The following is a 243,793-nucleotide window of genomic DNA, read 5'->3' as shown; positions in this document are numbered from 1 at the left end:
TAGGATCCACCCTTTTTTTAGATAGAAATCCTAACCCTATTATAAAAGCTAACCGCAAGCAACCCAAGCTAAAGTAGGCTAACCGTAGTGCTATTAATTTAGGCTAACCAGATTGCTAGTTAGGCTAACCGAACGCTATTTAGGCTAACCGGAGTGGCATTCAGGCTAACCGGAGCGCTTAATAGTTAGTCCCATTCTTAATTATCCTTGCTCAGATCCTAGCTCGGATCGTAGCTCGAATCCTGGCTGGAATCCTGGCTCGGATCCTGGCTCGAAGGTTAGGTACCCTCAAACACGCGACGAGATAATGAACACTCTTCTTATGTTTCGTTAAACTTGACAAGAACTAAAATTGTCTTATCTTAAGCTTGCCATTTTACGGCGTTATTTGCTAAGCCTCATCTTCATCTTTGAGAGACCTTAGCCTCCGAAGCAATCTTAAACTAAGATCTACGGTAACATTTAGGCCTTAAATAACTGAAAGGACATCCAATTGTGGTTCTGCCCATTTCTTTGTGTAAGCCCAAAGCTGGTCTTCGGAAAGACAGCTACTGAAGCTAAGGGATGGAAATCGAGCCCAATTTGAAGGATTTTCAAAACTAATCTTCCATCGGTTAGTCGATACAAATTTAAAACTGCAGAATTACCAACTTTGTTGTATATGGTCTCGAATCAAGATCTACCCTTACTCGTTAATTGCTAGAAAGCTGAGTTATAAACCGGCATACATCTTTCCAAGGGATGTCCGTTTATGTACACACTTTGGAGTTCTGTTTACATTTTTAAAGTACACGAATAGAAAAAAAAAATGAAATTCGGTTTCTTTCCGATTGTCACTTTACAGCCAAAAAACAATCAAAGTACTAGCTGCTTAGTGAACATATCATGGAATTTTTTTGACATTCAGTGGAGTTAGTAAAACCAAATGCAAGGCTGATCGGACAGCTAAAACAATAAGAGTACCCTAGCTGACGAGGCAGTGGATCTTAGGGGTCCCCCACTATACACGTACAGCGACTATGGAGATGTGATTGACACTATGCAAGAGCCTCAGTGAGCCACTATGTGGACATTTTTACCTAAGCCTCTATTGGCTCTGGCATATTGATTGTCACATATCATGTTGCAAGAGTAACAGCACTGTGTCCAGTTACAACACAGTTTTGAATGTACATCTGTTGTAACATTCGGCATGGCGACTCTGCTCTTGTTCTTCCTCGCAAACGATTGATTTCTTGGTTGGTTTTGTCGATATCTTGCTTGGAGGCATGGAAACGAACTTGGACTCCAAGGGCTCTGTTAAGGTTCTCTAGAGCTTCATCTGTGGAACCCAGGGCTCCAAGAGCGCAGCCCACACCGTAGTAAGCTCTGGCGGTGTCCAAATGATCGTCACCTGAGACACACAGCAAAGAAGGAAATGATAAGATTATTGCAAGATCAACATGTCTGAAGGAAAATGGGACAACAAGTCAAAACTACAACAAGGCTCCAAAGGTGTACAGTCGAAACAAACAAACAAACAAAAAACAAAACAAAAGCAAACACGGGTCCTCAGTTTGCAGGAAAGGAGTAAAGAATGGAGGGGGAGGGGGAGGGGGTACCAAGAATAACAGCTTTACACTTTTCACAGAGGGGGATGGGGGGGGGGGGTATTTGTAGCAGTACCAGCTGTGACAGACACAAGAATGGGTGACTAGAATGTGGATAACCGTTTTGACCACTTCCCTAAATAAGTAGTTAGTCAGTTAAAAATTATTACCAGAGGATGAGTTGGGGGGTGAAGATAATAATATTCAAATTTGAATCAATTTTGTACGAGCTATACAATAAAGGTAAAGTCTGCATATAAGCCTATAGTGGCCCATCGGGTCAGAGCTTATCGTGGTTACTGTAGCATAAAGCAACTAGGAGTATTTCTACTTCAACCTAGATGGGATGTTATCCCATCCCAAGGCCCCTAGCAGTACTGTAAATTTGCCAGTACCCATTTACACACCTGGGTGGAGAGAGGCATGGTGAGAGTAAGGTGTCTTGCCCAAGAACACAATGCAGTGCCCCGGCCAGGCCTAGAATTCGGACCTCTCGATCCGGAGTCCAAGGAACGAACCGTTAGACCATCACACCTCCCACATTCAATACATTATGGTAAACTAGTTACCTAACAGGAATTTCCTCATAGAAAGGGACTCTTTCTTGAACGCCACAGCACGTCTGGGATCACCAAGTTTCTGGTAAGCATCTCCAATGTAATGCAGCAAGGATGCTGTGAAAGGGTGTTTCCCAAGTAGCTCCCGATATCTGACCAGGCAGAGGTTCTTCCAGATGTTGACAGCAGCTCTATTCTTTCCACTGATAAACATTGCCACTGTGACAAAAGAAAGGAACAAAACCAACAGTTAGTCTTGTATAGCAATGAAAACTTGTTACACATTTCCTGCTAGTAAATTCCACCATCTCTTTTACCCATATACAAGATTTAGGAGGCATAAACTGTCTGGTAAATCATATCACATCAACTGAAGGGGCAGATCCCAAGTAGAACAGGGTTCTATCTGGAGGAGCTGAAGGATGTCACACCTCACCCCGAGAGCTCAGGCTCCCCACCGCCACACACGGAGAATAACCAAAGGTGAAAATTTCTTTGGTATAAAAATTCGATTGAACATGTATAGATCTACATTTTCTACATCACCAAATCTAAGCTTGCTTGCATATAATTTAATTGGCTTTGTAACCGTTCTTCTCAGGAGTATGCATTATTCTGATTGATTTCGTCTGATTAGCCTGCATTTAATTTTTTACTTTAACTGGGCAAAATAGGCTCATCCTTGGTGTAAAAGCCTGTAAAACTCACCAGTGACGTTAAACAAAAACTGATAATAGAGCAAATAATAGAGCAGGAAAACAATTGCTCCAAAACAAAGAAAAATTTCACATTGTCAAGTTTTTACACAAAGGTAAACCCACAGGGATCAGTAGGTCTACACAACAAAGAAATTGCATTACTTACTCCCCAGGTCACAAAAGCCACCAGCCAAAAGCATGCGCTCCATTTTTCCTGATCCATCAGTCCGCACCCTCCTCTTTCGCACACCAATGCCTTGTGCAATGAGCGAGATACCTTTCTTTCTGTCTCCAGAAATAAAACTACAAAGACCTAGCTTGCACTTGCAGTGACCCAAGCATTCTGTGTCAGAAATCTTGAGACTGGTCTGAAGATCATGTGCCTCTTGAAGGCTCCTTTTAGCATCTGTGCGGTAGGCATCCTTGTAACCATAGTAACACAGCTGTTTGAATCCAATGGAAACAAGACACTCACTGTATAGGGTCCTGTCAGTCAATTTATTTGCCACCTTACAACATTCAGAATACAAAGTCATGAACTCATCCATGTGCAAGACTTTTGCCAAGAAGTTCACAGCTTCATTGGAAATGCTAAGCCCGTGACGCTTCAAAAGATCATCTTGATCTTCTATTGATGCTAACAGGGCATGAGAAATGTTTGTCTTGCTTATGTGATACTTGTCAATCACAATCTTGCAGTCTGTGCTAATGAAGTCATCATTTAGCCGTTGCAAAAGGGAGAGGTAATGCTTCGAAAAAGTCTGATTGCTGCATTGTACGCTGTGCAGGTTTCATCCCTGGATGACTTGCAAAATGCCTGCACCAGAGGATGCAAGCTGTAGTACAAATGATTGTTATCCTCGTCTTGTTGCACAAGTGAATGTTGTACAAGGTCATCAAGTAAACATTGAAAATTCAGATCATCCTCTTCTGGAAACAAGATGTCTTTTGCTTCTTCTATTGTAAAAGAAGTGGGAAAGGAAGCCAGGTATGCAAGAGCATCCTTCATGTCAGGTCGTAAGTTGTTGTAAAACACTTTTAGGAAGGAGTAAAGTTCTTGAATTTTTGCATGTTTTGTTTTGAGGAAACTGTGCGGACAGTTTTGAAGCTTTCTGTGCAAATCAACTGGATTAACGGCTTTGCTTTGTAAAAATGATGCTGTTATTTTCAGCAACAGAGGAACGCCACAGCAGGCTGTGGCAAATTCCTTTGCAAGTTGGTTTGAGATATCAGGTACATGATTTTTGAGATAAGCTGATGAACCATCTGCTGTTAAAGGCTTTAGAGGAACATGTTTGGTGCCAAAAGGAAAGAGGTCCAGTTTCAACACTGAATTCCTGCTTGTGACAAGGGTCACAACATTTTGTGCATGTTGTCCAATTTTCTCAAGAAATTCCTCAAATTTGGCCTCATCGCCAATTTGAAGGTCTTCCGCATTGTCCAAAATGAGAACAGTTTGACGCTGAAGGGAATTTAAATAACTTGTCAGATGCGAGATAGGATTCTCTTCTGCATGAATTCCTGTAACTTCCTTCAACATTTGTTCTGCTGCAAGGGTAAGTCTTGACACATTTCTTAGAGAAAAGTATAGCACATCTTTTCCTTGCTCTAACATCATGTGGCCTATATTAGTTGCCACAGCTGTCTTGCCAAATCCAGGTGGAGCCACTATGGTAACAAGGCAAATCATGTCATCACCATCAGTTGCCATTGAACTTGTGATTTCCTCACAATCATCCATCCTTCCAACAAATTTAGGAACCTTTCTAGGGAGGCCAACAGATCTTGGTTTCCATTCGTTACCTTCTCCAGCTTGTTCACCTGCGAAATAATATAAGAATAGTTCGAATGAATAACAGATATAATACAGTCAACTCTTTCTTAATGGACACTTGGAAAAAGACGGTATCACTAAGATGGAAATTGCCCCAAGATATACTCCTGGAAAATTAGAAAGGACTGATACAATCATGATGTATAAACCAAGAGACAAATATTTTTTTTTGATGAGTTTTATTTTATATTTCAGTAGACAGACATGATCACAGCTATACATTTTGTAATACAGTCAGGGCCTGTGTAGTTGGTCTGTGTATGAGACAGCACTTGACTTTGCATGTCGAAGTGTCTTAAATCATTACGTACTACAAGATAACACAAGTTTTGGCTCAGCCTTGGTGTAAGAACCTGTGAAACTCACCGGTGATGTAAAACAAAGAACGAACAAAGCAACAAAGAGCGTCAAAAACAATACAGAGCAGCAAAACAAAAGCTCCAAAACAAAGAAAAATATCACAGGTTATTACACCGAGGTAAACCCCAAGTTTTGTTAAACAGTCATCCAACAAAGAAGTTGTCAGCTACTTTTATTTAGGTTGATCTTTTGGCAAATTTCCTGAAAATATTTTAAGGCCCCCCATGGGAAATGTCATCACTTCTGTATGCATTGCATGCCATTTATTATTGTTAGCCATCTGGCATGGCCTTGTATGCATTGCCCTAAAAGATAATTTTGTTTCTGAAACTGTTGCCTTCTGACCACTTAACTGTACTGCTCGTCCTACTATATATTTTGGGAGAGTCAACTCAGCTTTGCCTTGTCGAATATTTGCTTGTGGAAAACTTGGGCTCCCAGTCAAATTGCTTAACTCTATTAATAATTAATTTATCTTTGATAATAATAATACTAATCTTTGTACATGAAGACACTGTAGTTTGCTCAATTTTGCCTGCATGTAATAGAGATCTTTTATACAAAAACGCTCCAGGAAAAGGTTGTAGTCTTGAGCAACTTTAGTTCTATAGCTAATTGATCAGAAACATTCGAATGTCATTCGGAAAATCGTTCGGAAGTCGTCGGAAAATAGATTTTCGGCCGATCCAAAAATTTACAATTTATGGATTATCATTCCATGGTTTTCTCAAAGAATGCTTACCAAAATGCCCCTTACAGTTTTATATAACTTTGGTGCACTCTCTTGAAGTTTCGTTGTGTATAAAATAATTTAAATTTGTCGTGAAATGTTCGCTCGTATTCCACTGAAACCCGTGCAATAACAGGGTTTGAGTAAAGCTGAATTTACTGCTCTAAAGCTACTTCCACGTCCTTTAAAATCTATTTTTATATGTTTTTGCCAATGCGATAAACGTTTTGATAGAAATCATAGAAATCTTTACGCATAACGACCGATTGATCAGGAAAATGTTCGCGAGATACGAGTGTAGCTACGTGTACATGTACAAGGGGGTCAACAAACACTGTATTTGATCTATCAAATCAAAAACTTCTCTATACCTGAGAGCTCAGCTTGAATAGCATTCACCAAGAAAGCACAGCCACAACCGTAGAGAGCTTGCAAAAACACTTCAAACGCCTCGGGACCACTCCGAGAAAGCAAATCCAACAGATACAGTGCTTTGTCTTGAGTCGTAGTTTCTGCGAGAACTAGCTCGCGGTCATTTTCGTCCAAAATGCCTCGAGTAAAGAGTGCCTCGGTTATTTTCCTTGGATTAATTTTTCTTGAGATCTTTAAGCGCAGTTTCTGTAAAACTTTCCTGTGCGATTCCTCCATGATTTTCCTCACGAAAGCAACTAATTTTACTGACAAAAACCTCGACTTTTATAACTCCGAGAGCAACGATAAACGCTCCGCTTCCGAGGAACACCATTTGCGCGTTTTTCCCGGAAATCGCGGAAGTTGATACTACTGCGTCTGCGTAATGCAATTATATATCGGAAACTGATCCCAGATAAAACAAAACAAAGCTATCGAAGGGAAAGTCCCTGATGTGGAACTTTGTACTTTTTTAGCCCTTTATGTAAACCATAAACAGAAGAGACGAATTGTGATCCCGGGGAAAAGTGGCCTATTCCTTTTTGATAATAGTGATCCTTTTTGGGCTGCTGTTAAATTATTTGCTTTCTTCAGCTTTTAGACCTTTTTACTTCCGAATTCATAAAAATTCCGTGCAGTTTGATGCCTTGTTTTTGTGGATTTGAGCCATGATCTTTTGGCTGGATTGTATATTTATTATCAATGCGTGACATTGACCAAAAAAAGAAAAAAAAATAATTAAGGTACCGCGGTCAGCCACTCAGACCGAGAAAAAAGAAACTAGTTTTGATTTATAACTTACTTTCATTAAACGTTTTAGTCTATAATATTGCTTTCATTTTTGCCAGCAGTCTTCAAATAGCGGCCTTTTTAGAAAGATTTAAAAGGATTTGTTCCTCAGAAAGAAGTTCCACGGAACACATTCAGGATTTCCGGATTTCACTCGTTTCCTGTCACGCGGGGCTCGTCCCAGAACGCTCGCGGTAAAAATAAGTTCATTACTACTGTTTGCATCCGCCTTATATTAGCCTTTACGGAAACGGGCAAAATATTATTTTGCTTTTACGTTCTGTTTTTGTGGTAGACTGCGAAGTGAGTCCGTACTAGGAGTATTCGCTTCTCTCACGCGTGGATCGCGCGTGTTTCGCGTGTACCGTTCTATTTTCAGTTTATGTCAGTTTACTCGTCCACGAGTTCTGTAGCTCCGTTCACGAGTTCTTGTTTTTAACTTTTTTTCTCCTTCGCTGCCTCTTGGTTTTCCGTTTTCAATGACAATGTGAGACCGGAACAAGCTCCAATACAAGTGCTAAAACCAGCTCTCCACTTCCTGTCGGATTCTATCCGTTTGCGCTCCGAGGACACAATAACCTGCGATCAGGCAATAAACCGCCTGTCGTTCGCGCGACCCGCAAAATAAACCGCCTGTTCTGCAGGTTAACTCAAGAGTTTAGAGTTTTCCGGCTTTACACAGTAGTTCTGCCAGCGCAAGTAACTGGAACATACAAAAAGACCGACGCAAATGTGCACGTTGCAAGCGATCAATTCGGCTTAAGGTCGCAAATGATTTCCTTGCGGACATAAGAATTCCGTTCAGCCACACCTGGTTTTATAGAGACAGATGGCCATGGCGTGACAGCTGGTTTTAAAGCTGTCACAAGAATGTTGTTAATTGACTTTTATTGTCTTCGAGTGCTGCACACCTCACAGCTATTGTTCCCAGAGGAATAAGCAGCCATCTTAATTACTCTGTTACATAAATAAACATTTTTCAGTCACCACTGTATTTACAAATTTTTATAACTCCATTAACAAATTTCTTTGACGCAAAATTATGCTTTCAGTTCTTGGGCCGGAGAACTCGTGAGGTTTTTCTGTCCTTTTTACAGCGCAACAAAACAGTGCGCACTTGAAAGCGACATGAAATTGACAGCAAATTATGTAAATATCAACAATAAATCATAAGAGACCTAATTAGTTAATGAGTACTAAGTATTCTCACGACAGCCAATCAGCGCGCAGGTGCCGGTCTCCCCATGGCGACTGTTTTAGTTTACGTCTGAAGCCAGCAAGCTTGTGGTTACAAGCAATATACATGAAGCCGCAATCTACCGTGAATGTAGACAGATAAGAAATTACCTTAATTACGATTACTGTTTGAGTGAACACTTTGCCTCAAGCTACGGTTTGATTGCGGTTTGTTTTGCAAAATGCCGCAATGGGTTCAACTTCCACCGAATTTGCTTCCCGAGAAACACACAATGGGAAAGTCAATCTATACTACAGATTACTCAAGCAAGAGACCTGGCTTTCAACTTCATCTTCAAAAGACTCGCGGATTTCAAGGAAGCCGACATCATCCACCGGTACCAAAGGTTTGTAGGAGAACCTTATTACATTCTTTTATTTCATCTAAAATTAAGCACAAAGCCGACCGACTCTAAAATTCCAAAATTTCCGCAATGCCCGGCTTCGTATGGCCTTTTTTAGTCTGGTCTTGCGGGCCGTCTTCTCAGTCGCCGTTACATTTAATTTACCGCCCGCCAGGTTATTTACTTATAAAGATATTGATCTGTAATTATATCACTGAGTAAAATGTTGCTTTCTCGTTTTCAGAAGCCTGACAGGAAGACCATGCGAGCGCACCAAACCGGCAATTATCTCAACTTTAAAGAAGATTTTGAGAGAGCATTGTCTACAGTGAACACGGATAAACCACGGGATTTTCGACTTAACGTTGACATAACAACACCCGATGACTCAAAATCTACAGGTACTTTAATTTACTTTTGGCATTCGAAAAGAACGTTCAGTGTATACGGTAATTATTTCATAACGCACAAGTCGACAAATTCACGTCACGAAACTGCAAGGCATTGCGTAAATCCTTAAAAGCCCGTGCAGTGAAAGGTCACAAAAGCAAGATTTCATCTAACACACGCAAAGCTGGAATTTTTAGCTTGAGAGGTTCACCTAAGTTTAATTTTCTTTAAAAATCGTAAAAAAGGCTAAAATTATTTTCCCCCACTCATTTTTACGTATATTCCTGTAGGAACGATTTTAAGCAACTGTGAAGTTTTCGGTCAATGAAGGTAGCAACAATAGTTTGTGTGTAGACAATGCCGCAGCTTAATAGTAGAATTTTAGTGGAATAAAAGTATTAATCCCACAGATGTTAGTCGCACTAAGTTGCGAAGCCACTGTAATCTTCTTGTTTACTTGCATTTTCTTAAACCTTTTGTTCAAAAGAAGGTTTCAAGAGCATACAAGAAACTTTGACCTCTGCAAGTTTGGTTAGTTTAGTTTTTTTTTTGAGTTTCTTTCCGGGAGACCCAGGAATTCACAACTAAGGAATTTGAAACCAATAAATATTTAAAGTATATCTCTTTGTGTAAATGAGACAAACGGGTTCTTTTGCAAATAAAGTTCTTGATATTGTCACCCAAAGTACATTTATAACTTGCGGTTTGTCATTTGTGGTGGCAGCTTGAAAATTAAAAGCGAGCGGGAAGCTGGGAGTCTGGAGACGAGAAGTAGCCCTTACCAATCAAATCTAATGCGAATTGTACGTTGTTTGGGTGCTTTCGAGTTGATTTTTAAAACGGACAGGACACCAAATCTTACAGAAATGCTGTAAGCTGGTTTAGTAAAAATCTGATCAGATATACATGGTTATACCATAACCTAGGAACGAGGGAGAGGAAGTTTCGAGACTGTTGTTGAGTGTAATCACTGAGAAGGCTTGTGTAGCAGTTGTAGACCAGTTCAAACTAAACCAATGACAACACGGCGCTGACCAGTAAGGGATCAGAGCCTGTATACCACATAGAGACAACTGAAGGCATGTCATAAGTGGGTCATAGGTCGAGATGATCACAAGCGAAGATTATACAGTAGCGTTTTTGGATCAGGTTCAAAAATCCCTGGTTCTCCGAGAAAATACAAATAAAAGTTAAAAGCAAAGAGATCAAGAAAAAAAAAAAAGATTTTGTAATCCGGGTCTAATCCGCTTACTTAATTTGTTTGAGTATTTTTTTTCTTATTTATTTATTTTTTTTTACAGCCACCCATTCGGAAAAGGCATTGTTGCAAAAATTCATCGAGCCAACACTGGAACTAGTAGGAGATGCCTGGCGTGGAGAGGTCACATCCACCAAAAGAAATCGAGGTATGATCGCTTTATAAACCGGCAAGAACTTTATTATGCGTGTGTACTATATTGGGATTTTTTGGTAATCGCTCGTTGCGCGTTCGCGTTCATTCTTGTTATGAGGCAAGAAAGTAAGAAACAAAGGCAAACCAACGGACGAAAAAAAAAAATCGAAAGGTGTTATTCTCAAACGTCAAGGAACGCGTTCCAGAATGAATAACCGAAATGTCGCAATTTCTTCCGTTTTTTTATTGTTAAAGTAGATTCCTGTCCCTCTGATAACAAACAGAAAGAACCAATCGGAGTCCGATGCTTAACGTGTTACTGGTGAAAATCGTGGGGCAAATGTTTAAATGGACAAAAAATAAGCATCTCCGTTCTGATTGGATAGGCTACTTTTCTTGCGTTTTTTTGCCCACTATCCGAATAGTAGAGTTCCGCAAACCGGCACGAAATAAAAACAAACACACAAGAACCGCTCCACCGGACTTAACGATTAAATAACAGCAGTTTCTTTCATATTTTTTGTTAGATCGCCTTTACGGTCTGGCTGGACAGAAGGTCGAACTGCATAGCAGGCAAGGAAAACAAGAGGTGAGAAATATGGCTGATGTAAGTCTATCCTTAGTAGTAAGTCATTTTAACATCATTTTTAACTAAAGTGCAGGAAGTGTTTGTTTACGAGAGACTTTCGATTATGATTGTCAACCGTTTTCTCTGTTAGGATTGTTTGGTTCTTTATTTACTTAATCGCTATTGGGAGATCGACGACTAAACTTATAACTCAACTAAGCCGGGTAAATCCAAACTTTAAAGTCAGTTTCAACTCCAAACGATTAATCACTTTACACTGTTTCTTTCAGACAAGAAAGAAGTCTCCTGTTATGCCTGGTGTAAATAACTGGCTGCGGTCTTCAAATGAATATGGTATTTTTTTATTATTACAAAAAATGTGGACTTACGATTCTTTCTTTACAGAATTTTTTTTTTAACACCCAAACCCCTGAAACGTTTTTTAACCAGGCTAATTCCAATTCGTTTGTTTCTTTTTTAGAAAAGGCAGTGGTATACAACTTCATGGATACGTTGAATAAGGCAACATCAAATCCTGTTCCAACACGGCCCAAGGCACCGAGACCTGAGGAGAAGAAAACCTTGAAACCTCAGTTTTCAAAAGAATTGTTTTACCAGCAACGCGCTCAGAGTGCTCGCTCGCAAAGGATGACGGACCGGCCTTCACTCCCTCCGCGTCCAAAGTCTGTTGGGTCAATGAGGTAGGTAAAATATCTATTGAGTTCATTCATCACACAATTGAATTGCCTGAAATTAAAACTTGTCCAATCAAAACTACAACAGCTTTCTATAGGTTGGTTCTTATATGATCGCCCCGATCGTTTCTATCGCATCGATGGTTTGCCAATACTGAAACGATCGAAGCTGATTGGAAGCAATCGGGGGTTGTAAAATGATCCTCCCGATCGCCTGGAATGAGCGAAGACCTACGAAAAACAATCATTTTAGCCCTAGATCCAACACAATGTCATCCTTCAATGAAAGAGCAAAACTCGTTGCCTTGTATCTTCTCCGTTATTGAAGTTTTACAGCGAAGAAGGGAAAGAGAAGCTAGAAGGATAGAACACGGGCGATCCAAGCGATCGTGATCGCCTAAATCGCCCTAGACGTTAGCGATCGTCTGTGTAATGTTCTCATATAATCGCCCTGATGGCAAGAAAAGTTTTTGAAGTGACAGAAGCGATAGAAACGATCGGGGCGATTATATGAGAACCAGCCATATGTCTTTGTTTATATCATTACAATGTAGGGATCCTGTCATGCGCAAACCTCTGATTGATTTTCCGTTTTTTACCGTTAGGGACGAAGATAAGGTTGCCGAGCTAACCGAAAATCAAGTCACGGAACATGCGCACTCCCATCACTTAAATCACACGGAAGGAAAGTGTGAATTTTGTGATTATATGAGAGTAAAAAGGTTACTGGAACACCTTAACAAGTAAGTTATGCGCATTGACGACTTTAATTTCTCTTTAGCGACAGGGTTTCCGAGCATTTTTCGAACTTATCCGAAGATAAACAAAATTTGCCGAAGATTTCCGAAAGAGTTCAGAAGATGCTTCAACTTGCGGATCATTCAGCATTAAAAACTTGCCAGCAAACATGACGTCATCGGTATTTTCACGATTGTTCTTAGCGAAAGAAATCCTTGTAATTTAACAAATTTTGGCCTTACCGTTAAATGTTATTTAGATATTTCTGTTGCTGTCAAATTGCAAAAAAATGCTTAAAAATCATTCCTTCAAAGGGATATCAGCATATATCTGGAGATTTTTCTTCCACAAAAGCAACGTTTTGGATCTTGAAGCAACTTTCGAGCAACTTTTTAAAAAAATTACTAGTCTCGGTCTCCAGGCAATGTTCCTCAACGCGCGCGGAAAGAAACCTCTCTATAACTTAGTGTACAAGAACCGACAAGAAATCGCCTGTTTATACTCCTTAATTGATGGGTTCTTACTAACGTTTTTTTTTTTCATGTTTCAGATACGGATCCCATGGTTTGGGTGATGCGACTCTAAGTCACCTGTTACGTCCTCGTATTGACCCTACATACAACGCGGCATATGAAGATTACGATTACATACATGACAACTCTTTCTTCACCAACACTAACTCACGGGATCGAGGCTACTTCATTATAGCTCCTGATTGGGTATCGGAGAGGAAGGGAGTCATGTCAACTCATTACCAGTGACCAGCGGACGTCTGCTCGCCTGATGATAATCCAGTACTTTTGATTCTAAAAACTGTGGTTGACGTAAATTCAACTAAAAATGAAGGTCTGGATGGTATTACCTCTTCACTAATGAAACTTGTCCAAACCCCTCTCCCCCCTTTCTTCCTTCGCAACGTTTCTTGTTTTGTTTCGTTTGCGTGACTGTTTACGTAACGCCTGCGACGGAGAGTAAATGACAGTCGGGGAAACCAGAAAAAGTTAATGATAAAATCCGGTGTCCGAGACCGGGATGAGCCCGCAGTTCTCGTCTCCTAAGTTGCTAAGCAACTGATCGGGCCATGATGGCTCGACAACTTTCGGAATACTCTCGGGTGCTCGTTTTATTCTTTGATTGGATAATACAAATCGGAAACTAGGAGTGCTTCGACGTAGAATGCCGAAAATTTTCCGAATAACGACACTTTGAAATTTTGACTGCATTTTACTGGGATCGGAAACGCCCCAAAAGGGCCTCGCGCCCAGTGTATTTGAACTGACAACCTCGTTCCCTGTCGTCTTTTATAAAGAAAATAAAAAATGAAATAAAAAAAGATTATGAGGCGTAGGGAAACACGGGAAAGATTTTCTTATAAGAGACGACTGAGTACAGATTATATTAAAATTCCCATCCAGACCTTCAAAATTCAGTTTAAATTTCACTTTTATGGCTTAAATGTTTCTATCTGCTCTAATTCCGCGTAATTTTTTATACTGTCTTGAGCTGCAGATGTTTTATATAGTGAAAATGAAAAAACAGTTTTTAGAGTTAATATATTTCCATCTCTGCAAAAAGTATGTTCTGGAAATGACTGCGATTTTTCAGCACAGATCATCGACTTGTTGGGTTCTGGGTTCTGTTTGATAGGGTTATTTATTTGAAAGATAGATGTAATTATTGACTGTGGAGGGCCTGTGGGAAGCCTCGCACATGATATTTAATAAAGTTTGAGCAACCCCCTATCTGTGCAGATCTATAACTTATCCATAAACCGCCACGTCTTCATTGACTGTACTCAGTATAATATTTTATCTATGGGTATTTAACCTTTTTGAAGCCTGTTGCGATTTTTACAAGTTTTATAGACTGTCCACAGCCATCTTTTTTTTTTTTTTCGATCGATGAGCGAGTCTACAAGTTTTACGGTTGCAGGGACTAAATACAGCGCAATTAGACGCAAATCAGCGCCTCGATACATGTTTGAAGGTAGCCAGCGAACCCAGACGATAACAACAGTCTGCGACGAGTAAAAGCCACGACATAGAAAAGAACTAATGACCAGCTAATCTAATACAGTACTTACCCGCTTATAAGAACCCATTTTTCAAATTTAGCCTAAACGGGCTCTTATGTAAATGGTGCTTAGAGGAATTTTCAGTTCTTAAATAGGTTCTTATTTAGGGCCTGATTACATGAGCCGGGCTGGCCCGGTTAGCCGGGCTGGCTCGGTTTGCCGAGATGACTTTCAGCCCGGTATTACATGAGCCCGGTTAGCCGGGCTGGCCCGGTTTGCCGAGATGACTTTCAGCCTGGTTTCAGCATGAATGATCAGAGCACGAATGATCTTGATCACCTTTTTCCGGCAATTTGGTGGTTAAATTTTTGCACTTATGCAGCTGGATGGGTTACTTTACCTGTACATCTTATTTAGAAGGAGTAGCATTGATTTTTTCGTCGGGTATTGTGCTCGGAAGAGAAATTTAATGCTGGCCCGCTTAGCCGGGCTGGCTCGGTGAACGCGATTACATGGAAAACAGCCCAGCTAGCCGAGATCCCGGCATCGCGATACCGGGATCTCGGCTAACCGGGCTGGCCCGGTTGTCATGTAATCGCGAAGTTGATTTTTGTTGCGTTTAACAGCCGTGCCGAGATCTCGGCAAACCGAGCCAGCCCGGCTCATGTAATCAGGCCCTTAATGAGAAATATATTATACACCTGTGAAGGAGAAGGTGTATATTATACACCTGTGAAGGTGGCATGTATATTAATTTGTATACGTAATTGGACTACATGCTGTCCAATTTGGAAATAATTTGATGAAAAAAATTCCGAGGGCAGCCAAAATTGGACGAGGCCGTAGGCCGAGTCCAATTTGGCTGTCAGAGGAATTTTTTTAATTTAATTATTTCCAAATTAGACAAGCATGTAGTCCGGTTACATATTAATTATATAGCTTTTAGTCAGTCAATCCAGCGTAAATAATAAACTTTTTTATATGTCCAGAGCGGGAAAAACATTCAACAATAGTAGGCATAACACAGCACATGCAACTCACTCAAAGCATTGTCTTCACGAATAAAAATTAAACAAAACAGTGCAATTTTATTCACCTGAGTTTGCGAAGCTTGCTACAAAGTGAGTGAAAACACTGCATCAATCAACGAAAGTCGTAAACAAAGTGTCCGAAGAGCTTTACAACTTCTTGAATCTGACATACTCCTTTCCACTTTTTCGTTCATACTTCATGGCCGTGTTTTCTTTTCGAATTTCAGCATAAACGACAAAGAATTGCATGCAGCTCGTGGCGATGAATATCCGACAGATTTCTTGCTTCCCTTCGCTGCACTTATGTTCACCCAAGTTTTGTACTATTAGAGGCGTTTTGCTCTTAGTTTTTGCTTCTTCTCCTCCTCTGACATCGTAGAAAATTTCTCTTTGTTGTTACTATTGCTGGAAAGCTCAAAAGGAATGGAAAAACGTAGCAAACTTGCCTTAAAAATTCCGCCATTGTCGACTAACAATGCGACAAGTTTACCGGGCTGACGCTATGCTTAAAGTGTATATGACACGAAATGTTTTATTTCGTTTTTTGTTCGTTTAATATGTATAAATAACGGTTTAAGCGTTTAAAATCTTTCAAAATATTTTGAGATGCCTTTTTTCTCGTTCAAAATGCGCGCTATTTTAGCGAAAATTTTGTCATAGCGGCGCGCGGCCAAAAAGTACGTCACGTGACCTTTGTGACGTCTACTTGTTTGATGAATTTTCAAGATGGCTGAGAGTGGAGGGAAACCGATTCGAAGAGGTGGACGATATTGTGTTGCTGGGGCGCCAAACAAACAAAGTTGTAAGAATACAAGTTACACACCGGGTATTAAAATGCACCAGTTCCCAACTGATGCAAAAGTGCGGGCACAATGGGTTAAATTTGTGCAACGCCATCGCGTCGACTTTGGCGAGCCTGTCAACAAACACTCGGCCTTGTGCTCGGCTCACTTTGAGCCGAGCTGTTACTCGACGAGTTTTGGTCTATCATTAGAAGGAATGGAGGAGTGGAAGAGAAACAAAGTTCTAATAAAAGGATCGATCCCGACAAAGCACACCGTTCTGCAGGCAATTCCAGAAGAGCCATCAGATCGTAAAAGGAGACAAGTAAGTAGCTTGTTGTTGTAGCTAAGCTGTTCTTCGCAGTATTGATGCTTTCAGACTGTTTGGTTTCTTGGTGCACAGTTGTACGGATGTAGTTTGTGTTGGCTTTTTCCTTGCCTTTAACATTTGTTTCTGAAACTCACAAATGATTTAGGCTTTTAACAACGACTGTAGATATGCATGCACAAAAGCAACTTGAGCGAACCAGAAACCACAAACAAAAATTTATGTAAATGATAAGCTGTGAATTACTATAATAGAAAGGTAATAGGTTTTCGTATTTTTAGGAATTATAGCTTTAGAAACTTTACTTTTCTCGTGAAAGGAAAGCTTGAGATCGAAAATACAAGCTATAAATGGTGTAATTTATATATAACTAAGGTATTAGCTTTCTGAAAACAGCCCAAACCGAATAAGCTGTAAATTATTTCAGCCAAATGATGTTTTGTTCTTTCTTTGTAGCTGAGGCGTGATGTTCTGTCTGAGTTTGAGCCAAGCTGTGCAAAGAGGAAGAAAAGGTTTCATGCAGAAACATCAACTGCATTGACAGCCATAGATACTGCACCAACAGTGACCACACCAGCAGTAGCCACAGCAACAGTGTCAGCAGCAGTGACAGGTGCAACAGATGCACCAGCGGAGGAGAGTGGAGATACATGTATGGATCTAGAGATCCCATTTGTGCCTACTGACACACCTGAACCAATGCCTACCCCAAGTACTCCTAGCAGTTCTGCTACCCTAGTCGCTGCTGAAACCCCTTTAACATCGTTTTCGACACCATCACTTCAGCCAGACAGTGGGTCTTGTACCAGCTCTGGATTTTGTGGCCACAAGGAAAAGTGTGAAAGGCTGACAAGGACAAACAAAAGATTAAAAAGAAAAATCACCGAATTGAAACAAGACATCAAAAAACTTAAAAGCGTAAGTGGTGCAAAATACATGTAACTATAAGCTATTCATAATATTTACATGACACATGAAGGTGGTCTTTGAAGTTACATGTACATGGCCAGTCATAGGCCAAAATTTGAGAGCTACTTGTCACAATGGCAAGCGTGAATGATTTTTTTGTGTTGTTGTTTTAGTGCTGTGATACACATTGAACTTCATGTTTACCGGTATGTTACTTATCCAAATTTTCAGAAATGAGATGTAATTTTGGCCGGTTGACATTGGTTTTGAACCAGTTAGCCAAACCTAAAAAGATAAATATTTATTGTAGTGACATCTTTTTCAACATCTTTAAATCTTTTTCTTGTTTTCTGTTATAGAAAATTCCTGACACTGAGTCAGAAAATGAAACTACCTGGGAACCTCAAGAAGATGATCAAGACCACTACACCTGGTTTAGCACTGGTCCAGAGACTACTGACAGTGAACCAGTAAAGAATGAAAATGACTGGGATCCACAAGGTGATACTACAGAAAGTGAAGCTACTGAAGAGATCGACAACGATGAAGTGTCAGAGGAATCTTCCCAGCGAGATATCAGGTGGTGTTAGACTTTCTATACCTATATCTATACCATTTTGTTCTTTGTTTAAAATTCAAATAAATTTGTAAATTTATAACAGAATTTTTTCTATCTGAGTCATGGTGAAATTGTATGGGATTGGCAATTTATAGTTGCCAAAGATATTTCTTCACTTAAAATATTATGTTTGTGATAAGATTAGTTGTGTAAATTTTCAAACCAGTTTCATTCTTACAGTTTTGTTTAAGATCATTATTTATGATAAGGAATATGAGACAAAAGAAAATAAAGACAAAATCAACTGGTTTCAAAACTTGTAAACCAATTTATATTATTAAAACACAAAAGCTATGATTTCCTTCTCAGAAATGTTGATATCATAATGTGTTTTTTGAAGATTTTAATTTAATGCCAACCAATTTTTTGCTTTTTCTCAACAGCATTGATCCTGATACACCAGAATATGATGAACCTAAATTCATTGTATTTTATCGAATGCTTCTCAGCCTGTTTACACTGTTTTGCTTTAACTGCAAATGGAACAGTCCATCTGCATCAATGCGACAAGATGGGACCATGGTGACCGTCACCCAGAGTTGTCTGCACTGCAACAAAGAATTTGTGTGGAGGTCCCAGCCACTCATCCTCGGAAAGTACCCTGCTGGGAATATCTTGTTGAGCTTTGGAGTGTTAATGGCTGGAGCATCTATTAACAAAATCTTACTTGTGTTTCGCCATATGGGCCTCTGTGTTTATTCCGCCCGTACCTTTTTCAGGCACCAAAAGTCATTCCTCTTCCCCATTGTGCTTCACTACTGGGAAACTTACCGTGCGGCCCTTATCCAGAAGCTGAAGGGATTGAAAGAGGTAGCATGGAGTGGTGATGGTCGCTTTGACTCAATGGGACATTCTGCTAAATATGGCGTTTACACAATGTTCTGCACAACTTTAATGAAAATTGTTCATTTTGAGTTAGTCCAAGTAAGTGTGCACACCACTGTGTATTGTTTTCAAAATTCCTGGTTAAAAAAAGGGACAACTAAATTCCTGTTTCCAAAAAAGGACAACTAACAAAAGCAAAATTTATTGACCAAGTTTTCCTTTTTTACTCCTCCTAACCTAAAATTCACTTTACCAAACACAAATATAACAGTTGATTAACAAAAGCAAACTGTATCATCAGTAAAGGACACACTCAACATACATTTCCATAATACTGTACCTCATCTATACCAATATCAACAATGCCGTCCTGTTCTATTACTTAGGCCAATGAAGCAGGGAACAGTCCTGGAACTGAAGTAGAAGGGGCAAAGAGATGTTTTCAATATCTTCAGCAGCTTGGTTTGTCAATTTCCATCTTTGTTTCTGACCGCCACAGGAGCATCGCCAAGTGGGTTCGAGAAAACTGTCCCAATACAGTTCACTACTATGATATTTGGCACATAGCGCGTTCAGTGTCAAAAAAGTTGCTTGGTGCCAGTAAAAACAAAGGCTGTGAGGTAATCAAAGACTGGATAAAGGGAGTACGTCGCCACATCTACTGGTGTGCAACATCAACAAAAGCAGGTTTCCAGGCCCTAATAATAGCAAAGTGGAAGTCGTTCATCCGCCATGTTTCAAACAAACATAGCAACCATCCAGATGAACTGTACAAAGAGTGCAACCATGGAGTTCTGGAACCCAGAAGATGGATTAAAGTTGGTAAGAATCCTTTTTGAGGAAGGGGTGGTGGTGGATGGTTAAATACAAAAATTTTAATTATATGTGCCATAACTGAATCAAAATTTCTTCCGGGGGAAGGGGGGGGGGGGGTATGTCAGGGGTGCTTCTTATCCAAAAATCCAAAATATGATATTTTTTTGCAGGACAAACCTAGAATACCTAAAGTTCTGAAACTACAGTTTTTATACTGTCTGAAAGTTGTTTTTATATTTTTTTCTAGGAACTTTGGCATATGACAAGCTAAGTAGCCTGCTGTATAAAACTGCACTTGTCAATGACATCAAGAAGTTATCCCCAGATGCGCAAACAAGTTGCCTAGAAGGCTTCCATGCCACCTTAAATTACTGGCATCCAAAGTTAATTTGTTACTCTTGGATGAGATCTCTCTGTAGGTATGTTTGCACAAAAAAAAGACATGGATGATTATTAGAAAACATACATGTATTGACAGAAATAGTACACAAGAGTCAGTTACTCATAACTACTGTGTACAATATTCACTGGTTTAAATACCGAGACAATCATTTATGCACATCTAAAAGATATTAAATAAACATTTTAACAAAGGTTGCTGCTGAATATAACATGAAATCAAAATGAGGCTATATTGTCACACACTCCATCCTCTCTTTCTTCTCCAGGCACATATTGGCCATCTTGCACTTTAATGAAAACATTCACAGGGAGACACAGGTGTCGAAGGATGGAAAGGAGTACATAAGAGTCACCTATCCAAAGTTCAAACTTGGTGAAGAGGTAGTTCGAGAAGTGGCTTCTCCGCCCACTTACGGTAAGAAATAAACTGCCATGTTAGACTGACTATTTAGTTCAAGTACAAATTTTAAAGGAGCATTTTTGGGATGTCTACATTGTACGTTATAATAGTAACAGAAGGTCATGCATCTCTGTATCATAATTTGTTTATAAATCAAATTGGTAGTAATACTGAATATGACTTATTCTTAGGTTATGTTGACAAGCTGAAACACCTGTTGTTTACTCTACCAAAATGCGAAATGGAGAAGGTATTACAGAAGTACTCTGCAAAGACACCAGAGCCTCTGAATAGGCAGTTCCCGGACAGATTAAGTAAGGAAGAAGCTGTGCTGAGCTTTAAAGCTAGGAAGCAAAAGAAGAAAACTTCACTATTTCCATCAAGTAAGTTTCTAGTTGCAATCCTTATTACCATATGCTGGCTTGAAACAAAAATATTGAGTAAAGTTGAATCGAACTCAAACCTCCAACCAACTAGAACCTTTTCCGATTCGGATCCAGGTTGTTTTCTTACTAATTTTACCCGTGATTGCTCAACTCCAGAAATCTAAAACCTTTTTCGATTTCCCTTGAAGATTCAAGTTATCGAGATTCAACTGTACTGCTTCTCTTGCGGTGTTAAGGACCTCCTAAATGGGACCAACAACAGGACACAACCCAAAAAGAAAACACAAGGCAAAGATTAACTTCATAACAAACTGAAAGTGATTTATTTCAAAAAATCTATAGATGTACACATCTCTGTATATGCTCTCTAAAGTATGCAAATATTGTATTATATCAGCAAATTTTGATCATTATACAGGTGCAGAACAAAGTGTCTTGCAGCAGAATACTGCCAGTTCATCAAGCCGTGGTAGGAAGACAAGTCGCAGAGGACGCCCCAGAAAAAAATGATCTAGAGTTTGTGAATATAGTGTCAATTTTAAATCCCACTCTTTAGAGGGTATGATCTAGTTTTTGTAAAAATGTAGTTTCAATTTTGAAAACCCACTCTTTAGAGGGTATGTTCTAGTTTTTTGTGAATAAAGTTTCTATTTTGAAACTCACTCTTTTGAAGGTATGATCTAGTTTTTGTGAATGAAGTTTTAATTTTGAAACCCACTCTTTAGAGGTGTATGATCACCGTAGTGATTCGATTTAGCGCCCAGGGCGCTTATTTATTTTTGGCACCTCAAAGGAGGGCGCTTATTCATTTTTTGAGAAACCACCAAATGTTCAGAAAATTTGAAAGAAACAAATTGTTCAAAGTTTAGTTACGTTTAAAAGAATTGTTCATTTTAGCAGTGAATATATACATGTATGGTACGATGAATGTTCGTGAGTTTATCTAGTCGACGACATCAGAGGGGGAAGTTATCCAAAATAGACTGAGGGCGCTTATTAGAATGGGGGCGCTTATTGACAAAATCACATTTGAAGGGGCGCTTATTGGAAGGAGGGTGCTAAATCGAATCATTACGGTAGTCTTTGTGAATAAAGTTTCAAATTTGAAACCCACTCTTTAGAGGGTATGATCTTGTTTTTTGTGAATAAGGTTTCAATTTTGAAAACCCACTCCTTAGAGGCTATGATCTAGATTTGGTGAATATTGTCAATTTTTGATCCCACTCTTTAGAGGGTCATAGCAAGTTGTTTTGTTCAAAAAGGCACATCCTATAACACTCAGAGGGATGACAGATTAATAATTTCCTCTGCATTGGGTGGTATAAATACAATGTAATTATTTCCTGTAGCAATCAAATTTATAAATTATTTTTGAATCAAGATAGTCGTTGTTTGCTATTCGCCAAAACAAGTTGTACACATTTTAGTGTAAGGACGTTGTAAATTTTTAATAAACACCAGAAGTCTGCTGGAAGCAGAAAGTGAGTTTACCCAATAGCAAAAAGTTTTTTTTTATTATGTGATTAGTCTGCATTAGAATAAAAAGCCTTGCATATTTAAATTCACAATGGCAACAGTTTTTATTTACTTTCTTACAGTGTAAAAATTTGTAAGTAAATGCGGATCTATGCTATGTACATGTAAACAGCTTTACAGGAATAAGGTTTCAATTTATAGGAATTCTTACTCAATGTTCTGGTCTTTGATTCTTAAAATAAATTGTGTTGAACGTTGAAAAAAATGATTTGTTCTTTGGGGATTACTTCTCCCTTTCCAGAGCAGTGGCATACCCTCTTGACTGATTGGATGGGTATTTCTTTCTTATGCTGTGGTATACACAAGCTGGCAAGGGCCTGGTATTCTCCCATCCCATATAGCCACAAAGCCATCTCACAGTCCACCTGTAGGCAACAGCTCTAACAAACCTAGAAAGAAAACAAATAATATGCATGTGTAATTGAAGTACAAACAGTTTGAAATGGTTCGCGCGACTAGAATGCAGAAAAAACTCTTCGATCGTATGAGAACGCTTGCTACGCAGGACACGGCTGATAAAGGAATTATTCCCGAAATGTTTTGCCTCACTCTGACCTTGGCACTTTCAAAACACGTACAGTTGAATCCCGATATCTCGAAACTTCAAGGAAAATAAAAAGAAGGTTCGAGACATCGGCAGTTTGAGTTTCGCGGGTAAAATTAGAAAGAAAACAACCTGAAGGGGAATCGAGTAAGCGAGAGGTTCGAGTTTGAGATTCTACTGTGCAATCAACTTGTTTAGTTGCCGTAACGTTTTGAAGCATAGAGGTCGAAAAAATATAGCGTATCTTCATGAGTTAAGTTGTCAAGTAAGTGTAGCATCCCAGGTGTTCTGAACGAAGACGAAATCGAGTAGAAACTGTAGTTTACTCTTGTAATAATATACTGTAGAACAACTTACTCGTTTTGTGATGCCCCGCCACGACGCCGATATGATTTGCCGCAAGTGTCGCGTAGTAGTGGAGCGACTTGGAGAAGTACAGCCCTGTTAGTAATGGCATCGAAGTCTTCGTGCTTCGTAATGCATTTTATCCTTTCTATTGATCCGTCAAAAAGCATCTTGCTCGATGAACTGACCACTTCTCTGCAACATCGGTACTCCAGCGAACCAACCAAGGTTTCATCAGAACAAAGCTCACAGCAACACCTGAACAAGGAAAAAAGGAAAGTCAAGAAAGTCTTATCTTTCGGAATAAATAGTATTTTAGAAAATAATATGACTTACCATGAATCAACGCTCACAGCTTTCTCGTATCTAGCTTCAAGGACGGCAGGAGAAAGTCCATCGGGATCTGCTTCATCTTCGTCCATACTCGTGTCTTCATCATCTGTATTGGCGAGTGGTTCGTCTCTATACGGACTTATTCGGCCTTCCACGATTCCCCACTCTTCTCCTGACTCTTCCAGTTCTTCACTTTCTTCGGCACTTTCTACAGGGTCGTAGGAACTACTTGTATCTGTGTCACTGGACATTTTTATGCTCACAACCAAGCGAAGTTTCACCTCTGTTCTTGCTTAACAGCTGACTGACTTACAAACAAGTATACGTCACCATAGCGTCACCAGGCGGTAAACTCGTTCCCAGTCCCCGACAAAATTTTAAGCTAAATTCTGCGACATTTCGGAGGCAAAAAATGACGGAAAAAATTTTTTTTGGCAAATTTTAACTATGAATCCTTTATCTAAGCATATCAACGAAAGAAAAAAGCCAATAAAAAATTTCGTGTCATATACACTTTAATGCTAATTGGCTGATATCCGTAATATGTCGCTTTTCCTTCGATTTGATTGGCTGAGACAAAACTGTCCAATTTTTCTTAAATTGGACAGTTTGTGCATTTTACCTGAAAGTCCTATTCGAAACTATCCAAATTTAATCCCAAATTGGACAGTTCTCAGAAATTAAGGAAAAATAGCTGCGCTGACAATATAGGATTTACTGACAGCTATATAATTAAATGCCAAAACAGGCCTGGCCTTTAGACAGTACAGTATGTGGCCATGACCCATTTTAGTAGATATTTTAATTCTCAGTATCAGGCTAAAAGTTGATTTAATGATATATATCTAATGAAATATATACATATATGAAGATTTTTTTAGGTTAATTTCTATAAGAACCTTTCTATAAGAACCTGTTTCAAATTTTAGGCTAAATAGGTTTTTATGTAAATGGGGTCTAAATTGATATTTTTAGGCTAACAGGTTCTTAAATTGCAGGTTCTAATAAGCGGGTAAGTACTGTAGTCTGAGTTCGCAGCTCACTGTTTATGACAAAGTGCTAAGTCGCAGAAATATTTTCCAAGTTGCGTTTGCCAAACTGTGATTGCTTTCGGTCGTACATGTCATTAGCCACTGGGGAAGGAGCAGGTTGCGCGCCCAACAACACACGATTCAATCCACGCCATCAATTCACTAGCACCAAAGACCTTTTATTTTGTTTTTCTCTTACGCCGATTACGACCATTATTATAGATTCCTGGTCGGGTAAAAACTAAAGAAAAAATGAATTCATTTCTTGGAGTTACATTAAAAAAAGGCGTCAATAGTATAGGGTGATCTTTGTTTACGTTCGTGATTTTGATCCCTTCAATAAAGCATAACGGTACAAACGGGGAGGGCTCATCCTAAGTGTGAGAACCTGTAAAACTCACCAGTGATGTAAAACAAAGAACGACCAAGACAACAGAGAACCTCGAATTATTCTAAAACAGGGAAACAATAGCTCCAAAACAAAGAAAAAGATCACAGGTTCTTACACCGAGCTTAACCCACGGAGAGACATGTCACAGAGACAAAAGCCACGTTAAAGCGCATAAATGTTGGATGTTTGGGTTGTATCGTTTCAAGAAGATTTTCAACCGTTTCCTTTCATGCTCAGCACAATGTTTTTTTTTTTCCTACCGTATGAATTTCTAAATGAAAACAAAGATCACCCTGCAGTGCCAGGCAAACGCGAAGCTATAAGCTAATCGCGTCTCATCTTAGACTGAGAGCAGTCGGTCCGAGTCGCGTAAGTGGAAATGTTGTAATTTCTTTCGCGCGCTAGGAAACGATGAAAAATGCTCGCAGTCTGGTCTCGTCCAATCACCAGCCGTCGTGCCAGGACTGCGCGCCATGCTTTACAGCGTCTCTATTTTCCCGCCTTGACTTTGTCACCGCAGACGCTTCGCCTCGCTTTCTTCTGCGGATGTCTCTCTGTTTCTTATCCAAACTCTTTTTAACTCTAGTTCTAATCTCTCTCGAGTCCATCGATGACGTAGTCACAGAACTTGATTGACTTCTGACGTCATCCTCCAGGTTCCTTTCGGTCACGTGACTCTTGGTGTCACGATACGGCCTGTGAAGTTTATTTTGATTGCTTAGCTCTTCTAGTTCACAGTCCTCGCTCGGAAGCTGCTCTGACTTATCTTCCAGAGTCTTGCTCTGTTCCTTTTGTTGCCTGTCAGGGTTTTCTTCGCAATCCTCCACGTCGCCGTCCATCTTTTGCTGTTCATTAGAGAGGTCATGTTCAGGACTGCGAGGTTCCTCCGCGTTATCTAAGACAAAATGTGAGTGGTTATTATTGTACGATTAGCAATGCCTCAGCATTTGATTTCACTGGGGAGCTTAAAGCAATGACGACGGCGACGCCGACGACAACGCCTCGTGATCAAGAATCTATTTCTTACTTGAGAATCTCACGATTCTCCAGGGATATTCAGTGTATCTATTGGTTTAGGAACTAGCTCCAGCTGAATAGGTAAAAAAAAGCTGCGAACCTTCATACGTTCGCGACCTTTTTACTCCCTACACTCCACTTCGTCAGCTACGCTCATCTTCAAAATACCTTCTTTCTATTCCGCATTTTAATTTGAAAACATATGGCGCAAGATCTTTCTCCGTGGCAGCTCCTACACTCTGGAATACTCTACCTTCTGACATTAAGAACAGCTCCTCAGTGTCCCTTTTTAAACATAAACCTAAAACTTTCCTTTTTAAAAAAGCATTTTTATAACTTTTTAGCAACATTTTTTATTAGTCTAAGATTTTAAGCATTTTTTGTAACCTTTTAACTATTTTTATATTTATTTTTTTTAATAGTGTTTTTAATATTTTTAACGTTACTTCTGTAAAGCGCTTTTAAACTTTTAGGATATTGACGCTATATAAATATTTTATTAATATTATTATTAACCCCAAATAGAAATACGAGTTCTCGTTCACGTTGTCGTCGTAGTTTGCTTAAGCTCCCTTCTAACCAGTGCTGGTCAATACCGCGTGCTGCCGTACAAAACACACTCACCTGCGTCGCTGTCTTCGTCTTCGTCTTCACTTTCATCATTTTCTGGTTCTTGAGCTTGCGATGGATCTCTTTCTTCATCATCTTTGCTACTTTCCGATGAAGCCTTCAAGTCAGCTGCAGCCTGCCAAGGGAAATAACACATGGCGAATTCTAATGAGTACTCGCCACTAAGACCACAGCATCCGATCCCGATACAAATCAACAGAGAACCAAGCTTGTGAGCAAGCTATCTGCGGTGGCTCATTACAAAAACATGTTACTGAAGGTTTAGAATCAGTAACGATGTGACACGAAGAGACGTCAATTTATTAATAAATGATCTCTGAATTATTGGTAGAAGAGAGATAAAGTCTATAGGAACTTTGTCTGACCCTACATGTACATACCGTACAATGCTGGTTATAAGCCCTGGGCTTATAAAACTTCGTATTAGAGTTTTGGTTGGCCTTAGCAACGGATGGGCTTTATCCGGGGGGGGGGGGGGGGCTCATACATGTAAGCGGGATAATAGCCTGCGTAGCTGGCGGTTTTGTTGGGGTTCAAAGCGCACACAAGCAAGCGGCGAAGCCGCGAATTTAAACACAACAAACCTTGCTTGTGTGCGCTTTAAACCCAACAAAACAGCCAGCTACGCAGGCTAGCGGAATAAAAAAAAAAACGTTTCGAAACGAGCCACGGCAGTTATGATCGAACTACATTTAATAAGCCATAATAAAGCAACATTTAGCCCTGTTCAGTACTGTCATCCAGCAGAGTGGGGGGCTTATATTTTTTGGGTGGTCTTATAACCGGATGCATTTTTCTTGTTTCTGGATAGATGGGCTTATAGCCAGGGGGCCTTATAACCGGAATTTTACGGTATTTTAGCATTTAGACTACTCGGGGCTTGAGAGTCAATATATCATTTACAGAAAGATTAAGTCAGAGAAGGTCAGTATTATACAGTGTACCCTCGCAACTCGCAAGTGGCCTTGTACTCTATAGTTTAGTCAGCCGGATGTTCCCTTACCTCTCCTGAACCACCTTCCTTTCCCCTCCCCCACCTAAATTTCTCTCCCTTATTACTAGTTTGGTATCCGGTCACCTCGCCACCAACCAACTCGCCACCAAACCTGGTGTATTCCTCGTTCTTTAATCCATGAGCCGCGGTGACTTCGCTTAGTGGCGAGTTGGTTGGTGGCGAGATTGCTTGGTGGTGAGGTGACCGGCATTCACTAGTTTGGTACCGTAAAATTTCGGTTATAAGCCCTGGGCTTATACAACTTCGTAAGGGTTTTTGGGTGGGCTTATAAGTGGAGGGGCTTATATCCGGGAGGGCTTATAAGCGGAATAAAAAATACGTTCCGAAACGGACCACGGGAGTGTTGATCGAAATACGTTTTTAAGTTAAAAACGCATAATAAAGCAACATTTAGCCCTGTTCAGTACTGTCATCCGGCAGAGGGGGGCTTATATCCGGGGGGGGCTTATAATTGGATGTATTTTTTGTTTCCAGGTAGATGGGCCTATAACCGGGGGGGCTTATAACCGGAATTTTACGGTATGTTTGGTACATACGTGTTCCATACCTCATCAAACGAGTCGGACATATCTCGCGTGAAACCGCTGGCCGCCACTTCAACATCCAAGTTGTGAAGTCGTCTATTGGGAAATAAAAAGTAAATAAAGGTCTTGTAATAAAATACAAGTACATTTACATGTTCATGTGGTTGTTACTAACTCAATAATGACACAACTAGATATTGAAAAGTAAACTGAAAAATTTGACACAATCACGCCTCAAGGAACACGCTTCTTCGCCGTTAACACTAGATACCTGTGGCATTTATGCACCACGGAGTCCATAGAACCATTTCTCACTATTGAATCATTGTCTTATTTACTAAAGCTGGCAGCTGCTAAGTGCAAGCAATTGATTTTTATTTTATTTTCATAAGGAAATGCTGACCACAGTTTCTTTTCTTCTGCTGGTGTTTTTTTTGTTTGTTAAAAAACAAATCTAAATGTTGTTTATATCGGTCATGCATTTAGCTTCATACTCTCTCTCACATACACCCCACTTAGCCTGCGAATACAGCCGCCTCTCATCGCTCCCAGCCGGTTTGGCGTTTTGGGAGCGAAGAGAGGTGGCTGTATTCGCAGGCTACAACCAACTAAGTCGTTTAAAAACACTCACTTGACGTCTGCAAATCGAGGATAGAGTTCACTCTCGTAAGAAAATCGCCGAAGAAAGAAGTCTCTAATACACTGTACATCCCGGTCAAAATACCTTGAATGTAAAACGGGAAATAAAAAATAACCTAAGAAAGAATTACAGTGTTACATCTTTACATGCAGAAGACATTTTGTTAATTATTAGGGATGTCCTACTTAATGGTATACATGTAATTTTTTTTCTCACGGGCGCTATAAAAAGTAAAATTTTAAAATGTGAAATAATCACTTTTTTTCTCATTTTCGCAATCTTGAATTTATCAAGATATAATATTACATGTGGCTAACTGAAATTTAGGCAAGGTTAAACTCGAGACAATATTTGCTGGCCAGCGGCTGCTCCCCTGAAGTTGGGGCGGCCTCAGGGTTTATTCAGGGGTTTTAGTAAATTTCCAGCTCTCCTGTGAAGGTCAAGCCATTTCGCTCGCGTTGCCATTTGAGCAAGTCCGCCTTTTTCGCCATTTGTTCCCACCCACCCTAATCCATAGGTAAGTACTGGTAAGTATCAAGTTTTTGCCTTCCACTGAGTTTCCTCTCTCAGTGTGACGGTGTCTGGTGGTTGCCGCTCCCAGGGTTGTCATGGTTACCATCGCGCTTGCTGGCAGCTCCCACATAGTCTCAGGCTCCATCCCCACACTCATCTATCAGTGATGAGTTTAACGGTACGGTAAGGGAGGGATGAGTGAGGTTTTTTTAAAACCTACACTCACTTCATTTACAAGTGTGCTTTGCAACAATGTCTCAACAGTAGGAATTAGTGGGTTTGGAGAGCAAAAAAAATATAGGATAATAATATAAATGTATATGAAAAACTGTCTAAGGCACAAATTAAAAAAGATTTACTCACCATTGTGCATTAGGATGGGAAATTGACACCATTTGTGGAAAATCAATAACTGTCACTTTATCACTATCATTGATAATCAAGTTAAATTCATTGAAATCACAGTGAATCAATCCATAGCTTCCAAGTTGTACAATTAACTCCATCAAGTCATTGTATAATGCTGACGGATCTGTCACATCATGAACTTGACACCTTGTGACAAATAGAGACAGTCTGTCAGCAAGGGCACTCTGTCATACCACCAATGTAAAGGTTAACTGTATGTTTGATACCCTTTTATGTACATGTGTCTGAAGCACCTCCCCCCCCCCTCCACACCACCCCAATAGAACCCCTCAAAGGCAGAGCCTGGAGCACTGGAGTCTTTCTGAAGAGATCCCCCAACAACCCATCACACCAAACAAAGTTACCAATTCAAGCTTTAGGATGGAATTAACATCATCATAATCAACATAGTTTTCTCCCTTATTAATAAATTTTACTGCACGTTGTCTATACTGTACTGGCCAATTTGTATGGCCTTTAACTACAGTACAATCCCAATTTCTTGAACCCTCAGTTTCTAGTAACTCCCATTTTCTCGAACAAATTTTAGTTTCCCTTGGATAGTACTTCTCTGTAATTTTACCCTCAATTTCTTGAATGCCCTAATTTCTCGAAGCAATTTTTGTTTCCCCTGAAGGTTCGATAAAATTAAGATTCTGCTGTAGTTTAACAGTTAAACCTAATTCTACAAAGTCCTATGATCACAGTGAAAGAAGTGAACTGTGATGTTAATTAAAACTTACAGTGGGTGTCCGTCCACAAGTTCCATAACTACAGCATGACGATTGAAGTCAATTGGCCTTGGGACAGGATAACCATTGTCATGAAGAGCCTGGAATGAACACAAAGCAAATGACTTCCTTTTCTAAACTTAAAATTTGATTCTACAGAAGCAGCCAGACAGATCTACATGATGAACTGACTAATGACCAAAATCCAGTTCACACATCTTTAAACTACAGTCGAACCTTTATTGAATGGCCACCCATTAAGTGGCCACCCCCTATTAAACAGTTATCAAAGTCCCAAAAGCATTGCCAGTAACATACTGTAAATATAAAACCCTTATTTAGCTGCCACCTCAAAGATATATATTGTATAAATATGTACAATCACTTGAATCTCAAAGGAAAACTCTCCAAAAAAGAGACGAAACAAACCTTCATGTAAGCATATTCTTTAACAGCTGCAAGGCGTGAGAGATATAACCATGAGACATTCTTACGATGTTTCATGTAATCTCGCTTCTCCTTGAGCTTACGAAAAGATGTCCGTCCAAGTCTGTTGTGAAAATACATGTAATTAACTGAATGAAGTTCTGAATGTTTAAAACCTTGACTACTAAAAATAAATTAAAGGAATCTACAATTTGTATGCCTTTGATCTTTACAGTTCTACTACAAGGGTATTACAAGAACAAATGAGTTAAATAGAAATATCATTTTCAAAAAACTGTTTTTCAATATTATGACAGAAAAGACCTGTGTAATTTGAGAGCATGCTGGTTGTCTTCTTCATCAGCAATAATATAAATATCTGCAGGTAAGAAAATAACAATAGAACAATTGGTACAATCACAAGACATGAAATGTAGACCCTTACTCAAAAATCTATATAATCTAAATCTTTCTAAGCAATGCTTGGGTGAATTTCAAATTAAGTATTAATACATGTTAATTAATAGTACATGCACAGCGTTTTCATTAAGAATTATAATAGCAGGAGAATAGTGTAAGGTAACCGGAGTAAGGTAACTGGAGAATGATTTTTAAAGGTTCCGCAACGAAAAAAAAAAATAGCTACAGGCCTTTGAAATTTAGCCGGAGAATTCTACGTGGTAACCGGAGAATTCTCCGATCTCCGATGCCTAATGAACACCCTGCATGCAGTTAAGCACTATCAAAGACATTAATCCAATGGCTGGCCATGTACTAAGAATGGATCCAGCTTGTATCCCTAAGGTTGCCCAGCACTGGACACTACCTGGCAAAAGGAAACCTGGTTGGCTAAAAACCACCTGATGCTGAACTGTCATGGCTGAGCTCAGTGAGGTAAAACTCACACAGGGATGTCGCTAAGCACCGGCTACCAGCTAATTTCACTGGCTGAAAGAGAACTTTAGTCCGGCTGAAATTTCACATGAAAACAAAGACTTGGGCAAACTTTTAGAGCCACCAAGGCCAGAAAAGCCTTTCTTAGCTACATCCCTGCTCACATGGGTCAATTAAGGCATGACATGTTGCACAAAACAGGGCTAAATGGAAGAGATTGTTGTTGCCTTATGTCCCACTGGGGATGAAAAGGATAAAGTACAGAAAAATGTTCATACACAAAACTGTAATAACATTATCCCCCACTCCCCCTTTGCCAACAGAATGGTCAGTATTGACTGTCGTAAGAACACTGCACAACTTCATTGCAGTCAGCTGTATTAGCCAAATGAACTCAAATTAAAGATCCTTGAACAGCAGTTTACATGTACCTGTAAAACAAAATCACACACACTTACCAGACTCCTTGCCGACACCAATCTGATTCCCAACTGACTGGACACTCCCTCTTGTAGTCAGTGCCTTCAGTGCCAGGTAATCATATCCACTGAATGTAAGTCTGTAACCTTCAACTATAAACATTAAAAATAGGAAATCAGTGGATAAAGCTGATAATTAAGCCATGGTAAAGAAGATTATTTAAACAAGTAATATAATTATATGGGGCCACCTGCTTTACACACCATAAGGAAATATCCTTCATCGTGCAGCATACTTAATATGGTTTGTTATACTCACTCCCAAAATTTGTTTGTGGAATTTGCTTTTAGCAGGCGACCAAATTCGATGCGACGAGCTTACAAAGCCCTGACTTAAAGATCAAATGTTTCCATCAAATATTGTTTTGGTTGTTTATTCCAGACCGACAAAAGCTTAGATTGTGTGACAATTACATGCAAGTCTGTAGATGCTGCAAAAGATGTCACGCAGGCTCTGCGGTTGACACATTCTAATTAGCTTATAACTGATACTCTTAGGTCCAGGCCAAACGTTGAACTTCACATGAAATGAACCAAACTGAGCAAATTAAGTTCATAATAAGTTTGACTGAATTAAGATCGACCAACATGACAACATGACTGTTCTATCCGTCTGCTGAAGACGGATAGAAAGCGTGAAGATTGACTGTGGGACAAAGGTCAATCTTTTCATGAAACGAACTTAATAAATAAATTTTAAATTAGTTTGTTAATGTATTTTTAGCCTCAAAATATTTGATCTTGCTGCTCTGAAATTAGTTCGACAGTCAGTTTCACTAATTCTGTTTGACGTTTGACCCAACGGCTGAGCTTTACCTGTTTGGGTCGACCAAAACTGCAAATCATTTATTTTGTCTAATGCAAAGTTCAACATTTGGCCTGGGCCTTAGCGGTCTAAAAACTTATGTTGAATTTTTTTTTGTTCTTAAAACACTTAGTGTTTTAAGTTTTTAAAATAATTTTCTTGGAAAATCAGATATACTGTAAAGACCCTGTAAACTATAAAAAATCTTTTACTTGGCTTGAAAATTTTTTTTTTTGAAAAAATCACCCCTTGAAGGTATACAGTAACCTTAAGCACATTAGCATTACTTGATGTTTTATCAAGCCTATAAAATTGCTCTGATATATTTATTATTTCCCAGTATTATCTCACCTCGACCAGACTTCTCATAGCAGACTAATTTGTGTTTTGAGAGCTCACGAAGGATCTTGTGAGAGCCGCCATGTTTCAGATCAGCTATAGAAGCTACAAGAACTGTAGGAACCAGCTCATGGTTTTTCATACCCATTTCAACCTACAAAAAAATATATAAACTAATTAACACCAATCACAATTTGTGCCAAAAATTGTGCAGTGCTATGGGCAAGACTGATGTGAGCTGTTCAGAAAGGGCCATCTAGTACAGCATACTTGTATAATACAGAGATTTTTAATATAAAAAAAAAAAAAAAAAAACAAAAATCCGGCTCTGCTACTCAGTGACCAAGCTTACAGAGCTTACTGTATCTTCATTGATACAAATGTAATAAGCACATTATTCTAATAGAATGCTGTTAGGGTGTTAATAATATTATACACTGCTGTTTATTTTGACGAGATACTAAATATATTAAAGTAAGCTAGATTAAAATCCAGCAACAGGAACTTGAGTTCTCATTACTCATGCTTATAAACAAGAGCATTCCAATCCAAATTCGCAGCTCGACTCGATAAATCAGATGTTTTTTGTCGGGGGATCTCACTTACAACACATAACAAATGTTTTAAAATGCATAAGTTTACATCTTCGTTCGACCATGTGCATATCTAGAACTAAACTTCACACTTACCGCGGTCAGCACTCTGAATTCCTCGGAAGATAGGTACCGTAGCATCGATACATTTAGTTTACCCATATTTACGTGTTGTGTTTTTAGATTTTTACATGTTCTGATACGAGCAAAACACTAAAACATGTGTTGAAAGTCACTTCACACATTGAGAAGAAGAAAACTTTCAGGTTCTTTGGCGCCCGTTGTATGCTGCGCTGACCTCTGTTGCGCAACAACTTGGACCCAGGGCCTCACTTCCTTTTCCATCACAAGAATGCCACACCACAGGCCTCCCTAGCTCACGATTAGAAAGCAAAGGGACTCAGATCTAGAGAAGGGGATTACAGTGGTGGTGCAAAAAGCCAAAAACGGCGCAAATAACCAAAAACCACAACGGACACACAAGCGGTAACTTTAGTTTATTTAACTACGTAAGATATGTAGTTATTTCAAAGTATTTAGCGTGTTCTAAATTAACGATTTTTTATTCCCCATACAAATTCTTAACGGTTCTCGCCTTCCCGGAGTAACCTAATAGCTCGCCAGCTGAAAGGTCACGTTCCGATTCACACAATTCCGTCCCGGGTAGCGTGAGGCTAAAATGAATGGAAAGGTAATTTAAAATTAAAAATTCTCTGCTTTCTCTGATCATGACCTTGGGATGCCTGTGGTCACACTGCAATTCACTACAATTCACTGACTGCATGCAAACGATTTCTTGACCATTTCCAGATTTTTATTAATACTTAATTGATGGCGCGAGAAAAATTAAGTCAGAGACTCTTTCGACATGGCGTGGTAGGAGCTGTAACTTAAAAAAACAGCTCAGGGTCAAATATGAAAGTCATTCTCGCTCGAGAGTTTCGATGCAGGATCGATTTTGATTGGTTTCCAAAAGAATCAAAATGACCGGAAGTAAAACACTAACAAGCTTGTTGAGCCGTTTCATTAATGTTAACTTTCGCGTTAACTTTCAAAGCGAAAGCTCTCGGAAAGACTTTGTATGGAGCAGTTTGGAACAGTTTTGATGGGAATTGCGCACGCGCGTGGCGTTTAACCGCTGTGTGGTGCGGTACGAGGCTTGAGCTAGCGGGGGGGGGGGGGTAAATAAAATAATAAAAAATTTTAATATTTCTTTAAATTTCTTAAAAATTTTCCATTAACAAACAGCGACAAAAGAACTATTTTTGCGTTTGACCGCTGTGAATGAGCTAGAGTTTACGCAAGAGCGACGCGCGAGGTTTCTGAAACTTTCGCACGCGCGCGCGAGTCAAAATGATCAGGTTGGAGAAGACCCTAATCGATCTTTTGCATTGTGGGTGTTCTATGCTTTGACCTCTTTGACCTCTTCAATATCTCAATATATTCCAGTACCACTTTACCGTCTAACACACAAGAAAAACTTAACACAACCAGATCGATTTTAATAAAATCTTATTTACATATTTACATATTTACACTTAATTATTCTCCTTGGAATTTTCTGAATCTTCAATAATACATTCTCATTTTTTTTACAAACAAGTTCACGAGGCTTCTATTTGTTTGGATTAAGTTACAACTCTCTGAAGTAAAGATTCGGAAGCGAGCAGACAGTCCATTCTTCGACCGGATTTGCTTTTAAAAACTGACCAAACTGACAGGCCTCCTGTTTTAGTTTTAACGCTGCCAGGTCCATTTCACAGACTGATTTCTGTCTTTGAAGGCTAATCTCATTGTTCTGTAGAAGTCTGTAAATTAAAGAAACAAAAACATAAAATGATAAGGCACTCTTGCAGCGCTCGGCCATATTTACAGCTGGAAGAGTGGCGCGTGAAACATCAGACAAACAGTTCTTACACAATGAATATTTTTTAATTTATAAAAAAAAAAAAAAAACTCCCAAGGGGTTTTTTCCCCCAAAAAAAAAAAAAGGTTTTTTCCTTTTTCGAGGAGAAAAAAAAAAAAAAAAAAAAAATAAAAAAAAAAAAACAAATATTTTTTATTTTTTTTAAAGCCCCCCCGCCCCCAATAAAAAAAAAAAAAAGGGGGGGTTTTTTAAAAAAAAAAAAAAAAAAAATGAAAAACTACTTTTAAGAAAAAACTGTGATACAATTATGTAAAGGACGACTAATTCCAGAACTTGCCTTTTGAAAATATATAAATAAATAGAAATAATAGGCTATGCGCCAATGCGAGTGGAAATCGTGGGCCGGTCAGTGAAGTCATGTCATTTATTTTATTCATTATTAAGGGACAGTGTCGCGAGTAATCTTCTAAGCTTTCGTGTAAAATATTTTATAATTACGAGAATGCAATCACTGTTAATTCCGTTTTTTTTTTTTTTTTTTTTTTTTTGTAACAAATTTCTCATTAATTTTTTTTTTTTCAAAAAAAAAAAAATTTTTTTTTAAACCCGCAAAAACACCAGACGCAGACGACGGAATATCTTTAAGCAAAATAGCCTTTAAACAACAAAAGAGAAGCATATTAAAATCATTCTCCAAGATGTAAATAAACCGCAGCCAATGGTTTAAAGAAATTTTATTTAAAAAAAACTGACAAACTTGAAAAAGTTGGCCTGACGTATTCAAGTTTAAGGCTACTTCTTTCCTAAAAGCCTGTACCCAAACACGTTTATAAAATTTTCAGGACTTGTAAAATACTTTAGCAAGGTTAGGTCACTATGAGTGGATTTACAATTCATACCAACACCTTCATGGGGTTTTCAAATTGCACTAAATCAGATTTTGGTGATACTGCCTCTTTAAATACGAACATTCTCAAGAAACAAATTAACAACCAACCAACCAACCAAGCAAACAAACAAACAAACAAACAAACAAACAAACAAACAACAACAATAACAAAAAGCGGTCGTGGAAACTCGACCGCGCCAGATAGGACGAAAACGCATTGCTCCCAAATTTCGTGCGGCCGTCTGCCGGCCACCATTTTTCTTGCTCGCATTTTTTTGTTTTTTTCAGTCTATTTTGTAAATATTTCGGTCGTTCAGGAGTTAAGCTATACAAGATACAAAATGTTAATGATATATAGAAACAGAAATATACGCTTACCTGAAGTTCCTGTCCAGAAAGTAACATCTCTCTTCTGTAACATTAACTGCAATTTCTTCAAGGAAAAGCTTTCGCTCTAAAGCTTGAACCTCTTCCTGCATTTCAGCAACTACACAATCTGCATGGGCTGTTTCAGTGTCGGACACCGCGTCATCGAAGGGAGAGCTTTCATATTGACCGAGTATCCTATGGAAAAGTGAAAAAAAAGTGACTACTATTATTATATCAATTTAAAGAAACTGTGTCACGGATTTTAGCCAAATTTAGGCATGGGAAATGGCCATCAAATTATTCGGTGAAATATAAAATAACTGCTTAAAACAGTGAAGAAACATTTCAATAACACAGCGCGTTTTAAATACAGAAGAAGGTACGGATGGCCAAAAGTGAAGAAGATACCTGAAACGGATTGAAATACAGGCTAAACAGTTTTCAGTTAATCTCGCTTTGTTTTTCCTTTTTTTTCTTTTTTTTCCTCCCCTCCCCCCCCCCCCCCACCCTACCTGTTCCTGCAACCCCTTTGTCAAAGCACCTTTGGTAACTAGAACGATCCCACCCTTTCTCTTTCGTGATTAAAGAAAAAAAAGGAGAAAAATACATCAGTATCCTTCGTGTGGAAAGTCCTTACAGCGAGCACTTACTCATTTTCAAGCTGCAGTTGTTCCTGGAGACGAGCAATACCCTCCGCTGCTTCTTTCAATTGATTTCTCAGTTTTCTATTTGAAAAAAAAGAGACATTATATCTAAAAAGACATCTTACTGCACAAAAAAAAATGTTTGCTTTGACAAAGGGGTCAAGAACAAAACAAAGCGAAAAAAAAAAGGTAATGATTATTTTGAACTCTGAATGCATTGTTTTTGCAGAAATCAAATGCACTGTAAAGGCTGGTTCTCTTAATTATGATCGATCCGATCGTTTCTATCACATCGATCCTTTGCGAATACTGAGACGATCGTAGGCGATCGAAACGATAAGAAGCGATCGGGGGTTCTCATATGATCGTCCCGATCGCCTGGTATGAGGGAAGGCCTACGAAAAAACAATCGCTTTAGATCTAGACCATCAACACAATGACCGCCTTCAATGAAAAAGCAAAACTCGTGGCCCCCATCGTCTCAGTTATTGCAGTTTTACGGTGAAGAAGGGTAAGAGAAGCTAGAAAGATAGAGCTCGGGCGATCCAAAAGTGATCGCATCGCCCCAATCGCCGGAGACGTTAGCGATCGTCTATGTAATGTTCTTATAAAATCGCCCTGATCGCAAGAAAAACAGACGCGATATATAGAAACGACCCGGGCCATTATATGAGAGTCAGCCTTTAGGGAATTGCTGTGAAACATATTGAATTCCTGGAATTTTATTTAGAGGACAAAAACTTTACTTGATCTTTTAAAAATTGGCTTACCTTTTGAAATCCTTTCTCGCTTTTCTCTTCGATTTATATGAGCTCCAAGCTAATCCCATTTTAACTTTCACGTTGCTCGTTTTTAAACAAGATTTAAGAGCTTCGAAAAACACGGCCTACCGGACGCTTTTCTCTTTGCGAATGAGGAATTTTGCATTGTGACATAACAAAGGAGGGGAAAATGCGCGCGCTGTAATAAACCAATCAGATTCAGTTTTATGACTAACTGTCATCTTAGCGCGAGCAAACAAGATTAAGCTTTATAAGAATTTTACTTTCCTGAATTGCTTTAAAAGTGGCACTCTTTTTCACCTAACAATGTTAAAAGAGAGTTAGAAAATCCTCTCTTTGTTTATAAAAAGCCTAACATATAGAAATTGTAGAAAAATAACGGAACGGTTAAAGATGTCATACAGCTACAGGCACGCGCATCACAGCGTGCGCAGCGTGCGCAATGCTTTACGTCAATCGTCAGGACAAATGGCCAGCCTAGAACATTCGGGTTAAATTTTAGAAAAATTTTTTAGGTGGTTTTTACACAAAAAAAAAAAAAAATTTTTTTACTCTTATTTATTTTATGCATGCACAAAGAAGGAAGTGCTTTTGATCTTCTGTAAAATTGCCAGATTCTTCGGAGAAGCTTCTTCAAAGTTTGCAGTGCTGTGGTAATTTTGACCGTTAATCGTAAGGTTGTTGGAATGTGCTTTGTATGCCCAGAAGCACTAACTTGAACGTTTTTCGGTGAATCTTCGGCATGTTTAATTCGGTAAGTTTCGAAGACTTTTAGGAATGTAGTGATGATACTGAAAGTCGAGCGATTTATCAGCACATGTCCGAAACACGAGATCTCGGGTGTTGTAAAAAGAGGGTCTGGTCGTTGCCCGTTGCGGTAATTTGCGTGCTGTTCAAATGCTCGGAGATATCAGCTGTATAAGGTACCCTCGAAATCCGAGGGTAAATAAAAGTAATGTATCATCGTATGGGTAAGACACGAGAATTGATTAAAGCTTTTATTGATCAAGAAGTATGTTTCACTGTTAGTGATAGGTCCTTCCTCGCTTGGTCGAAAAAGTTTTGACTCTAACACTTTTTTTTTCTTTCAAGGGCACGAAAGGCCCCTGACGAACAAACGACACTAATGGCAAATTGCAATTTGGCGCCGAAACGATTCTGTGGAAAGATGGTCTAACATTGGTTTCGAAACTTGGGTAATGCTTGCTTAAGGTCCGGTTCAGACGCCGATCTTTCATAAGCCGAACATAATTTGAATTTTGGACCAACTGAGATTAACAAAAGTGCGCCTGTTGATTCAGACGTCGAACTTATTTAGCCGTTCTGCAGCCGTTCCTGATACGTCTCATGGTAAACACTCTCCACGACGCATGCTAATTCTGAGTTCAACTGCTTGCAAAAGCATTATAAATAATTTATGCATTAGGATCGGCACGTGAAAAATTTGGCGTCTGAACCAAAGCCGTTCCAAAGTCGAAATTCCCGGCCAAGCCAGGCGGGAAAAACGGCTGAGCCGTTCGGCAAATTAAAATAGCCGTTCTTAATTGATTCAGACGCCGAACTTTTCATGAACTTAATTCAAGCTATAAAGTTCGGCTCCTAAAAAGTTCGGCGTCTAAACCGGGCCTAATTGGTTCTAAGGCGTTGCTTGCTACAAATCGCCTTCCATAATAATTTCTCCTCATGGATCAAAGCCGTGACTGTTAAATTTACTTTTAATCTTTTCCGCTTTCCCTTCCCCCCATCCTCGACGAGAAAGACTTTTCACAGTCTATTTGAAAAATGTTTCTTGTTTCATGAACTTTGTTGGAAGCAAGCCAACGGCTTTTAGCGAAATGGGGCGGCTACCAGGTTCACAAACAAAAGTTTTCTGTTCAAATTGAAGCCCTAAGGCGGCTATTAACAAGATAGGATAAGTCGATCATCTCCGTCTTGCTGTCTACGGGAAAGGTCGTCCATCCATAGCGCAATAACTGATTAATGACAGTACAATTTGATCATTTTCCGTAAAAAAAATTTGTTAACAAACATGTTCACAGTCCGTAAACTGGAGTACACTAAATTTTACTTAGAAGATATTTTTTCTGTTTTATTTTAAAAGATGCAGATGAAATTGTAAGCACTATACACTCGCATGAAAATGCCGAATCTATCCCTCGAATCTCTTCACCGGCCGGCGGAGCCTAGGCACAGGCACGCTTTCTATGAATCTTGGGACTAGGGGAGGAGGAGAGGAAGAGAAGTAAGAATCTGACTTCAATTATAAACCGCTGACCGGAAATACTGAAGACACTTTGAACATGGTTGCATCAAGAAGCGTGCGCGCCTTAATTTATTTAATTAAACTTAAATAAAAACTTCAAAATAACTTTTAACGATTAGAAGCATGGAACTGTATTCAACCAGGGTGTGATATGATGAACTCCATGCATGAACATCAATTTCACTTGAAAACACTCTACATGCAGCTTGTTATGATAACCCAACGAAGGTAGAGTAACAGCCAGCGTTTCGCCTTGCAAGATTCGTAAGAAGGTTTCTTTACCACTCTTGATACTTGTTTATACGCTTTAAGCGCCAATTCAAATTCTCACATCACTACAGAATTCCCAAGTTTGACGCAAAAAGCGATGAATACGCACAAAGATATCAAGAAGCCCCACCTCCCAGGATGTTTTCATAGGAAGAAGAGAAGGACATTATTGTTGTATAACTTTGGATAGCCTTGACGCCATTTTGCTTTATAATTAAAGTCGCAAGTTCTAAGCAGTCCACATGGTTAGGTTGAAGACAACAAAGGAAAGTATACGGCCTTCTCTGCCGACGTTTTATGAGAGTAATTTGAGATAAATTAACTTTAATGTTCGGCTTTGTCACAAGATAGGAATTTGAGCGGTTTCTTCAAAGCTCAACTGAAAGAGCTTTAGGGCAAAGTATATAATCAAATTTACAACTAAGTGTGTGACTCTATCATAATGAAAACACGGTCTCTTTTTTGTGGCATGTTTTAGCTCTCTCTTACGGCCAGAATTTAATGTTTACAGCATTGAATTGATGAATTTAGAGTAAGGGCACGACTTCTACCGGAAAAGTAAATGTTTTGGTGATACTATAAATATTCCCCGCCATTTTAGCAGCTGATTGTTGAAACTTCCCTCGTTGTTGTGACATTTTCGCAATTAGAGCGAAGTATAAAATCAATTTTACTTTAATTAACACGACCATAAACATTACCGACGAAAATTGTGTCTACTGTTTCAATATTGACTTCTCTTTGCTCTTTGACCCAACTGAGATGAACCGAAGTGCAAAATGAAGTACCACCCGGGAGTCAATATTACGTCGTTAAAGATCGATACACTTTTAGACATTCACGTGCTCTGAGCGAGGAAATTTTATTTCAGCTATTTTTTTCGATTTTCTTTCTTCGCTGTTGTATTAAATGCGTTTCAAACACGCGGAATAAATTTCGTTAAATTTGTCTTTATGTGGTCAAACCATCAGCGAGACGGGAACGCCATGAAGCGATATATCATAACACGACCACACTGCGAAGACAGCGACCGACCTTCACTTTCGTCCATTATTTACAAAAATGATAAATTAGATAAAGCAAAACATTATATTATAACCTTCATTGAGCACGTAAAAATCCCCAAATTGAAAAGTTTGCTCATAAAACATTTATGACGTGAAAAAATGGAAAAAAAACATTTGACTGCGGTCAAGCTAAGCACGCAAAACGAACCAGACAGCTCAAAGAATATATTGAGACGATATGGCAGTGAGAGCTCTATTGAGTGCCTTAGATAAAACACTCTGTCCAACTGCATTACTGTTGCTGTAACAGTTATGAAACTGCATTATTTATGCAAATTTGTCACTCCCCCACAAAGCAAATCTATTTGAAAGATTTCGTGTAATGTTTTTATTTCGGTATATTATTTAACTTTTATACGAAGCTAATTGCACAGCGCAATTATATTAAGACACAAATGTACGTAATTGACTTTCAGAAATAGCCTCTGGGAAATAGTGGAGCTACCCTCCTCCCAAAATACATTTTATATAGTGCATTTTTTACCGTATTGTTGTGGCTTAGTTTAACTGGAATAGAAAAATAAAAAAAAGAAAACACACTTTCTCGTTTTCTAATGGGTGAGAATGCCAGTGTTTTGGCAGTTCGCTGGCATGTTTTCATGTTTCTTGGTGAAATACATTGTTTTGAAATCCACTTACATAATGATTAAATTTGCAGATCAGCTCGAAACTAAGATAGATAGTTCAGGTCTCAGGGAAAAAATAATTCCAGAGGAAGAAAGAACTTAATCCTAACTCGCCCCCTTTGCCTGTTAAATTAAGGTTTTTTTGTGATTCTATTCTGTTCACTGACTATGCAGTTCTGACTCGACATTCGCCACTGGCAGAGTTTGTCATGATATGCAATGGCTTAATTTGTGACCATATCAAACATGTTTATTATGGGTATTCCACGTTAGCAAGTTCCCTTTTATATTTTCCCCTTTTTCCCTGGTCTCTAGCATGTATTCCGACGTAAATCTTCGCCAGAAAGGAAGTCAAAAAAGTAGAAATAAAAAGTCCCTTTAGCTGAAAGTTTACCCGAAGTACAAACGACCCATTGATTGAAAAGCTCTTTTGTATACAACAATTTATTAGGCCTTCCTTAGTTCAATAATTCTGTTAAGCATAAGAGGCTAATCCTATATCTCTATGATAGATTCTAAAGTAAAGTTTTTATCAATTTCTCCATTTACCCAAGCGTTAAAATTGACTTATCCTTAGCTAATTGAACAGAAATGTTGACGCCGACGAATCAAACGTAATTTTAACCATAACTTGCTTTCGTTCATGATTCCTAATTCCTGCTGAAATGTCGGTAATCTATTTCACATTAGAAATTATGATATATTCGCGACTTTTATACAATAAAATAATATATTACTTTAAATAGCTGTGTCTGTTTGTTCATGGTCGGGTGTAATTGCAGGCACCTTCTAAATGGCTAGCCAAAGGCTAAGTCTCTCAAGCCGACAATATTTGCCTAATTTCGTGAACATTTTAAAACAAAACTGGAATATTTACAAATCTATTTAGCGAAATATATCATTTTGCGAGTTTTTCTGGTTTCGAAAATTTAAATATGACCGTCTAAAATCATTTCTTTGCCATAGCAAAGGGAGCAAAGGTGCCTCGAAATACTGACCGAGAATTTATTCTTGCAGCCATTCCAAAAACATGTCCTTGAATGTCACTGCAGCCTTGTGGCTTTCAAGGCGTAACTTTCCTCAACTGTTCCTGTAACTTAGATAGAGTCTCTTGCCAGCTTTCTGATCTGTTGTTCTGTCCCTGTGTGACTTTCGTTCCGAGGTAGGCAGAGAACGCTGAAGACTCCAACGAGTTGGTAGCACACTGTGTTGGAACAGAGGCTGCCGCCAATTCTGATACACATGGCACAATCGTCGGTGAGCCATGGAAGAGAAGCGAGTGTGCCGGAGAGGTTCCAGGATAATCCCTGCTTCCATGTAAGCTCAGGGAAGGGTACGATCTCACGGATACCGGACTGTACAGGTAGGAAGAGTCGTACGAGCCCATAATGCTGTCGATAGCGAAGCTCTTCTTGGTAGGACGAATGTACGTTAGGCTAGGATACATTCGGTAATCATCGGCGCGGTAAGGATAGAAGGACGAGTGCGATGAATATGAGCTTAGTCCTCGAAAATACGCCGATTGAGGCGAGCTACCGGCAAATTTCAAAGGATTGCTTCTTCTGACACGCCGCCTCGCTCTCCTGCGTCTGAAATCACCGTTGGCAAAGTCTTCGAGGTTGGCCGGATGAATGGCCCAGTAGTTGCCTTTGCCATTTTCGCTGCGACCAGCCTTGATGAAGCACTCGTTCAGCGAAAGGTTATGTCTGATGCTGTTCCTCCAGCTCTTGTCCTTGTTTCGGTAGTACGGGAAGTTGTCTGAGATGTACTGGTAGATGTCGCCCAAAATCATCTTCTTGTTAGGGCAGCTCAAAATCGCCATCGCTATCAGCGCGATGTAAGAGTGCGTTGGTTTCACATCGGGGTCAGAGCAGTCCGCTTTGGTCTCGCTTCCGGGCGATTCTCCTCGCTCGAGCTGCGCTGATTCGTCTTCGTTATAATCCAACTCCACCATAAAGTTCTGCACGCACTCTTCAGAGTTCTCTCCTCCGCGATCGCTCTCAGAAATGTCTTGTTCATTCTCGCTTTCTTCAAAATCTTTGTCCGTAGAGAGCAACGCCATTTCACTGCGCTTGTCAACAAGCCCGGGTGAAGGGCGTCCGTAGCTTGCAAGATCAACAACTCGTTCGCTGATAAACTCGCTCATGTTGCTTGTATGTGTACACTTGTGAAATTACCTCTGCCGTGTACGCTTTATACGGCCCACTGCAGAGATAGCGAATTATAGTTTTAGTTACTCAAACAAATACAGGGCCAAACAATAGCTTCCGATTGGTTTCGGCTCGCTGACATATATTTATCACCACCCTTATGAGTGCCTATATTGACCTCTGTACATTTGTCCTGTCTTGGCTAAACAAAGCCAAGAACAGAGCAACTGAAGTTAGCTGAAGATGACACGAAATCCAAGTGAATTTCCCGTACAGAGCGCTTTACAAGCCGCGATATCACCAACCTCCAATAAAATTCCTTCGCTGCGCGATAAAATCAGTTTTCTGATAATTTCAGGTCTTGATTTCACTGCGTTTCTTTCATGTTATTCTTGACTGTTAAGTTCTTTTGTAGACAAAGTGATTAAGGTAATTGCAAGAACCGCCTCCATTTCCCGGCTCGACCACCCGGTCGGCGCTCTAATAGTGCCCGTGTTTTTCAAGCAATGATCTGATTGGCTAAGCGTTACATTGACACTAAGGCATAAAACTTGGCAAATAAGTTATGCTTTTATAAAATAAGACGTTGCTCAAGAACAGCTGTCCGATTTTCTTTCTTCACGAACAATCCACTGACATTTAAGTGATCGTTTTGACCTTGTAGTTGATTTAATATGACAACTACGTATTTATGTTAAGGAAGTTTTCAGTTTTATATTTTTACATGAAACAAACTATTGGTAGGGGCTAGGAACAGGTGTACGGAATTGTTTATTTTTCTGTTTTCTGTTGATAAACATTTAAAATAAACGACAGCAAAATTGAGATGATGTTTTACCTTATCTTTCCTAATGTGGTAAATGCGACTAACTTTTTACTCCAACTTCATAACAAAATGTTCATCGCAACTGAAAAATACGTATGAAACTTGTTCGTTTATTTTGAGCCGTTGGTACTTTTTAGCCCTGGATGATTTTTAGAACAAAATTTTAACATTTAAACACACTAAGAGCGTCATTTAATTTAGAAATTTAGATCTAAATGTTGTTAGTTGATAATTCTCAAAATGCTTACAAAACCAGGCGTCAAACGAGATGTTTAGTCTCACAATTCTAGCAAAGTTGGAATTAATGTTTATATTTCGTAACTAACAAAGGAATGTGGTTTAAATCCACCGCCTTATTTTTGCAAATTCGAAAACGTCTTCCTCTTTAATACAAGAACGATCTCCACTCTTAACTTTTTAAAAAGCGGTATCTTGTGTTGCCGAGTTTACGGGGTCTATTTCGTAGTTTGCGCTGTTTGGAATATGTGTATCTTTTTACTGTTAGATCAACTTCAAACAAATTAAACCTCTCCTTTTACGCAGGCACCAAATAGCTTTTATGATCTGATAAAACTTTTGGCACCCAACGAATAATAAATTGATTAGCTCGTACAGTAACTATCGCTAAAAATTGCTTTATTTTCTCTTAAAACTGAAATTAAGCCAAGCAGTAATACCCTTTTGTGTAAATGTACCTTCTGTGGACTCTGATCACAAAATAAAACTAAAGCGTTTGAAGCACGGCTTAAAAAATAACTCTCTAAATTAAAGAGATATCAATAAAGCATATATTTCGTAAATAGGGCAGAAAACCACATTACTGTCGATGTTTTATTTTCTGCCGACATGTCGAGATGCAAAATTGCTGATTTCAGAAGTTACTAATTTCGAACTGACAATTTGATGGGAAGATGTTAAATTTCGTTTCTATTAAATTCGAGTCAGAGTACATGAAAAAAAAAATCCTTATAAACTGTCCATTTTGCATAAATCCCAACTGTTAATTGTAATTTGCTGCTTGCTAAAAGTTGCAGAAATATTCCTCCTTTTCTTTATCGATCGGCGAACGAGGAGTTTTTATCAACGCAGATAATTTTTTCTCTTGGCTTCTCAGGTGGTGTCGCGCGAATGTGGTGAATACATAAAATGAATTCTCTCGAAGCTGCGCTCGGTGCACCACAATATAACTTCTGCATTTAAGTTTGTTTTGTACACAGCATGGCACCTAAAAACACAAAGATCAGTTTTGATAAATCTCCAGCTGGTTTGCACCGAGTTTATGGAAAGAACAGAACAGTTTGTTGTTAAAGAACAATGAATGTACGCCGTGTGTGGCAAACAACATATAGACTTGACTTGTTTGGCAATGTAGCCCTGAAAGATATTTTTGTGACTTAAATGATTTTCGGATACCTGTCCAATGCCATTATTTTTTTTGTCATGTAGAAAGTTAATTTTAAAATTGGCGTTTGACTTAGATGAGATGATTTATTTTCTACAGAAGCCCCCCGAAAAAGGAAACAGAATTGAGTATGCATTCAAGCGACAAACTGCCCTCGTTTTTTTGGCTTTTTTTCTTCTCTTTCGAGCTTGCTTTGTTGTTTGTGATCAGAGCTAGAAGAGAGTAGCGTAATAATATACTTGTTTCTGTTTGTAGAAAAAATCCACTTTGTTGTGAAAAAAGATCAGCTGGTTTTGAGCACATTTGCTTCCATGCTAAATATATTTTGTATTTAAGACTCTATTTTGTGGCTATGCACCATAAATCATCTTGGCTTTTCAAGACAATTTACCTTAATTATTTATGGCCATTAGAAAGTGTCGTTCAAATCATTTTTGTCGCATTCAGGTCAGGGTCAGTGCAACCAATGGAGGTTTGTTTTTGTGTGTGTCGCTGAAGTAAAGGCATATCAAATCCACCACGTAGACTGCTTAGAAGCCTATACGTTTGCACTGCATGAATAAATCCGCATGGTAAGAAAGTGATACTTGTACACACGACCTAAATCTATTGTATTATATTGAAAGATTGAGTGGATTACTGACAGCCAGTGATTAATTAGCTCAATTATGGTGATTAGCAACTTGTTTTATTGTCTATTCCATTATAGTGTCATTGTTTGAAAACCGACCCCTCCCCCAAAAGGCAGCTGCCAGCGAATTGAGCTTAATTGAATCTCTTTCAATCGAATATCGGTTTTTCTATACGAACGAGAAAACTTCCTTTGTGAGGTGATATTTCTTTTATTTTCCTTTGTTTAGGTGTATTTTGCTTACAGTAAACACGCAGAATTAAAAACGTGAGCAAACTTGGTATGACAAAGAATAAAGGTGATATAAAAGATGCTATATTTAACGTTTTAATAGATCACACCCTGAAATACTTTTATTCAACGACCGATTCGTGACAAGGTTGCTCTTGACCTCGCACATTTGATATTTCGGCTTACTTGTTTTCTTTTTGTGACAACTTTCGCAATTAAATGGACGCTCCCAGGAAGCAATATCCCTTTCACAAGGCAATACACACGGTCATTCAATATCATAAATAAACGTAAGACAACTCATTTGCAATTGAGTTGTATTGTAAAGCTAGTTAAATGGTTTTTCCGTTTCCTGGAAACCAATTCGAGCCAGTTCTGAGTTGAGAAAAGAAATGTGAAAATGTACTTTACAAATGACGGATATTGAATTAAATCAACCAGTCATAAATTAACGTTTATGATGCGAACGTGAAAAATATTTTTCTTAAGTGTAAGCATGTCCTTTACATTTGGCTGCTTGCTGGCTTGTCGCTTTAAACAGATAGGGTTTAAAAAAGTACGTTTTAACTATACTGAACAGCTTATTTTAATGTATTCCTGGCCTTCTTCAACGATTAATATCATGATCGAGTGTGGACCAGTGACTTTAGGAGATAGTTTTATTAATTTTCACATTTGTACCAGTTTAACTGTCCTTTAACTGGCTTTTAGATGCTTAAATTAAAAAGCAATCATCGAGGATTCCGTCCTTTGAACAAAACACTGACCGATTGACTGTATGCTTGTTCATTTCACTCAGATTTAACCATTACGAAATAGCACGAAAAAAAAAAAACTTAAAAAAGGTTCGACAATAGTTTATAAACAGTTTTCATCATCAAACCGAGCAAATGCTGATTTCGAGATTCTCTGATTGTCGAAATTTTTTTATTGAGTATTCCTTTCGTTTTGTAATAATTGTAGCTCAACATGGAATTGTAATAGCACTAGCTTGTCGATGGTAATCACGTTAATGACTACGACAATATTCATATCCTGTATGGACAATGTAATTGTTTTTTGTAATTGACAAAATATGATTTTCTTAAGCAATCTGCGAATTAATAGCGGAATAAAATTTTCTAAAGGCTATAAATTGCATAAAAAACGCCAAGAGGTGCGACTGAGTTGAATACAATATTTTTTTCCAACATCATTTATCGCCATAATGTCGGTTGCCCGTAACAGCCTTTCACATTTTCAGAAAAACACTTTGTGGACTTATAAACTGGTCGTGAAGAGGCTGTATGTTGTGATATTGACAAAACAAACAATTGACTAACGTACGTTTGCATATTGTTATTAAAGTTGACAAAATTAATAATAAAATAAAATAAAATATATATTTATTTTTGCTACTATAATTCCCAAAATACACCGAAGTTTTTGTTGCGAGGTAGTATTACATTGAAATATACGTAAATAATCTTCTGAATATTGTCATAGCAACTAAGTTGCAGTTGGCCTGGAGACGGAATTTTGTGGTTTCACCAGAGATTCGTTCCTCGACTGAACTGTTCAAAGCTGTTCGTTGAGTCGTCCTGTTAAACACAGTCAGTGACAAGCTCGAAAATAGCATAAAACTTAAGAATATCTTTCACTGCAAAAATCTGAGTCGTCACGCAGTGTTTTTCACACGAAAATAGCGTTGCGTGACTGCAAGGGCTGCAAAGTCAAAGTATTTGTAAATATTTTGAAGTAGTAGACTTAAAACAAGGAGTTGACTTTTTTTGGCTCTGTTCTTGGTAGAATATAACGACTTTAACAGTAAGTTCTCTTTGACGTCAATTCTTGTTGTTCCTCAAGTTAACCAACTGTTCAACAAAAGAAGTCTTCGCTTCAACGGCCAATGTCCTCTTCAACTGGTATAATACCAGTGGTATTGAACACAATAAAGCGATATTTGGCGTCACGACTCCTATTGTTATTATAATACCGTGCGTAATAACATTATTTTGATAACAGTTTGTGACGTAACAAGAAATATCGCTTAGGTTTGTTTAAAACCACTGAGTAATATTTTGGTGGTATAATGAGAAATTAAAGACATTATAGTATTATAAAGACAAAAACAGATTTTAATTTGGTTTATTTTGTTGCAGTGAAAAGTTCGTAAAAAACTTTTTTTAAGAGTTTAAAAAAGTTTATATGCTAAGCTTTTCCGACACGTGCTAGTACATAAATTGGTTTCCATAGCAACTAACCGCGACCCACCTGAAGAGAGGGTGCAAGTAGCTGTCAATGGTCTAGTTACCAAAGAACACAACACGGAGAACATGGTTAATCTCTCTAAAAATAGTTCGAAAACTGTAGTTTGAAGTAGTTAAGGGGCTGTTTTAGTGGATAGCAGTTCAGACGTGTTATGAGAAATCATATATTTTTTTGGGGCAAGGCCCTTAATTACCGCACGATACAAATATTTAACTGTATAAGTCATGCCTTTAGGAGTGAGTTGCATTCATGCAGCAGAAAAAAAATTTATTTTAACTTTCTTTTGCTTAGACCCTTTACATAAATGATCGAATACAAGATGTTCGAAGAAGTGCAGACAAGACATATAAACAAAAACTTAAACGAAATCATAGACAGCATTATATTTCCATGACTCTGTCCTGGGTAGAATATAACGATATTTACTGTTTTGACGTCAACCTCTTACTGTTACTTAATTAACAAACTGTTCAACAAAGGAAATTTCTCTCTAACAGTCAATTGTCTCTTCAGTTTGTATACACCTGTGGTATTGAACGCAATAAAGCGGTATTTCTGGTCACGGTACCTATTGTTATTAAAATACGGTACGTAATAACGTTATTTTGATAAGTGTATATGACGTTATGGAAAATATCGCTTCCACCGACTAACTTCAGGCACACTGACAGTAACGTCCACGTTTAAAACACGCAAAGGTGCGGGAATAATTAATTTAAGTCCATTCATTACAAAGTGAAAAAAAAAATGTTTTCTTTTATATCCAATTACAAGGAAAAGTTCGGGAACAACTATTTTTCGATTATTGCAAAACGTTGTTCAGATTATCTGCCACGTGCATGTACTTGCAATGGTTTCCATAGCAACTAACCTCAACCCATCTGGAGAGAGATTATAAATGTCGAGTTGTCAAGGGTTTAGTTGCCCAACACTCAATATAAAACGTTTACTCTGGTTAATCTCGAACAGTGCCAAAAATAGTTTGGAAATATTTACAAGTTGTTTTTGCGAAACTGTTCAACGTTAGGTCAAGGTGTACTTTTAAATTTTTTTGATGTTTAATATTTGTGGTCTTTTGCACGTGTGATTATTTACGTTGAGTTGATCATTTTCTAAAGATGGTTGCTTAGGAAAGTTCGATTGTCGATTTAATATGTCTTGGATGGTGTATTAAAACTCTCTACATTGACAATAAAAGGATATTTTTCAACTTGCTAGTAAAATTACTTAAAATAAGAGAATATATTTTCTGATATTGGAAAACAGTTTCAAATGCAAACAAGAATTGTCTGAACGGTTTGGATATTGTTGCAACAGTAAAGTTTAAAAATAATAAAACAAGATACATTTTCACAATAGTCCAAATACAATGAAGATTTTTCTGTGAGTAAATACTCAATTACGTAAATGACTCGTGCTCTCAATTGCCATAGCAACGAAGGTAGAGTTGGCCTGAAGACGGATTTGTGATTTCACGAAAGATTTGGTAGGCATAGTAATTATGGCCTTGGATTTGAAATTACAGATCCTCCAACCTCCAACCAACTACAAACTGGATTTTAGCTTGGTTGTTCATGGCAGTGATTTGTTAAAAGCCAACTGGTCACCTTTCCACTAGACGGGACACTTAACAGTTTACGTTCAATCTGCAATATTTGTTTGTTCATTTACAGTGTCATCAGTGCTATATGTATCGACCCTTAAATAAGCCAATTATTTATTTATTTTTTTATTTATCAATTTTATATATATTTTATTTATTTATTTATTTTCATTTTTTTTAATTCTTCTTCAATAGAGCTGTACAATGCTCATCTTTAATTTGAGCCGTCTAATTCGATAGCAGTCAGCGACTGGCATGAAATGATAGTACAAATATTAGAACCCTAGTCCCTGAATCATCAGTCATTCGCATGTGCATTCGTTATAAGGGTTTCGTCGAAGGGAGATTTGCACGACGGTCCAAAAAAACGGCTTCGCAAAAACACAAACTCGACAGAACTGCCGTATTTGAAATGTTTTACAGTTATCTTTGACCCAACGTTCAGTTTAGCAATATTTAGGAACAAAGTTTAGTATCTGATTAATTATTTTTGTAAATGTCTCTAAATAATGCTAGACGGAAATAACAGCTTTATTATATTTCCACGATGTTGCTCCGGTAGTAGAACAAAGCGATATTAACAGTTTACAAACTTTGACGTCAAATGTATTTGTTATTAATTTTGCCAACCGTTAAACAAAAGAACTCTTCGCCTCAACAGCCGAAAGATGTGCCAAACAGCAGTATTGAATACAATAAAGAAATATTTCGCGGTACTTCACTTATTGTTATTAAAATATCTTGACGTAACGGGAAACATCTCAATACCGCTGACTCACTATTATATTGGCGGTAGAAAGTGAAATCGAGCACGGACATGTAAGGGAAGAAAAGTTGACAACTTAGTTCGAACCCATTCATCACAACAACAAACATTTTATTTGTTTTTTTGTCCAACTGCAGTAAAAAGTTCAAACTAAAACAACTTTTTCATTTGTTGCAAAAAGATGTTCAGCTTATTCGACACGTGTATGTACATGGTGGTTTCCATAGCAACTAATTACAACCCATATTGAAAAAAAAAAGATGTAAGTGGTAGTCGAGGGCTCAGTTGCCCAACAACACAACAAGATTGATCCTGGATAACTTTTTAAAATAGTTTGGAAATATTCATAATGGTTAATTTTAGTAAATTGCATGATTTGTTTTCGCGATAATGTTGCAATGATAGGTCTACTAGGTATATTTAAATCAACTTTGACCTACACTGCGTTAATTAAGAAGACCAGAAAATAATCTACTTCGTTTTAACGGAGTTCTCTCACAACTGAGTAAAGCTTTATATCTTTACAAAGTACCGTCCAGCCTTCTGATGTATTTCCTTGATGTAGTTCCCTAACGGAGGGTGGTTGCTTATTGCGTCAGAAGGAAATTTGAGATCTTTTGCGTGCGGTCGCTTGCGTTGAGGTGGTTTCTAACGGAAAGTGGTTGCTCTCGGCAAGGTTCGATTGTCAATTCAATATGTCTTGAATGTTGTATCAAAACTCTTTATACTGATAAGAAGAGGGTATTTTTAGTTTGTCTTCTTAAAGTAACCTGGTTGCAGGAGAGAACATTAGATCATTGCATATAATTGTAGATGATCATGAATTTTGCCTGTCTGCACCAATATTGACTTTGTCGTAATCTGTCATCGTTTTAATTGCTATAGCAACGACGTGCGGTTGACCCGGAGACGGTTTATTTGTTGTTTCAGTAGAGATTTGGGTTGCGACGTGACCAAATGGTTTAGCTAGGGCGTTGCTTGTTAAAACCCAGTTCAACTCCTCGGTCGCGTGTTAAATATTAATTGGTTCGCTTAAAGGGACGGTGTCATGGCTCAGTCTATTTTATTTTATTAAATTTTGTCAAATACTCGCTATGAAACTAAATGTTTGCAAAGAAATTAATTCTATGATTCTAAATGACAAATTCATAGCTTCATTGCAGCCAAATGTGTCTCCCTGCCGTTATAATTTAAAGTTGCAAGCAGACAAGATTAACTAAAAAGTGTTCCGCCGGACCATATTCAAAAATTAACCCATATCGCAATCCGTTCCAATCTTCGTCACTTTTGGACATCCGTACCTTCTTTTACATTTGGTGTGTTATTTCAATGTTCCATCACTGTTTTAAGAGGTTATTCTATAAAAACGAATTTGATGGTCATTTCCTATGCCTAAGTTTGGCTAAAATCCATAACACGGTCCCTTTATGTGGTGGTGTGGGGTGATTGCGCGGGGAAAGTTTGGTTGTCGAGTGAATTTGTTTTCCTACTGTGGATCATTTAGGCGGTTGAGTCAACGTGTTCCGTTTTAACTCGTTATACCGACAATAATACGCTTAGCGGCAGATCTAGGAAAATTCAGAATGTGGGGTCCAAAAACATTTCGGCGAGACAGCAACAACGCCCAAAAAAATACATACAACCGGGCCCTCTAACCTTTCAGAAAAAGGTAGGTTACAATTTTTGAAAGGGGGTGGGGCTCGGAGCCACGCTAAATGCGCCCATAAATCTTTTAAAAAAAACTCGCTCTAGTTATCGTTTCGCTGGACCTTGTCTTTTTAAGTTATGATTGGAGTCATACCAATCCACTTTGTAGTTTAATAATATATTTTAATAACATTAATAATTGTCTTGAGCTCTTCAAATAATTGTAACAAAAATCGTCTTAAAAATGGCAATTTTCGTTCTATTGTTGTTCTTTGGCTAGTCGAAACTTTGGTATCGGTAAAACTTCATTTAACGTCATGAGGGGTTTCATCAGGATCAAAAATCGTTATATGTGAAACTGGTAACGAGTGCAGTATTTTGAATCAATGAAAAATGCTTTTGTCACTAGAGAAGATAGTTTACGACATTAACTCATCATCTCGATTCGGCAAATGACTTTTCCCATTAGGGCGTTGCCAAAATAAATTTAGTTGCACGTGGTGAAGAGTTTGACCAGAGTGAGAGGACTGAAAGTAAAATGGCTTGCCTAGAGTTTGCACAGCTACAGTCTACAAAAGTAGTTGACACATTAACTTCGCTTTGCAGTTTTTATGGCAAATTTACCATTAGTTTTCAAATTCAATCACACTCTGCTAAAATACCCCCATCCCCAATCCAGTGTTGTATGATTGTAGCAAAGGGCTCCCAAAACCAAACTACAGCATTCATAGGGGGAGGGGGTTGGAAGGGTGGGGAGAAAGGGTGAAATTAGACCAATTTACAATAAAGTAGGGCCAAAAATGAGATGTGTCAACACTTTTGTCACTTATTTTAGTCTTGTTTGATATACCCGTACCAGATATTATGATATTGTACTTTGTTTGTCTGTGTGTGCTTTCTTTATGTGTTTGTGGGGCCTTGGGATCCTCATGGTCCGCCTTTTCGTCATTGTGTTACCATTTGTGTGTTTGTTGATAATATTATTATTGTTAAAATGGTTCTAAAACGTGATTCACACAATATTTGAAGTGACGCGAATTTATTTTACTTCACGGTCAGTTTACAAGTGAAGAATAACCACAGGTCACCAAACTGTCACCCAATTTATTTTTCACACGCTTTAGCCCACACTTAACCCCTTTTAACCCCATTTTATCACCATTCTTCCTAAATGAACTTTTTGGCAGGCTTGTATGGTTTGCACCTCTTCGAACCCTTGATACATTTGACGATTTCTCTGGCTTTATCCCGTCCCGTGTAGTAGCCACCCTGGACGAATCCATACCAATCGGAGCTGGTGTTCTCACCAGCGAAGAAGAGATTTTTCAGTCGGCCGGCCATGTTGTCGTAATGACCCCAGCTTGTGCCGATCACTGGATCTGCCCACGAGCCTCGTACAAATGGATTCTGTGACCATTTGCTGACATGGATATCTATAACAAACAAACGTTAAAAGAATGAAATGATATACTGTAAATCATATATCATATTTGATAGTATTGAGGATGATTCTAAGCTAGAAACAAACGTTAAGAATAGGTTAAATGTACGTTGTGGTGACTACTGTTGTACTGCTGTTCTATGCAGAATAACCATTCAAAGTTTAGGTTACAACACCGATCGATAGTCCGCTGGGAAATGGTCATAGGGTAAATTTCATTAAATTCTACAGCAACAGACAAAAGTGTTGCGAAGTTCGCACTTTTGTTCTTTCCGTCTCCTTGCCTGTTCAGCATTCAGCTACTAACAAACTTACTCACACAACATTGTAACGTGAGGTTCCAACCTAGGTAGGGTGAGAGTTTTGGAGAACTCTTACACAGTTCTGGAATGCCTTTGCTAAGTTGAAGGCGAAGCTTAGATAAATATGTTTGAGTTGCTATCAATCAACAAATGGCATATTAACTTCGTTCCGGTATCTGTTTGTAACTGATCTCCCTGTAAATGCTGTCCCGAAATGAAGTGAGTTTAAACATTTGTTCGTCCATTCAACAGGGTAAGTCTATGTAATATGTGTTTGTCTATTAGTTCCAGCTAATAACAGCTTGCCGCGAGAATTACTCCTAAAGATCCTGATTAACTTTATTGCGATATATTTCCTTCTAAGCGGTGCCTCTATATAACTCAAAATACACTAATTTCGAAATCCCAAAAATATGCCGAAAATTCCCAAAGCAATTAAATTGGAGGCAAAATCGTTCTCCGTTTGAGAAAACTACACCCATAAAGTAGGTTATATTAAAATGTACCCCGAAAATCTCTTCAACAAACGATTTCTTTGATTTAAAAGGCACTTAACAGCGTTGGACACGGGCACACTTTATTGCGGTTTTCAGTGAAATGCGAACTCTGCAATTCAAAATACAGCTAACGATTGCGTTTTTCGCTGCCGTCAATCAAAATAATGGCGACAGCCAACGAACCATAAAAAACAGAAACAAACAAAATGGATCGAAATCTACCAATCACAACTGACATATTTGACCTTTTGACCCGATTGATGTGAACTTCTGTTTCCTGAGAGGTCGGCTAAGATGATTGACGGCAGCCATAAGCGTAAACTGTACCGTTCGTTGAGGATTGAATTGCAGAGTTCGCATTTCACTGAAAATCGCAATAAAGTTTTTACGTACCCGTGGCATTGGGTATGTTGGATCCATACATGTTTCTCAGAACTTCCATCATTTCTTCCAAGGTTTTGGAATCATCTTGTGCTTCCACTCTTAGCGCCTCGTCTCCTGTAACGACTGAAAACAGAGCAGCGGAGCCAGGGAAGAAGCCAGGTCGATCCAGGTCATAGAAAATTGGGAAGTGGCCCGTCTTCTGGGAAATGTGCATGATCCACTCGTGGTCATCCCAGAAATCACGAGGAAACTTCAGAAAAATCTTGGTGAAGTACACAGGTCTAAAGCGAAGGATCGCTTCTTTCTTCCACTCGGGTAAGGGAGGGTCGAACTCTACCGAACCACTGCCAAGCACTCCAGAACTAAAGGTGGACAGAGCGTATTCTGCAGTGAACTTCTCTCCTCCGGTTGTAATGACTTCAACACCATGGTCAGAGTAGATAATCTTCGACACAGGCTTGTTCAGCAAGATTTTGTCCTCGAAACTCTTGTAAAAGCCACTGAAGGCAGTCCAGTAGCCTCTCTGGTCGGTAATGAAGAAGTCTTCTCCTGGAAATCCCATATTATTCAAGGAGGTTTCGCGTTCCCCTCTACCGTACTCAAAATCGATGTCATACCAGGAGAAAGCCTTCTTCATTGGAGTGTTAGAACGCCAGCCGAGCATCCTAAGGCCAACCGAGGCAGGCATGTCTCTGGGGGGAGAGTCTCGTCCGTCCCTTTCCTCGCCCATTTCAAATAGCTTGTCCACAGTTTTCTTCCATAGTTTGAACGTTTTCAAGTCAGTTATATCTTTGCCAAAGTCATCCCTAAGGATTAAAGGAGGGTTGGAACGTTAACATAAACTTCTTTACTGTTGACATGAATAAAACCAAAACGCGTGCTGTGGTTGTCTGTAAACTAATACTGGCACGAAATAAGCTTTCAATCGACAATTCCTTGTTTTCTAGAGTTATGGAAATACTTGAAACAACTGCCACAGCTTTTATTGTTCTTCCAAGTATCCACCCATGGCACCAAAACTTTAAAAAGAGAAAATATTTTCAACCGGCGTCTTAAATCATGTGAATACATGTAGTATTTATGGTCCATGCAGCCAGAACTTATCTTGTTTTGCATGGTCTGAAGCGACATGGAGTGCTGCTCCCCCTGAAAGGAATACTTGTTTATCCAGCTGGTTGCCCCCAGGTATTTTTTCTGGTTGCCCCCACAGTTTACCGGTTCGTACGAGTTTGTACTTCTGAGTGGAGAATATCAGTGTGAGAGGAAAGAGTCTCGCCTAATAATCCGGTAATGCGCCCAGTCAGAGCTTGAACGATGACCACTCTATGAATCGAGAGTCTAACCCACTATTCATTAGGCCACTGTATTTCACTTAATTCGCTCATGGTCACTAAAGAACTAGATTAATTGGGTCCTCGCTAATCCCCGCAAATGGCCACCTTAAACCGTATTTCAAGCCCCTGAAATACCACTCTAGATCTTCCAAATATCGCAAGTCAAGCTCTCGAAATACCACTCTCTTTTACATATGACAAGTCTTTTCGATAAATACAGCTCCTTTTAACCAATCATCGGTCAGAAATTTCTAGGCCTGTTTTTCAAATGTATGAGTGGACTTTTCTTCGGGCCAAAGGAAAGTGGCCATATTGAACATCGACGGTGTCGTATATACGACACTACTGGGTTAGTATGGCAAGATTCTGACTACAACTATAAACTAGCGAACTAACCTCATACATAAATCGCTATAATTCGACATATGTCCCTTTAAGTCATACTTGTCCTTCAATGGATTAAGAGGATTGTCCTCCTCCTCCACGAAATGAATCCAGTTTGCTCCTTCTTCTACTTTCATGCCAGCAAATCGTACTTGCTTCATTCGTCCACCGATGTAATCCTGTGCTTCTAACACCAGAAAGTCGGTGATGCCTTTGTCATGAAGTGTCTTGGCCGCCGTGATGCCAGCAGCTCCGGCTCCCAAGATTAAAACTTTATGTTCCGGCGGGCTTGCAGAGCGGGCCATCAAAAATTGAGGTAGAATGACCACACCAATAAAGCAATAGAGAAATAGTTTCCAATTGCTCTTCATTTTATTTACACCTGACGCCAGCCGACAGCCTGTTGAGAATCAAATGAAATGGCGAACTCCTTACGGGAACAAATCTGTGAAACAAGTGAATGAAAATTAACAACGGGTAGATAAAGCGTGAACTGTTTGGTACGTGAATAACACGTATTGTCATCATTGATTTTAACGGGGTGCGACTCAAGGCAATTTACACTGAGATCTTCAATGAAATTTTGGGCTTCCATAGTAAACTTGTAATTTTAGTTTTTGTTAGATCTTCAATAAGATCTTTGGTTAATTAACGAGCGTGAAAGAAAAAGTGGTCATTGCTGGTGCGCGGGCTGCTCCGAGGTTAAGGAGGACAGGCTATAAGAATAAAACAACAGGGAAATTATAGTTTCTAATTTCCACTGTCGCGTAAAAAGTGTCACGAGAAGAATAAGACTCCTACCTTAGTATAAGGAAAAGAACTCAGAAAATACCACAGAACCAGGAAATACATGTGAATTTGCACATGAAATGACCATTCTATTCGAAACCTTGACCTTCCTTCCAAATATGGTTAACGATACAATACAATCTAAACATTGCTGTTTTATTTACAAACAGAGTTTACATTAGGAAAAGATCTGAAAAGAACATCTGCCCAGACTTTGCAAATAGATTAATAGGTCAATCTATTCATGACAAGTGTAAAATAAGTGTAAGTTATTTTATCTTAAGTTTTGTATGCAATTGGTCTGTAAGTAGCTCTATTGTTTACTTTTTTTGTGATGTATTTTGTCTGTGTGTGTGTTGAAATAAAAAAAAAAATTATATTCCTCAAGGTAAACGTTTAAAAGTTAATCTGGAGTTTTAATTATAAATTAGCCAATGAAAATACCGCATTTATTCGATTAAACGCCGCCGCGTTTATTTAATGTTTTTGTGATTCGAGTGCGGCGTTTATTCAAAGGCGGTATTTACTTAAAATTCAATTTATTTCTTGCAAACAATAGTATGGTAAATAAATAATAATAATAATAAAAAACAGAAACATGTTTTAGTGCTTATGTAAAAGGCCAAATTCAATATCTTAAAACATTGTTACAATCAAAGAAAATAGTTTTTTAGACTTGCTCAATCTTGATTGTAACTGAATTTGTTTTTTTGAGTCTATTATTCCACTTTGAGGGCGGCGTTTATTAATATTTCTGTTCTAAAATGCGGCGTTTATTCGAGGGAGGCGTTTAATATTCTATATTCTGTAAGTTAGTGTGAAGTACCATCAGGATTTATCCTACAATAAAGAAGATTTGCTGATTTCCAAAGAATTTTCCTGGTTTTCTGCTGGAACAAGTTCCCTATACCTCCGACTGGCATACGTAACGAGTGCCGGCAGCCTAGTCAGTGCCTCTACCGAGTTAATCTCCCCACTCCTCATCGAAACACATTGTTTACCGAATCATTTCGTCCGCTCATCCGTCAAGAGTTTCTAAGTACAGGCAAATAAGCACCGAAAGCCATAAAACGTATCGTTACAAAAGTATTAAAAAGCGCTTCTTTTTTAACGTGCGTTGAACGTAAGTAGACGCCCGGCATCCTGAATTTTGGCGCCAAAAAGCAAGGAAATGATTTGCATGCGGCCAAAGTAATGGCACCCGTTGGAGACATGCGTTTCCTTTTCCTTTTTTACCTACGGCAAAGACGTAATAGACTCGAAATGCTGCAAGAGAAAATGCTGAAAGAGATAATGGATAAGACCGTTAAACCGTTACCATGTGGGTGAATATATACCACATGCTAGTGAACGAAATGCGTGAATATGACCACGAGTCATTATATAAATAATCCTTGACCTGGCGCCAGGCAATTTCTTTCATTACTGCGTTCTTGTAATTTGGGTTTATAGTCAGTTCTAACTATATTAATATTGCTGGAAATTTTCGAACTCTTTCTATAAAAAGTGCTTCTACATCTGAATATTTCTCATGTTTACGTCGACGGCAATTTAAAACAAAATGGCGTCGACATGGCAAGTGGTGTTTATCGTGTTCTCTTTCTTAAGTTTTACGGAAAACTCATTCTTTTTCGTAGCTAACAAACCTGCTTGCTGGAATCGTGACGTCGATGAACGATACAACACTCACAAGGTTGACATACGGAAAATACGCCACTCGGGTCCCGGATGGAGTGGCGTATGAAATCTACGCGTGGTTTAGTTCGCAGAAAAACATTCTCTTCCGTATATTATAAATATTGTTAAAGTGTTTCCGTTACCAGAACCAAGATTTCATTGCACTATGTTATTCACTTGTTTCTTTTTGCAGAGTTACCCTCAAAATATGGCTGAAGAAAATCTATCTACAGCTAATTCGAGAAAGGTTGTCGGAAAAAGCACAAAAGTACACGCCACAAGACCGAAAGGTAGAATGGATAGAAGTAGAGAGCTACTGCATGTGCTGAATACTAATAAGATGGCGACATGACAAACGTGAATTTGCACGTTTTCTTTCTCTTTAGACAAGTGGAAACAAGGTACTTTTGGCCACGGTGAATTTTAGAAGAATTTTCAAAACTCAAAGACATGCGACAGAATAAAATAAAGATGAGAAAAATACCTACTCGGAGGAAATACAAAATCGTCCCGTACAAAAATACAAACTTGTACATTTCCTCTTGGCCAACATGCAAAAATTCAAGTGAATACCCAGACCATCTTTTTGTCTTGTCGCGTGCACTTATGCGCCTTTTTCCGACAACCTTTTCGAATTAGCTGTATTCGCACCTCGCACCTCGCAGCTCGCAACTCGTAACTCGAAAACTCGCAACTCGCAACTCGCAACTCGCAACACGCAACATCGTAACTCGCAAACTCGTAACTCGCAACTCGCAACTCGCAAACTCGCAACTCGCAAACTCGCAACTCGCAAACTCGCAACTCGCAACTTGCATACTAGTTTATCTCTAACGGAGGCTCACAACAGCTTCCAGCACTTTCCAGCTTTCATACTTTGATGGGTTAGTGCTACAAACATTTATCAAATGATATCAAGCAAATGCCCAATCATTGCTAAACAAATTGTGATTATTTTCTTGACGTCACTGGCAACAATCCCAACATTTTACCCTTTAAGCGGTTATAACTTAAAAAAGAGTCCCATAATCCCGATGCTAGGACATAACTTTTTGCAAAGTTTAACAAAATCTCCAGAGCCGTTTCAGAGCCACCTTAAAGTTTCGAATGTTCCGCTTAAAAATGACAATTTTCACTATATTGTTGTTCTTTGCGTGGCCGAAACTTTTCGGTAAAACTACATTTACTTTCATGAGGTTTTCATCAGGATCAAAAGTCCTTATGTGTACTGGTAGTGAGTGCAGTAATTTGCACAATAAAAAAATGCTCTTGTCACAAGAGAAGACAGTTTACGGCAATAACTCATCGTCTCGATTCGGCAAATGACTTTTCCCATAAGGGCGTTGCCAAAATGATTTTAGATGCACGTGTATGGTGAAGAGATTTGACCAAGAGTGAGAGGAGCGCGAGTAAAATGGCCGTTTTCACACTAGAAGACGGACAATTCGTCTGACGATTTGTTCGTCTTGTGTGAATTTAAGACGGCTTTTAGACTACTTGTCCGTGCAGACGACCAAAAAAATCGTCTCCCCAGACGGCAAAATCGACGGACAAATTCGGACGACTAGTACTTGTACGTCAAAAATTGTGTCCCTCCCGTTTTCACACTAATGGTGGATTTCCACTGCGCGTTTCGGCGTTGAGACAGCATCGGCTTGCGTCCGTCGCCCGTTCATCATTGTCTCTATTTTTCCCACGTCGCGTCGTGGATCCACCATAAGACAATTAGTCCGTCTCAGACGATTTGTCCGTCTCTAATGTGAAAACAATTGCTTGGTAATGGTAATGGTAATGGTAGAAGTAGCGTTACCATTAAAATGGCTTGCTTGTTGGCACTGGTTCTGAAACGAAATACACACAATTTTTGAGGTGAGCTTAATTTATTTCACTTCACGGTCAGTTTACAGGAAAAGAATAACCAAAGGTCACCAAACTGTCGCCCAATTTATTTTTTCACATGGTTTTTCCCACACTTAACCATTCGTCCTAAATGAACTTTCTGGCAGGCTTGTATGGCTTACACCTCTTCGAACCCCTGATACACTTGACGATTTCTCTGGCTTTGTTCCGTCCCGTGTAGTAGCCACCCTGGACGAATCCATACCAATCGGAGCTGGTGCTCTCACCAGCGAAGAAAAGATTTTTCAGTCGGCCGGCCATGTTTTCGTAATGACCCCAGCTTGTGCCAACCACTGGATCTGCCCACGAGCCTCGTACAAATGGATTCTGTGACCATTTGCTGACATGAATATCTAAAAATGTAACAAACAAACGTTAAATGAATGAAATGATAAACTGTAAATCCCGGTCATATTTTATATATGGCCGTAGTAAATTGGTAGTAATTTAAAACTTTTTTTTAATCTTGTAAATCGTGTTAATCTTTATTGCTTGTAACATAACATAAGTATTTTTATCTTTTGAATCAATAGAGACTACCTTATTATAGGAAATTAACGCTTCAGAATTACGCCTCGCGCGCGTTTTTGTCGTCCCCGTCCCCCCATTTTTCACCATTTCTCGTCGTCCGTTCTCTCTCCTCGTGCGCCGGCCCCCCCTCGCCGGCTTGTTCTGTGTCCCTTGTGTGTCCTTTTCCTTCTGTTCTCTCTCTCCGTTCTTTCCTTCGGGTTCTTCTCGTTTGTCGCGTTTCCTCCCGTTAATTTCCTATAATAGGTATTATTATTATTATTATTATTATTATTATTATTATTATTTATTACATATTTTAGTATTCATTCAAAATATCTCTCCGTTTCTCATGGCTTTCAATCCACGGCTAATTCCAACTAACCGGCTAGCACCAACCAAATTTTGGAAGAAGGTTCTATTATTTGGGCGATTGACGTAAAGATCATTAAAGTTTTAAAGCGAAAGTTGTTTTGTATTGTGTACTTTGCCTACTTTTAAAACCCTAGCTATTACATTCATTTTGTGCATCTAGAGCTCTGGAAATATTTTGAATGAATGATAACACAATTATTGAACTCGGCGTTCGTAATATATGAGGAATTATGCAGATCTCGGAGGGTGTTACCCGCCGACGCCGAAGGAGTTCTGATAATTCTTCATATCATACTCATACTATATAACTCTTCATATCATACTCAGCCTCATCCATTGAGAATGATCTTAGCTGGAAACAAACGTGTAGAATAGGTTTAATGTACGTTGTAGTTACTACTGTTATACTGCTGTTCTATGCAAAGTAACAATTCAAAGTTAAGGTTACACCGATTGTCCACTACTGAGAAATGGTCATACAGTAAATTTCATTGAATTCTACAACAATAGGCAAAAGAGTTAGGAAGTTTGCACTTTTGTTTTTGCCCTTCCTTCGCCTAGGCCTATTCAGTTTTGAACTATAACAATCATACTCGCAAAAGATTATAACACGAGGTTCCAACCTAGGTAGGGTGAGAGTGATGGCGGGCTCTTAATTACACAGTACTGGAATGGTGTTTGGTAAGCTGAAATCAAAACTCAGATAAATATGTTTGAGCAGCTATCAAAGAACAAATGGCATATTAACTTCGTTCGGCTGTTAGAAATATTTCCGCGTAATGCTGTTCCCGAAATGAAGTGATTTTAACATTTGCCGGTTTGTGCATTCAACAGTGTAAGCCTAAGTTAAAGCCGCCATGCTGTTGACTATATAATGTGTTTGTCAATAAGTTCGATTACTTCGGCTGATCGCGAAAATCGCCCCTAACCGAAAATACAATACCTTTTCAAATTCCCAAAATATGCTCAGAACTCAAAGCTTTTAAATTAAAGAGAAAATTGTTCTCTACTTCAGAACACACCAGTAACATAGTTAATACTAAAATACACCCCGAAAACCCAAAATATCTTAAAATATGCTGCGACAAACGAATTCTTCGTCTTTATGGCATTTAAAGGACCTCATTCAGCCACGACTTTGTTTTTGTTTTCATATTAGAGTTTTGGTATTATGTTTTACCCGGAACGTGTCTAAACGAAAGCGATCACTGCCAGTAACACAACTTACAGCAATGCAATAACATTTTGGTTTACCACACAGTTTTCATAACTGATTTCAATGGCATCGAAAATGGCGAAGGCTGACCTGTCTAGGTTCCTTTAACAGCGTTGTAATTTGAAGAGAACAAAAGTTGACCTGGACTCGGGCACATCTTTAAGCTTCACCTACCTGTGGCATTGGGTATGTTGGATCCATACATGTTTCTCAGAACTTCCATCACTTCTTCCATGGTTTTGGAATCATCTTGTGCTTCCACTCTTAGCGCCTCGTCTCCTGTAACGGCTGTAAACAGAGTGGCGGAGCCAGGAAAGAAGCCAGGTCGATCCAGGTCATAGAAAATTGGAAACTGGCCTTCCTTCTGGGAAACATGCATAATCCACTCGTGGTCATCCCAGAAATCACGAGGAAACTTCAGAAAAATCTTGGTGAAGTACACAGGTCTAAAGCGAAGGATCGCTTCTTTTTTCCACTCGGGTAAGGGAGGGATGAACTTTACCGCGCCACTGCCAAGCACTCCAGAACTAAAGGTGGACAGAGCGTATTCTGCAGTGAACTTTTCTCCTGCGGCTGTAATGACTTCAACACCTTCGTCAGAGTAGATTATCTCCAAGACAGGCTTGTTCAGCAAGATTTTGTCCTCAAACCTCTTGTAGAAGTCACTGAAGACAGTCCAGTAGCCTCTCTGGTCGGTAATGAAAAAGTCTTCTCCTGGAAATCCCATATTATTAAGGGAAATTTCGCGTGGGTTTTGACCGTACTCAAAATCGATGTCATACCAAGAGAAAGCCTTCTTCAATGGAGTGTTGGAACGCCAGCCGAGCATCCTAAGGCCAACCGAGGCAGGCATGTCTCTGGGGGGAGAGTCTCGTCCGTCCCTATCCTCGCCCATCTCAAATAGCTTGTCCACAGTTTTTCCCCATAGTTTGTACGTTTTCCAGTCAGTTACATCTTTGCCAAAGTCATCCCTAAGGTTGAAAGGAGGGATGGATCGTTAAAATTAACTCCTTTACTTATGACATAAATAAAAATAAGCATACTGTGGTTGGCTGAAAACTATCACTAGCACGAAATAAGCTTTCAATCGACAATTCCTTGTTTCCATAGAGTTATGGAAATACTTGAAACAACTGCCACAGCTTTTATCGTTCTTCCCAGCGTCTACCTATGGCACCATAACTTTTAAATAGAGAAAATATTTTCAACCGGCCTCTCAAATCATGTAAAATGTATTTATGCAGCCAGAACTTATCGCTAGTCGTGGTGACCATGAAAAACCAAATGCATGGTTCTCCTATTTCTATAGCTATGGGGCTCCGCTTTGCCGCTGGGGAGCTGTTTCAGTTTCGAAAAGTCGTCTCGTAGCCTGAATTGCGTAGCCTAAAGCGACATGCTTGATGTATTGCTGCTCCCCCTGAAAGGCAAAATTGTTCCTCCAGCTGGTTACCCCGAGGTATTTTGTCTGCGTGCCCTCTCACAGTTTACCAGTTCGTACCCGTCAGAGAGAAGAAAGCCGGCGCTTTTCTTTGAGGGCATAGCGGTGCCGGGAAACGGTGCAAGTCTGTGTCAATCAAGCCGTTGCTTAGAAAGACGTCACCCAAAGTTTTGTTTTTCTCAGAAAGATGCGTGTGAAATGCGAAAAGTGGCGTTTTTTACGTTTGCTGTTTCACGCCGCTGAGATGTTTTGGTGGCCTGGAATAACAGGCGAAAAATATGTCACGGTTGACATTAAACAACCAAAAAATGGTACTGTCTTTTAGAATCAATGGAGTTATTTCAGGAGTTATTAATCGGGCGTGGCCGATTTAAGGTTTACCCTTTGGTCGTCCTAGAGCGTAGTCTCCTGGCGCGGCCAAAAAGACGGGGATAGCTCGGGGTTGCTACAAAACCGCTACGGGTGACGCATACCGCAATGGTTTTCATTTTAGTTTTGACAGGAAATCGTTGCAGGCACACTTGGTCGACTTTTGGGTTAATGTGTAATCAGGTTGTGTTTTTTTGCTTCGGCGGAAGGACAGAGAAAAAAGCTTACGGGGCAAAGTACAGTATGGGGCCCAGTTCTCGGCCACTTTTGACGTAAATTTGTATTTCTTACCTCAGAAGAATCGCAGGAACTTAAAATTTCTCCCAGAGCTAGCTACATTATTCAGCTTTTTGGTGTAAAGCTATCGACCGGTCAAAAATTAATTTGCCCGAGCAATAATAAAAATAAAAGCTCCATTTGTGGGCCCAGTTCTCGGCCACCTTGGCCCAGTTCTCGGCCACTTTTGACGTAAACTTGTATTTCTTACCTCAGAAGAACCGCAGGAACTTGAAATTTCTCCCAGAGCTAGCTACATTATTCAGCTTTTTGTTGTAAAGCTATCGACCGGTCAAAAATTAATTTGCCCGAGCAATAATAAAAAAAAAGCTCCATTTGTGGGCCCAGTTCTCGGCCACCTTGGCCCAGTTCTCGGCCACTTTTGACGTAAACTTGTATTTTTTACCTCAGAAGAACTGCAGGAATTGAAATTTCTCCCAGAGCTAGCTACATTATTCAGCTTTTTGTTGTAAAGCTATCGACCGGTCAAAAATTAATTTGCCCGAGCAATAATAAAAATAAAGCTCCATTTGTGGGCCCAGTTCTCGGCCACCTTGGCCCAGTTCTCGGCCACTTTTGACGTAAACTTGTATTTCTTACCTCAGAAGAACTGCAGGAACTTGAAATTTCTCCCAGAGCTAGCTACATTATTCAGCTTTTTGGTGTAAAGCTATCGACCGGTCAAAAATTAATTTGCCCGAGCAATAATAAAAATAAAAGCTCCATTTGTGGGCCCAGTTCTCGGCAACCTTGGCCCAGTTCTCGGCCACTAAAAAGCTTGTCCGTAATTATCTGTAAAAAATGCTCAATTAATTTTCACAGTATAAAATCACTCTGTAAACCTATTTATACTATATCGATCCAAATTATTTTTATGATGCTTTGTTTTACTTTAGAAAAGAAGGATTTTAACGCGCCTAGTTGCCTATGTGCAGGTTCTGGCAAAACCGCATTGTGTGACCCGTGCATTTAGGTGGTTTATTTTGCAGTGAAAAGGTCTTGAAAGATTTAGGTGTTGTAGAAATAATAGAAAGAAAGAGTCAGCTAAAACTTAAGGAATTTATTTTTAAAAATTTATTCTTTCATTCTGGCAGCAGATGAATTATATTAAAAGCGCTAAGCTGTGATAGCGAGCAGGGTGGCCGAGAACTGGCAAATACGAAAGTCGCAAAAAAAATTCGAAGTAAATTAAGACAAAAAATGAACGGTTCAACGAAAAGTAATAAAAGAAAGCTGAATTATTCTACGTTTCAATGCCAAAAATAGCTCGTAGGTGGGGGCTTTTGGAAGTATATCCATATTTGGAGCCGTAAACAAAAACTTTTTTGGGAATGCATCACCTACCTCCGGTAAACTCGACGTGTGAGCTTTCTATATCGAATTGAACGATCAAACTCAAGATACTTAAAGCAATGAATCAGTCTATCGTTTGAAGGAAATACCTTTTTCTTTTGATTCAACTGAGTGTAAAAAACGCGTTAAACACAAGTGGCCGGAACTGGGCCCCATACTGTACTGATATTCACCATTGTGAAATTGCACTTACTTTGACAAGTTAAAGTTATTTTTGTAAATGAAAAAGGTAAGTCTTGATGTCACGAGTGTTTTTTTTTAGCAACTAGTGTTGCTGGTTGATTAATGGGGGTGTGATCTTGCGGTAATTTTTTGAGCCTACTCGCCGAAAACTTTTTTTTAACAGTGTGTCTCTCACTTTTTTAATTCTCTAACTAGCAATTGACAGTTTTAAGAAGAAAATACCGGCGGCTTTGCCTTCTTCCTTTTATCTTATTTTTTATTTCAGTGGTGGGTTAATTATCGTAGGCTTTCAAATTACATTGTGCACGAAATATTTGTTATTCTTTTGTCTTGAAACTTTGAGGAAATTGAAATTTTTGTTTGACAGTAGTGTATGAAAGGCATTTTATAGAACTGAATAAAAAATTAGAAACTTTGATAAAGGTTATTTCAAAGATTTATTTTGCCTGATTTTGAAGGGTTTCAGGAGTTTTAAAGAGTGCTGGTAAACGGCTGTATGTTGTTTGTGATTACGGATCTTATTTAGTTTCGAACGCTCTAATTTTTGAAAGGTTAAAACAGGTTAAAACCGGGCGGTTTCATGAGTTTTTGGGGTAGAAAGGTACGGTGGTGGTCAAAAAAAAAAATGTTTATCCGGAAAGGAATGACTGTAGTAGCAAGTAAGTCGGAGGTTTGCGTGAGTCACGGGGTATAGTATGCGTGAGCTGGATTTCCGGCGTCACAACGGCATGTTTTGTTTACTGAAAGATACACTCGACGTTTAGTTAGCTTAGTCGGCTTGGGAAACTATTTTAAAAATGAATGTTGTAATAGTTAATTAATAGTAATCTAGAATTAACCCACTCTCGATTGGAGTCTGTTCTGGATTCGCGCTACCTTTTCGCCGCGAAGGAATTTTGTAAAATTTCGCTAGTGGAAAGAGGTACTGTAAGAACAGTATCAATAACTCAAAAGGAGGAACTTTTTGTAGCTCTGAATTAAGACGTATGATAAAATTTTAGAATAAGAAACTTTCGATATATGGTTTTCATATTGTTTTTGTCAATTTCCTTTTGTGGCAGATTTTTTGAGAATCAGCTTTTCTTTCGTGTGATGACAGACACAGGACAGAACGAGAGGTGGATGAGAAAGATGCCGAAGATGAATATATAGGCACCGAAAAACGACAAGAACCGTCAAGGACTTATCTTTAGAGGGCGGGGAGTTTTGGCATACTGTATTTTGAGGACTGGACTGGACTAGTAAAACGCGGACTAGTAAAACGCGGAATTGTAAAACGCGGACTAGTATAACGCGGACTAGTAAAACGCGGACTTGTAAAACGCGGACTAGTAAAACGCGGACTCAGGTAAAACGCGGACTTGTAAAAGGCGGACTAGTAAAACGCGGACTAGTAAAACGCGGACTTGTAAAACGCGGACTTGTAAAACGAGGGCTTGTTAAGCACGGACTTGTAGAGTGCGGACTTGAAAAACAAGCGCTTGTAAATCGGATAAAACTCAACGGTTTAGCGAGCGAAACAATTTGTGTTTGAAGCTCTTGTGTGTTTCTTCGACGGCATATTTCTAGCTTTTTTGAGCACTCTATGGTCTGTTTTAGCGTGGAGATGTTTTTGCAGTATAGCACATGTTCGTTCTGCAAACCCCTACTAAAACAACGGGATTGATGCTATGAGTTGTGTGCATATGTTTCTTTCTTTCCACTACTTGACGTCTGTTGAGTGCAGTCGTTTTTATTGCTCGCACGAGGTAGAACGGGGCCCGTCCAGAAATCAACAGTCAATCGTAAATAAAGGTGACGGGCCTACACGACTCCTACGTTCGTGACATTATAATATTTGCCGTTAAATGTTTAAATTCGGTCTTTCGACCTTATTTGCTTCTGACTTCTTTCTGAGGGTACTGTTTTAATTTGGGGGCAGTATGTGGTAAATAAAGGTGACGGGCCTACACGACTCCTACGTTCGTGACATTAGAACATTTGCCGTTATATGTTCAAATTCGGTCTTTCGACCTTATTTGCTTCTGACTTCTTTCTGAGGTTACTGTTTTTTTGAGACATTATGTATTGAAGAGAGCCGTAAGATGATTGTGGCCAAGGAATTCGAAGTGTCTAGAGGCGTTTTACAAGTCCGCGTTTTACTAGTCCGCGTTTTACTAGTCCAGTCCAGTCTACAAGTTAAAGACACATCAAGACCACCCCACTGTGAATTGCCATAGCACAGACAAAATTATAGTCAATATCTTATGTGTTTTTAAGAGAATTACATAAGAACCAAGGCATGTCTTGTCTTGCCTTACATTGACATGCAATAATTTGGAAATACTAAGCTCGTAACAGTTTAAGACAGAATCCATCAGGAATTTGAGTAACATTAATTTTAGTTACGCAAAAATTGAGCACCAGAATAATTTAAATCCTTGTGTTCTTTCATACCTTGTTAAAGGCTTGACATGTGATAACACCAACATAACACCAACAACAGTTCTTTATCAGTGGGGATTGAAGAAAAAAATGGAAACATCATCACACAGTTGACCCCCATGCAAAAACACTCCAGGATGTCACGGGGCTGTTTGGTGTCCGTCTGCCAATTTCTAACTTCAAATTCCAATGTTAAATTCACATTAAATTTTCAATATTTCTTAGTTGTCTAAATTTTACTAATTCTTTTAAAAAAACTATCACCTGCCAAACATCCCCCAAAATCACTCAAAAAGTTACAAAATACCGCAATACATAGATACATGGGATGAGTGAAGTTTCCTTGGATTCCTTGAAACACCAACAAGATATTTCCGTTTAAGGTGGCTGATAATGGGTTTCAGTATTTCCCAGTCCTTATACTTTGGTTCAGGACTAAAAGCCTTCATCAATTGCTATTACAGTATTGCCGGTATGAAACAAATGTTCAATCATTCATCAACAAGTTGTGATCATTTTCTTGACAATAGTAGTTCCCCGGTAAACAGTTGTAGTACTGTCCCATCAAAGTGCAATGCCTGGAAAATACCGAAAAGCACACGACCTTCAGGTGAAACCGCACCTTACAGTATTACCAATACACTGCACTTTGCTAAGTCTTAAAACTTTACATTGTCTATTCGTCTACTTCATCGTTTATTTGTATTGTGTGAGATACATTTATAAATTGAAACCATCATGTCTTTAAGTAATAATGCAATCTCGACAACGTTCTAGATATTATATTATGCACACTAATACAGCTCATGCAAGCCCTGTGACTTACACAAACACAGTCGGACTGAGTGCTTAACTTAAGTAACTGCTTCGTGGTTTCTGCTGTACTGAACCCTGCCTTTCAAGGCAAAGCGCCCGATTTAACTTCTCAAGCTTCTCAATGTTCTTGTTTTAATTAGTATCATTCGCAAGCCTTACTTTTGCCAGACTGGTCTCTGTTATCATTGTTTGTTGTTTTAATGTCCAGCAAAATTCAAAGGAGAAAACAAAATGCAAATAGCTTTTGTGTTTTGTGCACGGTCATGACAAAAACATGCCAACTAAACAAAGAACTTTGTCAAGCTATTCACTATGCCCTTAGCAACCATTCGATAGCTACTGCGCACACCCGGTTGCCCGGCACGGCTATGCTGCATTTTTGAGTGTGTAACAAAGGAAGTTTCTTCGACGCCCCCGCTGGCACCAGTTTATAATTCTCAGTGGAGAATAGCAGTTTAAGAGTAAAGGGGGTGGCCTAAAAATCCGGCAGTGCGCCCGGTTATGAAAAGCCAAATGGTGCAAAATTCAACGTCGAAAATGTCATTCACATTCAACAAACACAATCACATTCAAAATAATAACTTCATCAAATTCAACAAGTGTGATCACATTCAACCCAAGAAATTTAATCAACTTAAACAAAGGTGAAAATACGATCACAATCAACCAAAGAAATTTGAGCAGATTCAACAGGTTCCGATAACAGTCAAAGCGGCAAATACAGTCAAATTCAGAAAATGTATAAAGACGATGATATTCAGCCTTTATATGATCACATTCAATAACAACAAAGTACGATTACATTCAAGAAGGGCTTAAGTCTGTCAACAAATCCCATGATCCTTTACGAAGGTTAACAGCGTAGTGATGGACTGAGAACGAAGTACCCAGTCCACGGTCTCCTCGGTCAGCAAGATGGCGGACGGGGATTCTTCGACAGAGTGGGAGTTATTTTTTAACTCTCTCTTGCGTATTCTCGATGACTGCGAGAGTTTGCCACCCACATCTTTGGAGAGGGAAATGCTAGGTATGCGTTTAGAGCAGGCTGTGTACGCTTTGCAGCAAGTTGTGTCGTTAGCTGTTGGTCAGAGCTTAAGCGATGACCTGTTTATGAATCAAGAATCCAACTTACTATTCATTTTGCTACTGCCCTTCACTTTATTCGCTCATGGTCACTTAAGAACTAGTTTCATTGGGTTCCCGCTAATTCCCCAAATACAATACAATACAATACAATACAATACAATGTTTAATGTGGTCATTACACTTAGCTATGGTTTCGATGTGTCCCGCAGATATGGTTAGCAAAATCTGCGGGAACGCACCAGCTAGTTTACAGGTAAGCCACAATGAAAATAAAAAATTAAAAATTAAAAAATAAAAAATAAATAAAAATAAAATAAAATAAAGTGAATAAAATTCTTCAAAGCTTTAAAGCTTTAAATATGTGCGACGCATTTCCTGATAAAATGACCACCTAAAGCTATGATCAAATGACCACCTAAAGCTATGATCAAATGACCACCTAAAGCTATATTTCAAACCCTCGTAATACCACTCTCTTCCAAATATGGCAAGTATTTAAGATAAATAAGCTCTTTTTAACCAATCAGCGGTCAGAAATTTCTTAGCCTGTATTATAAACGCAGATAGTAAATTAGACCAAAAAATGTACGAGTAAGCCAAAGGGCCAAGGGAAGGTGGCCATACTGAACATCCACGGGTGGTATATATGACACTGGGTTAATGTAACGCGAGATTCTTACTACAACTATAAACTAGTGAACTAACCTCATACATAAATCGCTGTAATTCGACATATGTCCCTTTAAGTCATACTTTTCCCTCAAGGGAACTAGAGGATTGTCCTCCTCCTCCACGAAATGAATCCAGTTTGCTCCTTCTTCTACTTTCATGCCAGCAAATGGTACTCGCTTCATTCGTCCTCCAATGTAGTCCTGTGCCTCCAACACGAGGAAGTCCTTGATGCCGTTAACATGAAGTGTCTTGGCTGCCGTGATGCCAGCAGCTCCAGCTCCCAAGATTAAAACCTTTTTTTTCGGCGGGCTTACAGAACGGGCCATCAAAAATTGGGGTAAAATTGCTACGACAATAAAGCAATAGAGGAATAGTTTCCAACTGCTCTTCATTTTAGAACACCTGAAGCGGACCGATCGACAGTCTGTTGAGAATGAAATGGCGAACTCTTTACGGGAACAGATCTGTGAAACAAGTGAATGAAAATTACGTAATTGCAGGAGGATAAAGCGTTAAATGTTTTGCACATGAATAACACGCATTGTTAAAGAACAAAAATTGGAATTTTAACGCGCGAAATTAACGTGAAACGTGATCAACAAATACAATATGTAAATTCAGTTTTAAACATATTATTCTAAATTTGTCGGTGTCTTTTGAGTTTTCCTTTAACTAGCCCGTTCGGCTCACCTCGGAAAAAGTAATTATCTTCTTCTGCTTCGAATTGACCAATTATGTTCTTTCCTTAACTTGACGATAACACTATAGTTTGTTTTGTATGGACTGTTTATTCAATACAGTGAGGGTTTTCAGAAATATTTCGACTGATAAAACTATTTTCTTATTTCAAAATATCCTTTTTTTTCGAGACGAAGCCATAAAGAACTTCATTAGGTATCTTTTAATTTCGTTTGATTTCAAAAGAGTGTGAATTTACATAAGAATTTTCTTTTATCTTAATATTGTATAGTTAACGTTGTACAAATTACAATACGTTTTGGAATTTATTTGTACATCAGTTACTGCTGGTAACACCAATTTGTTTTTTCCCGGAACTCGTAAACAATTTATTATTCATATATGGATAAGGCCCGTCCACACTCACCCGGGTAAATTTGAAAACTGAACGGCGTTTTTGAACACCGAGAACGGTAATTTGCATATTTGGGAAATTGACCTTCCCGTGGCAACACTTTTTTTTATACACTTCCAAGAAGTTTTTATTTTTCTATTTTGTATTTTTATTTTGTGGCGCACCTGAAAACTAGCTTTTTAGCTGAGTGTGCGGACCACGTTAAATAAAGACTGTATTGATTGCATTGTATTATGGTATGCTCTGCGCATGTCATTACATAAGATTTCATTTGGAATTTTGATGAGTGATTGACAGTTTGCGCCTGGTCCCTTTATAGGTGCGCGTGCAAGATCTATCGTTCAGAGTTGAAGTAGTCAAGCACCAGTGAACTTTGTGAAATAAATCAAGTTAAAAACAGAAGCTGTTGATTGTTGAAGGTTGGAGAGAGCTAACCCCCATAAAAACCAACTTTAACAGCATTGCCATCATTGATTTCATAGAGGTGCGATTCAAGGTAATTTACGCTGAGATCTTCAATGGGGTTTTGGGTGTCCATAGTAATTCCTATTGGTATGTGCGTGGCTGGCAAAGACATTTTCCAAGTTTTAATTTTTTTTTGTTAGATCTTCATGAGATTTTTGGTCAATTAACAGAACATGGAAGAAACAGTGGCTACTTCTGCTGCGCGGGGGCGGCTCCGAGGTTAAAAATAAAATAATAATAATAATAATAATAATAATAATAATAATAATAATAATAATAATAATAATAATAATAATAATCAACTTTATTTATAGAGGGTGAACACATAACAGTAAAAAACTGAAAGACCAGTGGCCCTCTAATATAAAATACAATCAAGAACTAAGAAAAATGCTAAAAATCTAACAATCTAAAATTACAAAATTTAGTTAAAAATACGCTATAATATAAAAACTAGGTAAAAATTGCTCTTAAATGACGAAATTGATATAAAAGAATTAACTAAAAGGTAAAATGATCTAAAAAATGGCGATCTTTAATTTTACGGGAACAGATCTGTGAAACAAGCGAAAATTACTTAACCACTGTTCTTTGGTAAATTACCTCGCGATCCAAGGTAATTTACACTGAAATCTTTAATGGGACATTTGGTTTCCATAGTGTTTGAGGTAGAAAGCCACAGTAATGAAATGACAGAGAAATAGTTTCTAAAGTTGCTCCGTCATATAATTGCTTATATCTAAAGCCAGCACATCCCGTTAATAATAAAAACGCGAATTGAAAAAAGTTTTCTTTTTTAATTTCCAACAGGCCTGTAAAACGATGTACAAAAATTGCTCAGCTTAACGTAGCGTTAAATATTTTACATATGAATGAAAACATTGTGCTCAATGATCTCATTAAAATGTGATCCGAAAAAAAAACAGTTTATAATAGATTATTATTTTCAAATGCCTATTTAGTTGCAAATGATGTTGTATATGGAAATGTAAAACACAGTGCGCTGAACACCTCTCAGACCTAATTTGTCAGGCCTAACTCAAACGTCCCCCGGGCGCAGAGACCGGTGCTTCTGCAGTGCCGAAAATAACAACGCAAGCACAAGCACAAGCACAAGCAAAAAAATTGTAATGCGCTTGTGCTTTTGCTTGAGTCGAAGCCGTTTTCACGGTGAAATAAGAGCTGTTACTATTGCACTTGTGCTTGCGTCGCTAGTGAAAACCAGGCTGTAATCCCGCCAAAATACATTAATATAATTTATGAATTTCGTTCGGCGCGGCAAAACACGACGTTTGAACCGCTGCCGTACCAGAGCCGTGTAGCACGGCATGGCGTATCGAACTAAATTGCTTTGCCGAACTTAAATAGTTTTATTATTACCCATGGCGAGTAGTTGCTTTGGCTTAAACACAGCCTGCGTGGCCGGCTTTCGAAGGGGAGGGAGAAGGGAAGTTCGAGCGCGAGAGAGAGCGGGAAGCGCGATCGTTGCGTCTAGTTTGAGCGTCGTACCAAAAGTGTCACCGAGGTTTCCTCCAAACTAGCTTGACCGATGCATAATTTTGTTGTCTATACGCAGCTGCATTTTCAAGTTAACTATAATACGATGGACTTACCTTTAAGGAAATCAGAGCCACCAGACAAGCTGAAGCGAACTGATTAACTCACTGGCTTGTAATTAAGACCGGCTATATGTCAGTAATGCACATATTCTTTTACAAAGCTCTTTTTTTTAATTATGGTTGCGAAAACGGGTCGAACTAATCTTGGAAGACAAAAAGTCGCATTGTGAAAAGCTCCTCCCTTCGACTTCTTTGTTAAAGCTACAACAATAGCTGTATTACCCTGGTACTGTAGGATTTCGTTCTTTAAGTATTTACCAAGTATTCGTCTGTGATGTGTATGTTAATATACGTCTAGACCAATGGAATTGTGATAAGTTCATGTACTGTTCATACCAAAAGCGTCACCGAGGTTTCCTCCAAACTAGCTTGACCGATGCATAATTTTGTTGTCTATACGCAGCTACATTTTCAAGTTAACTATAATACGATGGACTTACCTTTGAGGAAATCAGAGCCACGAGACAAGCTGAAGCGAACTGATTAACTCACTGGCTTGTAATGAAGAAAATGCACATATTCTTTTTACAAAGCTCTTTTTTTAATTATGGTTGCGAAAACGGGTCGAACTAATCTTGGAAGACAAAAAGTCGCATTGTGAAAAGCTCCTCCCTTCGACTTCTTTGTTAAAGCTAGAACAATAGCTGTATTACCCTGGTACTGTAGGATTTCGTTCTTTTACTAAAGCAAAAAGTATTTACCAAGTATTCGTCTGTGATGTGTATGTTAATATACGTCTAGACCAATGGAATTGTGATAAGTTCATGTACTGTTCGTTTAAAGAAAACGCTTCTTTGTAGATCAGTTTGTATGTAAAATAATCGAAATCGTCTACTCATATTCATTCTTACGATTTTCTAACTGTGCGGAACTATCCTATAAAAGGAGAGCAGAAAAATGCTTAACTGATCAGATACGGCGCGCAATCATAAAGCAAGCGCCCATTAACTGCTTTTTAAAAACAACTTATTGTGTCTAACTATTTTTTTCGTTTAAAAGTGATGCGAGAGAATGTGAACCGGACGTTTATCCAGATAGGTACAAGAGGCGAAAGGAGGTCGTAAACGAAGTGTATTGATTGCCTGTACAATAAACGTTCCAGTGTTTTAATTGTTGTCCATCTCTGGCCCATACGTATAGCATATTTTTCTGATGTCATTGCAAAAACATTATCTGCCAAAATTTGAATCTCTTTTTGTCTTTTTCGTCGAATGTTGAGTTCATTTTATGATATTTTAAATATTGATGAAAACAGTAAATTGGAAGGAGATGACGAATTTACTGTGACAAGTACTTTTATTTTAAAGAACGCGTTTGATTTTTGCAGATCAGTTGATATGTAAAATGTTCTTGATGTAAAATTCTCTTTCATAATTTTATTATTCAAATAATCTTAACGTTTCTCCTTTCTTGCACTGCAGGCAGCCTAAAGGATAATGTTGAAACGCTCATATCACCACAACATTGACACCAAGCGCAATAATTCAAAGCAAGCGCCCGTGAAGTTTCTTTGGATTGAACAATGCGTTGATATGTTCTCGTCAAACCAGCGGCGTGCGTCCCGTTTGAGCGTCGATCTTACCAAAAGTGTCACCGAGGTTTCCTCCAAACTAGCTTGGCCGATGCATAATTTTGTTGTCTATATGCAGCTGCATTTTCAAGTTTATATAACTATTATAGGATGGACTTACTTCTAAGAGAAGCAAACTGATTAACTCACTAGCTTGCACGTAAGAGCGGCTTTATGTAATTAGGCTCATATCCTTTTTACAGAGCTCTTTTTGAATTACGATTGCCAAACAACAATGGTCCAGTACTAATTTTAAAAGACAAATAATTTGCATTGCAAAAAGCTCCTTCCTTTGACCTCTTTGTTAAAGCTATAATATCATAGGTGACAAATTACTCCTTAATTTTGGCGCGAAATTTTAACGTTAATTTATAATTTCACATGTGAAATTATAAAATTGCCATGGCAACGTAGTTAGCAGCAAGATGGCGTCCGTAATAAAAGATGTTTAAAAGCTTAAACTTTGTACATTTTCGCTTGAATTTCATCTTAGCAAGTTAGCCTTGGCCATGTTATAGAACTTTTGATGATATTTTATAGTTCAAAACGTCAAAACGACTTCTAGCCAATTACATGAATGGCATCGAGCGGATTTTTGAGCGTTTACACGGGCACCGTTTTCAGTTCATTCAAGACGAACTACGGTCACAATATGCGAAATAGTTGACAGTTGACAGAGTTGATTCATCTTTGTCACCTTTTTGTCAACAGCAAAAAGGAATCTCTAAAAGGTTTTCTTCAAAGACTAAAAGACTTGCGAACTGGAGCAAAATGTATGCTTTCAACTTTTCAAAGCTCGGAGTTCGCGATGCAATATACCAGTCAAAAACCTACTATTGCAAGCGTAATTTGTCAATCAGTGAAAGGTTCCGGCAATTCTACTTTTTTATAAAAAGGTTAACTCTCATTGTTGAAAACAGCAGAAAAATCAAGTTTCTAAATTTAGTTCACACAGTACAAATGCGAAATTGTTGTGTTTTTTGTTAATGCTAGTCGAAAAGGTTGAAAGTTGAAAAAGGGTAGTACTACCCTTTTTTCCAAAAAATGCTGGTATTGTTAGCTTTTGATTGAAAATATTTGAACGTCAACATTGTCCGCTTTTTATGCATTTCCAACTGTTCCAAAAAAAGAGGCTGCAGATAGAAATGTCCATCTTTTCATTGCTAAGAAGCAATGTTATGGTTACTAGAAAAAGGTACCTTTTTTAATTTAAGAAGCAATCTTATCAAAAGCGCGAAAAAGGTACCATTTTCTCACTTAGAAATAATCTCATCGAAAGTGCGAAAAAGGTACCTTTTTCGCTGCATTTAGAAATGACGTTGAAACGACATTAAAAATCCTTCTGATTGACAGGTGTCAACCGTTGACGCCATTTGATGAGTATATTAGGACCCAATTAGCCTGCGAGCAGGCTCTCCATTTGGGGGCAACGTGTATATTGAACTCTTCGAGCGCCGAAGGCGCGAGCGGGATGGCGCCTTCGACGCTCGAGCAGTTCAATATTCACGTTGCCCCCAAATAGAGAGCCTGCTCGCAGGCTAGGACCCAATCAGAGCCTAGCTTTCTCGGTACGGAGGTGTTTTAAGGGGATTCTTATTCCCTGAGACTCCCCTGAAAACGCCTGGGCGTTGGGGTGTTCACGGCCTAACAAAATCCGTATCTGCTATTTAACAGAAATGGAAGTTCAATATTCTTATAATTATTGCATCGTGTATTTAATATTAGCGAATGTTTTGGTCCTCTCTTCCGCAGAGGCCTTTTTTTATTTTCTCGTACTGCTGAGAAATAACAGACGAGGAGTAAAAGATTTTAGCTAGCTCCTTTGAGTCGATGAAAAGCACGAAAAGAAGTCCGAAAATACTTACTACCATAAGTTGGGCCTACCTAAAATTTTATTTCCGTAAGGGAAACTGTTTTAAATCATAGATAAAAAAACTACAAAGAACACAAGTTTACTTCGTTCACGCAATCTTGAACTATTGAATCCACTTCGTATTCGTTTATGCGTCTTATCCCATATTTAGAACAAAACAATCTTGCGTTTCTTTATGAAAAGCCTCGTTACTTCTGAAAAGTTTTGCCTGAGAATTTCACTGACTTGTTTGTGCGTTTTATTGTCTCTATAAGAATCGTTATTAAGGCGACGTTGCTTTCCAAATATTTCGCCATATTTGTCTTTTGACTAGTTAGTGAATAAACTTGTGGAAGTCGATTCAAGCAGAAACTTACTCAAATGGCGTCAACGGTTGACACCTGTCAATCAGAAGGATTTTTAATATCTTTCCAATCCCAATAGCATGAAAAAAAGCCATTTCTAAATGCAGCGAAAAAGGTACCTTTTTCGCACTTTTGATGAGATTATTTGTAAGTGAGAAAATGGTACCTTTTTCGCGCTTTTGATAAGATTGACTCTTAACTTTAAAAAGGTACCTTTTTGTAGTTACCCTAACATTGCTTCTTTGCAATGAAATGATTGACATTTCTATCTGCAGCTTTTTTTTTTGGAACAGTGGGAAATGCATAAAAAGCGGACAATGTTGACATCCAAATATTTTCAATCAAAAGCTAACAATACCAGCATTTTTTGGAAAAAAGGGTACCCTTTTTCAACTTTCAACCTTTTCGACTAGCATTAACAAAAAACACAACAATTTCGCATTTGTACTGTGTGAACTAAATTTAGAAACTTGATTTTTCTGCTGTTTTCAACAATGAGAGTTAACCTTTTTATAAAAAAGTAGAATTGCCGGAACCTTTCACTGATTTTTGTCACCTTTGATATAAACATGTAATCAAATGGTATACTCGTGAAATTAGGAAATAATTTCACGCACGTTTTGTCAAAATGCTTATAATTTCCCGAGCCTTTTCACTCGTCACCATTTGATTACCTGTATTATCCAGGTACTGTAGGTTAATTTTCTTTCCTTTATAAAAGAAAAAAATATTCACCAAGTATTCGTACGTGATGTGTATATATAATAAAAAGTCTAGACCAATTGAATTGTGATAAGTTTATGTACTGTTTTTTTTTTTTAAAGAACGCGCTTTTTTGTAAATCAGTTTATATGTAAAATAATTGAAATCGTCCACTTGTATTTAAACCTTATGATTTTCTAACCTTGCGCCACTATCCTATATTCTTGAATTCCCCGCACCCAAAAAACTGACAAACAGAATGCGGTGCAGGATAAGCAGACAATTCTTAGCCCATTTATTGAACTAAACAACTAACTGTAATACAACAAACGGCAGTAAACAAACAGTAACAAAAGTTAACACTTGGACAATAAAAAACCAAACTGTATACATCTGACCCGGCAAGGAAAATGAGTAAACAAAAACAAATAAACAAACTGAACCAAGTCACACGAGCCGATCATCAGGAAAATAAAAGACTGAAATCCTAACGGAGACAAAATTTAACAAAAATAAACTGTCCGCTAAGGTTGAAAATCCACAATGAAACTTGTTTACTGTTCAGCGTATTTATACTAGCTACTTTACATTCCACACTTTTTTCGCTTAATCACGTACCGGCACTTACAACATACTTCTGACAAATGCACATGTGTTTGGGAATTCAAGAAACCATTCATCTTTTGTTTCATTACGCTTCGCTTCATTCAGACAAAGATAAATGAACAAGCAGATTGAGAAAATTCTTAACTGAAAACAAACTAGACAGCGGCGCGCAATCGCTAAAAGTAAGACCACATTAACTGCTTTGGATTTTAATAACAGATCCGATAATATGTTCTAGGACTCTCGTTCGCCGTTTGTTTCTACGGATGAATGTGCTGCTAATGTGCCTGCGAATATAGCTGTTACAAGAAAGGTTTTTATACAGAAGCATAACAAGCCTTTGGAATAATTTTTCCATTTTTTATTTTTTTTTAAATATTTTATTAGTGTTATTATCTACAAAAGTTAACAGTAAACTATACAAAGTACAAGATATTACGTGAGTTACAATTGATTTTACGTACAGTGCATATATTTATTACCACACTTGCTTACAAGGGAAAAACAAGTTACGACAAAAATTTGGTATTTAAAGGAAAAAAAAACATACAATATTGAAAAAAGGTAATTTTCCAAAAAAGAAAAAAAAATACAAAAAAGAAGAGAAAAAAGGAAAATTTACAAAAGATTTCCGTATCTTTCTTTAAACTTAGTAAGTTTGTTTTTGTTTGAGGCAATTTCTCTTTGTATTTACTTTTTCATTAAGACTGACAGAAATCTGTCGAAAAACAGTTTTTCATCTTGTAAGCATTTGCAGTATATGGAGTACTTCGCGATAAGAAGCGTGTTGGTCCTTCAAAATACGATTATACCTTCCTGATCGATATGCTCCTGTTTTTGTTTCGGAATAGGTATCTAAAGATTCTGGGAGCAGGAGTGCTCTTGCAAAAAAAGTTGTCTTTCAAGGACCATATCTCTCTGCAGTTGGTGAAGATTTACTGGTAATACGTGACTCGCAGGGCCTCGCGAAGCTCCGGTTTAACCGGTGATTTGTTACTGTTGCCTAGTAACGGGCATGGCCGCGACACCCTCGTTCCCAGGGTCTACTCCGCTTTGAAGATGGCGGCTCTTTCTGGTTCGTAAAGAGGTATAAAGAGTTGGGAAGCGCAGGCTATTTTCAAAATCATCGACAAATTATTGGATAGTCGCATTTTGGACATTTATTTGAGGGCATTAAAATAAAATGAAGAACGAACGGCAGGAGGATTCGAACCCTCCGCCCGCGCGCCCCTGATGGCGATGAAAGGTTTATAGCCTGATTAGGCGTTGAGGGAGTATTATGTGGAAATCAGTGTTATTTTAATCCGAAAAGAAAAACGATAAAAATGAAAGGCTCAGGATTCGAACCCACAAAAAAAATAATAATAATAATAAAAAAAAACCCTAGCCGGAGTCGATTCATTCGAACCCCCGCCCTCAGTCCCGAGTCTGATTTCGTTCGACGCCTCACACCATTAGGCCACCAGCGCCGGCCGTGTGACGTCATTTCCGCCACACACCAAGCTCACAAATATATACTGACCGTAAACTCACCGAGATTTTCCCCCTGCCCTTTGAGGGACAAAATTATCCCCCGCTACGCTCGGCCTTCGGCTTCGCTTCGCGAGGAATAAAATGACAGCGGCATTGAGAAGAACGCGGCGCTTTAGACCTTTCGAGACTATGAAAAGGCTATACAAGGCATTTATCCTACCTCAATTCGAGAACCGCGCACCACAGGCAGACCACCCTATGTGTTCGTGGTTTTAATTATTGTTGTTGACATGAGACGAACAAAAGCGGAAATTTTGAAATCTATAAGGGCTACTGAAATAAAGCTCTGGAAATTACATATCTAAACTACATTTCGCTCTAAATATCTCAATAAAGTTGCATTTCTTCGCCTGCGCGGGCCGTTTTAAGCGCTTTTTTAAATGATTTAGCGGCTTTGGGCCGGCTAAATCAGTTAAAAAGGCGCTTAAAACGGCCCGCGCAGGCGAAGAAATACAACAATTGAGTCGATAAACGTTTCATTAAACTTTATTGAGATATTTAGAGCGAAATGTAGTTTAGATATGTAATTCCCAGAGCTTTATTTCAGTAGCCTTTATAGATTTCAAAATTTCTTTTGTTCGTCTCATGTCAGGATGTTCTGCCTGTGCGCGCACCGCTGCTCCTTGGGAAGGGCCAGTCCAAACTAATGGAAGACTCAAATTTCTACGTCATAAGAACATTGTTTAACTTGCCGAAATCGTATTCTTATGATGATGCCTTAAAAGAAGTTGGTATAAAAGGAGAAGCCACGAGCCAAGCGGCCCACACTGCCGGAGCTTATCCCAGTTTCTGTAGCATTAAGCGGCTAGGAATATTTCTACTCCCCCCTGATAGGTATTATGGGATGGTAGTCCATTGCAGGGTTCCCCCCCTAGCGTTATGTCGCCGGTACCCATTTATACACCTGGGTGGAGAGAGGCACTATGAGAGTAAATTGTCTTGCCAAGGACACAACACAAGTGACCCCGGCCGGGGCTCGAACTCGAACCGCTCGATCCTGAGTCCGGCGCTCTAACCATTAGGCCACCGTGCCTCCCATAAAAAAAAGGTTGATATCTATTAAATATCGCAGAATCTTTTTATCTCTAGTCTTGTTATTTAGATGCCTCAAAAATGACGACCCTGAATATCTACAATCGTTTTTTTTTTTTTTTAAATACGGACATGTAATAAGTATAACTTGCGTGGCTAACAACAAAGCCTTTCAACATCATGGCTCCAACATTCTTTTTGTGATACGATACGACGCATTTGGAGTGAAAGTGTCTTTTACTCTTTTTTGCATGTACCAATAGCTGGTTTTGTATGTACCAATAAGATTGAAGTCTATGTTATTGATTTTATCACATTTTTACCAATTTTACGCTTGTTATTATTCATAGTTAGATATTTTTAATTTATTGTAATTTGTATTTCAATTTTATAGGTGAGGGCCACAGGGTCACCAGTCTACGACCGTAAAATTTATCCTCGTTAGTAAAGTTACTACTACTAATGGTTTACCCAGTGAAGTCCGCCAGGCTGAGGATCTCGCCACTTTTGTTGGGAGAATATTGCGTTGAAACATTCATTTGATATCTTTATGTCATTTTTTATCTGACAGGGTAATTCATAAACTTTGTTTATCAATTTGTTTGGTTAAAACCGTACCTTAAATTAAAATTTTCATCTTATCGGTCGCCTATGCAACGAATTACCCAATCGTGTAGCAACTCTTGAAAGCTTAATATTACTTGCCCCCTAGTGTAGCAGTTGTTATTATTTTTATTTTATTTTTTATGGTATTGTTACTGTTGTTTCCCTATTGTTCTCTCGAAGGGTAGGGGGCCATTCATGCGTGACCTTGAGAGATTGCCACCGAACCCATAAGGCAGCCAATAACCTAATCGAGATGTTATCATTAAGTATTACAAAGACCACATTTTAGCATATCTCCCACTATCACTTGATTTTTAAATAACCGTCCTCAAGAAAGGATCACTTACGCCAGTACGCTGTTTCATTGCCAGAAAAAATCAGGTAGGATCATTTCGAGTCCTTAAGTTAGTTTTTAGTTTTTCCTTTTAAACTTACCTTATTGTAGGAAATTAGTGATACATGTGATTAACGCGAATTTCAAAAATTCGGTTTAATTTAATTTATGTCAACACGTTTACAATAAGCATCTAACCAGAACTTTTCTTAAATTCGCGTTAATTTTTTTATGCGTTAATTTTTTTTTTGCGTTGTTTAAATGCTTCGTTATATTCCTATCATAAGGTAAATAAAATTACCCAATAGTGTAGCAACCCTTGAAAGCTTAATATTACTTGCCCCCTAGGGTAGCAGTTGTTATTATTTTGGGGGCTAGTGGTATTGTTCCTGTTGTTCCCTATTGTTCTTTCGAGCGAGCCATTCACGTGAGATCTTGCGAGATTAATTCCACCCAACCCATAAGACAGCCAATAAGCTAGCCAAGCCAAAACCTAAGCCAATAACCTTAGCATATCTCCCACTATCACTTGATTTTTAAATAACCGTCCTCAAGAAAGGCTTACTTACGCCAGTACGCTGTTTCATTGCCAGAAAAAATCAGGTAGGATCATTTCGAGTCCTTAAGTTAGTTTTTAGTTTTTTCCTTTAAACTTACCTTATTGTAGGAAATTAACGATACATGTGATTAACGCGAATTTCAAAACTTCGGGTTTATTTAATTTATGTCAACACGTTTGCAATAAGCATCTAACCATAACTTTTCTTAAATTCGCGTTAATTTTTTTATGCGTTGTTAAAATGCTTCGTTATATTCTTATCATAAGGTAAATAAAAAATTGTCAACAATTATAATTAATGTAAGTTTTGGGGGAATTTACGGAACAAACAAACGAATTGTTGTTATTGAAGGCACAACTTAAAAACTTTTACTTAACGTGGCATATCATGGCCGAACCAACTGTAAATTACTTGAATCGTTGAAAGTGCGAAAACTGATGCGCATTTTTATTTAAAAAGGTATTAATTGGGCGTCTTTATATTGTTTTTTTTAATAACATTCGAATGAATCGGTTTTCGTCCTTTCAGTCCTTTGCACTCTTGCTCTAAATCTTTGATGGTACAACGTAAACTATCTCTCAAATTGCCTTAACTTAGACACGAATGTGCTTTTAAGGCTCAGAGAAGCTTGTGGGGCCGTGTTTGCCGATCGAATTAAAAAATTGGAAGACGTTTTTTTTCACCGTTGCAATTAGTTGATATTGGGAACCACAAGAGTGAAATTTTGAACGCTCTCCTTCAGACATCACATACACAGATGCAGAAAGTCAAGTTACGTTTGTAGTTCGCTTCTATTAAAGCCAGCTGGGTTGCTATTTTCTTCAGGAGGTCGCTAATTTGGAAATCAGTAGTTACTCATACCCGTAAAATTTGATCGCTCGACACTTTAGAAAATTCTCGGTATAACAATCAAACATGAATCGCGTTACCACCATCTTATTAAAAACAATCATACCACAAATTAAAAACTAAAAAGAAGAGAAATATAACATTTATTCATTTCTATTTCATAACATATATGATATGAAAATTTATGATCAAGCGGCCACGTTAATTCTGAATTCTTGTAAAGGCAATCGCCGTTGTCAAGGTCGCAAACAAAATGAATTTTTAAATTTGGCAAGGTGAATACAAATAAATAATATCTAGAAATGTATTTTTTGTTCTAAATAAGGACGGAAAACTTAAAGAACTTAAAGGTGTCTTAGGCTGGGGAGACTGGACTGGAATTTCAGGTTAAAAGCGTTGTTTGTCAACTTAAACAATTCAATGTGGCTGGCTTGTAAATTAACATCTGTGTGCACTGAGCGATTGTCACTCGGCTAAATAATCAAGAATTTTTTTTGAGTTTTAGCTCAATTCAAGCCAAACCGAAAAGGCGAACGGGAATGTTTTATTAGAGTGTCCATTGACAATTTTAATGTGGTGCCGCACGCAATTACTTATCACACTTAAACCCCATTTACACGCGCAAAAAAATCGGCACGGCACGGCAAATTTTTGGCACCGTGACCAAACATTTTGGCACGGCACTACCCATTTACACGACCAAAACAACAAGGTTCTCTCCTCTAGGCACGGTACCAATTTTTATATTGGCACCCCTACTTTCCATCGGTTTCCTTGCCGAGTAATGGCAGAAAAATGTTTTGCTGTGATAGTTCATCGTGCTTTCAGTGCAAAACGCGAATTTTATCGGAAAGGAACGAGTTGTCGACCATTCAACATGAAGAGTGTTCGGGGCAAAACAAATCGACATCTGAAAGGAGTTGACGAAATCAGAAGAAGAAGATTGAAAAGTCTGAAAAATAAATGGCTCTTTGCAGTGATGGTGGAAGTGGCTGACTTACGGTGATTTTTTTAGAGCGGGAGCTTTCTCTTATCTTCTGCCTCGGTGGCATTCTTATCCCCCAGAACTTCTCTTTTTGTACTCTTTTCGCCGATCACGTGACTAAAAGAAACAAAGTCTCTTGGGGCGAGAATGACGCAGTGGCCGCCATTTTCGTAGAAACAACGCATGCGTCACACTTGTTTTCGGCACGGTGCCTCGATTTACCCGTGCCGAGACTACCTCCTGGAGGTAGTCTCGGCACCCCTAAAAATTGGGCACTGGTGCCACATTTTTTTTGGGACCGGTACGTTTACACGTCGATAATTGGGAGTGCCGTGCCCAAAATTGTCGCACGGTGCCAAAAATTTGCCGTGCCGTGCCGATTTTTTTGCGCGTGTAAATGGGGTTTTAGTTGAATATATTTTACAAAATAGCAGACGATATGTGGAAATCAGCTTCTTTCTTTACAACAAGCACAATTATTATATTTCGTTAATTTTACACCAATAGCAGCAAAATATAATACAATATATAATATTATAATCTTTATTGTTCTCAAGATAAAAAATACATACCTTAAGTTACATAAAAAATACATATCTAAGTTACGTAAAATACATTAAAAATATAAGAACAATAAAAACATTTAGAAGGATAAAAAAAAATAGATTTTATATGTTTTTGGTTTGCACGGTACCCTTTGTGCTCAAAAACAGTCTGTTGAGCTGATCTGTATGCCTCAATTTCGCTCAAAAATACGAATTATATTTTGTTAAATCACTTGTTAGAACGTTTATCGGTCTTCGAGAGTGAGGGAAGACCGATAATTATGAAAAATTATGAAAAGATTATGAAAAACTCAATCGCTTACAGGGGATCGATCCGTTATTTGGAACGCCCTGTCACAACGACTACACGGTAAAACCAGTAATTTTAAGTCGTTTCTTAACATAGTAAAGGCAAGAACATTCTTAAAAATATTAGCTTCGAGGCGTTATCCGCGCAGACTGTCAGACCGAACGATGATGTTTTTAAATTTTATTGAATTTTTAAATTGTTATTATAATAGTGAATTTTTTCTATCTTCTTAATATTTTTAGGATGTCTTTTTATATGTTTTTTTTTAATTTTTTATTTGTACACGGCCCCGCAAGCGTCAAGCTTTAAACTTTTTTACCGTGTTTATCATTGTTTATTATTGTTATTATTATTATTAAATGGTTTTGAATTTGTAATAACCACCACCTTAGCGTTGACAAGTTCTTGTCATCGCATATCAAATGCGCCGCCAAACGTGACGTGAGCGCGGCGTTTTACAACTGTGATAAGGGTCTAAAATAGGCATTTTGCAATCCCGCATCCCGCCACCCTATTTGGCCCTTATCCCGCCATCCCCGATCCCGCCTGCTAACGTCTCAATTCATCGAATAATTTTTCCCATGAAGCCCATAGGTATAAGTTTCTTCGGTCCGTTTACGCAAAAGGGAAGTTTACGTTAATTGATTAGCTTAGTAGTATTGAAATCCAAATTGTACTTTCCTAAGCTAAGGCTAGACCAACTGTGTGAAGGGCTCCAAGTTGTTTCGTAACATGAAAACCGTGTTACTGAGCTACGGCTGTGAACGCCACTTATGCCATGAATGCAATTTTGATACTTTTTCACCTTAGTACTTTGGGCGTAGGTTTTGTAGAACGAATCGACTGTTAAACCGTACAGAACAGCTAAATAGAGATGTTAACCCGACTAGAAAGTCGATAGCTTAAGTAGCCAACTGATTAAGTAGCCGTACTCGGTTGCTTTTTCTTCTAGGGTGGGATTCTGCTGTTCTTGTTACACTAATCGGGGAACGGTTGATTTTTCTCTACCTGGAGAAAATTCCGGTTGCATGTGCAGTGAAAACAGTTTGTTTGAGCTTCAAAAGAGTTTAACAACTTTAAAAGTCCTTGAAATGCAAGCTGGTATTAGACTCTTTTCAGAGGTCCTGCTAGGATAAATTCCACTGATTTTGCAAGAATTCCCTTGACAGCAAAAAGGATATCTTAATAGGTATTAGCCAGGGCGCTCAAATGGGATGACATTTTCGGTTAGATTTTATTTGAATATAGTTCTGTGTTGTGAGCCTAAAGATTCTTCTTTGTCACAAAAACAAATTTCTACTAGAGGATTCAGCAGATTTTTGGTCTGAACTGCTCTGAAATTAGTGGTAGCCAACTTAACCCATGGAAGATAGCCGTAATTTGCTGTGAGGGATCAAACCACGCCTAAAAATATCGATTTTCTGAAGACGCGCAAAAACCATTTGAAAAATTAAGCCTTAATTTTTCAAATCGCAATCCGCTTCCATCCGAGCCATCCGCAGCCAAAGACACTTGTCTACAGTTTTAATGCTCTAATATAGCAATTGTTAATGAAAATGGACCATTATTTTTAGGTGTCCTACGACACAAATATAAATTTTGGCTGTTCAGAAATTTGGTTAAATCTGTGATAAAGCCCCTTTAAGTCAGAGTACTCTGGTAATTGATGTTTCCATGGGAATGGCACGTGTAAAAATGTCAAAACTAAGAAACAGCTGCAATTTTATGGTGGTTTAGCATAGTAAAGATGGGATGTTTGATGTTCAAAACATAAAGTTATCTGACGTAAAGTATATGAAATGACTCATGTATGTGAACTGCGGAAGAAAAGATCCTGGCAGTGAATTGCAATTGAAGAAATTGCAAAGAAAGAAACCAGAAAATTTCTTGGCTTCAACGGGATTCGAACCCGTGATCTCCGCGATACCGGTGCAATGCTCTACCACTGAGCTATTAAGGCCACACATTGGGAGCTAGGTCAATTGTGAGTTCATATTTTCCCGTGAAAGGAATAGAATGACGAAAGTATATGAAATAATAAGTCATATATGTGAACTTTGGTGGGTTGAAAGTGAAGAATTTATTCTTGCAGTGCATTGCAATAAAAGAAATTGCAAAGAAAGAAACCAGAAAAAATTCTGGCTTCGAACCCGATTCGAACCCGTGACCTCCGCAATACCGTTGTGATGCTCTACCACTGTGAGCTATTGAAGCCACACATTGGGAGCGAGGTCAATTCCAAAGATCTCATTGAAGATCTAACAAAACTGAACTCAAACTTAGAAAATGTCTTTGCCAGCCCGCGCACGTACCAAAAGAAATTACTTTGGAAACCAAAAAAACACATTGGAGATCTCACTGTAAACCACTATTTATGTAATGATTTTTCATGTGCAAAACATTTCACGCTATATCCACCTGTAGTTAAGTAATTTTTTTAACTTGTTTCACAGGTCTGTTCCCGTAAGGAGTTCACCGTTTCATTCTCAACCGGCTGTCGGTCCACTTCAGGTGTTCCAAAATGAAGAGCAATTGGAAACTATTTCTTCATTGCCTTATTGTCGTAGCAATTCTACCTCAACTTTTGATGGCCCGCTCTTTAAGTCCACCGAAACAAAAGGTTTTAATCTTGGGAGCTGGAGCTGCTGGCATCACAGCGGCCAAGACACTTCATGACAAAGGCATCACCGACTTTCTGGTGTTAGAAGCACAGGACTACATTGGAGGACGAATGAAGCAAGTACCATTTGCTGGTATGAAAGTAGAAGAAGGCGCGAACTGGATTCATTTCGTGGAGGAGGACGACAATCCTCTAGTTCCCTTGAAGGAAAAGTATGGCTTAAAGGGACATATGTCGAATTACAGCGATTTATGTATGAGGTTAGTTCACTAGTTTATAGTTGTAGTAAGAATCTCGCCTTATTACCCCAGTAGTGTCGTATATACGATCCCGTCGACGTTCAATATGGCCACTTACGTTTGGCCCGAAGGAAAGCCCACTCATATAAAACTACGTTTATAATACAAGCTAAGAAATTTCCAAACCGCTGTTTCGTTAAAAGGAGCTTTAGTAATCTTAAAGACTTGCCATATGTGGAGGGGATGGTACTTTAACAGTTTACTTGCGATATTTGGAAGGGAGTGGTATTTCAGGGTCTTGAAATATGGCTTTTGGTGGCCATCTGCGAGGGATCCGGACTAGCAGGTGCCCAATGAAACAAGTTCTTTAGTGACCATGACCGAATTTAAAAGTGAATGGAAGAGGCCTAATCAATAGTAAGTTGGATTCTTTTCGATTCGTAGAGAGGTCATCGCTCAAGCTCTGACCGGGCTAATTGCCGGATTACTATTATATACGTATATAGAGGATATTACACGGTGGCGAGAAGATATGAATTTTATGTCCCTCTAAAAACCTTGAAATCGTCAAGGTTTCCATTATCGTGTTCTCGTTCTTAACTTTTTTGGAAAACTCATTCTTTTTCGATGCTTAGCTTAGTTAAACAAATTTAACCTTCGTGTTGATGCTTGCTAACAACAAACGACACGAAACCAAGTTCATTCAACAAAGTAGAAAAGGCGCGAATCGTGACGTCAATGAGCGATGTGCCACTCGCAAGAGTTTCATCCGGAAAATACGCCACTCGGGTCCCGGATGGAGTGGCGAATAATATTTACGAGTGGTTTAGTTCTCAGTAAAACACTCTCCTCCATATAATAAAAACGCAAACGAACCGGTTAACTGTGGGGGCAGCCAGAAAAAAATACCTGAGGGCAACCAGCTGGATGAACAAGTATTCCTTTCAGAGGGAGTAGCAATACAAGCACTCCATGTTGCTTCAGGCCACGCAAAACGAGATAAGTTCTGGCTGCATGGACCATGAATACATTTTAAAATGATTTGAGAGGCCGGTTGAAAATAATTTTTCTTTTTAAAAGTTAGTCGCTTAGAGGAACGATAAAAGCTGTGGCAGTTGTTTCAAGTATTTCCATAACTCTACGGAAACAAGACATTGTCGATTAAAACTTATTTTATGATAGTGATAGTTTTCAGACAACCACAGCACGCGTTTTGATTTTTGTTTTGATTTTAATCTTAGCATGTAATTAAATCCCACACCTTCTTCGTCACCCTTTTTATTCGTGTCAACAGTAAAGGAGTTTATGTTAACGTTCCATCTCCTTTAAACTTCAGGGATGACTTTGGCAAAGATATAACTGACTGGAAAACGTACAAGCTGTGGGAGGAAACTGTGGACAAGCTATTTGAAATGGGCGAGGAAAGGGACGGACGAGACTCTCCCCCCAGAGACATGCCTGCCTCGGTTGGCCTTAGGTTGCTCGGCTGGCGTTCCAACACTCCAATGAAAAAGGTTTTCTCCTGGTATGACATCGATTTTGAGTACGGTAGAGGTGAACGCGAAACCTCCCTGAATAATATGGGATTTCCAGGAGAAGACTTCTTCATTACCGACCAGAGAGGCTACTGGACTGTCTTCAGTGACTTCTACAAGAGTTTCGAGGACAAAATCTTGCTGAACAAGCCTGTCTCGAAGATAATCTACTCTGACGATGGTGTTGAAGTCATTACAACCGGAGGAGAGAAGTTCACTGCAGAATACGCTCTGTCCACGTTTAGTTCTGGAGTACTTGGCAGTGGCTCGGTAGAGTTCGACCCTCCCTTACCCGAGTGGAAGAAAGAAGCGATCTTTCGCTTCAGACCTGTGTACTTCACCAAGATTTTTCTGAAGTTTCCTCGTGATTTCTGGGATGACCACGAGTGGATTATGCACATTTCCCAGAAGACGAGCCACTTCCCAATTTTCTATGACCTGGATCGACCTGGCTTCTTCCCTGGCTCCACCACTCTGTTTACATCCGTTACAGGTGACGAGGCGCTTAGAGTGGAAGCACAAGATGATTCCCAAACCATGGAAGAAGTGATGGCAGTGCTGAGAAAAATGTATGGATCCAACATACCCAATGCCACGGGTAGGTAAAGCTTAAAGATGTGCCCGAGCCCCGGTCATCTTTTGTTCTCTTTAAATAACAACGCTGTTAAGTGCCATTAAAATCAAAGAAATCGTTTGTTGAAGCAAAATTAGATATTTTGGGTTTACGGGGTGCATTATTTTAACTAGTTTATGGGTATATTCTCAAATAAAGGAAACTTTTCCCCACAGTTTAATAGTTTTGGGAATTTTGGGCAAATTTGGGAATTTCAAAATTAGTGTATTTTGGGTTGGGAGTGGTTTTCGGGGTCAGCCGAATTAGCAATTAACGAACTAATGGACAAACACACATTTTACAGTCAACAGCATGGTGGCTTTAACCTATAGGCTTACACTGTTGGATGGACAAAAAAATGTTAAAATCACTCCATTTCGGGAACAGAATTACACGGAAATGTTACAGATACCAGTACGAAGATAACATGCCATTTGTTGAATGATAACAACTCAAACTTATTTATCTGAGTTTCGAATTCAATTAAATTAACAAACACCATTCCAGTACTGTGTTATTTGGAGCCCTCCATCACGCTCACCCTACCTAGGTTGGAACCTCATATTACTATCTTGTGTGAGTAACATTGTTTGTGGCTCAAAAAGAAAGAGCTAAAGTGCAAACTTCCCAACACTCTTGTCTGTTTTTGCAGAATCCAATGAAATTTACCATATGATTATGACCTTTTCTCGATGAATTAGTACTCTCAATCGGTAAAGCCTTAGCTTTGAATAAATAGTCTGATAGAATAACAATGCAGCAGCAGTCACGACAACTTACATTAAACCTATTCTTAACGTTTGTTTCTACCTTAGAATCATCCTCAATCATATCAAATATGGCTGGGATTAAGTGTTTCATTTCATTCATTTAACGTTTCTTTTTTATAGATATCCATGTCAGCAAATGGTCACAGAATCCATTTGTACGAGGCTCGTGGGCAGATCCAGTGATCGGCACAAGCTGGGGTCATTACGACAACATGGCCGGCCGACTGAAAAATCTCTTCTTCGCCGGTGAGTGCACCAGCTCCGATTGGTATGGATTCGTCCAGGGTGGCTACTACACGGGACGGGATAAAGCCAGAGAAATCGCCGAATGTATCAATGGAGAGAAGTGTGAGCCATACGAGCCTGCTAAAGAGTTCATATAGGAAGAATGGTGATAAAATGGGGATAAATAAAAGCGGTTAATTGTGGGTAAAGCGTGTTAAAAATAAATTGGGTGACGGTTTCGTTATCCTTTATCTTGTAAGCTGGCGATGAAGTAAAATAAATTGACATCACCACCATTAACACAAAAAAATTACGAAACATAAAAACGTTTTGCAGGCAAAAGTAAAAGAACAAAAAACATCTCTTGGGGCCTCTCCCTTGTTAGTTCCTTTGCTTGGTAAAAGCAAAGCTCCCCATTTTTATTATTTTTCCACATAATTACACGCAACCTGATTTTTTTTTTCAATTTCCTTAGTATCGTACCTGGCCCCTTATAAGGGCTAGAGACCTACGTCATCGATTCCATAGAAACAGCAACTAAATCCCAATCAAAGCTCAGTAAATGAGATGTACGCGTGCGCATGAGAGAGAAAACATCGAATGAAAAAGTTATTGCGCAGCCAGAAGCAGCGTTGTGAAGAATTTTAAAACTTAACCTAAAGCGTCTAGCCAAACCAAAGATACAACAGCGATCTACGCTTTACGAAAAATCTTTTAGAAAGATGCAATGACTTTTAGAAAACAGTTCTTTCGATTTTTCGAGCCTTTCGAGGGTTCTCGATATTTCCAGTCAGGATCTCTTAAGGTGGCGGTGATGGTATATCCTAAAATGTGACGATAATGAGGAAAAAGTCCTAATTAAAAGAAAATATAACATTTAAAACCCCTGGACAGGGGTGAGTACGAGTCAAGGCATGTACACAGTGGTAGACAGATGTAGACAAGGTTTAAAATGTATAAATGAAACATTGTTAAAAAGCTGTAAAGAGATGTACCGATTAATTGTTATAATAACTTGTGAAAAGCTTCTTTTGAATCGCCATCACAGGCTTTTTCATTTTCCTATAAAACAGAATAATTCAAAGCCCTTCAAGTGTTTTTTGCACATATCTTGATGATCCCGATGATACTTGCATTCTGTATTTTAGCAGCGAGCATGAAGCGTTGCTATTTTTTTACTACATTAACCACAGGGAGCAGAGAAGCCAAATTCGACCTTCGTAAATATTAAACTGTTCGATCTATTTCATAGCGCTTCTCCCGCCCTGGTTATCTGATCTTTTTATTTACGCGACGGTTAAATCAGCAGGAATCCTGTTGCGCTTAGCGTAGCCGCGGGCTCAATGACCGTGAGCGCCACAGGATCGTTACGCAGTAATAAAAGAGACAGGACTCTTTTTCTTCTCGGCACAGTCGTGTCTCTTGTCCGTTGCCCTTCGGGCAACAAACGAACGGAAACCCGCTGCGATTACGCAACAGACTATTCAACGAGTTTCCCGCTGGCTTAACCGTCGCGTAATCAAAAAGATCGGATAACGTATGACAAGCGCTACGAAATAGATCGAACAAAGGTCGAATTTGGCTCCTCTGCTCCCTGTGCATTAATTCGCACTTTAATGCATTTAAAAATTTACTTTGGTAAGGGAGGAGAATCGTCAACTACGTGTTGCTTTTTCCTGTTACATCAGGACTAAACAGGATAACTAACTAATTTGTTTAGTTTTAAGTTTTATTCTTACAAACTTGATCTCATTCGTACAGTAGTGGATAGGGCTTTTAAGATCGACAATACGTGGAACGATTTCCAAATGCGACGATAGGTTTTTCCACACTGGAACACAATTCACGGATAAAGTGAAAGTTCGGAACTGTAACGGGGAACACTCTGGAAACATTCTGAACGCGTGGGAAATTAGCTCTTGGGAGCAATTTGCTTGGCCTGCGCGCGGGGACGGAAACTCGTCACGATTTCCTGGTACACGGGAATCCCTTACGGACGTCAAGGAGGAGCAACTTGGGTCCAACAGTAGTTTATTGCTTCGTTGATGCAATTGAAAAACGTTACAAGATTGCTTGCTTATATATGATTTTCTAGGTACAAAGTACACGTCCAGACACTTAAAGTAAATGCGGAACAAATACGCCCACGCGTGAAACAGAAGAACTCAAAATATTCTTTTCAAAGTTAGCAATTCTTAATTGATTGAAAAGCAGGGAAATTCTCCCATTGAAAGGATCTGATGTAATACAAATTTCCCTATGTATGGAGCTCGTGCAATGCCGGATATCAAACAAAGGATTCAAACAACGCAGGCGCAGTTGTACAATCAAGAACAATATACATCATAACTAAGCGAAAACGCAGTTGTACAAGTACAAAGTCCAGATTGAAAAAAAAAATAGAATACAACAAGAAAGCTCTGACTTTGTTTTGAAGGTTAGTGATTTACTGTTGGCTTTTCTGCAGTTTTTTAACAATTGAAAAAAAAACTTTAAACTAGACTAATTTAAATAAGATAAACTGAGCAACAACAAACTGCCACTTCGATTCCAAAGTAAAAACGAGATTATATGAACTAATCTAAGCTTTGATTTCACTCAATGTTCACTTCATTGCCACCCGATTATGAAAACCAACTGTAAAAAACGGTTTACGACCTTACTTTTTTCTTAAATTTGCAAGAAAAATGCCTAAAAATGTCCTAAAATCTAGACAAGAGATTATATGTCATCAAGCCTATCGCTTTGCAAATCTCATTGCTTTTAAAGCCTTCATACATCGCACTTGGATCTGGCTTCTAAAGTCCTGCAGTAATTCCTTACTTGTTCCTGTCTTTCCTCGGCCTCTTCATTGCGCCCTAGTCTTGTCAAAACGTCCGTCATAAAGTTCAATGTGTCAATTGTGTCCTGCTGAACGCCCACGACGTCTTCCTGAATTTCAAGTGCCTTCTCAAGCTCCGTCAAGGCCGAATGCCATTTTTCGCGAATGATATGAACAAGGCTTAGATGGACGTGTGATCGAGCGGTGTCTTGATGGACTCCTAACAGTCCCTCTCGTAATTCTAGCGCATCCTTGGTGTACCTTTCGGCCTGATCAGCGTATTTTAATGCATCTTCTTTTGCGAGGGCAATGTACGCGAACGCGATGTGTTGAAGAATAGAAGCTGTCCAGGGGTGGTCACCGAGGCATCGTTTGTAAATTGACAGGGTCTCTGTTTTCCAGATTTGTACTGCGGAGTGGTATTCGCCACAATGACGGTACGAATCTGTGGAAAGATCACAGATGTGCTGAATCTACATTCCAGAAACCTCGGGAGATTGGGCACTAGCTTTTGGCTCAAGGAGTTTTGTGATCATTAAGGTAACCAACGTGACCTGTGATTGAGAGATACCTAAGCCATCCAGTCCAGAAAAGAAACTGCTGCTTAATCTGTCCAAGGATCTGAAGAGGCGATTTTTTTTATTTTCCTTGAATTAGTATACGTAATTGGACTACATGCTGTCCAATTTGGAAATAATTTGATGAAAAAAAATCCGAGCGCAGCCAAAGGCTGTCAGAGGAATCTTTTGAATCTAATTATTTCCAAATTGGACAAGCATGTAGTCCGGTTACATATTAGTTATATAGCTTGTAGTCAGTCCATCCAGCGCAAACAATAAACTTATGTCCAGAACGGGAAAAGCATTCAACAATAGTAGGCATAACACAGCACATGCAACTCACTCAAATAGCTGCGCTGACAATATAGGATTTACTGACAGCTATATAATAAAGACTACAACAGCTCTAACTGAAGGCAGCAGGGTTGGAAATTAGCGCTCGCCCGCTCGCCCAGTCGAGTGTGAAAACAGTCGGGCGAGTACAAATCACGGATCACTCGCCCGGTTTGGCGAGTACGATTGTCATATCCAGAATATATTATTCAGAATAAGCGAAACTTTTACTTCCCACTTTAAAATAATCTACACTGTCCACAAGCCGATAGCTTACCAACTTTTGAAATCTCAAACAAAGCTGTGATCGCGTTCGTAAAATGGCTACCGTTTGGGGCATGTTACATGACGGACGTACTTGTACAAAGTAATACCTCTGGTCAAAAATTCACTGGCTTATCCATGGAGCCGCGAAACGCAGCAAGATGGCCATTTCTCGCCTCTTTTCCTGTACAATTCGCTTGCAAACAACAAGAATTTGGAAATACGTTCAAATAAAACTGCGTTTCAACTTTTGAAGTAAGTGTGCTCATGTTTTATTGTGGAGTAAGGTCTATATTTGGCAATTTTTCATTGAAGAAATAGATTGCAGTCTGTTTTGCGATCGACCACCAAAGTGGCACAGTGAGTATCAAAACGTGATTAAAAGTTGAAGTTGTATATTTTATTATTCGTAGAGGGAGGGGAACCTAAATTTTTCTTTTTTAATGGAAGAAGAGTGGGCGAGTGAAAATTGATCTGGGCGAGTGAAATTTGAAGGTCACTCGCCCGGATGGCGAGTGCTCCAAAATTTTAGTTTCCAACCCTGAGGCAGTGTTACACAATTTGCCTTGCAACTTGTAACGGAATACTGCCAATCAAAAACCAATGTAACTTACAGAGGAGGTGTCACACAGATGTTTTTGCAATTGGCAACACACCTGATGTATAACAGGATCTTGAAATCTCTAGCAAGTCAAGGGAGCTAGGCTCTGACTGGATTTGTTTAATGCTATTGACATATAACACGTAGCAACTTGTCTCGAATGCTGCGAAAAGGAGAAGATAGTTCTACTTTCCGTGCAACTCGCAACGCAACATTTTGTTGCACTGCATGTTGCAAAAGTGGGATGTTACACCTGGAGTTTTTCGGTAACTGGAAATGCAATGTTTGCTGACGCTGCGTAGCAAGTTGCAAGGGGAATTCCCTTCCCTCATGTAACAAGGTGTTTATCATAGCTATAGTGTAAATCTCACGTCCAAGGTCACAGTATCCCGCGGCCACATAAAGAGGAACTCCTAAGTCCTTTCTGAGTGCGATTCCCTCATGGATCAGTTGCCGGCCTCTTTCGACTTCTCCCTGCGAGAAAAAGAAAAGATGGGAATGACACAGTGTTAGTAAACTGTTTTAATCTTCCTACCTTTTCTCTGTCGCGGTTTTTCTATCGCGTCTCGTGCTTTCCTACTTTTATAATCTATGAGTTGTTTCTTTCAGGTACTTGAAGACATCTTTAAAAATTGCCAAAGATCCTTTAAGTTAGTTGGTCCACTTCAAATCTGTCTCAAGGATTTACTGCATCCTGCAGGGTCATTCAACGAAATTTTTCTGGCGCCATGAGTGACGAAATTTGGTTTCTTGAATGACTTAAATTCAATAATGTAATAATGAGGTGTGAGCGAGTGAGAGAGTGAGTGAGTGAGTGAGTGAAATTGAGGTCCATTCCTATACTTCATAGCATACAATGAGTTAAAAGGGTTCCATGCAGGGCTCCACTACATTGCCCCAGGCATTTTTTATCTCAACACTAGGAAGAAAAAAAAAGTGGACTCCTGGAGATGAAATGTTCAACATGACACGAGCGTGTGACAAAGAAAAATCTGAGTCCCCGACGAGAATCGATCCCATGGCCTCCCAGATACCGGTTGGGCGCTCAAAACAACTGAGCTACGAGAGACTCGTGATGAGCTGGGCATTTGATAGGTTGATATATGACACGCGTCCTGTATAATGCTAGGATCAGCAATGTCGAAAGGAGGCTACAAGGCTACAGATCCTGAATGCCTATACATGCAAAAACTACCTGTCATGATGTAAAGCGCTTTTTGCTTTTGTTGCATTCTACATCTGGCAGTATTTAAAATGTTTCAATCCGACATCATCAAAATTTTAATATCTAAACCACTTAGATCGTAATCTATAGATCACTGTGGAAATTTTTAAGAAGGCTTGCAATTTTGTTAGAGACTTACATCTAGACAAGCTTATTACCTGAAGCAAAACGCACAAGCCAAGCTTAGTGGTGGTATGAGCATGCTTCTCACACTTCTGTGCTTCTTCTGGTAGTGTCTTGCGGATCTCATAGGCTTCCTGGAATATCTGAAGAGTTGTCTCGTCATTTTTGCCGTGAGCTAGATCTTCTAGACGACGGAACCCAAACGAATTTAGACTGTCTGCTAGTCTTTTTTCGTCGGCTGAATGCCTGGCGATTTGGCAGCACTTCTGGTACACTGTAGTACACGCCATTGGTGGTGACAAAATTTTGGCCAAGAAATCCACCACTTCGTTAGCAACGTCTATAGCAAATTCTTTCTCTTTTGCCTCGCTAGTGTCGTCAAGACAGTTTTTCAACGCTTCCATGATGTTTGGCTTGTTTTTCCGAAAGCTAATAATGGCACTTGAAGAGGAATCTTTCGCAATGAACTCTTTATGGAGACTTCTGAGAAGCTCAAGGAAATGGTGATTAAACTTATCTTCGGCGGCGCGACCTACATCTACCAAGTTTAAGGAGGCTCTTTCTTCCTTGCAGTAGGTCTGTATCAGTGGATGGATAACTAAAAGGTCTTCATTGATCCTTTGCAGCAGACAACATTGAATTAATTTCGTCTTTACGGTTTCCAGTTGATACTTGTCGTCAAACAAGAACTGAATGTCATCGGTAGAGAACGAAGACGGGAACACCGAAAGCATAACTAAATTCCTCAAAACATGTTCGGGAAATTTGTGAAGAAAGTAGCGGCCCACGTCTTGATAAAAAGTAGTCGAGGACTTGAGGACTCTCAAGGGGTTTTGTCTTAACTCTTGGGTGAACACTTTGGGGTCGAATCCATCGGCAATCAACGAACTCGCACATTTGAGGAACAAAGGTATTCCACCGCAGAGCTCGCCAAGTTCTTTGGCGTAGTTCTTAGCGTTGGGTGCTAACTGCGTCAGTAATTCTGCTGATGATACAGGATCAAGTGGGTCAAGACGAATTTTATGGACGTCGCCGGCTGAATCGAAGCCTACATCCCGCTGTGTCGTGATAATTACTTTAACCTTAGGTGCACACCTCACAAGGCATTTAATGAAGTTATCAAAGATATCCCCTTGAATATTTTCGGTGTTGTCCAGGATGATGAAATGGTCGTCTGTTAGCTCCGAAAGTTTTCGCACAGCATGTGACACGGTGTTACTGTCGCTTGTTGTCCAGCGACGATTGGTTAAATGATAAAGTATTTCGTGACAGACTTCCACGAGATTCACTTGTCTTTCAACGTACAACACAGGCAATTTTTCGTTTTGTAATAAGTGGCCAACTCGAATTGCGACTTCCGTTTTACCCATTCCAGGAAGAGCAATAAGAATGACCATGTGTGAAGAACCCGTCGACAGCTTCTTCGCGATTTCATTAACAACTGTATCTCTGCCAATGAAGTGACAATTTTGACGCGGTAGATTGCTCTTTCTGGACGGTTCTAGGAAAGAAGTGGTAATTAATACCGTTCAAGATCTAGAGCTCCTTGGAGATAGTGCCGTAATGATTTGATTTAGCGCCCGGGGCGCTTATTTACTTTTGGCACCTCAAGGGAGGGCGCTTATTCGAGACAGGGCGCTTATTCGGGACAGGGCGCTTATTTAATTTTTTGAGAAACAACCAAATGTTCAAAACAAAACTTTAATAAATATTAAAATAACTAACAATAATAGAAACTGTTAAAGTAACAAATTGTTGAAAGTTCAGTTACTTGTAAAAAAATTGTTTTTTGAAGCAGGAAATATACACATGTATGGTACGGTAAATGTTCATTAGCTTATCTATGCGACGTTGATGGCTTCAGTAGGAGCAGTTATCCACAGTAGAGACGCTTATAAGAATGGGGGGGGGGGGTGCTTATTAGAATGGGGGCGCTGATTGGAATAGGGGCGCTTATTGACAAAAACACTTTCGAAGGAGGGCGCTTATTCGGAAGGGGGCGCTTATTGGAAGAAGGGCGCTAAATCAAATTATTGCGGTAATTGATTTCATTTTTATATCCAAATATCTTTTATTTAAACTGAATTCTGATAGAGCCAATGAATCGACTTCCGAGCTGAAATTTACTTAATATAAATATTGGGTGGGAACTGGAAAATAGTGAGTTGCCATAGTAACAGAATTTTATTACAGCCCAAGGTGTGACCCTGTGGAACTATAAGTATGCCAAGTTTCACTAGTCTATGTATTAAATTAACCAATATAGTTATATTTTTAAACTTGGCGTAATCAATAACTCTTCGAGATACCGAGTGTTTTGCATGAGGTATGAGTAGGGGAAATGATAATATCGAAAGCGATTTGCGATGCATTAAATGGACCCCCTTTTAAATCAACAGGTTAAAGCCGACTTTAAAGTTTGACTGCCACTTTACTCTAAAAGGAAAGTTATCAGTTGATTGATTTCCCTGATTATCAGCTGGCTGGGAATTCCCCTTGTCCTGAATTCCTGCTTAGCCATCATTATCGTCTCGCGTTTCACCTTTCAGTATTTATTTAAATTTCGTCCGAGGCACGGTGCGTGATCGTTTCTCAACGTTAAAGAAAATTTGCGAAATTTCACCGTGCTTTCAGTTTACTATTGGTTTGTCTGTAAAATGTCCTGAGGATTTTTTTTGTGGAAGTCACGGAAGGAACGTCACGGACAGCCACTATGACTCTCGTTTCCTTCACGACATGCATTAATTCACCTTGCGCGTCGCCCTCGCGCAAAGCTTAATTTCTTCCGCCCACGATAAGACCCTTGTTCTTCGCTTCGATAAAACACACTGATCGCTAAGGGATTAAATCAGACAATTCTGGTTGTGAAAATAACAACGAACGACTTCCTACAAATTTTTAGTTATTTTCCTTTTCCTTTCGATATCTACAGGCTTGGTGGAAACATTCGGCGAACTCCCCGAAATAATTGCAATTCAGAACTGTGTTTACATGTTTTGGCGTGCATAAATCCCTCGAAAAGATTGTTGCTGATTTAGTTTAGCTTCAAAGACTCTACTTCGCATAAGAGCGAGCCTATATGCTAATTAAAATGCTAAGCGAGACCTTTCTAGCCTTATGAGGGACCGGTTTGTGGGCCGGTTGTGTTTGCTGTCGTTTAGCATATCATATCTATAAGGCATAGATACGCAAGCTGGTATGAAAACAAATCAGAAATCTGTATTGTTATTCGTCATTAGCATGTAAGAATCGAGCTTTTGTAAAATCGCTCTATTATAGACCTTAATAATGCCTAACAATGCAGCCAAAAGAGCGTCAACATAAATTTACAAGCCAGAGCGATTTTACGAAGTCTACTTAGTTTATACCTACCTCCACGAGCCCTCTACGAATGCCTTTTTATACAACGCTGATAAACTTAAATGTAATTATAACGGAAACTTCATTGACAAGTAACTGAAGTAAAACAGAATCGACAAGTAAAATAATCCGAATGCAGTGATCTGAATTTTACGAAGTTCATATCTATAAAACGTTAAACGTCATACCTTTTTCTCTCACCCTGTTGGCGAGTTGAATGTTCCCTGCGGTTTCCAGGAGGTTTGTTAAATAGTTTAAGTCTCCCGGGCAAATTTTACCTCCTTTCCAAAGCGCGACTAAAAACTCTCGTGCTGACATGATCGAACTGAGTTCTCCCTTAGGCAAATCGTCCTCGCACAAAAATTTCAAATTTTTCAGTTCTTCAGTGGTTATTTCGCGTGCTATCTCGATCAAGAAAACGCGAAATGCTCTGTCATTTGTACTTCCTGTTTGCGCAGACGACGCCATGATTGCACTCTTGGCTGTTTTCAGGAGCAAACGGAAGTGAATGAAAACGAGGTCCATACCACAAATCGTATCATTTCCATGTTGTTGACGGGGTAACCTGATCTGAACAAACAAGACATACCGTATTTTTGCCATTCGGTAAGAAAATAATAATAACTACTGATAAAATTAACAACTTTGGAAAAATGGCGCTCTGCAATTCTGAGAACAAATCAATAAACAAGAAAATCACCGGAAGTTGCTTGCTTGTTTTCTTCGTTGGATCGAGGTACATACATACACATACATACATAGCTTTTTGTTAAGGCAGGTCTCGTAGGGCAACCATAAAGGCTGGTGTGGACCTGCCATTAAATAATACACTTACAAAACATATAACTATTAATGAAAAAGAAATATAAAAAGAGAATTAAAAATATGAAGTCAGAATCCTTGGAATTAATCAAGCAGTCCAAGCAGCCCTCTTTCTCAAACTGGATTAGGTCTATAGATCTAGAGATACGTTTAAGACTTGCTTTGAAAAGCTGTAAGAAGGCAGCGTTTCTGATTTTTCTCGGGATTGAGTGCCATACAATAGGGCCCCGATATCTCACGCTGTTTCTTCCAAGTAAACTATTGTAACGTATTAGAGAAAAGTCATTAGAGCGCCTTAATTTATAATTATTATCGTCAGTAACGTGTTCCAAGCAGAGATTAGGTGAAATATAAATTACACCAGTCAGGTCTTTGACTCCTGGAACAAATCGCGAAGTTCGGGAAATTCAAATTAAATTGCAGTGTTTGCCTGAGGAGGAAGGGGGGATGTGGGGGGGGGGGGGGGGGGGTTACTGATTAAAGCAACCCAAAGAGGAATGACTTATATCGGAAGTTGTGAGAAATCTGGATTTCACTGTAAACCTTGAGGGGCCTGAAAGGGTAGAAATCGGGATTTGCCTATTTAATATATTTTTTCAATAGAAAAATGGGATTGGGTTTGCGCAAAATTTAGGCTGGGAAAAGAGATTTATACACCGCTCCTCCGCCACCCTTGTCTACTTGCATTTCGTGGTTGCAAGACACTTTGTGTCTTCGTACATAACGTAGAGTGCTATACTATCCACTGACCACTTGAGAACGCGGGCACCGTTTCAAGTTCACAGCGCCGCCATGTTGGTCAGCCAAGGCTTCAAAAAGCTGTATTGTAAGTATCGTTGCTTATCTTTGCTTAGCTATTCACTATCTAAAATTTAGTATAATAAGCGACGAAAAGTGTCATTGAAGTTTTAATGTGTAAACTGTTGTGTGATGAAAGAAAACGGTGAAGCACAAATTTTCGAGCTCTCTGCCAAGGTCCCCGAACCGCTCCAGCTCTTGTATATCGTATAAATAAAACCTCGAACGTCTTCCGTAAGTAGAAGTATGGATTTCACGTGAACTTGGCTGTGCAAAGCTCGCAATCACATTAGTCACTGCTAAAAGCCGTTTTTTTTTTTTTATAAAAGCAATTTGCAAGTACTGGAATATTATGTTAGCGCTTGATCGTTGCTTATAAAATCAAGCCCAGGCCTTTATAGACAGCTGACTTTCAGGGCTGTATTGTCGCAGTTTCTGCCTAAAGACTGTTTTTTCCCTCCACAATATACTGTTTCTTGCAACTGGCGACAATCGCAGAATGTGGACATTATTATTCACTACTGATTCCTTGTGTGTCCGTGATCAAATTGTACAGGTTTAGCTGTTTTTCTAACATTGGTTCTTAGAACACACCAGGGTTAAAGTCAAGGGAACATGATTTTAAGAATTTGCAAGTTTTATTATGGTGACAAGATTTTGCACAGTTGATCATGTCGTATGTCACAAAGTGTAGAAGGAGTTGATGGGGATTTTGTTCCCTTGTGTATCCCTGGTACTATCCTCCACCTAATGGTATTCTTATCACCAGTGTGCTTGAACTTACCATGTTTTTGAGTCTGTAGAAAGCGACATTAATCTCTCTTGGAAAATGACAACAAGTTGAGACAAACCCACTGCCACAGGGTTTACAAAACAAGCTGGCAACTACTGGAGTTCCACCAGCTAATTAATTATATGTTCCCGATTACTTTAACCATAGCAATCAGCTTGCGGCAAACAAGCTTGGCTTGTCACAGCCACCTACTCTTCTAGCTACTGACGCCTTCTTTAAAACATTTTGAAATCCCTATACCCATGTGACGTCAGTTTATTTTCATGAATTTCAGGCAGCCCTGCAAGACCGATTATTGGTTTAGCAGTTTCCTGTCAGGTGAGTAGTTAGTACTACCCAAAGATCCTTTTCAGACATGGACATTGTACATCTAGTCTTTTACTAATTAATGCCTAAGCAGTACACAATGACATACATGTAATGTGTATGTTGTAGTTAATTTTTGATCTTAGTTAATTTTTTATTTTAACTAGTTAGTTTTTTTTCTAACTAGTTTTTTTTTTTTTATTCTTGGTTAATAAGTAGAAAAAGTAGAACACCTCCCCCCTTGATATCTCATACCCTCCCCCCCATCCTTACTAACCCTCCCCTACTATCTGCTACTATCCCTCTCCCCTAAGTACTATCATTTATTTATTTTTCTTTTTTACTAACCTGCACTAGATTTGAACTCTCAACCTCTGGATTTGCTGTCCAACCCCTTACCACTTTGCCACGTAGGAAACGTTGGGTGAACCACTATTTTTTTAAAATATATGATACCCTAACCCTAACCCCATTATTTAACTAGTTAAAAAAAATCAACTAGTTAGAAAAAACTAACTAGTTAAAATAAAAAATTAACTGAGATCAAAAATTAACTGCAACATGTATGCAGAAGTTGAACTGAGAGGTGTGATGTCCTAGTGGTTAGTGTTTGTCACTCTAGATTGGCAGTGCTGGTTTGAACCTGGTCAGGGCCATTGTGTTGTGCCAAGCAGCAAAATGCTGAACCTAAAATTAAATTCTCTGATTCATGGTGGCATGCCAGTTTTGTATGCCAGCTAAACATCCTGATTACCTTCAAAATTAGTTTTTGGTTTGATCAATAGTTTTTCCACAATGTATGTACATACTTGTGCTTTGTAATTTACTCAGAGCCTTGTCATTTTAGCGCAATGTGAGTTACTTGCCGAAAGCAGGGCCTGGAGGAAGATCATCATTCAGTGGGGTGGTAGCTACGGTGTTTGGCTCTACTGGATTCTTGGGAAGATATGTCCTCAATAGATTAGGTAACTAAACAAAAAAGAAAGAAAATATTCTTCTATTATATAAGCAAAGAAAAAACCAAATGTGGGTGCATGCCAGTTAAGGAAGTAGTTTCACTGTACCTCTAACACTCCAGAAGTTACTTAAGGTACAATGCAGTCATATACATGTATACCGGTAAACTGTACTCTGCAGACTTTGTGAGTTACAGGCTTAGTTACAAGCATTAATAATGGGGCGTGTTTAAAACATGAAAACATGAAATTATATTAAAGATAAGAGCCAAATTAAGTTAAATAATATAACTGTTCCACTGAAATCCACATCTGTTGCCTGATTTTTTCTGTGTACAAACGTAAGGACAGGGAAATAAATCGCGACAAATTAAAGAAAATAATAATAAGGGGTATACAAATAAGTAGTACTATTCAAGAAGCAAGAATAATTTGCAGTTGTTCTGAATTGAGACAAGCAAAGTCGCCGTTTATATGCGAACAAAAATGATGAATTTCACTGAAGTATGTGAGGCAGCCGTGGTAGCGCGTAAACGCCGCTGTCTCACCTTTTTGACGTCTTTGTTCCACGGCTGTAAAACAGAAAACGAAGTTGATGTTAAAGGATAAGGACGTGGAAAGTCCAAGTCAAAAAAAGTTCAGATGTTACATAGAAAAGGAAGAACTGTTCAGGTGAATCCTTCTGTCATGCTCCTCCTGACATGAGAAAAACAAATCGTTTTCTTCTGATGCCAAAAAGTAATGGCTGCCATTTTGATTAAAAATATCCCAGGCAAACAGCAACTTGTTAACAAGGAGAGACTGGAGTTATAAGGTCTGTGATGGAGAATCTGTGATTGGAACAACTGATTGTAGTTTGTTCCAGTAAATTAAAAATGTTAAAATTTGTGAGTATTACTTATTAAGCTTATGTTTACCCCTTATCAAGAATTTCTTTAATTTGTGTACACAGAATAAAATCAGGTAACAGATGCAGATTTCAGTGGAACAGTAATATCATTTAATTTGGCTCTTATCTTTCATATCATTTCGCCATTTTGTGTTTTAAACATGCTCTTGATAATGAGCTCATAAGTGACCTCCTATTGACTTATATAATTATGTAGCCTAATGTTATGACAATATTATCACACTGAACTCATAAAGGTCATGAGTTCAACACCTGTGGAAACCTTGAGCTTTTTTTCTGTTCCCTTTATACAATTGCCATAATTTATTCACTAATTACGTGAAACTGTGAAGGTCACTGTCACTAAGTTGTAACACTGCTCAAGGTACATGTACTTTAGGAGAATGCTACTGACTGTGTATATTGTTAATAATGCAGAACATTTTGTGTGCTATTCTAGGCCGTAGTGGAAATCAAATCATTGTCCCATACCGTGGTGATGAACAAGATTACCGAAGTCTCAGGCTGATGGGGGATCTAGGACAGATAATGTTCTTTGTAAGTACCCTTTGAAAGTGAAATGTAGTTGTTAACCATGCAAATACATGCATATGGGCTGCAAACATCTTTGTTACTATAACATCAGTTAAAACCTTTCATGTGGCATCGACATTAAAGTACAGTTTACTGCAATTGTGATTTCACTGGCTACCTATAGAAGAGCGCATAATATTTAAGCTGCTTCTTATAACATTCAAGTGTTTGATGGGCTTAGCCCCAACTTATCTGTCTGATATAATCAAGAGATATGTTCCGCGACGTAACCTACGTTCCATGAATGGCCATCGCTTGGATGATGTCGCTAATAATTTGCGTACATGTAGCTACGGGTTTCGAGCTTTTTCTGTAGCCTCGCCACAACTCTGGAATGCCTTACCTTTAGAAATTAGATCGTGCGATGGCATTTCAGAGTTTAAGCGCAAACTAAAGACACATCTTTTTAGGAAAGCTTTTAGTTAGATATTTTTATAATTTAGTGTATTTTTACAATTAACTTAGGTGAATTAGTTAGTCTTTCTATTCTTTTTAATTCTTTTATTGATCTTTAATTCCTTTTATTATATACAAATTGTAACTTTTTTAATATAGATAAGTAATTTTTAATTGTAAATAACTTGTAAAGCGCTATTGGTTAGTAATAGAAATAGCGCTATATAAATAAAGTATTATTATTATTATTATTTGCCTGTGGTGGTTGGCTTTGGGTAACGACCCTGTTATGGAAGTCAGTCCTATTGAATGAATAATTTTCTTTGATTCAAATAAAAAGTTATTGCTATTTATTTGTACAGTGAAGGACACTCAGACGACGTACATTCTACTTATCTTATCTTTTTATAAGGCCAAAAATTTTACAGTTAAGGTGGAGTATTGGATTTTTATTGACAGATGTGTAAATACGTCCTGTTGTGTTAGTTATTCAAGCAGTGCAAAAGTAAGCAGCGTTGCATTTTTAGTTTATTAGTCCTCATCATATAATTTATTAATATTATCACTGCTAGGATTATCACCTCAAGGATGTTGAGTCTGTTGCTAAAGTAATGAAGCATTCCAATTGTGTGATTAACTTGATTGGCAGACAATATGAAACAAGGTACGTGTATAGTGCAATTCTCAGCGAATTCGCAGAAACTTGGCCGCAAGGTTTTCGCTTGAGAATTTGGCGAAGCCTAGCCAGTAGCGTTAACTTGGGGGTCTTGACGTCAATGATGGTGTGGTGACCTTGCTCAGGCTTTGGGCTATCTGCTGGTGCCCAGCTAGCGTGTGGCCCTCAAAAGCTGGGGGAAGGGGAGGGTGTCACTTATGACTGCTGGGCTTGTGACATGACAACCTTCTAGCCTGGGGGGTGGAGGAAAAGGGACTTTTGTAGCCTGAAGTGTTTTGAGTGGTGGGTGCCAGGTTCTTAGAAAATCGCTCTGATATGTATGTGAACATTTTAATTATTTAGCCATAAATGTCATAACTGCATCGGCTATAGCTTGTAACTACGAGGTGGGCAGTTACCTGATCATGTGTAATCTGATATTTTTTCCAGGAATTTCACATTTGATGATGCCCATTGTGAGGGTGCCAGAGTTATTGCCCAGGCTGCCAAAGAGGCTGGCGTGAAGCGCTTAATCCATGTGTCAGCACTGAATGCCAGCGAGGAAAGCCCTTCAAAGTTTCTACAGTCAAAGGTCCTGAGGAGAGAAATTTTTTAAACTGTTTATTTTATGTAAATTACCAGTATTACTTTGGCTCACATAACTAAACATTTGTCATGCTCTGCAAGAGAAAATATCCTTGAAGCTGATTACGTACCGTAGAGTGTACTGCAGCTTCAACAGATATTCACAGTGTTGTTTTTTTGTGCGTATACATGTAGCGACGTCACCAGTGTAAAATTTTTTTGAGTGTATCTTAGGCATCCACCCTCTACCTTGAAGGGACAAATTTAGTGTGCAAAAGGAGACAACATTTTGCATAGGCTATCACTTTTTAAGCTCTTTATGTTATTAATTACTAGGCTCAGGAAAGGCAAGACCTCCATAGAGTTTACAGTGTAGCAAAATTTCAACCTTTTTTTTTCAATGTTTGACAGGCTCGTGGAGAAATGGCTGTAAGACAGGAGTTTCCTGAGGCAACCATCGTGCGACCTGCAACATTTTTTGGACATGAAGATCACTTCTTGAACTACTATGCATGTAAGTAAGCTGTTAGTTGCTTGAACATTGTATAGCAGTCTAGTAGGCTATTTGATGTCTCATTAATTTGAGTTATATTCAGCATTGCCAGCTGCATGTTACATTAATGGTACAAGTGCTTTTGGTTACAAAACATTTCCTTTGTGACAAATTTATTGAAAAGCAGCACAGAATTAGGCCCAGTTCTACTTAAAAAAGTAGAGCCTGCTGTTGAGGCAAGTGGCTCATCAGGCAGGAGCTTATCCCGGTTTCTGTAACCGTAAGTGGCTAGGAGTATGTCTACTCCTCCTTGGATGGGATTCTAATCCATTTCAGGGTAATTACCTCCAGCAGTAAATTCGCCAGTAACCATATACACCTGGGTGGAGAGAGGCACTATGAGAGTAAAGTGTTTTGCCTAAGAACACAACGCAGTGGCCCGGCCAGGTCTCGAACCCGGACCACTCGATCCCAAGTGCAACACACTAACCATTAAGCTACCGCGCCTCCCACATTCCTACTTAAAGCCAACAGTTAATTAATAAGCATGTTAAAACTCTCTTTCTTAATTCTCATTCTCACATACATGTAGTTATACCGGTACATTCTTTTCTTGCCTTGCTACAATTTATTCACTGTATACAGATTACATATATGTTTTGAACTCTGTAACTGAGCATGGCAATGTAAATTGTAGAAACATGTTTCTTCAAAAAACAAAAGTGTTGTTTTGTATTTAAAAATTTCACTTATTTTCTGCTATCAAGACCTTTTGGAAATATTGAATATTATAGTGTATAGTCACTGACAAGATAATTCTACTGGTGCACTTTCAGATCTCGGAAGATTTCCTCTGGGCATTCCACTTATTGATGGAGGCATGAAGACAACCAAAATGCCGGTCTATGTGAGTATTTGTTGGTATTGACTGAGTGGGAGGTCCTAATGGGGATATTTTTGGCTCTTAGATCAGGCATATATTTAACCCTGTTCTAAGATAAGTTATGTGATAACAACATAGAATCAGTAATTGATGATGAAACCCAATTATTCTTGTTTGTGTCATTCCAGGTGGCTGATGTAGCCCAGGCTATAGTTAATGCTGTGACAGATGATGAGAGCATTGGACAAACATTTGAACTAACTGGGTAAATTATCTTTTTACTGTTTCTGAGTACTATGCATGGGAGTGGTGAAGGTAGTGGTGGGAGGGGGGGGGGGCTAATGTTTATTCCTTGTGAAATATTTAGGGTTTCGGTATTAGTAGAAAATAAATATGTTACATATGATTTCATGTTCGACTAATTTTATTCCCGTGAAAGGATACATGTAAATGCCATGTAGTTCTTTGTGTTATGGTTTCTTTTGCAACTGCAAAACTGCAAATGCCCTTTTTCTTGTAAGCCTTATAAAATTTACTATTTGCTAAAAATTTGGAGTTAAAGATAAGGGTGGGGCTTATTAGATTTGGGAAGGGGGTGGTGGTTCACTTTTAAGTAGCTCTTCTACAAAATTCTTCATTGTTTAATTATTTTCAGTGGCTTACATTTTTTTCTAATTATAGCCCAGAAGAGTATTATTTGCTTGACGTCTTGGACTACATCTACCGGTTGATGAGGAAGGATCTACGATACTACACCATGCCCAGAGGGATTTACAAGTAAGATGTTTACACAGTGTATTATCCCATCCCTCTAAACATTAATTTAGCCACTAGGAGGTTCCCTGCCTCCTCCCCCCACCAAGAGTCGCCTGTGATCTGTTTAGATCTCCTAGTGATCTTCAATTATCTCTTTTTTTATTATCTTTTTTTACGAGGGTAGCACTTAATAGTCTTACGACTATTAAACAAAACTGTGGCCCTTGGGTTCCTGATCGAATTGGAATTGAGAAGTGTTGTGGAGGGAGGAAAACCGGAGAATCCGGAGAAAAACCCTCGGAGCAAGGACGAGAACCAACAACAAATTCAACCCACATATGACGCCGCTCCCGGGAATCGAACTCGGGCCACATTGGTGGGAGGCGAGCGCTCTCACCACTGCGCCATATATAGTTGAATGTCTTTCTAGTACTCTGGAGTCTGCTAAAACAAACCCCTACCATTTCCCAATTGCCATTCCTTGCGCATATCTCGTTTTTTCGCGTGCAACTAACCGAACCTCTGGAATAGTCTTTCAAGATAACCAACAGACCGTTTGTGCAAAATAGGAGGAGGAGGGAGAAATCTGCCACGATACCAGTGATCCCGTTAACTGAGTTTCTGCATGTTTTTTTTTTTTATTGCTTTGCAGCATGATAGCGTGGGGCATGGAGCAGTCAATATTCAACCCACGCCTCACAAGAGACATGCTGCTTAGGGTAAGGAAGACGTTTGATTTTATATTAAATTTGATTACATCGAACTGCGCTATAATTTTTTGGGTTGAATATGTTTTTTTGTTAGAAGAAACCTGCTAAGGAACGTACGCACAGGGGTTAGAGGATAATTAATTTATTAATTAATGAGCAGGTTAATAGAATAAAAGAGAAATGACGCTAATCAACGAGAGCTATCGGAGAGCTATCGGAGATCCCCCCTCGTTCGAAGATAGGGTTGATTTCTTACACATTACATCTCTCGCCCTTTTCCCTGGGTGTGCTCCAGTCCGGAGTTGCCACTTATACTTCATTAATAACTGTACATAGTGGATTTTTCGAGTTGAATCTGAGACGAAGGACTGACGCTCTTAACACCTAGTTTTACCAAACTCGCTACGACGGTTACTTTACCTTTATCAACTTCTATTTGATGATTAAGAAGAGCATTCAAAACTTTGACTGGGTGCCAGTCATGTAAACATACTACTTATTAACCGAGAGTGAGGTCATTACATGGGAATCTCAGACCGAGGCCTTGTATTTGAGGTCAATACCTCAAGGTCGAGGTCTGAGATTCCCCTGTAATGACCGAACGGACGAGGTTAATAATTTATTTATTATATGGCCTTTAAGCACTATTCAAAAAAAGAGTATAATCAAGGGAAAAAACACTGGAGGTAAAACTCGCTCTCGCTCTCTGTGGCTCTCTTCGTCGCTCATACTAAAGAAGTATCGATATGCTTATATTTTTCTTTCAGTTATTGAAAAGATAGTTATATTTTGTCGGCATTTTTTGTTGTTTTTGCCCCCTCGCTAGTAGCTTTTACTCACAACTCAAAAAACCGTCGAGCCGAGAAAAAATTTCATAATGCCCGGTCATTACAAGAAAATAATGCCCGCTCAGCAGCCAATCAGAGCGCGCGTACTATTGTAGCCATATAATAAATTGGATTTAAAAAAGGCCCGAGGATCAAGACTTGTTACAATTAGCGTGGTTGAGTGCCACGGGATCAGTTCTTTTTACTGCTTGAGATTCGCCTCAGATTCTACCCGTTAACTTCCATACTGATTTCACTGTGTAATATTTAGCCACAGCAGTTTTATGATTACAGTTGTTTTTCCTTTTCGCAGGAATTTCTGTCCGACCGGGTTACACCAGGTTTGCCTGGACTGAAAGAGCTCGGCGTGGAACCCGCCACACTTGAAACCATCGCCATATCAGTGTTACGGCGCCACAGGGATGTATTCTTCTTTGATGATGCTATTGATAGCGATGCGCCGTGCAGACCAACCAGCTCTTACGTAGCTCAGTGAATAGTGACCCATCCTCAGCAAAGAAAGCCTTTAAATTGTACATAATATCTTCTGAAGCAGTGAGTGACCCTTTGAAAGATTGTTCGACCTCGTTGCGTGACGTTTTATCCAATTGACAATAATTAACAGATGTTGTTGTGAGCTTAAAATTGGTCCCAGAAAATAGATTGGTAATTGTGACCTGAAGATGGTGAATAAAGACGTTATTTTTAATGATTTAGATGTATGCTTTTGTTCTTTTTTACAATCGAACAAGGTAGAGACAACTCAGAGTTTCCGCTGTCCCCGTACCAAAACCCCGCATGACATGACATTTTCGCAATTTTGACAAGGCGAAATTTTAAGTTAGCCCCGGGGGGGGGGGGGGGGGGGCACTGCTAGAATTGACTAATGCATTAGTTTTGCGAGAAAATACACAAATAAAGTGAAAAAGGCAACGACAATAACAACAAACGTGACTTACTCGACTTCTTCAGAAACAGAATCAACCCGGAATAAATTTCATTCATGAGCACGTTTTAATCCTCGTCGACGGAGTGGGGAGGGGAGATTTTGGTCTCAGGGTCTCCGAGCAGAACGTTTTGTTTTTTATTTGCAATACTCACGTTACAAACAGTACAAAACTTAAAATACAGCACTAATGCTTACAATACATACAATATATGAAAATAATAATAATAACAAACGTTTGATGTCAGCTTTCACTGGTCTTCATGGTCCCGTTTAGGGTTTGAAGAAATATGTAACGCCGTCCGTACTGTGTTGGAGGTCTAGACCATGTAGACCGATCAAGCATGAAAATGGTATTTTTTAGGGGTCAAGACAATTCTCATGTTTTTTGATGACTAGAACTCCTGTGTTTCGCATCGTCACGCGATCCGGCGTGATGGCGACTTGAAGTAGGGGCAGGGCTCGCACAGTCTTGAAAAGTCCTTGAATTCCATTTTTCCTTGAAAAGTCCTTGAATTTGTGTGCAAGTCCTTGAAACGTCCTTGAATTTTCTTCAACTTTGAATGTAGTGGGGTCAAATGAGAATTGCTTTACACAGACTGTGGTTTTTTCCTGTTTAAAGCAGCTTCAAACACTGAAAAAGCCGGGTGTAAAATCAGCTGATAACGGGAAATTGAGAAGCAAAGTAATCCAACTGCGTTCAAATGTCAGTGAAGCAAATTCACCAGGGATTCACCAGCGGTTTTGTTGAACTCTTAATTGTCCTGCGCATGCATTTTAGGCATTTAAAAACCTATAAAACCTATAAAACCTGTTAGCTTGGACTGGGAATATGTAATTTGTGATAGTGTTAATTAACATAAATTACTATTTTGCCGACACGGACCAGAGAACTGGGTGCGAGCGTAGCTCGCGAGGACTTATGGTTAGCGTGTTTGAAATAGAGTTTCGTTGAGAGACTTGTGACATTCTACGGTCAGCCTCTTTGGCCTACACTTTACTCCGTTAAGTTATATTTTTATTATTTCGTTTTGTGAATATATTGTACTTTGATTATCTTTTCTTTCATTATTCTGATATCATTGTTTTTTTTGTTTGTGTAAGCCTTAAAAGAGGGTAGCAAAGGGTTTATACGTGACACGTGAAAAGGGCCAAAATTTGTCCGTGACGCGTGAAAATAGGGTAAAAATTATACCGTGACGCGTGAAAATAGCTAGAAAAAATACGGGATTCGTGAATTCTGCTGTTTCAAGTAAACGTGACGCGTGAATTTGGTTAAAATTTGTGCGTGAAACGGGATCACGACACCCCCTTTGCTACCCTGTTAAAACCCCAAAGGCTGCGCCATAGCATTGGTCGGGGGTACACGGTCCCTAATTTTTCCCACAGTGGTTTTTTGGGGTTTACGTGTCCGGCTGTGGTGCATGTAGGTTATGTATGATTTTATCCATCCTGCTGTAATCTTATTGATGTGTCAATAAAATGTATCGTGGGCCCGGCTGACCAACGTGCCCATGCCTCATAGTCTTTGTGTGTGTTCGGTTGTGTAGTGAAGGCAAAATGTGCATTAATGTACCATCTGTGAAATTACATTCCTGGTAGATGGTCCTTGAAAATTCAGTTTGGTCATTGAAAAGTCCTTGAAAAGTCCTTGCAAAATGGTTGCAATTTTTTGTATGAACCCTGAGGGCTGTTCCAAGTGCCACGCAGCACAAGGGAATTTATTTTTCCATTTATCACTGTTCCAAAGATGCTCGGCAACTTTAGGGCAACTTTTCATCTTCGAGGAACTTTTTTCCTTTTGAACAATTTTTTGTAATTTCTAGCAGCTTTAGACCGAAAATTTCGGGGAGAGCGTAGCGTTGCGTGACAGATTGAGCGCTACACGAGAAAGCGGGAGCTAAACGCGAGAAAGATTGGGTACTAACTAAAAGAGAGAATCCAACATGGCGTCCGGGAGGACGCGACCAAACATTTTGGTGACGGGTACTCCAGGAACAGGCAAATCAGTGACAGCAAGTGAGCTGGCCGACAGAACAGGACTGAATTATATCAATGTGGGTGAATTGGCCAAAGAAAAAGACTTGTACGAAGGATGGGACGAGCAATATGGCTGCCACGTGCTCGATGAAGACAAAGTAAGCAAGTGCAAACTTTATCAGTTTATGCAAAGTAAAAGATTGTTTGTTTTCAGTTTAAGCTATATGAAAAAAATCAAGCTTCTTTAATGACCATCATAAGTTCAGATTCTTAAGGGAACACTGCAATGAGTTTAAATAGTAATTTTGTCTCGGATTTCTATCACTAAACAGTAAAGTGACATCAATTTTGTTGGGCATGCAGCCTGTACTCAGCTGTACTGATGGGCTCATCTTCAGTACCTCACTAGTGAATTCCACAGGCTTTTACAGTAAAAGCCTGTGAAATTCACTAGTGAGGTAAAACAAAGCTGATAACGAACGCCTAAGAAAACAAAGAACCTTGAAACAATTTATAGCAGGAAAACAATAGCTCCAAAACAAAGACAAAATTCTCAAGTTTTTGCACCAAGGGTTCATCACATTGCTGACAGTCCTGTACATTTGTCAACACTGTATGTACATGTACATGTATGGCCAACAAAATAAAATGCCACCTAGACTTTATTATGCCATTTTAAGAACATAAAAACTAAGTAATCAAAGCGAACCTCTTTGGAAACAGAATTTCACTTCATCTGGTCACAGGCGGCCCAAGCTCACAATAAGAGGAGTTAAAATAATTAACATAATTCTACGCGAAACGTGACTCTCGACCGGCAGCATACGGAGGTGTTGTGTTACAGCGGTTCTCATTTATAAAGGTTTGTATGGGAAAATACGCTTTCAAATTTATAGCTAAATATAATGACATTTTGACAATAAAATCAACTTACCTCAATGTCCTGTCGTTATGTCTGTTGTTATCTCGGTTCTCAGGCCGATCCGAGGCGTTTTAAGCGAGTTATGCCATTTTTGGTTTCCACTACTAAGAAGAACCTATTTTTTCTTTTATTTCCCATACAATAGGCCGCAATATCTTTTGTGCCTTATTTGTAGTCATGATCTCTCGACTTAATATCACGTAAAACTGGACAAAAAACAAACAGTAAATGCATCCCATAAAATGAAGGGCTCTTATATCTTCTTACTCCTTTGAGGTCGACCTAGAGCCAGGATTGTGAGTAGGGATTTTGAGTGACAATTTGGTCAATTTACAGAAGAGCGACTGCCCTTGCCGCATGCAGACTTTCTTGCCCTGCTTGAGACACTGTTACACCATTACGCCAATTAATTTTAACCTCAGTTCTTACTGGAAAAAAAAGATGTGAATTATTGATACGGCCCATAACGGTAGGCAACTTACCTACAAGGTGAAATATTGCATCTGATAATGCCACAGAAAATACTTTCTCCATTCCCCTGCAGGTTATTGTTGTAAACCACACCTGCTCAAACTGTTCTTCCAATTTTTACCTTTATCTTTGAAAAAATTTCTACTGTCGTAATTATATTAACTGTAGTTTTTAGGGCATGAAAGTTTTACGTTGTTAATACATGTACATGTACATACTTTTAGACAGGATTTGATATACATCTCGAGGTAAGAAAAATTTTATGCAACTGTAAGTAAAATCCATGCATTTTATTTTTAATTGCAGGTTGTGGATGAATTAGAAGATCAAATGAGTGAAGGTGGAAATATTGTTGATTATCATGGTTGTGAATTTTTTCCAGAGAGGTGGTTTGACATTGTGTTTGTACTTCGCACAAATAACACAACACTCTATGAAAGACTTGAACAAAGGTAACGGTACCCTGATGACAATTTTATTTAAGTCATAAATGTTTATTTTTTTCTTTTAAAATATATTTTTTTAACATTTTTAGCCTGGTAAATACACATATTGCTACACTGTATGTCATTTTTAGTTCAAAGCAAACTTTAAATTCCTTTAGTGTTTGTTGTAAAATTCTGGTTCTTAGATACACTTATTTCATCTATTTGCTCAAGATAAGCTACATCAATTGTGATAGTGGACTGATAAATCATGAGGTTTACTATACATTGAGGGGGCCCGCTATTTATAATTTTAACTTTTGTTATTGTTTTCCACAACTCCATGCCTCCTGGCGTAACGGGAAGATTGCATGTACAATATTCATCTTGACATAAGGCTATCCAATAATTTAGAGTGTAGCAATAGATTACAGATGCACATTTGACTCTACTTCCTGTGGGAGATTTGTGCTCTTACTAATTTTCTACTTTTGGATTTTCTAGGGGTTACAGTGGAAAAAAGCTCACTGAAAATGTGGAATGTGAAATATTCCAAACAATTCTGGAAGAGGCTAGGGAAAGTTACAGAAAGGAAATAGTTCATGAACTGCAGAGTAATACGCCTGATGAGCTGGAAACAAACTTGGACCAAATAGAAGCATGGGTTCAACAGTGGTCTGGATAGAAGCCATGAACTAATACAACATTTGTGATAATTTATAGCCTAAGAAATGAAGACATATCTATGGATATTACTAAAGACAGTAGAAGGCCAATGATGCACTTTTTGTCTAAAGGAATGTGAAATGCCACTATTCCACTTAACAATGCCTGACTGCTAAGCTCGATAAATTATTGTGGTTGGCAGGGTGAGGGGGAAATGGTAGAGCAGTTTTCAATTGAGTGTCGTAAAACCAAAACCAAAGTAATTACTCTGGCCAAACACAAAGGACACAGACAATCCAGTGAACCAATCAAAACTCGAAGCAAATACATGTAGCTGGCGCGAAGCGCGGGAAAATGTGCGCGAGCGAGTCACGATTGGTTTTGGTTTTACTCCTGATTGGCTGAGAAAGTGGCGCGAGATTTTTAAGCCAATCACTAAGCGTAGTAATGCAAAACCAAAGCAAACGCAATTTTACTTTCGACACTCAAGTGAAAACCGCTCTATACCAAAATTACCTTTTACAAATTACTCAAATACTTACAAAAACACAGCATCACATAAGAGTACCAGGGGTTTCAAAATATTTTGAAGTAGTTGTCAACAACTGAAAGAGTAGGCGGCTGTGGCAAATTTGCCGAACTTGTTTGTTACGAGCTGATTGCCATGGCCAGTCAGAATAAACCCTGGAGTACAGTGCTCCAGATCACCAACAAACACCAGTAATTTTATATCTTGCTCAATTTTTTATATATTGATTTATACCATGCCATAGAAAAACAGCCAATCAGAGGAAGCTGTTGTTCGCGGTCCCACCTTCCCAGTGCGCTGCGCTTTCTCGGGTGGCTATTCTTGCATGGTTGACCTGTCACTTGTATTTTTCTCCACTCGCCTAAAGGCTCGTGTGTATACCGAGAAATCAAGTGTCGTGGGATATTCCATAGTTACCACTCGAAGCGTTGCATAACTAGTATATACCAAATAATTAATATGCCTACATTTCATTGCAAGATAGCAATCCCAATTTAATGGTTATACATAACATGTATACCATAAGTTATACCCCTAATCACTAGCCAACCTTGTATATAAACAGTCCTATGAAAACAAAACAAAAAACAAACAAACAAATAAGCAAAAAATCAAAACAAAACAAAAAGAAAGAAACAAAAAAAAACATTGTTCAGTATTCTGCCTTCTGGAATCAGAGTTGAATGTAATTTTGAAAGGCTGCAAAACGTCTGGAAATTTCATATACGCACATGTTTTTTAGACCTGGAAAAAGTATGAATATATTATTTTGTAGAAAATAAGTACATGTATGGAAATGTTATTTTTGTAGAAAATAACTGGTGTTTTGTTTGTGAAACTGTGTCAAGTTTTTTTTATTATTATTATTTAGCAGAAATATTTGACAGTGATTTTTGCCTAATTAGTGTTAAAGTTTCTGTGTATAGAAAGCAGAAAATTGCTTTCGGAAAAGTTGTATTATTGTTGCAAACGCCCTGATAAACCCTTTTTAATGCTTTTTGATAAAGAGCCACAAGCAGGAGGTTATTCTAAAACTGTGAGAAAAGTATTGAAAGGCTTTGAATTTTCAGAACCCAATTTTCTATCAGTGATATCAATTTTGTAAACATAAAGGTTGAACATCTCCTCATATGGTGAAACTCCCTCTGACTGCAAGTTTAATTCAATGTGTTGTGGAATAGAAAGAGTCACGCATCGTACAAATAAATCGTCCTGTGTGTATGTGTTTAAATAGTTGGTCTTGATAGGGTGCAATCTATGTACATTTTTTGATGTCATTCTATGGACCAAGGTATATTCGGCCCAGGGGGGGTACTCCGGGATCCATGTGACGGGGATGTGCAAGGATTTTTTTGGGGTCGAAATTTTTGATTCCGGGATTTTTTTGGGTAGGAGAATTTGGCAGGTATTTTTTGGGGTGACTTGATTTAAATAGGGGATTATTTTGGGTATTAAAATCGAACTAAAATGCCTTGGCCCGGCCTTGGCAATTAAGGGGTAATTTGACTAGGGATTTTTGGGGCGTTTTTTTTGGCCCAGGGATTTTTTTGGGTAATGTCGGGAGACTTAGGGATTTTTTTGGGTCCAGAGTTTTGACTGCATTCGATCATCCCCGTCACTTTGATCCAGGAGAACCCCCCTGGGATATTCGGAAATGTTCCTTTCTTTGTTCTACCCTGTTAAACTGTGCTTCAATTGATCACCACACCACATAGTTTTAACTATGGTCATAGTTGATAACCATAAGGAATCCACCATAACTGCCTTCTTCACCTCCACTCAAGTTACAAAGTTGCCCGGGAAGGGGTGGGGGGGGGTTACTCAGAAAAGTTTTGTATACGGAGAGGCTCGGCCCCAAGGTCCAACCCCTTACCCTTTTATATACCATTTTGACAGAAAAGGCACCCCTATATATCTTTTATTGGAAAAAGGTACCCCTTTCATATACCAACACGACATGACATATGCCTAAAACATGAAATTTTCTTTCTTTTTTATGTAGCGCTTAGTAAATTAAGACGATACAAACATAAGTTGTGTCTGTTCAAGATATCTAAAGGCCTTTTAAATTATCTTAATGACGGATTTTCATACCCTTTCATATACCTTAACTTGTGAAAGCCCTACCCTTTTATGTACCTGAAGCATGAAAAGGTACCCCTTCTGGGCAGAGCCTCCCTGTATATAGGCCATTATAGGGAATCCCCCCCCCCCCTCCCTGGCAAAGTTGTCCTCCTGTTTCAATCTCTTTCCTCTACAGACATAGCTAAGTAAGTGACAGAAAACTGAGATGAGTCGCTGTGTGTAGTTGTGTTTGCAGGGATGGGTGAAAGAAGAAAAAGAAAATTTTAAACTTCTCCCACCCCTCCCTGCACCATCTTCCTTTTCTACACCCAAAATAGCAAAACAAAACCACACCCAGCTTCACACCTCAGTTTTGACCAGTTTTCTCCCCCACTATTTTAACCGTATAACCTTAATTTCTTCTGAAGTAAGAAAATTCTTTTACGTTTTCTTACGCTGGAAACGGTCTACTTTCAAAATCCCCTGTTCAAAATTAAGCATTGGCAGAGCTTACTTCCGAAGCGTTGCGTGAGCAGCGTGACGAACCCTACCCGACCCAGGCTCACCCAGGCTTCTTTTACAGCGGTTTTACCAACCACATATCGCTGGCTCAGTTGGCAAATCCAACATGGCGGCCAGTTTGCTCGAACAACGTGTTGCAAACAAACTGCAGTTTGTTCGATCTATTCGCTGCAGATTGCGATTCACTCGCCGACTACTTTGTGCCGTGGCCACAAAAGAAGACCAAGAAGCTCACCAGACTGGAATTCCGTTGATAGTTCCACTACACGTGATCGCAAAGGCTTTCATAGTTCATCCTTCGACTACAAGTGCTTTCGACGCCAGTTCCAAATACCAATGGCTCACTAAAACCAAGTTATTCGACGGTCTTCCAGCTTGTTTCTCAAAGATAAACACGGTTGTTAGTGATGACGAATATGAGGTCCTTAGAGAAAAATTTAAAAAAGCCGTCCTGCAAAATTATGCATTCCGCAAAGAAGGGAGAAGCCGCAATCATAAATTTGAACGTAAAGGCGAAGAGATTAGGCTGGGGGTCCTGCAAGATTTGCTGAGGTTTGGTTGGTCGTTATCCGATCGATTACCTCATTTGGATGATTGCTTTCTCGATTTTAAGCCCAAAATCAGGATTCATTGGGTCAGACATCACAATTTTTATCAGCTGGATCAGCAGCCAGCGTATGTTGTTCGAACAAAGCAAACAACTCCTTTATTTGAACCAGGTAAGTCAAAGTGTACTTCTTGACAAGCGAGTGGACATTCAGTTTCATAACAGTAACTGTAAGATAACTAAAACAATGGCCAATATATACTGCAAAGCCCAACATTGCTATCCAATGTCAGACAACTTGCCCCCAATCTGGACGATTAGCCCCCACTTTCTGAACGACTAGCTCCCAATACTACTTACGATAACATTAACCTATGCTTGCCATATACTGATTTGCTTTTGATGTACAAACGTTCTACGATAGCATGGCACAAGCACGAAATATGTACCGATTATAAAGTTGCATCATGTTGGCAACAGTGGGAAATTTATGTTTAATTGTGCCTAAACCTTAGACTGCAAAACAGTCGTATCTTTTGCGAACGCGCTCGGTCTTGAAACGAGAGCGAGAGGTCTGGAGCCAATGTCAAAACTATGAGTGAGACTGGGGAAAGACACTAAAAGATACAACTGTCGGCTTTCCATACATTGAATTCGTTTCGAATTTCCTGTTCTCCCAGAAACGGAAAATTCCCATTGGTCAATTATGACATTACCTGTCACCAAAAACTCTTTCGCACCTCATCAAAGATATTCGACTCCGTATCAATTTGACAGTAGAACATGCTCTTCGCGCGAACGAAATGGAAAAGACTTGGATGCGCTTGCGAACAATTTGGGTTTTGTTTTAAAATCAGATAAAAAAGAAGCTGTTTAATCAAAGGGAAGGGATATTTTTTTGCTGTGCTTTCAAAGGCCTTTGGCAAAAGCCGCATTTTCCAACCGTTTGTCCTGGCAAAGAGTTCAAGCTCTCTAAATGCAGCTTCATTGCAGCTTTTGAATTCGAAGACACATAATCTGCAACAGCCCGACGTCAACGTGTCTTTTCGCTTTGTTCATCGTAGTGAGGCGGGTTTCTTCGGTGTTGTTTGATCCACTGGATGAATAAAAACAGACTTCAATTTTAGACGGGACACATTCTACCTTTTTCACGCAAAATTGAACCAAAATTAAAAAAAAAAACTCGTTGGACTTTTAAACACTCTAGTTCGTATGTGGACAATGTGAAAATAAACAATGCTGTCATATTTAAAATATGGGTGGAGGTGTCATGAAATTTTTGACAACTCGGTGACATTACTTGGCCCCCTGGTCGGAACGAATTCGTTGTATGGAAAGCCGACAGTCGTTTTTTCTCGCCTCGCTCGCCCTGCAAGACGATCGGCGCTTTGCGCCTTCGATAAGCACTTTTTCCAACGACTTTAGAGAAAAAACAACTGTTTTGCAGTCTACCTAAACCTATGACTGTTTCTTTATAAAGAAGTATCGCTGGCGCACACGATCGCTTAAAATAAATGTAACAAACGCACACAAGCGGGGACGGGAAAATTAGCATTTAGCATATATTTTCCATTGGAAAAGACAGTTCTTGCGAGAAATAAACAGGCATTTTGAATTAAGCTTTCTTGGCTTGAGGTGAGATTTTTTCGTTCTATTGTTTTCTGTGTTCCATTGCAAAAGGACGCGCATTTTAATTGAACCTTTTGGGAGCTAGTCATCCAGAAAGTGGGAGCAAGTCGTCCAGAAAGTTGGGGCTAATCGTCCAGATTGGGGGCTAGTTGTCTGGGGCTAGTTGTCGGGGGGGCGAGTTGTCCGGATATTCTTGTGAAATCTATACTTGCAATGACCTTCTTTTACTGTTTTGAATTTTTAATTCGTGGCGCACCTGCAAACTAGCTTTTAGCTAAGTGTGCTGATCACGTTAAATAAAAACTGTTTTTTTTTTGTATTGTATCCAAAAACTGATGAGTAAAATAGACTGCCAAGTTAAATAATTTAATTATTGAAGAAATATTAATTTTTGAGTTTTTGTGGTATTCAGTCCAGGCTAGATTTTATGTAGGTTGTGCCAAAGATCTTTGTACTGGTGTACAATCAGAGTCGGCGTGTTTTAACTTTCAGTTGACTTATTGTAGGTTAACATAACAAAGAACCTTGGTATAGACTTTAAAACGTGGCATATTTTCGGCGTGGGAAGTACACAGAATGATCCCTGGTAGAACAATGAGTGGTTCACAAACCCTGCACAAACCTTTTAAAACTCAAAACCCAATAATTACCCTGTTAACAAAACCCCCAATCATTACCATCGGACCCTGGAAAAATACACACAAACAAAGTGAATCAAAAGTCACCAATAGCAACTTACATGTACTGATTTGACCTTTTGAATCCAGTGAAGTACATTTTGCAAACGTTGTTATTTCATACAGTGATCATTGGGATAATTAACTGTAACAACATTTCTTTTAATAATCTTTTTTTGTGGTTAAAACATTTGTATTATTCATTTTCTAACAGATATTGAAAGAACTTCTCTGGAGAAACTCCCCGGCCCCTTTGATAACTACAGCATTGGTGTCTTCCGCCATCCCATTGTCCATCTGCGGAACATCCCAGGCTTTCAGAACAGTGCATTTAACAAGTACCCATACAACCACATGCTGTTTTTGACGAACGTTAGCAGACTGACTTATGAGCAGCAGCAAGCTTATGGAATTATGAGCATGTTTGGTTCATTGGTTGCCTTGGCGATAGATAGTGGTGTCCAGATGGGGCAGCACCTGGAGAAGCCTCTCGTCACAAAGTGTGCAATTACAGATGGAACCCAGTTCACTCTGATGTGTTATCAACTGAATACACTTTCATTTCAGGAAGACTCTGGTATCAAAAACTGTGCTTGGGCTTCCCCCAGCATGAATCTTTTTGAGAAATCAGCTGCTAAAGTCAGACCACAGTTGTACAAGGTTTTGGATGTAGGTGATGATATGCCTGGTTTTAGTGATGAATGTTTCAAATCAGTCTTAGCATTCCTTTCTCAAGAAACTGTTGACAGTTCAGAACTGTGAATGTTTCAGAGTCTGAACATGTTCATCATATGTCTTGTAAGCTACATGTACATGCACCTACATGTACATTGAACGTTAACCTGGCAATGTTGTTCTGTGCTGTATGTTGTTTAAAGAAGGTGAAGGCTGTTTAGTACTGAATACAATGTAAGCCCCTTGGTTATTGTACTGGAAGGCCACATGATGGAATTACTGCCCTCTGAGACAAGGATTCTCTCCTCTTTCTGCTCAGAGAGATGAGAGGGATGTCTCTCTCGAGATGAAAGAGAAAGCAATTTTCTGTCTTAGTGTGGATAAAGAGTAATTTACATTGTACCGTCTGTGTAATCAAAAGAATAGAAAAGGAAAACCGTACAGTCTGTTAAATCTTGAAAATTTTCGATTTTGTGTTAGCAAAAATATAAATTGTAGAAATTATTTTATTTGACCTTGATCGTCTTTAAGCCATGTGCGTTCTGGCTGCATTCACGTGGTGAAGCCAAGACTCCTTGTTTAATTCTCGACACGTTTATGCAAAGACGGCGAAGTTGTTTTTGGTCTACCTCTCCTTCATGTAACTTCAAGACTTTTAGTCAGGGACTATGTCACGCAATTTTGGCACTGACCAACCGGTCATAGAATTCACTGAAATATCACAATAAGGGCTTAAAACTGTTGACGAACTTAAAAGACACACAAAAAGGCCAAAAAGGGGCATTGATGGGCAAACTTTGTTCGTGTAAACTTGAAAAACGTCGGCCTGACTTTTTTCAAGTTTATCTCAATTTGCATGGAAGTGTCATTTACAATGTTCTAAGATCATCCTTGTTTGTTATGTGGCCGTGATTTTGCCAATAAAAGACTTTGGTCTGCCAATTTTAAGTTTAGATCTTGTAATTAACGAACATAAATAGAATTTCCTGAAATACCGTGCCCTACCCCCTTTAATTTAGAAAAATCTTTACTCCCCAATCTCACTCAAGAAATGACTAACCCACCTCCAGCCTCTTGCCTTGATCATATCTTATATAGGCGTCATCGCAGCTTTCTTGTATAGTTCCTGGTTCCAATTCTTTATTGGCCAAAGGATTCTAAAAATTCATCTTATAAGCACCCTCTCTGAAACCAACCTCGTCTCCAGGGCGTTTTTTCTAAAACCTGACGATACCTCTGTGCCATATAACAGAACGGATAGAACAGAGAATTCCAAACTGCATTAAGTTTGACAAAAGCACTTCCAGCGAGGGCTTTTCCTCTGGTAATATCCTCTTCTTTACCGGGAAACCATGTAAGGAAGACATATTTGTCAACAACCTATACTGGCAATTTATCGATAGGAACCTGATGTGCTGGGATTTGTTGTGAGCCTTGTGATCTGGTTTTGCTGGTCGTAATGTTCAGACCAATGTGATTTTCCATGGTTAATCAAAGCTATAACAAAATTCTCGAACGTAATCGATTATCAGCAGTCCGATTTGAGCACTCACTGCATACATAATTAGCGCATCACGGAAATTGATTTAATCCTTTCAAAGTTCAGCGTGCGTTCATGCTTCATGCTTTATTAGGTCAATTTCATCAGGTAACTGCCACTAGGTCTTGTTCTGCATTTTCAAATTTTGTATATATTCTTATGTATCCGTTATTTTTGGCAGTTGCCTGATGATTGCTTCGCAGGAAGCATGAAACTCTGAGTAGCAATAAATGTCTTCGACCAAATAATCCAACTCTTCAAATCTTTATTTCTATATATACCGTATTTTCTCAATTAAACGCCCCCGGCGTTTATTTCAAACTTGGCTCCGTGGATCCGGCGTTTATTTGAATGGTGCAGTTTATAGGAGCAAAATGTTTATAAAAGAAGGGTTTTAAATCATTATTTGTGACATAAACGTAATTTGCCATCATACCTAAAGCATATTACACCTCAAATAAATGCCTGGAAGGCTTACTTACAACTCTAGCTCGGAGACCCGGCGTTTATTCGGGGCCCGGCGTTTAATCGAGAAAATACGGTATATATATTTGTGAGCTTGGTGTGTGGCGGAAATGACGTCACACGGCCGCCGCGCGCTAGTGGCCTAATGGTAAGGCGTCGAACTTGAAATCAGATCTTCGGAACTGAGGGCGGGGATTCGAATCCGGCTAGGGTTTTTTTTTTTTAATTATTATTTTTTTTGTGGGTTCGAATCCTGAGCCTTTCATTTTTATCGTTTTTCTTTTCGGATTAAAATAACGCTGGTTTCCACATAATACTCCCTCAACGCCTATTCAGGCTATAAACTGTTCATGTATGAAAATTTGCCATTTCGTTCTGAACCCATTGTTGCTGATGTAAAGGCGGATCGGGATTTCTCCATCCATTGGAAAGATAATCATCCCTGTTTAGTTCCTGTTGCTGTTGCTGTAATTGTTGTTGTTGTCTACGCGTGGCACTATTTTCTCGAGCAGACTGTAATCGAATATTTCTCTCCTCCTCCGATTCTAATTGTAAGCGCGCTGCATCACTTTCCCTTCTTAATTGTAATCTATCCTGTAGCTGTTCAGTTGATTCTACTGTATAATTTTGTCTCAGTATTTGTAATCTCTGTATTCTTGTGTCTTCAGCTTCTGTTTGTATTCTATCCGCGGCATTTTGTCGAAGTCTCTGTAATCGTGCAGTTCGTTGTTGTTCAGTTTCTGTTTGTATTCTGTCCGCGGTATTTTGTCGAAGTCTCTGTAATCGTGCAGTTCGTTGTTGTTCAGTTGCTGTTTGTATTCTGTCCGCGGTATTTTGTCGAAGTCTCTGTAATCGTGCAGTTCGTTGTTGTTCAGTTTCTGTTTGTATTCTGTCTGCTGTATTTTGTCCGTTACTAGGCAACAATTAGCCAGAGCTTCGCGAGGCCCTGCGAGTCACGTATTACTAGTATAGAGGATATTACTACGTATACACGGCAGCGCGAAGATTCATTTCTAACCGGCGTTGGCAGCTTTGCACAAACAACCCTGCAAAGGCGGGAAATGACGTCATCGATATCCTCACTAGTAAGGTTATGGAAAATACGCCACTATAGTCCTGGATGCAGTTTCGTATGAATTTTACGAGTGGTCTATTTTCCAGTAAAACACTCGCGGTTAGAAATGGCGAGCTATCCGGCGATTCATAAAGCTCACTCAAGTCAAAATAAAAGCTTTTACTGAGGAGCGGGAAAGTGCTATAAACGCGAAGAAGAAAACTTCATATGACTTCAGTGAAATTATTTAAAAGAGCTTCTTGCTTGTTGAAAGTATGGCGAAGGGAGGGAAATCAAGAAATTCCAGCTGCCGAACTACAAGACTTCGCGATCAGAAATCAGTAGAAAAGCGGTGAGTTTGAGCAGAAACAGATTTCAAAACGGCGAATTATTTATTGTCAGTGACATTGATGAAAGCTAATAAACAGACTGTTTTTACATTTACGTTATACATCAGTTCTGAAAGCTTCGGTTCGCGAAATTTTGCCTTTCCGTTTTGCAATTTGCTCAATTGTTATATTTTATAGCCGTCGCTCGTGTTAAAGCTTTTGATTAATAAAGGTGTTTTAACTTTTACTTTATGCTTGAGTTTTGTCTATATAATAAAAAACAAAATTACACGGTGGCTTGAAGTGATATGAATTTTATTTTCTCGTGGTAAAAGCAATATTTTACTCATTCGCTGCGCTCATTCGTAAAATATTGCTTCACCACTCGAAAATAAAATTCATATCTTCGCGCTGCCGTGTAATATCCTCTATATATTTTTATTGTATTGTTCACTGATAGGCCTACTACGGAAGTGCGCAAAAAGATTCTATGTTCCCGACGTCCTCACAACCCCGGGGGGGGGGGGGTACTCCCATATGTGGCCTATATAGGTATGTGCCGCCCGATAGGGTATGGTTTTTGAGGTTCTCAGTCCTTAAAGGGTATCATTTTTGCTCCTTTTGACAATGTGTTCCCGGTGTGATCCTTAGATAGGGTACCTAAATTTTATTACCTAAAATAAACGCCCAGCTAAACGAAAAAAAGGTATCTTAAAACTGAATTTTCTGTTCAGGTATTTGTAAAGCAATTTTATCGGTTAACCGTTATTTGGGTCGTCACGGAATGCTTCTCCTCCCCTTGAATAGGGTGTCATTTTTCGGTTTTGGGCCTTAAATAGGGTGTCATTTTTCGCTTTCTTTATCCTTGAATAGGGTCAGGGTTTAAGAACCTTGGCGGCACACCCCTATCCGAAATTTATGGGAGTACCCTCCCCGGGCTCACAACCAACACGTTCTTCTTCACCAAGCCGATTTACTCAGTATCCTAGCGGTACGCGAGTTCCCATCACGGGTATCAGCTGGATCTTGCCATCAATGGAAGATTATCAGTTGTGTTGTTATCACTCAAAGCTACCACAGACCTGACTGCGAGATCGATCATTCACTGGTTGTAATTGCAGGCAAAGTTTGTCTTCAGCCTTGAAACATCAACCGCTCAATGCACAAAGGACGCCGACGTTTTAATGCTACCAGGACATCATTGCCAGTCCTGTGTAAGTCCTTTGTCAGCTTTATGGAAGAGGCACGGAAGGACTGTCCCACAGACACTGCTGAAGAGAAATGGAACTTCATTCGCCACGTCATCTTCAACCCTGCCCTGCACACCTTCGGCAAGTGTGAGGCTGTAATAGGATTGGTTGGAAAAAGGATTGCTGAACTAGAACCAGCGATTGCAGCATTCGGTTCAGCTGTAGCCGTCAAGTCCGCTACCGGCGAAATTATTATCACTGACCGTAACAAACCGTTGGAAAGGCAGAAAGAGTATTTCCAGGAATTCGACTCGTGGAAAAAAACACTGTAACTGACACAGCTGTCGAATGTACCAACGTTCTGCTTATCATAGAAGAGCTCAAAATACTCCTCAGTAGAGATACACACGCATGCAGCAAGGTCATCGACTTCCATACAGGAAAAGATAGCATTAGGCTTTTATAGATTGTGCTCCTAAAAGTGGCATATTATGCTACTAGCAGTGCTCAAAATTTTGCCAAATTATGCAAAAATTATGCCAGAATTCCCAAATTATGCTTCTGATTTCCGAAATTATGCTCACAAAATGACGTAGATTCTATACATAGAGGTGTGCAATAACGACACCAAATTATGATGTTTTTTTAAATAAACTGTTGTTGTAAATTTATTTGTGTTTATGGCAGTTTATCACGGCCGTCAGCTGTCCAAATTAGCTGCTCGCATCTCTAAACCGTTTGTAAAATGCCTCCAACGACTTAACAATCACAATTGTATAGCTAAAACACGCATTGCAAGAACAAACTACCTAAATTTCATTTATTTCTGTAGAAAGTACACCATATTTACTACATTTTATGAATTTATGCTCCAAAAAGTGCTACTGAAATTGCTAATTATGCCGTGGCAGTGCTCGTTTCACAAATTATGCTTTTTAGCTCCAATTATGCCAAAAATTATGCTAGCACAATCTATAAAAGCCTACACGGACCTGCAGCATGAACATGTGCTAGACCACGTTTTGGTTTGTTACATAATCAGTACACGTGCGTGTCAAAAAGCAAGTCAAAAGTGACAGGAAAAAGTGATTATCTTGGAATTCATGTTTTCAATATAGAACAAAAAAATAAAGTCAAAAATAGCCCAAGCGTGTGAAGATGTAGATCACGATGACTTTAGTTTAGACCACTAGAATTCCTACTTTAATTTTTCCTTTTTCTTAGTTCATCTCTCGACTGTGAAGCGAAAAAGGGGGCGGGTGGGAAAATGGCCGTGGAGACTGTGGTGCATCGCCCCGCGTACGGCTATTTTAAACTCGCCCTTGTTTTCGCTTCGCGCTTGACGGACTAAGAAAAAAGAGGCGCTTATTGTAGTCTAGATAGTTCGGAATACTGTGGCTAGGTTGTTGACGAAGTTAGATCGATGGTAAGTTGGATGACCATCGAATTTTCCAGTATATTGCATAACGATTGCTTCGTTCACAAACATGAGGTAAAAGGCGAAGTAACCGTCGGAGATGTTGAAGATAGACGTTTTTACTTTCATGACAAAATTGCCTAGGTAATGAAATAAGCTATCGTGGTTCAGTATTTTCTAAACCTGGAAGTCAAATGAAGAAATTGACAATTAGCTAAAACTGTATGTGGAACGATAGCAGAAGATTGTGTAAACACTAATGACCCAAATTCGTTAGTGGCATTGCATATTTATGTAGGTGGTAAATGCGTTGTTTATAAGTTATAGTTAATAGGTATGCCGACAAAAGATAACTGTGCAATCATTCATTTGGGCGAGAAACACATTACAAGTTGTTAAAAGTAACCACCTTGATGTAGGCGAAATGGCAGCAAAATTGTCTAATAGAAAATTCTCTAGAAAAACAATTGCTTATTTCTTAACCTAATCGCTTCCTCGGATAATTACCAAATGGTTAATTCTGATGAATCTAAACAAATCAAGCCTTAGCTTGACTTTAGTTAACTGAAAATAAGAATCTCATTTGATCAGGCTTAGTTCAAGCGTTGGCTTATATTGATGCGAAGCTGACTGTGGCGTGACTTTAGCTCGACAGTTCTTTCATTTATTCATTAATACTTGTCTCAAATCAGTTCCATTCAAAGTCTCGATCTGCATTGAGATCTCTCTGAATCAGCGTCATTCGTGCCCGACTGCGATAAAACACAACTGAGCTGGTTTTGCTAAAACGACAGCGATCCTATCTTTGAGCTGCCCTACCTTGAGGCTTATGTGTTATTTTGTTGATTGCAGCTGCAACCATTGATCGTGTGGCATCAGAAACATTGGCAAAGGTCGAAGAGAAGTGTCCCATTATCACAAAGACTCCCAATGAGATAAGATTTCTGAGCATCAGTGTGTTCCAAGCACAAATGTTTCATTCTTCCCTTCCAACTGCCATGGTTATCCTGTGACTGTTTGTAATGGGAATTTAATGATTCATCAAGGCAGCATGTTCGATAATATTCGCTTTGCTGGTAACCTGGTTTACAAGCTTGATATCCGATATTGTAAAGAGAACCTAGGCTGTCACGGTCAACTTTTGGGAATAAAGGAGTCAGAAATTTCGTATTTTCCCATTCATATTTTGTGTGCATGCAATAGTTGCTGTGAATTTAAACCACTATTGCAGTGATAGAGCAAAAACTCTGAACTTGTATACAGGTTGCTTGTCTTTGTGAAAAGTGAGTTCGACTTCTATAATTGGAAATTTGAGGAATTACTCGTTGCAGTTTTTCCAAAATTTCAACATTGAGCAATGTTTGGCTGCTAACTTTTGTCTTTAAGAAGTAATAGCCTATACTGTGTTCCATGTGTTGGTTGTAAAAGTTGTAGTTTCGTAATTGGCTAGTCCTTCTAGTTGGGGCTGTAGTGGCAGTTTCGGTGGTAATAGAGGAAGGTCTTTTACGCTAGGGTGGTTGTGATGGTTGCTGTTGTGGTGCTTGCTTGCATGTAGATTAAGTAGTTGTGGTAGTTTTGTTAGAATGGTGGTTGTAACAGTTTCAGTGACTAGTGTGATAATTGCTGTAGTTGACATACTTAGTCTGTTGTGATTGTGATTTTTGCGGTGCCTGTTGTGGCTGTGGTAGATTCGGCTGATTTCTACGGTAGTTTCAGCGGTTGTGACTTTAATGGTGGTTGTGGTCGTTTTGGTGGTTTGCAGTTATAGTGCTGTTGACGGTAGTAGTTGCGGTCGCTGTCACGGCTGTGGTAGTTATGAGGGCTGTGGTGGCAGGTGTTGTGATATTTGTTTCTGTTTTGAAAAGTGTATCGGTTGTGGCATTTGAATTAAGTGTAGTAGGTATGATTTTTCTTGCAGTTTTCCGAAGGCAGTGGCAGTTTGTGTGGCCGCGGTAGTTATGGTATTTGTGTTGGCAGGGCCGTAACTAGCAGGAGACAAGACGAGCACTTGCCTCGTCTAGACTTTTACCAAAAATTGAAAACATAATATGCTTTTTTGGGAAAATAAACCCCAGTTGAACAAGATTGATTTTTCTCAAGAAATACCTTATAAAAATATCTCTGAAAGACTTTCAGAGCTTCTGGATTCAACATTTTCTGGAGGGCATGCCCCCAGAACCCCTAGCAAGATTGCCTCGTCTATTGCAAATGTCTTGTTTCGGCCCTGATTGGTTGTAGTGGTAGTGCTTGGTTTGGATGTTTTTTATTTTTGGATGGTTTTGTTAGTTGTCCTGTAGTGGTTGTGGCAGTAGTGGTACAAGTGGTAGTAGTGGTTCTTGCTGTTGTTGTGGTTGTTTTGGTGGATGTGGTAGCATGGAGAGTTGTGTTCCCATTGATGATTCTATTTAAGTTGTGTGGTGCATGTGTGTAACAATTTTGGCGGTTATGCTGGTTGTGGCAGCTGCATGTTTTTTTTATTACAATTAGAATTAATATTGTTGTTCTTGATCTCGTGGCAGTTAGAGAAGAATTTGTTGCATTTGCTTTTTTTTGCTGCAGTTCGTGGAACAAGTGGCATTTCTGATGGTTTTAGGCCGTGGTACAGGTACCATTTCAGTGCCATCTGTATCATTTCTAGTGGTCCTAGTGCTAGCTGCTCTAGTTGTAGAAGTTGCGACGATTGTGAGAGTTTTCTTTCGTGGTTTGCTTGAAGTTGCTACGATAGTTGTGCTTGCTTCACGTGTTGTTGTTATAATTATAGTAGGGGCAGCTTTGGTAGTTGTAATGGCTGTGGTGGTTGTGGAATGGTTGTAGTTAAGGTGGCTGCGTTAGTGTGATAGGGTAGCAGCTCTGCGTTGGTGACGATTGCGGCAGCCGTGTTAGCTGCGGTCGATTGTTTTTATTGTTGTGGGGTGGTAAACGTTTTTGTCAGCTGGTAAAGGTTTTGTCACCTGTGCTAGGCTATGGTGTTCTGAAATCACCAGAAAAAACATTTTAATTAAACAAACTATATTTCTACAACTTTGTCTTTGCTGAAAAGATTGTTCTCCCTTTTTCGCGTCTGCCACATAAGTTAGTTTTAAACATGCACTTAAAAGACGTTCTTTCGTGCACCTTTGGGCCTAAACCGTTTTGTAGATCATGTGACCATCCGTGATGTTTGACACTCAATTAATGATACTTATGATGTAGGAAAATCTGGAGATTCAAGTTTCTTTGTCGGAGTTTACACTTTTCACTCTATGGTTTTCACGAGTAGCTTTTTTATCATTAAAGTTTTACCCGTATGTAATTGTTATCCTAGATAAAATCGACTGTCACTGATACTGCCTCAAATTTCTACAATGAAGTACAAAACCATTTTGCTGTAAAGTTCGGACTTGCTGTAACAGCGGACATGTTGTCAATGAGTGAATTTATTGCCGAGTTTTCCCTGCCAACTGATGGTACCTGTGAAGAGGATATAAAAGAACTTGAAAAGGCAGATAAAGACCACGCAAAAGGAGTGTTAGTAAGAGCCCAGAACCTAAAAAGATTGGTCATGCGTCGAGGAAAGAGGAAGCTGATGACCTACAGTTCGGTCAAGTATAGTGTTGATGCGGTAAGTTAGAGTTTTAATATTTATGAATGGAACAACTTTGTTAACCACTTCAGTTTAACAAAGATTGTCGAGAATATCTTGCCACAAATATTTTACAAATAACATTGCCATAAACAGTATCAATCACCATTTTGTTTGTCTTAGTCATTATAACTTGTCGCAATTGTGCAAATACATTAATTTGCTAAAGGCTTTAAATAATATATAAATAAGGGAACCTGACGTTTAAAACACCACATATAGTGGGATACATGTCAGTCGTGGTTTAGTGTATTTCAATGTTAAATCCTTTGCCACCCAAAGGTACGAATGTGCTATTATTTTTCAATTTCCTTGGGATAACATGGTATCAAAGGGAAATACTGCTAGATTGATTGTTATCGACTTAGGATTGCATCTACTTTGTCTAAAATAGTTAAAGTCGCAATGAATAGCATAGAAAAATACCCTCAGAATGAGATACTAATAGACTCCTCAACACTCTTATTTGCCTGATAGTCCATGATGTCGTTTACCATCCCAACTCTCAAAATTTTAAACCTCATTGTAAGGTTGCAATCCGCAAATTCTCACTGAGTAATCGACTGCCCTTTTTATTTCACAGGTTAATAGTTTCCAAGAAGACATGACATATTGGTATGAAAGATCTTTGGAAGACGGCAAGAAAATGTACAACGCATGCATGTTCCTTCCCAACATAGCCCTTAAACTCTCAGGGCAGCTCATCCTTCCAGCGAAGCAATTGGTTTTGGATGTTAACAAGGTAGACTAAATTGTTGTTGTCGCTTTGAATTTTTGATGTCCAGATATACATGTTATGCTCTACCATAATCTTGCTTGAAACTGTGCTCAAATAGATCTCTTACACACACTTCGAATTGCGATGTATGTTTGGATGACTTTACTGTTTTTGCGAGTTAGGAATAGGAACCAGCTTATGTAGTAGCTACATTTATAGTATAAACAAACATTTCAGTAAAAAGTGCATTTTTGTTTTATAAATATAGGCTCTCTCTGTCTGGGATGGGCACACTGCCATTGCAGGCGTGAGGCTGAAAGTCATTCAACCACTGACAGATAACAAAGGATTCGTTATTGGCCATGTCTTCGTTCCGCCTCAGCTTTTGACCGAATGCTTTCTCTATTCTCGTGCCATTACGTGGATCCTGACACAAATTCCGCCGGCTGGAGATAGCAATAAAATGGATATACCGATGGAAGAAATGAAAGAGACAACGGAATCAGAGGGAGCTGAAGACCAGAAAGAACCATTATAAAAATATATACATCTTTAACTTACGTACTTTAGGAACCAAAAGATTTCCGGATTCACAAATGTTTTCATTCATGGTCATCGATATCGAACTTGTATGCTGTTTACAATACAAAAGAAATTCGATCGTTTGATCGTTTCCACCCAGTGATTCCGAAGAAATAATGTTTTCCCAGTTTCTAAGCACTTTGTCTGATCTTGCGCCATGCAACCTCAGGAATATGTATTAATTAGTTACTCTAGGAAGACAGCATTTCGTAGTTACTCTTCGTAATGCTTGCATTCGTGTGTGGCATTCGGATACATAGTATTTACAGTAGCTTCCGGATTTAGAGCATTCCGGATCAATGCTAGAAAGTGATATATCGGCTGATTCGTTTCTTGTATAAAAAAGGCAAAATTGATTAAAAGAAGGAAACGAAATGTAAGCATCCATAAGCTTTAGAGTGATTTCATTTAACCCGTGAAACAATATTTCACAATTAGTGTGTAATAGTCAAAACTAAACAAACGAAAACAATAGAACTAGTGTGTAATAGTATCTAAAAGTGTAATAACTAATTCACGGGTTTAGTAAAATCACTCTATTTGGCGTCGTTTCCGTTTGTTTGTTTGTTTCGCAATCTGATATGTTAAACAGCTTATTTTAGTTTTGCTTCTAAATCAAACCGCCCTCGCACAGACCAGATAAGGGGGCTTTTTTTAGTATGGGCAATTAGCATATTTGGTTTATTTTGATCTTTCTTGAAATTCTAATAGCAACTAACGTCCGTTAAAGATATAACTGGGTGAATATTAGATTTTTCGATTGGCAGCTTTCTGAATAAAAAAAGGAGGGGAGGCAAGCCGGTGGAACCCAGAGAAGGTATTTCCATTATTTCAATGCTCAGGTCATTGGGTAAGTCAAGTACTCAGCATTTGTAGTCTGTTGTTATAGAGTTGGTCGAGGAAACGATTGAACATTCCGTTGTCCTAAGTTTTGGCTTCCTCTATTTGAAACACGCAACAACGATTGCATGCATTTTAAAGCCAGGGTCAAATAGTTAAGGGAAAGCAAGAATTCCCTTTTATCCCAGCATACTGACAAAGTCTCAATATGACTTATGTCGCAAATGGCTAATGTATATATTTCGTCTTTATTTATATGCAATACAGTTAAACTTTTTCATTACATTTACTAAAGCTTTGTCTTGCCTTTGGGTTGAAAGCATTTATAAATAAGATTATGACATACGTAACCGAATAAGAGCTAACAAAGTGATAAAACGTTGTAAAATACATTATTTATCAAGTGACCAAGCTGGAAAATCCTGCCAGCGTTAGATTGTACAAATTTAATTTGCCAAACATTTGACTAATAAGGGCATTTGTAGTCAAAGATTTTATTTTTGTTCTCTTGATAGAGACACGAATAGTCGTTTAGTCTATATTATGAATTTGCCTCACTTTTGTCAAGGTAGGAAATGAAATATGCATATATGATTTGTGACTCAAAGATTCTTGGTTATTTTGAAAACCAAAGGCTTTCGAAACAAAGTATGGATATGATATACGTGTTGGAGAAAAGAAAATTGCCTCAAAATGATTGTCTGATATTCACTGTTCATTTTCTCTGTAGCAAGTATTCCTGATTGGTATTGATTTCAAAAGAGACATCACAGCCAATATTATTTTACTATTTTAAACCCGTATTTCCTACCCCTACTTAAAACGCGACACTTAAACATCCGGTTCTATCATTCAGCCCATGACACTCGAACTTCGTTCTCGAGCTAATATTGGTGTTAAGAACTTTGCACATTTTAACAGCAGCGGGTGTCATACAGAGCCTTACTGCGATGCAATTTCGTATATCCTGCGCGATCTTGTGGAATAGAAGCTTTTTTTTAGGCCACTAGGCCTTCGGCCTATTTTTCTAAGTATCGGGTGATATTCGCGAGGTTGGCAGAATAGTCGTTGAAATTCCCAAAATAAAAATCGTTCATTTTTCTAATAGATCCTTTTCTGGAATGGGCAGTATTTTTCCTTTAAAATGGAAATTTCTGTAAACAACAACAACAACAACAACAACAACAACAACAACAACAAGAATCACAGAAACATGAGGTAGAGTAAGCGCCCTACAAGCACCCGAGGAATTACTTCTTTTTAAGGCCTTTTTTTCTGGGTGGGGACTGGCATAAAAATGTGAAGAAACAATGAAACATTAGCGGTTATAGAGATATTTCAAATCATAAATCAGACAGCGCACATCAAAATACATAGCTTACTCTAAAATAAAAATATGATTTATGTCTGCTTTCTCTGAGTTACCTAAAAACTGTCAAAAAATGGACTACTGAGTGAGAAATGTTCAGCCACACAAAGTTGTTGAATTGTTCTTAAATCTTAAAAACAACAACAACAACAAAAACACACACACACACGCGCTCACGCACACAAAAAAAACAAGGGGAAGTTGATAAACTACTGAGTGAGAAGCTGACGAAGCTTAGTGACAGCGATAATTTCTTTCACGTGATTTCGGCACTAATAATTGAAAGAAATACTTTATTGTTCAGATATAGTTAAACGCTAATGTACAAAGTGCAGTCGTGGTGTGGCCACAAAATAAGCGCATGGTAAAAAAAATAACGGTAGTTTAAAAAGACAGGGTACAGTGGAACCCCGATATAACGATCTTCGATATAACGATATTCCCGATATAACGAAGAATATGTTATGTCCCGGCAATAGTAAAATGTATGGGACGGAACCTCGATATAACGATTCCTCGATATAACGATATAATTTTACTGCCCCCTTGGCATATCGTTATATCGGGGTTCCACTGTATTTGGTAGAATTCTTTTGTCTAAAGACTAGATATCGACTGGTATTTTCAGGTAAATTAATAAATATTGCCAACTGCCTTTGGAGTGAAATATACTGCCTCAAAAAAAGAAAAGAAAAAAAATTGTAGCAGATATTTCAACACCGTTGAGGTTCACGGGATAGTTATCAGGTTGGATATTTCTTTTGGTATCCAGTCGAAAATAAATTTTGCCAATCTTGGCGAGTCAGGAATGGGAGAAACAATATCCCGTTACTCGTCTGGGAGGCAGAAGCCTGAAGTAGGCAAACCCACAATAACAAACAGTGAAGTTTGCCAAATTAATCGCTACTCTTCCAAGTTGAATATTACAGAAAATAAAAACAAACAGCAAGTCGAACGCAACGGAAGAAAAAAGATACAAAAATATGAAACGAAACGAAAAAGAAACAGTATCAGTATATATTGCCTGATTATTTGGGTCGCGAACAAACCTTCCAGAAAATATAATTTGCTTTACATTGCAACTAATATTTCCAGCATTGTTTGCAAAGACGATAAACAACCAGAATATTCAAGAAGTATTTTTTTGTGTGTGTGAAGTGGAGTATATTCTTTTATTGCTGCCTCTGATTTTAATCTTTTTTTTATTTTTTTTTAAGTCTATTGGAAAGTCTATGTGTCGGACCGTAAACGGGAGCAGAGGGCGTGGAAGAGGCTGACAGTAAATTGAAGCTGTAAATTTATTGTATGCTATTTTGTCATGTAAAAATATAAAATGTGGTTTCAATTTAAAATGTGTTTAAATATATCCAGATGAAGTGTTGTTTTGAAAAGTGCTGGTAAAGACAATATAGTGTTTTGTCGCTAGATAATTCCCTTGAGAATGCATGAACGTGGTTAGCAATACTCTGCAAGTAACATCAGTTTCTCCGGCACCTATCAGACGCTGGTACTTCAACAGAAACACTCTATTGTAATTTTATATTACCACACTATTGAATTCAAATATCATCTAAAAGAAGCTTAAGCTAATAGAAAGGGAGCAGCATAACCAAGCTTTTTTCCTTCTTTTCAAATTACCTGTTAGTTTATGTCAAAAAATAAAAATAAAAACACTGAACAATTTTGCATGTGATTGTTACATGAGTCCGTTTGCCTTTCCCGTGGATCACTATCAACGATGGACGGTTTCAGCGTTTAAAGCCAATAATCAGAATTCAAGAATTGCAGATTAATTCAGAATTCTAAGAGGCGAATAGAGGTGATCCTTTTTAGGGTTCGACCTCGTTGGTATATCATGTTTTGTTTTCACTCTTTCTTGACAACAAAACGATCTAGGGTTCCAGATATTTCGTCACCGTTTCAGGCTATAGATTACTAGCTAATTGTTATATATTATAATTCCCATATCAATTCGTATTGGCTGTGAGCATATTGCTATTTACCGAGACTGATCACGACGAGTATAAAGCAGCTATAGGGGGCTCAAGTGTTTTTAGAACAAGAACATTGAGAAGCTTGAGAAGCTTAAAATCGGGCGCTTTGCCTTGAAAGGCAGGGTTCAGTACAGCAGAAACCACGAAGCAGTTACTTAAGTAGCACTCAGTCCGACTGTGTTTGTGTAAGTCACAGGGCTTGCATGAGCTGTATTAGTGTGCATAATATAATATCTAGAACGTTGTCGAGATTGCATTATTACTTAATGACATGATGGTTTCAATTTATAAATGTATCTCACACAATACAAATAAACGATTGAAGTAGACGACTAGACAATGTAAAGTTTGACTTAGCAAAGTGCAGTGTATTGGTAATACTGTAAGGTGCGGTTTCACCTGACGGTCGTGTGCTTTTCGGTATTTTCCAGGCATTGCACTTTGATGGAACAGTACTACAACTGTTTACCAGGGAACTACTATTGTCAAGAAAATGATCACAACTTGTTGATGAATGATTGAACATTTGTTTCATACCATTACTGTAATAGCAATTGATGAAGGCTTTTAGTACTGAACCAAAGTATAAGGACTGGGAAATACTGAAACCCATTATCAGCCACCTTAAACGGAAATATCTTGTTGGTGTTTCAAGGAATACAAGGAAACTTCACTCATCCCATGTATCTATGTATTGCGGTATTTTGTAATTTTTTGAGTGATTTTTGGGGATGTTTGGCAGGTGATAGTTTTTTTAAAAGAATTAGTAAAATTTAGACAACTAAGAAATATTGAAAATTTAATGTGAATTTAACATTGGAATTTGAAGTTAGAAATTGGCAGACGGACACCAAACAGTCCCGTGACATCCTGGAGTGTTTTTGCATGGGGGTCAACTGTGTGATGATGTTTCCATTTTTTTCTTCAATCCCCACTGATAAAGAACTGTTGTTGGTGTTATGTTGGTGTTATCACATGTCAAGCCTTTAACAAGGTATGAAAGAACACAAGGATTTAAATTATTCTGGTGCTCAATTTTTGCGTAACTAAAATTAATGTTACTCAAATTCCTGATGGATTCTGTCTTAAACTGTTACGAGCTTAGTATTTCCAAATTATTGCATGTCAATGTAAGGCAAGACAAGACATGCCTTGGTTCTTATGTAATTCTCTTAAAAACACATAAGATATTGACTATAATTTTGTCTGTGCTATGGCAATTCACAGTGGGGTGGTCTTGATGTTTCTTTAAGTTGTAGACTGGACTGGACTAGTAAAACGCGGACTTGTAAAACGCCTCTAGACACTTCGAATTCCTTGGCCACAATCATCTTACGGCTCTCTTCAATACATAATGTCTCAAAAAAACAGTAACCTCAGAAAGAAGTCAGAAGCAAATAAGGTCGAAAGACCGAATTTGAACATATAACGGTAAATGTTCTAATGTCACGAACGTAGGAGTCGTGTAGGCCCGTCACCTTTATTTACCACATACTGCCCCCAAATTAAAACAGTACCCTCAGAAAGAAGTCAGAAGCAAATAAGGTCGAAAGACCGAACTTAAACATTTAACGGCAAATATTCCAATGTCACGAACGTAGGAGTCGTGTAGGCCCGTCACCTTTATTTACGATTGACTGTTGATTTCTGGACGGGCCCCGTTCTACCTCGTGCGAGCAATACAAACGACTGCACTAAACAGACGTCAAGTAGTGGAAAGAAAGAAACATATGCACACAACTCATAGCATCAATCCCGTTGTTTTAGTAGGGGTTTGCAGAACGAACATGTGCTATACTGCAAAAACATCTCCACGCTAAAACAGACCATAGAGTGCTCAATAAAGCTAGAAATATGCCGTCGAAGAAACACACAAGAGCTTCAAACACAAATTGTTTCGCTTGCTAAACCGTTTAGTTTCCGTTTAGTGTCCGCGTTCTACAAGTCCGTGCTTAACAAGCCCTCGTTTTACAAGTCCGCGTTTTACAAGTCCGCGTTTTACTAGTCCTCGTTTTACAAGTCCGCGTTTTACTAGTCCGCGTTTTACTAGTCCGCCTTTTACAAGTCCGCGTTTTACTAGTCCGCGTTATACTAGTCCGCGTCTTACAAGTCCGCGTTTTACTAGTCCGCGTTTTACTAGTCCAGTCCAGTCCTCGAAATACAGTATGCCAAAACTCCCCGCCCTCTAAAGATAAGTCCTTGACGGTTCTTGTCGTTTTTCGGTGCCTATTCATCTTCGGCATCTTTCTCATCCACCTCTCGTTCTGTCCTGTGTCTGTCATCACACGAAAGAAAAGCTGATTCTCAAAAAATCTGCCACAAAAGGAAATTGACAAAAACAATATGAAAACCATATATCGAAAGTTTCTTATTCTAAAATTTTATCATACGTCTTAATTCAGAGCTACAAAGAAGTTCCTCCTTTTGAGTTATTGATACTGTTCTTACAGTACCTCTTTCCACTAGCGAAATTTTACAAAATTCCTTCGCGGCGAACTCCAATCGAGAGTGGGTTAATTCTAGATTACTATTAATTAACTATTACAACATTCATTTTTAAAATAGTTTCCCAAGCCGACTAAGCTAACTAAACGTCGAGTGTATCTTTCAGTAAACAAAACATGCCGTTATGACGCCGGAAATCCAGCTCACGCATACTATACCCCGTGACTCACGCAAACCTCCGACTTACGTGCTACTACAGTCATTCCTTTCTAAACATTTTTTTTTGACCACCACCGTACCTTTCTACCCAAAAAACTCATGAAACCGCCCGGTTTTAACCTGTTTTAACCTTTCAAAAATTAGAGCGTTCGAAACTAAATAAGATCCGTAATCACAAACAACATACAGCCGTTTACCAGCACTCTTTAAAACTCCTGAAACCCTTCAAAATCAGGCAAAATAAATCTTTGAAATAACCTTTATCAATGTTTCTTATTTTTTATTCAGTTCTATAAAATGCCTTTCATACACTACTGTCAAACAAAAATTTCAATTTCCTCAAAGTTTCAAGACAAAAGAATAACAAATATTTCGTGCACAATGTAATTTGATTAAGCCAATATTATCACGTCTAAAAATACTTCAAGCAATTCAGTGAAAACCCGTTTTTTTTTCGTATCAACGAAAACCACTTTCGAATAATCAATACATGAAAATAACAATAAGATCAAAAGGAAGAAAGGAACCTTTCTAATTATTTGAAGACTTTCAAAGCCGTGATATTATGCATCCAATCCGCGATAAAATTTAATTACAACAAAATCCAAGTTCTCATTTTGAATTCCATTTTTTTCAGTTGATACCTTTATCCAACTTGTGAAAAATTCCATTCAAGTTCCTATTAATACTGTACATTCCCAATGTTTTGCTCAGGTCTTCAGAAGCGTCTTACTAACCAAATCTAAAATAATTCCAAAACATGCTGTACAAACATTCTACTCTTTGTGACAAACGACTTGACGACCAATTGTTCGAAATGAAAATCGACACAGTTCTTCCTAAATAAAAAAAAAAGTTTTACGGCGGAGTCAGGCTCAAAAAATATACCGCAAGATCACACCCCCATTCATAGTCAGAAACCAGCAAACCATCTAGTTTGCTAAAAAAAACACTGCGTGACATCAATGACGTTACCTTTTTCATTTACAAAAATAACTTTAACTTGTCAAAGTAAGTGCAATTTCACAATGGTGAATATATCGGCCCAGTTCTCGGCCGGGTCCAGTTCTCGGCCACTTTGTGTTTAACGCGTCTTTTCACACTCCAGTTGAATCAAAAAGAAAAGGTATTTCCTTCAAACGATAGACTGATTCATGTGCTTTAAGTATCTTGAGTTTGATCGTTCAATTCGATATAGAAAGCTCACACGTCGAGTTTACGCGGAGGTAGTTGTTTGTTTACGGCTCCAAATTCATGGATGTAGTTAAATTCGTATTTTATCCAAAAGCCCCCACCATACGAGCTAATTTTTGGCATGTGAAACGTAGAATAATTCAGCTTTCTGCTTTAGTTAACTTTTCGTTGAACCGTTGTATTTTTTGGTCTTAATTTACTTCGAAATTTTTTCTTGCGACGTTTGCGTATTTGCCAGTTCTCGGCCACCCTGCTCGCTATCACAGCTTAGCGCTTGGTTTTTAATATAATTTCATCTGCTGCTGCCAGAATGAAAGAAATAAATGTTTTAAAAATAAAGTTCAATCTTATCTCTAAGTTTTGAGCTGACTCTTGTCTTGTCTATTATTTCTACAACACCTAAATATTTCAAGACCTTTTCACTGCAAAATAAACCATCTAAATGCACGGGTCACACAATGCGGTTTTGCCAGAACCTGCACATAGGCAACTAGGCGCGTTAAAATCCTTCTTTTCTAAAGTAAAACAAAGCATCATAAAAATAATTTGGGATCGATATAGTATAAATAGGTTTACAGAGTGATTTTATGACTGTGAAAATTAATTGAGCATTTTTTTACAGATAATTACGCACAAGCTTTTTAGTGGCTGAGAACTGGGCCAAGGTGGCCGAGAACTGGGCCCACAAATGGAGCTTTTATTTTTATTATTGCTCGGGCAAATTAATTTTTGACCGGTCGATAGCTTTACACCAAAAAGCTGAATAATGTAGCTAGCTCTGGGAGAAATTTCAAGTTCCTGCGGTTCTTCTGAGGTAAGAAATACAAGTTTACGTCAAAAGTGGCCGAGAACTGGGCCAAGGTGGCCGAGAACTGGGCCCACAAATGGAGCTTTTATTTTTATTATTGCTCGGGCAAATTAATTTTTGACCGGTCGATAGCTTTACACCAAAAAGCTGAATAATGTAGCTAGCTCTGCGAGAAATTTCAAGTTCCTGCGGTTCTTCTGAGGTAAGAAATACAAGTTTACGTCAAAAGTGGCCGAGAACTGGGCCCCATACTGTACTTTGCACCGTAAGCTTTTTTCTCTGTCCTTCCGCCGAAGCAAAAAAACAAAACCTGATTACACATTAACCCAAAAGTCGACCAAGTGTGCCTGCAACGATTTCCTGTCAAAACTAAAATGAAAACCATTGCGGTATGCGTCACCCGTAGCGGTTTTGTAGCAACCCCGAGCTATCCCCGTCTTTTTGGCCGCGCCAGGAGACTACGCTCTAGGACGACCAAAGGGTAAACCTTAAATCGGCCACGCCCGATTAATTATTACGATTTTTTAACTAACTAGATATACTCAAAGTAGTCACCTTGAACTTCGTTATTCCTGATATCACAAAAACTTCATCCAGTTGTTTGTTAACAGATGTGATATTTCATTTTAATGCCAGTCGCAAATAAACTTGTTAATCCGGGCAATCAAGAGCGGTTGAAACAATATCTATCTGATTATGTAATTCATCTGGTGTTACGTAATTAGTAAAGGATTACTGAAACAAAATAATGGCGCAGAATATATTTTTTCAAGTTATTATTCATCAGGCAACCTCTGAGCATGCTTTGATTTGAAACATTGGTAAAAGTATGATTCAGTTTTATTTTACGTGACATACATGTGCACGAGTCGTGAGTGAGATTGATAAAAGGTATATTGTGCCCAATAGGCTTATCTCTTTCAAGGTGTCAATCATCATTCGTTTGGGCGGTTCCATCAGGCTTATAATGCGTTCCTCTTGAACGTACAGATCAGTTGGTCAGTGACAGAGGGAACTACAACAAAGATGTTGCACTTCCAAGTTGTGATAGTTTTGAGCCTTTTCAGCATTGCTTTTGCAAACCAAGTAAGTAGTAAGTTTCAGTTGTCTCATTCGTAAAGTAGGTATCAAAGCTTACAATGCGCGGCAGTTCCAATCAGTGTAAAAAATACAGTCGAAAAGTACCACATAAACGTTAGCAAAAGTTAGTTGAGGCCTTGAAAAGGTGCGTTATATGATTCAATTTAGACTAAATGGTAGAAGAACAGAGAAAAGAAAACTTCAAAGGGATTTGTTGAATCTATAACTATTGCCGGCTTTAGTAGCCATTTTGGTGTAGCGCTTTCAATTAAACTCTTTTTTGTAGGGTGTTTTCTGAAGAGTAACGCCTTTAAAAATGCCGGATTTTGAAGATTTGTTTAAGGTACATTTTTCTTCTTCTAGTTTTATTAGTTTCTGTCTAGAAAGAATTCAAATAAGGCACCGTAATATCTAAGAAGCTTCCAAAAAGATTTAATAATAGTAAATACTTTTAGGGAGATTGGAAGAGGGGCGAAAGGCATATCAAACTCGTGGACTGGTGAACGTTGTTATTAAAAGAAGCTAAAATAGTTGTAGCGCGCCAAACATATCTTGTTGTTTTTTGATGTTATTATTTAGATGTCTTTCTTTCCATCAATTCGTCATTGGAGATGAAGTTAATTTACGCTCTGTGCTCCACATTAGATCACCATTTAAAATCAACTTCTTCAAGGTAACGAATGGTCTAGCATTTTGTGTTGCACAAAAGTGCAAAAAGTTCTCTAACGCGCTCGGAAATTTACCGTTCGAAATCTGAGTGAGAGCGTTGTAACGCCCAAGTCGTAGTAAAGAATAAATAATCAGGTTTATCGTTTGACGTTGAGGAACTTGAACATTCCTTGCAGAAATTTCAACAATACTTTCTCTTAACCCCTTGCCTACCAAGGACGTATATATACGTCCTCTCTGTTGTCACGCAACGACCGAGGACGTATATATACGTCCTCAACCAAACGACAGCACTGAAACCCTGGTTGTTCGCGATGCCTTGAATAAATCAACCCCGGTTGTTGAGAAAGGTCTGGCACTACTTTCGAAACACCGCTGACTCAATAGAATTGCTTTTTGATCGGACAATTTACAAAATGGCGGCTTGTGTGCATGAAGGCAGAATCGACAGAGATGAAGCTATTGCTGAAATTTTTGCCGATCGCGACTCTAATATAAGTGATTTACGTCACAGAGAACTTAAGCTATGTGATTCTGAAGAGTCTGAACAAAAAGAAGATGAAGGTGGCGAAGAAGAAGCCTCGATCGATCGAAGAAATTGAACCTCCAAATGCACATGGTCAAGGAGTTCGCCAGGGAGGCGTACGAGTCAACAGTACAATAAGAGAATGCGGAAAGAGGAGATAAATTCATTTTAAATGCTTAATCTAGGTGTACTTTAATATTTTATCTGAAAAGATGCCATTGCTTAGCCAAATTTAGAATCTCATTAAAAATTCAATATGGCCGCCGGTTGCTTAGTGTGTTTGGCTCTGGTAGGCAAGGGGTTAATCAGTTTTAGCTCTCGCGCTATTGCCTCTAGGTCGCGCACCAAAAGCCTGATCCTGACTCGTTGTTCATATCGGTTGCATTTTTTGGAAATAACGAAAGAATAACCATCCTTCCAGGGTTTTTAGGCCACAAGATGAAATGCAATTGTGACACGAAAAACTTGAGGAAAATGCAACTTCGTTGCAGCTTGTGTTTGGCTATTTCTGCTCGTTTTAGTTTGCTAAAGTGGATTTCTATGAATAGAGTAGTGATGAAAGGGAGTTACCATTCCACTCTATCTGTATCATGGGTGTTATTCTTCAGTGCCAGAGACATCCTTTCAATACTGGTTATAGGCTTTTTTTGTTTCTACAAAACGCTATTATTTAACAAATGATAATACGAAAACCAAGAGTTCATGATGATCGCTGGAGATGCGAACTTTAATTACAAAAGAGCCTTGTAGCTTGGGCATTATCCTTAGTTAGCGATCAATGCTAGTGGCATGAACGTTGTGCAATGACGTGTTCTATGAGTAGCAGTGTCAAGATAACTGCAGCTACATGCACAGTCCCCCCTCATTCGGATTCCTGTAAAAAGAAACAAAAAGGTTTCAGAAGAATAGGTCGAAGCGTTCTGTAAAAGGTGTATGTTCCAGTTCTCAGTTGGAAGAGTTGGACAACAGCAACAGTCTTGTTATCTTTCTCACAGCGTTTATTTTTGAAATGTTTGATAAACCCATGTTATAGGTTTAAAATTTGGAATTAGAGAGTGGTAACAAAGGTTTCCTTATATAGTGGACATGCAAGAACAGTACAGATTAAATTGAGGCAACTGAAACAATTCCTTCCTTTAACTATGACTTGTCGTAACTACCGCATGTGCCAAGAAAGTTGGCATTTTAATAAATTTCTTGGACGGAGCTTAAAAACTGTGAACTAACCGTGCTGAAGAACAGCTCTTTAATTCGTTTCCTTTAAACGTTTAAAAACAACAAGAATAATCTGGAATGTTCCTAGTTAGCTAATCGGATAGGATACGTAGCTTGTATCATAAAGAAGCACTAGTTCGGATTGTACATGGCTTTTGGAATAACACTGTCATGTGGTTTTCAAAATGGTACAAAGTTCTCGCTAACGTGTTATGTTAGGTCAGACCAGCTGAGCCTGTCGAAAAGACAAATAACTAAATAACTTACTAAAAAACGTTTGTGTTTTTACCTTAGGCTTCGGTGACCCTTGACACCGTCAAACACAAATGTCCTGTGTTTGATGACAATGTTTGCCCATTTGCAAGACTGAAAGATGATCACAAAGGCATTGCCTCCAAATGCTCTGCCTTTAAGGGTGAAGAAATTACGGTTTTCTAAATCTCTTCAGAATAACTCTTTTCATTACTTAACCTGGTAATTAGATGAAACTCATCCCTCTTCATTTCTTACAACTGCGCTGGTCACCCATTTTTGCAATTTAACCAGGTTGTTGACGTTTCATTCCTCCGGAACATGCTCTTTCTTCTAAATCTTTCGAAATTGGTATATGAAAATAAGTTGCTCATTTTATAACCAAAGCAAATCAGTCAATTGCGAGTTGGCAATCACTGGATACGTATGAGCTCCCTGTTTACGGAGAAGTTTTGAAATAACTTGCCTGTACTTAATCGATTCACCAAACCGTTTTCTTCTTCAGTCGTAAACAAACAGATTTGGCGTGGCGTTTAAATCATACGCTGTATTAATCCTAGACTGAATCCCAGGAGATCCCACTTGATCGAACGGCTGAGTAAAACTCAATAAATCCAACAACATCGGTTCACACTCAGAACTGTTGCTTTTTCCTTGGCCGAGTTGAGTTCCTAAACGAATAAGTTATGTCACCCCACGGTGAAAAGGTCCTAATCCCCTTATACTTGCGCTCCTTCACCCATGAAGTCATCCTCCGGATGGGGGAAATGAATTCATTCCTAAGGGTTATTTTGACGTTATCAACACCGGGCCCCATTAACACTTCTTGTACCCCTGCGCATAAGCCCTGATGACGAACTGTCAATTTGTCACAAGCCCTCGATGGCATTGATTATCCTATATGAAGGGTGTAATTGGCGTTGGTTGGCTTCCATTTCGTATTCAACAGTAACGCGCAACAATGTATGAGGGTAGCGTTAGGATTTTCGGATTTGCATTTTTTGCCATTTTTTAGATCGATTTTTTAGTTTTTGCCCCGAAAAACTGCGGTTTTTCGATTTTGGTTTCTTATGCAGTTTGTGGGTTTTCCTTCTTTTGGCATTTGGTTTTCAGTTTTCGCCAGTTTGGTATTCGATGTGGTTTTCGTTTTTCCCATTTGGTTTCCTGTTCATGCAAGTTTGAGTAGTATGATTAGATTGTAACTAAACAGAATTGTCAATAATGTTTAAGAAGACCCTTTTCAAAAAAAAATCTTCAGATGTCAATGGGGTAGGGTTAGGGTTTTTAAAATTGGATTTTTTTGTGCGCGGTTTTCAATTTTGGTAGACATTTACTAATTACAGTTTTGCCTTTTTTGATGATTTTTTTGTTCGGTGTTGCGGTTTCTAATAGGGCCCAATGCCCCCGTCATGTATGCATTGTTTGCTTAGACTTCATGTACTTTTGTAACAGCCCAAAAATTATCTAAATATACAACACTGATTGCATGTCTCTTCTTTATGGCTCAAACAATGATCTCTGGTATTTTAAGTGTTAAAATTTGTCAATATTTTGTATTTTGATTTAATAAAGAAAAAAAATAAGAAAATGTCCGATTAAGTTCAAAGGCTACAAAAATGTTAAAATAAAAGCCCATGGATGGCTAAACTGTTTTTACGTCTTTTTTAATCTCAAAAAGGGATCGTTCAATCACTTATATTTGTCGCTTGAGACATCAATTTGTCCTTTCGACTTAAGTATATTTCGGCATCGCTTCGAATCCTGAAACAGGGCAAGCTTTACACGTCTCAGAATAAACCTTTTTGCAGAACTTCGGACACGTGAGATCAATGATTGCGGCTGCATTGATTATTCTATCGGTCTTATCTTGTGTTTGATATGCTGCGTAGGAAAACAAGGCACTATCGTCCTCAGAAGCAAGTGAATTCAGTTGGTGCCACTGGGTCCATTGGGTGCCATTTCCTGTCCATTCCGCAGTCCTGTTCATAGTCCAATCAGTGACTAGCAGGAATAGGAAAGGGGAGAGTAAAAACTTTGATTTCACACCAATCCCCACCTTGAAATCGTCGGATATCTGCCCCCACAAGTGTTACCCTGCATGGTTCCGGGGCTTGACAAGATTTGGTAATTTCAATAGGATTTCATTAGCCTTCAGAGTGTTGATTTGGTCTGCACAGGATCTCTTATAAATAAACTGCGAACCCCACTTGATTGTGCCCTTTCGCCACATCATCTGTCTTTCTAAATCTCTTCAGAATAACTCTTTTCATTACTTAACCTGGTAATTAGATGAAACTCATCCCTCTCCATTTCTTACAACTGCGCTGGTCACCCATTTTTGCAATTTAACCAGGTTGTTGACGTTTCATTCCTCCGGAACATGCTCTTTCTTCTAAATCTTTCGTAGAAGGCAATAAAACAACAAATCTGAGATAACTTCTCTCCAGCTGTTAAAAATTTGGTGATGTATTATCAGTACCTGCCACTTCCACTCCTTTCAAAAGTTTCAATGCTATTAAATTTCATCTTTAAGTGTCTATCTAGTTTTTTCTATAAATTCGTCCACTTCTTCCCACTTTCTTGGAGTTGATAGTGATAATGGTTGGTTGCGTCAGTCACTGATATTTTCTTCCTATTTTGTAAGCTCCATTTTTGGTAAACTTATCACAGACTCATCCACTCCCCTGATTGGTTGTGATTGCTGCTGGCACCTCCCAGGCAGCTTGTCTGGGTATACAGTACGGCTCTCTTTAGCTTGCTTTGCTGCTCTTTCTTTTTCCTGTGGTACCTTCTCATCAATGAGCTTTACCTATCCTACCTAATGCTAATGCTCGTTAACATTTATATGAGCGGCTACAAATCCCCTTTTGGTAGCTGCCTTCTCGGTCCTGGTTTTACAGTTGTTTATAAGCTCTTTTTTGCCTTCTTCCTGTGATAAACTGCTTTCAAGGTATCCTTTGTTATTCATTCTTTATGCATCCTTTGCTGTAAGCCAGTGGTTTCCTTCATTTGTCCGTCCAAGCCATTTGTGTTGTTTTGCTCGTTAGTTTCCATTGGACTGGTGTAACTCTGGGGTCTTTATTAATTTACGAACTCAAAACGGAGGCTTTATTTACATTTTAGCGGTTGAAGTATTTTTAGTTGAACGTTCTCCGACCATGGCTTTACACAAAGATCGAAAAGAAAACCGTTAGTACCACATTACACTTCATATAAAACAATTATAACATAAAGTGCTATTAAAACGTGATAAAAAGTTGTGGCAGTATAATCTGACTGCTTTTTACAATAGCTTCCATTTGAGTAGTAGTCACTCACCAGAGTTTAAACCACATGTGAATGGGATAAAATGCAAATGAGTGCAAGTCCATAGGGCAGAAGTGTCAGTTTCTTTCAACAAGTAAAGAAATGGTTCGGTTTAAGTTAAGTATGGAAATTTCTTATCGTAGAAGTAGTCAAAGCCAAATGCAACAATCTTGAGAATAGAATGGCGTCAATCAAAGGTAAAGACAATATAGGACGTATAGGCAATACACCGAGTCTTTTTATCAGTATCTAAGAGGGATGGACGACTTTCGAAATATCTTAGTATTACGTAGCCTACTGAGAATTCTAGTGTGGAAACTAATTGCCACTCTTTATTAAGGATAGTAAGGAGACAATGATTAGCCTTGTGAAAAGTTATAAATTGGTTATATTCATAGTAAGACTAAACGGACGTTTTTTCGGTCACCGCCTGACCTTGGCAACATCAGCTAACATACTGATATCACGAAAGGGTTTGCAATGTTAAGTGAAATTATCTTGACACAAGAATGAAAATCGTGCAACTTGGTTAGTTAAATATAAAAGTAATATCGACTTTGTGTGTTTGATATACCGCGAAGTACAGTTAAAAGCACTGGGCTTATTTTTGGTTTATTCGTTTTGGTCAAGCTCTTATCGGGTAGACTTTCTATCGAAAAGAAGTTTTGTTTCAATGCCGCATCCATCGTTAGTGACAAGTGATCACAAGTGACACTCGATACAATCAAAAGGCACCTTACTGTTTTGTGGACACGTTTTGCCCATTTCCCGAGCTACAAGAAGCATACAAAGGAATTGCCGCTGATCTAGGTCTGATGCCTTGAATAAAAGCTGTTCCTTAAAATTAGACGTTGAAAGTATAAGACCAACTATTGGGTCAAATGCACGATAAGCTTCAAGGGCAGGCCGTTTACCTAGATTTGCCCTGGTCGGGCAATCCACAGGACTGCCAGAGACAGCGTTTGTCCATTTTGAGAGTCTAAGGGTGGCTACTTGTTCTAGAACGCATTTTTGCCATAGTACCACCCCTTAATATAACCAAACGAAAATAACCACCACCATAACCACCATGTTTCTTTTAAGTAAACAGTTATAAATCTATTAAATTAATATTTGGTTTCGATTGACCAAGTACTATGCCAATTTTTGTTTCTTGATTTTCGCTAGAAAATCTCGCGGAATTTCAGTGAGGTTTTCTTTGGCAAAGATTCTCTCAAATCATGCTATTGCGGAAATAGTTACTTGCATTTAAAAGGGCTCAAAAGTGGCAAAGAGTTCTTTCTTTTGTGCCTCATTGTTCAAACGAAAATCGATCTTCGGCCATCGAATCCTTAGTTGCCATTCAATACAGGTGCCAATTTTATTTCTCGCATTATATTTAGTTTAAGAGCATTTCCGAGTATGATAACGTCCTCGGGAATGCTTTCCTTTCGAGCAAAGTGTTTCATGAAATTTGAGTTATGTTTCTTACTGCATGCTACCAATATCTTCCCCCGGTTACGAGGAGAAAAGGAGGCAGCACTGCATCGCGAGCAGTACTGCACAGCCTGACTCGCTGCACCTCAGTTCCTAAAGTACGGTTACTTTAAAAAAAGTACACCATTTTAGTCCATATATGCGAGTTCGTTTTCTTCAAAAGAAGTATCATCACTTTCCTCGTTAGCATTTTATTCTTTTGCCAAATCATAAAGGTCATAAAATGGTTGTTGTTTGTCGTGGTAAAGTGCAATAACAATGATGATGATGATGACGTCAATCGTAACATTTCGACTGCAAACTGCTAGGTCTTCAACAGGCGATGATATCGACTGGTTACACGTAACCTTATAAAGCACATGCTTCACTGTGAGGATCGGACTGTTTTCAACAGCTGTGATTGGTGCATTTCGATCCTTGCCGTTCCACTGGGTTGTTCCCTCGGCTGTTCGCTGTCGTACAGCTTTCCTGTTGTCATGTTTTCCTAATCATGGGCATCCATGCTTTTACTAGCCCTGTTAATGTTGTTAGCGTAAATTTCTACGTGAATTACCTCTTTGTCACCCATGTCCAATATACACGACCTGATACGAGTCGTAAATGCCTTTGTCGAGTGGAGAAATACATATCATTATGGATACTTAATTAATTATTCATCATGTTGTTAAGCAGGGCCCTGCGATGGTTTCTCGGTCGCACGAGTGGACAAACCATTGTCGCTCGACAACTGAGTTGCGAGTGGAGAAATGCATCTCATTATCGAGACTTTTTCACTATGTTGTATAGGGCCCTGCGATGGTTTGTCGAGTCGTACGAGTGGACAACATAATTGTCACCTGAAACCACCTGAAACTCGCTAAACGCAATGTGTATACGTTTCAAAAGTGTGCCAACGAAACACGCTAAACAAATGTAATTCTTCGTTCTAAAAGTGTGCCAACGAAACGGCTAAACACAGTGTATATTCTTCGTTCTAAAGTGTGCTAGCGAAACACGCTAAACACTATGTATATTCTTCGTTCTAGTGTGCCAACAAAAACGTAAACACAATGTATCCTCGTTCTAAAAGTGTGCTAGCGAAACACCTAAACTATGTATATTCTTCGTTCTAAAGTGTGCCAACAAAACACGCTAAACACAATGTAATTCCTCGTTCTAAAGTGTGCTAGCGAAACACGCTAAACAATGTAATTCTTCGTTCTTGTGCCAAGAAACACGCTAAACACAATGTATTCCTCGTTCTTGTGCTAGCGAACACGCTAAACACTATGTATATTCTTCGTTCTAAGTGTGCCAAAAATAAAAAATTATTCCTCGTTCTGGCTGGAAACACCTAAACACAATTATATCTTCGTCTGTGTGCAGCTAAACAAATGTAATTCCTCGTTCTAGTGTGCTGCGAACACCTAAACACAATGTAATTCTTCGTTCATGTGCAAAGAAACACGCTAAAACAAGTCGACGGTCGTACGAGTGGACAATAAATAATTGTCGATGTAGAAACACCTGAAACTGCTAAACGCAATGTGTATACGTTTCAAAGTGTGCCAACGAAAAACGCTAAACACAATGTATTCTTCGTTCTAAAGTGTGCCAACGAAAAACGCTAAACACAGTGTATATTCCTCGTTCTAAAAGAAAGATAGGAAAAAAATCATTGTCGGTCGACAATGGTTTTGTCCCTCGTACGACTCGTATGACCCGACAACATTTCGCGGGGCCCCTTGCGATACAACACAGTGAAAAATTCTAGTCTCCAAAATGATTGCATTTCTCCACTCGACAAAACATTTACGGTCGACAATGGCTTTGTCCACTCGTACGACTCGTACGACCCGACAACATTTCTCGGGGCCCCTTCTTGATACAACATAGTGAAAAATTCTAAGTCTCCAAATGATATGCATTTCTCCACTCGACAAAACATTTACGGTCGGCATGGTTTTGTTCCTCGACGACTCGCGACCCGACAACATTTCTCGGGGCCCCTTGCTTGATACAACATAGTGAAAAATTCTAGTCTCCAAAATGATATGATTTCTCCACTCGACAAAGACATTTACGACTGGTATCAGGTCGTGTATATTGGACAACCCTCAAGGATCACGAACAATAACTTTTGCCTTCATTCATGCAATCTTGTTTTTTTTTTTTGTATATTGCTTTGTGTTGTTTCGCCGTTTTATCTTGTTTCGGCAGCTTTTGTCCTTCAGAAGAAGATAAAAATAGTATACGTGTGCCAATACAAAGAAAACACAAACAGTTTTAATTTGTTGGTGTTGTTTATTTTGCCTCTTATTTTGCATTCGAGGAGCCGTTGTTTTGGACCATAAAAATCGCCGAAATAAAGTGACGTAGTTTAAAAAAAATCCTTTCGAATGGCGAGCGAAGTTACGTTGCCGGGGGCTTGTCGCGAAAAAAATCATTTTAATAGGCAGAACAAATCCAATACAGAAGTGAGTCAACATACAGAACAGAGACGATATAGAAACAAGCTAGCTGGTAATTATTTTCTTTTAAGTTGTACCGCTAATTCATTACCTTGGCCTTAAAGTTTTTTCGATATAAGTGGTATTTATAAATAGAAACCTTTAAAAAGTATTTTCTGTTAAGTTATCAGTGTTTTAGTACCGATTTCTCCGAGTACGTATGTTTTTATTTTAGTTGAACACTACTTTCTTGAGCTGTAAGATTAACTGGCTGCTTATATGTTTTGGTTGCATAGCGATAAATAGATATATGAAATTTCTTAAGGCATGATTCTGAAATGTTGAACTTCGATAAGTGATTTGAAATCGGATACTGATAGATTTCTCCAATAATGTATCTGCTAAAATGATTAATATAAAGGTATCTTGAGTACCACTGGCTCCATTGTTTACTGACTGTTCGGTTTCAACAAAAGAATAGCAGACATTTTATAACCATCGTTTTAAAGAGTGCTGATGCGGGTTATGATATACATAAATTGCTTAATATAAATTGCTTGATATATATAAATTGCTTAAAAAAGCAACTCAGAAGTAAATTTGATATGAATTTATCAATTGTGCATCGCCAGTTTATAAATTTGTTGTAGCTTTAGCTACTTGTTTTGGCTTTAGATTTGTTCCGAATGTTATCGTGAATGAACATGGAGAGTTCAGAATGAATGTGGCAAGTATGGAAGGAATGGGATGAATATCAGTTAAACTAATTATTCCCTTTTTAATTAATTATTTGACGTCAAGCTTTACCGACTGCAGTTTGTATGGTGAATATTAACATGCGAATAATGAGAAAACATTGGTTACTCAAAATGCATCATCAAACATCGCCGTTTTTCTGTCTGCTCAACATGTCAAGCACCAGTCATTTTGGCTGCTGGAATTGGTATATAATTCGTTCATTGGTGAAATTTAGATCAGTTTGCCAGTGAGAGAACTAGAGGGAGCTACAACGACGAACGAACGAAGTTGTTCCACTTTGAAGTTGTACAAAGCAAACACGTGAGTTGCAGTATGAGAGTATAAGTTTCTAATTAGTTTTCAAACCAGCTTACTTGCTTTATGCATTAATTTTAAAACAGTTTTAAGACAGTTTTAATACTTGTTTTGCTGCAGTATCGACTTTTTACCTTCCCAAAGCTAATTTTAACTAATGAAGTAATAACAAATTCAATTTTGGGATTAAATTCGCAACTCGATGAATACCTCAAATAATCGCCTGTTTAAAGATTGGCTTTATCAAAAGATATTAGCTTTCATTAATTGTAAATGATGCGCATACTACGTTACTGATGTAACTGCCTTGTGTGTGGTTATTTCTATGTTAAAATTTAATTATGTTTATTAGTGAAATGGTGCACATACCTGAGGAGAGTGAGTCCATAATTGTGTAATGTGTCTCAGGGTTACCAGTGCTTACTTTGTTGTTAAAATTAATCTGCTATTTTTTAACGCAGAACAGGTAAGTCATTCACCGATAAACTGAAAAAAATATATACCGCTCATTACACCAATCAGATTGATTGCGTGTTTCAGTCATATGGAAAGCGCATGAAACAGGAAAGAACAACCAAAAATAAAGGAGTAACCGTGTGAACAAATATCATTATTTTTTTGGGGACAAAACTGGTAGTCGTGGTAATTTTACTACCTCACTTTTGAAAACGGTGGTGGTACAACAATCAATAACACAAGTTCTCGAACGATAGTTAGGTAATAATTGTATCGTCATTCCAAGTTAAAACAAAATTAAGCAGAAGGCATATCTAAAGACTTATTTCTTAGCAGTATCCATATGTAACTATTTATCTCTTAGTATTTTGCCAAAAGTGCGTAATGTTTACTATTTCTGTTTTCCCGACTAACATCATTGCAGTCGTTTGAAATCTAACTGCTTACTCTGTTTTACAAATAAACCAATCTTTGTAGTATCGATATTCCTAGATATGATATTGTTTCAGTCATCTGGAAAGCGCAGGAAGGAACAAAAAAAACCAAAAATAAGGGAGTAACTGTGTGAACAAGTGTCATCTTTTGGGCAAAAACTGGTAGCCTAGGTAATTTTACTATGACACCTAATAAAATGGTGGTGGTATTAAAAACAAGAGCACAAGTTCTCAAATGGATAGTTTCGTAATAACTGTATCTTCAGGCCAAGTTAAAATAAAATAAAGCAGTGTGCATATCTAAAGATTTATTTCTTAGCAGTATCTCAAATATAAAGATTTATCTCTTAGCATCTTTCCAAAAGTACGTACTGTTTAGCTATTTCTGTTTTACCGACTTGGCACCATTGCTGTTGTTTGAGATCTTACTCATACTCTGTATCACAATTGACCCAATCTCTGTATAGCATCGATATTCGTAAATAATTAATATTGTGAAGTGCGGGCCTTTAACGATATCGATACACCGTCAAGACACCGACCAGTTCTCAAATTCGTATTTCGACGTCATCTTGATCAGATATCATTTTGTTTTCTTCTTAAAACGTAGTTTGCTGTCCGTTTAAACTTCTTTTTTGTTCCAATACTCGAAAATCTTCATTTCATTGCGAACGTCATCCTCTGACAGGTCTTTGACCAACTCGGTTCTCATCATCTCGTTTAAAGCTATTGCAACCCACATCTGATTTAAACCCACTCTCATCTGGATTTCGCTAGTTCAAAATGAAAACAACAACAACAACAACAAAAATATCCAACTAGTTTATTTCGGGACACACTGTAAAACTGAATACCAGTGTCGCATTCAAGTAGTGCTCGACGGTTTTCATTGGAATGGTATAACACTAGAGTGTTATCCACAGACTCCGTAAAAATTTCGAGCCATCTTGTACATTTGAGTTAACTGCTTAAAAGCTTTCATCTGAATAGTCTCAAACTAAGGTTTTATTCACGCCCTTAAAATTACTCTGGCCCTTAATTACTCTGTACGAAAAATTAAACCACATAAATTGAATGTATTGCTTAATAGCTTTTATTTTCTAGTCTCAAACCAGGGTTGTATCCATACAGATCGACCTTAAAGTAAAAAGCTCATTAAAACCTGAGGCAGGTACATTGGGTTTTATCTACAGATCTTAAAGTAAGAATCATTTTAAACATAATGAGCAGTTATACATGACAATAAAATACGACTCAATAGCTACTATTTGAGCAGTGACTCACAAGGATTTTAACAACATGTGAACGAAATAATTTAAGTGCTAAGGGCAGAGTTGTTAGCTAAGGCAGTTCGGTTTGTGATAGGTATGAAAATTCCTTCTTATAGTAGAACTAAAAGTCAAATGCAACAACTTTAGAATAACATGTCGTCAATGTAAGGCAAAGGCGATATAGAATGTATAGGCAATGCACAGATAATGTTTTTAATATCTCAGAGGGATGCACGACCTTAGAAATATTCTAAGATTACGATAGTTTTTTGAAGTCTTGTAAAAAAAATAATAGGCAGGTGAGAAGACATTGATTAGTCTTGTGAAAAGTTAGAAATTCGCAATTATAATTGTGATGCTATGCAGACTTGAGTCTACGCTGCTAGTTATAGTCATTATAGCACATTAATTTTTGATCTTGCGAAGAACTTAATACTAGGTATCTAAAGCCAACAACCTTAACATCAGTATAAGATGGAGGCAATATAAAATATAGACTACCGAACAGATGTTTTTCTCACTCGCCGTCTGACCTTGGCAACATTTTGATATCACGAGTGTGTTGGCAATATGTGTTTATTCTCACGTTAAGTGAAAATATCATGAAATAAACAAGCATGCATGCGCAAAACATGTAACTTGGGTACTTAAAATATTAATGTGATATATATAATGTGTTTTGAATATATCGTGAAGTTCAATAAGAAGCATTGGGCTTATTTTTGTTCTAAAGGGTTTTTGAAAGGAAGTCTTTAGTTCAATACAGCATCTCTCCTTGGAGACGCAAGACATAATGAAAATCGCCCTCTCAGTTGTTTTCCCGGACAAATTTTGCCCATTTGCCAGGCTACAAGAAGAATACAAAGGAATGACCGTCAATTTATGTCTAGCGCCTTTTATAGTTACTGTCTTTTTATAGAGTTGAAAATTAGACTGTTAAAGAGGCCAACTTGTGGACTACCAGGTCGGATGCACAATAAGCTTAAAGGGAAGGCCGCTTGCTTGGATTTTCCCTTGCCAGGCATCCGAAGGACTGCTAGAGACATCGTTTGCCGTTTCTCAGAAACTAAGGATGACTAAACTTTCGACACCTATGAAAACATACTTACTAAAACTTATTATACTTAAGTCTGCGTGAGACTGAAAACTGTGTCCTTTGTTGCTAGCATCATGGGCAAGGAATTGAAAGAAATTTCACGAAATTTCTGGGTCTTCTTTTTCTTCTCAACCCATCTGGAATTAGCTTACACCCTTTGGTGAAGCATTAGAAAGCAATATGACGCTTGGGTCGACTTTTGGTCGACAAGCATTTAAGTCATGTATCCAGTATTGCACATGACAGTTTTCAGGGGGAACTTTTCGTTCTCTTGCAAGGTTGCTTTTGGACACTGGAAATGTGTCTTTTGTTGCTAGCATCATTGGCAAAGAATTGAAAGAAATTTCCACGAAATTTCTGGGTTTTCCTTTTCCTCTCAACCCATTTGGAACTCTCTTTGGTTAAGCATTAGAAAGTAATAATATGACCCTTGGGTTGACTTTTGGTCGACAAGCATTTGAGTCATGTAATACTCAACATTACAGTTTTCAGGGACAGCCTTTCGTTCTTTTGCAAGTTTTTCTTTACATTGGAAATATGGCAGAAATGCCAAAATGTAATGCAATGATCAGGCTTATATATTATAAAGTAAACAATATTGTTTAAATGTAGTAACTGTATCTTCAGGAGCCTATTTTTTTTATGGGTAAAACATGCATAGAGCTTTGTGAAATTCACTGCTTTGTATTGACCGGAGAAAGTGGCATCCATATAATTACTTTACGCTTGTAGTTAACTAATTAAACAAAATAAATTTACCCAACATTTGCAAAAAGACAATTCAAAACGTGCTCGTATTCAAAAATGGTCAACAGGTTGTTAAATGGATAGCCAGCTTTGAACAGCGTTAGTTTCCACGGCCATGCTGCTAAGCCTTGCAATGCAGTGGTGCCTTCTAAATAATCTTTAATGGCCGAAAGGGATGCGGGTCGGTGAATAATGGAAATGATGGACAGCAATCGGTAGAAAATCGTCAGTGGCTGGACTTCTTTGTCTCCTTAGAGATCTCAAACATTCTATGCTAAAACTTTTCTATGCTCAACCGTCACGTAAACATTTTTACCGTTAATTTTCTTGTAAAAATATTTACCGAAGTCTACTATAATAAGAAAATTAAAACAAAGTAATGAGCTTGACGTGTTCAGGCGACTCGTCAAAGAGTGGAAGCGATCCACCAAACAATTCGCCAAGGGATGACATCTTGGGAAAAATGCGTCACAAATCACAGTAAAACACCACCCCGAAGAACAAGCCTAGCGAGATCTGCGGTGAAAATCGTCAGAACTGCTCGTCTTCCCGCTGTTTATGGATTCCGAATAAGATGGCGCTGCTACGCAAGAAAACTTATCAGAAAAATGGGTAGTGGTCTCTCATCAAAAATTTTACGGCTACTTTACTGGGATTTTGTTGTTGATGAACGCATTCAAAACTTTTCATCTTACCATCTCACACTTTGGACAGGCTCAACTACATTCGATTGTCAGATGAGGTGTGCATCAATAGCAGGATAAAATTCAAGACATTTGACCAGCAGAGACCCAGCACAAGAGATAAACCACCTGAGTATTACCATCCTTTATTCAAAAAAGAAAAGTCCCTTAATTGAAACAGTCGTTCACAGAATTCTTCCTAACCGGCGAAAAAGCTGTCTCCATCTGCTCGAAGGGCTTGCAAAGTGGCTAGATGAAAAGTTGAAACCTCTTGTCAATAGACGTATCTCCTTTCTTTTTTTTTTCCCAATTTGCCGAAGAGATCTAACACTTCTAAATCGACGACAATAATTGTCAAATATTCCTTCAAAATTCTCTTCTAAGGTTTTCTGTAAGTCAAGGAGATTTCTTTTGTTGAATGCGAGTGTTGACTTGAATGAAGGACTTAGGGTTTTCTTTTCGGTCTTCTTGGACAGCTCACGCACGCCTTGGTTAAGCTTTTAGTAAGCAGTGCGATCATTTGGCTGACTATTGTCACATAACTGGGTCATGCTCGTCCATTAGCTCACCAATTATGGTCTTTATGCTGCCCACTGGAAAGTTCTGTTTCAATTCACAAAAGATATAACGGAGTTTAGCGAATGTACCTTTCATCTTAGACTTGAAGAGTTTCGGAGAGTTGGTCAATAAATATTTTTGGTGTTGTTTCAGGTAAATTATAATTAATTAATTAATTAACTAATCATCCATTAAAATTATATTTAATATATAAACAAACTATGGACGTTGACTAAATTATAAAAAATATGGTTTTCAGGGTATTTTTAACAATATAATCCGAAACCTCTTACGTACTCACCCCAATACTATTAAAATACACAAATAGACAAATATTTTAAAATGGGCTGTTTAGAAATTCAGTAGTTTCAAACATTACAATAACCGCTTTGTTTTGAAGTAAAACTCTAATTGCTGCAACTTTCATGAGCGAAAAATTGACAGGATTTTACTCGAATTACTAAGATTTTGACTTCGTTCGATTCTTGTGAATCTCAGGCACCCTTTCATTTAACGTTGAAAAAGGCTCAACCATTGGTTAACTTTAACTTGAGCCATTCTTATTATGTAATCATCGACCGTCTTCAGGTTGTTCTATGCAAAGCTGTTTTGATAGTAGGGATGGCTGTAATAAAGGAAGAGGACTATCTCTCATCCTTTCTTTTCGTTATGGGCTTAAAGTGCAGGTGAATGGTTTTTTACTATTGGTGTTCACGATCTTCCTCGCCATTTGTGAAACAAAATATAAACAACTGTATACTGAAAGTGGCAATTATGAAAAGTTATAAGGAATAACGTTTAATATAGGGTAGCCTCATTTCGTTTATTAAAACTCCAAGAGAGTTTCTTTTGAATATTGGCAGTCGCTCTACCCACTTCTCAGTGGCCCAACAACAACATTCTTAGTCAGCTATGTAAATTGTCTCTTACCTCTTTAGAAATTACATCATTTTAATCTTACGCTTTGTGTCTGTCTCAACCTACTGGACAAGTACTGGTACTGGATAAATTTAGGGAATATTATTTCTTTGTTCAGCTTTTTTCCGCAGTGGAGATCTAAGGCTTCCTTTGATTGACACTCTGCGACAAGTAAGTTGCATTTGCTATATGAATGGAAAGCACCGTCAAAGCAGTGTAATATGGGCAAAAAATGGACAAAAGAATCTTGCTTGTACTAGGATTTTTCTTGGTCTCTGGAAAATTAAGGCACCTGAATATTACGCCTTGTGGAAGCAACCGTGCCCACCAAGTTGAATGTGTCACTCATGTGAACCATTCTTTCCATTTGCCCTTCAACAGGTTCACCCGTAACATGTAAGAATCGTTTGTCTCCGGCAGCCTTGTGCAGGTTGCTCCACACTTAAACATGGGACAGTTCCAGTTCCCCAGTTCAACTCTAGCTCGGTTCTAACAATAGACCCTTGCTACACTATTGCTCTTTGCTGAGAACATCATAGGGAAATGATGAACGGGAAAAGTTAGACTCTTTGAAAATTTCGTTTATTTTCTTAACAAACTTAAAGCAGCGCAAGCAGCGCAACTATCGCGTTTTTTTTGTTTCATTCGAATACTTCACCATCATCTTAATTGGGAAGTACGTTTTAAATGTGTGACATTGTCCTGATATCTCCGGACGCTAATGTGAGCGTCATATACTACACATAACCTTTATTGAACATGTTTTTTTGTAACAAGCATCAATATCAGCCGTACAGTGTGTGGCCTACTTTCTGGGGACCGCTACTTTCAGGACATACGTATGGGTGGCTTCCCCATTGGCACGTTTGGTCAATGTTCTCACACACTTGACCTTAATCAGACATGATACACCCTTAGTTTACAGATAGCCATTATAAATGAGATTAGGCTTAAATTGAGGAAAAGAAATTACAGAGCTTAAATGAGCTGTAAGGTCCATGAACACGTAACACGTTGTTCCAAAAATGTCCAAATATCGCGCCTGAAATACAACTACTGTTAAATGCAAAGACAATGCTGCAAGTACATTGAAATGAGTCCCATATATATTGTAAAACTGTAAACTGCAGACAACAAAAGAAGCTCAAGTTGGAATAATAGTTTCCAGCGTGATTTGTTACTTGATAATATTTATCACATCCGTGGATTAACCAGTACACTTCCTCTCGACATAACTTGGTAATCAGTGGCTCTCTTCAGCATAATGGCTGAAACAGCTCGACCGCCCTCTTGTGAAATGAGAGTACTCACAGCAATATCAGCATTCACTACAAAAGTAGTAGTAGTTTTTGATTCCTTTTCTTCACATCGCTTGATATCAAATGTGCCGTCCCTTTTCCGCTTGCATTTTTTCCCTCTATGTTTGTTATCAGCTTATTCAAACCCAGAAGCAAATCAAACTGACTTGTATTTCAGTTTGCTTCTGAGTGATAAACCATAACTTTAAAGTTTACAGCAGGCATTATATTGGTCAATATTATTGACAGTAATCTACAGACAATTGCCCGAGTTTATTGGCCTATTTGTTGATGGTCTCTTAATAACATTTAGGCACCAAGAGATTAAGCAAAAATAATGTCGAGTGGCAACTCTCAGGTTAAATGCCTGAGCCATTCTTTTAAGTTGCTCGCTCAGGCCTCTTTGCTTTAAATGAACATGGTAGAGGGTCTTTTTCCAGAAAAAAGACGTTTACTAATATATTCTCTTTCATTTTACATTTGAAGGACAGCGAGTCTGATGAATATCTTTGACTTCCAGGAACTTATACGGTGTCTTAAAAGTGGATTGAAATATTAAAAAAAAAACTGCCTTTAGAAATGTGTAAGGCAGTTAAAGGCAGTTCCAGGTTATTCAGTTGAACTCTTCAATGGCATTTTTATATCTAAAAGAACCTTTGCTCGAGTCTGGGTGTTTGCCGCAAGCATTATATAACGAGAATGGACAGGACTAGGCTTGGAATCGCCCATCGCATTTATTATTTTAGCACAATGCAACCAGCGCAATGTTCTCGCGCACCCGAACTATTCTTTTCACGTACTGTCATATCTTTCACATTCATATATATTCAACCATTTGTGAATGCAGAACATTTTCCAGTAACCAAAGTAAGCTTCAAAGTAGTATGGTTAGAAATGGTGAAATATTTACATAATAAAAATAGTTAAAATATAAAAATGAAATAGAAATTATTGGAATTAAACTTTTAAAACAGTATTTTTTATCTCTAATCTTTTCACAGTTTGCAAACGCAGTGTAAAATTACAGGCTGTTGTACGGAATCTATAAGTATGGATACCACCATTCTTTCTACTAGCTATGTACCCTAACTATCTATATACAGAGACGACTTTCTTTTTTCTATGTTGTGACTTTGTTTAGTGATTAACATATGTCATTTCAAAAGAAAACTTGCTACATCATTTTGCACGTAAAAGTGCGAATATCGAATATCAAATTGCGCTTCATAAAAGAGAAAAAAGTGCGGGCCATTTCCTGAAAAAAGTTTGGAAAATAGTAAAAAAAATTAAACCAAAACAAAAGATAGGAAAGCAGAATTTTTTTTAAATAAAAACGTTTTCAAAATGAAATTATTGACAAAGACGCATCGAGAATGCAATCATCCAACTTCTTTTGCTTTTTCTTGGAAGGATCGAGCGGCAATGATGGAAGAATTCTCTATAAGCCGCCTTCCCCTTGCAGGTATTCCGCATCTGTGTCATCTTCTCCACAAACTCTCCAACGGTGTTGAGGTTTTTAAATGGACAACCGTCACTGAATACCGGGCATTTGCCTTTGGCAAGGCCTTTGTGGTCGGAAACCAAACCCATGTATGGGCACGTATTCTTATCAAAGGCTGGGCACTTGGCTTTAATGTCGTCGAAGTCGACGTCCATTGGAACCTTGATTATAAAAATTAAGGAAAAAACAACAACATGAGACTTTTAAATTAAAGAAAATAAAAAAAAGCATTTTACACTAGCAGACTCGCAGCAAATTAGTTTAACACATCACCAAACAACCGTCACGTTCTAGTTTTGGTTTCATAAATAATTAAAAAAATAAATTACCTTTATTTAGATACAGTGAGGATTAAAGCTAAAAGCTTGTAGGGGCGTGTATTCCCGATCGAATTGGAATTTGGAAGTATTGGATTTTGTGGAGGGAGGAAAACCGGATAATCCGGAGAAAAAAAAAACTCGTCTCACAGACGGTCTTGCATTTCTTAAATGGGCAACCATCCTTGAATCCTGGGCATAGCTCTCGACGCCTTTGTTCTTGGCAAACGGGCCGCTGTATGGGCACGTGTCCTTACCAAAAGCTGGATACAGCAACTCAAGTGCCGGCCATTGGTGTCTTTTAAGACATTAAGCTATTAAAATAGCTTGAAGATTGATAATAAAAAAAAATTTAACCAAAGTGAAACACAAAGAATCCACATAACACCTATCGATCAAAAAGTTATTATAGTAATTAACAATTAAGTTTTCAAAAACATGCTTGTGTTCATCGCTGTTAACTTGGCCTTGATTACATATTACGTTAGGGTTTTGTCGCAGATCGAGATACGGGTTTGTTAAACGCAAAAAAGCAACGGTTTAAAAATAAACGTACTAAAAATATATACACTATAATGCTAAATATTCACTATGGTAACTTAAAGTAACAAAGTACCGCCCAAAAAGTAAGACTACTCCTTCATTTCAGCACTGCGCTAGTAACGTATTTTACCACTGGGCTTATTGGTAACATGCAAACTTTGGTAAATTGATCAACTCTACTTGCTATGAGCTTTTGATAATGTAGGTGGTATTTGACCGGGGGTTAAGTGAATAATAATTTCAGCTTAAATAAAAAAATGAACATATACCTCTCGCTAGTGATAACCAGAAAACGGTTGGCTAGACAAGAAAACAGATAAGAAATACGTCAAGAAGCACTTGTTTTTATATTACTTTAATCGAAAGCCTAATCAATTGGAATCTTAAAAGTACCTTCCCTCCACCCCTGGAGAACGACATGCTAATGGCCCAACATATAGCAATAACAGAAAAAGGTAAAGACTTTTTAATACAGCATTGACCGTGCACGCTCCTCCACCCCACGTTGTTTCTTGGTCTCTGGCAAATTAAGGCACCTGAAGATTACGCCTTGTGGAAGCAACCGTGCCCACCAAGTTGAATGTGTCACTCATGCGAACCATTCTTTCCATTTGCCCTTCAACAGGTTCACCCGTAACATGTAAGAATCGTTTGTCTCCGGCAGCCTTGTGCAGGTTGCTCCACACTTAAACATGGGACAGTTCCAGTTCCCCAGTTCAACTCTAGCTCGGTTCTAACAATAGACCCTTGCTACACTATTGCTCTTTGCTGAGAACATCATAGGGAAATGATGAACGGGAAAAGTTAGACTCTTTGAAAATTTCGTTTATTTTCTTAACAAACTTAAAGCAGCGCAAGCAGCGCAACTATCGCGTTTTTTTTTTGTTTCATTCGAATACTTCACCATCATCTTAATTGGGAAGTACGTTTTAAATGTGTGACATTGTCCTGATATCTCCGGACGCTAATGTGAGCTTTATATACTACACATAACCTTTATTGAACATGTTTTTTTGTAACAAGCATCAATATCAGCCGTACAGTGTGTGGCCTACTTTCTGGGGACCGCTACTTTCAGGACATACGTATGGGTGGCTTCCCCATTGGCACGTTTGGTCAATGTTCTCACACACTTGACCTTAATCAGACATGATACACCCTTACTTTACAGATAGCCATTATAAATGAGATTAGGCTTAAATTGAGGAAAAGAAATTACAGTGATTAAATGAGCTGTAAGGTCCATGAACACGTAACACGTTGTTCCAAAAATGTCCAAATATCGCGCCTGAAATACAACTACTGTTAAATGCAAAGACAATGCTGCAAGTACATTGAAATGAGTCCCATATATATTGTAAAACTGTAAACTGCAGACAACAAAAGAAGCTCAAGTTGGAATAATAGTTTCCAGCGTGATTTGTTACTTGATAATATTTATCACATCCGTGGATTAACCAGTACACTTCCTCTCGACATAACTTGGTAATCAGTGGCTCTCTTCAGCATAATGGCTGATAGAGCTCGACCGCCCTCTTGTGAAATGAGAGTACTCACAGCAATATCAACATTCACTACAAAAGTAGTAGTAGTTTTTGATTCCTTTTCTTCACAACGCTTGATATCAAATGTGCCGTCCCTTTTCCGCTTGCATTTTTTCCCTCTATGTTTGTTATCAGCTTATTCAAACCCAGAAGCAAATCAAACTGACTTGTATTTCAGTTTGCTTCTGAGTGATAAACCATAACTTTAAAGTTTACAGCAGGCATTATATTGGTCAATATTATTGACAGTAATCTACAGACAATTGCCCAAGTTTATTGGCCTATTTGTTGATGGTCTCTTAATTACATTTAGGCACCAAGAGATTAAGCAAAAATAATGTCGAGTGGCAACTCTCAGGTTAAATGCCTGAGCCATTCTTTTAAGTTGCTCGCTCAGGCCTCTTTGCTTTAAATGAACATGGTAGAGGGTCTTTTTCCAGAAAAAAGACGTTTACTAATATATTCTCTTTCATTTTACATTTGAAGGACAGCGAGTCTGATGAATATCTTTGACTTCCAGGAACTTATACGGTGTCTTAAAAGTGGATTGAAATATTAAAAAAAAAACTGCCTTTAGAAATGTGTAAGGCAGTTAAAGGCAGTTCCAGGTTATTCAGTTGAACTCTTCAATGGCATTTTTATATCTAAAAGAACCTTTGCTCGAGTCTGGGTGTTTGCCGCAAGCATTATATAACGAGAATGGACAGGACTAGGCTTGGAATCGCCCATCGCATTTATTATTTTAGCACAATGCAACCAGCGCAATGTTCTCGCGCACCCGAACTATTCTTTTCACGTACTGTCATATCTTTCACATTCATATATATTCAACCATTTGTGAATGCAGAACATTTTCCAGTAACCAAAGTAAGCTTCAAAGTAGTATGGTTAGAAATGGTGAAATATTTACATAATAAAAATAGTTAAAATATAAAAATGAAATAGAAATTATTGGAATTAAACTTTTAAAACAGTATTTTTTATCTCTAATCTTTTCACAGTTTGCAAACGCAGTGTAAAATTACAGGCTGTTGTACGGAATCTATAAGTATGGATACCACCATTCTTTCTATGTACCCTAACTATCTATATACAGAGACGACTTTCTTTTTTCTATGTTGTGACTTTGTTTAGTGATTAACATATGTCATTTCAAAAGAAAACTTGCTACATCATTTTGCACGTAAAAGTGCGAATATCGAATATCAAATTGCGCTTCATAAAAGAGAAAAAAGTGCGGGCCATTTCCTGAAAAAAGTTTGGAAAATAGTAAAAAAAATTAAACCAAAACAAAAGATAGGAACGCAGAATTTTTTTTAAATAAAAACGTTTTCAAAATGAAATTATTGACAAAGACGCATCGAGAATGCAATCATCCAACTTCTTTTGCTTTTTCTTGGAAGGATCGAGCGGCGACTTGATGGAAGAATTCTCTATAAGCCGCCTTCCCCTTGCAGGTATTCCGCATCTGTGTCATCTTCTCCACAAACTCTCCAACGGTGTTGAGGTTTTTAAATGGACAACCGTCACTGAATACCGGGCATTTGCCTTTGGCAAGGCCTTTGTGGTCGGAAACCAAACCCATGTATGGGCACGTATTCTTATCAAAGGCTGGGCACTTGGCTTTAATGTCGTCGAAGTCGACGTCCATTGGAACCTTGATTATAAAAATTAAGGAAAAAACAACAACATGAGACTTTTAAATTAAAGAAAATAAAAAAAAGCATTTTACACTAGCAGACTCGCAGCAAATTAGTTTAACACATCACCAAACAACCGTCACGTTCTAGTTTTGGTTTCATAAATAATTAAAAAAAATAAATTACCTTTATTTAGATACAGTGAGGATTAAAGCTAAAAGCTTGTAGGGGCGTGTATTCCCGATCGAATTGGAATTTGGAAGTATTGGATTTTGTGGAGGGAGGAAAACCGGATAATCCGGAGAAAAAAAAAAACTCGTCTCACAGACGGTCTTGCATTTCTTAAATGGGCAATCATCGTTGAATCCTGGGCATAGCTCTCGACGCCTTTGTTCTTGGCAAACGGGCCACTGTATGGGCACGTGTCCTTACCAAAAGCTGGACACAGCAACTCAAGTGCCGGCCATTGGTGTCTTTTAAGACATTAAGCTATTAAAATAGCTTGAAGATTGATAATAAAAAAAAATTTAACCAAAGTGAAACACAAAGAATCCACATAACACCTATCGATCAAAAAGTTATTATAGTAATTAACAATTAAGTTTTCAAAAACATGCTTGTGTTCATCGCTGTTAACTTTTTTTTTTTAACTTGGCCTTGATAACATATTACGTTAGGGTTTTGTCACAGATCGAGATACGGGTTTGTTAAATGCAAAAAAAGCAACGGTTTAAAAATAATAATATATACACTATAATGCTAAATATTCACTATGGAAGACTACTCCTTCATTTCAGCACTGCGCTAGTAACGTATTTTACCACTGGGCTTATTGGTAACATGCAAACTTTGGTAAATTCATCAACTCTACTTGCTATGAGCTTTTGATAATGTAGGTGGTATTTGACCGGGGGTTAAGTGAATAATAATTTCAGCTTAAATAAAAAAATGAACATATACCTCTCGCTAGTGATAACCAGAAAACGGTTGGCTAGACAAGAAAACAGATAAGAAATACGTCGAGAAGCACTTGTTTTTATATTACTTTAATCGAAAGCCTAATCAATTGGAGTCTTAAAAGTACCTTCCCTCCACCCCTGGAGAACGACATGCTAATGGCCCAACATATAGCAATAACCCTAAAGGTAAAGACTTTTTAATACAGCATTGACCGTGCACGCTCCTCCACCCCACGTTGTTCAGACACAAGCGACTACGTACAACCCTCCTCTCCACGTCGTTTACACCTCAGCTATCATGATCACCCGAGCCAACCCTTATTTCACAAGATGACGGCAAGATGTAAAGACAGCAAACCACAGTGTAGTATGGAGAAAGTAAAGGTTGCTTACTAGTGTATTCAGCAAAAAGGCCGCCAGCTTTATTTAGAAAGAAACGGGGAGGAAATCCTACTTTACCGGGACAGCGTGGCCGAGTGGTTAGAGCGCTTCACTCAAAATTTAGAGTTCGTGGGTTCAAATCCCGTTCTGACTACTAGATGGTGCTCTTCTCGGCAGTCCCGAGTTCAGCGACTCAGCTACGTTTGTAATGGGATGTTTTTGTAATGTTGGGATGTTTACCCACGTGTTCATTTGAAATATTTGTTTTAGTGTTTGTTCACACTGCCCTTGAAAAGCCCCACTCGGGGAGTGGTCAATTAAGTATATTTAATTCATTTTTCTTTTACTTGAGCTGCCTGTGAGATCTGAGCATTGAATCGCGAAGAGGCTCCAGTTAAGGGGTCTGCCCTTTGGACTTTTTGCAAATCTCTAGCAACTGAGCTTGGCTTCACTCCGTAAAAGTGCTAGTTTTACTCTTTTGAAGAGACAGTCACCTTAAATGGCGGGTCACCCGGCGTCAATTCTCTGGTGATTCTTAGAAAACCTGGCAAACATTGTCTGCGAAAAAAAGGCGATTCTTTAACGGTGGGCAATTCCTTAACCCTATTCAGACCGGGCTTTTTTGGACCTTCTCAGACCGGCGGGGGGGGGGGGGGGGCTTCGGAAGCCCCCCCCTATGTAACTTCCAGAATATTTAAGCAATCACCATGAAACTTATAGGATGTATTGTACGTCCGAAACTCTTTCTTTTGGTATACGTCACGTAGGATGGTGACGTCACATCACGTGACAATTACATCATGATGTCAAAACAGCCGCCATCTTGGATCCGCCATCTTGCATTTCAAAATTTTTCCAAAATGCCAGAAAACCACCCAAAATCATTGCAAAGTACTCAAAATAAATAAAAATGTGCTTTAAACCCGTAAAAATGTAAAAATAATGCCATTTAAGTTGATTTTTATTAACAGAAACACTTAAAATTACAAATTTGGGAAAACATGCCTGTCAAAATGCCGTTGCCATGATGATGTCAAGTTCCTGACACATCATCCAACCCTACCAATTTGTTGCCAGATAAATTTTAGGAAAACTCAGAAAGTTTGGCAGCGTTTGGTTAAATCGTAAAAAAAGTTATAAAAGTTCAAAGTCAGCGCGGGCCTCAAAAGCCCCCCCCCCCCCCCCCGGTCTGAATAGGGTTAACGCCCGATCAAACTCATCAGTGGACAAAGCGCCTTCGCAAGTTTCCACCAACTCTTCTGAAAGCGCATTTTCTGTTATAAAGAACTCGTTGAAAATGATCAGTTGGGGGTAGGGCGCGGCTTGTGATTTTGTTGTCGACATTTTAGTTACTAAGGACGTTGTAAGCTTCTGTTTTGGTTCGCTTTTTTTTCTAAATTATAATAATATCTTATTGTACTATTATTCTAGCCATGCTCGTACCAGCTCGCTCATCTGTGCATGCTTCCACCTCGTGTCTTTACACTCTTAAGATTTTCGTAACTTAAAAATGGTATCATAATGACGCAATTAAAAGTCATTTAGTTTTCATCTCAAAAATGATAAATAAAAAAACAGAGAAGCAGAAGATATTTTTTGGGGCTATCTGTTTGACGTTGAATTACACTATTTGTAAACTTGAACGGCATTTCTCGTTTACTCCAAATGTTATCAAAATAATATTCTAATCGTAACGGATGATAGATTGGTGTAAAAAGTATATTTTGGAACACCTAGAATTGAGTTAAGGTTTCCTTTCGTTGTATTTTTGTCATTGATAAAGATCGTATTCAGAACGGGGAAGTCTCTTCATCACTTCGCAAATGGCCGGAGAGCCATAACACATTTCTCGTTTTTGTTTTTCTACGGGATATTTTTGGCAGGTCGGCTCAGACATTTTTATATAAAAGAACATAATGGATATGCTTTACAATTATCCCAGTTTTGACTTCAAATTCTATGTACTATTGGAATCTCTTCAGTGTTGAAGTTAGCTATTAAAATTAGCCTTTTCAATCAAGCATTGTAACTGTGGTAACTGAAACAACCAAAAACAGTCGGAGATTATCACAAAATAATTTAGTCATTTTAAATAGAACACAAAATTTGTTATTTTTTCCTAAAGTACATATCGATGGGTGCTATCGTGTTTAGCTGTGCGAGAGAAAACAAAACGCAAGAATTTTGGCAGCAGCGGGACACCAAAACGGCCTTTTCGAATTTTTCTTGTTTTTGAAAAAATTAAACGCTCCTGAACCTTTAAATTGTATTTTCGATAGAGTTTGTTTCGTTAAAATATAATAAAATTCAAAATTTTATGATCGACGCTGGATTCTCGATATTTACAGCAATTGGCTGTCAAATTGATTTTATTTCATAAAATATCTTGTTCAGTCTGCCATTTTGGATCTTGACTTAAATTTTCCACTTTCGTCGATTTTTGAAGAGGGCTGCCGAGTTTCAATTGTCTCTTTCTGCTGAAATCTTGTATTCTTTTTTCTTCTGGGGTAATGCAGAATTGATTACAATTATTCATGCAGATGACCTTCGTAGTGACTCGCAAAAAGACAGTCAGTCATTCAATCAGCCAGCCACTAGTCAGTCGGTCGGTCGGTCGGTCGGTCGGTCGGTCGGTCGGTCGGTCGGTCGGTCGGTCTGCGGCGGCGGCGGCGGAGTACCAAACATGCAAATGGTCAGATTGCCCACTTGTTAGCCAACTCAGTGCTAACTGCACGACAAATAAATTAATATCGTAATAAATCTGCAGATACGGTACGCTCATTAAAAACATTTAAATGGAGTTTATTGCAAAAGCTACACAGTACAATCTAAACTATAGAAGCTGAAAAAAGCAAAACTTCCATGTTTTTAAGAACCATCAAAACTACGTTAAAAACTCAGCAAAAATTACAATGATATGTGCCAGTTACTTTCGTCGAATATGCGCCTTTGAAACTCCTTTGTCTAGAGCTGTAAAATTCACTTGACCTAAAATCATATGATAACAAACGTCTAATATAACGTTAAAAAAATCAAGTTCTGTCTCTTATTTTTTAAACTAATTTGCAAAATTCGGTTAAAAGGGTTTGAATGCCATGATTTAAACTATTTTGAAAGGATATGTCAAGCTGTCAAGTTACGGTTATTTTGCCGTATTCACCAGGGGTTCAAAGTCGACAAAATCCCAGACATCCAATTGTATTCTCGTTAAAAAAATCAAGTTCTGTCTCTTATTTTTTAAACTAATTTGCAAAATTCGGTTAAAAGGGTTTGAATGCCAGGATTTAAACTATTTTGAAAGGATATGTCAAGCTGTCAAGTTACGGTTATTTTGCCGTATTCACCAGGGGTTCAAAGTCGACAGAATCCCAGACATCCAATTGTATTCTCAGCTGTGTTTGCCTCCTAATTAAGATCGCACCCAAAAACCGTGAAAGGATCTATTTTAACGCTTTCAAGCTTACGAAAAACACGTAACAAAATCGTGATATATAATCTAATAGCAATACTCCAAATTATCGTCATTCCAGTTTGCTAGTTGTTCTCGTCAAATCCATGTTAAGAAGCCGCTCTTCATGACCTGCGACCTTACTTGGGGATGATTGGCTTTCCTTGAGCATCATTCTTGAAAGGGCAGATATGTGCATTGAAAGGACATGCACCCATCTTCTGCTGCTCACTCTTGGTGACTTCAAGAAGCTTCTTGAAAAACTGCTCGTAGGCTTTTTTCCCCTTGCAGGTATCTCGCATCTGTGCCATCTTCTCCACGAACTCGCCAACGGTCTTGTAGTTCTTGAATGGACAGCCTCCCTTGAAAGCCGGGCAATTGGCAGCCAGACCTTTGCAGTCGTTAACAAGGCGGGCGTATGGGCACACACCTTTGCCAAAAGCTGGACACTTGTGCATCACGTCGTTCAAGGTGACTTCCAAGGGGGTCTTGAAGAAAGTAAAATATAAATATTTAAAATAAAACCCAAGATTAACAGAGTCAATGTAATTTAATTGTTTAGCAAAAGTTTCTAATATCCTTGTTTACAATTAACTAAACACTCCCTTCATTTAATAAACTAAAAATAAGCATTAATTCAAGTGTAGGCTAGGCAAACCACCAGAGAATTAACCTCTATCCTTGTGCTCAGATTTCACAGTCGTAAAGCTCTATAAACTTTAAATTCCAGATTTAAAAATGCTTCCACATACTTTAATAAACTTTGTCGTGTAGTGGTGTATAAATTGCGACCAGTTATTTTTTTCAAAGATTACATTTCTTATGGTAGCCTTTTCAAATGAAGAGAGAAATTGATTAAGATATTTCTTCCGTCTAAATTGCGAGTGAATTGTTGTACACGCGAAGAAGGATTCTTAACAGTAAACATACCACGATGTAGTCCGGAGAAAGTATTGGCTTTCCTTTAGTGTCTTTGGCGAAGGGGCAGCCACCCTTAGTGTGGAAAAAAGGACAAGCCATTCCATCGTCAACCTCCTTCACTTTGGCAGTGTGGTGGGTATCTCGGAGAAACTGCACGTAAGCAGCGTCACCCTTACACTGGTCGCGCATTTGACCCAGCTTGTCTTCAAACTCTCCAACAGTTTTGCAGCCTTTAAACGGACAACCGTTCTTGAATTCAGGACACTTGGCAGCCACGCCTTTCTTTTCGTCCGGTAGCTTGGAAAATGGGCAAACCTTGTCCGCGAAGGCAGGACATTGGCGCTTGAGTTCCTCAAGGGACAAACAGGCTGGGTACTGGAGAACAAAGCATTTTTAGTACTTAGTCTTACAACGCGTATGGTGAGTGTAAAAGAAATACTAATGAATTGTTAAAGCAACTAGAAACAATGCGAGGGATAACATGTAACGGACTAGCATTCCAATTGGGTGCGCCTAATAGAGTTATGACAGAAAAGGCAACTTGTATTGTATTGACCAAAAAATTCAGTGACAAAAAATTTCTAATTGCAAGAAGAAAGTTGTGCCTTACTCTGATTCGCCTATTTTGAGAGAAAAAGCTCGCCTACGCTCTGGTCCGCAGTCTTCAGTACAATAAACTTTTTACTGAGAAGGTTGGATACCACAATCTATATCCAGTTGCCCCATTAAAAAATCAGGGCTTGGGGCTCCAGGGAAAACGTTTCCAGGGCTTAACGCTCTGTAGCATGATAATTTTAGAAAAACAACGAGTCTCCAGGTTTCAAAGCAAATTGCTAGACTCCATCCTTCCTCTTTCCTTCAGATCTCCTTTGGGACCCTGTGTCGCAATGCACTCTGTTCACTATAAACTGATTGGAATTTCATTTCTGTGAATAAATGCTGTAGCCAGATCGGACCGAGATAGCAACTGATGCTTGACCAATGCAAGCAGACTTGGACACAATAGCTCTTTCATTTTCGAATCACCGACGCGTTGACCAAACATGACGAGGCATCTTGATAATTGATCATTGGGAAAAATAAACGATAAGCCAAAATCAGTCGCTCAGAGCAGTTCAAGCGTTTTGAATTAACAGAAGATGGCAAAAACTTAATGGTTGGCTTTGTAGGTTGCAAAAAAAATTACTGATTATGTGATGATTCCTCTGTTGCCGTTCTTGTTGCGACTATCTAAAGTCAGTTTAGACGAGACAAATCCTTAAGTCCAATTAAAAAAAAAATCTATTAACACCCAAAGATGAACACAATTTAAACTAACAGCAATCAAACCATTTGTAAATAGGAATTAGTCCTCTCGTTTGTGCCTAGGCGCTTTCCAACGTTATACTTCTTGGGTGTCTGCCAACACGTGTCGAGTCACGGGCATATCGACTAGAAGCTTCTTGATTTACATTATTACATAACAGGACAAACAATGTTTGTTGTACTAATTTTAATAGCGGAAAAAACTCATTTTTGAAACGATTTTTTAAAATGCAAATTATGTGAACGTTTATTTTAATGAAAAGGGAGAACCGATCAATCATTTCATTATATAATTATATATAGAGAGGAAACCAGCGAACCTAAAACCTACTGAAATGGCTTCAAATCGCCTCCAAACGGCATAGAAACACAACATATGCATAGAAGAGGATAGGTAAGTGAATTTTATTGGATATTTTCCCTCTATTTTGAATTATTTTTTACGATCGGTAAATTCCCATACAAACCCTTATAATAACGTTATTACGCAATGTCATATGTGGTCTATATGTTGACGGCTCCTTTAGGAGCTTGGGCTACCTGTGATAGGAGGCAGATATACGCAATCTCCAACTTGAATCTTACAAAGCGAGAATTATAACTTTTAACACTCAGTCACTTTTTGACTCGGCGAAATACACTAAGTACAATCTGTCAAAGCCCTTAACAAATTGCTCCTCTTTTCTGTTGGTACAATGCGCGTTGCTTTAGCGTCTACTAATCTGGCTTAATCGTTTTAACGCTAAATGTGACATTAGAAGTGAAAATTATTAAATAGCTAAACACAGCTCTATCAAAATATCACCACACAGTAAATTTGGAAAGTATTATTCAATTTGTTGTCTTAGAAAGTCCGTTTTATCCTTTTGACTGCATTCCACTGCATTCCTTAATTAGCCGCCGAGTGTCGAACGCTCACGAAATAAATCGATCAAGTGCTCTTAACTTTGGATGAAGTGTTCTTAACTTCGAGTAGACATTTTTAGGGAGTGGCATGTAACTGTGCCTTTGGATGATTCTCTGTAGTCTCCGTTGATTTAAATTACGGCACACCTTACTTAGCATTGAAGGGTAAAACTGATAATTACTTACTTGCTTTGAAGAAGCCATTTTGAGTAAAAAATCTCTTCAAACAGTTTACTTGAAAATGGAACAATCTGATTGAGCTGTCGTAGTTCACTCTGTCACTGACTAACTCAACTGATTTTTCTTTGGCGGTAAGTAACTTCTAAAGCCTTATTTGAAACAATCAAACAAACGGATGATTGACACTTGAAAACAAGTTTAACCGGACTAGAATAATCCTCCATTCATAAAATCTTGATGTATCAATTGACCTTGTTGTGTTACGTAATATGGGAAAACTACTGTGTTTCTTAGACGAATTAATTTATTACCAAGGAACAGAAAACTTGTTCAGCAGCAATTGACTTTTATGTCCCTCCATCTGCCATCGACGATTAGTCCTTCAGTTCCATCTACAACAACTTCGCCGCAGTTTCCCGAGCTTTTCAACATCATCTAGCCATTTACATTTTCGATCCTTCTCGTGGGTTCTGAGATATATAATCACATTTCCGGCTGTCTCTTGCTAAAAGCGTTTAATTTGTTTTGATGTATTTAATTTGTTTTGCGCGTTGGTTATATAAGAAATCTAAAACGTGGCACATCACGTTTTTTTTTTGCATGCTCATTATCAGGAGTTCTTATCTGGGGCCTTATGTCGGAAAGTGAAAAAAATATTTTAGTTACTTTGAGGGAATCCATGCATGGCTTGTCTACATTTTCTTCAACGGTGGTTGATGTCGCTATATATATTTTTTGGTTTGTTATTTGTCGATATCTAATTTTCTTACTAGTTATCCCTTTGCGGCCCAGTGTCCGATATATCGGACATCAAAGCACACCTCGCAATTTCGCTCAGCGGACTCCCGCTTTAGTTTCCAGTCTCCCCCTGCATTGCAACGCCTGGCAGTAAAATTATCCACCATTTTGTGCTGTTTTTAGTATTTTAGCGAGTTTCTGCAGAATTTTGGTGAAATTTTCGATTGTTATGAAGAGAACAAGTTTTCCTTGACTTAGCCCGACATATTTGAAGGTAGGGGAAGTTTTTTTTGGACGAATATTCACGATTATCTCGACGAAAGCGTTGACCTACCCGACGATGGTTGAATTGTGATGTCGAAGGCTTACAAGGTGACACCGAGGATGAAAATAATGAAGTTATTCCTCCGAGAATGATAATTTTGTTGAAGAACAAGAGGAACTAAACCTTCATGACAATAATACTGAAGATTATGAGTGCAATGAAGATTTTTCTGATCCAGGAAGGCTACGAAACATTTGTTTTTGTTTCTAGGGAGAAAAGGACACGATAGAGTGCAACAGCAAAAACATTTTCGTATGAAAAGTTACCTATAGTTATTTCGCGTGACACTCAACTACTATGTTTTTAGGGGCCTAATGTAGCTTTGAAAGAGTCAAAGGTAGCAAATGTGATATCAAAATAATATTCAATAAATTGCCTATCAATCTAGACATGTGCAGTAATTTTCATGGCTAAATCAAGAGTGTAGGACAGTGAAAAGCATTGAAGTCAACATGTTGCGTTACACTAACTTAATGCTCAACCACATGTTAGACATCATTTATAAGTAACTTATTAATAAATATATTGATTGACAGATAGCCCTATGTCTTGTCTGTCACATATCCAAATTTGGCTTTAATATGACAGATGTAACTGAAGATAGAGCAACTTTTATAAGACTCATCCAAAATTGAAGAATTTCACAAAAAAATAATTTGGGCTCCAAAGGGTTATTGCTTGGGCTTTCTAAAAATAACATGTGTCGCCGGAATGCGTCACAGTTTTCTTAAAAAATATAATTATATGTATATTATGCACCTATTAGAACTTTCTCATGTTGTACACACACAAATTGGCGTGTTTTCTGGACGATTGCATCTTTAGTCGTTAAAAATGACCCTAACTATTGACACGTTCGTGTACAGACTTTGCACGTATCAGTGTCGGATAACCAGATGAAGTTCAAAAGTAATAATTTGTAGAATCGAGGTCGTGTGAATGTCAGATAAATGGCGCCAGACAGTAAAATTCTATCACTGTATAGAAGCGAAGCACTGTACCTAATTTTATAGACCCCGGATTACTTTGTGAGCTCGACTTGTGGGTTAGTCTATTTTGATACTTGAGGAGTCAGTTTTGTCATTTTGAGCATTTAAATTCAAGCCAGCTTGTTTGCACTTTAGGCTATGCAGTCATACTTGAATAACTTTTGGAACAGTTTTCTGTGTGGGTTAATAAGTGTCCCCAGTTAGCCCACACGGGTTAAATATATAGATATGTACGGAAATAAACTTTTTACTAACTTACTATCCAGGCTTAGTGACAACTTTACAACCTCGTTGCATTTTAAGACAACTGAAGCTATTCAAGCACGGGCCGGGTGGACACAAAATACACAACCCTTTATCGAGTTACGATTATTTAGGTACACCTCAATCACTTCATACAATAAATAACAATCTTAATACGATATTATCAAAATCGGCTTTTCTTTCAAGTAGTCTTCAGCATCGAAGGGCATCTTAATAAAATTCAAAGACTAATGACTCTGAAATGCTGATAAAACCCAGTAATTTTTTTATGGGAAAATACATTTTCTCATTTTCAAGGTCTTCAAAGTATCTGGGAATTTCAAGAACCCAATCCTGCTGAGCTAACCAAGTCATACGCGGTAAGGAATCGTCTACAATGCTCGTGCCACTCATGCCTCTTTCAGAAAACGTACCGTGCCAAAGATGTTAACAAAATTGCAATTCCTTCAGTACGGCTCACGGCTTTTACAGATATGTCATATGTGAGAAATGAATTCATTGGTTTTTAACTTTGTTAGGAGATGTAAAGAAAAATCAGAAGGAACGCCTGAAGTAAATAGAAGAACGGAGGCCTTTTAATGCCTCATCCATAATCGCCTTCTAACTACGAAGAATTATGTGTCTGAAACGCCACCAAGGAGAAACCGACAGCCCTTGGAAAATATTCCTCGGTTACTATCACTAAGGGATAAGATCTTTATTTCTCTTAACTTGCTTTATGATTTAAATCCTTTGAACTAACTTTATCAAGTAGTTTTCTTCTATTTTAAATAGAATAGCTGTGGCTACATGAGGTCATTTTACCGCGTGGGAAAAGGATTCCCAGAAGAAAGCGCGAGGACATTAACAAAATTGCTCTCCCTTCGTATAGTACGGCTCATATTATACGCGTTGGTAAAGGCTAAACATAAAACGACTAGACATAAAAGCTTACCGCGCAAATCTTGCAAACCTGAGCTTGCATGCGCTTAGCATGCCCTCTTTGAAAGGCAGCTTCAATTTGCTATTTTTGATTGATTCGAATTCCGTCCCTAAGAACCCCAGAATCGCACAAACTGTTAGCTACCCGCAGATGTCTGGCTTATAAGATATATCAAACCACCATAATTTAAAAGCGCAACTTTTCCTTAAGAAACCGTCTTGAGCAGTGTTTAACGCTCAGTTCCAGGTTTAACTGAATAAATGACTAAATTTATTTGGTCTTATAAACTTATCAAGGCAGTTTAGTAGAAATTTCAGCTGCAGATATTCACTTACCTGCTTTGAAAGCGCCATGCTGATCAGAAAATCGTTTTAAATCGACCGTTACTTGAAAATGGAACAATCTATTTGAGCTGAAGTAGTTCACTCTGTCACTGACTCGCTCGAATGATTGTATTTCACGGTGGAATGAATACTTAACAGCTAAATAAAATCAGGAAAACAACCGATGATTGGCATATGAAAACAAGATATTCCGGAATGGACACAATTGGTCTTTCATTTTAAACTCGCCGTTGCGTTACCTCAGGTACTATCTAATTTTAGCAACCTTTTTGATACATTGCCATACTTGATGTGTTACGTAATATGGTGCAAATCTGTTGTTGTGTCTGTTTGAGAAAGGGAATATTCATGCCTTAAAAATATTCAATTTTTGTTGTTGAGATGGAAAAGTATCTGGTCGAAAAACCGATCAAATGCAGTATGAGAAGTTGGGGTCATCCGATTCATCAGTGATCGTAGTAACTCGTTGTAATCTCCTAGTAGTAGTATCTCTCATTGATTATATAACAAACCTAAAAACGTGACCAGCATATTGCACGCGCGCGATCAGGCGTTCTATTCCATGACCTTATTTCGTGGTAGCCTTATCATTTTTCTTTGCTTGCTTTTTCTTCGATATCTACTTCGCTCAATATATTAGTTATTGCCTGGGATATTATTACGAGATTCCTGCGATATTAATAGTTGAATAATGTGTGAAATCAACCAAATAAGTTACAGAGTACTCCAGTGCACTTTTTCCACTGGTCAAAACAAATACTTAGCAATGTTTTCAGAACCGCAGTTGAACGGTAAAAAAAAAAAATACTGCACATATGTATCCAAAATTTTTATGGAAAATATATTTTATTTATGAGCTCTGTAGATTTTTTTTTTTTTGACCAAAAAAAGTGGGGACTTTTGTCTTTAATGTTATTTTTGGATTAAACTTTCCATGTATAATGTCGGACATAAAACCCATGCAATAAATTATGAAATGGTTTACATGGAAACAAAAGAAAGGCAATAATCCAGCGTCGATTAGATTATTGACTGCGGATTAGCGATGATATCCAAGATGATGTGGATACAATTGAAATTATTCCATCGATAAAAACGGACCACTCGACCATATAAGAGCTTTATTAAAGTTTTCTTTATTATCTTCATCATTATTTTTTATTTATTTTAACAACGCCCCTGGCTTCATGCTCACTATCGATCTCGAGAAAGGTTTTGATTCTGCGAGCTTTGTTTCTTGACTAAAGCCCCTCCATAGCCAATTTAATTTCAGCCGTATCTCAGAGTCTTCTTCTATTTTATAAAGAATAGCAGACGTGGTTACACGAAACCATTTTACCGCTTGGGAAATACAGGCTTGAACGAATGAACAAACAAAGCATGAGAATACCTAAAATCGTAAATTTGGGCGAGCGTATTCGACGTTTGAAGACTTATACCATTTTAGCTGATTTAAAAATCACGGAATTAGACGTTATTTTGAGCTCACATCTGATTAATAGCAATACAAAGAAATAGTTTGCTTTTTACTAAAGATTCATTCAATGAGAGGTCAGTTTATTTTTTATAGTTAGTACAATCAGCATGTCACCATAACGTGCTTCGCATGCAGGTCAAAATACTGCGCAACAATTTGTAAAGATAAACCAAAAGTCTCATGCAGATATAGGATGGATTTAAATCAACCCTTTAAATTCTTAAACTTACGAAAAGTGGCAAAAGATACCATAAGCCTAGAATTTCAATTGAACTAAATTCGATTAAGTGAGAGCTTCTTGGAACCTTCTCTTAGAACCAAAAGGCAGGAGGAGCTGTTGTTCTAACCAGGCGAACGCCACGCAGTCACAAATTTTAGTAATGAAAAATATTTAAAAATTCTTTCTTGGACGGTCTATCAATTTTGAACTTCGCTTGATAGTGGCTTCAAGGTCCTGAGCATCGTACATGGTCCATTTAAAGACCTCATATCTTTTCATAAGGACTTTTCAAAGAAAATTCAGCGATGTTCATCTCAAGACCTTTTGAGAATTCGAAGAGAACCTAATATTTTTATTTTCAGTTGGATAATTTAACAATATGGCAAATTTTCAATAATGAGTTTTAAGCTAAGGAAAGACTCAGCTACTTTTTGATTCAGAAAAATACATCATCAGTAAGAGACGTTAACAAAATAGCACAGCTCACGATACGCGTCGGTAAAGCGTTTGATAAATCTATGCACTTTTTATGTTTTTATAGGAAGAGACTTTTGATGTGTCAGTGTCTGATGTGTTCAGATGCGACAGCTATATAAAAATAAAACCACGGTATACATTGCTTAAAATAAAACCTTATTGGAATCACTGCATTGAAGTTTCAAAGAGATTGTTCAGCATACCTGCCTTTAGGAAGTTTGCTTCGATCTTTTAGATGGTAAATGTCGTCGCGTGGACTCGAATAATTGGATACTTGGAGCTGTTTGTCACCCACCGAATCGATGTCTGGTTTAAAGATATTAGACCATCATAAATGAACGCACTAACATTCCAGAATAAGCCGTGAAGTGTTATACGCTCACTAATCGGGTTAAAAGATCACTGAAGTTCTGTTAACTTGGAGAAGACGTATTTGAGGAGTAGCATGGAGCTAAACCGATTAAATGATGCTTTTTATTCATTGGTGACTTAAAAAAAATGGCACCCCTTACTTAGCTTTGAAAGTAAAAGCTCAGTATGTTTACTTACTTGCTTTGAAAAAGACATGTTGAGCATAAAATCTAGCTCTTCTTAATATTTCCCGAAAATGGAACAATTTTTGTGAGGTGTCGTAGTTCACTCTGTCACTGACTCACTCAAATGATTTTACTTTGGCGGTGAATAAATTCTCAGTAAAGCCTGACCAGAAACAATAATAAAAATTATGATTGACACTTTGAATCAAGTAAAACCGGACTGGTATAATCGTTCATTTGTAAAATCTTGATGAATTGACTTTGATGTGTTACAAAACAAGAGAAAACTGTCGTCTTGCTAATATTAAATAGTATATTACTATGAATAAAAAAATCGTGCAGCAGCAAATACGTTAAATGGGACAGATAGGCATACATCTGTATGAGCAGTCGTAGTTCACTCTGTCAATGACTCACGCATATTATTATTCTTTCAGTCTTTCTAGGTAAATCAATTGTAAAACGAAATAGGATTGAGAAGACAAAAGATGATTTACACATGAAAATAGATTAGTCTGGAACCAAGACAACTGTTTTATAATCTTCGAATTCACCGACGCGCCAGTTCCGCAGTATCTTTAATGCCAACTTGACCGGTGTTACATAATGAGGCGAAAATTCTTTCTTGTTGTACTTGTTGCTCCAGTCTAGGAAAGAAAAATATCCGAGCCTAAAATTCACTTTAGGTTCGTATTTTCCAGGAAAAAATATGGAGTCCGGCGGAAGACGAAAGCAGAAAACAGAAATCAATTTTAAGATGAAATCATGCAGACTCTATGGAATGTTATTTTAATAAAAGAAAAATTAATTAAAAAGGCCTTGCACATATTAGTTAAGCCTACACACGCAACCTGAGACTGCGCCTTCATTATTTCACAAAGATCTGGAAGCTATTGCTAAAGCAAGATCACATAATCGTCTTTACGCTTACGTAGTCAGCTTCAGTTCAACATTATCTTACCTTTCCACTCAGTTGCACAATCAACTTACAATAATATTAGTTTTCAATTAACTTATTTACTTTTCATGTTTGTGAAGTCCTAAAGAGGTTTTTCTTGCATAATACATGTTTGTAAAGCGACATCTATCACCAGTACGAGCGTTTCCTGAATTTGTTTACCGTAAAATAGTAGTGAAGTAATTGCTTTCGCTAATGGGACACGCAATATTTTGCTCTGATAATTTATTCGACCGAGCTAGTTGCTGAACGTTTTATGTAATTTAATAACGTAGTTTTACTCAGTTTTGAGTCAGTTTAAGCAGTTGTCCCGTCGAGATATCCGGAAGAATGGACAAACTATATAAACTAGCTTGCCACTAACTCTTTTGCTTAGTTCCGACTTTGACTATATAAAACTGAGTCCGTGCATCAATCATGGCGGGGATTGTTATGCAATCATACAGATTGATTCAGCAATTGAGATGCACCAAGTCAGAGACGCCGACAAAATTGCACCCATCAAAAACTTACACAACGAGCACTTTTTTGTTGACACAAAGTTTTTTTATTTGGCTGAAAGGTGGATAGACGTATTTAAAGCATATAACAAAGAATACTCAGTTCGGTTTGTCGCTTGATAAGTCGTTTTGAATGATATACACCGCGGGCGTCGATAACAAAAATAAAAGGACAGATTGTAGCAGCAACATCACTCATATTAAGCCATTTTAGATGTCATCACAACATTAGAAATGAAAGGTTCTACAAGCCGCCAAGTAATAGACGCTGACTAATTGGCTTAAAGTAGATGAAGTATTCTTAACATTAAGTAAGCGCCTATTATAACTGTTAATAGGGAGTGGTATGCTACTACAGACCCCTACACCTAAATGATACTACATTACTCGGCTTCATAGATACATATTGAGCATAGAATCGTTCAGGTGTCGCAATTCGTTCTCTCAGTAACTCACTCAACTTATTACTTTCACGACGAATAAATTATAAAAGTTTATTAAAGCCTGAAAACAAACTAGCAATTGACACATCAAGACAGGTTAGTCTGGACTTCATCTTTGAATTCATCGACGCGTTAACCGCTCATTTCCTCTATCCTCCGGTTAGGGCTCTTCAGCATTGTTGAGTGGGGTATTAGAGGAGGAAAATTAGACCGATTAGAGGCTGTGGATAAATAAAGACGCACGATGAGCATAAAAGGGAAGGAATGTTGATTATAATATAATCTGTTACATAATTAATTGCTAAAAACGTTAGTTTCGTATTGCTCAGACGAAACTGAAAAATAATCAGAAGGAATCACACAGACAAGGTTAATTAAATTATAATTTTAATAAAAGGCAAGCTATATCAACGAAATATAATGACAACCTTTGCATAACAAGTTATTTACCCGTGAATGTCGAGGTGGTGCCAATAATATGGTAAAATAGCATATCTGTAAAGATAGTATTTTCATTAGGAAAACATCTGAATAAGGGAGATAACGGAATATTCTAAAGGTTACACTGATTCACTGAGTTCAAGTTGAAAGGGTTTTTATCGTAACAATAAGCACAGACTAAAAAATCCGTAAAATACGGTTCAAAAAAGATATTCTTGATATACAAGCCTCAAAGAAAGTTGGGTGGTTGGTAGAATTGTTGCAGGCACTCTTTTTACTCACGCTTACGATCTTTCCTGTCTTTTCGTTTAGTTTTACAAAATTTGTTGACTGCACATTAGCCTCACTGTGCCAGCTATAAAATACAGTCAATGTTAGTGAATACCAATTAGCCATGTTCAAAACGAGCAGGGGACTGGGTACGAATATTCAATATCGATTGGATTGAAAAACTGTCCATCCAGCCATACTAAGCTCTCTTATTTAAACGATTTTTAAAAGAGTTCCATGCCTTTGCGTTTAAACCAATAACTCTCAAATTTGGTTGAGCTACTAATTTTTGGATGCTCTTTCAAATGACAGGCCCATTTTTTCAATCCAATCGATATTGAATATTCGTACCCAGTCCCCTGCTCGTTTTGAACATGGCTAATTAAGGTCAAATCTCACATCTTAAACTGGAAGACAAGGGCTTCATTTGAGTAAATTTTGCGTGGGAACATGTATTCAGTTACTTAATTAGATTTTATCCTGAGAAGGTGTAAATTCAGTCTAACCATTAGACTGAACACTCACGCTGTGAGTGTTTCAAATATGATTATTACCACACAGCTGTACGAAAGTTAAGAACTTCAACTAACAAGAACTACTAAGCACATCCAGCACAGTTACCAAAACTACGGCAGCCACAAAAACTGCCACTGCCTTTGGAAAACCATTAGAACCAGGATACCTATCATAACTACTACAGCTAACTAAAATCTGATGCACTTATCAAAACAGCAACAAATACCATCAAAACTACCACAGCCGTGACAGCCACCACCACTACTACGCATATCGTCAACAGCACAAATTATAAAACCACCACAACCACCATTAAAGTTTAACAGCTAAAACTACCATAGAAAACAGCCAAGACTACCACAACCACAACACCTTCCACAAAAAATACAATTACACTAGATACAGTAAAAACTCGCATAAAAGAGGGTTTCAAGCTGATTTTGTTCCTATATATCGGGTGTTTTCTGCAAAATCAGCATGAAAATGTTTTTAGGGTGTTCTTAAAATTAAATAATAATGGATTGATATGTGGAGAGAAAGAACTCAGAAAAAATTCTGAGTTCTTAAAATTGTTTCTAAAAATATAATTCTGCATAGACTACCAACAGATGAATGAATGGTTTTGAAAATGCGAAATTTTTTACTCCTTTATCCCCAAGAGTTGAAACCTAGTTTCTATTTACAGTATCAAGCAACCAGGTCATACTGTCTTGCTGAATCTTTGAATTCTTGATCTTTACTAACATTACATTACAGGATAAACATGGTGGTCTGAAAGGGAGAATGAAACATTCTTGTTTGGAACACAAATGCTTAAAAGTCTTACCTCATTGGGATTCTTTGGGATAATGGGACACTTCTCTACAAACTTGGCCAATGTTTCTGATGCTACACGATCGATGGTTGCAGCTGCAATCAACAAAGTAAAAAAAGAAAGTGATAAATGATCATCGCAGTGAATTTCCAATTAAAGCAATTGGAATAAAGAAGCCTGAGAAAAAAATTCAGGGCTTCTTTATTCCAATTGCTTAAATTGGAAATTCACTGCGATGATCATTTATCACTTTCATATCCATCCGCAGTTCATATATGAATCATTTCATATACATTACATAAAAGTAAAAAAATATTTGCTTTAAGGTAAGGTGGCATTCAAAGTTTGGATCGTTGTCGTTTTACCAATACCAGCTCAGTTGTGCTACATTACATGGGCTGGGACGAGCGACGCTGATTCAGGAAGATCTCCATTAATGCATATCGAGACTTTGGCAGCAATTGATGTGGGACATAAGTACTGATTAGTAAAGGAATAAGCTGTTGAGATACAGTCAGGTCACAGTCAGCTTCACATCATTATAAGTCAACTCTTGAACACAGTCTGAGAAAACGATATTCTTTTGTCAGTTAACTTAAAACAAGCTAAGGCATCAGTAATACAGGTTCATTGGAAGTAACCATTAACTAACTATTAGGTAGGGATTAGATAAAGAAATCAGCAATTGTTGTTTTGGAGAATTTAATATCAGGGAAGTTGACATCCATTTCGCTTAAAGCAGTTAGTTACTGTTGACTATTAATGGACTGTATTTCTCACCTAGAACTGAACGATTTCACAATTATCGTTGGTAAGAATACCTGTTAACAAACAGCGTATTTATCCACATGAATGTGACATGATATTAAAGAATTTGTGTTAGTATAGTATTAGTTTTGGTAACACCTGTTGAAATGAGGAAAATTACAATAACAACACAGTCTTATTTCACTATCGTTCCATTTAAGATATATATCATAGCACAACTTTCTTCATTTGACTTCCAGATTTAGAAAATAATCACGGTTATCATGGCTAATCTCATTAAATAAGAAATTTTTTAAAAGAAGTAAAAAAGTCTACCTTCAAGATCTCCAACGGTTACTTCTTCATTTGCCTCATGTTTGTGATCGAAGCCATCGTGATGAAATGCACTAGAAAATTTGATGGTCATCAAGCTATGATCGACTAAACTTCGTCTACAACTTATCCAGATTTTTCTGAACTATTTTAGACTACTAGTAGACCCTCTCTATCTCTGTCGAGCGCGAAGAGAAAACAAGGCGCAAGTGTAAATATGGCCGCATGGCGAGACACCATCATTTCTCATGGCTATTTCTTTTTCCAATGGTGATCTTATCTGTTTGTAGTATTAACCTTCTCAACATCATCGAAATTTTTACACTCTCGAACTATTTTGGACTTTCCTGCTGTGTCCTATATATTGAGTTCGTGCATTTTTAATATAGCCATTTTTCCTGTCACTTTTTATGACCCTTTCTCTAGGCATGCACGTGCACTGATTATATAACAAACCAAAACGTGGCACACTCACACATGTTCGTTCTGCACGTTCGTGGCCTCGTGATATAATTGCTTCAACGCCTAAATGTAGTTACCAGTCACACAATTCTATTTAGAAGTTGCACAAGCTTTGCACTGGAAGTCAAAATAGAGTAAGGTTATCTCAACTACAAGCAGTTATACGTTACAGTACCACCAATTTATGTATAAATATTGTCAACTGACTCACCAACACATTCGACCCTTCGAGGATGGCATTAGACGGCGAGTTAGAACTTGCTTCTTCTGCTTCAGTAAGGGAAGAAATTAAAAACCAATTGGCTCTCCGGCTTTTTGTTTGCACGAAAAAAGAGTGGAAAGCTCCTCAGCAAAACATACGCAATGAACACACGTGAGTATACATGTGATGTCACTGTTGCATAACGAGAACAGTAGTGAGGCTAATATCAGAGTTTAACGATTTTCCTCGAAACCTCATTTAGAACTTTTTAATCTCGAAGTATACAAATGAATCTTGATAACAATGAATAAATAAACTTGACGTATATTTTTTTAAAAAAATATGATGAATATTAAAAAGTCTTGATTTATGTACTGTAATTGAATCTTGATTTATATAAATAAATCGTTTTTTAGTTTTTTTATACATAAATCTTGAATTTTATAAATAAACCTTGATGTATATAGAATACTGCTAGAATACTGCTCCGAATATATATTTCACTTTCGCAGTTGGAGGGGTTTCATACTTCACCATAGACATTTTTATATTCGGCTTTGTTAATCAACACTTCCCGATTTTTAGAAAGTAATTTAAGGATACCATTTAGAACAAATTCGTTACCGTGCTTGTGTCCACAAGACGTCAAAGAATCCTGTCATTTCGTTGGCAGCGCATCAATTGGCAGCGCAAAAATTGAGCCACCTGGATTCTACTTAGTAATTAAGTCATTGCTTTCGTTTACAAGATCTTCAAGCGTAGTTATTCTTTTCTCAAACATTGTGCGAAAAGAAAAATCGATTTACCATCAACAAAAATGTGTGGATTGTTTCATATGATTATGTCATCTTTGCTGAAAAGCTGCACCAATCTCCCAAGGACTTAAACGTCATCACCGCGATGCCAAAAACTCAGGATGCTACACAACCGTGTGATTTTTTCTGCGATACGCAAAATGTGTGGAGTTTCAAATACTCCACACAACTTTAAAGGGATTTATGCTCTCAGTTGGCCCTCAGGCCATGTTCTTCAAGCCTCCTCGACGCTGCAGCTTATCGCTTAGGGCGTTTCTCGATTGTACGGCAGGTCAGAATGATATCTTCTGGGCAGCAGAAAACTCTTGGAATACCCTGGTCCATGGCCTGCTGCCACATGGCAAGAGCCGAAGCCTCACGATAAGGAGTTGAAGTACATATTGGAGCCACGAAGTGCCGTGTCAGTCACTGCAGCAGCAAGGATATATACAATGTTGGTGTCTGGGTCCTTTTTGTACATCATTGAGTTCCAAAGGATCAAGCAGCATGTCAGCTGTTATAATATGGTCTGTCACCAGTTCAGTCGAGCCCCAACCAATTAAGGAGCAAGAGCTGAGACTGCATACTCTTAAAGACCCATTATTTTCACGTGTTTTAGAGCTCGTGCAGCTGTGATGGCAAGCGGCAGAAATTCACCCAGAGCTTATTCCATATGCTTTTCGTAGGATTGAAATCACAATTTATGTGGGGTTGTAAAATACGTATCCCAACCAAACTAAGACAGAGAGAGAGAGTGAGCTGCAAACACTTTACGAGGGTCATATTGCTACGCTACATATGAAAGGTTTGTCACGGAATGTACAGATGGTGGCCAACGAAAGCTGGGCATGCCTTCAGTTATGAAGAAGGAGGAGACGGATTTTTTTCCTCAGGGTGACGCCTCCAAAGTGAAGGTTCATTCCCCTGAGCCTGAAAGTCGGTGACTACTAAAGAAACCAGAGTGGATTATAATAACCACCCTGCAGACCGAGCTTTTAAACCACCCTAAAGATTAAAGAACTGTTTTTACACATTGGGACAACTGTACTGTTTTTGGCCATTACAGCAGTACTGACCTGTTACCTGAGATACCTTGAAACCTAATGGTGATATACGTTTAGGTTCAGCTTTTCAATCTATTTTTTTTATTATTCTTTGACACTTGTTCTTGAAATTGTTGGTTTGCATTTTTGAGTTTAAAGAGAGGAAATTGTTAGAATTTCTTGCTTGTGTGCCCTCTTGCACACGATGTTTGCCACGCAATCTGTCGTCAAATAATAGGTATTTGGGAATACATAAATAGTACTCCGCCATTATAGTTTGCCCATAAACCGGTCTGGTTGCAAAGAACAAAGACATTGCCAGCAAATGTTGAACATTCAAAAAGGCACCCCATTGAAGAAGAGCAGAATTAAATAGTTAATTAATTCGCCGAAGAGTTGAAAGGAAAAGAAATACTTGTGGCCTTTAATGGTCACTTTTTACTATACTTCGTCCTGTTTTCAAGGAAGAGCAAAAGAATACATCTCTCCGTTCTCCATAATGGTCATAGGGGGAATTGATAGCCAAGTTAAGTTACAATGGCTTATAAACATGACTGTCACGTAACAAGAAGCATATTACAAAGGACAAATTTTGATTTTCAATCCGCATTAGTATACCACACGAAGCCTTTTAATACCTTTACTTAGATATTAAATTTGATATGTTATTTTTTGTTTGCTCAATTTCTCTCCTCGTTAAATAGGAAATTTTCCGCAGCACTATGTTTCTTGGTGTAAGCTTTACTTTTGTGCTCGAAATGTAGATCAGACATCAAAAAAGTCGCAGCCTAGTCGTTATGGAAGGGAAGACTTGATTTCTGTTTGTAGAACTCGTCCTGAGCAAACATGCTCAATGGAAGCGATGGGATGCAATTTCCGCTACAACCGACGGACGGATAACACAAATTGTCCGACAGACGGACAGATATGAAGATAGACAAACAGACAGAGAGACAGAACAGACAGAATAGATAGGTAGACAGAAATACAGCAAAAGACAAAAAGAAGCAAAGACAGATATATAGATATAGATAAATGGATAGTAAGTAAATAAATAGATAAATAGATAGTCAGAGAAAAAAGGCATTTGCCCTGTTTTGCAGACAAGGTTTACCAATTGGTGAGGAATTCGAAGACATTGCCGCCAAGTACCCTGGTTTTAAAGACATGACTAATTGAAGATTTAAATTTCACAGTGCATATGTCTAGCTCATTATGGCATATTTTATCTTTTTTTTAATCTTTATGTGAAGCACTAATATAGCAGATAATTTGTAATTGTTACAAAATAAAGGTTATTTTGAACGACATGAAAGGACTGGGGCAATAGACAGATTTACAGATAGACAGTCTTAGACAGATAGGCAAACAGCAAGAAAGACAGACAGATAGATAGATAGATAGATAGGTAGATAGATAGATAGATAGATAGATAGATAGATAGATAGATAGATAGATAGATAGATAGATAGATAGATAGATAGATAGATAGATAGATAGATAGATTGCGGTGAAATGTTACAGGTCACTCAAACTATGCTCTCCTTAAATCCTCGTTCAAAGGATCACTTTGGCGATCGTGGAAACTTGAATTCGAAACTTTTCCATAAATGCGTAATTGTGTAAATGTCAAGAGTCCAAATTCAACCGGGATTTCATGCAGCTTTTAATTTAAGCTCAACGTTTCGGCCTTCGAGGCCTTCTTCAGGAGCTTACATTAAGTTGGTTTCAACTTAATGTAAGCTCCTGAAGAAGGCCTCGAAGGCCGAAACGTTGAGCTTAAATTAAAAGCTGCATGAAATCCCGGTTGAAGTTGGACTCTTGACATTTACACAATTACGCATTTATAGATAGATAGATAGATAGATAGATAGATAGATAGATAGATAGATAGATAGATAGATAGATAGATAGATAGATAGATAGATAGATAGATAGATAGATAGATAGATAAGATAGATACTTTATTAGCGTGAAATAATCTTAGCTTTACGGCTAGTTTACAGTTATTTCACGAAATTAAAAACCTAAAATCTAAATTAATTAAAATATATACAATATAAAAATGCTAGCTACTATAGATAATATAATTAACATGATTAAAAATATAAAAAATTAAAACACCCTTGATTGATTAACATCGCTATAAAAAATCCTAAAAAATAGAAACTTACAATTTAAAACGTTAAATTTCGAATGTTGCGTATAAAATCTTTGGTGCCAGCTAGGCAGCGTACGTTCTCGGGAAGTCCGTTCCATTGTTTTGCGGCGTAATAACTGAAACGTTTAAGTCCGTATTTGGTACTATTTGCCTTAGGTAATGTCAAGACATTTGCACCTCGCAAATTGTAACCGCTCCTTCTCACATTTATGAGACGTCCAATTTTAACACCCTTGATTGAGATGTTGGAATTCAATCAACTCTGTCAAAGAGCACTAAACTTAGTGATACAGCCCGACAACGAACTAAGCGAAAACGAAAAAATACTTCGTCGTTTACGGAAATGGCTTAAAATGGATTCATCTATCAAACGTTCTACCTACCGTTTGTTATCAGGTGTGTCTGCAGGTTGAAATCGGCTGCCTACTGAAGCTGCACAGTGTGTAAACTTTCTTTCCGTCAGCTGTTACTTACAACAAAGGTTTACTTCCCTGTTTTGAATGGGACACGTTGAGCATAAAATGCTTAGCAGTCGTAGTCCTCTCTGTCACTGACTCACTCAATTGATTTCATCGTTGCCGATCCCGTTTGGACTGTCTAAAAGTCGTGCAGTTCCCTAATGCATTTTCCTTAAAAAATGTTAGGACAGGTCTCTGCGACCTAATTAAAAGAGTATGTTTTACTGTTGAGGCAAATGGAATGTTGGCTTAATTGAAAACAGGTGGGGGGTCCATCGGTGAGTCATTTAAATGTTTGCAACGCTAAACTTAGCCTCGACGCGCTTTTCCGGCTGTCGTTTCTCTCCGCCGCGTCTGCGCCCGCCCCGTCCGGCGTGTCTTGCTCGCCCCCCCGTCCCCCGCTCCCTCGCCCGGTCCCCTCTCCCGGGGCTCTGCGGCGGCCGGCCCCCCCGGCGTCCCCCGCGTCCGCCCCTCCGCGCGGGCCCCTCCCCGCCGGCTCCCCGGCTCCCCTCCCCTCCCCGCCGCCCCCCTCCGCCCTCCCTCCCCGCCTCCGCCCGCCCCCGTCCTCCCCCCGTCCCCCCGCCCCCCCCCCCCCCCCCCCTCCCCGCCCCCCTCCTCCCCCCCTCGCCCCCCCCCTCTCTTCCCCCCCTCTCCCCCCCCTCCCCCCCCCCCCCCGGTGCTCGGCGCCCGGCCCGCCGCCCGCAAACTGGGTTTTAATTGTTTTACAATGATCTTGAAGCCATTGCCACACCAATCGGCATTGAATAAAAGCCGCAACAACGAAAACTAAACCACCAAAAGGAAACCGACGAAACAAACGAAATGGCCAAAACCAGCGAAACGAAACAAAACAACTGAAACAAGCGAAACCCATGACCACTTTTTTCACATGTATCAGTCATTTTATCTAGTTAATTTTCTCTCGTTTCGGTTGTTTCGGTGGTTTTCCTTTAGTGGTTTAGTTTAGTTTTAGTTATGAGCTCTGTAGATAGTTTAGTCTATGACCTGTAGACAATGGGCCTCAGTAAATTGTGTGTTCAAATCGGTCTACTTTGGGGTACAAACTTTCCATGCATCAATGTCAGAAAAAGCGCAGACACTATAATTTTGTTTCAAAGTGCTCCAAGGCTGTCAGATGGAAAAGAAAAGATGAACCGAATATCACTCTGATGGGTTTGTCGCTAGAAGAGTCACTTTTGTAAATTGAGAAAGAAATTCTGTCGTCGAAACGCTTACACCTCGTTTTAAAACTTGTTTATATGTGCTCTTACTTGACTTAGACTTATATCTCTGTTTCAAAAGACGAATGTAAAAGCGCTTCAAGCGCTCTATTACTGACCCATAACTCAACCAATTGTTCTTTTACTCCCATCAAATTCTAAAGGGTTATCATGATGAAAACCACAAAGTGATAAAAACAGAACAAAAAAAACAGAACCTCAAAAGGGGAAGCGAAATTAGTTCGAGAAATGAATTTATCGGGGATACAACTGCAGTATACTAGCGAGGGAAGAGAAATGACTTTTGGTTCGAGTTATCGGGAGATTCGAGAAATATGGATTCCACTGCACCCATCAAAACAAGATCAACTTGATATAATGAATCGGCACCCATGCGTTAATCACGCGTTAACGAGACAGGACACTTGATGACCATATAGTGAATATCATGACAAATGACGAAACTTTCGAATCAAACAATCCGAGGAATCATACCATATCGTACACTGATCGGTTCCAAATACATGTTAGAATGACTGTTGAGTGCTGTTATGTAGTTGTGTGAAAGGAAATTATTTGTCTCTGTTAATTACTCCCAGCGCTTTAATATAAATTTGTCTTTTTTGTCGAGTCAATATTTGCTTATTTAGGCACTTAAGATGTAAGTGGGGGATTAAACAAACAAATCAGTGTGACAATTTGCAATTAAACGAATCTAAATGAGCCAGATACAATGAATACCGACTGTGTGTTGTGTTTTTTATGTGCAATCATGTTGCACTAGAAACTTTGTACTGCCGAGTCGGTTGGTTTTAAGTTTTCTTGTACAGAATATTTTTAAGACATACATCCCAGATAATTCCCTTTTGTTCAAAGAAAAATCTCAAGAACCTCTTTGGAATTGTATCTCAGAAGATTGCTTAGACATTTCGTGTGTCACAAAAAGGTCAATTCATTGAGAAAAAATAGTGTTCTACGAATGTGTTTCTGTAAAAATTATCATTTTATTTATTTAAGAAAACATACCGAGGTATGAGATATGTGTCAACGGAATTGGTGTTGCAATCTAATTCTTCCTCGATCGACTCCTAGAATTTTGTTCAGAATCGCAAACGAAGACATGTTTTGACTGTTGTCAAATGATGTACAACCTAATAACAAGAGTGTATGCTGGTATCAAATGGTTGTATCTTATCAAAAATATCAAACGTACCACTAACTAAGTTTTCCATTGAACGCAATTACAAATAGAATGGGATCACAACAATGAATGTTACAAAGACATTTTAAAGAGACCATTTGTCTTGGTGAAGAGAGTGAGCTTCATTACTATTATAAGCAAGCAATACTTATGCTTCGACCGTCAAATTGCGTACTTTTACTTTAAATTCACTTACTTGCTTTGAAAAGGACATGTTGAACATATAATCTCTTCAAAATGGAACACTCGCGCAGCTATTGTAGTTCACTCTGCAACTGACGCACCCAGCGATTGTACTTTGACGGAGAATAAATTATTAAGCTAATGAAATGATTGACACAGCAAAACAAGTTACCCCACACTGAGCGCAACTGCTCTTTCATTTTCGAATCATCAGCGAAGCATGAACCTCTGAAACCCGTTTCGTGGAATGTTGATGTGTGTTTTTTTTCTTCAAAGAACACCGAAACTTGATGATGCAGCCCGAACTCGAACAAACCAAATAAGGAACAAGGAAATGAAGCAATGATTAAGCCAGTTACTATGGACTTCAATCATACGATGACTTAATTTTCCTATCAAGTGTGTCTGGCTGAAATCGCTTTCTTTACTGAAACTGCGCAGTATCTAAACATTATTTTGGTCAGTTTGGAGATGAAATTGTGGTATATTTGCAAATTTCTTCATTTGAACTATGATAAATTCCGGCACTTAGAACTGCAGGACAGACTAGCTACATAGATCTGCTAATCATGCACTCAACACCACTTAAAGAAACAAATGAAAGGTGTTGCTATTTTCGATTAAGCCGTCGAATGTTATATGCTGTTTAATCGCCTCGAAATCGACGTATTTTTAACTTTGAGAATTATGCACCTAGTGCATGGAAGTGATTTGAAATACTGCACGAGCACCTAACTCTGCTTTGAAATTTGCTCTTTAAACAACATTGTTGCTTACATTTGACCTTCACTTACCTGCTTTGAAAGAGACATGTTGAGCATAAGATCGCTTATCAGTCGTAGTTCACTCTTTCACAGACTTACCCAGCTGCGAAAATTTCATTGTTGCCCGTGATCCTGTAGCGACTGTCTAAAAATAAATACGAAAGCTCAAACGTCGTGCAATTTAAAATGCATTTTGCTTAAAAAAAAACTTCGGTTAGGTCCCTGTGACCAAATTTAAAAATATATATGATTCAATGTTAAGATGAATGGAATGTTAATTGAAGTAAAAATTAGGGAGGAGTCAATCGGTAAATCATTCCTATTCCTAGCCGTTCTTATTCGAGAATCTTGAAGCTTTTGCCAAAGCAAATTGAATAAACAATCATCTTTACACTTAGTACCAATGTCATATTCCATTTCAAGGCCATTTACACAATTAAACCTACAGTATGTTCACATATAGGGTCATTAAAGACCCATGTTTAATGGCAAGATCTGCGCAAAATCTCAGTTCAGTAAGATAAGCAGAAACGATCTATTTTTACCACACGACTTGCTTGAATAATAATTCCCTCGCGGCTCGCTCCAAATTCCTCGCGGCTCCGCGATTCCCTCTCTTTGCCGTTCGCCGGCCCGTCTCAAAGCAAGCACTCGCAGTCAAATCCCGCCAGCTACGCAGGCTAGAATAATAAGAGCTTATAATTAAAAACGACTTTAAGTGTGGCTTAAATATGATCAGACGCTAAGTTTTTGTACAGTCATAATAAGGGTAGTATTTATTTATCATATCTTTCACTTCAAAAACATGTGTTATGAAAAGCCAGACGTTTCAGGAAATTTCCCCGTCGCAATATCTGCGAGAATGGACAAAACATCTCACAGTCTAGTCTAAAATAAGATTTGAATAACCTCACTCAGGGAACACCAAAATTTTGATGCATGCCGACAACGAACAAGGGTAAGAAGGAACACAAAATAGTGATAGTGCTTTTTGAAATTTATATCGTTGTTTATAACAACGCCAGCGGTTTAGGATAGGTTCATAACTTCTTTTCAAGGGGGTCTGGCTGAAATTCCTTTTTTTAGTGAAGCTAAGCTGCGCAGTGTGTAAACATTCATTCCACCAGTTTCATTATAAAAACTACAGCGAGAGCACCTTACTCAGTTTTTAAGTGTGCTGTTAAAACAACACTGTTATTTTACAACTGACGTTCACTTACCTGTTTAAAAGGGACAAGTGTGCTGTTAAAACAACACTGTTATTTTACAACTGACGTACACTTACCTGCGTTAAAACGGACATCTTGACTGACATAAAAACGCTAAGCAGTCGTAGTTCATTCTGTCATTGACATTCAATTGCGAATATTTCATTATTGTCGATCCTGTTGCGACTGACAAAAAAGGAAAAATACAAGCCTAAGCGTCTTGCTGTTACGTAATGCATTTTCCTTAAAAAAATGGTAGGACAGCCTCCTGTGACCAAATGAAAAGAAAACGTTTTACTGCTGAGACGATCGACTGGAGTGTTGGTTTAATTAAAAAAAAAAAAAGAGGAGGGCCAATCGGTGAGGCATCATGTGTGCAACACTCAACTGTGTTTTAATTATTTCACAATCATCCTGAAGCTATTGCCAAAGCAAGCCTCCATAATCAGCATGTAGAAGAAGCCGAAACAACGAAACGAAATCACCGCAACGACCGAAACGAACGAAACAGATAAAATGTCCGATACATTTTTTCCGGTTTCCGTGAATTTGCTTCCTTTACTTCGTTTGTTCTGCGGTTTCCTTTCCGTGGTCTAGTTTAGTTTTATTTTTGAGCTCTGTAGGTTGTTTAGTCTATGACTGGTATACAATTGTGTATTCAAACTCGTCTACTTTGGGGTACAAACGTTCCACGTATCAATGTCAGAAAAAGCTCGGACGCTGTAACGTAACTATATATAATGTAATCCAAGAAAATCAAATGGAAAGTAAGAGCTGTACTGAATAATAAAGAGATTCCTCTGATGGGTTTGTCGCTTGATGAGCCACTTTTGTTGCTTCAGTAATATAGATTCTGTCGTCGAAACGTTCCAGCCCCATATATATTTAAACTTACATACATGTGCTTTGCTTGCATGATGTTCTCATAAAAGTCTCTAACCAACTGAGCTACGAGAGACTCGTGGTGAGCTCGGCCATTTACATGTCAACCTAGTGAATGGCCGTGCTCACCACGAGTCTCTAGTAGCTCAGTTGGTTAGAGCGCCCAACCGGTATCTGGGAGGCCATAGGCTCGATTCCGGTAGGGGACTCTGATTTTTCTTTGTCCCATGCTCGTGTCATGTTGAGCAATTACATCTTCAAATGCACTTTGCCGCCAACTTTTTTGACTAGCAATTAGTTATTGTTTTTCAAAAATTTAAACAAAAAAAACCGGGGCCCCGGCAATTCTCTATTTTAGTTTGCCTCCTGTTTGGTCGATATATATCTACTTCACTTCTTAGCTATTGCATGGAGGAAATTACAAGATTCACAAAATCGACCACAAGACGTGCTTAGTACACTGCGCCGGCTCATCAAAACAAGTTGAACTTAACAAAATAAATCGGCGCCCATGCGTTAATCAAGCGTTAAGCAGCCATGCGTCTTGGTGCATCAATTGACTTGTAATGTATATCATGACATACTTTCAAGTCGTACATGTGTGCAAGCATTCCTTCACCACTTTCATTATAAAAACTACAGCACGAGCACCTTACTCAGTTTTTAAATTTGCTGTTAAAACAACGCTGTTACTTCAAAACTTACGTTCACTAACCTGCTTTAAAAGGGACATGTTGAGGATAGAAACGCTTAGCAGTCGTAGTTCACTCTGTCACATAAAAAGAGTTTTGCTGCGTAGCACTCAATTGTTACAATAAGTGTTCAATAAGTGTTCTTGGCGTGCAAAATAGTTTTTTTTTTTTTAAAAAACAGACGTTTCGGGGAAACCTCTTCATCAGTGTAAATGTGATGTCTTAAAAGGAACGCTTGATCGTACGTTAAATGTCTTGCGTGAGCGTCGTTTAAAAATAAACAGAGCGCGAGATTGCGCGCGCGCGCAGCGCACATGACAAAAAATTTAAATGAACATCAGAATATTAGTCTGAGAATACAAATGTGAATTTAAAATTTTAAGTCAATGTTCATGCCACTAGGGGCTAGTGTCTTGTAAGTAAAGATCATCCTCATCTCTTCCCTTCGTCTTTCAGCCGCCGGCCCAGCAACTTGCTTAATAACAGATACTGACATGTCGTGGATGGAATTGTGGCCCCCTTGGTTAAAATGTTCGGCCGCGGGGAAACCACCGTTCTGGTACCGTTGGTTGTTGGGGTAACCTTCAACTGAGCGGAGGTGCTCGCCAAACCTGTCTGCAAGCCTACGACCAGTCTCTCCGATGTACATTGATTGACAACGGCAGCATGTGATGGCGTAAATGACTCCGGTCGTAGTGCAAGTGTGGTGTCCTTTCGGGTGCACAACTCCGTTCGCGTTGTCGATGTTTTGAGTTTTTCCGGTGAATGCACATGTCCGGCACCTAGGTCGCTGACAGGGAAAGGTCCCGGCTTGTTCCTGTGGAGGGTTTGAGGAGAAGGTGCTATGAACTAGGATGTCTTGAAGGTTAGTATCCCGCCGGTAAACGCACATGGGCGTGGTCGTGAAGATGTTCTTTGTTCGAGGGTCGTCGGTCAGGATACTAAAGTTCTTTAACAAAATCTTCTTGACTTCCTGGTTCTTTGGATGGTAGGTTAGTATCATGCGGGTCTTTTCTGATTTTTCCTCAGATGTTTGGTTTCGTGAATGCTGTAGTGCGCTCTGACGGTCGGTGTCTGCTGCCTTTCTTTGCCCGGCTGCAACTACTTCACTAGGGTAGCCTCTCGCCTTGAAGAATGATGCCATCTCATTGGACTTGGTGTTGTAGTCCGATACTACAACACAGAACAAAGAACATCTTCACGACCACGACCATGTGCGTTTACCGGCGGGATACTAACCTTCAAGACATCCTAGTTCATAGCACCTTCTCCTCAAACCCTCCACAGGAACAAGCCGGGACCTTTCCCTGTCAGCGACCTAGGTGCCGGACATGTGCATTCACCGGAAAAACTCAAAACATCAACCACGCGAACGGAGTTGTGCACCCGAAAGGACACCACACTTGCACTACGACCGGAGTCATTTACGCCATCACATGCTGCCGTTGTCAATCAATGTACATCGGAGAGACTGGTCGTAGGCTTGCAGACAGGTTTGGCGAGCACCTCCGCTCAGTTGAAGGTTACCCCAACAACCAATGGTACCAGAACGGTGGTTTCCCCGTGGCCGAACATTTTAACCAAAGGGGCCACAATTCCATCCACGACATGTCAGTATCTGTTATTAAGCAAGTTGCTGGACCGGCGGCTGAAAGACGAAGGGAGGAGCGATGAGGATGATCTTTACTTACAAGACACTAGCCCCTAGTGGCATGAACATTGACTTAAACTTTTAAATTCACATTTGTATTCTCAGACTAATATTCTGATGTTCATTTAAATTTTTTGTCATGTGCGCTGAGCGCGCGCAATCTCGCGCTCTGTTTATTTTTAAACGACGCTCACGCAAGACATTTAACGTACGATCAAGCGTTCCTTTTAAGTCATCACATTTACACTGATGAAGGGGTTTCCCCGAAACGTCTGTTTAAAAAAAAAAACTATTTTGCACTCCAAGAACACTTATTGAACACTTATTGTAGTTCACTCTGTCACCGACTCACTCAATTGCGAATATTTCATTATTGCCGATCCTGTTGCGACTGTCAAAAAAATGAAAAATCCAAGCCTAAGCGTCTCGCTGTTACGTAATGCATTTTCCTTAATATAAAAAATGTTAGGACAGCCCCCTGCGACCAAATGAAAAGAAAACGTTTTACTGCTGAGACGATCGACTGGAGTGTTGGTTTAATTTAAAACGGAGGAGGGTCAACTGGCGAGGCATCATGTGTGCAACACTCAACTGTGTTTTAATTATTTCACAATCATCTTGAAGCTAATGGCAAAACAAGCCTCAATAATCAGCATGCCGGTAGAAAAAGCCGAAAAACGAAACGAAATCACCGAAACGACCGAAAGAAACGAAACAAGATAAAATGTCCGATACATTCGCTTCCGGTTTCCGTGAATTTGCTTCCTTTCCTTTGTTTGTTTCTGCCGTTTCTTTTCCGTGGTCTAGTTTATTTTTATTTTTGAGCTCTGTAGGTTGTCTATGACAGGTATACAATTGTAATGTATATTGTCTTGGTGCATCAATTGACTTGTAATGTATATCATGACATACTTTGGATCAATTTAGGTTTCTGGGAAACTGCTCACCTACCCCTCCCCAAACCTAACATTTTGCCCAAAGCGATAAGTAAGGGTTAATGTTAGGTTTGGGGAGGGGTAGGTGAGCAGTTTCCCAGAAACCTAAATTGATCCCATACTTTCAAGTCGTACATGACGAAGAATCTTACCATATCGTCGGCTAATCGGTTATATATTTCCATAAAACATAACTGAATAACCTTTAATGTTGTTATGTAGTTTAGTGTAATTTAAGTAATTCTATGTAATTAGTGAAAGGAAGTTATTTTATCTCTGTTATTGACTGTCATCGCTGCAATGAAAATTTGTATATTTTGTCAAGTCAATATTTGTTTAGTAGGCACTTAACTCTTTCACTGCTAAAGTCGACTTTTCTCGACATTTCGAGGAGCAGTCAATGATCCACTTGTGACGTCATCAATTTGAAAGTCAGCAGATTTTAGTGATAAGCATCTGATAGAGCTAGGTTTGACCTTTTCAAAGAACTATTCATTTTGCGTATCGGTCGCATCCTGACAGAGCTAATCGAGAAAAAGTCAATCACTTTTTAGTGCAAAATCGGTGCTAAAACAGGCCAAAACACCTGTAAAAGATCGAGGTCCTCTTTTCAGGGTTTACCAATGTTTTAATCAAAACCATTTTGGTCTAAAGGAAGGGCGGATACAGTAGAAAGAAGTGGAAATAACAAAGCCGAGAGAAACGAAAGGAAAAGGAGCAAGAAAAAAAAAATGGAAACGATTTCGCAAAAAAAAAAAAAAAGTCCAAATTTTGGCTTATGCGCATGCGCCAAAGTACAATTTTGTACATTTTTCTATGGAATCTTCCTCAAAATCTTGCTGCATTGTGGAAAAGTGCTTTTTAAGCAAAGTTAAAGGAAATTCAGGATCGTAGCATCAAAAATTCAGTTTAACGGTAGAAAAAAACCCTGTTTTTGGATAAATTTAGCACTGAAAGGGTTAAGATGTAATTGGGAGATTAAAGAAACACATCAGTGAGACAATTTACAATTGGACGAATCTAAATGAACCAGATGCAATAAAATGCCGACTGTCGGTTGTGGTTAGTACAATCATGTTGCATAGGAACTGTATACTACTGAGTTGGTCGGTTTAATTTTAGGTTTTTTACACAGAACTACAAGTTTTCTCAAGACGCACATGGTAAGAACATCTCTTTGTTCAAAGATAAATCTCAAGAACCTCTTTTAAAATTTTTCGCAGAAGATTGCCAAGACATTTGCGCGTCACAGAAAGGTCAATTCTTGGAGAAAAAATGTAAAAATTATCATTTTATTGATTCAGAAAACATACCCAGATATAAGATATGTCAACGGAATTGGTTTTGCATTCGAATTCTTGCTCGATTGACTACTAGGTTTTCGTTATTTTGAAGTTCAGAATCGCGAACGAAGACATGATTTGGACTCCATTGCTGTCAAAATCAATTCCGCGGCAACTGAAAATAAAGGAAGAAACACTTCAAAGACTTCATGCTTTTAATATATTGCTGTTGCGTACTCTTGCTTGAAATTCACTTACTTGCTTCGTAAAGGACATGTTGAACATAAAATCACTTCAGAATGAAACAGTCGCGAAAAGTTGTTGTAGTTTACTCTGTACCTGACGCATTCACCGATTGTACTCTGACTCAAGCCAAATTTGCGGAATGCTGATGTGTGCTTTTTTAAATTGACGGTAACTCAGCGAAGTGTAAAAATAATGGTAAAATGACTGAGTGGAGTCCAATTTGGTCTGTAATCATACGAGTTATTAACAACTGATTTACAACGCAACTGAAGTTCACTTGCCTGATTTGAAAGGGACATGTTGAGCATAAAAACGCATAGCAACTCACTTCATTGCAAAGATTTCATTGTTGCCGATTCTATTACGATCGTCTAAAAATATAATATCCAAGTCTTGCAGTTAAGTAATGCGTTTTCCTTTAAAAAAAAAATGTAAGGACAGCCTCCTGTGACCAAATTAAAAAATAATTATATATGATTCACAGTTAAGAGGTAGGAAATGTTAGTTCAATTAAAAATGAAAGGAGAGGTCAATCGATCAGTCGTTCCTATGTTTGCAACCAAAAACTGCAGTGTTCGTCTTTCAAAATGATCTTGAAGCTATCATAGCAATACTGTTTATGCATTATCATCTTTAAACTCTGTACCAAATTCAGTTCAAAATCATTTTTCATTTCCAGGCCATTAGCACAATTAAACATACAGTTTGTTCACGTTGGTTGGTTTTTAAATAACTTGTTTACATTTTAATTTTAGCCGCACAATCGTTTTACGTAGTGCTGAAAAATACTATCTCATGGATAATGGGTCCTTATGATAATGACCTTTTTTAATGAAAAGATCTAACCCCGGTTGTTCAAAAGCTGGATAACGCTATCACCAGAAAAAATCGCTATCCAGCGGATAAGTGTTAGTAAAACATTCTACGCTGGATAGCGATTTGTCTGGCCCAGTTTGTTCAAAGGGTGGATAACGGTATCCACTGGATAAATCACTATCCAGTGGATAAGTGCTGTCAAATCATACTACGCTATCCACTGGATAGTTTAGTATTTGTTTATTGCTCACACAATATGCCTCTCTTGAAAAATGTGTAGAAGCCAGACGTTTTATGAAATTATCATCCCGTCGGAATATCTGCGAGAATGGACAAGTAATCTCACAGTACTAGTCTAGCTTTGAATTGGATTTGAAGCACCTCACTCAAGGGACACCAAAGCTGGTGATGCAGCCCGCCAAGGAACATGAGAAAGAAGGAACAAAGAATTGTAGTCACTGATTATTAAAATTTATAATGTTGTTTACGCAAGCGGTTAAGGACGGGTTCGTTTAATTCTCTTATCAAGTGTGTTCTGGCTAAAATTGCTTTCGTTAGTGAAGCTGCACAGTGTGTAAACATTCCTTCCACCAGTTTCATTTTAAAAACTACAACAAGTGCACCTAACTCAGTTTTTACATGTGCTGCTAAGACAACGCAGTTACTTTACAACTGACGTTCACTTACCTGCTTTGAAAGGGCTATGTTGAGCATAAAATTGCTTAGCAGTCGTAGTTCACTCTGTCACCGCCTCACTCAATTGCGAAGATTTCATTGTTGCAGATCCTGTTGCGACTCAGTGTCTAAAATACCAAAAATCCAAGCCTAAACTTCGTGCAGTTTCGTAATGCATTATCCTTAAAAAGTGTTAGGACAGCCCCCTGCGACCAAATTAAAATGTTTTACTGCAGAGGCGAATGAATGGTTGGTTTAATTGAAAAAAAAAGGAGGAGGGTCAATTGGTGAGTCATTCCCGTGTTTGCAACGCCCAACTGCGTTTTAATCATTTCACAATGATCTTCAAGCTATTGCCAAAACAAGTCTCCATAACGAAACGAAATCAGGATCACCGAAACGACCGAGCTCGAGCGAAACAAGATTAAATGTCAGATACATTCGCTTGTTTCGGCGATCTTGTTTCCTTTTGCTCGTTTGTTTCGGCAGTTTCCTTTCCGTGACTTAGTTTAGTTTTGTTTTTGAGCTCTGTATATTGTTTAGTCTAGCTATGACCGGTAGATAATGGACCCTTAGTGAATTGTGTATTCAAATACGTCTACTTTGGGAAACAAACTTTCCGTGCATCAATGTCAGAAAAAAAGTCAGATGCTATAACTATGTTTAACGTAATCCAAGGCTATCAAATGGAAAGAGCTGCATGGACTGAATATTTTAACAGATTCCCCTGATGATGAGTTTGTCGCTTGAAGAGTCGCCTGTGTTGCTTCAGTAGTATAAAATATGTCGTCGAAACGCTCCAGCCTCATATTAAAACTTTTAGACATGTTCTCTTAGTTGATGTTCACTTGTACTTTCTGTTCCAAAAGACGAATGTAAAAGCTCTTGTCACTCGAAAATAGATTAATTACGCATCGCCAAGCACTCTATAAGTGACCCATAACTCAACCATAGTTTTTTACTCAACCAATTGTACGCTAACTCCAATCAAATTCTAAAGGGTTGTTATGAATAAAACCACAAAAAAAAAAAAAAAAAAAAAAAAAAAAAACAGCAGATGATATAGAGTGGAATCCAGATTTCTCGAATCTCCAAGGGAAGTGAAATTAGTTCGAGAGATGAATCTATCGCGGGTAGAATTGAAGTATTCGATTGTGTAGAGAGAAATAAATTTTGCTTCGAGTTATCGGGAGATGCCAGAAGTATGGTTTCCACTGCACACATCAAAACAAGTTGAGCTTAACATTAATCACACGTTAATAAAACATGCCACTTGATTCATCGATTGATCTCACTTGAGCATATAGTGTATTATCATGGCAAAACTTTCAAATCAAACAAGGAAAGGAATCATACCATATCTTCCAATGATCGGTTCCACAAAACATTTTGGAAAAACTGATAAGTGCTGTAATGTAATTTAATGTAGTGTTATTAAAGTAATTTCATATAATTAGTGAAAGGAAATTATTTTGTGTCTGTTAATTGCTCTGAGCGCTTTTATGTAAATTTTGTCTTTTTTTTGTCAAGTAAATATTTGGTTATCTACGCATTTTAAGATGTAAGTGGGAGATAAGACAAACACATCGGTGGAACAATTTACAATTAAACGAATCAAAATAAACCAAATGCAATTAATGTCGGCAACTGTCAGTTTTGGTTGGTGCAATAGTTAAAAGGTAAGGTAAGGTAAGGCAAGGTTAGGCAAAAACTTTATTTATACACGGAATCCATTCATGTTACATGCTCTTCCATCGAGCCGTTGCAAAGCCGTTGCAATCATGTTGCAAAGCAGCATTGTACTACTGGGTCGGTTGGTTTTAAGTTTTTTCTGCACAGAACTTCAAGTAATTCTCAAGACATACCTGCTAAGAAAACCTCTTTGTTTAAAGATATACCTGATAAACGTCTTTGAAAATATATATCAAAAGTTTGTCTAGACATTTTGCTCGTCACAAAAACGTTTCTCTCTGGCTGCAAGATGCTATTAGATCTAGTTTATAGGAAAACAACTTTATTTGACTGTATATGATGTATATAACTTTATTTGATTGTATATGATGTATCAATTTATGGATTGAGAAAAAATACCGGCCAAGAGAGCGATGTCAACGCAATTGGTTTCGCATTCGAAATCTTCGTCTAGTGATTTCTATGTTTTCGAGGTTTCAGCGAAGCTCAGATTCACAAACGAAGGCATGTTTTGCAAGTTGTCATCATATAACCTGCTATCATGAGTGCATGCTAGCGCTGACCAATGTAAGTGTCGAATGGCTGTATCTTTTCAAACGAATGAAAAGTTCCGTCAACTAATTTTTCCATTAAACGCAATAACAAAAAAGAAGGCTATCACAACACTGAATTAAAATTACATTTTAGGGCCTCTTCATATGATCCCGGTTGACCGGGCTGGCCCAGTTACCGAGATCTCGGCTCACTCCTATTTTCTTTTGTAAAATTTTCGATGTGTTCATATGAAAAGGCGGGCCACCCCGGTTACCGATATCTCGGTTTCTGCAACGGAGATATCAGCAACCGGGGAGAAAATGTTCCCATCTGAACACTCCAGCCCAGCCGCCAGGACGCAATTTTTTTTTTGAGAAAATAGCTTCTCTTTCGTAACTAGGCTGTCAAAATGGCATAATTTTGCTTGTATCTACTTCCACTTTAGGAATATGCGAATTCGCTTTAAAAGTAAAGTTACAAGGGTCAATAAAGCTACGATAGTCGCGAAAGATGCAACTTTTTGTGTCGCCATTTTGGCTTCGTGTCTTGAATTTTTATCCCCGTCAACCGTGCTAAAATTTTTCATATGAACTAACGTCAAAATTCGTCCTGGTAACCGAGGCAGCCCGTAAACCGGGCTCATGTAAAAAGACCCTTAAAGAGATCACTTTTATGCCCTGTAGAGTACATTGGACTTCATTACTATAATCATGCAATTCTGCGGCAACTGAAAAGGCAAGAAATACTACATGCATGCTTTTTGTATAATACTGTTGCTTGCTCTTACATGAAATACACTTACTTGCTTCGTAAAGGGCGTGTTGAGCATAAAAACGCTTCAATAGAAACAATCCCGTCGAGCTGTTGTAGTTTACTCTGTAACTGACTCACTCACCGATTGTACTTTGACGGTCAATAAATTATAAAGCTTATGCGATGATTGTCGCATCAAAACAAGTTACCCCACACTGAGCGCAACAGCTGATTTCATTTCCGAATCATCAACGAAGCGTGAACCGCTCAAGCCCGTTTCTTGGAATAATGATTTGTACTTTTCTAAACTGGCGTGAACTCAGCGATGTGTGATTATGATAAAACTTATATAGCGCTATTGGTATCGAAGGCAAGAAACTTGCTAAAAACTTGCTAGAAACAACATAGCATTGATGAAGTCGTACCAATTTGTTTCGCGTTAAGGATGGGTATTGTATAGTGTGGGGCATAATGTCAAAACACAGCTAAGTTTCTTTACAGGGATCTTAAGTTTGAAGCGCGCTCTTAAAATCAAATGAACTTTGTCACCAACTTTTTAAACTAGCGGCTAGTTATATTATTTTTCTTTAGTTTGATTCCTTTTTGGTAAATATATGATTCCCTTCTTAGCAATTGCCTGGGGCAAATTAAAAGATTCCTAAAATCGACCGCAATATATGCTTAGTACATTTGCACCGGGTTTTGCAATCTTTCTCGAGAAAATAGACACAAATACATAGCAATGTTTTCAGAAAAACGATGGCACTGTCAAATATCATACAGCATTTATGTTTGTAGTACTTAAGCCAATACAGCTGATATATGTAAAAATCTGGTAACTTTAGTTTTATTATTTTAGCTCTTTAGATTGTTTAGTCTATGACTTAATTTTTTGTTCAAATCGGTCTCCTTTGAGTTACACACACTCAAACATCAATTAGCGAATTCATATTAGAAGACAGGAAGCACATCTCAGACGGAATTCTGTGACAGAATACCGTCTAATATGAATTTAAGGACGGTTAAACCGTCTTAAAATCAAGACTAGTATAAATTGAAGAGAACAAAATCAGACATGTTAATAAATTTTAAAACTGTAAATCATATATATATTTTTTTAATTTGGTCACAGGGGGCTGTCCTAACATTTTATAAAGGAAAATGCACTACTTCACTGCACGACTTGGATATTTTATTTTTTTGACGATCGTAGCAGAATCGGCAACAATGAGATCTTTGCAATGAAGTGATTTGGTGACAAAGTGACATTGGACTGCTATGCGTTTCTATGCTCAACATATTCCTTTCAAAGCAGGCAAGTGAACTTCAGTTGCGTTGTAAATTAGTTGTTATTAACTCGTATGATTACAGACCGAATTGGACTCCACTCAGTCATTTTACCATTATTTACACATCGCTGAGTTAGCGTCAATTTAACCCTATTCAGACCGGGCTTTTTTGGACCTTCTCAGACCGGGGGGGGCTTCGGAAGCCCCCCTATGTAACTTCCAGAATATTGAAGCAATCACCATGAAACTTATAGGATGTATTGTACGTCCGAAGCTCTTTCTTTTGGTATACGTCACGTGGGATGGTGACGTCACATCACGTGACAATTACATCATGATGTCAAAACAGCCGCCATCTTGGATCCGCCATCTTGGATTTCAAAATTCTTCCAAAATGCCAGAAAACCACCCAAAATCACTGCAAAGTACTGAAAATGAGTAAAAATATGCTTTAAAACCGTAAATATGTAAAAATAATTCCATTAAAGTTGATTTTTATTAACAGAAACACGCAAAATTACAAATTTGGGAAAACATGCCTGTCAAAATGTCGTTGCCATGGTGATGTCAAGTTCCTGACACATCATCTAACCCTACCAAATTGTTGCCAGATAAATTTTAGGAAAACTCAGAACGTTTGGCAGCGTTTGGTTAAATCTTAAAAAAGTTATAAAAGTTCAAAGTCAGCGCGGGCCTCAAAAGCCCCCCCCCCCCCCGGTCTGAATAGGGTTAAAAAAGCACACATCAACATTCCGCAAATCTGGCTTGAGTCAGAGTACAATCGGTGAATGCGTCAGGTACAGAGTGAACTACAACAGCTTTTCGCGACTGTTTCATTCCGAAGGGATTTTATGTTCAACATGTCCTTTACGAAGCAAGTAAGTGAATTTCGAATAAGAGTACGTAACAGCAATATATTAAAAGCATAAAGTCTTTGAAGTGTTTCTTCCTATATTTCCAGTTGCCGTGGAATTGATTTTGACAGCAAATATGGAGTCTAAATCATGTCTTCGTTCGCGATTCTGAACTTCAAAATAACGAAAACCTAGTAGTCAATCGAGCAAGAATTCGAATGCAAAACCAATTCCGTTGACATATCTTATATCTGGGTATGTTTTTCTGAATCAATAAAATGATAATTTTTACATTTTTTCTCCAAGAATTGACCTTCCTGTGACGCGCGAAATGTCTTGGCAATCTTCTGAGATATATTTTTTAAAAGAGGTTCTTGAGATTTATCTTTGAACAAAGAGATGTTCTTAGCATGTCCGTCTTGAGAAAACTTGTAGTTCTATGTAAAAACCTAAAACCGACCACCTCAGCAGTACAAAGTTCCTATGCAACATGATTGCACTAACCACAACCGACAGCGGCGGTGGGCATTTTATTGCATCTGGTTCATTTAGATTCGTTCAATTGTAAATTGTCTCACCGATGCGTTTCTTTAATCTCCCAATTACATCTTAAGTGCCTAAATAAACAAATATTGACTTGACAAAAAATACAAATTTTCATTGCAGCGATGACAGTAAATAACAGAGACAAAATAACTTCCTTTCGCTAATTACATAAAATTTCTTAAATTACACTAAACTACATAACAACACTAAACGTTATTCAGTTATGTTTTATGGAAATATATAACCGATTAGTCGCCGATATGGTATGATTCCTCGTCATGTATGACTTGAAAGTTTTGTCATGATATACATTTCAAGTCAAGTGATGTCAATTGATGCACCAAGACGCATGGCTGCTTAACGCTTGATTAACATATGGGCGCCGATTTTAAGTTCAACTTGTTTTGATGAGCCGGCGCAGTGTACTAAGCACATCTTGTGGTCGACTTTGGGAATCTTGTAATTTCCCCCAGGGAAAAGCTAAGAAGTGAAGTAGGGAAAATATTGACCAAACAGGAGGCAAACTAAAGAAAAATAATAACGTGTTGCTACAATGCGGGACATTTTTGTTGGGACACTAAGCACATTTCTGTGCCAAATGACTGCTAACCCCCCTTCCCCCCAAGCAATGTTGAGAATTGACCATCTCACACACCAAGATCAGGGCATATATGTTTGTCAACATTGCTTGGGGGAAAGGGGGGTTAAGAAATGAACAAGAACAGTGCCAAACCCATTTTTTGGAACTACAAAAAGGTTATTTGGCATGATTAAGAGATCGCCTTCATAAGTGTCCCAAGTCTTTTTGACCTCCATTGTCTGAAATTGACTTTCACAAACAAAATGAAAATTTCCCTATATTTAACAGCGAAATACCGATAGATTCTCTACAGTGAAACGAAAAACGTTGTATAATAGTGAAATCGGCTGTTTTATGCATTAAAATCAACTTTTTACCCAACAACAGGGAACAAAGCCACAATACGTTATATCTCGGTCGTATTGTTTCTTTCTCGTAACCGCGCAAACTTTTCAGTTAGAGTTCTGTACAGCGCATATCGTCAAAAGTTTTGTGTAAATTTATTACCGTCCTGATTTCCCCTGACTGAAATGCCTAATTTAACATTAAAATAATATATGTCTGTGCTTGACAAGCCATTGGAAAACTTTCTTTTTTCAGCCGATCTCGTACCAGGGCCCGCCACAGCGCGTTACGCTACGTGACAAAGCAGGATACATAGCTTTGCATCCCACAGGCCATTCAGGTCGTACCGATGGAATTCCAGAAACAGAATAGGCAGTTTTTGGTATTTTACGCATAACGATTCATTTGCTAAATTTCCTTTTGGATATTGTCGATAAAGATCAGAGCAATTGATGTGGCAAGCTGCTATGTTGCGTGACCTGAAACACTGTGTACAACACAACAGTTCTCAGCCACAGTTCTCACCAATGAAAAGTCATTTTTGGACTGTTTGTTTGAAGCAACTAATCAAAATAACGCTTTTGACTATTTTTTATCATTTCTTCTTGTTAAGGATATGCTTTTTCTTTCAAGGTTTGTACAGAAAATGATTTCTCCAACAGTTCTCGGCTTTTAGAAAATAACAAGACGCCTAAAGCTTAAAGCTTAAAACTGGGCGGTCAATGTTTAACTATTTGATTAGGCAAGTGCAGCAAAAACTTTTAAATACCATTTAATTGAGTAACACATGACTGTGGTTTTTTTTATTCTAAGACAAATTCCTGCTTAGGCTTTAAATCTTTATTTTATTCTAAATACTGAATAACCTTGGTATTTTTAGATTTTCGTTTTTACCTTAGTATAATGGAAGATTATCTGAAAAGCGCTATATTATTATTATTATTATTATTATTATTATTATTATTATTATTATTATTATTATTATTATTATTTTTACTTTTCATTGCCATTCACTTTCGAATCTCTTCCCTTCTACTCCCCCCCCCCCCCCCCGCATCCGCTGCAGTCTTTGACTCTACTCGTTCCTGTGACACACTAACCGAGGTTTGCTAAGTTATGCAGTTTCCGTGAGTTGTAGGTAGTGTGTCAAAATGTTTTTCACCACATTAGCTGCTTTTATTAACATGCCTGGATAAATGACTGATTAGGATGAAAACATTTGGTGCGTTCCTAATATTGAATAAATGAACTCAAATCAGTCGAATGCCATTTCAAATTATCTCCGACCAAAGTAAACAAACAATAAGAAGGAATTCGTTAAAAATATAGAAGCGTTTTTTTTTATTTTAAAAAAATGTATCACACCCAAACAAATCAAAAAGTTAAGGAATTCGAAAAAATTAGAAAGCTTTTAAGCTTTCAAACACGCGAGTTCCTCAAGTCAAGCCGATTTTTCGATCAAAAAACCTGCCTATATGCTGCATTTGCATTTTAGTACGCAGTCACGCAAACGCCAGTTCTTGCTTGCGTGATTCATTGCCGAGGTAATTTCTTCATCGCGGTTCCGATGGAAACTCAAAACCCTTAAATGAAAAACAAAAAAAAAAAATTTTTCGCTAAAAAAAACTAGCGTAGCAACCACAAAATTACAATTTCGGCTCCTGGTCGAATAAAACGAGTCACATAAATATCAAGAAAAAAATATTCAAAACACAATTGCAAAAGAAAATGCATCAGATCACGCGTATCAGATAACACCACACGCTGTTCAAAACCCTCAAAACGAATAAAACGAGTCACTCAAACATCACGAATGACAGAAAATTTTTAAAACAAAAATACAAAAGAAAATATTTTGCGTATCAGATAACAGATGCTGTTCGTTTTAAAATCCTAACAACCCCAACTAAATGTGAGTTAAATATCCGCGCCAAAGGGCAAGTTTTCATTTTGCCGTCAATTATTTCACTCGATGGCTAAAACTCCGATCCTTTAAAAAATTATATTCTAGTGTAGAAATAATTATATTATTACTTTACTTTCCATTTTGTTTTCTGGGCTCTTAGAAAGTGTGCGAGTAAAGTTTTTACCTCAAGAACCAAAATAAGGTTATTTGGTGTGCAAACATTCAATTCGTATGTGACAGACGACTTTGTCGGCCCAACTGTGCACAGATGAAAATGGACAAAATGGACACAATTCTTGTCAAATGGAGAACATCTTCAAGACAAAGTGGAGTCTGGCCCAAAAATGCTTTGGCTTATCAGTCGTTTTAAAAAGCAGAAGTTTGCTACAAGAAAATTGCGTGACTGGCGTAATGTTTTTCATTTACAAAAAATTACTTGGGGCTGCCAAACTGAATCACCGGTCAGTTGAGTTAAACGCTTGAATACCACAAAAATATATATTTCACGTTTAACAGAAATCAGGGCATAAGATAAAATTTTAAACAGGAGAGTGATCTAAAAGCTCCTGCTGAGTAAACATCAAAAGTGCGTGAGTTGAATCATGGCCAAGAAAACGGCCGAGCGAACTACTACGACAAACAAGGTAAATATGTGTATCAAAAACATCACACGGATAAATAGATGTTGTTCGTTTAAAACCAAACTAAACGTGAACAAGTGAAAGAAACATGAAAAAATTTCAGATGAATTTTTATTCAAGATGGTGTCAAGAAACCTTTTCAAAGCCATAAAGATTTAGAAAATTTCAAAACCGTGAAATTTTGCATGCCGTGGCAAAATTTAATTATGTAATTACCTGCACCAAGACTCTCATTTTGCAGACAATTTCTTTTACTTACTTTGGCTTTACGGATTCTTTCAAAAATTCTATCACAGTTTGTAGAAGTACTACACATGACCATTTTGTTTTCTGAAGTCTTGAGAAGTGTGAGAGAAGAAGAAGAATATTTTGCTGTGCAAACATTCAATCGTCTTTGATACGCGACTTTGCCGGCTCAACTGTGCACACATGAAAATGAACACAATTCTTGAAAGCATCTTCAAAGTATTCCGGTTCAAAAATACTCTAGCTTCCAGCTGTTTTTGTAAGAGCAGTTATGCGTGAAGCTTGCTGCAAACACATTTCGTGACTGACCTTACGGTTTTCAATTACTGTTTTCAAAACAATCACCGGCTTCGAACTCCAGTACTCGCTTGAGTCAAACGCTTGAATAACACAAAAAATATCTATTTCACGCTTAACAGAAATCAGGGTATTAATTTAATTTTAAATTGAAAAGTGATTTAATGGCTCTTGCCGAGTAAATATCAAAGGTGAGTGAAATGAATCCTCGCCAAGGAGGCGGCCGAGTGGGTCTGGAACGATTTACCGACACGACAAAAAAATGCCGGGCGATTTATGAACTGGGCCGGCCCAGTCTCCGCCCAGTTAATTAGCTAACATTCCATTATTCCTTTAACTCTGTTTAGGGCGAGAACTGTTGAAAATCACCCAGCAAGTGTGTTTTATTATATACATAGCACTTCGATAGACTTCGAAGGAATATTTATGACAGTTTTAATACACCGTAACTATAGAACATGTTTCAGTGTTTAGATATAATCACTTAAATAGCCGAGAACTGTACGCGAGAAGTGTTCACATGCACGTGCACAGCAACTCTGTGTAACGCAATACGGCATTCTTTTTGCTTTTCTTCTGTAAGGAAATTTGCTGTATCCGTTTAAATACCACGCTAAAGCTCCCATTCTTGTCACTATTTGAAGAGCTCGGTGGAAAAAGGGCGGCAATGACTTTAGTTAAAAATGAACATTGCGAAAACTTCGCCAAATTTTGCGTGCAGGTTTGTTTACATATGTTTTACAAGTTGCTCACATCAAGTAATACAGTCCTATCAAACGCGCGCGTGGCCGTAAAGGCTGTCAACTGGTGAAAACACTTTCCTGTACTCCAAAAATGGTTTATACGATGTTGGAAACATTCATGGTGAAGCAACGACGAGAATTTATTTACTTTTACAACTCTAGGAGCCTTTTTCTGACAGTGGTGAATTTCAGACAATGCGGGACATTTTTGTTGGGACACTAAGCACATTTCTGTGCCAAATGACTGCTAACCCCCCTTCCCCCCAAGCAATGTTGAGAATTGACCATCTCACACACCAAGATCAGGGCATATATGTTTGTCAACATTGCTTGGGGGAAAGGGGGGTTAAGAAATGAACAAGAACAGTGCCAAACCCATTTTTTGGAACTACAAAAAGGTTATTTGGCATGATTAAGAGATCGCCTTCATAAGTGTCCCAAGTCTTTTTGACCTCCATTGTCTGAAATTGACTTTCACAAACAAAATGAAAATTTCCCTATATTTAACAGCGAAATACCGATAGATTCTCTACAGTGAAACGAAAAACGTTGTATAATAGTGAAATCGGCTGTTTTATGCATTAAAATCAACTTTTTACCCAACAACAGGGAACAAAGCCACAATACGTTATATCTCGGTCGTATTGTTTCTTTCTCGTAACCGCGCAAACTTTTCAGTTAGAGTTCTGTACAGCGCATATCGTCAAAAGTTTTGTGTAAATTTATTACCGTCCTGATTTCCCCTGACTGAAATGCCTAATTTAACATTAAAATAATATATGTCTGTGCTTGACAAGCCATTGGAAAACTTTCTTTTTTCAGCCGATCTCGTACCAGGGCCCGCCACAGCGCGTTACGCTACGTGACAAAGCAGGATACATAGCTTTGCATCCCACAGGCCATTCAGGTCGTACCGATGGAATTCCAGAAACAGAATAGGCAGTTTTTGGTATTTTACGCATAACGATTCATTTGCTAAATTTCCTTTTGGATATTGTCGATAAAGATCAGAGCAATTGATGTGGCAAGCTGCTATGTTGCGTGACCTGAAACACTGTGTACAACACAACAGTTCTCAGCCACAGTTCTCACCAATGAAAAGTCATTTTTGGACTGTTTGTTTGAAGCAACTAATCAAAATAACGCTTTTGACTATTTTTTATCATTTCTTCTTGTTAAGGATATGCTTTTTCTTTCAAGGTTTGTACAGAAAATGATTTCTCCAACAGTTCTCGGCTTTTAGAAAATAATTAGCTAACATTCCATTATTCCTTTAACTCTGTTTAGGGCGAGAACTGTTGAAAATCACCCAGCAAGTGTGTTTTATTATATACATAGCACTTCGATAGACTTCGAAGGAATATTTATGACAGTTTTAATACACCGTAACTATAGAACATGTTTCAGTGTTTAGATATAATCACTTAAATAGCCGAGAACTGTACGCGAGAAGTGTTCACATGCACGTGCACAGCAACTCTGTGTAACGCAATACGGCATTCTTTTTGCTTTTCTTCTGTAAGGAAATTTGCTGTATCCGTTTAAATACCACGCTAAAGCTCCCATTCTTGTCACTATTTGAAGAGCTCGGTGGAAAAAGGGCGGCAATGACTTTAGTTAAAAATGAACATTGCGAAAACTTCGCCAAATTTTGCGTGCAGGTTTGTTTACATATGTTTTACAAGTTGCTCACATCAAGTAATACAGTCCTATCAAACGCGCGCGTGGCCGTAAAGGCTGTCAACTGGTGAAAACACTTTCCTGTACTCCAAAAATGGTTTATACGATGTTGGAAACATTCATGGTGAAGCAACGACAAGAATTTATTTACTTTTACAACTCTAGGAGCCTTTTTCTGACAGTGGTGAATTTCAGACAATGCGGGACATTTTTGTTGGGACACTAAGCACATTTCTGTGCCAAATGACTGCTAACCCCCCTTCCCCCCAAGCAATGTTGAGAATTGACCATCTCACACACCAAGATCAGGGCATATATGTTTGTCAACATTGCTTGGGGGAAAGGGGGTTAAGAAATGAACAAGAACAGTGCCAAACCCATTTTTTGGAACTACAAAAAGGTTATTTGGCATGATTAAGAGATCGCCTTCATAAGTGTCCCAAGTCTTTTTGACCTCCATTGTCTGAAATTGACTTTCACAAACAAAATGAAAATTTCCCTATATTTAACAGCGAAATACCGATAGATTCTCTACAGTGAAACGAAAAACGTTGTATAATAGTGAAATCGGCTGTTTTATGCATTAAAATCAACTTTTTACCCAACAACAGGGAACAAAGCCACAATACGTTATATCTCGGTCGTATTGTTTCTTTCTCGTAACCGCGCAAACTTTTCAGTTAGAGTTCTGTACAGCGCATATCGTCAAAAGTTTTGTGTAAATTTATTACCGTCCTGATTTCCCCTGACTGAAATGCCTAATTTAACATTAAAATAATATATGTCTGTGCTTGACAAGCCATTGGAAAACTTTCTTTTTTCAGCCGATCTCGTACCAGGGCCCGCCACAGCGCGTTACGCTACGTGACAAAGCAGGATACATAGCTTTGCATCCCACAGGCCATTCAGGTCGTACCGATGGAATTCCAGAAACAGAATAGGCAGTTTTTGGTATTTTACGCATAACGATTCATTTGCTAAATTTCCTTTTGGATATTGTCGATAAAGATCAGAGCAATTGATGTGGCAAGCTGCTATGTTGCGTGACCTGAAACACTGTGTACAACACAACAGTTCTCAGCCACAGTTCTCACCAATGAAAAGTCATTTTTGGACTGTTTGTTTGAAGCAACTAATCAAAATAACGCTTTTGACTATTTTTTATCATTTCTTCTTGTTAAGGATATGCTTTTTCTTTCAAGGTTTGTACAGAAAATGATTTCTCCAACAGTTCTCGGCTTTTAGAAAATAATTAGCTAACATTCCATTATTCCTTTAACTCTGTTTAGGGCGAGAACTGTTGAAAATCACCCAGCAAGTGTGTTTTATTATATACATAGCACTTCGATAGACTTCGAAGGAATATTTATGACAGTTTTAATACACCGTAACTATAGAACATGTTTCAGTGTTTAGATATAATCACTTAAATAGCCGAGAACTGTACGCGAGAAGTGTTCACATGCACGTGCACAGCAACTCTGTGTAACGCAATACGGCATTCTTTTTGCTTTTCTTCTGTAAGGAAATTTGCTGTATCCGTTTAAATACCACGCTAAAGCTCCCATTCTTGTCACTATTTGAAGAGCTCGGTGGAAAAAGGGCGGCAATGACTTTAGTTAAAAATGAACATTGCGAAAACTTCGCCAAATTTTGCGTGCAGGTTTGTTTACATATGTTTTACAAGTTGCTCACATCAAGTAATACAGTCCTATCAAACGCGCGCGTGGCCGTAAAGGCTGTCAACTGGTGAAAACACTTTCCTGTACTCCAAAAATGGTTTATACGATGTTGGAAACATTCATGGTGAAGCAACGACAAGAATTTATTTACTTTTACAACTCTAGGAGCCTTTTTCTGACAGTGGTGAATTTCAGACAATGCGGGACATTTTTGTTGGGACACTAAGCACATTTCTGTGCCAAATGACTGCTAACCCCCCTTCCCCCCAAGCAATGTTGAGAATTGACCATCTCACACACCAAGATCAGGGCATATATGTTTGTCAACATTGCTTGGGGGAAAGGGGGTTAAGAAATGAACAAGAACAGTGCCAAACCCATTTTTTTGGACTACAAAAAGGTTATTTGGCATGATTAAGAGATCGCCTTCATAAGTGTCCCAAGTCTTTTTGACCTCCATTGTAGTTTAAAAAGTTGGTGGCAAAGTGCATTTGAAGATGAAATTGCTCAACATGACACGAGCATGGTACAAAGAAAAATCAGAGTCCTCGACCGGAATCGAACCCACGGCCTCCCAGATACCGGTTGGGCGCTCTAACCAACTGAGCTACGAGAGACTCGTGGTGAGCACGGCCATTCACTAGGTTGATATGTAAATGGCCGAGCTCACCACGAGTCTCTCGTAGCTCAGTTGGTTAGAGACTTATATGAGAACATCAAGCAAAAGCACATGTATGTAAGTTTAAATATGGGGCTGGAGCGTCTCGACGTCAGAATTTATATTACTGAAGCAACAAAAGTGGCTCATCAAGCGACAACCCATCAGAGGAATCTCTTTAATATTCAGTACAGCTCTTCCTTTCCATTTGATTTTCTTGGATTACGTTATATAGTTAAGTTACAGCGTCCGAGCTTTTTCTGACATTCATACGTGAAACGTTTGTATCCCAAAGTAGACGAATTTGAATACACAATTGTATACCGGCCATAGACTAAACAACCTACAGAGCTCAAAAATAAAACTAAACTAGACCACGGAAAGGAAACCGCAGAACAAACGAAGGAAAGGAACTCTCTCCTCCAAAGAGGTCTCTTTCGTGTTTCGGGCTGGGAAATAAAAATAGGGAGAGGAATCTGCGGAGGAGAGAGGGAAAGGAAGCAAATTCACGGAAATCGGAAGCGAATGTATCGGTCATTTTATCTTGTTTCGTTCGTTTCGGTCGAATTGCGGTGATTTCGTTTCGTTGTTTCGGCTTCTTCTTCATGCTGATTATGGAGGCTTGTTTTGGCAATAGCTTCAAGATCATTGTGGAATAATTAAGAGAGGGTCCATATGAAATCCATGCAATATTAAAATTTGAGTCTACATCGACCCTCTCAGATTTCCTTTATATTTTGCATGGGGCTACACTGATATTGAGATGATAATGCTGTAGGTAGAATATTATCGCAAAATTCTTTAACGTGTGGAAGATATCGTGGTCAACGTGCCCATGGTCGGTTTTGAGCCAAAAAATACCTAAATTTTGACCCATCTTTCGACCAAAATATCTCTGCAAGAATTGAAGCTTTCCATATAAAAATACCACTGTAATTAGTATCACCTAGTACAATTTAAATGATATCATCAAGATTTTTCATCGCTCTCACGTTTAGTAGTAAACCTATTTTAAAAATAAGGTATTTCGGGCAATGCGTGACACTAGAGATTTTAGGGTAAAATTACGTTTGAATATCGCCGATGCGGCGTTATTCTGATGGTTCCATTAGCCATTATTTTGTAAAACATTTACTAAATAATAAATTAAAGTCAAAAAAAGTATGTTAAGTTCAATCGGCACGTATGATTTTAGCGTACAAAAATGTGCTACATGTGAGCAAAACAAAAACAAAGTTCTGAAAGTTTTAGAACGAGTTTCATAACATGATGGATAGGTCGGCTGAGGACGTGAGAAATACCGCTTACATAAATCCAATAAACCTTTTAGCATCTAAAGTGGTTCGTGATGTTAATTATCCGGCTATTTAGTGCCCATAAATACAGACTTACAGCGTGAGAAAAGGTAAACAAGCCACTTGACATGTTCATCATCGATCGAATTCAAGCGTATCTTCACGTGCAGATTGGAAAGAGAAAACGTCGCTCACTCCTGTCTACCTGGTAGTTATATATAATGTTCACAAACAATTCTGCAAGGATTTAGTTTCCACTTTTCTCGTAAGCGATGGCCTCAGTACTTCACATTTTCATTATCCTGGTAAGTTACTTTTCACCCGGGCGCCATGTTGTTTTGGACTAGTACCCAGTCTCTCAAGACTTGCCTCAGTGCTCGATCGAAACGCTGGAATGGACCATTGTTTTACTCGAAGCGTAGTATAGTACAGTACAGACGATTTCTTTCCGTGGCGCTCTGTGTCCAAACAATTTTTCCAGCTGCATCTTTCTGCAGACAATGTTTTTTGATGTCTTCAAACAATTTATGTGGGCATTTTGCTATTGCAAACAATTTTTTTTTCAGGATTTTTGATCCCACTTGGCCACTCCTCCAAAAAAATAATGTTGCTTCCCTAACTGAATGTTTGATTTATACGCAGTTCGATTTTGTTAATAACGCGTATAATTACATACCCAATTGGACTTCACTCAATCTTTATACACTGGGGTTATATCCACCATCTCTCTAGCTCCTGTTCGTACCATATTGAAGATCAATGTGATATATGAAAAAGTTAAAGTAGCTTATACACAATATTACTTTCAAATTAATAAAAACACTAATGAAGTACTAATAAACCTTAAGTGAGGTTCTCTGCGACAAATCGCTTCGTGTGTACTACTTCAAAAAGTCCCTGCAACAAGACGTTTGTTCGGTGCACCTGCAGCGAATTTGGAAGAGGGAGAATGTAAACTAGTTTTTGAATTCAATTCATGAAGCTCATTGGTTAGTTGAGTGAAAATGAGTGAAAGCAGCCTTGTCGCAGCGTGTGTGCACTTCTGCGACAAGGCTGCTTTCACTCATTTTGTCACTGCGATCAGCCGCACGAATTTAAACTGGTTTGAGTTCGTGCCTGGTGCAGCCTCGCCCTCGTGGATCATGTCTTTCGTGCGCTGTCGACATGTCGTCATGCTGACGCGTATATTTGCATTCTGCTCGCTTGCTGCAAGTAGTTTCTTTTTCGTTGCTCTAGCCTTCACTATATCCTTCTTTCTTTCATCCGTGCTCTCCACTGGCTTCGGGCAGTGCGACTTAGGGCTTTCCACAAGTTGCTCGAGATTTCCCAAAAAGTTGTCCGTAATATCTCAAAAAGTTGCTCCAAAAATCCAAAAACGTTGCTTCATATAATAAAGGTTGCTCGAAAGTTGCTCCAAAAAATCCAAAACGCTACTTCTAACCAAAAGAATTTTTTCTAAATATATGCTAATTTCCCTTTGAGAGTAAGATCTTCAAAGCAGTTTTAAGCAATTTTACAGCAAAAGTATCTAAATAACATATTAAAGGGAATATTATTTTGTTAAGTAACAATGATTCCTTTAACTGGGAAAAATCGTGAAGATATTGATGACGTCATGTTTGCTGACGAGTTTTGTAATGTTTTATACAGAATGAGCCGAATGTTGAAACGTCTTCAGATGTCCCTCGAAAATCTTCGGCAAACGTCGTAAGTCTTCGGAAACGTTCGTTTTGCCTTAGAACAGCACTCGTATAATCTTCGAAAATCTTCGGTCTGGAAATTGCTCAAAATGCAAAAAGTTGCTCGAGAGGAAAAAAGTTGCTCCAAGGGGGAAAAAGTTGCTCGAAACATGAAAAAATGCCAAAAAGTTGCCAAGCAACTTGTGGAAAGCCCTAGTGTGACTCAAAGGGCCTCGATGTGGAGCCGTTTTCTATAGCAACCGTCCAAGCACTTACCTCTCAGTCGGGTTTCCGCTTTCGCCTCGGGGCCACTCCGCTGGTGCCTCATTCCTTTTCATTCCCAGCCAAACCCCGCCTTCAATTCGTTGCGTAGCTTAACAAACATTAACGGCAGAGGTCTCGATCCCTGGCGCAGAACAGAAGGACCGTAGACTCTGGGAGCGAGAACGGATCATTCCATCTTAAGTCTCCGGTGCATGCGCACAATTAAATCGGAACCATAAATGGCCGAGAGGGCAGAGGACGGCCCAGTTCGGTCAAGGCTGACGGAAAATGCGTTTATCAACCGCTGGTTTAGGGGAACGAAGACCCTGGGAACAAGGATTCAGAACAATTTCAACAAATTTGGAATCACCTGTATCTCTGATAGTGCTCCTACTGATTTCTTAATTTAAAGCTAGAATGACGGACCGACGAATCGACGGAATTAAATATTTGTATTTGTGTAGATCAGCATGCCTTTTTACAACTCATGATTCGTCTTTGTCTTATGTAAAAGTTTCGTATCATTTCTTTTTATATTTAGCATGTAGCAGGGGATCAAACATGGTGAATATTTTTAGGTCAAATTTAAGTACTTTCCACTGTCTGACAGTTTGATTGACATTTCTCCAAAACAATAAACAATTGAAGTGAAGTTACACAAGTGTGCCAAATTTGAGGGAAATCGGTGAGATGCGCTGTAGACTAGCCTGCATGGTTCTCGTGCGGACTCACTCTTAAAACGCAGTTGAGCGTCGCAAACATGATGTCTCACCGATTGACCCCTCCTCCTTTTTGAACTAAACCAACACTCCAGTCGATCGTCTCAGCAGTAAAACGTTTTGTTGGTCGCAGGAGGCTGTCCTAACATTTTTTAAGGAAAATGCATTACGTATAACAGCAAGAAGCTTAGGCTTAGATTTTTCTTTTTTTGACAGTCGCAACAGGATCGACAATAATGAAATATTCGCAATTGAGTGAGTCGGTGACAGAGTGAACTACGTCTGCTAAGCGTTTCCCTGCTCAACATGTCTCTTTTAAAGCAGGTAAGTGAAGGTCGGTTTTGATGTAACAGTGTTGTTTTAACAGCACACTTAAGTGTTAAATCCAGTAAAAATCATAGATGATCGTCAAAAACTCGGTCGTAGAGCCCAAATATGATTTTGCCCATACTTTGTATATTGGTAGACCCAAGTCCGATACACATGCCAAGGATATTCATTTCATGTAATATTCACTTGTTTAAGAGAAAAAAGATTAAAACAATTTGCAGTATTTTCTTCAAAACATTTTCGCAAATTGACACAATTTGTGGCATTGTCAAGTCAGCCAGGCGACAGTTTGAAATGATTTCCACACAGGTTCAGTTTGATTGATGCCTGTGTAATTGAATGACAGTGAAAGCGGTCCATTATCTCTGCTCACAAATTTAATTTTTTTTTTTAAATAAGTGTACCTAAATCCTCTCTGAAGAGTGATCGTTGGGACATCAAACAAACTCGCCAAAAAATGCATGTGGTACGCAATGAATCTCAAAAGAAAAACCTCCTGAGGCAAGTTTAAGGATGGTTTTAGTTTTTTACCGTTTAGTTTTTTTAGGATCTTTTAAAGCAGTAAATTAGAGCATGCCCGAAGTTAGCGAAATTACACTATTCGCCATGATCCAATATGCAAATTAGGTCAACACTCGAAAGATTTCCGCCTTTGCATTCGCAAAGAATTTGACAATACAAATCCCCCTTCGCGTTTTTGGGCGACGTAAGATAAGAAGAATGAGGCAAATATTTGTCTGAGCGAAATGTTGAGATAAACTGAATAAAAACCAGTCGAGCATTCGTAAACATTTTGAAATTCGCCTACCTCAGTGTCCTCATTCAACAATCCTTCGTGATGTTTGGCTGCGTTTTGTTCGTTGTGTGGTAAATTGTGCTATATCCTTAATGCAATTGAAGCTTAGTATTTAAATAAATCCACCACATCCAGCAATTCTTCCTTTTAAAGCACTGTTCAGTGCAGGCCATAAACAAATACTGTTACAGTTCGTTGTTGACATGTTAGCAGTCTTCACGGTCCAGTGGTATCTGTCACGCAATACGAATACAAACTGTGACTGAATTATGTCAACTATTTTTCGTCTTTTTTTTTTACCAGACTCCCTCTAGTAACAACATGTTTCATCAAGTAGTTCCTTTGTTCGGCCGACAAAAAAGTCCCCTTGACTCTCTCTAAATTTGACTTATAGAAAGGATTTCCCTATATCTCTCTTTTTATTATTTTTTTTGAGGGGGGGGGGGGGGGGGGGATTACGGCTCGACTAATTATCCACCCTCACATAATAATACGAGCTGTTAGGAGCGTCTGCAGCATTTCGGAAAAAACGATGCCGCAGTTATCCCAATCAACGTCACAGTCAGGCGTTACAGTAATCAATATGTGGTTGATTCAGGCTTTTATATAAATTCATTAATAGAATAAAAAGTCTTTAGAATTCGTTTTCTTTAAGTTGTACCCACAAGAAAATGAACTGGCTACATTGCAAATTGTTTTAAGTTGAGAATGGCATGTGCCTTTTTTTAGTCAAAGATAAACCAGATTCAAGACCGAGGATCCTACCTCGTGAGGTAAGCCAAGGACCCGAGCGAAGGGTGGGGTCCATGCGTGCCCGTGACGCCAACTTTATCATGATGAGGTTTATATATTTTACACACATGTACAATAGGAGTTATGGCGCAAACCGTGACAACTCGCTCGGCTCGCCCAGGCTCGCCTCGCTCCTTGTCACGGTTTGCGTCCATAACTCCTATTGTACATGTGTGTGCGGATCGCAAGCCGCCTTTTTTACCCCTCTTGCGCCACGAGTTGCAAAAAAGGCGTTCGGCGGCACCTCTAACGGCCCGCAGCAACAGAGAGCGCCACCTGTGCGCTAGATTTATTTTTCAATTGAACAAATATTTTTCTTTGGTATATACAACAGATGGCTGCCGCAAGATATTCGTCAGAAGTTTTGCAAGCTATGATGGAGGAAAACCTCCTTGAATTTCAAAGAAACCCCCAAAGAAATTTGTCTTTTTTACTGGCCCACACCGATTTCAACGATTGGCTCCGTGTATGGAAAATGAACATACCCGAAACGGACACAAACAACAAAGATCTTTACACCTTTGCAAGAAAAAACAAAAAAAAGTTTTATGAACTTTTAGTAAGCGAAATTGATGACTTAAAAAGCTTAAAAACAAGCTTTGGACTTGAAGTTAAATTTTCGATACAAAGAGACGGTGAGACGCAACACATGGAACATTATTTTAGAGAAAGAGAACCACACGTTTTTACAAAAAACAACAAAGACCAAATAAAAAAAGAGTTTGACAAATTTATTGAAAGAGCAAAGGGAGAAATTGAGGCTTGGTCAGAGAGAGGCTCAGGCTGGGTTATTGAAAGAATAACCAAAGCGTACGTCAACGTTGCACGCTATCAGCCACTGCGCGGTGGAACTTATTTGCCTCTTCCTGCTAATTTGGCAAAAAAGAAAGCAATTATTAACGTGCAAAACAGGGACAACGAATGCCTGAAGTGGGCTTTGAGAGCTGCTTTATTTCCACCTGAAAACGGCAAAGATCCACAAAGAACAAGCAAATACCCAGTTGACGACGGCATAAACTACGATGGAATCGATTTCCCAACACCACTAAAGCAGATTGACAGGCTTGAGGCGCAAAACAGGGAGCTTGCAATAAACGTGTTTGGATGGGAAAACGACTGTGTGATACCACTTAGAATAAGCGAAAAAGAAAAAAGCATTCCCCGTATTTGTCTTATGTTGATTGAGTCAGGATTAATCCAGCACTACTGTTTTGTAAAAAGAGTAAGCGCATTGCTTTACGATCAGACCAAATCACACAACAAAAAACACTTTTGCATGATGTGCTTGACAGGTTTCACAAGAGCAGACTTGCTTGAGAGGCACGAAGAAAACTGCAATGGAGTTAACGGCAGGCCAACAAGAATCGAAATGCCGGAAAAGGGGAAAAACACTCTTTATTTTAAAAACTATCAAAAACAAATGAAAGCGCCTTTTGTAATTTACGCCGACTTTGAGGCATTGTTAAGAAAGGTGCAAGGATGTAAACGCGAAACGCCCGAGGAGCGCCAGAAGAGAAAAGAACAAGGGGAAGAAGTGAAAGACTTGAAGAAAAAAAGCTACACAGACAAGACAGAACAGCACGAGGCGTGTGGATTTGCTTACACAGTTGTAAGGAGCGACGGCAAACACGAAAAACCTTACGTTTACAGGGGCGAAAACGCCGTTGAAGTGTTTTTGAACTGCCTTTTAAGTGAAGAGAAAAAAATAAGATTTGAATTGTCAAAGCAAAAACCCCTTGTGATGACTTCGGAAGACTGGGAAAAATTCAAAAATGCAACCGATTGCCACATTTGCGAAAAAACGCTAATGAAACAAAACTTTTTAGACTCGTTGCCGGTATGGATTGGGTATTATGGTAAACTTAATTACTTTGGGCAGCTTCACAAAAAATGTTATTACAGCACGAAAAAAGAGGAGCAAAGTCTGGATACCGAACATTACTATGAGCTAAAAAAGCTGACACAAAACACACACATAGTGGCCGCAAAAAACCAAAAAAAATGTTTGAAGTGCCACAAGCCGCTTATCCAGCCGAACTACAAAGATGTGGTAAAGGACCACTGCCACATAACAGGGGAGTTTCGAGGAGCCGCGCACAACATTTGTAACTTTATGATGAGAATAAATCCAAAAAATGTCCAAATACCAGTTGTATTCCACAACTTGAGGGGCTACGATGCGCACCATTTAATGCAGAAAATGGCAAAAATTTCAAAAGAGGCAAAAAAAAGGGTGGGGTGTATCGCAAACAACATGGAAAAATACATTTCATTTTCATTGGGCGGACTGCGTTTTATTGACAGCTTGAACTTTCTTCAAAGAAGTCTTGATAAACTTGTAACAGATACACCAAAGGAGGCATTAAAAATAACAAAAACACTTTTTATGGAAAACTGTAAACTGTTGGCCAAAGAAGGAACTTATCCATACACATACATAGAATTGTGGAAAATGTTTAAGGAAACTGACTTGTGTGAAAGTTTTTTTGAAAAACCGTTAGAAAAAGCAGACTTGACAGAAAAAGAAAAAGAAGAAGAAAGAAAAAAAGAAGAAGAAAGAAAAAAAGAAAAAGAAAAGATTTTAAGCCGACTTGGGATAATTACTGACGAAGAATACGAGAACGCAAAAACCATTTTTCTTGAAAACTTTGAACTGTTAACAAAAAAAGGCATTTACCCATACGAATACATGGACTTATGGGAAAGATTTACAGAAACAAGTTTGCCAAAAAAAGAAAAGTTTTACAGCAAACTTAACAACGAGCACATAACAGATAAAGAGTATGAACATGCGCAAAAAGTGTGGAAAACCTTTGGCTGCCAGACCCTGGGCGACTACCACGATTTGTACGTTAAGACGGACGTGACCCTGTTAGCCGACGTTTTTGAAAACTTCAGAAAAATCTGTCTTGAGAAGTACGGGTTGGATCCCGCGAATTATTACACGACGCCAGGCCTTTCTTGGGACGCACTCTTGAAAAAGACAGGCGTGGAGCTTGAGTTACTTACAAACTATGAAATGCATCTTTTTGTCGAAAGGGGAATAAGAGGCGGAATTTCGATGGCAAGCAAGAGATATGCAAAGGCGAACAACCCTTATGTTGAGGGATTTGACCCGAGCCAGCCAAAAAAATACATAACGTACCTCGATGCGAATAACCTTTACGGGTGGGCAATGAGCAAGCCGCTCCCGAAAAGTGGTTTTAGATGGAAAAAGGTTATGCTGACAGAAAAAGAAATAATGGCAAAAAAAGAGTTTGCAAAAGCTGGATGGATTTTAGAGGTGGACTTAGAATACCCGAAAGAGCTGCATGACGCCCAAAACAGCTATCCATTAGCGCCAGAGAAAAAGAAAACAAACAAAGAAATGTTTTCACCTTACCAAAAGAAAATAATAAAAAATCTTGACCTGAAACTTCCAGAAAGCGAAAAGCTTGTATTGACACTTGAAGACAAAACTAATTACGTCGTGCATTACCGAAACTTGCAGTTTTATCTAAAACAGGGAATGAAACTCAAAAAAGTGCACAGGGTTTTAGAGTTTGAACAAGAGGCGTGGATGGAGCCGTACATCCGGATGAACACAGAATTCCGAAAAGAAGCGGAAAGCGACTTTGAAAAGAACTTTTACAAGCTAATGAATAACTCAGTTTTTGGAAAAACAATGGAAAACTTGAGAAACCGTGTAGACATAAGAATAGTGCGCAGCGACGAAACAAAGAAAATAAGAAAATTAGTTGCAAGCCCATTGTATTCAAGGCATGTGATGTTTTCAAACGATCTGGTTGGAATAGACATGCGAAAAAGTAAGCTTTTTCTTAATAAACCGGTCTACACAGGCATGACCATCCTTGACGTAAGCAAGTTATGTATGTACGATTTTTATTACAACCACCTGAAAAAGGAGTACGGGGAGCGTTGCGAGCTTTTGTATACAGACACAGACAGCCTTTTGCTTGAGATAGAAACAGAAGACGTTTACGCGGACATGGCAGAAAACATTGACAAGTACGACACAAGCGACTACCCAAAAGAGCATTCACTTCATTCAAACGAAAACAAAAAGGTGTTGGGAAAAATGAAAGACGAATGCGCAGGAAAACTAATTTCAGAGTGTGTTTGTTTGAGGCCAAAAATGTATTCAATAATGACAGAAGACAAAAAAAATATAAAAAAGGCAAAGGGGGTAAAAGAGTGTGTGACAAAGAAGAAAATAGATCATAAAAACTTCAAAGATACACTTTTTCAAAACAAGGAAATCTTTCACGAAATGCACATGCTAAGAAGCTATGCCCACGAGATGTATTCAATAGTGGTAAACAAAAAATCGCTGTCCCCCTTCGACTCAAAGAGGTGGATAGCGGATGATGGGATACATACAAATGCTTACGGGTATAAGCCGACATAAACAGAACTTTTATAGCTTTTCTGAGCCCAAGGGGCTCAAGCACTAAGTGCTTGGTGGTAACTGTGTATTTGGAGGAATAACAAGCAATTCTTCACGCACGAAGCCGCGCTTTGGACCATCGTGCAAGTAATAAAGCACTGGCTGATCAGGTTTAGTAACAGACCTTTCAATGCTGTAGACTTTTAATGACCAAATCGGATCTACCGGGCTTTAAGACAGACCACTCAATGATCACATTAAATATATCTCTTCACTCAAATCCAAGAGGGCCTGGTTTTTGGAAACTCAACACATCACTTCTGGCCGATAAGGACTACATTGATTTGATAAGGTTAACTATCCGTGAAACACAGAATGAATACGAAAACGATGAGTCCATAAACCCTGCGCTTCTTTGGGATATGATTAAACTTAAAACTCGGGAAAAATCCCTTAGCTTCGCTGCCGCCAAAAAGCGCAAAACTTTGAATAAACAGCATGAGCTAGAGGAAAAAATTGCCTTACTAGAGAAAGAACTGGAACAGCCGGCTGCCGTCAGCGAAACGCAAAAAACAAATAAAACACAACAACTTGAGTTATTCAAAAGCGAACTAGAAGAGATAATCAAAGTGCGTACCCAAGGGGCAATCTTGAGATGTAAAATTAAATGGTACAATGAAGGTGAAAAAAACACTAAATATTTTCTCAACCTTGAGAAAAGACACTTCAAACTGAGTACAATAAGCCAGCTTAAAATCACTGATCAAGAATTTGTCACATCCGACAGAGAAATCCTTGCTGAATGTGAAACCTTTTATAAAGAGCTCTACACATCCCAGAAAAATGTGATACCACGCGAAAGCGCTTTTTTCCAATCTGAAAATGACACGGTTCTGGACCACAATGAGGCAATGAGCTGCGAAGGTCATTTAACAGAACAAGAGTGTCTAAAAGCGCTAAAAAGCATGGATCGGGACAAAAGCCCTGGAACAGACGGACTCCCAGCTGAGTTTTACAAAACGTTTTGGAAAGACGTGTCTCCCCTTCTGATAAGTGCTCTCAACTATTCATATGATGAAGGAAGTCTTTCGATCACACAAAGACGCGGAATCATTAAACTCATACCAAAAAAAGACGCAGAACCACATTTAATTAAGAATTGGCGACCACTGTCTCTCCTTAACTGCGACTACAAAATAGCCGCAAAAGCTATCGCAAATCGAATAAAATCGGTTATCCAAAAACTTATCAACAACGACCAGACGGGTTTCCTAAAGGGTCGATTTATTGGAGAAAACATAAGATTGATAGATAACATCATTAACCATGCTTCCCAAAAAAATATCCCAGGGCTATTGCTTTTTATAGATTTTGAAAAGGCCTTCGACTCGCTTGAATGGTCTTTTATTGAGCGCACGCTCCAGTATTTTGGGTTTGGCCCTTCTCTGATAAGCTGGTTTCAAACATTTTACAATAACATCGAAAGCTGTGTCTTAAACAATGGCTGGGGGAGCTGTTTTTTCCGAATACAAAGGGGCGTTAGGCAAGGTTGCCCTCTTTCGCCTTATCTATTTATATTATCTGCTGAAATCTTAGCTAAAGCAATCAGATCGAACAAGAGCATAAAAGGAATACATGTAAACAACTCAGAAATCAAAATAAGCCAGTACGCAGACGACACAACCTTCATTCTGAACGGCACTAGGGAGTCATTATCCGCCACACTTAGGACGATCGAAACTTTTGGAAGTATGTCTGGTCTCAGACTTAACAGCAAAAAGACCGAAGCTCTATGGATTGGATCAATGGTGGGAAATAAGGAAAAACTTTTTCCTGAGAAGAACTTTAAATGGCCAGAAAAGAAAGTTAAGGCCCTCGGCGTCTGGCTTTCTACTGATCCTAGCATCACATTAAACATAAATTATAGGGAAAAAACGGACAAAATTAGAAACATTTTAAGCAATTGGAAATATCGCCGGCTAACGTTACTCGGCAAAATCCAAGTAATCAAAAGTCTAGCAGCATCTCAACTTACGTACATTCTAGCCCCTTTGGCGACAAATCATAAAATCATCAAAGAAGTAAACGATCTCTTCTACAGCTTCCTTTGGGACAATAAGGGTGATAAGATTAAGCGAAGTGTCATGATAAACGACTATAAAAACGGAGGTTTAAAAATGGTTGACATTGTTTCTTTTACCAAATCGCTCAAGACTGTTTGGATTAAAAAATATCTTGACGACTCTAACCGCGGAAAATGGAAAGAATTTTTTGAACTTGAACTTGGGAAGTATGGCGGCAAACTAATCTTCAGATGCAACTTACATAAACGTGACATTTCAAAGTCGATATCGGTCCAAGACCCTTTTCTACAAGAAATTTTAGAAATATGGTCAGAGGCTAACTTTGATGACAAAATCAAAACCGAGCAGCAATTTCTGGAACAACACATATGGCATAATTCACTAATTAGAATCGAAAACAGACCGGTTTTCTACAAACATCTTTTCCTACATGGAATTACTAAGGTAGGCCAGTTAATGACGGACTCGCGCAGTTTTCTCCCTCTTGCAGATCTTATCAGCACTTACAATATACGAATACAACCTATAAAGTATCTAGGCCTTATTTCTGCCCTTCGGCACCATTTCAACTCTAACTGTCTTGGCAAAGAACCTTGTAGCATAGAAAATCCCGATACCTTTTCCGAGACTTTTATTAAGAACGATAAAGCGAACAGAGTTGTATACCAGAAGCTCCTCTCTTCCAAAAGAACCGCACCTTTAAGATGCCAAGAGAAATGGAACGACAGTATTAAATCTGATGAAAGATGTTCTGCTGACTGGACTAATGCCTATTGTCTGGCAGCTAGTTGCACAAAAAGCACAAAACTCGTAAACTTTCAATTCAGATTTCTTCATCGTATTCTACCAACGAACCTTTTCCTAACAAAAATTGATATAAAGCAGGACCCAAACTGCTCTTTTTGTACCAACCATCCCGAAAACCTGATCCACCTGTTCTGGAACTGTACAATAGTAGCAACCTTTTGGGAAACTTTGACTGAAAAACTTAAACAGGTCAACCTAATAACGATAGACTATCCAAAACACTCCGCCATATATCTGGGTTTGAGACCAGACACCACCAAGTTTTCACTTCAATTAAATTTCTGCTTTCTTCTGGCAAGACATTATATATGGAGCTGCAGAGTCAACAAGAAGATCCCGGTTTTAACAACTTTTCTTGTGTCCCTTAAATCGCAGTTTCATATAGAGTCCAACAACCTAGATACTACCTCTAAGAAATGGAATCTTTTACTTCCACTTCTCGACATTACGTAGTCTTTTTTGCAAAAAAAAAAAAAAAAAAAAAAAAAAAAAAAAACTCCCTCGTATATTAACCTTCTTTAAGCGAACCAAGGCCAAAGTGCATTTGAGAGATAAATATACTTTTTTTGTTTTATATTACTTATCTAGGATATCTTTCTGCACCAATTATCATCAATTATTATCAACTATTAACTATAAATAACATTTAGGATTAAATATTAATTATTAGTAACTGCTGTTAATCAAACTGAACTATATGAAGTAGCTATCGCGTATAATATTTGTTAAAAAATAATAATATTGAACTGATGTAATAATAGGCAAAAGGAAACATTTTTAGGCAGAGGAGTCGCCCTTTTATTTATTTATTTAATTTTTCTTTTTTTGTATGTTGTTAATGTAAGTAATTTTTTACGTAGTTTCTTTTCGTGTAATAAGTGTTATTGTTTTTGTGAATGAATAATTAAAAAAAAAAAAAAAAAAAAAAAAATCGGATCTGTAGCCCTTTTTACGCCGCCTTCCAGCTCGCCAGGTTGGAAGAGATAGCGCACATTAACGAGAGAGGGGAGTTTTTTTTCTTTCTTGCCAACAGGTCTTGTATATTTTGAGGACGGCTTGGACGAAACAGCCTTTTCTTTGATTGCAGCAGCAGGTTTCTTGCCAGTAAGACTGGTTACTTCGTTGTTCAGAGCGGTAACAACTTCGGGAAGCCTTTTTACCCACGCTGTCGACCGCTGGCCAGATGGCAGGTTCATCTCGACACCGTACTGATAACCAAACAGGCGCCCTGCCAGTGTTTGATTAAAACGTTCAACAATAGCTTGATCTCTGTGGATATTAACACGCCCGCGTCTAATATAGGTTTTGTGATTTTCCATTTCTTTGGTAACAGCTCCCATGAATTCGCGACCAGGGTCAACTTGAAGCATCTGTGGCCATTTTAGTGCACTTCGCCTGTAAATTGTCTGAAAACCTTTTGCAACCTCAGTTGAATCTTTGGAGGTCAAAGGCTCGGCCTCTTTGAAACGGCTGGGAACGTCGACAACAGTCAGAGCGCATTTGTAAACTTTTCGCCCTCGCGGCAGTTTGTCGTGTGGCAGAAAAAGAAGGTCCGCCTGGTGGACCGCGTTAGGGGTAGAAACATCGAATTTTGGGCGAGGAACGTATCGTGGTGCCGGAAGGTAGATCTGCCAAAGGGCCTGCTTAACTAGCCACTTTTTTGCGGCATCTTCGGAAACCTTGGAAGCCTCGGCTAATTTTTTTATCGCTGCAATTCCCTTCCAGTAGCCCTGGGGGCTATAGTAGACTTTCGAGATTTTCTTCGAAAAGTTTTGCTCCGCAAAAATCTTTGCATCCATGCGTATACTAGAAAAAAAGAAACGTTTAAAGAAACCGAAAGGCAGCGTACCCAAGAGCAAGAGCGCCTGCGCCAACAAACATCAGTTCACCTTGTTTCTGCTGCTCGCTTGGCTGATAAAAATCAGAGAACTTGGGTTCTTTCGGAGGAATCATTTGTTTGTCAGGATGTGCCTGGTTGTAGAGTTTGAAAGCGTAGTCAGTGTTTGTGAAGTTCTGTTTGGCCTGCTCTTTTATTTCCGCGTTGGTTTGTATCCAGTCGAGGAGCTTGGTGCGGTCTCGAGAGTATTTAGCGTAAGCTGCCTGGTAAGCCTCTAGAGCTTTGTCGTGCCTTTCTTTTTCTTTTAAAGCGGCGTCATCTCCGCCACCCAAAGCTCGAGCAAGGTAGTTGCCGCCAATGAAAGCAGCAGCGTTCAAGATAGCTCCTCCAGCCATAATCGCGACGCTTGCCATTTTGTTATTATATTATTCTAATTTTTTTTTAATTGGTTGGGAGAATTTTCTGGTCCTCGAGATACTGTTTAAGTGCAACGCTGCCAGCCATGACGGCTGTGAACTTTACATAGTTCATAAAACTGCTGCTTGGGTCGGATGTGAAGTTTTCTTTTACAACTTTTTTGGCAGCCCAGCCGATTCCGGCGGCGAGACCTGTAATGGTGGCGGCATCCATGAGCGTTTTCACGAGCTTGTTGTCGGACATGACGGTTCAGTATAAAATAATAAAAAATATTCAATTGAAAAATTTTTTTGTTTATTCTTCACCGTTTTGCGAAGCAAAGTTTGCAACTTCTTCACCAGATTCAACTTCTTTTGTTTTTTTTATACCTCTTTTAAAAATTGTATCCTCATCCTTTTGCACCCGAATAGCGGTTTTAACGCAAGTTTTGGAAAATTCAAACCAAAGAAATGCAATACCAGCCATAGCTGCACCTTTAACAAGGCTGTCAAGAATAAAACCAAGGGACATTGTCGGTATAATAAATGAAAAATAAATGTTCAAAAGAAATTTTTTAATCCATCGGACGGATTCCTCTTTGTTTGCGAGGTCTAATGGCATTTTGGATTGTCGAAGGCGTGTCTGAAGAACGCGTTGCAACCCTTCCAATACTTTCTGCTGTAACTGGTGTGTCATCAGTTATAAGAGTTGGCGGAGCTTTAAATGTTGGACTTCTTTTTTCGTTTATAAAGGCTTTTATGTCTTCGCGTTTCACATAAGTTGTAACGATTGCAACGCCGATACCAAGCAAAGATATCCATTGATTTGTGGTGAGACCGCTTGATTGCGGCTGAGCCTCGGGCGGAGCTGGTTCCGTTACGTCCGGTGGTGTTACATTTCGCTTTGCAGCAGCAGATTTCTTTTCCTTTTCTTTTGCAATTATTGCAGCAGCCTCGACAGCAGCTTTTTTCTGTGCTTCACGAGCCTGTTTTGTTTTTTCAGCTGCAAGCTTGCCAGCAGCAACTCGCTTTGGATTTTTGGCAGGCTTTGTTGCTGGAGTTGTTGAAGTAACTTGTTTCTGTTCTTCTTGAGCGATCGGAGTTTGTTCGAGCTCGGCCATTTATAATAAAAAAAAATAATATTTAAATAAAAAATTGCTCAGCAAGATTTTTTGCTAAGCAATTGCTAAGCATTGTTCAGTAATTACTTAGCATTTTCTTAGCATTGCTCAGAAAAATCTTCAGTAGTGTTTGTGTCCGCATCTTTGGAAGCACCTTTGGTTTCGCACAGCGAAGTGTGCGACTTTGTAGCTTCGTTTAAATCAATGTGCTTTGTTGTGATGAGCGCAGCATTTGCAACGGCAAGAAAGCGGCCGCATTTCAAAGCCAGACCGCCTGCCAAAGTGGACAGCTCTTTGCTGATGATGTAGTCGTTTTTGAGTTCCTTCTGATAATCATTGACGTCCTTGATATTTACGGCCATACCAACGACTTTAGTAACAAGAAAAATAAAGCTGTCAATCAAGCTGTCGGTTGTTTTGGATCCAACGTATGCCTCATATCTCTTTAAGTACTTTTCAACTTCTTTATCTGTCAAGCGCTTCACCTGCTCGTGTGTCAGCTGCACACCGATTGCTTCTTTGGCTTTTCCTGTTGAAACAAGGATTGCAAGCTGTTCACGCAAAGCAGGAATGTCAGGGCCTTGAATGAGTGCCATAGCGCTTTCTGTACTTTCTGGTTCAGCTCCTAGCAGTTCCATTACGGAAGCTAATTCTTGTTCACTTGCAGCGCCCTTGACGCTCTCGGGAGGAGAAGTTGCGAACGGGTCAGCCATTTATTACTCTAAAAAATATGTTCAATAAAAAAATTTTGTGCCGTAAGGGTGGCGATGAGAAATGACAAGATGCGAAAACTTATTTTTTTTTAGCTTTAAAATGATTTCTTTGTAATCCTCATTGGCAAGTTCGCCAGCGTAATCCTCAAAGATTGCCTTCGTGGTCTTGGCAGAGGGGGTGTAAAAGAAAACGATTGCCGCCACATTTTCGCGGAATGAGGCTGTTATGCTTGTCATTTTTTGAGTTAACACCCATATGCTCAAGCCTGCGTGGCGAGCAGAGAAAGCAAGATTCACCAATTCACCCGTTCTTCCCTTTACATCTTTCGATGCAGCACAGTCGTCGAGGATGATAAGCGTGTTCGTACCCTCAAAAAGAAATCTTGAAAGCCTTAACCAAGATTCCACCTCGTGCTGCTCGCAAATGAAAACAAAAAATCGAATATCTTCCTCAGCAAAGCGATAATAAGTCTTGTTGTGCTCGAAAGTCGGGCAGATGAGCACGATGTAGTCAAACTTGCCTCGGAAAGGGCCACAAAGCTGATTGACCACGTATCTTGTTTTTCCTGAGTTCGTTGGTCCCACAATGAGGGCGTTGAAGGGTATATTGGCAGGATCCATCTTCGTTCGTATATGTACCTAAGGTACACTTTTTCAAAGAAAAAATTATAAAAGCACAGAATCTAACTGCCTGCCAATTATATTCATTTGGGCGTCGCTGATTACGTAAATGTGGCAGTTCAAATTACCTGAGCCGCTTGCTTTCCTCTCTAGCTCAAGCTGGACACCGTCCTTTGTGTTCACAAGGCGCGTGCCGCTTCCGTGCATCGAGTGGTCAGCCATGGAACGCAGATCAATAAGAAGGCCAAACTTGTCTTCTGTGTAAAACTTTTGCAGAGTCATGTGCTGCGTTTTATTTTTTTCTTTTATGTAGAATCTTTTAACTTCTCCCCAAATGTCCATTCCTTCGATGCCGTTGTTGTACAGCATGTTTGGCGAGCCGTTGACAGTGATGCTTACTTTTGTAAGGTCCGGGTTAATGTACTTTTCCGAGCTCCTTGCACCTTTGTTATATTGCTCAATAAATAGGAGCAAGATACCTTTCATGGACCTCCTCTGCGGGTTGACCCTTAGATTCAGACGTGTGTCGGAGCCTTTTGCAAAAGTCGTCACTTTATCACGCTGGATGTGGTCGTAAGCGAACTCTTTGCCGCCCGAATAAGCGCTGAACGCTTCATCTGCAATTTGCTCGCTTCTTATCATCTCGTACTCCAGCTGGATGTTTGTCAACTTGTATTTTAGTTTTGTTGTATCTGAGCCTCTGACCACATGTTCGGCTGCCGCGAGCTTCAGTTCGAACACAAGATCGTTGTATAGTGCCTGAGGATAAAATGCCCCGTGGTCAGTTAAAATCTGGTGATCCAGACGGATGCGGTATTTATTACCATAGAGCTCATTTAGCTTTTTTTCTGCTTCGACTCCTGAAGTTTTCTTATCGCCAGCATTTGAGCGAATTTTGTTGAGGTCCTCGCTCTGAATGCCCTCTGGCACCCTGTCGTCGCGCTCCTCCTGCGAAAGGAAAAAATCCTCAAATATTTTGTAGATGTCATAGCCCACCGTGTCCTGCACGACGGTGCCTTCGTACTTTACAACAAACTTGTCGACCAGAGCTCGGCTGACGTTGTCAACCAGAAAATTGTTGGCATGGCCTCCGCTCAAGTCGATGTTGAAGCGCAGCGCCAGCGAGCCAGGCACAATGACCTCGTTTTCGTTCAGCTTGGGCACTGAAACATACAACGTTTCCTCTGGATTGGCTTCTGTGCGGTCAAAAGTGATTCGTTTTACCGCGCGCTCGGCTTTCAGTGCGCCGAGTATTTTCTCTGTGCGTCCCGGTTGAAGGTTTTCTTGAACAGCAGCCATCTCTCGATTGGTTTTATTGTTAAATTGAAAAGTTTAATTTGAAAATATATATATATAAATTAAGCGATGGCAACAGGTGGTGGTGATTTTGGATACGAGGACACTGATTTTGACCAAGATCTTGACCACAAAAGTGATAACGATGATGAAAAGGAACAAGAGGTCGAAACAACCCGACCATTTCAGCCCGGGGAGGCATCCACACCCTACCATGGGGGTGAACAACATGAAATGCAAACGATGCAGCACGAACAGAGCGGGCTTCCAGACACATCCTACGTTGAAACACCTTTGTTGGGAAGCTTTATTCATCAAGATGACAAGCCGGCAATGATTGACAGAGCTAAAGATTTTATCAAAAGAAAATTCCCCAAAGTGAACTTCGCAAAAATAGGCCCAATCGGTTTCAGCAAAAAGCCTGGCAATGATACAACAATCGTTTCATTTGGTGCAAAAGGTGGTGAGACAGAAATTTTAAAAAAAGATGGTAGTGGTCTTCTCAAAAAATTCACAGACAAGTTTAAAGCCTCCCTTGGACCAGAAGCAGAATCTCTGATTGCTCAAGACAATGAAGAAATAAGAGAAAGGAGACAAATATTAAGAGAAGCTGAAAGTCAACTACAACAGGCAGAAACAATTGCCATGCAGAAAGAAAAAGCCACCCAAGAAGTAGAAGATCTCAGAATAAGAATCGAGCGAACAAATGCCAAGATGGATCAACTTGGGTCAAATGTTGAAAATGAATCAGAATTGCGCAGACTTAATCAACTAAAAAAAAATCTTGAAAAGGATTTTGAAAACGCAAAAAAAGAAGTTGCTGCTCTTGAAAAACAAGCTAAGCAGAAGGCAAAAGAACAAACACGAGTCGGCCAACTAAGGGCAAGCCTCGCTGCCAAAGAGAGCGAAAGAAACACTTTGCAAGAAAGGCTCAACGACACAAGAGCTTTGGAGGATCTAAAAGAGAAAGAAGCCGAGCTGAAGCGCCAAAACGAGGAAGATCAGGCTGTTATAGAGGATGAGAATGCCTCCCCCACTGACAAACAAGCCGCGGAAGAAAGAGTTGCGGAAAGAACCGAGGAACTTGGACGCTTGCAAACGCAGATTGCCGAAAGAGAAAGAGCGCTTCCACTTCGTGAGAGGATCAAAGAGATCTTCAAAAAACATGGCGTGACATTAACAGCAATACTTCTTGCTGCTGGTGTCACAATTGGTTCTGTTATTGGAGCCATTACAAACTCTTTGAAGGCCACCGGCAAAGCGTTGGGAAAAGGCCTAAGTGATATTGGCTCAAAGGTAGCATCAGCTCTGCCTGGTCTCATTGGCTCGATTGCGAAATTTCTTTTCAAAACCGCTGGTCAAGTAATTGGATTTCTTGCAGAGCACACCTGGCTGCTTATCCTTGCTGTGGTTGCTTTTCTTGTTGAAAAATACATCAAAAAGAGACGTTAGCGCATAAGGGTGTAGAGCAAAGCTGCTGCTCCAACCGCGCCAACAGCGACAGTTGCTTTGTTTATTTCGTGTGAATCATTGGCTACGGCCTTCGTAGGTTTAGCGCTTTGCGCGTTGCTAGCTTGTGTTTCAGCAGCGCTTGCTGCAGGTGCCTGATTTTTTTTTGCTGTGGCGCTCTTGTGTATAGGATTTGAAGGGTGGCTGTTTGGTGGGTTGATTTTTGATTTTCCTCCCGCCATCAGTTTAAGAGCTGCTTTTTTTGTAGCTTTATTAACCTCATCATTCACTCCTAATTTCATCCCAACAACAGCCTGCTTAAGCTGGTTATTGTAGCCAACAACGCTTTCTGTGTTTATCACCATACGAGCGGGCATCAGCCAGGCACCTGGGCAGACTGCAAGGTTAAGCCGAACCTTAGCCTGGTCGATGGCGAGTTGGTATCTTTGGACCGACTTTGCCAGATCAGGTTGCCTTATAGCGTCTTCAACCAACACGAGGAACTCACTTTGCGCTTCCTTTGCACGGCCGCCTGTGCCAAGTATGCTACTTCGAACGTTCACCTGCGAACCGAGAATACAGTAGACAAAAGCCTCTATCGACTGGTTTACTCTCGACAAACCTGCTTGGGTCAACCCTTCCGCGGCGTTAGGACAAAACCAGTCTGCCTGTGCATTTGCGGAATCATCAGGCTCTATGTATTGAATCAAGTTACCCTTGATTGCCGCTCCCCCTTCGTCCGAAAATTTATCGTAATCAGGGTATTTTGCCCCAGAATTTTTCGGACCAATATTTGAGATCCAGATATAAACGTCACCCAGTCCGTGGTTCGCGCCTCTTGTGAAACGAAAATCGCTTGACGGGTCGACACCAAACTCAGCGCATATTCTTTTGTACGAAGCCACGTCGTACTTGTTGTCGAACTGGCTAAAAGTTGGGTCGCCTGGCAAGGCGCTTACGCTCTGAATTCCCCCCATCTGAAACAATATTCGCCTTATCGTGAAATAAACGTGAAAAAGATAAAAATTACGCACAATCGGTGGCAAGCTAAGAGCTGAGTGCTCTTCATCGAAAATATCTCGACTTATACCGCAGCCTGT

The 243,793-nt window shown here is 38.6% G+C and overlaps 16 protein-coding genes, 2 long non-coding RNA genes and 1 pseudogene across 29 annotated transcripts; 8 read left to right on the top strand and 11 right to left on the bottom strand.

Annotated features, from left to right (window-relative positions):
• Nucleotides 1-307: 307 nt before the first annotated feature.
• LOC144653288 (uncharacterized) lies at nt 308-6,508 on the bottom strand (annotated as a pseudogene). The gene is made up of 4 exons (XR_013570717.1): nt 6,140-6,508; nt 3,011-4,665; nt 2,159-2,365; nt 308-1,393 (listed from the first exon to the last, which is right to left on the bottom strand). The product of XR_013570717.1 is annotated as an uncharacterized LOC144653288 (transcript).
• Nucleotides 6,509-8,244: 1,736 nt separating this feature from the next.
• On the top strand, nt 8,245-14,076 carry LOC144652526 (uncharacterized). Its single transcript, XM_078512568.1, has 8 exons — nt 8,245-8,551; nt 8,793-8,949; nt 10,240-10,344; nt 10,859-10,920; nt 11,190-11,253; nt 11,381-11,600; nt 12,200-12,337; nt 12,883-14,076. The coding sequence occupies exons 1-8, from the start codon at nt 8,387-8,389 to the stop codon at nt 13,091-13,093; spliced, it is 1,122 nt and encodes a 373-aa protein (XP_078368694.1). The 5' UTR covers nt 8,245-8,386; the 3' UTR covers nt 13,094-14,076.
• A 1,914-nt stretch (nt 14,077-15,990) lies between these two features.
• LOC144652520 (uncharacterized) lies at nt 15,991-21,938 on the top strand. The gene is made up of 9 exons (XM_078512553.1): nt 15,991-16,484; nt 16,944-17,405; nt 17,756-17,976; nt 18,399-18,939; nt 19,227-19,662; nt 19,904-20,075; nt 20,325-20,473; nt 20,650-20,841; nt 21,263-21,938. Exons 1-9 carry the CDS (start codon nt 16,104-16,106, stop codon nt 21,352-21,354), a joined length of 2,646 nt encoding a protein of 881 aa, XP_078368679.1. The 5' UTR covers nt 15,991-16,103; the 3' UTR covers nt 21,355-21,938.
• A 606-nt stretch (nt 21,939-22,544) lies between these two features.
• On the bottom strand, nt 22,545-24,087 carry LOC144648056 (uncharacterized). The gene is made up of 3 exons (XM_078507700.1): nt 23,606-24,087; nt 23,282-23,527; nt 22,545-22,769 (listed from the first exon to the last, which is right to left on the bottom strand). The coding sequence occupies exons 1-3, from the start codon at nt 23,851-23,853 to the stop codon at nt 22,604-22,606; spliced, it is 660 nt and encodes a 219-aa protein (XP_078363826.1). The 5' UTR covers nt 23,854-24,087; the 3' UTR covers nt 22,545-22,603.
• Nucleotides 24,088-24,791: 704 nt separating this feature from the next.
• Nucleotides 24,792-34,302, bottom strand: LOC144657736 (uncharacterized). The gene is made up of 11 exons (XM_078518111.1): nt 34,135-34,302; nt 33,458-33,599; nt 32,281-32,394; nt 31,253-31,307; nt 30,932-31,052; nt 30,515-30,603; nt 29,727-29,918; nt 28,842-28,934; nt 28,234-28,306; nt 26,666-26,786; nt 24,792-25,919 (listed from the first exon to the last, which is right to left on the bottom strand). Exons 1-11 carry the CDS (start codon nt 34,198-34,200, stop codon nt 25,468-25,470), a joined length of 1,518 nt encoding a protein of 505 aa, XP_078374237.1. The 5' UTR covers nt 34,201-34,302; the 3' UTR covers nt 24,792-25,467.
• A 114-nt stretch (nt 34,303-34,416) lies between these two features.
• LOC144658569 (uncharacterized) lies at nt 34,417-95,046 on the top strand. 2 transcript variants are annotated; one of them, XM_078519121.1, is made up of 4 exons: nt 34,417-34,524; nt 91,223-91,649; nt 92,965-93,761; nt 94,667-95,046. In XM_078519121.1, the coding sequence occupies exons 2-4, from the start codon at nt 91,291-91,293 to the stop codon at nt 94,927-94,929; spliced, it is 1,419 nt and encodes a 472-aa protein (XP_078375247.1). In that variant the 5' UTR covers nt 34,417-34,524; nt 91,223-91,290; the 3' UTR covers nt 94,930-95,046. The 2 variants fall into 2 exon arrangements, with proteins under 2 accessions (XP_078375247.1, XP_078375175.1); XM_078519049.1 differs by lacking the exon at nt 34,417-34,524 and adding an exon at nt 85,406-85,567.
• LOC144648039 (uncharacterized) lies at nt 35,559-38,703 on the bottom strand. Of its 2 annotated transcripts, XM_078507687.1 has the most exons (4): nt 38,578-38,703; nt 37,814-37,888; nt 37,173-37,358; nt 35,560-35,846 (listed from the first exon to the last, which is right to left on the bottom strand). In XM_078507687.1, exons 1-4 carry the CDS (start codon nt 38,634-38,636, stop codon nt 35,672-35,674), a joined length of 495 nt encoding a protein of 164 aa, XP_078363813.1. In that variant the 5' UTR covers nt 38,637-38,703; the 3' UTR covers nt 35,560-35,671. The 2 variants fall into 2 exon arrangements, with proteins under 2 accessions (XP_078363819.1, XP_078363813.1); XM_078507693.1 differs by lacking the exon at nt 37,814-37,888 and having other exon boundaries at nt 35,559-35,846.
• On the bottom strand, nt 43,250-45,299 carry LOC144664412 (uncharacterized). The gene has a single exon (XM_078525562.1). The coding sequence runs from the start codon at nt 44,959-44,961 to the stop codon at nt 43,879-43,881; it is 1,083 nt and encodes a 360-aa protein (XP_078381688.1). The 5' UTR covers nt 44,962-45,299; the 3' UTR covers nt 43,250-43,878.
• Nucleotides 55,399-59,034, bottom strand: LOC144632002 (uncharacterized). Its single transcript, XM_078490624.1, has 3 exons — nt 58,676-59,034; nt 56,955-57,751; nt 55,399-55,754 (listed from the first exon to the last, which is right to left on the bottom strand). The coding sequence occupies exons 1-3, from the start codon at nt 59,032-59,034 to the stop codon at nt 55,489-55,491; spliced, it is 1,422 nt and encodes a 473-aa protein (XP_078346750.1). The 3' UTR covers nt 55,399-55,488.
• On the bottom strand, nt 62,976-74,135 carry LOC144658806 (uncharacterized). The gene is made up of 3 exons (XM_078519323.1): nt 73,777-74,135; nt 65,301-66,097; nt 62,976-63,381 (listed from the first exon to the last, which is right to left on the bottom strand). The coding sequence occupies exons 1-3, from the start codon at nt 74,133-74,135 to the stop codon at nt 63,116-63,118; spliced, it is 1,422 nt and encodes a 473-aa protein (XP_078375449.1). The 3' UTR covers nt 62,976-63,115.
• Nucleotides 95,047-96,586: 1,540 nt separating the features above from the next.
• On the bottom strand, nt 96,587-104,567 carry LOC144653193 (uncharacterized). Its single transcript, XM_078513170.1, has 4 exons — nt 104,247-104,567; nt 100,734-102,199; nt 99,722-99,824; nt 96,587-98,037 (listed from the first exon to the last, which is right to left on the bottom strand). The coding sequence occupies exons 1-4, from the start codon at nt 104,524-104,526 to the stop codon at nt 97,544-97,546; spliced, it is 2,343 nt and encodes a 780-aa protein (XP_078369296.1). The 5' UTR covers nt 104,527-104,567; the 3' UTR covers nt 96,587-97,543.
• A 1,040-nt stretch (nt 104,568-105,607) lies between these two features.
• Nucleotides 105,608-115,233, top strand: LOC144663340 (NADH dehydrogenase [ubiquinone] 1 alpha subcomplex subunit 9, mitochondrial-like). Its single transcript, XM_078524283.1, has 12 exons — nt 105,608-105,706; nt 106,746-106,789; nt 107,625-107,742; nt 109,083-109,180; nt 110,185-110,276; nt 110,718-110,859; nt 111,264-111,366; nt 112,182-112,252; nt 112,417-112,493; nt 112,910-113,005; nt 113,637-113,703; nt 114,835-115,233. Exons 1-12 carry the CDS (start codon nt 105,673-105,675, stop codon nt 115,015-115,017), a joined length of 1,125 nt encoding a protein of 374 aa, XP_078380409.1. The 5' UTR covers nt 105,608-105,672; the 3' UTR covers nt 115,018-115,233.
• Nucleotides 115,234-117,378: 2,145 nt separating this feature from the next.
• On the top strand, nt 117,379-120,646 carry LOC144652512 (adenylate kinase isoenzyme 6-like). Its single transcript, XM_078512540.1, has 3 exons — nt 117,379-117,605; nt 119,147-119,292; nt 119,770-120,646. Exons 1-3 carry the CDS (start codon nt 117,414-117,416, stop codon nt 119,948-119,950), a joined length of 519 nt encoding a protein of 172 aa, XP_078368666.1. The 5' UTR covers nt 117,379-117,413; the 3' UTR covers nt 119,951-120,646.
• A 2,491-nt stretch (nt 120,647-123,137) lies between these two features.
• LOC144662735 (large ribosomal subunit protein mL37-like) lies at nt 123,138-127,522 on the top strand. The gene is made up of 2 exons (XM_078523655.1): nt 123,138-123,765; nt 126,114-127,522. Exons 1-2 carry the CDS (start codon nt 123,153-123,155, stop codon nt 126,659-126,661), a joined length of 1,161 nt encoding a protein of 386 aa, XP_078379781.1. The 5' UTR covers nt 123,138-123,152; the 3' UTR covers nt 126,662-127,522.
• Nucleotides 127,523-132,499: 4,977 nt separating this feature from the next.
• Nucleotides 132,500-137,866, top strand: LOC144652495 (uncharacterized). Of its 3 annotated transcripts, none has more exons than XM_078512512.1 (5): nt 132,500-132,578; nt 133,422-133,508; nt 135,878-136,170; nt 136,775-136,933; nt 137,178-137,866. In XM_078512512.1, the coding sequence occupies exons 3-5, from the start codon at nt 135,967-135,969 to the stop codon at nt 137,445-137,447; spliced, it is 633 nt and encodes a 210-aa protein (XP_078368638.1). In that variant the 5' UTR covers nt 132,500-132,578; nt 133,422-133,508; nt 135,878-135,966; the 3' UTR covers nt 137,448-137,866. The 3 variants fall into 3 exon arrangements, with proteins under 3 accessions (XP_078368638.1, XP_078368654.1, XP_078368646.1); XM_078512528.1 differs by lacking the exon at nt 132,500-132,578 and adding an exon at nt 132,626-132,713; XM_078512520.1 differs by lacking the exon at nt 132,500-132,578 and having other exon boundaries at nt 133,080-133,508.
• Nucleotides 137,867-147,364: 9,498 nt separating this feature from the next.
• Nucleotides 147,365-150,303, top strand: LOC144631241 (uncharacterized). 2 transcript variants are annotated; one of them, XR_013566715.1, is made up of 3 exons: nt 147,365-147,446; nt 147,727-147,783; nt 150,145-150,303. It is a non-coding gene; the product is annotated as an uncharacterized LOC144631241 (long non-coding RNA). The 2 variants fall into 2 exon arrangements; XR_013566706.1 differs by lacking the exon at nt 147,727-147,783 and having other exon boundaries at nt 147,374-147,446.
• A 16,874-nt stretch (nt 150,304-167,177) lies between these two features.
• Nucleotides 167,178-171,497, bottom strand: LOC144644508 (uncharacterized). Its single transcript, XM_078504008.1, has 2 exons — nt 171,114-171,497; nt 167,178-167,522 (listed from the first exon to the last, which is right to left on the bottom strand). Exons 1-2 carry the CDS (start codon nt 171,381-171,383, stop codon nt 167,178-167,180), a joined length of 615 nt encoding a protein of 204 aa, XP_078360134.1. The 5' UTR covers nt 171,384-171,497.
• Nucleotides 171,498-175,489: 3,992 nt separating this feature from the next.
• LOC144652460 (uncharacterized) lies at nt 175,490-185,898 on the bottom strand. 3 transcript variants are annotated; one of them, XM_078512465.1, is made up of 3 exons: nt 185,778-185,898; nt 177,091-177,456; nt 175,490-176,648 (listed from the first exon to the last, which is right to left on the bottom strand). In XM_078512465.1, the coding sequence occupies exons 1-3, from the start codon at nt 185,802-185,804 to the stop codon at nt 176,301-176,303; spliced, it is 741 nt and encodes a 246-aa protein (XP_078368591.1). In that variant the 5' UTR covers nt 185,805-185,898; the 3' UTR covers nt 175,490-176,300. The 3 variants fall into 3 exon arrangements, with proteins under 3 accessions (XP_078368591.1, XP_078368606.1, XP_078368596.1); XM_078512480.1 differs by lacking the exon at nt 185,778-185,898 and adding an exon at nt 183,046-183,273; XM_078512470.1 differs by lacking the exon at nt 185,778-185,898 and adding an exon at nt 179,479-181,070.
• Nucleotides 185,899-187,246: 1,348 nt separating this feature from the next.
• LOC144652479 (uncharacterized) lies at nt 187,247-192,193 on the bottom strand. Of its 4 annotated transcripts, none has more exons than XR_013570546.1 (6): nt 192,075-192,193; nt 191,460-191,515; nt 190,790-190,860; nt 189,719-189,801; nt 188,116-188,160; nt 187,247-187,886 (listed from the first exon to the last, which is right to left on the bottom strand). It is a non-coding gene; the product is annotated as an uncharacterized LOC144652479 (long non-coding RNA). The 4 variants fall into 4 exon arrangements; XR_013570555.1 differs by lacking the exon at nt 192,075-192,193 and adding an exon at nt 188,389-188,461 and having other exon boundaries at nt 191,460-191,846; XR_013570552.1 differs by lacking the exon at nt 192,075-192,193 and having other exon boundaries at nt 188,116-188,461; nt 191,460-191,845.
• Nucleotides 192,194-243,793: the final 51,600 nt, after the last annotated feature.

Source organism: Oculina patagonica, chromosome 1 (assembly GCF_052425735.1).
Source record: "Oculina patagonica isolate OP01 chromosome 1, crgOcupat, whole genome shotgun sequence".
NCBI classification, from domain to species: Eukaryota; Metazoa; Cnidaria; class Anthozoa; order Scleractinia; family Oculinidae; genus Oculina; species Oculina patagonica.
This window is presented reverse-complemented; position numbering and strand designations above follow the sequence as displayed.

Bases quoted from the DNA above. Each gene is read 5' to 3' on its own strand.
- LOC144658569 (XM_078519121.1), top strand. From the start codon at position 91,291: ATGAAGAGCAATTGGAAACTATTTCTTCATTGCCTTATTGTCGTAGCA. The intron at 91,650-92,964 runs GTTAGTTCACTA...TTTAAACTTCAG, and splicing joins TACAGCGATTTATGTATGAG to GGATGACTTTGGCAAAGATA. The intron at 93,762-94,666 runs GTAGGTAAAGCT...TCTTTTTTATAG, and splicing joins CAACATACCCAATGCCACGG to ATATCCATGTCAGCAAATGG.
- LOC144652526 (XM_078512568.1), top strand. From the start codon at position 8,387: ATGCCGCAATGGGTTCAACTTCCACCGAATTTGCTTCCCGAGAAACAC. The intron at 8,552-8,792 runs GTTTGTAGGAGA...TCTCGTTTTCAG, and splicing joins ATCATCCACCGGTACCAAAG to AAGCCTGACAGGAAGACCAT. The intron at 10,921-11,189 runs GTGAGAAATATG...TGTTTCTTTCAG, and splicing joins GCAGGCAAGGAAAACAAGAG to ACAAGAAAGAAGTCTCCTGT.
- LOC144648039 (XM_078507687.1), bottom strand. From the start codon at position 38,636: ATGGGATTAGCTTGGAGCTCATATAAATCGAAGAGAAAAGCGAGAAAG. The intron at 37,359-37,813 runs GTAAGTGCTCGC...ACTTTTCCATAG, and splicing joins CAACTGCAGCTTGAAAATGA to GATACTCGGTCAATATGAAA. The intron at 35,847-37,172 runs GTAAGCGTATAT...TTTAATTTACAG, and splicing joins TTTCTGGACAGGAACTTCAG to ACTTCTACAGAACAATGAGA.
- LOC144664412 (XM_078525562.1), bottom strand. From the start codon at position 44,961: ATGAGCGAGTTTATCAGCGAACGAGTTGTTGATCTTGCAAGCTACGGA.
- LOC144648056 (XM_078507700.1), bottom strand. From the start codon at position 23,853: ATGTCCAGTGACACAGATACAAGTAGTTCCTACGACCCTGTAGAAAGT. The intron at 23,528-23,605 runs GTAAGTCATATT...TTCCTTGTTCAG, and splicing joins GCTGTGAGCGTTGATTCATG to GTGTTGCTGTGAGCTTTGTT. The intron at 22,770-23,281 runs GTAAGTTGTTCT...TTTTCTTTCTAG, and splicing joins GGCGGGGCATCACAAAACGA to GTTTGTTAGAGCTGTTGCCT.
- LOC144652520 (XM_078512553.1), top strand. From the start codon at position 16,104: ATGGCTGAGAGTGGAGGGAAACCGATTCGAAGAGGTGGACGATATTGT. The intron at 16,485-16,943 runs GTAAGTAGCTTG...CTTTCTTTGTAG, and splicing joins CAGATCGTAAAAGGAGACAA to CTGAGGCGTGATGTTCTGTC. The intron at 19,663-19,903 runs GTAAGAATCCTT...ATTTTTTTCTAG, and splicing joins CAGAAGATGGATTAAAGTTG to GAACTTTGGCATATGACAAG.
- LOC144653193 (XM_078513170.1), bottom strand. From the start codon at position 104,526: ATGGCGTCGTCTGCGCAAACAGGAAGTACAAATGACAGAGCATTTCGC. The intron at 99,825-100,733 runs GTAATAAGCTTG...TTTTTCTCGCAG, and splicing joins GCTTGTGCGTTTTGCTTCAG to GGAGAAGTCGAAAGAGGCCG. The intron at 98,038-99,721 runs GTGAGATTTACA...ATCTTTCCACAG, and splicing joins GGGATACTGTGACCTTGGAC to ATTCGTACCGTCATTGTGGC.
- LOC144658806 (XM_078519323.1), bottom strand. From the start codon at position 74,135: ATGAAGAGCAGTTGGAAACTATTCCTCTATTGCTTTATTGTCGTAGCA. The intron at 66,098-73,776 runs GTTAGTTCACTA...TTTCAACCTTAG, and splicing joins TACAGCGATTTATGTATGAG to GGATGACTTTGGCAAAGATG. The intron at 63,382-65,300 runs GTAGGTGAAGCT...TTACATTTTTAG, and splicing joins CAACATACCCAATGCCACAG to ATATTCATGTCAGCAAATGG.
- LOC144644508 (XM_078504008.1), bottom strand. From the start codon at position 171,383: ATGGACGTCGACTTCGACGACATTAAAGCCAAGTGCCCAGCCTTTGAT. The intron at 167,523-171,113 runs GTTGGATGATTG...TAAAAGTCTCAT, and splicing joins TCCAAGAAAAAGCAAAAGAA to GTTGTTGTTTTTTCCTTAAT.
- LOC144632002 (XM_078490624.1), bottom strand. From the start codon at position 59,034: ATGAAGAGCAATTGGAAACTATTTCTCTATTGCTTTATTGGTGTGGTC. The intron at 57,752-58,675 runs GTTAGTTCGCTA...TTTAATCCTTAG, and splicing joins TATAGCGATTTATGTATGAG to GGATGACTTTGGCAAAGATA. The intron at 55,755-56,954 runs GTACGTAAAAAC...TGTTTGTTATAG, and splicing joins CAACATACCCAATGCCACGG to ATATCCATGTCAGCAAATGG.
- LOC144652512 (XM_078512540.1), top strand. From the start codon at position 117,414: ATGGCGTCCGGGAGGACGCGACCAAACATTTTGGTGACGGGTACTCCA. The intron at 117,606-119,146 runs GTAAGCAAGTGC...TTTTAATTGCAG, and splicing joins ACGTGCTCGATGAAGACAAA to GTTGTGGATGAATTAGAAGA. The intron at 119,293-119,769 runs GTAACGGTACCC...TGGATTTTCTAG, and splicing joins TATGAAAGACTTGAACAAAG to GGGTTACAGTGGAAAAAAGC.
- LOC144663340 (XM_078524283.1), top strand. From the start codon at position 105,673: ATGTTGGTCAGCCAAGGCTTCAAAAAGCTGTATT. The intron at 110,277-110,717 runs GTACGTGTATAG...TATTTTTTCCAG, and splicing joins GGCAGACAATATGAAACAAG to GAATTTCACATTTGATGATG. The intron at 113,704-114,834 runs GTAAGGAAGACG...TCCTTTTCGCAG, and splicing joins CAAGAGACATGCTGCTTAGG to GAATTTCTGTCCGACCGGGT.
- LOC144662735 (XM_078523655.1), top strand. From the start codon at position 123,153: ATGGCGGCCAGTTTGCTCGAACAACGTGTTGCAAACAAACTGCAGTTT. The intron at 123,766-126,113 runs GTAAGTCAAAGT...ATTTTCTAACAG, and splicing joins AACTCCTTTATTTGAACCAG to ATATTGAAAGAACTTCTCTG.
- LOC144652495 (XM_078512512.1), top strand. From the start codon at position 135,967: ATGTTGTCAATGAGTGAATTTATTGCCGAGTTTTCCCTGCCAACTGAT. The intron at 136,171-136,774 runs GTAAGTTAGAGT...TTTATTTCACAG, and splicing joins TCAAGTATAGTGTTGATGCG to GTTAATAGTTTCCAAGAAGA. The intron at 136,934-137,177 runs GTAGACTAAATT...TTATAAATATAG, and splicing joins TGGTTTTGGATGTTAACAAG to GCTCTCTCTGTCTGGGATGG.
- LOC144657736 (XM_078518111.1), bottom strand. From the start codon at position 34,200: ATGGGTAAACTAAATGTATCGATGCTACGGTACCTATCTTCCGAGGAA. The intron at 33,600-34,134 runs GTAAGTGTGAAG...ATTTTTTTGTAG, and splicing joins AATTCAGAGTGCTGACCGCG to GTTGAAATGGGTATGAAAAA. The intron at 25,920-26,665 runs GTGAGTGTGTTT...ATTTTGTCTTAG, and splicing joins AGACGAAGACAGCGACGCAG to ATAACGCGGAGGAACCTCGC.
- LOC144652460 (XM_078512465.1), bottom strand. From the start codon at position 185,804: ATGCTCAACATGTCTTTTTCAAAGCAA. The intron at 177,457-185,777 runs GTAAGTAAACAT...TTTGTTCTCCAG, and splicing joins ACATGTCTTTTTCAAAGCAA to TACCCAGCCTGTTTGTCCCT. The intron at 176,649-177,090 runs GTATGTTTACTG...ACTTTCTTCAAG, and splicing joins TTTCTCCGGACTACATCGTG to ACCCCCTTGGAAGTCACCTT.